The following is a 278,327-nucleotide window of genomic DNA, read 5'->3' on the forward strand; positions in this document are numbered from 1 at the left end:
AGTCAAGCCAGGGGGCCAAGCCCAGCCTGCCAGCTGGGGACCAGGGGTCACCTAATTCCTGCCAACGTGGGCAGTCCTGTCCCCATTCTGCATCTGAGGAAACTGAGGCTGCAGTGGTCCCCCACTTGGAATCCGTTCTGCCTCCAGTGGGCATCTCGTACTCCATCAGCATCTGAGGGGTCGCTGGAGCCTGGAGCGGGGCATGGGGGGTGGTCCTCTGGGCCCTGGGGAATTGGGCCACATGCTCTTTCCAGCAGGAGTCGGAGCGAGGGTGAGGCCAGTTTGCTGATTTCTGCAGAGGCCGTTACTCCCATTGACCTGGTGCTGGCGCCTTTTACCGATGGCTAAGTCGTGATGGGAGCAGATCTCGGGCTGCCCCTTTTGGTCCTTAAAATGTGTCAGGTGTGTCCTTGAAAGCATCGTGCTCCAGGAGAGAAGGCAGTCGCCGACCATCGTGAGGCTGTCTGTCACAAGAGATTTCCAGCTCGGGCTGTAGGGGCGAGAAGCGGGTTAGCGATCGCTCAGGGCTCCGCTGGGGGGAGTGGGGCGGGGTAGGGGTGACAGCTACAGGGTGCGGGGCTTTTTGGGGTGATGGAAACGTCCTGAGTGTGACGGTTGCCCACATCTGTGGATGTGCTAAGATCCTTTGAATTGTGCACTTGGGGCGAATTGTGCGAATTAGATCTCAAAGATATGTCGAGTGTGATCACATAATAAAAACAGAAAAAGATGCCCACTGTCAGGAGCTGCAGAAACTCCGTAAATGTCCCCAGGTGGGCCCCACACGGGGCCAGAACACACTGAGGCGGGTTCATTGTCGAGACTGTGGACTTTTTGGATGTTCCTCTCATTTTAAAGAACAATGTCCTTGTTAAAAATTAGTAAAACCCAGAAACATGTGTTTGAAACCACTGTACAGAAATGTGATATTAGACGTTTCTTTCCTGCTAGATTTGTTTTTATTTGCATAGAATAGCTTTACTGAAATATATTTCATGTTGCCGTAAAGCTCACCTGTTCAAAGTGTGCAGTTAAGGGCCTTCTGGTGTATTCACTGAGTTGTGCAACCATCACCTCTATCTAGTTCCAGAACATTCCATCACCCTAAAAAGAAGCCCCATCCCCATCAGCAGTCCCTTCCCAGCCCCTGACACCCACGAGCCTGCTCTCTGTCTATGGATTTGCGTCCTGTGTCTGCTTCTCTCCCTGAGCATCGTGTTGCAGGTCCGTCCACGTGCAGCCATGTCAGGGCCTCGCTCCTCTTCACGGCTGCGTAATATTCCAGCGTGTGGATGGACCACATTTTTAAATCCTCCTGGTTGATTTTTTATTGTGAAACTTTCCTTCTCTCCCTCCACCCTGGCTTATAAAATTAACACACAGTCCTAGAACATTTGCAAACAGAGTATATGACATCAAAGTCAAAATACATAATCCTGCCCCCCCGAGGGTGAACATTTTCTGGCTTCATTTGTCCACCTCTGTGTGCTCGTCCTGCAGTATCCTGCCTCAAAACCGTCCTCGGATCGGTTCTGACTCAGAGCCACTTTGCAGTTGAGGCACAGAGAGGTTAAGTGGCTTACTCAAGGACGTGGCAAAGCCAGGGTACGTATATATTTATATATGATTCTCCGAATATTTGTTTTATATAGAGCGTTAAAGAACAAAATTAGGGCCATGCTGTGTACACTGTGTCTACCGCCTCGTGGCCGGTTTTCGATTAGTTTCAGTTCGTTTATCGGGCAGCAGCCACCTTGTCTAGCACCTTTGTAAACAAGCAGACGTGACCTGTGGTCTGGCGTATGCAGATTTGTGTGTCTGTGCTCACGAATGGGGAATGGAGTACTCGTGTGTCCAGCCACATATGCTTGGAGTGAAACAGAATGTTAGAATTCCTCCCTCAAATGTATTTCTAAAACTTTAATTTGGGGCCGGCCTGGTGGTGCAGTGGTTAAGTGTGCACGTTCTGCTTTGGCGGCCCGGGGTTCTCTGGTTGGGATCCCGGGTGTGGACATGGCACGGCATGCTGTGGCAGGCATCCCACATATAAAGTAGAGGAAGATGGGCACGGATGTGAGCTCAGAGCCTGTCTTCCTCAGCAAAAAAAAAAAAAAAAAAAAAGGTGGATTGGCAGCAGATGTTAGCTCAGGGCTAATCTTCCTCAATAAAAAAAATTTAAAAAATAAAACTTTATTTTTTAAACACCTCGGAGGATCTACCTTCCCATCCGTCTTTATCTTTAATGCATCCAACTCACCCATAATTGGGAGAGGTCTTTGTAAATTGGGACATTTATGGAGACGTCCCCAGTGTGATTTGCATGAAATTTGCACCTGTCCATAAAGACTTATAGAAAACCATGACGAGGTGGGGAGTGTTCCCCAACTTATTTTGTCCCTCTGAAAATTCAGAGACTGTCTCCTTCCCACTTTGCATATGATGCCCTTTAATTAGATGACCGTCATAGATTTTTTTCCCCTAACATTTTTAAATGAAGACTTTGAAACAGAAAAAGTTGAAAGAATTGTATGGGGCACCCTCAGGATGTACCCACAATCTAGATTCTACAGTTGTTAATGTTAGGCCTTTTACATAAGAGTTGGCATTAAAAAAAGTTTCCCCAAGCAAAATAAGGAAACTGATAGTCTGTTTAGGTGACCTAATTAAAAAAAAAATTCAGTCTCAAACACAAACACCTGGAATTCACTGTCTTATAGGACAGACTTGGAAGTAGAAAAAAAAAAGCTTGTGTGTGTGTGTGGGTCCCTTCTTATTGCCTTTTTTTTGTTTTTTTGCTGAGGAAGATTGGCCCTGAGCAAACATCTGTTGCCAATCTTCCTCTTTTTGCTTGAGGAAGATTAGCCCTGAGCTAACACCTGTGTGGATTTCCTCTCGTTTATGTGTGGGACGCCACCACAACATGGCTTGATGAGTAGGTTCCTGCCTGGGACCCCAACTTGCGGATCCCTGGCAGCCTAAGCAGACTCCACGAACTTAACCACTAGGCCAGCCCCCTGTTATTGCCCCTTTGATGCTGTATTACCATCATCAAATTCCATTTCCGTCTTTCCCACCAGTTAGGCAGTTCCTGAAAGGCAGTTACCATTTCCTATTTATACAATTAAATGTTAACTACATGAGGAATATATGAATAGGGTCCCATGAGGATTTTACACACCCCAGAACGGATTCAAGTCCCCACAGACTACCCTTGTAACCAACATGGGTCCCTCCTTCTCTCCCCAAAGACTGTTAGTTTTCTCAGTTCGGGGGTGGCCTTTTTCCGCGCAGTGACACAGCTATGTGCTCTTAGAAACCACACGACATTGGTGTCTGCGTGTGTTTCCACGCCACGTCTTCTTGGATGCAGAATCCCGGATCCTTTTGCTGCTCCCCAACAGCATCCTCAGGGGAGGGGTCCATGACAGAACAGGTAGATTATCGCCTTTTTAATTGCTACATAGTTAAGTATTTCGGAGTACCCTGTGCTACAAGTTGCTTATCTAAGGGCCCACCGGATGGAAACAGTTGCTTTCAGCTCTGCCCCAAGCATCCTTGAACCGTGCAAGCTCCAGAGTGCGTCTCAGGGTACACAACCTCCTGGAATAGAGTGTAGACGCACTTAAAAAGGTATTAGAAAACGTCCAATCGCCCGATTTACACTCTTGCCGGAGAAATGAAGGCGTGCCCACCCCCCTCCCTGGTTTGCAATTAATAGTATGATGATGATAATAATGGAATCCTCAATTAAATGCTCAGTATGTGAAGCCACATGGTCAACCCTTACACATTAACATTCCCGGGAGAGGGGTGTGTGTATGGGGGTCCTACCATCATGTCCATTTCACAGGGTAAACTGAGGCCCAGTGAGTTCCCTTTGCTGCAGGCCATTCATAGTGAGCTTTGAACCTAGGTCAGAGAGCACAAACTCCTCCCCTCCTTTACGTTTTAGAGAACTCAAGGGAGAGCATCTATCTTCATTCCGAAGGCCTCGCCCCTTTGCAAAGTTTTGTTGATTGTGATGGAAATGAACTTGGTTTTTTGTGGGGGAGGGGAGGGGCGCTTGCTGCTTGACTTTTATTTCTCTAGTTTCTCAGTTCTCCTTTTGCAAAATTGGTTGCATTGGAGCAATGTTTCCCAACGCCGGACTCGGTGAATTGGGGAACTCTGCACCCAAGTTCCGGCTACGGGTCTCGAACCCCATCCCCGCGCCTCCGCGGCCGGGTGCTGATGTTGTGCGGGGCCTCACGTACTCAGCAGCCGCCTGATAACCGGGGCGGGGCCCGCAGCGTGATTGGCACGCGCCTCAGCCATTCGGCGCCTCGGGCTCACTCCGCAAGCCAATACTCGCTTGCCCCCGTGCGGACGCTGGGAGGTCCCCGAGGCTCCCTTGTCAATCCGAGGCCCAACCGCCGTCGGATTGGTCGCGGCCTCCTTGGCTGGCGTGCGCCGTCTCCAATGAGAACGGAGCCGGTCAGCGGGCACGTGGGTGGGCGCCGGCGTGTCCCGGCCGGCGGGCCAATGGCGAGGCGAGGCCGGCGCCTGCGCCCGCCCAATCGAGGCGCGCGGAGGGCGGGCCGTGCGGTGTTGATGGGCCTGGCGGAGGGGAGGGGCGGAGCTGTCAGCCGCAGCCAATGGGCGCGCGGGCGTGGGCTCGGCAACCAATGGCAGCCGGGGCGGAGCTGGCGCGCGGCCTTATAAGCCCCGCCCGGGGCGCTCGCGGAGGGCTCGGCCGCCAGCGACCGAGCGGGGCCCGGCCCGAGCGGGGCCCGGGGGTGCGACGCCGAGGGCGGGGGAGCGCGCGCCGCTGCTCCGGACCGGGCCGCGCGCGCCGCCGCAGGTGAGCCCGCGGGGAGGCGGCCGAGCGCGGGCCCCGCCGCCGCCGCCGCCTCGCCCCCGCGCCGCGCCCGGGGCTGCGCGCGTGCGGCCGGGCGGGCGCCGGGACGCGAGGCCCAGGCCTCGGGCGCGGCCTGCTCGGGCCGCGGCCCCGCGCTTTGTCCCGGCCCGCGGGACGGTTGGGGGCGTTCACCGGCCGGCCCGGGGCGCCCTCGGGGGGCGGCGGGCGGGGACGGCGCGGCCGGACAATGGCGGGGCCGGGGCGGGAGGCGGGGGCGCCCCGGGCCGGCCGGGGGCGCGCGGGGCCGGCCCCGCACAAAAGATGACAGCGTGGGTGGCCCGGCCCCGGGCTCCCAGGATCCGCCGCAATCCTGCGAACGGAAAAAAAGAGAGAGAATCATCATAAAGAGAGAGCGAGCGCCCAGGCCCGGGCCAACCCCGCCTGCGTCTCCGGCCCTTCGGGGTTCCCAGGGGCGCCCCCCCCACCCCGGGATGTCCATCATTGCATCCCCACCCCTCTCCCCGGGTCCCCCCCGCCGTGCCACCGAGGCTTGCAAACTTGCACCCCGGCTCCCCGCACCCCACTCCGAGGAGCATGCAATCTGGCTTTTTGAAAGAATAAAAATGTACCCACTTGCCATGCACACCGCAGCTTCCAGGCGCGTCGCCCCCGTCCCTCCCCCGCTCAGCCGGCTCTCCATCTCGGAGAAGCCGTGGGGTCGCTCCCGCGGGGACCCCCTCGGGCTGTCCCAGCCACCCCCTTACTCCTCCCCTGATTCCTTCTGGAAAGGCCCTGCCCCCCGGATCCACAAGGCCTGGGTCTGCACCCAGGGGGCGTGATGACACCAGGGGGAATGGGGCACCCGGCCACCTGGGCATGCAGAAGGTTTTACAGGGGGTTTGGGTTTTGTTTTGTTTTTTCCTGGGGGCCGGGGAGGTGTGGACGGTGCTGGGTGTCCCCCATCTGTTTGGTGGGAGAGAAGATGCATTTATTGTAATAATTTAGGTGCCTCTGGGTGCAACTGTTTCGCGAGTTATGAAACTAGTGAAAGGTAGTTCTGGTCGGTGGCGCCCCAGGATCCTGTAATGTGTAGACACTGTGTCCTTTCCCGTGTGTTTCTGTCTGTTTCTGTCCATGGCCTTGATTGACGACCTCCTCTGGGGGCCAGTACTGTCTTAGGGTCTGAGGACGCCTGCCCCACCCCTCTGTCGTGACAGCAGGGTCCCCGACTGGCCCCAGGCTGGAGGAAGCCCCCCCCACGGGCTCCTTGGCTGACTCCTCTGAGCTTTGATTGCCGCCATGCAGGAGCGGATGACCCCTCATTCTCAAATTATAGCTTCCTTCGGAGGCATCGGGGGAGTTTGTCGACTCCCCCGGCCGCCTCTTCTCGCCCCCTCTGCCAGAGCTGCGGGCAGCCCCTCCCATCTCGGCCGTCCACGTTCGGGTCCCTGAAGGACAGAGTGTGAAAGTCCTAGAGTGGTTCTTGGAGGCGAGCTTCCTGAAACTCGCCGGCCGCTCTCCGTGCTTCTCATTGGCCGCCTGGCATGTCTCGATGCTCCGTCTGTCTGTGTGGGGACCCCGAGCCGGCCAGACCTCCCTGCCCTGGTGGCGGCCACCTCGGGGAGCCCAGGGAGGGGGGTGGGGAACGGAGGTGGGGTTGCACAAATGCTGCCGGGCGTCGCGCCGTGTACAGGTGGCTCCTGTGTCAGGTGCCGCGCAGGAGCATGTCATTGAGACTTGAAATGTACACAGGTCTTGACCACCCTGGATGTTCTCCTGTTTCCTAATCCTCGCGTTCGGGGAGCGGGCTGCTCAGGAGATGTTAAATGCTGGAGCTTCAAAGTAGCGCTGGTGGGTCATCAGGACCCCGCCCGGCCTTTGTGTCCCTCTGTCTCCTGGGAGAGACCCTGCCCCAGTCCCTCTGGGGCGGTGGGGGGCCCTCCCACCCCGCTCTCCCTCCCTGGCCGCTCCGCCTCGTCTTGAGCCGGCATTTCTCTGCCTCCTCTGCTGGTGTCTTGCCCCTGCTGTCCTGTGCCGGCCCCTTTCCTCAGCCCTGGGGACCCCATCTGTTTCCTGGCGTGCCGGGGCAGGTCATGGGGGTCCCTGACTTCAAGGGGCTTCCTGGTGTGTTGGGGAAAGGGAGATCTGGGTGCCCCACGTGCGGCCCCAGCGGTGACGGCGGGGTGGAGCTGCTCCCCGGCTCAGGGAGCAGGCAGCACCAGGGGGTGGGTGGCGACGGACCAAGGTGTGGGCAAAGGAGCGTTTCCGGTTGGCTTCCTTCCCGGGCTCTGGAAACGTGGCGCAGGGGTCAGAGCTGTGTGACCTTGGGCCAGTCACTTGCTCAAGAACTACCTGGCCAGGAAGAGGGGTGGAGAGCGTGTGGAGTGGGGACAGATGCCTGACCCCGAGGGCTCTGCACCCTGTGCTGGGCGCCACCGGGCCTCCCCGCCAGCCTCTGCCACCGCGAGCCCTGGCTTTGCTCCAGAGACCTGCCCGTGGGGCCTCCAGCCACGGCTCGCACCTGCAGCGCCCCTGGGTGCCTCCTTCTGGCTGGGGACGCCCGACAGCAGAGCAGAGGCTGACCCTGGCCTCCCTTGTGTCCTGGTGTTCTTGGCCGTGTCCCTGGGTCCCTGCCCTCCTCTCCATCCGCCACACAGGCCGCAGGTCACCGCACGCCCCTGGGCCTCGCTTTCCTCATCTGTCAGATGGGTTCAGTGAGCTCCCATCCTCAGTCATGGTGGCGATCAGAGGGGACGGAGGGCGTGGCTCGAGCCCGGAGCTGACTTGTCACTGCTGCTGTTGGCCTCTGTCGGGCTGTCCCCCGTGCCCGGTCCACGTCGGGCCGGCGCCTTCCGTGGGGGTCATTCTGGGCGCTGGGGGGGTTGAGCAGCACCCCTGGCCCCCGCCCACTCGATGTCAGCAGCACCTCCCCCAGGTGTGACAACCACAGTGTCCTCTAGGGGTCACGGTTCTCCCCGTGAGACCCTCTCACTTAACTTTTAACCCCATATTTGGCCGTGACCCTCCCATATCTGCCTCGAATTCTGGTTCCCTTCTCCCCCCCTTTAATAGGGAGGGGCTCCCATTTGCAAACTGTGTCCGGCTGACCCTCCTCGGCCTGGGTGTCCCTCTGCCTTTCCTGCCCGGCAGACATGCCCGTGCCACCGTTGCTGGCCTGCTAAGGGGCCGCCAGGCGTGCTGCGGGAGCCTTACAGGGCCGTCCTCGGCCTCCGAGCCGGCAGGTGCCCTGCCCAGGCGTCCATACCACGTGGGCACCATACCCCTTCCCGCCAGGTCGTGTCACAGCCTCCTTTAAGTTGGGTTTAAGGTGACACACTTCTTTTCTCTCATCTTCGCCTCTTCCTGAGCAATAATGTCCTCGCAGTTGCGGGACCGTTAAGGTGCTGGTCACACACCCTTGAGTGCGATGAAGTGAGTTTAACCACAGTATTGGAGAAGAAACTTGTGTCACCTGAGTCCTAAGGCTGAGAGGATCCTTGAACTGGTTTTGTGGCCGTTCTTACTGGTGAATAATTGGCTTTGAATTTCCTCGCTGCTTTGAGTAGGCCTGTTGAGGAGCATCTGGTTGGTTAGAGCACGTGTCCCCAGCTAGTCTGCTGGTTTTCCCTCCTGCTCCCTCGAGAAGCTTTTAAAAACTTTAGAAACGGCCTTCCTCTCCTCCAAACCCTCCAGTGGCTTCGTGTTGTCCTTGGAAAAGAGGCCAGGCCCCTTCCTGTGGCCTCTGCTCTGTCGTCTGTGCTTCCCTCCTCTCTGCCTGCCCCAACACTCTTCCCTGCTCCCCTCAGTCTGAACGCTTTACCTGCCTGCTCTTCCCTGCCCCAGGGCCTTTGCACTTGCTGTTCCCTCTGCCAGAATGCTGTTCCCTCACGCCTGGACCCAGCTGGCTCCTTGTCATTCATGTCTCGGCTCAGCTTGGCCATCACTGACCACGCTGCCTGAACTCACTCTCCCAGCCACTCTCTCTTCCGTCCTGCCCTTCTCCTTTGCACTCGACACTATCAGAAACGCGTATTCATCCGTTTTCGTATTTATTGTCTCTCTCGTCCACTAGGGCGGAAGCTTTTTCTGTAAAGGGTCAGAGAGTAACTATTTTCGGCTTTGCAGGCTGGACGGTCTCCGTCCCGGCCGCTCCGCTCTGCCCTTGCGGCCCAAACGTATGGAAGTGAACGAGGGTGCCTATGTCCCAATGAAACTTTATTGATGGACACCGAAATGAGACTTCTGGACTCTTTTCACGTGCCATGAGCTGTTTGTGTTCTTCTTTTGATTTTTTTTCCCCACCCAACTATTAAAAAACACCAAAACTGCTCTTAGCTTGCGGGTTGCACAGAAGCGGGCGGCGGCTGGAATCGCCCCGTGGTCAGAGTTTGCAGACCCCACCCTGGGGAGCGAGGCCTGTGCCCGAGGAATGACGTCTGTCTTGGTGGTGGTGTGTCTCCCTGGTGCCTAGGACAGTTCCGGGCACAGAGTGGGTGTTCGGGAAACATTCGTTTGTTGAATGAATGAACGACTGTCCCTCTTTTCTACATCAGTGCATTTAGAGTCATTCTTTATATTTAAAAAAAATGGGTTGTGTGTTGTTTTGAGGGAAATTAAAACTGCAGGGAATGTCAGAAAATTATGAGCCCGTCCAGGAGAACAGCTCCCTAATAAAGGAGGACAGAGAGGGGACGTGACCCAGGCAGATGCTTCGCCCCTGTGTGTCACCCGCCGCTGGCATCACAAGGTTGCTCAGGAGCCCGAGCGGCCTCAGGAGTTTGTGTGGACCTGGCGGAAGCTGAGGGCTTCAGAGGAAGATGCCGTTTGCCAACCATCTTGTTTCGTAAGCCTCCGGCCCATCCTCTTGACCAAGCGCAGCGCTGCCGGCCTGGGAGGGGCTTCTGCAGTCCTCGGAACGCTCTGGAAGAGGTGGCTTTTGTGGGTGTGACCGTTGAGCTCTGTGGGGCGGTGGACAGTGAGGTGTCCTTGGCGTCGCTCCTGCACCCCGGCTTCAGGGAGCGTGCACGGGCTGGCGGGCGGTTTCTGAGCTGGGCAGGTGCTGTGTCATAGATCTGGTCCTGTGCCGGGAGTGCTGTGACTCGCTGGGGACGCGTCCCGTTCGCGCACGGTCCTGCCTCCTCTGGATGATTGAAGCCAGCCGTCTGGAGAGGGTTCCTCGGAGCTTCTTGGCTCCCACAGTGGCCTGTTTTTTTTTTTTTTTGCCTATCTCTGCCTCTCCATCGCTCCTTCCTTCCTTCTCTCTTCTCTCTTCTCGGCCCACCTCCGAGGGTCTGGGGGACGTGAGGGGCTTGGCGACAAGTTGGCATTAAGCCGCCTGTGCCCCGTGGGCGGGCTGTGCCCCTGGCTGTGACGCTCTGGGATGGAGGCCTTGTGTGTTGGTTTCGTGCATAAGGAATCAGGAGTCAAGCCGCTGAGGGCTGCCGGGCCCCAGGTGGGTCCCCGGGTTCAGGGCAAACCATGCAGGATGTGACCCCGTTTACTGGTGCTGGTCATCGCATCCTGGTTCTCAGATGAGCCCGTATGGCGACCTGGCAGAGGCCATCTGTAGGCGGCTGTCAGCCTGTGCCCCCAGCACCCACTTCCCGTCTGGGTTTGCAGTTGGACCCAAACGATGGCACGTAGTGGGCAGCGCGGGGCGGGGGTGGGCGCCCTTTCATGATGCAGAGAAATGCGTCGTGTCCGAGGAGCTGGCGGTGGATCCAGAACCGCCACCAGCAGGCACAGGGGCGGCCCAGTGACAGGGGCGTGCAGGGGACCCCCGAGCACAAGTGGGGTGGAAGGGATCTGCGTGCCCGGCAGAGCTGTGGACCCTGCCTGGGGGGCAGCCCGTTTGGGAAGGCCACAGCCCGGGAGCTGGTGCTGGGGTCCCGGCGCAGACCACCCTTGACCTTCTAGCCGGGCGCCCCGAGTGAGTGATGGGGACGGCCGGGTGTCTGCACTGGGAGGGGCCGTCACTTGCCGCTGGCTACTGCTGTCGCGTGCTCTCCTGGAGAGTCCCGTGCACTGGCGAGGGGCGGCCTGTGCTGCAGGCTCTGGTCACTGTAGTCACGAGTCGGGAGAGGGGGTGCCCTTGTGAGGGAAGCTCCTGGAATTTCGCTCTGGGGTCCCTGCTGTCGTGCAGCTCCTTCCGCCCGAGGAGGAGAGGGGAGTCGGGGGAGCCGGGCCCCAGGCAGCCCTGGAGAGGACGGTGCCCTCGCCCATCGCGACACCGGCTGCTCTGCACACCCAGGCCCCACAGGAGGGATGGCTGGGCAGATGGACGGACGGACAGAGCTGACAGCCGCTGCCGGGGCTGCGGCGGGTGGGCGCGGTCTGGCTCAGGCGGCCGTCGCGGGCAGCCGGGGCATGGTGGCCTCAGGACGCCTCACACGGCCCCTGCAGGCGCCCCGCGTGTCATCTGCCAGCCCCGGGGCGGAGCTGCATTGAGTGGAAGGCGCTGTCCCACGGGCTCCGGGTCTTGTCATCCGGCCTGTCCTCGTGATCCGGCCGGGCTGTGGCTTCACGGTGGACACGAGCCATCCGGACGTGTGCTGGAGCCCCAGGTCCATCCGTCCAAGGCGTCTGCTCCTAACTGGTGGAGGATGATGTTGTGGTCAGTGTGTGCGCGTGGCCAGGCGCTCATGGTGGCCGATGAACAGCGTCTCCCGCCCACGGGGTCGTGGCCCATGGTGGAAGGCGTGGAACAGGGTCCCACGAGCAGAGGGCCGGCGGGGCCCGGGGAGCAGAGTGGTCAGGGTGGGTGGACCCCAGGCCTGTGGAGGCGCAGGGCAGGGTGGCCCCGGCCGGCTTGGGTGGGGGTCAAGGAGGCGACAGGAGAGTCACCCTCTGAGCCAAGCCTGGTCGTCACGGTGACGGGGAGCTGGGGGCAGAGGAACAGGGGGACGTGGAGGGGACATTGGGGGCTGTGTCCTGAGAGGCCACGTGGAGGAGGACACGCAGGGGGTGGGGCAGCCCCCCGTCTCTTGAGTGTCTCCGGGTCCCCCTGTGCCAGGCTCCCAGGGACAGAGGGTGGGCGCAGGGCCAGAGTCGTCCCCGTCCCCGGGGAGAGCCACTCACAGCTGCCCGACGGCGGGCTCCGGTATGCTGCCCAGACCCTGGTGTTCTAGGACGCCCTTAAGACGCTCTTGTCCTGTTTTGTTTTAAAATATATTTTTTATTGAGATATTCACAATGCATAAAATTCACCCTTTTAAAGTGGACAATTCAGGGGTTTTTAGAACATTTACACGATTGTGCAACCATCACCACTAACAAATTCCAGAACATTTTTGTCACCCCAAAAGGAAACCCCGTGTGTGTTAAACAGTCACCCCACCCCCTCCCCCGCCCCTGGCCCCCACGAGCCTGCTCTCTGTCTGTGGATTGGCCGGTTCTGGACGTTTCCCGTCAATGGGGTGACACGCCGTGTGTCCTTCTGTGTCTGCTTCTCTCCCTGAGTGTCACGTGTGCAGGTCCGTCCACGTGCTGCTGTGTCAGGGCCTTGCTCCTCTTCACAGCTGCGTAATATTCCACTGTGTGGATGGACACATTGTGTTATCGTCCGCTATCCGTTGGTGGATATTTGGGGAGTTTCTCCCTTTTCCTGTGCCTTCCTTTCCCCACACCATGTCAGAGTTCCAGAATCCCGGGGCTGCAGTGTGCAGACCGCTCACCTGGCCGGCCCCCTGGGCAGACACAGCACGGAAACCCTTGTGGGGCTACGTCCTGAGTGCGGCGTTGAGAGGGATCAGCAGAGGGAGGCCTGGCCCGTGGGTTTGGGGTTGGGCTTTGAGGCCGGGAGGTCTGGCGAGTCAGGCACGATGCCCCAGCTCCCCTGCAGGAGGTGCTGCAGCTGCCCTTGCACCCACTCTCCGCTCTCCTCTTCCTGCAGCCCGGGCTGGGTGGGGTCCCCACGGGGCGGCTGCACCTGGCCCGGCCCTGATGGTCTGCGCGTTGTCTCTTTGAAGGCCGTGACTGGGTCTCAGCATCCCTGTGGCCCCCACGGAGCCCCCATGAAGCTTTCCAGCCACTGAGCTGAGGCTGCCTGGGATCCCTGCCCCCAGACGCCCCCATGACCCCCAGGGGTGGTGCGGTCACCTCGTGGGCCCTCGGGGGAGGGCGGGGGGCTGGGGGTGTGGTCTCCTTGCTGCCCCGCCTGCTCCCATGGCTCTGGTGGAGTCTGCCCTGTGGGGACGGTGACACGGGGCGGGGGGGGGGTGACTGGCTGTCCCTGACAGAGGCACACGCGTGGACACGGACCGAATGTCCAGGGACAGAGTTGGGCCCTACCTCACGCCGTGTGCAGACTGAGAGGGGTGGCCAACCCCGGTGTCAGAGCGGAAATGGCTGACCCGCTGAAGGGGACTGGCCGCGGGTGTGGACGGGGTCGTGTCTGAGGCAGCACCGTCCAGCAGAGCCTCGGAGAAGCCCCGCGTGTCGTCTGGAGTTTTCTAACAACCTCGTTAGGAGGTGAACAGAAACGGATGAAGTGAATTCAAATAATGCGTTTTATTGAAACCGATATCCCCAAAATGTTATCGTTCCAACATCATCACTGTAGAAATTGTTCCCGAGATTCTAACGCTCCTTTTTGGTGTGAGTCTTGGACGTCCTCTGTGTGTTTCACACGTGGCGCTGGCCGTCCCCAGGCCGGTCCTTTGGGCCCCGCCGTCCCTGGGTGACTGACCGCTGTGCTGGGCTGGGGATGCTGTGAACGGGGCGCCTGGCGGGGGCTGGCCCCTCACGCCCTCCCGTCCTTGCCCGCCTTCCCAGCCCGTCCGCGTCTCTGGTCCGTCGCCTCTTGCTGGGGAGACCTGCCACGGGGGGCGCAGTGGGGGGAGAGCGCTTTGGGGCCGGAGGAGGCGCTGGAGCGGGAGGGGATGCGCTGGTGCTTGGAGGGGGAGGCGGAGGCTGCGGGCGGCCCGGAGGCCAGCGCGGCCCACCTCAGGGGGTGCAGGGGCTGACCCCGCAGGGCCCTCTGTCTGGGGTGCCGCGGGGAATCAGCAAAAGCCGACATCTGCTCTTGAGACGCCACAGCCGGTCCCCCAGCTTCCGTGCTGCCTTTGCCTCTGGGATGCCGGGCTCGGCGGTCCGCCCCGGTGGCCGTGGCCCCCGTCCTGCCCGCGGCCCTCGCCTCCGCCTCTCGACTTGGACAGGGGCAGGAACCTCACGCCGGCCGCGAGGCTTCTGGGTCCTGGGCCGAGCCCGGGCAGGGCCTTGGGGCAGGGACGCTGGCCGCGCTGTGGGGCCCCAGTCCTGGGGCCCGAGATGTCCCCGGGAAGCAGCCGCGGGAGCTGGGGTGCTGCGTGGCCACGGGACGGCCCGGGAGAGGGGCTCGTGCGAGCAGAGCTGGAAGCAGCACCCCGCAATCATGGACGGCCTGGTGGCCTTGGCTCAAGGCCTGACTGAGCGGCCTCGGCAGCTAGAGGCTGGTACCTGCACACCCTGCCTGCCCGGGTTCAGATCCCACCTCGGCCGGGTCTTTGTCCTGGTCTCCAACGTGGGGTGATGGGGGGCCCTGCTGCTTCATACCCGAAAATCCTTCAGTGAAGTAGTTCCCACTCCAGGGGACACTGGGCCACGTCTGGGGACGTCTGTGGTTGTCACACAGGGGGAGCTCCTGGCTGGAGTGGGTGGGGCCAGGGATGCTGCTCAACGGCCCCCACAGCGCCCAGGATGCCCCACAGAGAGTGACCTGGCCCAAAATGTCCTGATTTCCAGCAGGCCTGGCCTAGGGTGCCCTTCAGTCTATTACAGTAACGACTTTTCTCTGGGCTTCTGTCTTTCCTTGACGTGAATCTAGGTGGTGTTGCCAGAAGTTTCTGAAACTATTTTCCATTCCAGAATAGCCCCCCCCCTTTTTTTTTTGCTGAGGAAGATTGGCCCTGAGCTAACATCTGTTGCCCATCTTCCTGTTTTTCTATGTGCGCCACCGCCACAGAGTGACCACTGAGACTAGTGGTGTAGGTCCACACCCGGGAACCAAACTCAGGCCACCAAAATGGAGTGCACCCAACTTACCCACTCAGCCACGGGGGCCGGCCCAAGCACAGCCCGTGGTTTTCCCGCTGCTGTTCCGTGTTTGCGCTGAGAAGGACGTTCAGGACAGTCGAGGCTGTGAGAAGGTGCCTTGGAAGTAGGCTTGTTTCTTTTTCTCCTGGAGCTTTTTTGTGCGAGTTGTGCTGGGGGTGGAGTTTGCCGGGCTCAATGGACTGGCAAGCAGGCCCGTGTTCCTGGGGCGGGCGGGACCGGAGGTGGCCCAGCTGGAACGTGCAGTCCCATGGCCTGCTTTGCTCGCCTCGCCGCTGTCCTCCTCCAGCGAACCTGGGGTTTTGTGTGGCACCACTGGCCCAGAGGCCTACGGCACAGAGGGCTCAGGGCAGGCCTGTGCCGTTTGCAGACCGGCTCCTGGTGGTAGAAAGCATTTGGCTGGATTTCGTGCCCTCGGCGGTGCCCGCTCAGGCACAGGTGCCCTTGGGGCGGCCACTGTGACACGGGGTGCCGGGAGCTGCCGCCTCGGGCTCCCAGTGCCCGCTCCCCGAGGCCCCGGGTCTCCCTGGGTTCATCGACCCGGCCTGTAGCCTAACGACGGCCTGGGATCTCGGAGCTCGGTCTCCTGGCGGGATGTTCGTTATAGAGATGACTTGTCTTCACGATGTAGAGGTCGGTGGTGGCAGCCCCAAACGGCCAGGGCCCCTGTGGTACCTGCTGAGCCTTGGACGCACGTGGTCCGTCGCTGTGGAGTTTCTGAGGGTCGCTCCGTGCTTCTGGGCTCCAGGGGTCCGTTTGGGGGTGACAGGGCGTTCTCCTTGCCCCGAGAGGCTGATGTGCTGGTTGGGGAGGCAGGGACCCTGGTGGCGACCAGCGATGTGGCCCTGTGACCGCCAGGCGGGGGTCCTGTCACAGCAGCCGGGGCACCCGGGAGGGCTGGGCCCTCAGTGTCATCAGGATCATCAAGGGCGAGTGAGCGGGCGTCACCGAGGATGTTGGTGCCCAGGCCGGTGGGCGCAGCCCGTGACCCCGATGGGGCCATGGAAGGGGGCCTGCAAGGGCGGGGGTCTCGGGGACCTGCCAGTGCCCTCGCCTCTCTGCCACCCAGGGTCTGCGTTTGAGATTCCTGCCCTGGGTGAGGGACAGCCCCACGGTAGCTTGACTGGGATGGGCAGAGGCACCCAGCGCTGGCTGATCCCAGGCTGCCAACCCCACACCCCATGTGTGCGTCCCCTGCCGGCTCCCGGGGGCAGAGACGGCTGAGGCACTAAGCCTGCCCTGAGTAGGGGCTGTGCTGGGGTCCTCCTGCGCCCGTGTGCGGGAACCCCCATGGTCCAGGCGCTCAGGAAGACTTGGGCTTTGGGGGACCAGCATCCCCGTGGCCTCCAGGGGCCTCCTGTGACGCGTCCCGAGCAGCACGTGGGTGGGGTCTGGGGCCTGAGCTCAGAGTGGGCCCTGTCGCTGCCCCTGGCTGGAGACTAACGCCGCAGCCCCTTGGGCCTCGCTCCTCGGGCCTTGCTCCTCACGTGCTTTCCGTGCCAGATGATGGCGAGCGGGGCACAGGACAATGGCTGTTAGTGAGCACTCGGGTCTCGCCCCCGGCTGCCGCTGCAACCTCAGTGGTGGCCTCACAGCCAGCTGACCCCACCAGCCCCGACTCCACAGGAGGAAACCAGGCCCCCCACACCCCCGACGGCCTGGGGGTTAGACACCCCATGTTTATCGTGCCAGGCTAGGCGCCAGATAGCCAGAGAGGAAGACGTGGCCCGGGGTGATGAAGACGAGAGCGATTTCATTGCACAGCTGGAGGGGCGAGCTTCTTTCCCGGGTGGACAGGGAAGGCCTCTCCCAGGTGACGTTTGGGCAGAGGCCTGAATGCCTCGAAGCTGCTAACCCTGAGAAGATTGGGATGAGAAGCTCCTAGTGAAGCACAAACAGTGTGTGCAAAGGCCCTGAGGTGGAAATGAGCTTGGTGTGTTTGAGGATCAGAAGGTGGCCAGGGTGGCTGGAGGGTGTGGGCTAGTGGGAGAGCAGTGGGGCCCTGAGATTCGCAGAGGCCAGACTGGGTGGACCCTGCCACTTAGGCTGTGGGGAGACGCTGGACCCCGTTAAAGGCAGGAGAAGCCTTGGGAGGTGGCGATGACCTCGGAGATTTCTGGTGGCTGGCAGGAGTGAGAGCAGGAAGGGTGCTCCAGCCATCCCCCAGGCGAGCGCTGACAGTAGTTTGGAGAAGGTGGTTGGGGCCTGGGCGCAGGGGACTGGACTTGGGTGGGTTGTGGCGGCCGCAGACTTGCGTGGCCTCACTAGTGGCTTGGCTGTGAGGGAAAGCGGAATCGGTGCTGACTCCCAGGCTGGAACAGTTGGTTTCAAGCCCCAGCTCCACCACCACCTCCCCAGCTGTGTGACCTGGGGCAGGTCACTTAACCTCTCTGGGCCTCATCTTGTCTGTGGTAGGTGACAGAGAATGACTACCTGGGAGGATTGCTGAGTGGAAGCGAATGAGTACGTGTGGAGTGATTGGCACAGTTCTCGGTGAGTGGTCGGTCACGTTGAATTCAGACGCCTGGCCCAGTATAGAAGGTACCAGGAGAGCACTGGTTCTTGCTTCTCCCAGGATGGCCAGGGAAGGGTGGACCCTATCAGCTCAGCCTGTTGGTTGTGTCACGCAGTCTTCCTTTCCTTTCTTGTTCTCTCCTCTCTTTCTTTCTTTTTTTTTTTTTTTGCTGAGGAAGACTGGCCCTGAGCTAACATCCATGCCCATCTTCCTCTACTTTATACGTGGGATGCTGCCACAGCACAGCTGATGAGAGGTCTGTGCACGGGATCTGAACCCACGAACCTGGGCCGCCAAAGTGGAGTGTGCCAAACTTAACGACTACACGACCAGTCCAGTCCTCTCGTCCTCCCTTTCCAATCTTTTCCTTTAGAAAGAATCGAGACCTTGGTGTGAGGGCAGACCGTTCCCACCTGGAGACAGGGACTCTGAAAGGGGAACGCCTCGTGCAGGACCCAGGGCAGGTGAGGCTCCGTGAAAATGCCCGGACTAGGAGCACTTCAGGTTTCCGAGCTCCACCAGCGGCCTGGGGCGGGTCCGTCCTGGCGGCCGTGTTGCCTGGGCCTGAGGCAGGAGTAGGGGGCCGGGTGGCCGTGGGACCCCGCGCCGGGCGGAGCTTGCTGGATGGACAGTCCCGTGTCCCTTTGGATCTGTGCTGTGGAAACGCCCGGGCGGCGCTGTGGCTCCCTGGCCATGGTTCCGGGGAGGCTGTCAGACGAGAGGGCCCGCGGTGTGATGCCGGGACACTGAAGGGTGTCTGTGACCCGGGCGGAGAAGGCTGTCATCGGTCACGGCGTTGGCTCACCCAGCCCCACACCAGCAACCCACGTGACGGTCTGCCCTCCCGCCCTCCCATCGTGGGGAGATAGTCCCTATATGATTATTTTTTAACTTTTTATTTTTAACGAATTGCAGACTCCTAAGAAGTTACAAAAACAGTACAGACGACCCCCTCATGTGCCCCCTTCAAAGTCACCCCCACGCCCGGCCCAGCCCCGCGGCCGCCACCTGTGCCCCATCTCTGTAACCTCGTCGTTTGGGGACGTTATGGACCCATACGTCACACGTGACCTTTGGGGACCGCCTTTTTCCACTTAGGAGCCATCCGAGTTGTGTCTCGATTGATGGTCTGTTCCTGTCGTTGCTCAGCGCTGTTCCCCGCCGATGCATTTGTAATCTCCTTCTGTTCCTGTGAGGTGGGCAGGGCTAGGAATGTTCCGTCTTTCCTTCCTGCCTTCTGCAGTCGGAGTCTTCTCTTTTTATTTTCTTGGTCACCCTACCTTAAGATTTGTCGATTTTGCTGATCTTTTCAAAGAACCAACTTTTGGTTTAGTTTTCTCTATTTTTGATTTGTTTCATTAATTTCTGTTGTTATCTTTATTATTTCCTTCTTTCTGCTTGCTTTAGATTCGGTTTGCTTTTCTTCTTAGATTATTGATTTGAGATCTTTCTTCTTTTCTCAATCTAGGCAGCTATAAATTTCCCTCTGAGCACTGCTTTAGCTGCATCCCATAAGTTTTGGTATGTTGTATCTTCATTTTCATTCACCTCAAAGTGTTTTCTAATTTCTCTTGTGATTTCTTCTTTGACCCATTGGTTATTTATTTTTTTTTTTGAGGAAGATTAGCTCTGAGCTAACATCCACTGCCAATCCTTTTTTTTTTTTTTCCTGAGGAAGACTGGCCCTGAGCTAACATCTGTGTCCATCTTCCTCTATTTTCTACGTGGGACGCCTGCCACAGCATGGCTTGATGAGTGGTGCCATGTCCACACCCGAGATCCGAACTGGTGAACCCCGGGCCACCAAAGCAGAGCACACAAACTTAACCTCTGCACCACCAGGCCAGCTTCGACCCATTGGTTATTTAGGAATGTGTTCTTTAACTTCTACATATTTGTGAATCTCCAAGTCTCTTTCTGTTGTTGATTTCTAATTTCCCTTGTGGTCAGAGAGCCTACTTTGGGCGACTTGAATCCCTGTTGATTTAATGAGGCCTGTGTTATAGTCTCCCGTATGCTGAATCCTGGAGAACGCTCTGTGTGGACCAAGAGGGCAGGATGTTTTGCTGCTGTTGGGTGGCGTTTTCTACAGACGTCTGTTCGTTTGCCTTGTTGTTCAAATCTTCATTTCTTTGTCGATCTGCCGCCTTATTTTATCTGTTATTGGAGTGGGGTGTCACTGTCTCCAGCTACTGTTGTTGAACCGTCTCTTTCTCTCTTCGTTTCTGTCAGTTTTTGCTCACGTATTTTGGGCTCTGTTGTCAGATGCATATATGTTTACAATTGTTATATCTTCCTGATGGACTTCTCATTATAAAGTGTCCCTCTTTATCTCTACCAGCGTTTTTGTTTTAAAGTCTATTTCGTGTGAGGTTAGTGTAATCGCTCCAGCTTTCTTACAGCTGCTATTTGCATGTTACGCCTTCTCCATCCTTTTATTTTCAGCCTGTTTATGTCTTTGGATCTGGGGAGCGTCTCCTGTAGGCAGCGTGTGGTTGGGTCTCACTTTCTGTCCTGCAGTCTGACGGTCTGTCTTTCGATCGCCTGGTTTAACCCCTTCCCATTTAATGTCGTTATTGACACAGTTGGATTTACGTCTGCCGTCCTCCCTTTTGTTTTCCGTCTCGTCTCTTTCGTTCCTCTCTTCCTCCTTTCTTTTGCATTAAGTGGATATTTTCTAATGCAGCGTTTTAATGACTTTTTCACTCTATTTTTTGCAGTATGTTCTTCCTGTTGTTTTAGGGCCTCCTCACGACATCTTTACTTCTCAGAGTGTACTTTCAATTCCCTGTGTTATTTGAAGCAAATCTGTGCTGGTGCCGTTTGACCCTGTTTAATCAGGATTAAACCCGATCAATTAAATGGCTTGAGTTTTTCAAGGGTGCTGATGTGTGCGTTTGCTGGAACGGTGCCCCTCGTTTGTCCGTTCCACCTCCCTTTTGGTGACGTGAGCCTGTCCCCTCCTGGGACCTGTGACAACCCGGAGTGCTGGCGAGGCTCACCCATCTCAGGCGCAGGCGGGGGAAGGCCCTCAGTGCTGTCACCCCCTCTCTGTGGTTTTGGCCCCTTTTTCTCTCCTTTGCCCCATCTAAGCTGACTGATCCTGCCACAGGATTGCAAATCTGGGTCAGTGTGTCACGCCCACTTGGGGGCAGGGCTTTGCGCTTTAAGGCGTCCTTGGTACCAGAAAGCCCCAGACGCGCCTCGAGAGATGTGTGGGAGGCCGGCAGGGCGGTGGGCTGTGAACCTGGTGTTGACACTGACCCTTTCCACGAGGGCCGGGGAGGGCAGCATGAGGGTGGCAGCGAGGATGGCACGGGGCAGACACAGCGGGCACCCCAGCTCACCAGCCACGTGGGCAGCCACGGGCTTCTGGACTCATGTAGTTGAAGCTTCAAAGCTGCATTGAAGTCTTGATCAAACTTTGGGGGGCTCTCGTGCTGTTATTCTCTGGCTTGGTACTTTTTTTAAAAAAGAGCAGATTTATTAAGTATAATTCACATCTGTACAATTCACCTCTTAAAGTGGACAATTCATTGGTTATCAGTATATTTACAGAGTCCTGCAGCCATTATCACGATCTGAACTTTTTCGTCACCCCGGAAGGAAACCTCATATCTGTTAAACAGCCACTCCCCCAGCCCCTCACAACCACTCCTCTGCTTTGTCTGTGAATTTGCCTGTTCCGGACATTTCATATAAGTACAATCACACAGTGTTTGTCCTTTTCCATCTCGCTCATGTCACTGAGCATCACGTCCTCCAGGTCCCTCCACGTTGGAGCCGGCGACAGAATTTCCTTCCTTTTCATGGCTGCGTAATATTCCAGGGTGTGGATGGACCATGCTGTGTTTATTCATCCATTGATGGACATTTGGGCTGTTTCTCCTCTTTGGCTGTTATGAATAATGCCTATAAGGCGTAATATGAACACCCATGTGCATGTGTTTGTATGGACATGTTTTCATTTCCCTTGGGTGGACGTCTCTGAGTGTCATTGCTGGGTCAGATGGAAACTCCGTGTCAAACGCGTTAAGAAACTGCCAAATTGTTGTCCACAGTGGCTGCGCCATTTTACCCTCCTGCCAGCCGCGTACGAGGCTTCCAGTTTGGCTCAGTGTTTTGAATTTGGATGAGGTGCGGAGTGGGTGCCATAAGCGTGTGGTGATGGTTTGATCCTGGGCTGTGTTACCTCTTTCCCCTGAGATCCGCTCCCATCTACCCCGATGGGGGACAAGGCCTCTTGTCCCAGACACAGCCTTCGAGGCTCTTTTGTTAGAAAAGTGATAACGTGCGTATTGTCGGTCAATGCGAGTCACAGATCTCCCCAGACCCTGCGACCCACAGAGAGCCCTTCTTGGCGTCTTGACGCAGCCTCTCCCCGCCATCGCTGGGTGTCAGGCCGAGGTCTTTCTGTGTCACAGCCCGCCTGCTCCTTCGTCTGTGTGGGGGTGTGTGTCATCTTCTCACCCATCCTTTGTTAACCGGGGCTCAGATTGGTTGTATTGCTCTCTCTAAACAGCGCAGTGGGGAGCATCCTTCTGCCGTCTCCCCGAGGGGGCCTCCCGTGAGTGTGGTCGCTGGGAGCCCGGACAGCTTTGTATTTTAAAGCGTGTCACTCAGTTGTCCCCAGAAAGGTGGTCTGGGTTGATGCTCCCATGACAGTGGACATACTGGTGACGGCCCCGTTTCTGTCCCTCCTTTCATCTGTCACCTCCTGGTCACTGCTTTTTTGAATTGCCAGTTCAGAGCCATCGCCCACTTGTTAAATTGGGGCGTTTATTTATTTTTTTTTTCTTGACTTGTGACAGGGTTTCTCACACTCAGCACTGTTGGTATCTTTGACCGGATCATTCTCAGCTGTGGGCGGCTGTCCTGGGCGTTGGGGGGCGCTAAGTAGCGTCCCTGGCCCCACCCACCCGATGCCAGGAGCCCCCCCAGTGTGACACCCACAGACGTCCCCAGACAGGGCCAGTCAGCATCGTCTCTGGTTGACAACCGTGTTGTGTAAGAACCTTCCTGTATTAGCGCCATCAGCACCCTTTCATGTTACGCAGTTTTTTTTCTCAGTTTCCCATTTATCTTCGGCTTTGTTTTGGATGTGTTGTTACATAGCATATTTTAAAGTTTATTACCAAATTTATCTTTCCCTTATGGCTCCTGGGCTCGTGACCTCCTTAGAGGGGTCTCCCCTCCCGGAGACTGTGAAAACCTTGCCCCTCGCTTTTCTCCACGTGCTTCCGTGGGTTTTTTAGAGACCTGCACTCCGGAGCGCAAGGCAGGGACAGAGCTGTCCGCACCCCCACGTCTGCCCGCCGGCCTGCCTGGGCTGGTGAGCCTAGTGGTTAGGACAGAGTCAGGAGCTTGGCTCCCCTGTTGCCAACTGTGTGCCCTCGGGCATGTCCCCTCACTGCCCTGTGCCTCAGTTTCCTCATCTGTGAAGTGGGCTGTGACAACAGCACCAGCGTCCTGGGTTGGGGGGCTGACCAGATGTGTCGGCGTGTAGTTGGAGCCGTGCCTGCGTGTGGCTGAACTGTGCTCCTGTCGTGGGGTTTTCGGTCCTTTCTGTCCCCTCTGCCCCCAGGGCAGCCCCTGGGCATCGTCTAGAGGGAGGAGGATGCACAGGGAGGCCAGTGGCCCTGTCCAGGGTCACCTGGGCCGTGAGTGGGGAGGGGGGTCCTGTCCGGGCACAGAACGTGTGTGCAGGTACGTCATCCGCCCCCACAGCTCCGGCCCCACCCCCAGGGCCTGCGCAAAACCACAAGGCGCATTTGCAGAGACATGGGAAGATGCTTTGGTTAATGGCTGTGCCTGTAAATGGTTAATTATGGAATATCTAAGGCCCGAGTGTAGGTATGAAGCACGCACTGGAGTTGGGAGCGTCTGCTCGGGTGGCCTTACGGCTGGGTGGGCGTTTGCTTGGGGGCCCCGAGGCTGCCGCCGTCCGCCCCTCTCTCTACGCGGCTCCGGCCCTTGCCCGGGGCTGTGGGCCAGGGGGACAGGTGGCCTGCGCCCCTGCTGCTTCCCTGACCCCGCAGAGCCGAGAGGATGTGGGGGGCTGGCAGGCCCTGCTCTCCTCGTCCCTGACGCTCCTGCATCCTTCCCGGGCCCCTGGCCCCTCGCCCAGGCGCTGCCCTTTTGTTTCTATTTTTCTAATCCAAGTACTTCCTTTTAATTTTTTTTTTAATAAAAGCTTTTGGAGACCTGACTTCAGATTTACAGAGAAGTTGCCAGAATAACACGAGGGATCCCTAGATCGCTCTGCCCGGTCCCTGGATGCTGACCCGTCCTCATCGGCTTTTGCCCCTCCTCTCTCTCTGCCTTCCTTCCTGGGCTGTTCGAGGGCTGCGGACGGGAGGCCCCTTCACCTCCGAGTCTTTCCGTGTTCACTTCTTCCAGACAAGGCGCTCTCCCACCTGCCTGGCGGAATCAGGGCGTGAATTCTCCGAACCCTCAGAAGAGAACCCGGATCGCGAGTCACGCCCGGTTGTCACGTTGCTTTCGTTTCTTCGACTCCGGACGGTCTGCATCTGTCTCTGCAGCTCGCACTGACATCTTGCAGCGTGTGGCCAGCCCTCCCCCCGGCTGTCGCCCATGTGGCTCCGTCTGTGGTCCCTCGCTGTCCGGCTCCGGGTGCACCGCCGGTGGGAACATCCCAGCAGCCATCTCGTGTCCTGCTCGGTGCCTCGTGTCCGGAGGCCCATGGGCCCGTTTGTCCCGTTTCTGGTGATGCCGACCTCCACCCCTTGGTTGGGCGGCATCCGCCAGGTCTCCCTGCCTTAGAGTCACGAGTTTACCGCTCATGTTTATGGGTTTCTCATGGGGAGGGACTTGCGGCCCGGGAACCCCGTCACTCCCCGGCCGTCCCCCTTGTGCCAGCGGCAGCGTGCCGATTGTCTGAGTCCGTCGTCCTGCTTTCGTTTGTTCGCCTCCTGCTGCGAGGAGCCGCTGTCTTCTTCCCCGTTTGTTACCTTTGTCGCTGTGGCCGCCGCGTCCTTGCCCCACCAGGAGGTTGTCATCCGTTGCTACCATCAGACTTTCGGTTTCCCCGTGGTCCCCAATTTATCCAGAGGGAAGGCCCATCAGTCAGTCAGGCTCCTCGTGTCCTCTTGGTGTGTCCCTGCCGCTGTGGCACCTCCTGACTTTCAGACACAGTGTGGTCTTCCCGTCGCGACCTCTCCCTGCCCCGCTCTGGGGTGACCACTGGGCCAACGGGCCTGGTGCTTCCTGTGGACGGTGCCGCGTAGAAACCCGGGGCTGGGGCCATGTGCTCATGGCGGTGGGGTGTCTTTGTCCCCAGGCCAGGGCTGGGACACAGACGTGTGAAGACATCCACACGTGCACACGTTAGTGTGTGTGTGCGCGTGCGTGTATCATACGTGCACCCAGACATCCGCGTCCGTTCCCGCTTCCAGCTTTCTGCGAGTTCACACCGACGCTCACTCCAGCCCCGCCCGCAGGCTCCCCGTCCTCTTTCGTAGCCCCTTCTGGGTCAGCGAGAACCCGCCTGTCACCCACGGTAGAGGAAGCAGAAGTCACATTTACCTTTGTTTCCGAGGCCGCGGTTCCGGAACGTGTTTCACACTGACTGGGCCGGGTCTTCCTTTTCCCCGTCTGGTGTGGTGGTTTGTTTACCTGAAGTACCGCGCGCTTGTTTGTTTCTGTTTGGAGGTTGCAGTAGGATTTCCCCGACTCTGGTTGATTTCATTCGTTCATTCATTCACTCGCTCGCTGGTTCCTTCTTCAGTAAGTGGGACGTGAGCCGGTCCCAGGGCAGGACTGTGCAGAGGGGTCCCCGGTGGCGGCTCCAGGGGCGCAGCCCCGTTAATCGAGCCTCCCCCATGTGAGGCTGTCGGCTTGTGTGCCGTGTCTGCAGGTGCGGATGGTGCTGTGGCAAATGTGCTCGTGGTGTTGGCGGTGTCCTCAGGGTGGATTCTGGAAGGGGAGGCCGGGTCGAGAGGTGCGCACGTGTGTCTCCTTAGCCTCTGCCAAGCGCCCTTCCAGAGGGCAGGCTGGGTCCCCTCCCACGTGCAGCGTGGTCCCCACGGCCTCACGCAGGGCCCACCGTTCTGTTGTAAACGTGTTTGCCACTCTGAGAGGTGAGAAATGGGACCTCGGTGTGGCTGCCATTAGCATTTCCGAAATGATGAGTGAGGTTGAACACCGTTTAGTAGGTTAAAGGCCATTTTAAGTCTTTTCTTTTTTCTTTATCGCGGTAACATTGGTTTACAACGTTATATAACTTTCGGATGTACATCGTGATACATTTCTATTTCTGTGTGGATTACGTCATATTCACCACCCAAAAACTAATTATAGTCCATCCACTTGCATGTGAGTCTAATCACCCCTTTTGCCCTCCCCCCTTCCCGCTTCCCCTCTGGTAACCACCAATCCAATCTTTGTTGCTATGTGTGTGTTTGTCGTAGTTTTTATCTTCTACTTATGAGTGAAATCATACAGTATTCGACTTTCTCCCTCTGGCCTATTTCACTCAGCATAATACCCTCAAGGTCCATCCATGTTGTCACAAACGGCCAGATTTCATCCTTTTTTATGGCTGAGTAGTATTCCATGGTGTATAAATAACCACATCTTCTTTATCCATTCGTCCCTTGATGGGCACCTAGGTTGCTTCCATGTCTTGGCTATTGTGAATAATGCTGTGATGAACACAGGGGTGCACGTATCTTTATGCCTTTGTGTTTTCAAGTTCTTTGGATAAATACCCAGCAGTGGGATAGCTGGATCATATGGTAGATCTATCCTTACTTTTCTGAGGATACCCTATTCTCCTTTCCATAGTAGATTAAAGGTCATTTTTATATATGTTCTGTGAATTATCTGTTTATGCTTTTCACTCATTTTTCAATTGGATTTTTGACCCTCTTCCCTTAACTTTTAAAATTTTAATATACATTAGGGAGATGAACCCTTTGTGGTATGTACTCCAGATATTTTCTCTCAGTTTTCTAGTTGTATTTTGCCTTTTTTATAGTTTTGGTTTTCTTGCCCTGTAGAAAGTATTTTAAAAAAAATTCGATATCCTCAAATTTCTGACTCTTTTCTTTCATTGCCTTTGGATCTTGGGTCATAGTTAGAAAGCTTTTCCTACCCTGAGCTTGAAGAGGAATTCACTGTGTTTTTTCTAGTCCTCGTACGACTCCATCCTTCACGTGTGGACCCCTTGTCTGCGTGGAGTTCATTGTTGCGAACACTTTGGGTGTGGACCTGACTTTGCCTTTTCTTGAATGGCTGCCTGGTTGGCCAAGCACCGCGATGCCCGTGGTCCCCTCTGCCCTGCCCTGTGGTCCTGCAGCCCCCAGTAGAGGTCACCCTCAGAGAGACACGGGCCCGTGTCCTGGTCCTCGGCGAGGCGATTGGTGCCGTGTGGCCCTCAGAGCCTGGCAGGCTGCTCCCCCAGGTCTCACAGTCCACGAGATCCGGCTGGAAGCTTCCTGGTCCCTGTGCTCCCTCGGGAGTCTGGTTGTCAGCCCACCTCCCACGGCCGGGTGCCCGGTCGTTGGCCACGTTTGGGGCTCCGGGGCCCGAGGATGAGTCAGTGGCTGAGCATCCACACCTGTGAGTTGCCGGCTTCGGGGGAGGTAGGGAGGGTATTTTTTAAAAAAGAGACGGTGCCAGATGGCCCTTCAGCAAGGTCCACGTGCCCCTGGGAGCCGGGATGGGCGAGGGCGTCTTGCCACCCGGTGTGTTGTCGCATCTGCCTTCTTTGCTCCCGTGAGCCACTCCAGGGTCGGCCTGCGATGGCTGCCCTGGATTGCGGGTTTACCATGTGCGGTGTGGGGGTCTCCTTTAAGCGCTGTCTGTCTGTCCCCTTATCTACCCCCCGACCTCACAAGCAGGGCATTCACGTGATGACCCCCACTTTACAGATGGGGAAACTGAGGCCCAGAGGTTGGGAACGTGCCCCCGGTCCCACAGCCGGGGCTGTGCTCGTTGCCGCGGCCCCACGCGGTGTCCAGGGAGAAAGCTTTCCGACAGAAAGGGCTGGAACGCGCCTGCGCCCGGCTGGGTCTTTAATCCATCCGGAAACGGGCTGTGGAGTGGGGTCAACCCGCTTTTCCTTTCCCTCCCGGTTTGGCTCTGCTCACGGCCTGAGCCTTCTTCCGGCGGCAGCCGCGAGCTGAGCTCCGGAGGATGGCGGTGGGGGATGCGTCTTTTTTTTTTTTTTTTGACTTTTTATTTTGAAATAATTTTAGACTCATTGAAGTGTCGCAGAGACGGCACAGAGCGTCCCCGTGTACCTTCCAGCATCCTTCCTCTGGTGCCAGCACAGAACAGAACCGCAGAGGGGGGACCCACAGCGAGCCAGGGACAGCAGGAGTGACATTTCCCAAACTGCGGGTTTTATTGGGATTCCACTCATGTCCCACTCACGTCCCTCTTCTGCCCCAGGACCCACCAGGGACCCCACATGGTGATCGGCCGTCCTGGCTCCTCAGCCGCCTCCGGGCTGGGACCGTTTCTCGGTCTTTCCTTGCGGGTCACGACCTTGACGCTTCCGGAGAGCAGCAGTTGGGGGTTTTGCAGAAAGTCCCTCTGCTTGGCTTTGCCCAATGTCCTGGCAAGACGAGACGGAGGCCGTGTCTCTGGGTGGCCACCCTAGGCGATGCTGTGACCTCCCCGGGCAGCGTGTCACTGGGTCTCATCGCCTGTGTCCCCTCAATCCCTTGGTGACGGGGGCCCTGCTGGGAGCCTCCCCTGGAAGGGACCTGTTTCCCTTTGGGACGTTGACACTGTGCAGATGGCCCGTTTGTCCCCAGACTGTGGCCTGTGGGTCGTTCCCACAACTCTCGTTCCTGTGTTGTCTTCTGGGGGCCTTGAATTTGCTCACTGCTTCTTAGTGTCTGAACGCCTCGTGGGAACAGCCGTTCTCCCCCGGTCACGTCCCCTCTTTAACGTCGTCTCCGCGAAGACCTCGTGCGCTTGTTTTCTCCCGGGGGTTACAGCCTGAGACTGTCGCTGTTACCATGTCGCCCGTGTTGTCCTTGCTCCAGTCACTGCTGGCTCCTTGTCCTTCCTGCACGTCCACGTCCTCTCACCCCCTCAAGATGCTCGGGTGCGTCTGTGACTTCCCTGCACCCTGTTCCCGGAGCCCGGGTGCAAGCCGTGACCCGGGGCCGGTACGCTCGGCCCCGGGGGTGTCGCCGCTCTCGGTGGACAGAGCTTGGAAATGTGGATGCCGGCCTGGGCACACGTGTGCGTCTGCGTTTACTTCTGTGTCCAGCTGTCTGTAGATGTACTTTTTCAAAAACCCACGAGTTCAGACTGATGGGGCTGTATAGTGTTGAAGTCAGTGGGTCCTTCTGAGGCCTGGGGTGGCCCCCCGTCCTGTGAGGGGCACAGGGAAGCCCTGCGGGGGGCTGGGCTGCAGGAGACGCACGTGGCTGGGGAGGGGTGGGCAGAGGGGGCGCTGAGCCCTCCTGGGGCAGGTGACCGAGGTGCAGCGGGGGCTTCTCCCTCTGCAGCCCGGAGGACGCACAGTCAGCCCTCCGTCTCTGGGAGCCTGGGCCCAGCTCCAGGGCGAGAGAGGGCGGTGTGGTCTGCCGTGGGCCCAGCCTCCATGCCCCACCTACCCCGGGGGTCAGCCCTGCCTTGGCGGCCGCGAGCGGCTAGGACCAGGGGGCCGGGGGAGGCCACACTCGTGGGGTCCCCAGAGGTGTCCCAGCTGGTGCAGGTCCTGCTTCCTCAGGTTCAGGGGCGGCCGGCTCTATGCCTGGTCTGTTCCCTTCCCTCCCAGCCCCACTGGCAGCCCTTTGCTGGGTGGAGGAGGGGCTGCTCGGCCCGCGCTGCCGGCAGCACCCTTGGCCGGCGTCTGCGGGTCTGTCTGTGCCTCTTTAGGGAGAAGTGGCCGGAGCGTGCCCTCCGGGGGCGTCCGTGTCAGGTGCTCTGGCCACCACTGCGCTCTCCCCCAGCCCCGTTCTCAGCGCCCAGACTTCCTGGGGCCGCGGCGAGGTGGGCGCCAAACCCAGCCTGCCTGGACCTTCTGTCCCCTCCGTGTCCCCGACGCCCCTTTCTGCCCCAGGATCCCATGTGACGTGTGAGTGTCGCATCTCCGAGCTCCGTGGGATGGGCCGGTTTCTCAGACCTTCCTGGTTCTGGTGACCTCGACGGTCTGGAGGAGCCGGGACAGGACTCTGGAGAAAGCCCCTCAGTCGGGGTTTGCCTGGGTTTCCTCGTGGTGGCTGGGGCGGTGGGTTCCAGGAGGGCCCCGGAGTGAAGGGCCCCCCTCGCCCGTTCGTCCCAGGGTTCTGCCGCCACCGAGACCGACCCCGGTGACGTCTTCTTGGTCCCCTGGCTGAGATGTGTGGTCTGGTGTCTACACCGTAATGTTCCTCCTCCCCTCTTCCGTGCTGCCCTATGGAAGGAAGTCCCTCGTCGCAGCCACATGGGGCTCTCTCAACCCTCAGCCCTGGCTGCCGTGCGCCATGTGGGCCCGTGGCCGGGTGTGAGGCCAGGCCTGGCATCCCAGAGCCCCAGGTGGTGCTTGGCTGGCTGTGGGGGGCCTGCAGCCCCTGGAGGAGCCGTGCAGGCCGCGAGCCTGGCCCCCCATCCACTGTGGATGTGGCTCAGGGCGGACGGAGAACTGGCCTTGACCTCAGCCCGGAGCCTCCAGCTTCCCGGCCTGGGGGTCAGTGCCGTCATCCCCAGAGGTGAGGGCAGGAGGCCCCGTGGTCTCGGTGGCCCAGCAGCCATGGCGGTGGCAGACTGGGGTCCGTCCAGCAGAGAACCACAGGCTCTGGTGGTCTCTCTGCCCTGCAGACCCCGTGCTGGTGGGGGTGGCCCATGTCCTGCGGGGTAGACAAACGGACGGTGACAAGTGACAAGGGACTCATGTGATCCCGTTGGGACGTGAATGAAGGACAGGCAGCAGCTCACGGCGGAGGCCTCGCAGCCAGTGGGAGTGGAAAGACCCCCGGCGCCCCAAGATCAGGGCAATGCTCCTTGCGGCTGCCATATCCGCTCCCTTTGCTGCCGTCACAGACGACCATGGGTTAGTGACTTAGAACGACACGTCTGCTATCTCGCAGTTCCAGAGGCCGGAAGTCCACACAGTTCTCATGGGGCTAAACCCGGGGCGGGCAGGGCGGGTCCCGGAGGCCCAGGGGAGGAGCGTGTCCCGCCTCCTCCAGCTTCCAGAGGCGCCGCGTCCTGGGCTTGGGGCCCCTTCCTCCGTCCGCACGGCCAGCAGCGCAGCGTCTCCATCTCGGCCTCTGATCCTCCCACCTCCCTCTGCTCAGGACCCTCGGATGACCTTGGGCCCCGGGAATCCAGGGTCATCCCGTCTCTGGGTCCTTGGCTTAATCCCATCTGCACGGTCCCGTTTGCCGTGGAGGAGCATGTGGTCACAGACAATGGGGATTAGGATGGGGACGTCCTTGGGGGCTGTTACTCTGCCGGCCACAGTGACATGGAGCGATTCCGGAGGCATCAGATGCTCAGACGTCAGCTCTGACCGACATCAGGTGCTGGCAGGGCTGTGGAGCGGGCTGGGTGCAGCCGGGTCGGGAGCCGTCGGCGGGGCACCTGGTCCAGGAGATGTGCGCCGCCTGAGGGCCGGTGACCCCACAGCTCAGGGTCATCTTTCGGCCCAGGGCTTGCGATCTGTTAAAAGACAATGAAATCGGAAAAAAAAAAAAGAAAAAAGACAGTGAAATTGGGGCCGGCCCGGTGGTGCAGCGGTTAAGTGCGCACATTCTGCTTTGGCGGCCCGGGGTTGGCCGGTTCGGGTCCCGGGTGTGGACGTGGCACTACTTGGCACGCCATGCTGTGGTGGGCGTCCCACATAGAAAGTAGAGGAAGATGGTCAGGGATCTTAGCTCAGGGCCAGTCTTCCTTAGCAAAAAGAGGAGGATTGGCAGCAGTTAGCTCAGGGCTAGTCTTCCCCCCCCCCAAAAAAGAGTGAAATTGATTTAATGGTCGTGCCCAGGAATTTTAAAAACTAGATTAAAGTAAGATAAAAAATGTCAGTGTGCGTTTTCTGTTGTGAGGGCGTTTGTGAAACTTGTGCTGTTTAAAGCTCCTGGTGAACTGGAGACAGCGTGCGGGACCGAGTTCAATGAGGCCGGGGTCCTGAGGGGCAAGCTGCCTGCCTAGAGGGTCAGGCCCAGGGGGCCGCTCAGGTCCAGCATGGCACCTGCAAAGACGCCGAGGCAGAGCAGGGTCGGGTAGACCCCTCCTGCCAGGAGTCCAGGTGTCTGCAGAGCTGTGGGGAGATGTGGCCGGGGAGGGTGGGCGAGTTGGGGTGACAGCAGCCTGCATTGTCAAAGGTCCTGGGGCCACACCCAAAGTTTGGAGTCTTGTCCTGCGTCCATTCAGCAAGTGTTGGAATGTCCTTGTGCGCAACTGTAAATGCACCGGTCAGGACCCTGCCTCGGTGGGGTCTGCGCAGCCCCTGCCACACCCTCCACCTGTGCCCTCTGCCTCCTGGGGGTAAATGTGGCCATGGTGTGGCTTTATCCACACACCATTCCTGCTTGGAGGGGCGTGTGGTTCGGGATTAAGACTGAAGCGGGCGGTCCGTTTAGTTAATGGGGTTTATCTTGTGCATTTTAGAGCCATCCCCATTGCTGGAACCCGACAGAAGCCTCCGCCGGTTCCTGGAGCATCTCTCATCGCAGCCTCGGCTACCCGGCCACACCAGGAACTTTGAAGTAAGTACGTGGGCCCCGGGCCCGGGTGGCCGCAGCCTCGTCCCTGGCTGGCCGTCAGGCCTGCACGCGGTGGGAGGAGCTGGACCCGTTTGGTTATGAGTTCCTGGGGTGTCCAGGGTCCACATGCCCTTAGACAGAGAGCCTGGACCCATGTGGGGGCCGTTCTGCTGGATGGGTCTTCCCCAGTCCGCACACTCGCCCTTCAGCGTCTGTCCCTCCTTTCTAGAAGCCCTGAGAACTGCTGTGTGTTTCAGGTGACACGGGGATCACCCAGGACAGGCTGTGCTGTCTGTGTCGTGTGCATCAGGCCCTGGGTGGGACGCCACTTCTGGGCTCACTGAGGGGCATACGCACCCTCCCCATGCTGCCTAGGAAGTGGTGACCAGTGACGTGGGGGGATGCCTGTAAAAACAGAGGATTCTTGCTAGAGTGCTGTTAAAAAAAGCCCCATTCCCCAGTTTCTGGTGTCTTCCTTCTCCTGCCCTCTTCTTTTTTGTTTTTTGGTTTTTTGCTGAGGAAGACTAGCCCTGAGCTAAGATCTGCCGCCAATCCTCCTCTTTTTGCTGAGGAAGACTGGCCCTGAGCTAACGTCTGTGCCCATCTTCCTCTACTTTATATGTGGGACGCCTACCACAGCATGGCGTGCCAAGTGGTGCCATGTCCGCACCCGGGATCCGAACCAGCGAACCCCGGGCCACTGAAGTGGAACGTGCACCCTTAACCGCTGCACCACCGGGCCGGCCCCTCTCCTGCTCTCTTATAACAAATTGGGGACAGAGGGTTTCACCTCTGATGGTGGCCCAGGGTGATTCCTCATAAGAAGAGAGGGAATAACAGTCACCTCCTGGCTCGCACCCACGGGGTGGGGCGACTTGGTCAGTGTGGGTGAGCCGTCCCGCATGCCCCTGGCTATCCACGTTGGCTGCTCCTGGTAGCCAAGAAAGGCTGCCTCGAGCGCAACGTTGATCTCAGACGAAGGCTCCTGTCTGAGGCCATGTGGCTTATGAGGGCCAAATGCGGACCTGAATGCGGCCTCGTCTCTTCTGTCCCGATTAGGAACTCAGGGAGCGGGGCAGTGGAGCCCGGGCCCCTTTGGAAGGGGTGGAGCGAGCTTTTATTCCTTAAGGAGTAGACTCGAGGTATCTGGGTCCAGGGCCGGCAGACCAAGGCTCATGGAGCCATCCGGCCCGCGGTCTGATTTGTCGATAAAGTTTTATTGTCACACGGCCCCATGCCCTCCTTTACGCGTCCTCTCTGGCAGCTTCCCCTTCGCCGTGGTGCAGCCGTGTGGTTGCGACAGAGACTGTGCGGCCTGCAAAGCTGAAAATATTTACTGTGTAGTCTGGTCCAGAAAAGGTGTGCCATCCCTGGTCGAGGCCAAGGGCTTGTTCCTGGCACGGGCTGGATGGACCGGTTTGGAACTGGCCCGTTCTGACCGTGCCTTCTCGGGAACGGCCTTTGTCCTCAGAGCTCGCGCTTTGTTATGAGGCGGTCAGTGCTCTGAAGTCGGTCGTTCTCTTTGCACCCGGTCAGCGCGGTGCATCTGAGTACAAACCTCGCCCTGTGCACTTGACTTTCCAGCAGCCCACCAAGAGCGCGGAGGTCCTCCTGGCTTTCCACCTCCCTCCGTCAGCCCATTTGGGAGCTGAAGAAACTGCGCGCGGGGACGGGAAGGTGCGAGAACATTCTTGGGGGGCGTGTGGTAGACGGAAGTGAATGAGACTGTGGGCTCCTTCTCCAGAAGGCCCCGGGCAGTCAAGAGATCAGAGTCCTCGAGACAAACCACACGGGTTTACTGTGGTCTGGCGGGTCCCAACGAGGCTGCCTTGGACTTCATAAAAATTAATTTTTATAGAGACGTAGTTCACATATAATAGTCACCCTTTAAAGTACACAATGCAGTGATTTTTAGTGTGTATGCCGAGCTGTGCCACCATCCCCACTATCTAATTCTAGAACATTCTCAGCAACCCAAAAAGAAACCCCATACATTGTGGTCACTCCCCACCCCCTCCCCAGCCCCTGGCTCCCACGAGCCCGCTCCCTGTCTGTGGATCTGCCTGTTCTGGATGTTTTGCATCAATGGGGTCACACGCCGTGTGTCCTTCTGTGTCTGCTTCTCTCCCTGAGCGTCGTGTGTGCAGGTCTGTCCATGTGCACCTGTGTCGGGGCCTCGCTCCTCTTCACGGCTGTGTAATATTCCAGCGTGTGGGGGGACACGTTGTGTGTGTCCGCTCATCTGTCGATAGACGTTTAGATTCTTCCCACTTTTTGAGTCTTATGAATGATGCTGCTGTGAACATTCACAAGTTTTTGCGTGGACCTGTTTTCCTGTTTCTTGGGTGCACCCCTAGGAGTGGAATTGCTGGGTCTTGTGGACACTCCACGTGGACCCTGTTGAGGACCCGTCTCTCATTCCCACCAGCGAGGGCTCCCATGATTCTGAAGAAACATCTCCGAATAGTTCCTGCGACCTCTCCCTGCTGTGGAGCCGCATCTGAGCCCGAGAGCCCACTGGACGGTTTAGAGCGGGACGGCCCGGGCGGGAGGGAGAGCCAGGCTGCCAGAGAGCGGCAGGGGCCCCGGGGCGGCTGCGAGCTGGGCTCCTCTCCCAGCCTCTTCCCCCCAAACCCCCGTCTAGCTGCTTGCTTGCTCCTTGATTTTCTTAATTGTGGCATTTCTTCCTCCTCAGCATGTTGCTGGGTCTGCTTTTGCAGGTCTGGTAGCATTTTCGTGCACAGTAAAAAAACACACCAGGAGCCCCATTTTTACATCTGTGAGCACAGACGGGTGACGCGTCTGTTAGTGAAACGCTCCTGCTGTCGCGGGCTCTGGGGGTGGCCCCTGTGACATCAAGGCCTTGGGGCTCTTCCTCCTGGCATGTCGTGAACTTAGCTGGAAGGAGGGCCTTTGAGCTGGGGCAGCAGCCTCACCTGAGAGCCGCTCAGAGGCGCTCCCTCAGCCCACGATATCCTCCAGGGCTTGGCCCTTGGGGCCTGTTCACGCAGCGAGGAGAGGCTTCTGAGCGCTGGCGCTGTTCACTCCGCTGTTTGTCCTTGTGGTCCCTGGGCGCACACACCAGCTCTGGATTAGCGAGCCTGGCCTTCCCCGCGCTTAGCTCTCCTGGGGACGGGGGACGGGGACACCGGGCGGCAGGACCTCCAGGGCGGTCACGCAGCTGCAGGTGTGGTCTGCATCTCCTGGTTCCTCCTGCAGCCTCCCCCTCATGTCTGGGGGAAGAATGAGATGTCATCCTCGCCACCTGGAGGTCCCGCCTATTGGGGTCCCAGCTGCAGGACGCCTGCGCCAACGTGAAGCTGCAGGCCAAAGTCATTTTGGGGGGCAGATGACCTGATGCGGCTTCTGTCTGCATCGCTCAGGCCTGTCCTGTCTCTGCTCTTGTCTGTGGAGCGTAGGCTGCGTGTGCATCTTCCCAGGACTGCCACGTGGCGGGTGCCTCCAGCCAAGGGATGCAGCAACTGTTCCTCATTTCTTTGCATGGCAGGTTTTTCACTCGGTGTTTGTGGTGGGCTGGGTGGTGCCCCGAGAGCTGTCCACGTCCTCATGCCGGATGCTGTGGATATGCTCCTTCCAGGGTCAAAGGGCTTCGCAGATGGGGTGAAAGGTCTGGAGACAGGAGGCGATCCTGGATCGTCTGGGTGGGTCCAGTGTCATCACAGGGTCCTTAGGAGAGGGAGGCTAGAGGTTCGGAGGGCTGCAGTCGAGGGGACACGATGAGGAATTAGAGAAGAGAGAGGTGGAGATGCTGCGCTGCTGGCCGTGCACGTGGAGGCAGGAAGGGCCCGAGCCCAGGACGTGGGGCCTCCAGCAGCGGAAAGCACGACGCAGGCAGAGGGACCTCCAGCAGGAGCGCGGCTGGGTGGCAGCTGTGGGGCTTCTGGACTCCAGACTGTCAGATGGGTCGACGACGTCTGAAGCTGCGGGTCTGTGGTACTTGGTCACGGCGGCCGTGGGAAGCGCGTGCACAGGGTTCCGGCCGGTGCTCCCTGTGCCCTTGGACATGACGTGTCCATCGGGGGCATGTGGACAGTCACCGGCCTGGTGCTCAGGCCCCAGCAAGCCCCGTCCAGCCTGGCCACCATCCTTGTGGCCCCACCTCGCGTTTCTAGTCGGCCATCCGGCTGTGGCCTCCCGCCCTCCCGCCTCTGGGCTCTGCATCTTTGTCTCTCTCTGGTCCCGTGGCTGTTTCAGTCCAGCCAGCTCAGGGGCCTAGCTGGAGCAGGTCTGGCACCCTCGCTGGGGCCTCGTGTCCTCCGAGGGCTGCTCCTGGCCCTTCTGCCTGCAGCCTACACTCGTCTGCCGCCTCCTGGCCCCGCGCTCCCGCCACCTCGTCCTCCTGCTGCCGGCACCACAAGCACCAGCTCTGGTGCCCGGGCCAGCCGCGGGCGGGAGCAGGGTTCCTCTGCCCCCAGGTCGGCGGGGACCATGAGCAGCAGGTGGGCATCCCCCGCGGGTGCCCCGGCCTACGGGCTCCGGTAGGTCAGGGGTCACACCCGCGCCTCGTGGTGATGCTGGGCTGGAGCTGGTGCCCCAGGGAGGGTCTTCTGCCTCCAGTCTCCCCCTTCCTCGCACGAGGCCCCCAGCAGGTGGATGTGATGCAAAGGGACCCCGCGTCCCCGTGCTGGGGCCTTCAGAGCTGCTCCTGGGCCGCGTGGTAGGCCCGCGGCTGGGGGACGGCGCGGGGCTCGAGGGGCTTTCCCAGCACCCCCGTGGTGGGTTGTCAGAGGCTTCGTGAGGACAGCCAGCTGCTCCCGGGCCTGACCCGCTCAGGGCCCCTCCGCCTTCAGACTGCTGGGAACTGTGCTCTGGTGGCCGGGGCCGCGCGATGTGGAGCTGGGCCCCGCTGTCTGGGAGTCACGGTGGGGTCTGGGCTCTCCCTGATGGCCGTGCCTGTGGGGGCGGGGACACCGGGAGCAGGTGGAGGGAGCTGTGGGGGAGATGCCCGCCCAGAAGGACCAGCGTCTCCCGGGACACCCGGACTGGTGCTCACAGAGCCGTCATGCTCCTCCCACATGGGGTGCCCCTCACGGTTAAGCTTTGTCACGAGGTTCTGTGTCAGAGGACGTCCTTTCCAGCAGAGGGAGTGCTGGTTCTTGTCAAAACCTCCAGGTTGCAGATTCTGCCCGTTCGCCTTCTGGAAACGTCCACCTTCGGGCCCCATAAACCCTCGTCAGGCCCCGGGCCCGACGGGTGAGAAGGACCAGGCTGACTGTCAGGGAAAGGGCGTCCGGTTGGTTACCTCATTTCTGAACCCTGTTCTCAGACAGTTGGGAGGATGGCAGGGCGCGTGCGGGCCCCAGGGCCGTCACCTGGTGTGGGGAGGCCCACCCCTTGGGGTGTTTCTCACCCTCCCTCTGTCGGGCTCCTGGGGAGAGCCCTGCTCCTGGGGGCGGCTGTTGTTGGGGGTGGAGCCCCCGTGTGGGCGGAGGCCTGTTCGGGGTCGGCTAGTGTCCCTACCTCTGGCCCAGCCCCGAGTCCCCGAGTGGAAGACGATGGGTGGTGCCAGCACAGTGCAGCAGCCCAGGAGGGTGGCCCTGGGCCAGGGCGACCGTGACCCGGAGAGCACTCAGACCCGAGGGCCGGCCTGGTCAGCCCTGCCCACTGTCACCATTGTCGCCGTCTCTGGGCCGAGGATGCTCGTCCCCTCCCGGGTGTGAGGAGGGGCCGCCAGCACAGCCCTGCCCCCACACGCTGGATGGTCAGGCTGCAGGGTCCCGACAAACGGCTTTTTTTCAGGAACTTTATTGAGATGTAATTCACACGCCGTATGATCCGTCCATTAGAGCGCGGCAGCCGGCGGGTCTCAGCGCGTACTCAGGGCTGCTCTCGGCCTCGGAAGGAGGAGCGGGCAGAAAGGGGCCATTTCTTGGCTGCGAGAGGTGTTGAGGGCTGGCTAGGGTGAGCTGCCTCCCGCCACAGTCCCGCCAAGGGTCCCGCTGAGGGTCCCTGGAGGCTGCCTGTCCTGCTGCAGAAGAAACCCAGCAGCCGCCCCCGCTGGTGGGGCTCAGGGTGTCGCCCCCTCTGTGCAGCTGGCAGGGCTGGCACGGGGCCGGGGGCAGCCGGGGTGGACGGGGCGGCGCCTGGATTGAACGGCCGGCAGATGAGGCCCGGATGCCGTCGTGCGGGCCCAGTTCCGCAGCCGGGGGAGTCTCCGCGGGGCTCGGGGGCCACGTGCGTCCAACGCCCAGAGCTCAGATTCTCTCTGGGTCTCCGTGGTTCCCACAGCTGCCGTCACAGGCGACCAGAAATGCAGGGACTGAGACAGCCCGCGTCTGCGCTCTGATCTGGGTGTCAGAGGTCAGGCGAGTCTGTGGGACGGAAGTCCAGGTGCGGGCAGGGCCGGCTCCTTCCAGAGGCTTCTGGGAAGAACGAATCTTCATTTTTTCCAGCTTCGAGGAGCCACCTACTGTCCTTGGCTCGGGGCCCCTTCCTCGATTCGCTCCAGCCTCTGCTTCCCCCGTGTCCCCCTCTCTCTCTGACCCTCCTGCCTCCCTCCTGCATGGACCCTGTGATGACACTGGGCTCCCCAAGAATCCAGGGCCGCCTCTGTCTTGGGTCCTTGACTTAATCTACCTGCAAACCCTCCCTTTGCCATGGACAGGAGCACAGAGCTGGCTCCTGGGGATGGGGACAGGGATGTCTTGGGAGACATTACACTGCCGCCCACAGTCTCGTCCACACTGGCCTGTCCCGCCTGCCCGTCCCCCATGGGCAGCAGGGCTGTGACCTTCCCTAAAGAAGCTGCTCAGACAGAGCCCGAGGGGCCTCGGCTCCTGCTTCCTCACCCTCTTCTGCCCTGGGAACACATCCAGAGCCCCTGACTTCTCACCACCACCACTGTCCCCTTTGCTCCCCCCTTGTACCCCAGCTGCCACTCGGCCCTCCGCAGCCAGGCCCGCCTGCAGAACCTGCGAGGCCCAGGCCACAGCGAGACCCGGGCCCCCGGTCTAAAACCGTGTAGACTGTCAGGGCGCCATCAGCTGGGGCGAGGTGACCGGCCGGGCCAGCCCTGCGTATTTATACGGTCACCTCCCACAGCCGGAGGGTTTCTCCCAGTGTAGCTGGGACCTGTCTCCTGGCTTTCAACGACCCAGCGCTCCCAGCAAATCCGGCACGGCACATGCCGCGAGCCGGCCCTCTCTACTCGCCGACCCCCTTCCGCCTCGCTGTGCTCGCTGCTTGTCCCCGGCTTTGCCAGGATGGTCCTTCCCTCTGCAGAATTTTCTCCCACCCCCAGCTTCTGTGTGGATCGCACCCCCTTCCTGTTGGATGTTAGAGTTCAACTAACAGCCCACGGCCACCGGCGCTCCCTGTGCACGTGGACTCCGTCTCTCTCGCAGCTCTCGCTCTGCGCTCTGTGACGTTGTGTGGTCCCCGACGGGGCCCCTTCTGGCTCCAGCACCAGAACCCTGCCTGGCCCCCAGCCGGCCCGGCGTTTGCTCAGCAGAGGGGATCCTGGCACCCACGCCCCCGAGGCGGGCCAGTGGGCTGCGGGCGGGCAGAGCGGGGCCTGGGGACCCTCCACGCCACGGGGACCTGCTGGTGGCCTGAGCCTGTGCCTCCTTCGCCCCAGCCTGGCCCTGTGCTGCTGCCCTGTGAGCAGAAGCCGGGGAGGAGGGTCCCAACAAAGGGCGTGCCTGGCGGGTGCAGAGGGTGATGGAAGGCCTGGTGGAGGGGGCCATCGGGTAGACAGGGACGTTTGCACCGTTGCTCTCGCTGTGTCCCCGCATGCAGGTGTTTTTTTGCCGAAGCGTCTTAGAGTACACTGCGAGCGTGATGCCACCCCTCCCTACGTAACTCAGCAATGTCCTAAGAAGGGCGCTTTTAAGACTTGCCCACATTTCCTAGTGTCGTCTGACATCCAGCCCTTTTCCCACTTGTCCCCAGAATGTCTCTCTTCTTCGTCGCACAGGGTCGTGACGTCTCCCTCGTCTATCAGTGGAGAAGAGCCCCACTTTCTCTTGGGCGACGGCAGGACCTTGCCCTTTCCTTCTCCCCTCCCCCAGCTCTCTCTTATTTTGGGGGGTAACGGCTTTATTGAGATGTGCTTCACGCGCCTAGTTCACCCACTTGATGCGTGCAGTTCCACGGCTTTTAGTGTGTTCACAGAGTTGTGCAGCCGTCACCAGGATCGATTTGAGAACATTTCCATCACCACATAGAGACCTCTCAGCCTGGGGTGCACCGTGTGTCCTTCTGTGTCTGCTTCTCTCCCGGAGCGTCGTGTGTGCAGGTCTGTCCACATGCAGCTGTGTCGGGGCCTCGCTCCTCTTCACGGCTGCGTAATATTCCAGCGTGTGGATGGACACACGTGTGGATCCATCATCCATCAACGGACATTTAAGTTGTTCTCACTTTCGACTTTTGTGAATCCTGTGCTGTGAACGTTTGTGCGAGTTTTCGTGGGGAGGTGTGTTTTCCTTTCTCTTGGGTGGACCCCCAGGAGTGGAACTGTGGGTCAGATAATTGTCTGTTTCCCTTTCTGAGGACCCGCCAGCCTGTTTCCACAGTGGCCGCACCGCTTTCTAGTCCCACCAGCAGTCCAGGAGGGTGCCGACTTCTCCACGTCCTCGCCAACACTTGTCCTTGTCCGTCTCTTCCATCGTGGCCGTCCCAGTGGCGTGAGGGCTGTCTCGCTGGCTTTGATTTGCGTTTCTTGATGACAAACGCGGCCATCTTTTCGTGTCCTCCTGGGCCGTTTGTCTGTCTTATTTGGAGCAGTATCTTTTCCAGCCCTTTGTGTGCTTTTTGGTCGCTGTTGGTCTTGTCACCGTGGAGCTGTAAGAGCCCGCGTCTGTGGGGTGGCGCCGTCTTGTAAAGAGTGCATCGCTCTTTCTGGACTCTTCTGCGAGTTCCCTCAGGGTGGCTCTCGCTGGTCCTCCCCCCGTCTCCAGAAACAGAAGGTTGGCTCAGGGATGGCGTTCAGTCAGATTTCTCTTATTTCTTGAACACGTACATGAAATTTTCTTTCCCTGCCTTCAAAAAGCGTGAGTGTTGGGATTATAAAACATTTTAATTTTCTCCTTTGTATTTACTTACTCAAAACCTTCATTTCAAAAGGCACAAATAAGACAGGAAAAATAATGACACAGCCCGCGAGCTGAGTCTGGATGACGGTGGCGGTGGGGGTGGAGCCCTCGGCCGGCGCGCACAGAATCTCCCCCTGCTGTCTGTCGTCTGCTGTCCCCTCCCCGATGGAGAGCTCATCCTGTATCGAGCTTTCGACGTGTGGGAGCCTGTGGGGGGCCCTGGGGCCGCCCAGAACAAGCTGGTCTTGGGGAGCAGGTGGGCGTGCCCCACAGTGCGGTCTCCCACCGACGGAGGCAGCCACTGCGGAGGACAGGCTCCCCTCCGGGGACCCAGGTCGCTGGTCCCCGCGGGACCCTTGGGAGCCACTGCTCTTGGCCTCAGGGGCCACAAGCCCCCAGGGGTGCGGGAACACAGGGGCGAGGTGGAGAGACAGGAGTGGGGGCTGGGTGGTGAGAGTGTGAGGAAGGCTCCTGAGCGGCCACCGTGGCTTGTTCTCCCGTCTGCTCCGAGGTCCCGGCCCCTCCACAGCCGCAGCCCAGTGCGGCTCCACAACGATGCTGGTGGTGTTCCCAGAGCGGTGGGGTCTAGTCTGCACCCAGGCTGTGAGCACCCTGGACAGACATGCTGTCCTGTGGGCCGCTGTGCCGCGGGGTCCTGTGGGAGCCCCCTTGGCCGGGTCTGGGCTGGAGGGGAACGGGCCGCTGGGCTGGGGGCTCAGGTCGGGTGGCGGGTGGGGGTTTAGTTCCTGCGCCCTGGCCGTGGGCAAGGGGCCCGGGCTGAGCTGGCGTGGGGGTCAGTCCTGGGCTGGTCAGGGCCCTGGTGCCCGCTGCTCCAGAGGGCTTGTGACAGCCGCGTTCCACGGTGCGTCCCTGCCGTCCGGCCAGAGCTCCCGTCTCGGCCCTCACAGCCTGCTGCGCACACCCCAGCTTTGTGCCTCCCGCGAGGAGAAGCCTCGAGATGCACTGTGCACACGGGACGGAAGGCCGGGCACCCTCACCCACAGTCCAGTGGGAGCGTGATGTCAGCGCGCCGTGCTGACCCAGGCGGGGGACGGGTCGGTTGTCTCGGGCAGGGCCTCCAACAGCCTGGGAGCTGCGGCCTCAGCACGATTCCTGGGCGCGTGCTGCCCTCTAGTGCCCACCCGGGGCAGTGCCTCGGTGACGCGGAAGGGCCTGGAGGCCTGGGGGCTTCTGCCTTCTCGCTGTGCCCGGCTGCGTCCTCCTCGTCCTCGGTTCTCTGTTCGCTGAGGTTCTGAGCTCGCCCAGGTCCTGGGGGGGTCTTGTCCTTCTGCCCCGATTTGGAGAATTTAACCTGCCAGCAGTGACCATGCCCCAGAGACTGTCACCCGCTGCCCATGCTTGAGGTGGGCCACCTACTGCCCCACTGGGTCCCCTGAACGCCTGGGACGGAGTGGGCAGCTCCAGGAGCGCCTCTGCCCTATGGGGAGCCCCGATCCTGTGTCCTCTCTTGGCCGTACTGTCCCCTCTGCGCCTAACATCCGGCCTGGGGGCGTTTCTGGTCTGCAAACCAGCCATGCTGGCTGGGCCTTGATCTGGTCCAGTCGCCGCCCCGGGCTGCCCGTGGCCCATGGGCCTGGGCTCTGCCTGCAGCATCCAGGCGGGGGCTGGCGGGACACCCACTGCTCAGGGGGACCCCTCTGGGGTGGGGTCCCTGCTCTCGAGTTCACACCGTGGAAGGTGGCCTCCCACCCCGTCTCACTCGCCTTCAGACCCGCTGGTGCTGCTGTCCCGCAGGGTCCGGCTCGAGCTGGACGCACGATCGGAGCTGATGCTGGTGGACCTTGCCAGCCGGGGGGAGGCACTTGCTTCCGAGGCCCTGTGTGACGCTGGCTGCCGTGTCGCGCTGGCTTCAGGACTGGGCGCCTCTGCTTTTGATTAGCTGAAGTCGTGCGTCTCTTGTGCCAGGCCCAGTGACGAGGGGCCTCGGCCCTCCCCTTGCCCCAGCGCAGCCGCGGCCCGCAGCCTTGGTGTCCGGAAGCCGTGGGCTGCCCAGCACGTTCTGGGGACGAGGGCCGCGCGGTGACGGGCTGACGCACTCACGCTCTCTTGTCTCCCCTCGCAGGTGTGGCGTCTCTGAGCTGCAGCCATGGGGTCTGAGGACCACGGGGCCCAGAACCCCAGCTGCAAGATCATGACGTTCCGCCCGACCATGGAGGAGTTCAAGGACTTCAACAAATACGTGGCCTACATCGAGTCCCAGGGAGCCCACCGGGCGGGCCTGGCCAAGGTGGGTGCGTCCTGGCCCCGGGCCGGGCCCAGCGTGGCCGTGTCTGAAGGCTGCGCGTCCCCTGCTAGTCAGTTCATTGAGCCGCCATTATCCACAGACGTGACGGAGTCTCCGCTGTGCCGGGCGCTGGGCCCCGAGTTCAGCAGTGACTCGCCCGCCCGTTCCCTGCAGGAGCTGGCCCGCCGGGCCCACAGACGACAGTGAGCACAGCGTGGGGACGCGTCACCCGCCTGGGGGAGAGAGCGTCAGCGTCTCCCCATAAACAGTGGTCGTTTTGAGACCATGATGTGCGTGTGACGCAGATTCAGGTGCCCACAGGGCAGAGTGACGCGGGAGTGCCCCCTCTGCTGCCCCCTCTCCCTGCTCCTCTCTGTGGGAGCATCCTGGCCAGTTTCCTGTCTGTTTCCCTGGCGTGGTCTGCACATACGTGTCCACACGTGTGTGGGGACAGACAAGCGGGCCCTGTGTCGTTTTTAACATAAACGGCCGCCTACGCTCTGAAGGCGGGGCTGTGGGTCCCTGACCCCGTGTGTGGGGCGTTGCTCAGCTGTCTTCCGGAAGATTCACAGTCTGGCTGTTCTGGGCTCTTCTGGTTGCTTCCTGTGTGACTGTCACTTCATCTTGATCGCAAGTCCTCTGTTCCTTGCCCGGGCCCTGCAGACCTTTGACCCAAGGAGCCGGACAGGAAACGTCTTTGGCTTCCCAGGCCCGACTGTCTCTGTCACCTCCCTCAGCTCCGCCGCCATGACAGCCGTGACCAGGGCGCGCTCGCGCCACGGAATTGTGTTCATGAATCTCACAGAATTTTTAGTCATCCTGAAATGTCCTTCTTTGTGATTTTCCCCCAACCGCTTACTTCGCTGGCGGGCTGCACGACAGCAGGTGGCGGGCCGGTCTGGCAGCGGTGTCTGCCCCGTGGGCTGGGCGGTGAGAGGGGCCCCGCCTGCCCCCGCGGGTGTGGCTCGTCCTGCTTCTCTGTCCTTCCCCTCCTGGCTGCATTGCCGCCCTGGCCTCAGGGGACGCGGAGGGGGGGCTGCAGCGTCCTCCTTGCCCCCCTCGAGTTTTGTCCCCTGTGCATCGTGAGGACACGGACACAGCAGGACGAGTCATCTGGGCCGGGAGCCGCGGCCGCCGCTGTCATTTTGGCTCCAGTCCTCCCTGTGAACAGCCCGACGCGCGCGGCTGAGGTTGGGCGTCTCCGGGAAGGCCCTGGCAGCCCGGGGGCCCTGCGGCTTCTGAGGGTCCGTGGGGGCCTCTCTGCCTGCTGGCCATCGGCTGGTGTCCGGTCAGGCCACACTTTGGCGGCTCGCTGGTTGTGGGGAGACTGAGTGAGGCCTGCGAGTCCTGGCTGTGAGCGCAGCTCGGGCCTGCCTTCTCCTTGGGCTCCGTCCCCTTGTCCTGGACGTGGTGCCCACCTGCTCTCCATCCAGGTCGTCCTTTCTGCCTGGAAGGTGGTACAAGTCAGTGTCTCAGATGGCCCTGCCGGGGGCACCTTCGCGTCTGTCCCGTTGGCTCTGTGTTCCGGGCCAGCCTTCTGGGGCCTGGTCCTCTCTGCCATGTCTCCACCTTCACCAGCTCCTTCTCCCGGCTCCTCTGAGCTTCAAGCCTTTGAGTCCAGGGGGGCGGTTCCCCGGCTGATGTGGCTCGACGGGAAGCCGTGTGGACGGGCGTTTTCCGGTTGGGCTTCCCTCTGCCCTTGGCTCCTTGCTCTTCTCGACTGTGTTCGTTCTCTCGGCTGGCGCTCGCCCTTGGGCCGGGTGTCCTCTCTGAAGCCGGCTGAGGGGCAGGGCAGCGGGACAGACGCAGGGCCCCTGTGGGACCGAGGGGTGGGGAGGCACTCCCCACAGCTGCCAAGAGAGCCTGGGGGCGGCAGTCACGCGCACACGCCCATGCTCACACTTGTGCTCCCGCCTCACAGCACGTGTACCGCTGCCTCTGGTCCCTGCGCGGCCTCCCTCCGCTCTGTGGGGACAGATGGACCCAGGGACACATGAGCCCCGGCTCTGGGCACCCCCACTCCACTTGGACGGGGCCCTCGGCTCTTGGGGCTGCCAGCCTCCAGGAGAGGGAACCCCGGTCCTGTGGCCTGAGCGAGCTCTGTGGACCCTGGTCTCATCAGCCTTGGCCACCCTCGTGTGTGCGTGTGCCGGGGGCTCCCTTCCTTCGTCAGAGCTGTGCTTGGTGCCCTTAAGGCCCTGGTGGGGGTGGGTGGGGGTGGGCGCTCAGGCACAGCCAGAGCAGGGCCTGGAGCTGGAGCGGCCCGGGTGCAGGGCCCACACGGCGGCTGTCGGGGGCTGTCAGGTTCCTCACCACTCTGTGTGTGCTCAGGGGTCCCTGCCCCCTGGGGAGCAGGGCTGGGCATCCTCTGGCTGCTCAGGAAGCGCCGGGGCAGGAGGGAACAGGCAGGGGCGGGTGTGGCGTTGGGGGACAGGGTGCCTTGGGCCCTTTCCGGCGCTCCCCTCAGTCGGTCCCTGCAGCCAGGCCGTGCTGGCTCCTCCCAGCCGCCAGGCCTGCCCCGCTCAGGATGGCGCTGGGACCAGGCAGTTGGGGGCAGACGCTGGCCCCTCGCTCCTGCCCACTGCAGGTCCCCCATGCCTTCGGCCCCCAGTGCACAGACTCCCCCAGCTTTGCTGCGAGACTCGAGCCTGAGCCGCCCACCCGGCGTCCCCCCTTCACGTGGTGTGTGGCCTTGCTCTCCCTCCCAGCCGGCCGAGGCTCGCCCCCAGGAGCTTTGGGGGAGGGGCCGCCAGGCGGGGTGCTCTGGGTCCTTCGGTGGCATCCTTTAGATGTTCTCGCCTGCAGAGCCTCCTTGCAGGTCCTGGTCGTGGGACATGTCAGGGTGCGGGCCGTGGTCCCTCGCTGCCACCCACGGGCTTCTCCAGAGGCTTCCGGTTCCAGAGCAGCCGGAAGTGGCCCTGGGCTCACGCGGCCTTTTCAGAGCCTGAGCGTGGTTGCGCGTGTGCATACTAGGCCGTCCTGGCCTCCCGTGGCCTCTGGCGGCCATCCAGTGAGCGTGGCGTCTGTGATTGGGGACTTGGGTGGGCTGGCTTTTCTTCTCCCCGCCGTCTGGGGCCGTGGATGGGCCTCCGCTGGCGCCGCCGTGGCCGAGCCCCGGGCAGACGGGCTCTGTCCCCGTCCTGGCTGTCCTGCGGAGGGTACAGGCCGTCCCAGAAGAGGTGGCGGCACCTGCCGTCCTTGAGCCGATCGGGGTTGTGGTCCCTACTCACAGAATTTCCCCTAGAGAATGTTGCGCATCCCAGCACACAGCCATTTGTTTGTTCATTTTTGCGTGTTTTCATTTATCACCTGGCTCTTCGGGCTTCTTACTTGAAGCCTAAGCAAATGGTCGGCCGGCAGGCTGCTCCCAGCGCCCTCTGTGGTCATGTGGCCTCACACCAGACACAGCATCCTGGGCGCCTTGTCACGTTGCAGCTGCAGTTGACACAGACGGGGGAGGAGAGACGCCCCCAGAAAGAGGCTTGACGGGACAGGCGCGTCATCAGAAGGTGGCTTGTCCCGTTTAGCTCTAGATTGGAGACCCCCTCGGCATGGCTGACATGGGGGCCGGCTCACCTCTGGGGGGCCGTCCTGGGTGCTGTGGGGGGCTGAGCAGCATCCCCGGCCCCACCCACTCGATGCAGCAGCTCCCCCAGTGTGACACCCGCAGACGTCCCCAGATGTGGCCCCGTGGCCCCTGGGGCAGGTCCGCCATTGTGAGAACCGCAGCTTCCGCCGTTGCGGTGGGCACGCGTGTGCACTCGGTGGGGAGCCGTGCAGTGCTGACAGGCGCAGCTCTGTTCTCTCTTTAACAGGCGGCCAGAGAACAAGTGGTTTGTTGTGAAGCGCGCTCTCTCCCACCGACGTGGTGGCGGGTCCCTGGGGGTGGTAAGTGGGCGTCAGCTGCTCTGGAAGCCGTCGGAACTCTGGCATCTGCACGGTGGTCCTCTCGGCCTGAGCAGGGCGGGGTTCAGCCTCCCCGAGTCCGTGGCCAATGCCCTGAGAACGGGTGGCTGTCTGTCCCACAGCCGCTGGGCGCCCTGGAAGGACATTTGGGGCTCGAGACCCCCACCCAGGACAGGGAGGGACCAGCCCATGCTGGCCTTGGGGGGTCCTGCACAGAAGTGTGCTCGGTGCCCAGGGGGCCCGCGGCCAGGCCCGAGGTCAGCCCTGCCCAAAGGACAGGAGACGAGGAGGGTGGAGGGGCCGGGAGGGGACTCCTGAGCCTGAGCCAGCTCAGCATGTCTCTGCAAGGGACGCGCTCCCTCCTGGCCTGGGGCACAGGTGTCCCGGCCCAGCGCCCCTCCTGCCCGGGCGGGGGACGTCAAGCCCTTCCTGCCAGCCCTCAGTGTCCCCTCCTGGAGAGGGTGGGCAGGGGCAGAGCTGCTGCCTGCTAGGGGGATGTCGTGACATAGACTTTTCTCAGAGGTGACCTGCTCAGGGCGCCTCCCCTGAGAGCCGTCACCCTCCCCGAGGCCTCCTGCTCTGGGCGTCTCCCTCAGCCCTTCTCCATCTTTTATTCTCAGTCCCTACACCTGTGACCTCCGTCACCTGTAACCAGAACCTGTCACCTGCCGTCTCCGGCAGAGCGTGAGTCCCGCCGGGGCCATGACCATTGTTTTCCGCCGTCTCCCGGCACCTAGAGCTGTGACCCGCCCCCAGTAGGCGTCAGTGAGATGAGGGTCCTGGAATGAGCGTCACCTGTCCCTTCCCGGCTCTGCTCCTGGCCCTGTCTGCGTGGTCCTGAGCTGGGCCATAGGACTGTCATCCACACCAGAGGGCACCGCAATAGAGCCCCGCGACAAGGCCAGCGTTCCAGGGCCGGTGTCCCAGCCCCGGGCAGCGTTGCGTACGCCCACCCCACGCGGTCGCTCGCTCTGTGATGGTGCAGGGGTGGATGGAGCCAGAGCAGGGGTGGAGGGCCAGAGGCACCACTCTGCCCTGCGGGTGGCGCCCGGGCCTGGCCCTGGGCTCCCAGGAGAGGACAGCGCATTCTGCCCCACCCCCGCCTGGCCCTGAGCGCCGTGCTGCCTGGAGGCGCCTGACCCCCTCTTGGTCTCGCAGATTATCCCTCCGAAGGAGTGGAAGCCGCGGCAGACATACGACGACATTGACGACGTGGTCATCCCGGCCCCCATCCAGCAGGTGGTGACCGGCCAGTCGGGCCTCTTCACGCAGTACAACATCCAGAAGAAGGCCATGACCGTCGGGGAGTACCGCCGCCTGGCCAACAGCGAGAAGTACGCGCCGCCCGGGCGGGTGTGGGGCCCCCAAGCCTCAACCCCCCAACCCCTCGAAGGCCTGTGGGGCCCTTGGTGGCCCCCAGCTCTGCAAGACACTGTCCCCTGGGGCCCCGTGGGGCAGGAGAGTGGGGGACAGTGGGGTGCACGCAGTCCTCACAAAGCGCATCTTGCCTGGTCTGTGGGCGCTGGGGGCGCCTGGAGGCCCCAGTTCTCAGAGGGTGAAACCCAGACCCTTATGTGCCCGGGCCGTGCCGTCCCCCTCTCACTGCCCTCAGCACGGATGGCCCTCGGGGCTCCCCCTGTCCCTGGTCCTGGGGTGCTTTCCTACGCGGGCATGCTCATGCACGCACCTGTGAGCTCTCGGGCACACGGCCCCCCTCACTCCCTGCTCTGCTGCCCCGCCTCCCGCAGTCTCTGCTGGAGGACGGCCCCTCGCGTCCCTCATCTGCCTCTCACAGCTGTCCCGGCCCGGCGGTGCTCCCGGTGTTTGCAGAGAACCGTCAGGGTCCGCATCCCTCCCCCTGTGCCCGCTGTCCCTGGCGTGGGGCCCGGGCAGCTGACGAGAGGGGACACGTGGCTTGTCTCCAGGCCCTGCCCCTGTCCTTACACGCTCACCCCAGAGTCGATGCCCCTCTCTAACTGGACACCGCCGTGCTCTCCGGCTGCGGGCCGGCGGTGGCCTGAGCGCTGTCCCTTCCGCGTGCCGCCCACCCAGGTACTGCACCCCGCGGCATCAGGACTTCGACGACCTGGAGCGCAAGTACTGGAAGAACCTCACCTTCGTCTCGCCCATCTACGGCGCCGACATCAGCGGCTCTCTGTACGACGACGTGAGTACCGGGTCTCGGCGGCCGGGCTGGGAGGTGCTGGGGAAGAGGGGGGTGCGGTTCCCTGGGGAGGGGCAGAGGGGGAGGGGTGCTTGGGACCTCCTCCTGAAAATGGAAGGTACGTGACGCCCACAGCCCGGCCAGGCGTGCTGTCTGGGCTCTGGTGACAGCCGTGCGCCAGGTCTTAGGGCGAACAGAGGGGGTCCTGTGGTCTCTGAGCCGCAGCATCCTTCCTGCCCGAGGCTGGCGCCTGCCCTCCCTGAGCCGGCAGCCCCGTCGCCCGCGGCCTTGGAAGGGCGGCTCCGGGCCTCTTGCTCCTGCTCCCGGGGCCTCGCTCGGTTCTCGGTTGTCCGAGGACTTTTCTTCTCAAGTTACTGTCACCCCATCTTCCTGCACACCTGGGGGCCCTGAGTTCTCGGCCGGCCAGGCTGCTGGGGGTTTACCCATCTAGTCCCCGTGCAAAGACACCCGGGCGACGGCAGGGCCTCTGCTCCTCCGTCTTCAGGGCCACCTGGGGCGTCACCCAGACGCTGGCCGAGCCCGGACACGGACCCCAGAGAGGTGCTGGGGTCAGGCAGGGGGTTTGAGTGGGACCTGGGTTTTTTTGGGGGGAGTTAATTAATATTTATGGGTGTCTGAGGACCCTGGGGTGCATCCGCTGGGGTGAACTTCGGAGCTGCCAGCCTCCCTCCCTCCTGTGTGTGCTCTGCCCTGGCCTGAAATCCGGCCCCTCCCCTCCCCCGTAGCCCCTCCGAAGGTCACATCGGGCCGGAACACCCCCTCGGTCCACTCAGCCGTGCTCCTGGCAGAGCCGCTGGGCCCTGGGAACGAAGCGCCTCGTGTGAAGGGTCGGGCCCTCTGGGCGCCTGGGAGGGGAGCCGTGAGAACCAGCGGTGGCTTGTGCTCCCCAAGTGTGTTGGGAAAACGTGGCTGCCGCGGGGGCCCTGCAGGCCTCGCCGTCCAGCATCCCGGTCGCCCAGCTTTGTGGGGGCGTTTGTCACCTGGAAGAGCAGGCCGGATCGAAGCAAGCTTGCCCCCAGCAACCGAGGGGGACACCCTCGCCCCAGGAGCTCAGGAGCCCAGCCTGCTCCTGGCCCTGCTTCCTCCTTCCTGGGCCTCAGTCTACCCATCGAGAAAGCAGGGCACAGCAGGCATGCGGCAGTCCTCAGCAACGCGGGAGGCTTGGCTTCTCCCTGTGACCCTGAGCTCGTCTACTTGACCTCGACCCCAGAGCGACAGCACACTTGCTGAGGCCCTGTCCCCTGGGGCAAAGGTCCAGAGGCCTCTGTGGGCACCAGCTGTGTCCCCGCGCGCCCAGCCCCGGCTCCCCATCCGGGTCTCGCCTGTCCCTGCAGACCGGGAGCTGTCGCCCTGGTTGTCGGCAGCCTTGGTTGTGGACGTGTGTGTTGGCACCACGAGCCAGCTCGCCCGAGGTCCCGAGGCTGGGTGACTGGGGCCGTGGGCTGTGTCCCCTGGGCCTCCTCGGTGGCGGCTGATGGTCCTGATGCTGCCACTGCTCCCCGCTTCTCTGCTCTCTGCGAGGGGCCAGTCTCCCAACTCCCGTGTCAGGTCGCGACCAGGGCAGCGGTCCCCTGGCGGCCGAGGGTCAGGGTCAGGTCCGGACCTTCGACCCCTCTGGTGTCGTTCTGGGAGCCGTGGGGCAGGACAGTGGCGGGCATCCCACGTGTGGCATCGGGCCTCGAGGACACGGCGAGAGGCGTCTTCCTGGGGCCCCTGCAGCTGCAGCCTTGCACTCCCAGGCAGGAGCCACACTTTGAACCCCACCCTTTGTGTTTGTGGCGCTCCGTCCTTCCAGTGTCCAGGCTCTTCCCCTTCAGGTGGGGACTGAGGCTCAGTGGCTGGGAACCTTGTCCTCGCCGTGCTCTCCGGGTCCCATCTGGAGCTGGCGTTGGCCCCAGCTTGTGCGCCCTGAGCCCCTGCTCGCTCCCCTCCTGCCTTGGGCACACTTTGGACGCAGCTCTCGGTCTCGGGGCCTCCCGCCAGCCGGGTCCCGGCCCACAGCCCTGCCACCCGGTCGATGAGTCATGGCTCCTGGGAAGGGCTTGGAGCCCAGCAGTGACGGGCGGCAGAGCCGAAGGTCACGTGCTCGCGTGGAAGATGCGCGTGAAGTCAGACGCCCGTTGGTTGCGTGATCCGCCATCGTGCTCATGGAGCTGTAGGAAGCTAATGCTGGGTGGGTTGTTTGTTGAGCACCGACTTACTGTCTCTCTTTTGTTTTTTAAAGCCTTATTGAGATATAATTCACACACCACACAGTTCCCCCCATTTCAGGCGTATAATTCACCAGTTTTTAGTGTATTCATGGAGTTGTGGGATGTCACCACTGTCAATTTTACATTTCCATCACCCCAAAAAACCACTGGGGACCCGTTAGCTGTCACCCCCACCCCCTCCCCAGCCCCTGACCCCCACGAGCCCGCTCTCTGTCTGTGGATCGGCCTGCTCTGGACGTTTCATGTCCATGGGGTCACACGCCGTGTGTCCTTCTGTGTCTGCTTCTCTCCCTGAGTGTCGTGTATGCTGGTCCGTCCACGTGCGGCTGTGTCGGGGGCTCGCTCCTCTTCACGGCCGCGTTGTGTCCCAGCGTATGGGGGACACGTGTGTGGACTCTCCCCTAGCTGGTGGCCACTGGGCGGTTTCCACTTCTGGCCATTGTGAATCACGCTGCTGTGGACACACGTTTTCATTTCTCTCGTGCAGACGCCTAGACCAACGAGCTGAGTTTGTGGGTCACGTGGCAATTCCACGTGTAACGCTTTGCGGACCTGCTGGCTTGCTTCTTTCCAAGGCCCCTGCACCCCGTACGTTCTCACTAGCGTGTGTGACATTCTGGTGGTGCCACTCCTCCCCAGTGCTTGTCATTTTCTGCCTTTTGCTTCTGGTGGTCCTGGCGAGTGTGAAGTGGTCCCTCGTGGTGCCTTTGATACACATTTTCCTGGTGACACGATGTGGAGCATCTTTTCATGTGCTCAGCTGCCGTCTGCTGACATCCTTGGTGACACGTCTGTTCAGATCTTTGGCCCATTTTTTAAAAGTGTTGTTTGCTTTCTTATTGTTGATTTTCAAGCATTCTTTCGATATTTTGGGCACCTGTCCTTTATCAGATGTGTCTCTTGTAAAGGTTTTCTCCTAGTCTGTGGCTTGTCTTCTCATTCTCATGAGGGCCCCACGTTATTGTTTTTAAATAAAAATTCAAAAATTGCCACCTAGTCCAGGCAGGGCCTCTGGGTTTGCCCCCATGTGCCACCTGCAGCCGGCCGTGGTGAGGGCCCATGAAGGGCCCCGCGGCCAAGTGCAGGCTCGGTGGGCCGAGGCCGAGATCGACGAGCGATGCCCGCGGGAGGTTCTGGAAGGGATTTGGGGCTTCAGGGCCCTGTGTTCGTGGTGTCTGACCTGGTGCGGGAGGCTCCTTCAGGCAGGGAAACTGAGGCCCAGAGCGGAGAAATGCCTTGCCCGGTCACAGGATGAGTTACTGCCCGGCTCAGCGAGGCCCTGGGTCCCCCCGTAGCCACACGGTGGACGTGTGGGCTGGATGGTGTGGCGAGTCGGACCCCGCTTTAGGGAGGTGGCCTGTTTCCGGTGCCCCTGACCTGGGCTTTTTCAGCCCTGTGATGAGAGTCTGGTCGTGGCCCCCACTTTGGGGTCTCAGCCCGCGCCAGGGCTCATCTCCTGCAGGCCACGCCCCAGGTCCAGGGCCTGTGACGTGGACGGAACAGGCGGGCAGGTGGCTCTGGGCCTCGAGGGGTGCTGCTGGTGGCCCGTGTCTCAGGAGGCCCCGACGGTCTCCAGGGCCAGGCAGTCGATTCAGGCGTATTTTACAAGCCTGATGACCCGACGGGTTTGTCTGCTGGTGGCAGTAGGAACAGGGGAGTCTGGTGGGTGGGGACTCCGGGCTCGTGCCTGGTTCTGCGGGCCATGCCCGTGTCCTCCGTGGGAAGGTGCTGGGCTGGGCCCCCTCGGCGTGTCATTGACTTTCAGGCACGTTAACGATTCACGACCAGACTGTGGCCTTCGCTGTGTATGAGTCACATGCAGCTCAGCCTGGGATCCAGGGACGCCCCGCCTGGCTGCCTGGTGTGGCAGGGATGGCGTCTGCGGGGCATGGCGCCCGTGGTGGGCTTCAGACACTGCGTGGGCTCAGGGTGGGCGGGCTCGGGGCCCTCTGCAGAGGCCTCGTGGTGGCCCAGGGCCCGGGGGTATGAGCCTTGGCCTTCCTGTTCTCCTGCCAGCGTCTGGGGGTGGCCAGGGCGGTGTGTCCTGGGGACGGCCCGCCCCTGACCGCGTGCTGGCCGCCCTGCAGGACGTGGCTCAGTGGAACATCGGGAACCTGCGGACCATCCTGGACATGGTGGAGCGGGAGTGCGGCACCATCATCGAGGGCGTCAACACGCCCTACCTGTACTTTGGCATGTGGAAGACCACGTTCGCCTGGCACACGGAGGACATGGACCTCTATAGCATCAACTACCTGCACTTCGGAGAGCCCAAGTCCTGGTGAGTGGCTGGGAGCAACTGCTTGGGGATGGGCAGTGGGGGTGCTTTTGGTGGCTCCCTGGGATGTGGCTGGGCCTGCGGCCTGGCTGGTGGGCGGGGAGGGCAAAGGTCAGGGCCTCTGGCAGCTTGAGACCTGCGGGCCCGGGCCCTGCTGGCTTCCAAGGCGGCCTCAGTGTCCCCACCAGGTTTGGGGTTGAGGGCCCGCACGCCCCCAGAAGCGAGCTTCCTGGTCCCTGGAGCCGTGCTTCCCCCCAGAGCCTCCGCTGGGGGCTGAGCTCCCTGCAGCACCACTCGGCCGAGTCAGGGGCAAGGCGGTTGTGCTGGGGGCTCTCGGGGGCCGCGGGCTGTGGGGTGGGTGGCCTGGAGCGCTGGGCCCCCCGCACCTCCCGTGGGCATCTGGGTTCGGTGTCCGGCCCCACTCTGAGTCTGCAGGTGAGCCCCCTGCGTCCTGGAATCTGAGCTGAGACCCTGCGCTTGCCCAGCCTCTGCTGGGGACCCTGGAGCTGCCTCTGTGCAGGCCCCCCCCCCGTTCTCGGGGTTTCCAGCAGAGACTTCCCAGCGGGGCTTTGCGGTGTCCACCTGTTGCAGAAGGTCCCGTCGTGGCTCAGAGGGGTGGAGGGGAAGCGGGCTCAGCCGCTGCGCCGTCTCCTGTGTACGTGGGGGTGGGGCAGGGGACACAGCACAGGGGGCACCCAGGCAGCCCCTGGCCAAGGCGCCCTGGGCCTTGCTGTCCAGCTGAGAGCTGCCCCTGAGCCGTAAGACCGGCCCCCAGGCTCAGAGGGAGGGCCACCCCTCCCCTTGTAGGACACTGGGACATCCTGGGGCCCTCGGCTCAGGGGGCCCAGGAGCCAGAGAAGGCCCTGCTGGGGAGCCAGGCCCCCTCCCTGCCCTCAGCTGTGTGCCCCCCCGACCCCCGGCTGATGTGGATGGAGAGGAGCCCCTCCCGGCTCTCCGGCAGCGGCCGCTCGGACAGGCTGGGCGGGATAAGGAAGCCCTGGGAATGAACTGGGGGCTTCAGGACCGCGAGCCGAGCGCCTCTGCACGACATGTGTTTATTCTCTGAGAGTCCTGGAGGTCAGAGTGGGACATGGCCTCCCTGAGCTAAAACCCAGGGAAGGGCAGGGCGGGTCCCGGAGGCCCCAGGGGAGGATCGTGTCCCGCCTCCTCCAGCTTCCAGAGGCGCCGCGTCCTGGGCTCGGGGCCCCTTCCTCCGTCTGCATGGCCAGCAGCGCAGTGTCTCCATCTCGGCCTCTGACCCTGGGATGACCCTGGGCCCCGGGAATCCAGGGTCACCCCCGTCTCAGGGGCCTTAACCCATCTTCCAAATCCCCTCTGCCCCAGGAGGTGACACGTCCACACTTCCCGGGACCAGGGCGGGCGTCCTGGGACTGTTCCCTGCCGTGGCCCTGGCCTGAGTGGCGCTATTGTGCGTTTGCTGGGAGCTCTCACGATGCCACGACCTGCGTGTTGTGGTCCGTGTCTCTGTGTCTCTGTGGCTCTGTGTGACCCTCGCTCGTGGAAACCTCTGGGCTGGGAGGCCTTGACCTTCAGGACGGAGCTGGAGAGATGGGGGGCTGGGGTGACCGTTCCACAGAGGCCTGAGTCTCACGCCCACACGGGTGCTCCTGAGCACAGGTGGTCCCAGTGCTGCCCAGGGGTCCCCTCCCGTCCTCTCTGCATGGCAGGGCCAGGCTGTGACTCCACGGAGGCCCCAGTCCTGGCCCAGCGGAGAGGGGCCGCACACTGCCCCAGGCCCCAGCCGTGGCAGGAGCGGGGCCTGGCCACACGGCTTGTGGGGAGGGGCTCCTGGGCTGGGCGGGCTGAGCGCGGGTGACCAGCCTGCGGCCACTGCAGACCACGGGCTGGGCCCATGTGCGAGTGCGGGTGTGTGTGTGTGGAAGTGTGAGCATGTGTGAGTGACTAGATGTATCTGTATGTTTGTCTGTGTGAGTATATGTGAGCGTGTGTGTGAATGTGTATGTGTTTGTGTGTGGGCACACCTGTGTGTATGTGTGTGTATATGTGTGAGTATGCCTGTGTGTATATGTACGTGTGAGTACGTGAACATGTCTGTGTACATGTGTGTGTGAATGTATATGTGTATGCCTGTACGTACATGTGAGTGTGAGCATGTCTGTGTATACGTGAGTGTGTCTATGTGTATATGAGTGTACGTGAACATGTATGTATGTATACGTGTGAGCGTGTCTGTGTGAGCATCTGTGTATATGAGTGTGAGCATGTCTGTGTGTATGTGTGTGACTATGAGCATGTCCATGTGTGTACATGTGAGTGTGAGCGTGTCTGTGAGTGTGAGCATGTCTGTGCGTATGTGTGAGTGTGTGTGCACTGTGGGCTCGCTGGCTAGGACACTGCCCTGCGGGGTGTGGCGGTGGCCTGGCGAGCAGCTGCCGGGTCTCCAGGTGGATATCCCCCGGGAGCCGCTAGATGGCGCTGCCGCCCTTCCCCGCGGTGGAGGCTCCCGGCTCCTCGTCCTGTGCAGACTCGGGCCCGGGGCAGCGTGTCCCCAAGCCTGGGACAGGCAGCAGGAGGGTGGGGCCGCCCCCTCTCCTCTGCTCTGGTCTGGTTCTGCTCAGGGGCACCAGCCAGAACCATCTTTAGGGGAGAAAACCCATGTTTTCCTTAAAAAAGAAAAAAAGGCAAAGGAAGAAAGGGGCCTCTGCCAAGTCCGGGCAGGTGCTGGCCGCGGTGGGCCGGGCCTTCGTACACACCTGTGTGAGGGTGGGTGGCCTGGGGCAGGGCACGGCCCGTGGGCAGGTAGCGAGGCTGGGGAGGCACCGGTCACGGTCCCGGGTCGTGGCCTCAGGAAGCCACGTTGGGGGCCCAGCGAGGCGTCCCGCAGAGAAGCGTTGGCAGGTGCAGGACTGGCTTCCAGGATGGTGACACGCACGGAAGATCCCCAAGGCTGTCCAGAGGGGACCCTGGGAACATGAGGGGCAGAAGCCCTGGGTGACACGGCACGACCGATGCTCCCCGAGGACCAGTGCTCTGCCCCTGCCGTCCGTGCTGCCCATGGCCCCTGGGACCACCTGCCATCCCTGCCCCCGCCCCCGCCCGATCCCCAGAGCGCTAGGGAAGCAGTTAGCAGAGCCTGCACTGGAAGAATGTTCTGGAAGGCCCCTTGGCCTTGGTCCTGGTTTCTGGTCCTGAGGGGTGGGATTGCGTGTGGGGGGCCTTTGTGTGCCCGCGTGCGGCTGTGGGAAGCAGCTTCTCAGTGGTCATGCCGGGTGCCCCGCCCGCTCTCCCAGGACCAGGTGGGGCCCAGGTGTGGGCGCGGTGCCCCATGTGTGTCCTCCAGAGCCATGCTCAACCAGGTGCCCACACTCCCGCGTCTGCTGCTGGTGTGCGTGTCGCCCGTGAGGGCGGGGCCCCGGCAGAGGCTTGGGTTCCAGCCTGTGCGCTGGGGCTGATGGCGTGTGCAGCTGGCGCCGCCTCTGCGGGAGCTGGTCCTCCAGGCTGTGCTCCCTCCTGGGGCCACAGGGACGCCAGTGGGGAGTGGGGGGGGTGGGGGTGTGGGCGAGGTGCCCCAGGGCAGGAGGTGCCCCCCCCACCCCCGGCAGATCGCGCTCCCTTGGCCGTGCCTCTGATCACGCTGCTCTTCTTGCATCAGCAGTGGCTTGATTGCAGCCACCTCTCAGTGTTTCAGTGGCTCTATTTTAGGTGTCAACAGGCTGAGATTTCTAGCGTCTCGTGAAGCCGTCTGGTCTGCTGCCACCTTGGTAGTGTGACTCGTGTGTCAAAGTGACGTGAGCAACCTGGTGCTGACGAAAGCGTGGAATTGGCTTGGAGAGGCTGGCCTTGCGTGGGGCTTTCGGGCGGCGAGGCTGAGCACATCGGAAGCGTTTTTGGGCTTCAAAATCTCTCTTGAGATGGGGCTTGAGAGACCTGGCCCTCGCGGCTCGCGCCCTGGCCGGCCTGCTCGTGGCCCAGTCAGTCAGCGAGGGCACGAGGGTGGGCGGGAGGGGACATGGGTGTGGGGAGGGGCTGGCTCCCCGTGTGGGGCAGCCTGGGGGCTTGGCGTGCAGAGGGCTGTGTCCCCTCGACCCTGCTGTCCCAGGCCAGACGCCTCCCCCGGGCAAGGCCCTCCTGGAGCCTGCGGGTGGTCGTGGTTCATCCAGAGAAGACGTCCCCACAGCCTGTCCTGGGCCGCTCTTTGCCCATCAGCCCCTGGCTCCAGCCCCTGTGGGTCCTAGGCCTCGTTAGCTCGTGGGCCAGTGGGCAGCTCGTTATCAAGATGTGTAACCGACGTGTGATGCGCTCGCCTGGCGTTGTTTCGCGGGTTCTCAGATGTAGCGCTAAATGCTCCGTTTCCACCGGTGCCACCACATGGACGCCTTCCGCACGCCCTCGCAGCTGCTCCCCTGGGTCCACAGGACAGGCGAGTTTGGATGGGAGGGCCCCTTATCCTGGTCCATGCCATCCCCCTGGGCCACGTCTGGGGCCCCGGGTTGTGCTGCGCGTCCCCTGCGGGGGCACCTGGCACACATGGTGGCCTCGAGAGGGGCCCGTCCCTGCCTGCTGCCGTGCGGTGCTGCCCGCATGTGGAGGCACCTGGTGGCTTGTCCTGTGTGCCTGTGTGCCAGGCTGCCTCGGGCTGCCGGGGCCTCTCGTGGGCAGGGAACGCGTGGCCCGGGTGCAGGCGTGGCCTTCAGTCACCTGTTCTTTCCTTCTGTATCCTAAACACCTGGGGAGAGGAGGCCCGTCCAGGGCGAGGGCGCAGCTGAGGCCACAGCGTGTGTCTAGCTGGAGGAGCCGGGACGTGTGAGGGTCACCCCCCACCCCGTCCTCCCAGATCCCTTGGGTTCCCGGCTCAGGGAGGTGGCTCGGGTGGCAGGGCAGCCCCCCGAGTTCTGTCTCTGGTGGTTTTTCGCGGCTTCCCAGCCCTCCAGCTCTGGTTTCCTGGGATCCGGTCTCCCACATCGTGGGTGTCCCATCCCTGAGCGGGGCGCAGGGTGAGGGTCTTCTGGCTGTGCTCCCACAGGGAGCACAAGCCCCACTCGCTCCTGGAGGGTCCTGGGTGGGACAAGCAGGTCCTTTTGTGCAGGGGCGGCAGGGGGGCCGCGTGTGGGAGGGCCAGGGAGCCCGCCCACCCTCAGGAAGCCAGAGCGCGGTGGGGGGCACAGAGAGGTTTCCCTTTGGGTTCAGCAGCACTTGGCGTTTTCCTCACGGAGAGGTTGCAGCCTGGCCTGTGCTGCTGGGACACGTGACGCCCGGTGGCACAGCCTGCCTCACTCGGTGCCCCGGAGAGCTGTGCGTGCACGAGTGTTATGTGTGTATGAGTGGGTGTGTGTGCACACGTGTGTGTGTGTGCTGGTGCGTGCAGACGTGAGTGTGTGCCCATGGCGCGTTCAAGGGCGTGCTCCCTGCCGTGGGGCACAGGAGGGAGCCCACTGCGTGTGCACATGCTGCCCAGCTCCCGTGTTACCTGCGTAGCTTGGGCGACAGGCTGGGCGCCCTGGGCCCTTGATGGATGGGTCTGGTGCCCAGGGAGGCTGAGCCAGGCTCTTGTAGGGAGGGAGGCCGCTGGGCTGCTCCATTGCCCCTCGGCTGCCCAGCCACCTGGTCCTTGGGGACGTGCAGCAGGCCCTGAGGCAGCGACTCACTTCCCAGCTACACCCCTGCGGGCAGCGATTCATCTGCCCAGGGAGCCTCGGGGACAGGCGCCTCCCGCCCCCTCCCTCTTCCCCCCTCCCCGGCCGTCCTAAGCCCGCTCCCCCCAGGCCTGCCTGCAGGTGGCGCTGCTGGACCGCACTGCCCGCCCTGTGAGGGCCTCACCGTTGTCCCCAGCGGGTGGATGGAAGTCCGGGTGGGGGATGAAGCCCCAGGCAGCCGCCCAGGGCCGTGGTGGACAGTGCCGGGCCTGGAGGAGGCCTGGTTGGGTCTGCGCTGGCCGCGGGCAGCCTCACGGCTCCGAGAGCTGGGGCGGTGCACGCCAGGTCCCTCCTGACTCAGGCATGGCACCTCTGGGAAAGGATCACTCTCCCTGTGCCTGGCTCTGGCCGATCCGGAGGCCCCGTGATGGCAGGGAGGGCCCGGCCCATGGACCTGGAGTGGAAGTAGGGGAGCCTGACAGCTTCGCAGATCGGGTGTCATAACTCAGCTCCCCAGCTTGGGGCCCTGTCACCCATACAAGTGCGCGTGGGATGGACGCGCCCCGCCTCCACGCGCTCACCAGCTGAGACCCCCTGGGCGCCTGGGGACGTCGGGTGGACGGCTCACTGGATGACGGAAGGCGGCTCGATGGTCCCTTGTTCACACGCTGGCGACCAGCCGGCTGCTCTGTCAGCCCAGGTCCTGAGCTGCGATGACAGAAGAGCGGCCACAGGAAGAGCGTCTCAGGGCAGCGAGTCCTCCTGAGAGGGCGGGCGGTGCCGGACCGTTTATTGAGAGACGATGAGTAAGGCAGCGGGTGGGTCGCCTGGAGGCCTCTCCCTGGTGCGCGTCCATCCCCTGCAGAGCGCCACCCTGCAGCCCCGCCGAGTGTGCCCTTGCCCCGGAGCAGATCGTGGGGGCTGCTTGTTGGCGAGTTGGACGGGCCTGGTCGCCTCTGCAGAAGGAGATGCCTTCCAGGAGCTGGGCCTGCCGGGCTGCACCGCAGCCGCCCGAGTTTGGAAGTTGGCGTCTTGGAGAGCAGGGGGCCAGTGCCCACAGCGTGGGTGCCAGGCGCCAACCGTCCCCCGTGAGCCCGTGTCCTTGTTCCTTTGAGGTTTGTCACAGGCTGGTCTGTGCACTGTTTTGGTGGCATATTCTCTCTCTTTTTTAAAAAAGCCATTTTGTAGAACTCTTTTTGATTTATAGAAAACTGAGCAGATCGTCAGAGAGTTCCTGCAGAGCCCCACAGCCGGTCCCACTCAGCACCTTGCTCTGGGCTGGGGCGTCTGTCCGGGGAGGAGCCGATGTCGCGGTGTCTCACCCACATGGCCGTCCTTTATGCAGATCCCCTCTGTGTCTGCGACGCCCCTTTCTGCCCCAGGATCCCACGTGATGTGTGCATGTCGCGTCTCCGAGCTCCGTCGGGATGGGCCGGTTTCTCAGACCTTCCTCGTCCTGGTGACCTCGACGGTCTGGAGGAGCCCGGGCAGGACTCTGGAGAAAGCCCCTCAGTCGGGGTTTGTCTGGGTTTCCTCGTGGTGGCTGGGGCGGTGCGTTCCGGGAGGGCCCCGGAGTGAAGGGCACTCCTCATGCCATCATCCCAGGGTCCTGCCACCACCGAGACTGACCCCTGTGATGTCATCTTGGTCCCCTGGCTGAGATGTGTGGTCGGTGTCTGCACCGTAACGTCCCTCCTCCCCCTCCGTGCTGTTCTCTTTGTATTTTTTTTTTTAACTACTTCAAACATCAGAAAATGAAGAAAATAATGACGGAACAGCCTCGTGGCTGGTACAGGATCTGGACAGATGGCAGGTGCCGGTGTGCCCCCGTCGACGTTACTGATCGCTTTCTTTCCTCCCCCCGCGGGGCGGGGTTTGTTCTCTGAGCCGCGTCACACAGAGCAGCCCGTTCTGCGCTGCTTCATGTCGCGTTTGTCGAATGACTGCAGCTGCCCTCTGTGTGTCCCCCCCACGCAGCGCTGACGACCATGCTCCTGGCTTCAGTGGCACGCGTGGCTCAGTGCCGCTTTCTTCGTGCGTCCGTGTCCCTGGGTGATGTGGTTGGTGTGGCCAGACTCAAGCTCCATAGGAGGGAGTCCTGTGCGCCTCACGCTCAGCCCTTGTGTGTGGCCATAGCGCGTTCATCTTCGTGACTGCAGAATTCTCTGTCATCTGTCTGTCCCTCCATCTGCGTGTCATTCCACTGTGGATGGGTGTTTAGGTGGCTTCCACTCTGGGGCTGCTGCTACCATGTGTCATCGCGTTATCTGCACCTGGGTGAGAAGCTGTTACCGTCCGTGACGACATGACGAGAAGTGGGGACAGCCGAGGCCGCATCCGTGGTGCTTCCTGTGGGCCAGGCCGTGCTTGGGCTGACTCCTCGGGTCTTGCCCTCGGCCCTGATGAGGCACTGCCCGGCTGGCACTGGGTCGGGGCCATGGAGCTCAGGCGTGCTGGGCCGGGGGGCGGCAGGTCCTGGGAGCGTGTGGCCGGTAGTCTTCAGCCTTGGGGACAGGGCACGACACAGTGGGCGGAGGTGTCCTGAACTTGGAGGGCTGGAGAGCAAGGACCCTCTTCTCCCGGAGCCCCTTGAACGGCTGCTGGGTGTCGCCGGGCTGAGCCATAGTTGCAGCCAGTGGGGTCTCGTGGGAGATGGAGGAGGTGCTGGAGGAACGGGGCCTGGCCACAGGGGCCCTCCCGCCCCGACGCGTGCCTTCCAGGTCACCTGGGCGAGTGGGAGGGCGTGTCCCAAAGCTCTGCTGGGCCACACCAGAGGTAGTGCCCGTGGCTTCTGCCCATGTCTCATTGGCCAGTGCCCGGCCATGTGGTCACACCTGCAGCAAGGGATGCTGGGAAGTGTAGTCCACGCGTCCAGCTAGAGAAGGGCTGGGGTCAGCGAGCTTTGCCCCGTGTGGGCACTAACGAGATCATTCGAGGCTGAGGGACACGGGTCAGCCCAGGCCCTGACGGGGTGCCTGCTCCGTGCCCGCATGAGCCACGCTGGGACAGACGCCAGCCACTGGGACGGGGCTTCCATTGCGGGCCCCCCCATCCAGAGAGCGCCAGGCCCCCAGGGGGAGTAGGGAAGCCGCACGGAGGCAGGCAGGTTCCAGAGTGCGGGAGTTCCTCCCCGGCAGGCTGGCTCCAGGAGACGCCTCTGGCTGTGAGGATGCGCCCTGGGGAGGGGTCAGGCCGCCCATGTGAGTGCCGTGCCCTCCTGTCCGTCTGCCCCGCGTGGCCCGGTGCGCGGCCCGCTGGCCTGGTCTGGAGGGAGCAGATGGCCCTCGTTTGGGTCTTTGTGGGAAGCGGCACTTTAGTTGGAGCCGTGAGGCGCACCCTGGCTCCCGCGGCCGTGAGACAGCAGCATTGTCGCTGGCGGCCCAGCCGCCAAGGAAGCTTCTGGGCTGGAGTGCCAGGCGAGGAGCTGGCATCGCCTCCTTCTCGCATGGAGGGACCGAGGTTCTTCTGCTGAAGGCGTCGTCGCGGGGCGTTCCTTCCGTCTCAGACCCCCGCCCGCCTGGCAGTGGCTGGATTAGTGGTGGATTCGCGCTGTGGAGTCTGCGGCCGCATGGGGACCCCTCTCCCACCGCCCGTGCCTGGGCTGAGCTGTCAGAGACGGGGGGCTGCTCCCGGGCTGGTTTCCATGGCGCTTGCTCATGTTGCGAGGCTGCTGTCGCAGACGCAGCCCCCAGGGAGGGAGACCTGTGGACCTGGCGGGGAGGGGCGCCTTCCCCACCGTGGCTTGGCCACCTGCAGTACCTGTGCCCCTCGTGCTGGCCCAGCTGCAGGAGGTGGACGCGCAGCCTTGGGTGGAGGGGATAGGGCCAGGCACAGGACAGGCCAGCCGTGCCGTGGTGCCAGGACAGACACGCTCGCGGCTCCGCAGGGCTTCCCGGAGCCTCAGTCTGTCCCCTCTCCAACCTGGTGACGAGTTGAGGGGCCTCCCTGGGCCTGAGCTCAGCCGCCCACAGCGCCGGTGCCTGGGGAAGCTGGTGACCCCGAGGGCCGTGGCTCTGCCTGCTGGGTGGTTGGCTGAGACCCAGACGGCCTCACGTGGGAGCTGGAGCCCCTGGTGGACACGGGGCCTGTGTAGACTCCTCACGGCTCATCCCATAGTTCAGAGGGCAAGTCAGGGCCACCCAGCGCAGCTCCAGGGGCACAGGAGAGCCATCGGCCCATCCTCCCGGTTGCCGGGGGCCTCGGCTGCCCACGCGTGTCCACACGAGGTCGGTAGGCGCTGCGTGCGTGTGGCCGTGGGTGAGGATGGATGAGTCGTGTCCCAGGCTCGGCCGTCCCTGAACAGACCCAGCAGAGCCTCCTGCGTTGAGATGTCCCGGCGGCTCGACCCCGCAGGGGAGCCCGCGCTCCAGCCCCTCCCAGCCCAACCAGCTCCACCCCGCGTGCCCGCTCTGGCTGGTATGTGGGGGGCACATGTCAGTCTGTCTGATGCCTCCCCGCTCAGGAGGGGCCACGCCTTTCTCTCGAGCCAGCAGCCCCTGTCCTGTCGTCTCAGGCGCCCGGGTGCCCTCTGCGGACCCGTGCTGCTTGTCCTGTCCCAGCCGTCCTGTGTCCTGTGCGCCCGACTGGCGCGCTGCTGCTGGCACTGGGCGCCATGGGGGCCGCCTCCTGGTGGCTTTATGAGCAGGAGTTCAGGCCAGTTCCGGGGGGGGGTGGGGGCTGCTTTGTGGCTGGCACCGAGCGATCATCAGCACCGTGTGCCCACAAGTCGCTTGCCCCCATGCTGGCCGAGAAGGCCCTGTCCAGCTTTGATGAGCTGCTCCATCGCTCGGCACCTGCCCTTTGAAACCTCACCTGTGCGGGCCCTGGCTTTAAGATGCGCATCAGAAACAGGCACGCACGGGATGGAAATTTTGGTCCTGTCGTACCATCAGAATAACTCACGGCCTGGAATAAGGCGGGGCCGGGTCGGAGGGCTCCACTTGGGTGTCGAGTTGCAGGCTCCGCCCCGCTCGCCTTGTGCAGTCTGTTCCTTCATGACAGTGGCTCGTGCATCTGCGGTCGCCCTTGGCCCCCTGAAGCTGGATGGGACCTTCCGGTGCCAGCCCATCCCCGGTTCCTATGGGGAGACGCCAGCACACCTCGGGGACAGGCTGCCAACTGGCCGCGGTGCCCAGGGCAGCATCCGCCCCTCCCGCCCCTCTCCGAGGCCCCAGCTGCCCCTCCCCTGTGACCCCTCTGTCTCCCCAGAAGGCCGGCTCCGTCGGCGTCTCCGCCGGTGGCCGTCCCCTTCTGAGCCTCCCATTTTCTCTGAGCAGATGCTCCCAGAACTCTGCTAATCTTGTGCGCACGTTTCAATAAAAATGCTATTATTTGAAGTCATTGGCGCTGCTGGTGTGAGATACCAAACTCCGTCGCCTGTGGTCCCATCAAACGATCCATTAGAGATAAAACCATGGAGACTCCATGAGGTTCTTTCCTGGGAGCAGCCCCCACCGCCCGGCTGATCCTATCTCCCCAGCAAGTGTTCACGTCTGTCAAGTAAAGGGCCCGGCGCGGGGACACATGAGCGAGGCTGCGTCTCCGTGGGACCAGGTCCCTCAGAGGCTAAGGTGGGATTTCCCCACAGGAGTCGGGCGGGCAGCCTCTGTGCAGCGGGGGCTGTGAGGTGTGTGGAGCCCTCGGGCTGGACCCCTGTGGTGCTGGACCTGCTCAGGGACTCAGATATGCCGTCCCTTCCTCCCTGAGAGTCTGGGCAGGGCCTGCCTCCTTTTCCTCCCTCGCCGCGTCCTTCCGGGCAGACCAGCTCGGGGACACTCTGCTTTCCCCTCCCGGTGGGTGTGGGGACCCCGGGGTTTCGGTGGTTCCAGGCTGTCCGTCTGCCCCGGCCGTCGTATGTCAAGGGCAGGCCTGTCTGCCGGGCGCCTTTTCTGGCATCTTGTATTTCTCCAGACTGGCGTGTACACAGGGGGACCGTGCTCTTGCGCCACCTGCCCGCTGGCATGTCTGTTTTTAGCGATTCTTTCCCATTTCCGCCATGATGGTGAGGCCATCGCTCCTGTGTGACACGGTCACCCCGCACGCTTGCCTTCTGTCTCAGCCGACATCTCGTCACCGTCACGGCTCAGCCACGCTGCCTCGTCTTGGTTGCAGGGGAGGGGTCTCCTGATGCGCGTGTGCGTCCCCCGCTCCTGGTGGAGGCGTCAGTCTCGGGGGTCAGAGGCTGTGACTCCGTCCATGGCAGACACGCCCAGGTGTACGTATGCCCTCGTTCGTGGGGGGTTTCCTGCCTCTAAACCCGACACAGGACGGGGCTCCCAAGCGGCTTGTCCGGTCTCTCTGGTGCAGAGGAGCCTGGCTCTCCACACGGGTCTTCTGTTCTGTCCCCTTGCTGGGCCATTCAGTGTCTGGTTCTCTTCGTTTTCCCAAGGAGAAGGTTACGTCGCTTGAAAAGAAAAAAATCGGCCTCTTCCGTTCTGATTACTCCCCGTGAATCTTTTTCTTGACTTAGTCCCCTGGCTGCTGTCTTCAATGCGTCTGGTGAGTGGCTGTGACAATGGGCAGCTTGCCTTGTGCCCGACTTTCTGGAAAGCCTCTTCTGCGTCCCCATGAAGTGCAGCCATGGGAAGGTCTCTCCTGGTCCTACAGGCTAGGAAGTTTTTTTTTTTTTTTTTTTGCTTGAGGAAGATTGGCCCTGAGCTGACATCTGTGGCCATCTTCCTCTATTTTATGTGGGATGCCTGCCACAGCATGGCTTGACAAGTTGTGTGTAAGTCTGCACCTGGGATCTGAACCCACGAACCCTGGGCCACTGAAGTGGAGAGCGTGAACTTGACCACTGTGCCACCGGGCCAGCCCCTGAGGCTAGGAATTTTTATACTGAGTGGTTTGGCATTTTCTGTAGATTTTTATTTGTCGGACTGTCTTTGCAACCCTGGGGATAAGCCCTTCTTTGTCTCTGAATACCCTTCTGCACCTGAATTGCTATTTGATCTGAAACTTTTGCAGCTGTTTGAGAGCAACCTGTCATCTTCCTGTGTGTCCTTGTCCTGTGTCGGTAACAGGGTTTCCTATTCATTCATTCATTCACAAATACTCCACATTCATTATATGCACGTTCAGCGACCTCTGGTCCCCCCACATGCTCGGCCACCGTGGGTGTAGCTGGGCCCTGGCACTGCAGCGTGAAGGACCCTCAGTAAAACCGCCAGGGCCTGGTGCCTTTTCCGGAGGGGCGTCTGCAGCTTGCTGTCTTGGGTTTCTGGTGCCTCTGACGGGGCTCATGTTAACCCAGTGGACGCCTTGGTTGAAGCCCAGAGACGCTGCAGGGCCGAGGGCGTCTGTCCGCTGAGCTCAGCAGCCGCGTCCTCAGGGCCAGGCCCTCTGACGGCTTTGTCGAGGTGTGACCTCCGTGCCGCACGCAGAACCCTGACGTGGAGTCTCCACAGTGCTGGGGGTCTTGGTAGGTGAAGTGGACATGCTTGTCGCAGCGTCCTCGGCTCAGGTGACTGCAGTGACTGGGCCCCGGCCCTCTGCCCTGCCACCCTGGCCCCGCTCGCCTCTCACCGGCTCAGACGGCACCTCGCCAGCACGGCAGCTGCGGGAAGCCAGCTCTGTGACGGGCTATCCTGCTCGGCCGTCCCGACCACGGGGCAGCGGCTGGCACCGTCGCCGTGACACGCGGCTGGAGAGGGCGAGGGCCGCGTGCCGCGTGGGGCTTGTGTTTGGGGATCGCGGTGGTCCTGGCTCGTCTGCACGCCCTGCCCGCGGGGCCTGGCGCGGCCGCTGCTGTTGGGGCTGCCTGGCCTCCTGGGCTGTGCGGCCGCTGCTCCTGCTGGGCGCCTCCGACTCGGCACCTGGTCCTGGCGCTCGGCGGACCCTGCCTCCCTGTTCCCGTCTCCATAATTATAGCGCGTTAAACGGCGAGGGGCCGTCTGCCCGGCCTTGTGCAGACACTGTGAAATTAACTTCCTCGCCCGCACCATGCGGCTGGACTGACATTTCCAGAGGGCTCCGCTGGACCCTGCGCTTGGCACGCGATCCCCGGCAGAGAGCGGGGGCGGGGCGGGCCTGCTCGCCATTGCTGGGCCCCCTTTGGGCGGAAGCCATCAGGCTGGGCGGTGGGGGAAGTTCCAAGTACCTTTGTCCCCCAGCAGAGTTTTCAGGGGGAAAGATGAAGTCAGTGTTATTGCATCGCAGCCCCAATTCTGAGCAAGACGGCTCCGGGCAGAGGGCGCCTCTCAGGGATGGGCAGTTGGGGAGTGGAGGGCCCCCGTTTGAGGGCTCGGCCCCAGTGTCCTGACAGCAGGTGGGAGGGGGTGCTGGGGGGCCTCGTTACCATGGAAATGCCGCCCTCCTCGCAGGGGGCTCAGACCACCAGTAGTGGGGCCAGCAGCCAGGGTGGCCACAGGTGCAAGCAAACGAGGGGCCCGGGGCTGGGTGGGGTTACCTCCACCAGAGTCACTCGTTCCTCGGCCTGAGAATTGGCCCCATGACTGTGGGTTTTCTTGCTGGTCTGAGACACCACAGCCCCCCTGGCATTGCCGTCCACGGCCCGGGAGAGGAGGGCAGAGGCCAGGAGGGGGCGGGCACTGGCTCCAGCCGACCCCCCCCCCGCCTCCTTTCTGAGGCCTCGTGGCCGTCCCACAGCAGTGACACAGGACCCTGGGGCTGCGGAGGGTCAGGCTGGGCACTTAGGGACGAAGGCGCATCACGTCATCCGCCGAGAGGTGGCCCCAGGCGCCCAATCCTCGGGCCAAGGGGACGGGGACGGCTGAAGTCTACACCGAGACGCTGGCCGGGTGCCCGCAAGGCCCCAAGGCCTGTTGCCTGTCATCGTCGTGACTAACGGCCCCTGGGCAGGTCTCTGCTCTCCAAGATGGTCTGTGTTCCTCTTCCTGACACACTCATTTAATTTTTAACTCACGAGGCGTTTGCTTATTTATTTTCATTGTTCTTGATAATAATTCTAAACCATTAGAGGGGAAAATTATATTCAAAAATGCTGTTTCACACTTTATTTGTTTGATGATTTAGAGCGATAGAAAATAGCACATTTGCTGGCTTTTATAGTCTGATAATTGTTCGCATCCATCAAACCATTCCAGGGGGATAAACAAAACACCAAGAAAATGACACTATTAATAGCATCCCCCTCGCGGACAGGGGGCCTTCCGGTGAAATAGGAGCGGCCTGTCCCCCGGCCGAGGCCAGCAGCCCTGCCGCAGAGGGCGAGTTCCGTGTGGCCTCCACCTGGCGTCACAGCCCCGGAGGGGCTTCAGCAGTCCCACGTTCTCTGTCGTGACCTGCGTGGGCGGCAGCCTCCTGATGTCCGGGGCCTCGCGGTGTCCCCAAGGGGGCTCTGCCGCCAGCCTGGACTCAGGCCTGCCTCAGGGACCTGGCAGGATGGCCGCCCTCCGGCTCTCCCGGTGGGTTCCCGGCAGGCAGCTTGCACGCGTGTCCCTCGCCGGAGGTCTCAGACGGACTGCTGGGGCTCAGGACCCGGCCCCGGGGCAGGTGGCCCAGAGGCAGGTGTGCAGGTTCAGCTCTGCCTCTATGGGAAGGGGGTGCACTCACTACAGCTGAGCCCTCAAAGTGTGAAAGAAGCGGCCCAGGGGCATTGTGGGCTGGGGACCCACCCCTCCCCCCTGCCCCGGGCTGCCCGCCCCATCTGCCAGACCCGAAGGCCACGTCCTCTGGAGTGTGGTGGGGGCTTTGTTCCGGCTGCCCCGTCACACGGCCTGAAGCATGTTCCCTCCGGTCGTGTGGACAGTGAGACCGCTGGACTGTAGTTGTTTCCTATCCAGCGTGGCCTTGTCCGTGTCCCCACCCGTGAGGCCCGTTCCCCGTCCTGTCCCCCCCGTCGCCTCCCCCCTGGATTAGACTCATCTGGCGACGTGTGACGTTCTCCCCGAGGCCCCGAGGTCTGCAGCCTTTCCAGAAAGGGCTTCTGGAGACGGTGCCCGAACTTGTCCCTGTCGGCCTCCTCGGCGATTCCGCGACATTAAACCCGGTTATGGAGCCTGTCGCGTCTGCCGCAGCCTCTGTGGGGTCACCTGGGCTGGCTGCCCGCCTCTGTGCCATGACTTTCTGGTTTAGCGTTGTCCAGAAGTACTTTGTGTAAAATGCTCAAAAGCAGAAAGTGGGGAGGGGCTTTTAAAGTATGCAGATAAAGATGCAGGGGGGGTGCTGTGGGGAGAGTTCAGGAGGGGCCACTCCGGTCTGGAGAGGCACAGAGTCAGGGCTCTCTGCGGTCCCCTCAGAGGTGCCCTCCGTGCCTGCCCTCGGCCGCTGGTTTGCAGCCGGCTCCCCTGGCGGCCCGTCCCCCTGCAGCATCCCCTGGGGCTGCCCCGCGCTGCCCCCCATTCCTGGCTCTGCCGTCTGAAGCCCCTGGTCTGTTCTGCCCCCCACGGCTCCCCAGGTTCTGGAAGTCGCTCCACCCGTTCCCTGTTCCCTGGTGTCTCCAGATTCTTGAGCTGTGTCTTGTGCGCTGGGCTGCAGGCCCTCCGCGCCCCTGCCACTGGCCTGGAGGGAGTGGACCACCCGGACGCAGCCCGGCCCTGGGGAGGAGCGTGTTGACGAGGCCAGCCATGCAGGGGGCAGTGGGGCTACTGTACCAAGAGGACGGCGTGGGAGCTGATGTGTGTGGCCATCGGGACCAGCCTCGCTGGAGAGGGTCGCTCACTGGGAAAGCAGATGGTGAGCTGGGGGATGGAGAGGGGCCAGGGCAGGGCCACCGCCGTCCTGTTCTGGGGACGTCACCCTGGTCCAGTCGCGAGGCAGACGAGCACCCGGAACAGGCCGGGCCACGTGCCCGGGAGGCCGTCTGTCCAGGGAAGCCAGGCTGGAGCCTCTGCCGCCTGGGGCCGGGCCGCCACGTCCAGAGAGAGGCCGCCCGGGTCGCTGGGGGCAGAGCGGGTGGATTTTCGCTGAGGTTTGACCTTGGGATGGGGGCGGAGCTCCGGGGACCCCTATGTCGTGACCGTGGAACTGAGTCTGTCTTGCGGCCGGGACCTCACTCGCTGGTTATCAGAGATGTGCCCGCCTGAGGGGGCGGGCAGACGGGCGCCCCCACACAGCTGCTCTTCCTTCTCTCTCTTGTCTGCGTTTTCTCCACAGCTGACCCCAACAGCCAGGGATGCGCGGGCTCCTAGGGGCCTGGTGGAGACCCTGAGACGCTCTGCTCTGGGGTCCACGGGGCTGGGGGGCTTTACTCCTGTGGCGTTGGGAAGCCAGCTCCCATCAGCTCCCCTGGCCTCCAGCCCCGCCTTGCCTGGGCACCCGAGGCCGTGGAGCCGGGAGGGGGCTCCGTGGGGCCTGCGGCCCGCTGGCCTGAGTTTCCCCACCCACGGGGGGCCAGCAGAACTGGGGGCCCTTTAATAACTGTGCACACGTGGCCTTTAGCGCCCTCCTTTCCTCCTTCGGTGGCCGGACCTCGCCAGCACCTGTCGTTAAGTCTGTGCGTCCTGGTTCTGCCCGCCTTCCCTGGAAAGCCGAGGGTCTGTTTGCCGAGTCCCAGGGGTACGCTGGGGTCCATGTGGTCGGCGTTGGGGCTTCTCGGCACCCCGAGGCTGTCGCGTTGTTCCGGGCAGGGCGGGCGCAGCTCGCGCTAGGACGTGGAGTCCAGAAATCCCGGTGGCTGTCGGCTTCCGGCCAGGAGTCCTTCCTAATCTCTCCAGGGACCGCGCTCCGAGCGCTCAGCCCCGCGTCCCGCCGTCTGTGCTCTCCGATAACAGAGGAGCCGCGTTCCAACGTATTAAACTTTTAACATCCACCAGATTCAATTAATCTTATCTTTACAACTCCCAATTACAGGCGGTAATTAAGTGAAAGCAGCGTTGTCGGCTGGGGTGTTGCATTAATCATCACAGCCTGGGAGCCGTAAATCAGGGCCTTCCAGGCCCCGCGTCTGCCCGGGAGGAACGGTGCTCCCTTCCCCGGTTGGGGGGCGCTAATCCCACAGACAAGCTCTGGATGGGGCTTAGCTTCTGTCCCCTTTACGTGAGTGATAAAGGCTGTGTCAGAGTGACCTCGTCTTTGTCCAGACGATGGCAAGTTCTCCGAGGACAGCAGAGTCAAAGGTGCTCTGGCCCCCGCCTCCAGGCCCCGGAGCGTGCCCAGGAGTTAATTGTTTTTATCCTGTTCGATTAGAGGCGACACGGTGTTCGCCTTATCTCCTGCCAGCCCCCCCCCCTTAATTGTATTAAAAGCTGCTGATAAACCTCTGCCTGGACGGACACCCGGCGCCAGGGGCTGGCCGGGCTTCTGTTCCAGGTTGTTCCACGTCCTGCTTCCCGCGCCGTGTGGGAGGAGGGGCGGCCTACGCTGCGTCCTCACATCTGACTCCTTCTAGAATGTGAGAAATGCCCATCATTATCTGGAGCAGAGTCCCTCCCCCTCGGCACTGGGACATTGGCCGGGTCATCTCTGGGGGCGTCCTGGGCGCTGTGGGGTTTGAGCAGCATCCCTGGCCCCACCCACCTGATGCCAGGAGCCCCCCCCAGTGTGACAGCCACAGATGTCCCCAGACGTCGCCCGCTGTCCCCGGGGGTAGGACCTCCCTGGCTGAGGCCCCCTGTCCTGGGGATCCTCCGAGACGGCGCTCGGGCGTCTCTAAGAGTTCCGCCACTGTCCCCTCCTCCTTGAGATGGACGCCCCCCGTGCTGTGTGTCATCAGGCCCCGCCTCTGCTTGGAGATCGAGGTTCTCATTTTGCCGAGTCCCCTTGGGTGGGCTGGGGCGTCCTGGCCTGCCTCCAGGCCATCCCCGCCGGGCAGGAGTCCCAGGCGCCCGCCGCGCCAGCTTCCACACTCAGCATTGGCGGCTGGCACTTCATCTGTTTGCAAACTTTCACCTTAGATCTTTTTTATTTATGACGGAGCCTCCATAATCTTTCAAATGTAAAACCTGTAAAACTGAAACTTACCAAGTGGGTGATAGATGAAATTTTTCTGCTTCCTGAAGCTTCTCTCCTTGTCGGCTCCTGGGGCTGGGAGGCAGGAAGCTGGGGTCCTTCCTGTTCTCAAATCTGGGGGCACCCCCCCACCACACGTCCAATCCAGCGCTTTTTATTGTATTTTTTGGTTTTAAAGGCTCATCAAGGTTTACTGCTGTGTAACCTGGAGTGTCTGCTCCTGGCGTTCTGCAGGGGTCACGACCTGCCGAGTCCGGACCTCTCCTCCTCCCTTCCGGGTGGGACTCCTCCCACCGGCCCCCTCGCTGTGCTGACCACTGCAGCAGTTCTGTGCTGCTCTGTGCACGGCCCGACCCCGGGGACCCGCGGAGGTGCGGGGCCCGCTCCATCTCGCCTCTCATGTGCCTCCTTCTCTTGTAGGTACGCCATCCCGCCGGAGCACGGCAAGCGCCTGGAGCGGCTGGCCATTGGTAGGTGTCTGCGCCCGCAGGCGGGACCGGAGCCCGGGGCCTGGGTAGGGTGGGCGGGGGCGGCCTCATCCTCCGGGTTCCGCTCTGTCTGGGTTTTGATCTCTGGGAGCAGCGATGTGCAGGAAGATGTCACCGCCTTCACTCCGCGGCCAGATCGCGGTCCCCCGCTCCATCCGGGGCTTGTCCCTTCAACGATGCCGCTGCTAAACGCTCTGGGTTTGCAGTTTCCCGGCGCAGGTTCTTGGACGTGACCCAGGAGGGCAGCCGTGTTCGCTCCGCCTCCCAGGGCCTGGCTCTGTGTCGCATGCTTTTCTGAGTCCTAAAGCCTCCTTTAGTCTGGACGCTCAGAAGTCCAGTTAGCAGGTCCCTGCCGGGGTCCGGCTTGCATGGGCCCCTCAGTGGACGACCCCCTCCAGCAGCCACTGTCTCACCACCTGCCTTCAGACCCTTGCTGGGGCCTCTTGGGCTGAGGAATTTGTCAGAGAGGGTCCCAAGATGTGTCCGGAGAGGGGGCCGTGACCCCTTGGGTGGGCGACTCTTAGAGACAAGCCGGATGCCTGGGTGCCGAGGCCCCTGACCCTGACCATGGGGCTGGCAGGGGCCCCCCATCGCTCCCTGTCACAGCCCTGGCTCTCTGTCCCAGCAGAAGCTTGCGTCTCCTGACGTCACATGGCCGTAAGTGCCTGGAAAACATTACAAGACTCGCTGGTCGGAATGGCCTGGCCTCACTCTGCCGGCCCCTCCCTTGCAGGCAGCCCCCAGGTGCTCTGGGGGGACCCCGTTGTTCTGGGGTCACTCGGGCAGTGCAGGGCCTTCTGATCATCCGACCCTCCAAGCGGCAGCGGCAGGCAGCCCCGGCCCCAGGCAGTCATGGAATCTTCCAGAAGTATCGCTCCACATTGGGCACGCTCCCTGCCTGCTGGCCGCCATCCTCTGTGCCCTCCTTGCACCTCAACAGACATCGCCCATGCCGTGCGTTGTTCCCCTTCCTGCTGGCGTTTGATTTTGGAGATGGGAACGGTGGATCTTTCTGGAAAAGCGGGCCTCCTGTCCCGGCTGCACTTGGAGCTGTGCGTGTCTTCAGCAGGTGCCTGCGGTGATCCCAAGAACCGAGGGGCTCGAGAGGGTGGGCGGTGGGCGCCCAGGCTGGGCGGAGGGCGTTGCGGTCACGCTGACGTTTCTGTCAGAGCAGGAGCCTGTCCTTGGGAGCAGCCGCGTCCTGCACTCAGAGCGCTCTGCTCACGGCCGGGGTCCCGTGGCCCCACACGGTCCTCGCAGAGACCGAGGCCACTTACCACGACGCTCCAAGTTAAAACCAAATGAAAATGTTTTCCCATTGTGTTTTTTAAATCCGAATTTGAAATGCGGATTTTCATTTTAAAATACAAGTTAAGAAACCTCTTTCCCTATTGTGTTAGTTTCCTGTTGCTGTTGGAACAAATTACCCCAAATTCAATGGCTTAAACCAACATAGATGCTCTTAGTTTGGCTGTCAACCTTGAACAGCTCTTTAAAAAAAAGTCCTGGGGCCGGCCCGGCAGCGCAGCAGTTAAGTTCGCACATTCTAGTTGGGCAGCCCGGGATTCACTGGTTCGGATCCCAGGTGCGGACACGGCCCCGCTTGGCAAGCCATGCTGTGGTAGGCGTCCCACATATAAAGTAGAGGAAGATGGGCACAGATGTGAGCTCAGGGCCAGTCTTCCTCAGCAAAAAAGAGGAGGATTGGCAGCAGATGTTAGCTCAGGGCTGGTCTTCCTAAAAATAAATACATAAATAAATAAAGTCTTAGTTAAAAAGCCCCACAGATTAATTTTCTTACAGATCTGGAGGTCAGAAGTCCAAAATGAGCCTTTGGGGCTAAAATCCGGCCTGGGCAGGGCTGGCCTCCTGCCTTGTCTGGCTTCTAGAGGCTTCCGCGCCCCGTGGCTCATGGCCGTATCACTCTCCTCTCCTCTCCATGGTCACATGGCCTTCCCTCCGCTGGAGCCCGTCTCCCTCTGCCCGCCTCTCACAGGGACCCCTGGGATGATGCTGTGCCCACACGGGGAACCAGGACCACCCCGTCTCGGGCCTTAGCTTAGTCCTATCCCCAAAGTCCCTTTCGCCACAGAAGGGGCGTGATGACAGGTTCTGGAGATCAGGATGTGGACCCCGCATGGGGGCAGCTGTTCAGCCTCCCACACCTGGAACGGCACGGAACAGGACGCCGCTGTGCGGCCGGCGTGGACACTCTCTGGTGACTGCGTCTGTGGCCTCGCCGGCCCTCGCCAGCGCCGTCTCCACTCTGCACGTCCCAGAGGAACTTTGCTGTCAGCCACGCCCGGTCTGCTCCCGCTCGGGAGACCTTTTCTACGGGAAAAGCTCAGTTTTGGATGAGCTGAGCGCCAACTAGAGAAGCTGGACACAGGATCCCACGGGGCCCCCCGCCGACCACAGATGGTGCCACTGCCCTCTCCCTGGACCTCGGCCTGTGCTCCCCGAGCCAGGGCCCTGTGGCCCTTGTCACCTCTGACCGGGGACCTGGACGGCTGGCTCGCTCTCGGGCATGTGTCGGGGCTTGGTGGCCGGGGCTGGGAGAAGAAGAGCCAGGGAGCTGGGAGGCCACCTGTCCTGACTTCTTGAAACACATGGACTCAGGAAGTCCCTCCTCGGTGGGGTGGAGCCGTCCCCTGAATTCAGGGACGTGCTGGGCTGTCAGCCCTGGAGGAGGTTGGGTGGTGGCGGCGTTGGTGGGGAGGCCGGGCCTGTTGCTCGGGCTGCTCTCCTTCCAGAGGGAGGACGGGAGGTTCGGGCAGGTGAGTCGCTGTCCCCTCGGTGTCCCTTGCGAGCCTTTTTGGAGCGTGCGCCGAGGGCTGCATTATTGAGATGGGTGGCGTGAGTGTCGAGTAAGATGGAAAATGAATAGCGACTCCACGTGGCCTCGCTGGGAGGTGGCGGCGCCCACGGAGAAGCATTAATGTGCTGGCGTCGCTGGTGCTGGTCACTGGGAGGCGTCTTTATTAGGGTTGTAACGAGAGCCACTCCAACCGCGCGGTAGAGGAACGGCCCGGCCGCGCCATGACTGACGGAAGCGCTTCCAGTGGAGGGAGGTGCCGGGTTGTCCGCCCTCGCGCTTTCCAGAACTTGCCACGTTTTCTCGCGCTTGAGCTCCCACCCCAAGTTGGCATGTGGATGGGGCTGTGTGCTTGCACACGCGGACACACGTGTGCACACATGTGATTGTGCCCTCTTTAACCACCAAGGGTGTGAACTGGCCTGAAGGCCGGTGCCTGAGGTCTGAGTCGACTTCCAGAGGGTTCTTAGCCGCCGGGCCTGGGGGCAGCCCTGGAGGGAGGGGACACCCGGGGGCACCCGCTGCTGCGCTGGCGCCTCCCGCCCTCACGGGGTCCACACGGCAGCCCTTCTTTGCTGCCCCCATGAGGTTTGGGGTGAGGCCGGGCAGAACCCAGGGCCTGTGTCCCTTTGCCCACGAGCCGCGAGTGTCATTGACCTGAGTGTCGGCCGTTGAGAGATTTGAGAATGTCCTTCAACTGTGTCCAGCAGCCTCTGGGCAGGTGGAGCCGACGGTCAGCATTCCGTCCATCTACGAACGTGACTTTAGAGTAGTAATCTAGTGACCTTGCAGGCAGAAAGCGTCCTCAGACGGGAACTCAGACCCTTGGCTCGGGACAGAGCGTGCGGGGTGGGGGCTGTGGACGCGGGCTGGGCTCGGGCTGCTCTGCTGTGTCCCTGAGGGTCTGGGGGCCACGGGTGGGTCAGTTGGCGGCCAAGCCCCTGTCCCCACTGGGGCCCGTGGGGACCGTGTGCAAACGGCCGAGAGCAGGGCCCCAGGAGAGCCCACAGCCTCCGTCTCCCCTGCAGACACACTTGGGGCCACAAAGGACCTGCCTGTGTGTTGGGGGGCACCTTGTCTGCTCCTGGAGTGCCAGCTCTGGCCCGTCCGGCTGTGCTCGTGCCGCCCGGGCTGTGTGGACGCAGCGCGGTGGGTTTGTTGGGGAGCTCAGCGGGCATCTCCGTGCTGCCTGCCCCGTCTGTGAGGGCAAGTGTGCCGTGCGCGTGCACGCCGTCGCACAGACGGCCCTGCCCGTCCTCCCTCCCGCCTCGCTAAGAGAGGGGCTGGAGGGCATTACCATGGCCCCCCGGCAGCAGAGCCCACGGGGCCGAGGCCTGGTGGAGGACAGCGCTGCCCCCTGACGCCACCTCCTCTCTGCTCTAGGGTTCTTCCCCGGGAGCTCCCAGGGCTGCGATGCCTTCCTGCGGCACAAGATGACTCTCATCTCGCCCATCATCCTCAAGAAGTACGGCATCCCCTTCAGCCGGGTACGTGGGGGCTGCTCGAGGGGGGCTCCTGGGCCCGGGAGCCACAGTGCTCCAGGACACCGGCTTCCTCACCATGGAGAAGGTTCTGGAACAGTGGCAAGCTGGGGGAGCGCCACATGTGCTGGGCAGTCGGCCTCCAGCTCTTCTGTGGTGGGGGTGAGGTGGAGAGGGGACAGCCCAGGGGCCTCATTCCCCCTGGGCCCCGTCCCAAACCCACATGCAGCCTCTGCCCCATGTGGGGTGGGGCTGGGGCCGGAGCTCCTGCCGACTTCCCGGGAAGCCGCTGAAGACCCCGCAGGCCCCTCCTCCCCGTGGGAGCCTGGTCCCCCCAGCACTTCGCCCCTGACCCCAGCCCTGCCCTCGGCCCTGGCTGTGTCCCCTGAAAGAGCGAGTCCCTGTTAGAGATGAGCCGTGTGGCCCTCGCATCCCGCGCCTATGAGCTCGCTTGGTTTGCTGCTCCAGCGCTGCTCTGCCGTCCTCCCGCAGCGGAAGCCGTGCCGGTCGGGGGCCAGACGACGCCAGGACCCTGGGGGCAGGGCTCGCGGGGCACCTGGTGGGGGTCGGGCCAGCCCTTGTCCACTGCGGACCGTTGCTTCCCTGAGGACAAGCCTCCTAGACTCCTGAGGAAAGCCCAGGCCTGTGTCCCCCAGTCAGTCTGGGCGAGAGGCACGTGCCCGGCACCTTCCAGACAGGCCCCAGCAGACCCCGGGTGCCGATGACGGGGAGGGGGCCTCCTGGACAGGCTCGGGAAGACCCTGGGGACCAAAGATGGGGAGGGGGCCTCCCAGACAGGCCCGAGCAGACCCCCAGCACTGATGGGGGAGGTAGAGGAGGTCCTTGGGACCCCTTTCTGGAGTTTTCCCCAGAGGAGCGACCTGTGAGGTGTAGGAGCAGCTTCTCCTATCAGAGCCTGGCAACTGGCTCTCCAGCGAGCTCAGCAGGCCAGAAATGGCTTCTGACACTTCAATCAAGGCGCCCGCGGCCTCGGCATCAGTGAGCGGCGTGGCCCCGGGCTTCCTGGCGGCTGCAGCGTGCTCTTCACAGCAGCAGGAGGGTCTGCTCTGAGAGCGCCGGTGTCCGCGGTGTCCTCTTGTCCCTGACTTCCGGCCTGAACACCGCGTGTCCCCAGGCACCCCGCAGACGGATCCCGGCCATGCTCACGGAGCAGAAGCACTTGCTCCCCAGGGCGTCTTGAACGTTCCCCGAGCGGCACCTCCCGCAGAGGGTGCGGCGGGAGGAGGCTGCTGCGGGCGCCGCCTCGCCTGCATCCGCGTCCACGTGGCACTGCGGTTTGTGCACGACGTCCACTGCGGCACGACACCTGAAGGTGGCGGCCTCCTGGCTCAGAGGGGCTGCCGAGGTGGATGCCCTGGATGGGGGGCCGCCCCTCCCACTGGGCCAGGCAGCGGTTCCCCCGAGGCGTCGGGGTGAGGCCTTGTCAGCCGGCAGAGAGCAGCTCCCTGCGTCCCCGGCCCCACCAGCCCCGGCTCCAGAGGCGGCCCGTCGGGCGTCGGCGTGGACCCCCAGCTGCGTCCCTGCGGCCTTCAAGGAGTGACGCCCCGCCCCCCACTTATCCGTCTCTAACGGAACTTCCTTCTGGAAGGAGAGGCAGGTCGATAGCAGAGCTGTTTGATCATTAACAGCGTGTACTTCTCTAATCCGCCATCGACTTCCTCGTTTGTTCCGCGAGAGCTCGCCGAGGAACCGAGTCCGGCTCTCCCGTGACTGGCGTCGGCTGGCGGCCCCTCCCCTGCTTGTTCCTCGGCTGCGTGGCCTGTCCGACCTCCCAGGAGCCTTCTCACCGATGAGCGATGACCGACGTGGAGGACAGACTCGAAGTGAAGCCGAGAGTGAAGATTTTCCGACAGGAACCTAATCTTCTTGTCGTCCGAACTCAGTGCATCTTCTGTTCGTGGCCTTGACCTATGGACGGGGTCGGGCCGGGCACCCAGGCCGTGAAGTCGGCCCCAACCTGGGCTGGAGGTGCACCACCTCCCCCCGCCCTGGGTCTCAGGATCGGTGTCCCGGGGCCCCTGCCGCGTCCCCAGGCTCTGAGCTCGTGGCACCCTCGTGCCTGCAGGCCGGTTGGCATTGGAGGAAGGTGGAGGTCGCCCTTTCCGGGTCAGTTCAGACATGATGAGAAAGTCAGTAATAGGTGTTTTTTAAAAACTCCCCAAATCTTAATTTTATTTGCCCCATTTCACAAAGCTCCAAGTCCTGCAGTGGAGGCGGCCCAGGGAATCCTTGTTGTGGACGGCGGCTGCCGTGGCCTTGGGGACACTCGGTGTCCTCCCCCGCCCAGCCCCTGCTGCCCGCTTCACTGCCCGCACGCGGCTGTCACTTGGCCGGGAATTTGAAGATACAACTTAATGCACACTGACTTCCCTTGATTGGTGCAATTCATTACGTGCGGAGGAAAAGAGCTCGGTGTTCCTAAGGGCTGGCTGTTCTCCAGTCCGTGTCAGTTTTGATTGATTTTTGACTCTGCGCTTGGCTTCGGGAGGTCTCCCTCCCCCCGGGGTCTGAGTCCTCGTTGGTTATGTAGATGATCCAGCGATCTCTGCTCCTCTCTCTGGGGGACCGAAGATGAGCCGGCCCGAGAGCTCCCATGGTCAAAAAACGAATGACCGCTAAATAGGAGCAGCGGCTTCCAGCAGACGCTTCACAAAAGGCAGGAGCTGCCAGGACACGGGGGCCGTGGTGTGCCCCCGACAGCGAGGAGGAGGCAGTGGGAGCGCTCTCCCCCCCACCAGTGGGTGCAGGAAACCGCTCGGCCCTTCTGGAAACGCCGACGGCCCCCGCCTGCGCCCCGCGGAGCCTGGCCGTGTCTGTGTCTCTGGAGAGATGCAGACGCGTGGTCCACCATGCTGCCAGGAGCAGGGATTCGTGAGTGGTGACACGTCTGCGCAGCCGAGTTCCCTTCGGGGAGGAAAAGGCATGGAGCACTGATGTGCACAGCCGGTGGACGGTCTCGAAGACGTGCGAGCAAGAGAGCAGACAGGAGCCCGGACGTGTGAATCCGTGTGTGTGAAACCCCGGGAGGAAGCGTGTCCTCAGGGGCAGAGGTGCGTGGGGGGTGCTGGTGGCAGGGGCTGCGCAGGCGCCGTGAGGTCCGCCCTGTTTGGCACGGTGGTCACGTGGCCTGTGTGCCACTCAGAGCTGCAGACGACCTGTGACCTGTGTGTTCAGCTAAGGAAAAGACGGGCCCGTTGCACTTCAGAGTCACTCCGTGCTACCAGCCTCAGTTTCCACGTCTGCAAATTGGACCAGCAGCCCCACCTGCCGCGTCCCTGGACAGAGCGAGCGGGAGCAGCGGCCGCTGTTGCTTGCGGCCCGTCTTTGGAGAGCGGTCTCTCGGAGCGCTTGCTGGCTCGGCAGTAGAGCCAGGGGTGGGTGGTCAGTGTGGCCATGGGACTCGTCCCCTCCCTGGAGTGAGGGGGAGCCCCGGGGATGAGGCTGGAGCCCCCACCTTCTCCTCCAGACCATGGCGGTTCTGGAAGCCTCGGGCTGTGGTCATTGTGGGCCCCACACCTGTCACTCACTCCTGGCTCCTGGGTGGGGTCTCTGTTTGGAGGCCAGACCAGGTCGTCCAGACCACCTTGAACAGGTCTGGAAGCGTCAGCTCGTTGTGTAGAGTCCTGACCTGGACGTCGTGTCCTCCTGACACGCTGACGTGTTCCTTCGGTCTCTGGCCTCACCCGGGAGGAGCCCCTCTTGGGAAATAATGAACAGTCTATGTGTGTCTGATGGCGAGGTGATGGGCCACCTTCTGGGACGTTTGTGTGTGCGACTGCACGTCCCTTTCTCCCGCGAGGACGGGATGCTGAGCTGTGCGCCCCGTCCTGTGCTCGGGGTCTCTGCAGCCGCCCCCAGCACCGGCCGCCCCTCTGCCAGTGGAAGCATCTCACAGCGGGCGGGAGGTGCCACACGGCTGTCTCCCTTCAAAGTGGGGGCCCTCCCTCACTGCACAGGGGAGCGCCTGGACGAGGGGTCCCACAGGCCCCTTCTCGTCTGCATGTCCCTGTGACGCTGTGGCCATCGCCTCAGGGGCCAACTGGGCGTCACTGGGCAGCGGCTGCTGGCGGAACCGATGTCCTGGCCACGGCCGTACCTGCTTTGTAACCACGTGGGGACAGCCCGGGGCCTGCGGGGTCAGGGGAACCCCCTTTTGCGGTGGGGTCCCTGCATTTGCTGAGGAGTCCCAGAGCCCACGTCCCCCTGCTGTGCCCATCGGTGGCTCCTGGTGGCCGTGGCTGTCGGCCTGTCCTGCCCTGGGCCAGGTGCTGCAGGGGCGGGTGGCCCCGCTCTTCCGCCCGGCCTGGCTCTCACCGCCCTCTCCCCCCAGATCACGCAGGAGGCCGGCGAGTTCATGATCACCTTTCCCTACGGCTACCACGCCGGCTTCAACCACGGGTTCAACTGCGCCGAGTCCACCAACTTCGCCACCCTGCGCTGGATCGACTATGGCAAGGTGGCCACGCAGGTGAGTGCCGCCGCGGGGGGCTGGCGGGGCGTCCCCAGCCTGCGTGCTCAGACGGGCCCGACGCCATCAGGGTCCGTGTCTGGGATCCTCCGCGACCTTGTCCCAGGACGTCCTCGCCTGCAGGACCGGGAGGAGGCGTGGGCAGTTGGGTGGCCGTGTGGCAGCCCATCCCCTCTCCTGGAGGACCCTGGCAGGAGCCGACCGCGGGCTTGTCTGAGGGCCTTGCCGCCTTGGCCATCTCGGAGGCCCCTGAAGACGCCTCGAGTGGTCCTTCCGGCGTGTGCTCGTCCTGTCCTCAGAGGGCCGGTCGTTGGCCCACAGAGTCGACATCTGGACCGAGAGCTTGTTCTCAGCCTCCCTCAACCTGCTCCCCCGTTCGCATGGTTTTGATTGACAGCTGGAGGGTGGCGAGGCCTTGATGGCGCGTCTGCGGGAGCCTCTGGGGCAGGAAGGGTCGCGTCTGCCCAGCTGTCTCCACTCCGGGGCCCCAGGGGGCTTTGGAGGTCCCCGTGACGGGGTGGACACAGGGGTCGTGACTCCAGGCCCCCAGGACGGGGGACGGTGGAGCCAGGAATCGCGGCATGGGGGTGCTGTTGGGGCTGCAGGTCCCCCCTTCCCTGTGCCGGGCCCAGGCCCTCCCTGCAGGCCAACTGTGGCTGTTGGCACCGGACCCCCTGCCACAGGCGAACTGTGAGCTCTTGCCAGCTGGCTGATGCAGGGGCCTCTGCGACTTTTCCTCTGCGAGGACGGCCTGGCCGCTCATGGCATCTCGCTTTGGCTCCGGAGCGCGTGGAACAGTGCAGTGTGATAACGAGGCGCCTCCACCAGCCGCCGAGTCAGGGCCTCGGGGTTCCTCCCAGGATCGGGGTGCATGCGGGGGTGCTCAGCAGATCGGAGGTGGGGTGACGGGGCGGAAGCACAGACCCCAAACCCTGCTCCGCTCAGCGTTCTCTGGACCTCAGACCCGGGCAGCGGAGGGTCCAGGCGTGAGGGTCGGACAGGGCCGTGGCCTCATGCGGGATGCAGCGGAGATGTGCCGAGGGTCTGAAACGTGGAGAACTCGTGCCGTCTCACAGGGAGGTCGTTTCTGTTGGCTGCATAGACGGATGCTTTGGGTTAACCAGCACGTTACTAAAGTGACTGCTAGCTGTTTCTTTTCTCTTTTTGAACGTGGCGCCTGGAGAAGGGAAGGTCACGCGGGCGGCCTGCGGTGTGTCTACCTGGTGGCGCTGGTCTGGACCACCTGGTTAAGATTTGTCTAATTACCTGTCCCTGTAGCTTCGCTGTTTCAGTGCAGCTTAGAGACGGGAACGAGCTGTGTAGCCAGGAGACCCGACAGGCAGGATGTGGACGCGCTGGGCTTTTCCGCTCGGCTCAGAACGCCGGGCTGGGTGGCTTTTGGAGGCGACTCTGGCTTCACTGAAAGAGGAGTGACGTGGATTTTCTTTCTGATCTCAGAGGAGCTCCGTGCCCTGGGTGTGCGGTTTTATTTGCGTTACCCTACAAAGCCCAGAGGGTTCCAGGGGACTGCGTGCGCCAGGGCTGCGAGTGGCAGGAGCGCGATGGAGTCGTAAGCGCAGCCTGGGCTTGTCCTGGATGCGCCAGAGCTGACACTGCGGGGGGGGCCGTGGGACAGCCTGGATCTGAAGAGCCGTTTGGGGTGCAGCCATGTGTCCCCGACAAGTGGCGCCTGGGAGGCACGGCCTGAAATTGGGTCCACGCTCACAGTGCTGTGCGGCGTATCGTGAAATTGCTGAGCCGGTGGTGCACGGCCTCTGAGCAAGCCGGGGCCAGGGCGCGCGGCCAGGTGCCATGCGGGGCCCCCTCAGAGCCACCCCGGCTGCCCGGACCTGCAGCGGGAGGGCGAGGGGTTTGGCAGGGGGCAGCCGCTGGCCACGGGGCGTCCATTTGTGGCGATCCTGGGGTCTCAGCTCCTGGCTGTTTAGTGGTAAATGGGGCTGCAGCTTTGGCTCTGCCAGCTCCTGCCAGATCGTGGGGAACAAAGGGCAGATGGGGGGGTCCCAGGGCCCCTTCCCTGCAGAGCAGGGCTTCTCCCTGTAGCCTGAGCTGTCACGTTGGCTGTGTTTGGATCTGTTCCTTCTAGCACCTTCATCAGAACATGACCCGGGGGAGAGCTCCCACTTCCCGGACTGTAGACTTTTTACTTGCTGGTTCCTTACGTTGTTCAGGCTCCCGGGAAGCCCCCCTGTTGCCCCTTTTCTGTCGATCTGTCTCTGTGCCGACACGTTCAATGCCAGCCTCTTGCGCCTGGCTGGTCCGCGTGAACTCAGTGTCCTTGTTCTTTCTCCTTCTGGAACGTGGTCAACACACTGGGGCCCACAGGCTGAATCTGGCAGGCGGGCGATGGTTGTCTGCTCTGTGGACGGAGAGTGATTTCACGTTTCTAAAGAGTTGGGGGAAAAAATCAGGAGAGGATGAAACGTGACAACTAGATGAAGCTCAGATTTCACGTTTGTAAATAAAGTTTTATTGGTGCACAGCCCCCCGTTTGTTGACGGCTGTCTGGCGCTTTGCCTGCAGTGGCAGTTGAGTAGCTGCTGCAGAGGGCGCCGGCCTGCAGAACTGGAAGTCAGCTCCTCGGCCCCTGGTCTGGGGACTCCGTGGTGTGGTGAGCACCAGCCTCTCCTGCCAGCCTGGCTCCGGCAGGTTAGGGCTGAGTGGTCACCTCCCTCGCCCTTTCGCAGCCCCGGGGTCTCTGGCATCAGAGGGGCTGCTCATCCATCAGGCTGGCCCAGCGCTGCCTCCACACCCAGAGCCACGGCTGCAGCCTCCGAGCTCCGGGTGGGCCTATGAGAGTGCTGGTAGCTGCAGCTGCCTGGTGGGCCAAATGCCACTGATCAGAGCATCGCTGGCCCCCCACTGTGGGCAGGAGGCCCAGCCCTCGGGCCCAGGTCCCTGCCGGCCGGAGGGGCTCCCCGGCTCCTCCTGACCCCAAATCCCAGAGAAATCCCATCTTCCACGGCAGGAGCCCCTCGAGGAGCTCCCCGGGGCCCGTCCACCCGAAGGAGGCGGCTGGAGGTCAGCCTTCTCCTGCCCTCTCCACGCTGCTCAGACGCAGCAGCCTCCCCCCGCGATTAGCAGGTCGCCGGCCTGCCCTCCGCGTCTCTGCGTTCACCGGCAGGTTGAGGTGCCGTGCGCTCCTGGGGGTTTTCTTCTCTGACCCACTTCGTCAGCTGCCCTCGTTACCCGTCTGTGCGGGAGGAGGGCCTGTGGCTGCCTGGCCTGCGGTGACGGTCTCGTGTCCCCGTCCTCGGTGCCTGGGGACACCGGGCCTGCCCTCCACGTGGCCGGCTGCCTGTGGATGACCCCGAATGTTCCCATGTGTGAAAGGGGTGCGCTTTCTCAGAGCCGTCTCAGGTGTGAAGTGGGAGTGGTGTGGGGGAGCCCTGTGCATGGCCACTCTGCGCTGGGCCAGCATCCCCGTCCCTTAGGCTCTGTGGTCCAGTCCAGGGTCCCACCCCTTGGCACTGCTGGCGGGGCCGGGTCATCTCTGGGGGCCGTCCTGGGTGCTGTAGGAGGTTGAGCAGCATCCCTGGTCCCACCCACTCGATGCCAGGAGACCCCCCAGTGTGACAGCCACAGATGTGCCCTGGGGACCAGATCGGCCCAGGGGAGACCCGCTGGTCTAGCTGACCCCCCATGTTGAGCCCTCCTCTCTCTGGGCAGTGGAGGGGCAGCTGCACACTGTGACCTCCGATCGGGAGGGTCCGTCAGCTCCGTTCAGGTTCTTTCCAGACTCCAGCTCCAGGGCGGCTCCAGGGCAGCAGGTTTGGGACTGCTTGTCTGCGTGCCACCGTTTCCTAAATGAAAGGTGGTTTGCTTGGCTGTGGCCCACAGCCTCGGGGTTAGAAATTGCTTCAGCACGACAGATGGCAGATGTCGTCAGAGCCATGAAACCCAGCGTGACGGGCCACCCCCTCAGGGGGCTGTGGGTTTCATCAGCATCACCCCGGGAGGGGAAGCGGGGCCGACAGGAAGGGCTGTGGGGTGAGGCCCCGCAGAGCGTGGGTCGTCTCCTCTGTGAGGACCGTCAGGAACTAGACATTAGAGAGGCGACTTCCCCCGAGGAATCCGGATTCGTTACCAACGGGCTCGTCACCCCTGTCACGGATTGGTGGTGCCCATTCAGGACTGGGAGGGGGCTGGCACCCACATCCTCATGGCTGGAGTGCGCGATGCCCTAGGTGGGCTGGCATCCTTGGGCCGGTGGCGTCGCGCTCGAGCCCTGCGCCCAGCGGCTCCTGCGAACGCCCACTCATCAGAGCACGGCCGCTTCTTCGTGCAGACGCCGCGCGGTCGCTGGACCTCGGCCCCGGCACCAGGGCCCCGTGGTGAAGGCCGTCGCGTCCCAGGCTCCCGGACTGTGGGGAGCGCGGGGCTGGGCCTCCACCCGGAGCTGAGGTCGCCGGGGAAACCGCCCACCGCTGCCTCATGGCCGTGAATAGCGGGGCTCCCACATGGCGAATCAGAACCCAAGCCTGGGGGCTGGGGCGGGTGGAGACCCCCGGAGTCCCCGAGGGGCCGGAGACCCCCGGAGTCCCCGAGGGGCCCGAGGCCCCCAGAGGAGGAGGCGTGGTTCTGGGGACAGGGTGGCCAAGGGTTTACAGCCTCGAGGAGGGGCCAGGCCCTCTCCAGGTCCGTCCACCAGCGAGGAACACGCGTTGTTGAAAGTAGAGAACTGAGCCAAGGAAGAGGAAACTGACCTTTCCGTGCCTCCCACCCATTCGGCCGTGACGAGGAGCGAGGCCCTGACACAGCCGCACGTGGACGGACCTGAACACACGATGCTCAGGGAGAGAAGCAGACACAGAAGGACACACGGCGTGTGATCCCATGGACGCGAAACGTCCCAAACAGGCAGATCCACAGACAAAGAGTGGGCTTGTGGGTGCCAGGGGCTGGGGGGGGGGGTGTATGCTAATGGAGACCGGGCTTCTTTTGGGAGTGATGGAATGTTCTGGAATAGATTGTGGTGCTGGTTGCACAACTCGGAATATATAAAAACCTTTGGATTGCGGGCTTTACACACGTACATTACAGGGTATGTGAATTATAACTCAGTGTATCTCAAGATGGGCAAAAAACGCTCAGGCAGCTCACAGAAGATCGGTACCCGGGTCGGGGGTCTGCACGGGGGTGCTGTGGCACCGAGCCCACCTTCCCGTCGTCCGCAGACGTTTCAGCTTCTGTCACGTAGGAGGCGAACTCGACGTCAGTGGAATCGTTTGTCTTTACCTGGGAGATGGGGAAGGCGTCGTGGGCCTGGGGTCCCCTGGGGGCTGAGGGTGCGGAGCCAGACCTCGTGGGCTGCCAGTGGGACCCAGGGGGCCGCTGTCCTGAGCGCATCCTCCATCAGGGAGTGTGAGCAGGATTGGACCCGTGGGACGTGCTGCAGCCCTGGAAACGGGTTCACCGCTCCTTGGCCTGGAAATATGGGCGCAGCGCTCGCGTGAAGAGCTAAGTCTGGGCCTGTGAATGTGTGATCTGACTGTGTGCGAGGGGTCTGCCCGGGTGTTGGGAGGCGTCGGCTCTGCCTGGTGGAACTGGAGATGTCTTAAAGACACTTAAAGACTTCTCAGCCCATTTCTGTCTTTTTTAGGTTTTCTAAAGCCGCTTGCCGCTTTTGCGGGCGGGAGGGGCAGTCCTGGCCCTTCCCTCGTTGGGTCGACGGCCCTTCCGTCGCTGCTCGCACCTGGCGTCCTTCTCTCCTGCCTGGCGGCCAGCCGGGCTGGAACGAGGGCTCTGTGGGCCTGAGGTCAGGGGGGCAGCGGGTGTGACCCCAACCAGCCGCCCATATTGTCACACGGCCCGTGGTCATGCAGTGCAACCTCTGTGTGAGCACCCCCTCCTCCTGCCACCTGTTGATGGTGGCATCCCCTCCCCAGCGCACCCTGTCTCTGTCTCTCTCTGTCTCTGCATGTCTCTCTGTCTGCACCTCTCTGTCCAGCTTTGCTGGTGACCCCAGCCTGCATCAAAGTCTGACTCTGGGCCTCGTGACCTTGCGAGGAGAGAGAGGTAAAGTGACTTTGCCAAGGTCACTGCAGCAAGAGGACAGGACCCAGAAGGTCCACGACTTCCTGTCTCCCTGCCCCACCTGGAGGCCTTGCCTGTCGGGGGGCCGGGAGATCCCTCCCCCCCGGTCCACGAGCGTCTCCCCAGGCCGGTGGCCTCCTCCTGGCCGTGTCCAGCGCTCGGCTGGGGCGGCTGGAGCTGTCCCCGGAGGCCTGTGCCTGTTTCCAAGGACAGAATCCCCAGCACAGACGCCCAGCCAGCTGGGGGCGGGGCTGTCTCGGGATTACCGGCGAGGGAGATGAGAGGGATGCTCTGGTTTCTCCAGGAGGAAATGAGACGAGTGCGCCAGCCTTTGGAGGCCTGAACTCGAATTAGTCCCACAAGGCTGCTCGCCGCGTCAGTGTCGGATGAGCTTGGTGGTTCAGCTGATCCCGCCCGACTGGGCACTGGGCGGAGCCTGACGCGGCCTCCTCCCTCGTCGTGGATGCTGGTCCCCAGATGACTGGGACTAAACAGAGCGAGAGATTTCAGGCCTTGGAGCTGGCGGAGCCCCCGCGCTGGGCCGCTTCGCACCAGCTGTCCCTGCCGCCTGCCTCCGGGACGTGGGCTTCCGCGGGGACTTCTGCTGAGCGGGGAGGGGGAGGGCCCGTCCCAGATGCACGGCGCCTGGAGGTGGCCCCCCACGTCCCCCGACTCCCGCATCCAGGGTGGGGGCTCCTCCCCAGACCCCAGCCTGGGGTTCATCCAGCTTAATTACTGTAAAACGTGAACCGAGTGGTTTCTGCTGCTCCGGAACCGGGGCCTTCTGTTTGCCGACGAGCTGCTGCTCCGGGCGATTAACCGAGCCCCAGGGGAGGCGGCAGGGGAGGGCCGGCCAGGCGCAGCCCCCGCGCGTCTGTGACCGCCTGCCACCGCATGCGAGGGCCCCGCTCTGCGCCTCGCTGCCCCCGTGATTTATGGTGCTGGGCGGCCGTGCTCATGGTTCACGGTGAATCGCCCGTGAGGTGCTTCCCCTTGCTCCTGCCCCCGAGCCTCCTGTCACTCTGTTCCCTGCGGTGGCTTTAAGCTGGTTCCCGCGCGGAAGCCCAGGGTGTCCTTACGCGCACAGGGTGCAGGGAGGCCAGAGCGGGACCCGGGTGACCCCGAGCCAGCCGCAGAGCCAGCACCCCGCCTCCCTGCACGGTTCTCTTTTGGGTTCGCCCTCTGGAGCAGCGTCTAGAACAGGAGCCGCCCGGTCCAGAAGGACGGCCCTCAGGCAGGGTCCCTCGACCCCGGGGCCGGGTCGCCTCTGGGGCCGTCCTGGGTGTTGTGGGGGTCGAGCAGCATTGCTGGCCCCACCCACTCGATGCCAGGAGACCCCCATGTGACAGCCACAGATGTCCCCGACCCGGCCCAGCGTCCCCTGGGGCAGGACCACCTGGGTGAGCCCCCTGCTCTAGAAGGCGGATCCAGGGCCGTTTTCCTTGCTTTTTTGTCATTATCGCCGTCCCATCCTCCAAGCCCTTTAGAATCTTTTTCCTAATTGTCCCCGTGAAACTTTAACTCCGTGCATCACTGTGTGTCTGTTCACGGGCCCTCTGTGCATCTGTGCTTCGTACGCAGGAGGGGTTTTCTGCCCCTAAGAGGGAGTTGTCCCCCCTGGGGCGGTGTCGCCTGTGAGAACTTGGAGGGTCCCCTCGCTCACGGCCCGCCTGCTTGGGGGCGTGGGCAGGACTGAGTGCTGGGGGCTCCCGGGAAGCGACTGCCCGCCAGCCCTGGGTTCAGGGCCCGAGGCCGCCTGCCCCACCTGGGGGCTCGAGGGGGCCTGTGGGTTCCCACCTTCACCTTCAGCTGCTTCCTCTGGAGCTGGGGGGGCACAGCCAGGCCCAGGACCGCCATCTGAAGGGGGTCCTGCTCCTCCCATGCGCTTCGTGGGTGTCTGCCTTGGCGGCTTTCTAGCGGGAAGGCGCTTCAGAGTCATGAGTGTGCTGCAACCCCTCCCCTTGAGGACATGGCCTCTGTCGGGTCTCCATGCCCCTCCATCATCGTCATCGTCTCCCCGTGTGCTGCGCGTCCTGGAGAGAGCGCCGCCTGCCCGGGGTCCCTGGGAGCTGCTGGCCGCCGCCCGCTCCACGGCCCCCCAGGGCTGTGAGCCCTCTTGCCAGCCTCCTGTGGGCCCGGGTCCCGTCTCTCTTATCCCGGCTCCGGCCCGTGTTTGGGCTCAGCCCCTGCATCACAGGCAGCCGTGTGCAGGCTGCTGGGACCCGGCTTCCAAGAGGCGCACGTCTGCTGGCCCCACGGTCCCTCGGGAGCTCCAGGCCCGCGTGGGGTGCCGCCTGCCCCCCCTCCCCGTACCGCCTGCGCCCCTGCCAGCAGATGAGGCTGTGGCCTGGGTCCAGCAGAGTCTGGGCTTCTCTGCCGTCCCCTGTGGCTGGAGTTGGCTTCTTGGCTGTTGCAGGATGGTGAGGGTTTACAGCGTCCCATGGACTGGCCCCCCTCACGGTGACAGTGATGGGGCCTGGGGGAGGAGGGGCCGATGGTGGAGGGGGCGCTCGCTCGGGCCTCTCCCCAACCTGGACCCGGGGCAGCAGGGCTGTCACGCGTGTTGGGGGGCACCCTTGGGAAGCGGCTGGCACCGAGCCCCCAGTTTATCGTTGTCATGCTGCTCGTTGTTGTCGTCTACCAGGGTGGAGGGGCCTGGACGCAGGCGGAAGGACCAAGGGACCAGGTGCCCCAGGACCCGGTGCGGGAGAAGGAGGGGAGCAGGTTCTGACGGCCCCGGAAAGGCGACGAGACACAGCGATGGGGCTTCCTTTGCGTTGACGGGGACGAGGGTGACATGCAGCCCTGGCCCCGGGGGCAGCGCGGCCGAAGCCTTGACCTTGCGGGCCGGCCATGCGGAGCGGAGGGGCCCGGCCGTCACAGCTCTGTTTGTGCTCGGAGCTTCCAGCCGGTTCCCCACTGAGCTGGCCTGCTGTCGCGGGTGGGCGGCGGGCGGCAATGTCATCAGAGGCGGGGCCGCGTCTGTGACCATGAGCATCTGATGCGGGCTCCTTGGCTGATTCCGCCCCCGTCATGGGGTGTCTAACACTTTGTGGGCTGAAGTGCCTGGTCCTCAGGCACCCCGTCCCGGATGGTTCCAGAAGGAGTGTGTTTGTTCCTCACCTTGTCCAGCCACTGCCCAGCGGCATCGCTCACGTCACTGCTCAGCTGCCGGGGACGGGAAGAGACAGGCGGGCGGGACGCTGGAGGGATCGCTGGTCCCCGAGAAACCGCACAGAGCACAGCCGGGGGCCCCTCGGAGGAGGGGGCTCAGACTGATGCTCCACGAAACCGCGCGTGTTTGTGTCCTGGGGCCGGGATGACAAAACGCTGTGAGCTGAGGCCTGAGCACAGCCACGTCGCCCTTTGCCGTCTAGTCCGAGGTCAAGGGGGCGGTCCTCCGAAGGCCCAGAGGTTCCTCCTGCCTCTCGTGTGGCCAGCCGGCCTTGGCGTCAGTGGCTTGCGGACGCATTGCTCCAGCCTCTCTCTCCTCTGAAGACACTGGTCCCTGGATGTGGGACCCACCCTAATGCAGTACGACCTCACCTGAACCCATGACACCTGCAGAGAGACTGTTTCCAGAGACTCTGTTTCCAGATCAGGTCCCGTTCTGAGGCCCCTGGTGGAAGTGAGTTGGGGGCACCATTCAGCCTGGGGAACCCTCACACAACGGGCTGCTCCACGCATCCGTCTCCTGCTCCCAGCTCGGTGCTCAGATGAGGCCCAGGGTCCCTGAACCGGGTGTCGTAACACGCGCCATTTGTCATTTGGAAGTGACAAGTGTGCATCTCGTCGAGCCTCTCTCCAGACCCCCGGCTCTTGTGTGGGTCTGTGACAAGATCGAGCCGTGACGGTGTCCCAGAGGCCGGGCGGCTGGACAGCAGGCACTTCTCCCTCATAGAGCCGGGGCCGGGAGCCCGAGATCAGGGCCGCGTGGTTGGGTTCCAGCTTCCCGCCGAGTCCCCGCGTGTTGCGGGTGGGGGCTGAGAGAGGACACCAGCGCATGGGATCAGGGCCCCACCGTGGACCGCGTTTAAGCTGATTGCCTCCTTCAAGGCCCCGTCTCCCAGTGCAGCCATGTCGGGGGTCAGGGCTTCAGCTCAGGAATCTGGGGACAGTTCAGTCCGAGGTGCACGTCCGTGGTCACTGATGCGCCTCCCTGAAGCTGGCCTCGGGGGGTTCACCCACCGCGTCCTGGATCTCAAGTTACCCGGCACAAATTATCTCATGACGTAAGTCAGGTCCGGCCGGCTTTCCAGAAAGGACCGGAGGGTGAATATTCGGGGGTCTGTGGGCCACACGATCTCCGAGTGACCGCTCAGCTCGGCCGCAGCAGCCCCAGCGTCGGCGGCCCGTGTACCAATAAAACTTTATTTACAGGCAGGTGGCAGCCAGATCTGGTCCACGTTCTGTGAGCTGCCCACTCCCAACGTAAACCATAGACCTGCTCCATGGAGAGAGTTAGAAAAATCAATAGTACAAAGATGGTTTGACCCGCCGGCGACAGACCCCGGGCTGGTTTGATGGATGTGCTTGGCTTTGTCTAAAGACGTCTGCTCATCCTCGGGGCTTTGTGGTATCCTGGACCACACGTCCTGTATCTCTGCAGATAACAGGTCCGTCCTAGGGGTGTTTCTGTCATTTGAATGGTGTTCTGGACCCAGGCTGACCGTCCACCATTCTTGGCAGTGGGTTAGCGTCTTTCCCGCGAGGTCCCCGAGGCAAGTGAAGGGGCGCGCTCGCCCGAGTGTGGACGGACTTCGTCCGCATGTCCCCCAGGGCTTGTCAGAGCCATGCCTTCATCTGCCCGGCAGCTGGCGCCTGCTGTGTCTGCAGCCTGGCCCTGCTGGGGGCCGTGTCCTGTCCCTCCTGCCCTGGGGGTGGGGGTGCAGCTGCGGCCTCTCCTCTGTGCCGTCCCCTCAGCACCGTTCCTCCTGCTCAGTCAGCACCAGGACCGCGTCCCTGATTAACTGAGCAGGCGCAGGGCCTCCTCCACGAGCTCTCGGGGCACAGCCTGTGGGCTGCCACCCTCTCTCCATGTCAGTGCCATCCCAGAGCCGGTGTCTGCTCTTGAGTGTCGGGTGCTGAGAGGGGACCCTGCCTGCCTGGCCTGAGCCGTGCCTCTTCCCTCTGCTCGCAGGCCGCACCCCCGGGGAACCAGGCAGAAGCCACCGGTGCCGGCCAGGAACCTTGGGGTGGGGGCTGAGAGCCCACCGTGGACGGGAGCCGACCCCCCGGTGGGCAGGTCCAGGCAGAGACCCCCAGATATGGCAGCCCGCCTGGGACACACCATCGGCAGAGGCCACGTGCTCTGTGCCCCCTTGAGCCCCTGCCTCCTGCCGTTCCTCCTCGTCTGTCCCCAGATGGCCCCGCTCTGCGCTCGTGGCACCAGCTGCTGCCGCCTGGGCTGCATGAGCAGGACCGAGACCGCTCGCATCCTCATTACCAGTCTCTCTCCGACTGTCAGAGCTGAGCCCCCGCCCCCACTCTCGGTTCTGGGAGCTGAGGCTTTACATCATGAGGACGGTACCAGGGCCCTGGGGCGTGCTCAGGCCGGCAGGGGCCCCGTCGACCCCCCACTGGGGCCGATTTCTCCATCAGAAGCTGGTGACACGGCCGGCTCCCTCTGAGGGCACACGCCATCTCTGTGGCTCACCCGAGAGCTGGAATGAGAGCAGCAGAAACTGCCGGCTTTGGGGACTCCTGCGGATCCGCACAGAACGCCCGTCCCACGCGGTCTGGGAGCTGGATGAGGCTGGAAGGGGGGACGCGATGCGCGGGGGGGCGTTAATGAAAACAGCGCGATGTGCTCAGGCCCGTCTGCCCCGGGCGCTGCCCAGGCTGCCCCTGCTCTGCCAGGAGCTCCGCGCGTCCAAGATGCCTGCAGCGGAGGGGGCGCTGCGGGCTGGCTCGGGGCCGCGGAGAGGCAGCTGCGCCCGTGTCCCCGAGTCATGAGACGGCAGTACAGGGGGCGTGGGGCGTCGGCACGGTCGGCCCCAGGAAGGTGCTTGTAAGGAGAAGCTGGCTCTTTCCACCAGCCTCAGCACTGGCTCTCCCAGACTGTGGGGCTGACATGAGCCCCCAGCTCAGAGCTCAGCCATGGGAGTGACCGTCTCTGTGTCCGAAATCCGGGGGCTGTCGCTCTGCTCCCCTGGCGCCCCGGGGCCCTGGCCTCTTTCCCACTGTCTCCTCCCGGTGCCCATGCCCCCACCAATGCCAAACCCCGCCGATGACAACCCCACCGCAGCCAGAACCCGCGTGGAATGTGTGGCTGTTCCCAGCGTTCCGTCCTGGCCGACGGCGTCAGTGCCTGGGTGAGGGGCCACAGGCTCCTGGTTGCCGGGTGACGCGCTCCTCGGCATGCATCCGCATGTTCTCTCTGGGGCGCACGCAGGTGCTTTTTTAGTTACTGAAAGAAAACCGATCGCAAAGCACTCGCTACAAATCCCATAAGCTGCTGTTGATGGTGGCACCGAGGAGGCCGTGGCTGGCCAGGACCCTGTAGCGCGGGTGCCATCTGTGCCCCCGGCTCTCCCCGGCCTGGGTGCCCCGACTGCCTTTCTCTCCTGCGCGGTTTTCATTAAACGAATTGAGTTTGCAGGAACCGCTGGGCCATAAACATTGCCTGCCGCTCGGCGGCCCCCAGGTGTGTCCTGAGGCCGAGCTCCGGGTCCAGCGGGGCGCTGGGCTGCGGGAAATTTCCCTGACGCCTTTCGCGGCCTCTCCTGCACGCCCCCCCCACCCACACACACACAAGCAGCCTCAGATGGGGGGGTCACAAATATGTGCCTGTTTCCAGAGCAAATTGAGGGAAGTTTGGCTTGTCACGCAAGGTACATAATTGCCACATTCAATTAAGGTTTTCCACCCCGTTTCCCTCATTTCCACGGAGAAAGTGGCAGCCACAGCGAGACAGCTGTAAGGGGAGGCGAGACGTGCATTTCAAACAGAAACATCCCCGACACGTGTCCCACGATGAGGCGAGGACTGCACCCGCCTTGGAGGGAACCGAGCCAGGCGCCCCAGGGCCAAGACCACTTCGAGGTCCCCTCGTCCTCAGCATCCCCTCCCCAAGCTTCCCTTGGCTTTGGCCATCCTGCAGGCTCCTCTTCTGGGATGGCTCCTGCTTCCAGGGGCCGCTTTATTCTCCAGAGTCCACACCAGGAGTCCGCCGACCCTGGCCCTCCGCTTGTTTTTGTAAATAAAGTTTTATTGGTCCACAGCCACGCCCACTGGCTTAGGTGTCGTCTCTGACGCTTCTGACTCCAGGGGCCGAGTGGATAGGTCGTGACAGGGACCATGTGGCCACAAAACTGAAGATAGTAATTGCCCGGCCCTTTCTGGACAGTTTGCTGGCTGTGCCCCATACCAGCGGTCCCCTCCGTTTTTCCCCCGCCTCACAGTAGGTGCTTTTCCGGCCCGATCGTGGCCTTGTCCCACAGGTAAGGAGGAGACCAGCCTGCCTGGCCCCTCCCGCTGACCGAGGGCACACTGTCCACAGCACAGCCTCCCGAGTCCCTGGCTGGCGTCTCGGCCCCACGTCTCCCAGGTGCCAAGCGTCCCTGGGACTCCCGTGGTGCCCCCTGCACGGTGCCCAGCCCTGGGACCACCACGACACCGTGACACCGAGGGAGGGGCTCTAGGAACATGTGCTTTGGGTGTTCCAGGGCACAAGGGGGACCCCCTTTCAGCCTGTCCTTGTCACGTGTCTGCCCCTTGCTGGAGGCTCCCAGACACGGGCCCTCCCGTCCAGGGCAGCGTGTGGGCCAGCCCCCCAGCACCCCGCGGGCCGGCTCCCATCCCCAGCGCACTTGCAGCCTGCAAGGCAGAGGCTGTCGGGGCAGCTGTCGCGCTCTGCCCTGCACCTTCTCAGAGTCGCCGTTTCCCTGTCTGCTGACTTAGCTCTGGGGACGACGGCCTCCCGTCTTCCCAGCCTTCGGGATTCCCGCTGTCGTGAACACCCCAGGGGCATTTCTACCTGCGTGGGGGCGCGCGGCTGACGGGAGGGAGATTCTGCCTCGAACGACAGCTCAGACCTGCGGGGCCTGTGGGCTGCTGGGCCGGGGGGGCGCCCGCCACTCTCAAGCCCCCGCCGCGAGGGGCCTGCTCCCATCACTCTGGACTGTGGCGGTGGCTCCACCGCAGTAGACGGGGCTTACGTTTGGGGGGCACGGCACCTCCCCTTTCGCCTGGGACAGGAAGCCACGTGTCCGGTCTCTGATGGGAGTTCTAGAAAGGATGCCGCCCGCCCGCGGCTCAGCGCATCTGTCTCCCGCCCCACAGTGCACGTGCCGGAAGGACATGGTCAAGATCTCCATGGATGTGTTCGTGCGCGTCCTGCAGCCCGAGCGCTACGAGCTGTGGAAGCAGGGCAAGGACGTCACGGTGCTGGACCACACGCGGCCCACTGCCCTCAGCAGCCCTGAGCTGAGCAGCTGGAGTGCCTCCCGCGCCTCGCTCAAGGCCAAGCTCCTCCGCAGGTGAGTCTGGGGGCGCCCGTGACCCCTGCCCGGGCTCCAGCCTGTGTCCCCCTTGTGTCCTCCCGCCTCCGTTTCTCCTGCTGCTGAGACACGGCGTCTTTCTCAGGCCCCGCGCAGGCGGTGTCTGTGTTGTCAAACTTAGGTCCCCTCCCCATCCTTGTCCACCGGCTCCCGCGAGGCTGGCCCTGGGCGCACGGTGTCCCCTCTGGGGCGCCACGCGCTGTCCCCTGTCCCCTCAGTGTGATACTGGGCGCTGGAGCCCATTTCTGCGGGTTGGGATGCTTGGGCCCCTTCTGGGATCACGGCGACGGCAGCTCCCAGCGGCGCCCGTGCCTCTTGTGTCCATGATGCTTGTTTTGGCGCCTCTGGTAACCTGCCTTTTGGATCTGTGGTTGTGGAGGTGACAGCAGAGACCTGCCCTCTGCATTGTCCTTTGTCACCGCCAGTCTGTCTCGGGGGCCCCCTCTCGACTGCGCGGACCCCTCCTGGGCCCCCCGTGACCGCGTGGTCCCTGCCTGGCCGTGTGCCGCCGTCCGGCGAGGGAGGAGGGGGCGCTGAGGCCGTGGGGATGCAGTGTCAGGCGGGGCAGAGGAGGCGGGGGAGTCCTGCCGAGTGAGAGGGTAGTGAGCAGCTGTGGCCTCAGTGCCTCGGGCCGTGGGAGCGTCCATCCTGCTGTCTGTCTGGAGACATCCAGCTCAGTCCGAGCGCTCACGGGCAGAGTTCAGACGGATTCCTTGTTGATGCCCAAGGAACGTTCCACAAGCCCTCGCCAGCCTGTGGGAGCAGGAGGACCGGCCCGGGCAGGCCTGGCCAGCGTCCCTGTGAAGGGCCAGGCGGTCTCTCGGGACCACTGCACTCCGTGAGAGCCACCATCGACAGCAGACGCTCAGTAAACCAGGGAGCAGAGTGTGTCCTAAGGAAACTTTATTTAGGGACACTGAAGTGGGAATTTCACACCACTTTCACGTGCCGCAAAGTCTTACTGCTCTTTTAACTGTTTGAACCATTTGAAGACGTAAACATCATTCTTAGCTGTGGGCCGTACCAAAGCAGGTGCCAGCGGATCCAGGCCTCGGGGAAGGTTTTCCACCACAGCTGCCCGGCCGCTCCTTGATCTCGTCCCCACTGGCCGTGGACCCCGAGGGCTGGGAGCTCAGCCAGTTCTTTCTTCTGCGGTGCCTCGCTGGTGGCACCCCACACTCTGCAGACGCACCCTGGGAACTGTTTCTGGGCAAAATCACCCCGCCCAGCGGTCATGCCCGTTCCAGAACCTCCTCTCCAGACTGGGCTGTTCTTGTTCTCAGCACGTCCCTCGCTGCTCGCGACCCTTCCAGATCCTTCCAGAGCAAGGAGCCGAGGAGCTGCTGGCTTGGCACCGGGCGCGGCATTTGCATACCGGTTAATTGATTGTGGCTCGGGCTAATTGGTCGGCAGAGCGGCTGCCGATGAACAGGCGCAGCGTTCCAGAAATAGACGGGGATTAGGGGCCGTCTGAAGAGCCTGCCCCAGGACAAGGGACCCGGCCCACGGCCCTCCGGAACTCTTTGTGCACAGAGGAAGCGGCTCCCAGGCGCTCACAGCCGCCCCCTCGTCACGCACTGTTCCTTTCTGGGGCGTCCGCCTCCCGCGACCTGGGGAGCAGTGACGTTCCGGCAGTGGGGCTGAAGAACAAATTGAGTTGTGTTCCCCAGGATGTAATTTTCTTTAAAGCCGTTAGCGTGTGAAATGAGGCTGAGGCTGTGCTGAGCCGCGGCAGGGCCTTCTCTGAAAAGGCCGACTGGGGACCACAGCCGCGCCCCACGCACGGTCCCCTCCACCGAGCGGAGGCCCCGTCTTCTCTGCCGGGGGTCCCGCCCCGCGGGGCTCCCTGAACCTCAGGGCTGTGCTGGGGGCGGTGGCTTGAGCTGGATGGGGTGGGGGTGCGTCAGCCTTCGTGGCCAGACCAGGTCCCCCTCGGCACTGTGGACGTCAGGCCAGGTCATGTCTGGGGGGCATCCTGGGCGCTGTGGGGGCTGAGCAGCACCCCTGGCCCCACCCACTTGATGCAGGAGCTCCCCCAGTGTGACAACCACCAGTGTCCCCAGACATGGCCAGTGTCCCTGCCCAAGGGCGTGGCATTGGGGTGGGCTCTCTGCCCACTGCTGCACCCCCCCACCCGCTGCCCCCACGTCCCTGTGCAGCCTCGTCCTCTGGGAGCCGCAGCTTCTCCCTGGTCCTTGCTCAGCCGGCCCAACACTGCACCCCAGTGTCCTCCCGGAGCCCAGGCCAGGCGTCGGCCCCTCTGGATGGAAGTGACCTGCTCCCTTTTTGGTGCCGTCCTGTGGGTTTATCTTCTGCACCCAAATCCTGTTGGGTGACTGGGCCCCACCCCTTGAGAAAGGGCACGAAGCTGTGACCTCCTTGCTCCTCGCCCCGCGCCTCTGCGGCCTCACCCTGGCGGCCCCCTGCCGGCAGCACAGCCCCGCCCATCCACCCTCCTCGTGTGCAGACCGGCCTGTCTTCTCGCCTCCTTGTTATTTTTGACAAGCTTTGAGACGCTCCGCGTGGACCGCGTGTCCCAGCAGGCGTGCATCCCGCCAGGCGCTCGCACACCCTGCACGACGTCTGGGCCCCCAGCAGCCTGCTCCCGGGGTCTGGGGGGCAGGAGAGAGAGGGGACACGCACGTCCGCCCTGGGACCCGTGATTCCGTACCACCCCAGCCTCTGTGGCCCCCACCCCCCGCCTGTCCACCCTCCGCCTCAGATCTCCACCAAAACGTGAGACGCAGAAATGGGAGACGTGGGCCGCCCGCCTCCCTGCCCCTCCGCACGCCTCTAACCTGCTCCTGCCAGGGCTGCCCCCACCCCGCCGCACCCCTGAGCCCACAAACCCAGGTCCATGTGACTCCTGAGGAGCCCATCACCCTGGGACTCGCTGCACGTTCCCTGGATGGGGCCCCACCCTGTGCACTGGGACCCAGCAGCTCCAGGCAGGCGGGAGGGGCCGTCCTGAGGAGCCGGGAAGCCTGGCCGCCAGCCTCACGCACCCTAGGCCCCGAGGCTGGAGACTGGACGGTCCTCTCCCGGGTTATGGAGCGGCCCAGCGGAGCAAAGTGACAGATCCCGCTGTCAGGGCCCGTGGAGCGGTGGGGCTCCCGTGCTCTCCGTTCCTCTCAGCCGCAGGCGCAGCTACTGCGAGCGTCTTCGCCCCGCCAGGCCCAGCCAGGGGTCCCTAAGCTCCCAGGATGGAGAGGACGGGTGGCGAGCAGGACACTGATGGCACTCCTCGGAGAGGGAGACGGCACGCGGGTGACAGAGGGACCCGTTCCCGTGAAAAAGGCACCAGAGGGGAGGGGCTCTTGGCCGCCTAAAGCAAGAGTGGAGGTGGCTCAGGGAGTCGAGAGATTCCACCACTCTTGGGTTGAACAGAAGACTCCACAGCTTCTGGAATGAACAGATGGGCCACCGTCAAGGATGAGGGACCCGAACGGCATCAGGCTTGTCAGTCACGATGCTACAAGGTGACAGACAAAGGAACGAGGGCTCCAAAGTCGGAAGGGAAGTAACCTCCAGCCCAGAAGTACAGACCTTGCCCGGTTACCAGCTAAACCTGTGAGGAGTGTAAAGACCTTTGGAGACACGCAGAGTCCCAGATGTCTCTTCCTTTCTGAGAAAGCTACCAGAGGATGTGCTCCAGCTAAACAAGGGCCTCAGCCAGTGAAGACATGGGATCAAGGAAAAGAATCCAACCAAGGAGAGGCCAAGGCCCCAGGGTGTCATCAGCAGGAGTGATGTCCTCAGGAGACCACCCCAGGAGCATGGAGGTAACCCAGAGAGCTGAGCGTCTGAGAGGGGGTCCAGCTACTGACTCCAGGAAGAGCGAGCAAGGAATGCCGTCCAGGCAGCTCCATTGCTCGTGGATGAACGATATTTAGAGTCAGAAAAACGTAAACGTGGAGTTTCACCACAGCCGCCGGGGGTGGCGGGTGCACGGAGAGGAGCTGGCCCGTGTGGAAGCGGGGACACCCTAAGACACCCTAAGTGTCTGCCGGCAGGTCAGCCGGGAGCCAGGACCAAGAACAGGAGGCGGCGGCACTGGGGCGCCCCGTGCAAGTGACGTGAGAAGGAACGGCTGACAGAGAGGACGGCGCCTGGTCTGGGCCATGGGCCCCGGGTCGCTGGTGGCCAGACTGTGGTTAGGATGCACGGCGGACGCCTCCCCCTGCTTTGTGGCAGATCGGCTGCAGATCCTTCCAGCGTGTTCTCCCAGCTCATATCTTCACAAAGCGGACGTCTGTGTGCATGCTGCTGTGCGGCTTGCTGCCCTCTGCGGTGGGGCCTGGCCCACCCCGTGTCTGTCCGCCTGGTCCCCCCTATTCTGGGGGTCTCCGCGGTGGCGACACCTGGCGGCTGCTGGGGTTTACCACTGGGGCTAGGGGCTGAGGAAGGTAGATGGGGCCCTGTGGGGACACCCTGGTCAGCCTGGGAGTGGGCGGGGCAGCGGCAGGAGTGGCCCCAGGGCCCGTTCCAGGGTCGGTGGGGGAGGGCGAGAGTGGGGCCGAGGAGCGGGCAGCTGCGGGAAACCGAGGCCAGGTGAGTTGGCAGCAGGAGGATGCCCTTCAACTGGGACCCCTGGGGCCAGGGTGGGGGTTCACTCTAGGGCCAGGCCCGGGGCTCCCCGCCCGTCTCCACGTGGGGCTGCCCCCGGCCTTGCGCAGACTCACCAGCAGGAAGCCGCTGGTGGAGAGCGTTCCGAGGGGTCTCCCCAGTTCCCGTGACCCCCCATCTGTTGCCACCTCCCTGCCCTCCTTGCCCGTCTGTACTCGCCCCCCGCTGTCCCCCACTTGACCGTGCCCGCCATGCTGTGTGTGATCCATGTCTGCCCATGACGCTCCCCCGGAATGCTCCCCGCTTCCACCTCGGGTCATTGGGCTGGTTCATGCCGCGGATGTCAGCGGGGCTGGTCACACGCCGGGCATCGCCCGGGCTTGGGGACGCGGAGTTAGGCAGCTGACAGCAGGAGTGGCAGCGTTAGTGTGAGGGGCTTTAGGGGGGTGCCCCGGGTGGAGCCCCACCCGCCCCCGTCAGAGAGCCCGGCTTCTCCCTGGGGACCGCTCGGTCCTTGGAAGCGGGCTGCACAGGGACCCCGAGTGTGTCTGAATCTCCCCCATCGGGAGGGAGGTCACAGCCAGCACCTGTCAGAAGCGCTGACACTCTGGCCCTGCTTGCTCGGCCGCTGGCTCAGCTGTCCCTGGGAGATGGGAGTGGCCAGGGAGGCCTGGAGCCCACGGCCATGGGGCACCCCCTCCCTGCAGGGCACTGGTGACCGGCCCCCACCCCAGCTCCTGGGCCGTCACCCGCCTGTCCTCTGAAAGCCACTCTGTCCCTTCTGGAAGGCTCCGGACTTCCATTTCCCAGACCCCAGCAGGGCCGGGCGGCCACTGACCTGCAGCCCCCCGACCTTTGTCACTTTCCTTCCTCCTCTTAACCCCGATTCACTCTCCTTCTTACCAAGAATCCCTAGGGAAGCCTCAGGTGGGGTTCCCATGTGGGGCTGGGGCTGTCGCACCCCTGGGCAGCGCTGGGCGTGGGTGTCCCTGCCCTCCGGCCCCCCTGGAGGCCAACATCAGGATCGGGGTGAGGAGGGGCCGGGGGTGCAGGTCAGCAAGGGAGCCCCGTGGGGGCCGGGCCGCCGAGGCCTTAGAGGAGGCGGCCGGGCGCCAGCAGGTCCCGGAGGAGACCTCGTGACGTTTCCGTTGTAGACAACTTAGTCTGAAGGAAAGCAGACACTGGAGAAAGGCTGAGGAGGACAGGAGGCCCAGTCTAGAGAGGAAGAGGGAGCAGACCAGGAGGCCGGGGCCGCCGTAAGTGACCGTCCCTTCTCGTGCCCCCAGCTCCGACCCGCTGCCGTCCATCAGTCATGCCGTCCGTCCCGCCATCCATCTCCTGCCGCCATTGCACCGCTTGCTGCTGCCCTCCCCTCCCATCCTCCCAGCCTCCCACCCTCCCCGCCTCCCCTCCACCCGCCCCCAGCTGCCCCGGGCCGTCCCCGCGCCGTCGGGGCTCTGCTCTGCGGGCGGAGCGCAGGCGGGGGCTTCTCCTCTCCGCTGCGTCCCCCTGTCTGACGGCTCTCCCTCCCCAGGTCCCACCGGAAGCGGAGCCAGCCCAAGAAGCCCAAGTCGGAAGACCCTAAGTCTCCCGGGGAGGGGGCGGCCGGGGCAGCCCTCCTGGAGGAGGCCGGCGGCGCAGCGAAGGAGGAGGCGGAGCCCGAGGAGGAGGACGAGGAGCCCCAGCCGCCTCCGCCGGGCCGGGACGCCGAGGGCTCCGAAGGTCAGTGCCAGCGGCCCCGGCCCCGGGCGGCTCTTGAAGGACCCGGGTCCCCTGCGGGCTTGGCAGGGCGGGCGCTTTGTAACCACGTCCTTTCTGGGAGCTGCGGAAAGTCCCTCCTCTCCCAGAAACGGAGGAGAGGCTGCCCCAGTCCGTCCCGGCTGCCGTCACCCAACACCACGGCCCGGGCAGCCTGGACACTGATGCCGGTTCTCCCGGGGCTGGGGCTGGGGTCCGGGATGGGGCCGCGGGCGAGCGGCAGACGCCCTGCTCCCTGTGTCCGCCCGGAGGCCCCGCCCCCAGGGCCCCGTCCACCTTCAGGCCACGCCCACGGCTACGCCCACCTTCAGATCACGCCCCCATGGGCCCGCCCACCTGCAGGCCCCGCCCCCTCAGGCCACGCCCTCGGGGCCACCCCATGCAGGCCCTGCTGCTGGCACCACCACCATGACCTGGGGCTGAGGGTCTGGTAGACATCTGGGGACAACACACACAGCTGTCACCTCCGCCGTGGAAGGGGCAGCTGCTGTTAGCGGCCAGACGCTGAATGCACCTGCCGTGGGGACAGTCCCGAAGTCGTCCCACCCAAACCCTGCTCCACGCACCGCCTGCCCAGCCTTGGCCAGGAGGGTGATCTGGGGCCGTTGAGCACATCTGGGAAACAGGCCCTTTCCTGCCTGGGGCCCGTTGGGCCGTGGGATATTGATCTGTGAGCAGTTTGAAGGTCCCCACGATGACATTTTGCCATGTTTCTTTTCCTGTTTGGGGGCTGTTTCATTTTCCTAACGCGCAGCTTCAGCCGCTCACGGTGGTGAGAGGACTGCCCGTGGCAGGTGCTCCCGGTGTGAGGAGGGGCCGGTGCTCGCTGGGGGCTGGGCGGGCCTCGACCTAGTCACAGGCCCTAGGCCGCCAGAGGGCTCTGCTCGGGGCCTCAGTTTCCCTGTTTGTGGCTGTCTTGGATTGTGAGAGCCCAGCACGGCTCTGCTTGTCTCAGAGTTGTTCAGTCACCAGATGCCCGTGGCTGCTGGCACAGTGGTGTAGCCACAAGGTGACCGCCACGGGGCATAGGCCATTGTGCCCACCCAGGCAGGCACCCTGACGTACCCACGGGTGGGCACTGAGGGTCCCAACAGGGAGCAGCTGCATCCCTCGGCTGCAGGGTGAGTGTCCCTGAGGGGACCCCAGGAGCTCACGGGGGGCGCCAAGAGCTTCTCGGGTGAATTGTGTGCTGGTGCGTCCCCACTCGGCCCAACATAGCCACACATGGCGGGGCATTATAGAACTGTGCTCTGTGAACACGGAAGGGCCGGACAGACGGGAGGCCGGCCAGACAGGAGGGCCCCCTGGTCAGCAAGCACAGAGGCCTCGTCACCATCCAGTGCAGGCCTGTTCCCAACAGAGAGAGGGACCCGGGGCCCGGGCCGTGGTGGTGCGGGGGCTCCAGCAGAGACAAGCGTGACACACAGGGGCCAGATCCCACTTATCATGCACGAGCCCTTCATGGAAAACACGATTTTCAAGAAGACACACTTAAACAAAGCCACTGGAAAGCAACGCAGCGTTGTAAACCTAACAAACGAGAAGAGAGCATCCTGGGGAAACTTGAGAGCGAGGGGGAGTTGCTGAGGGCGAGCGGGTGCGCTGGGACACCCAGGGCGAGCGCTCCCTGCCCCCTGTCATCCGTGCCTCTCGCGGCTCCTCTTGGACCCGGGCTGGTTGGGGGTCGACGTCAGTGCGGACGGAGGGAGAAGGGCCGAGGGGCACGGGCGGGAGAGGCGGGCCACTCTTCAGCTGCGGGATGGAGCGAGGCCCCCCACCCACCACGTGGAGGGCGATGAAGCGCCGGCTTCACCCCGGGCGGCTCAGGGGGGTCCTTGGGGGTCATGGGGGCACGCGCTGAGCCCCATTTATTTAAAGTCCAGGAAACACGCCAAGCCGGACAGCAGGTTTAGGGAGCGTCTGAGGCTGCTCGGGCTGCCGACAAAGTGCGCAGATGGGGCTTCAACAGCAGAGGCTCCCCGTCTCCCGGTTCTGGGGGCCGCAGTCTGAGACGCAGCTGCCGGCCGGGCTGGGTGCTCCTGCGGCCGTGAGGGGCCCTGCCGGCTCCTCTCCTCAGCGTGTGGGTGGCCATCTTCTGCTCACGTGGCTTCCCCGTGTGCACAGCTCAGCCCACACTTCCCTCTTCAGTGAGGACACCGGTCACATTGCGTGAGGGCCCGTAATGACGTCATCTGAGCTCACGACACTGGCACTGACTCTGCTTCCAAACGAGGCCGCTCTGTGTCACCCGGGGTAGGACTTCAGCACAGGAGGTCGAGGGGCTGCGGTCCAGCCCTGAGTGGAGCAGGCCGGCTGCAGTCGAGAGGGGATGCAGCACCGGCCGCTCCAGGGCTCCCCGGGGGGGCACGTGGGCGTTCGTGCACTGTGGTCCTTAGGCCCCCGTCTGCATCGTCCCTGCCCCGGGGTGTAAGACCCACGACCGAGTGCGCGTTGCGTAGGACGAGGCGGGTGGTCGCAGCTTGGGGTGTGGCGGGTGAGCGAGGAGCTCTGTGAAGTGGCCCTCGCATCAGGGGCCTCGAAGCTCGTCAGCAGTGTTTGCGTCTTGACTCTGGAGAACGTGGAGCCACAGGGACAGTAGCAGGAGAGTGCGTGACGTGGTCGTTTGGGTTTCTGGCCCGAGGAGTTGGGAGACGGTGGGGTGTCCCTGGCGAGCTGACAAGGGCTGGTGCAGTGACAGTCCTGTCCCCAGCATGGGCTGGCCAGGGTGGGCGGGAGCAGGCTGGCATCTGTGTGGGCTGCCTGAGGTCGCACCATACAGGGTTGCCGGGGGCGTCAGTGACCTCTTGGGGGCGGGGTGACAAACAGGTGGAAATAGGTCGCTGAGATTCGGTGCCCCGGGCCCCTGTCCTCACCTGCCAGCGGGGCTGTCGGAGCACTGAGGGGGAGAGTGCACATCTGCAGGCGTCAGCGCATGGGGACAAGGCGGCCGAGGGGCCTGCAGCAGGACACTGCTGCCTGTGGATTTTGGGGGCGAGGAACTTGTTTTCGGCTTAAGGTAGCTTTTCTGTCGGAATAGGGTTGGCTCGTTGGGGCCCATCCGGGGTGGGGGGCTCCTTGGCTGGCCCTTTCAGATGTGGTGAGAGGCGAGGGTTTCAACCGGCCCTCGTGGGGAGAGTGGAAAGGATTCCTCGCAACCACCAGCGTCTCTGCTCCCTCGTGAGCAGACGCAAGGCGCGGCCAGCGAGAGCAGACACACTCGTGTGCACCAGCACATGTGACTCGGTTTACCCACCTGCTTCACAAAGGAGTAACGGCTCTCTTCCCATTAACTAACAGCAGGTCCCATGTTCCCTGAGATAGAACCTGTGACAGAAACAGAGGCCACCGGGAGCGGGAGGTGCCGGGCCCCTGCCCTCCTGGCTGTCCCCTTCTGTGGTCTCATCGAGGCCCTGGGGCAGTCCCCAGAGGGCTTCGGGGCCCGTGCTCCCTGCTGGCCGCACGTTGTGTGTCCCTCTAGGGCCGTGGGTTCCTCAGCTCCCCAGGGTGCATGGGCCCCGGGAGGGTGGCCTGGTTCCGGGGGCGGCGTCTCTGCTCGGGGCTGGCAGTGCTCCCCGGCTCCAGACACCCGTCCCTGTGCCCCGACAGAGCGTCGTTCCCGAGGAGCAGGAGTCGAGGGGGCGTCTCGCAGGACTCCGGCCCCTCTAGAGGGGAAGTGGTCCCTTCGGGGGCTCGGAAGTGGCCGCACAGCCCAGCAAGTGCGCGCGCGGTCAGGAGCATCTGTGAGCCGCCCCTCGGGCCAGGCGGGGAGGTGACTGAGTGCGTGGAGCGAGTGTGTGCTCAGTCGGGGTGGCAGCGTGCCGTCCGGGAGCAGTGGGGGTTTAAAGGACTGCTGAGCTTCCCTGAATGCCAGCTGCTGTCCCCACGAGCTCTGCTGCTGCCGAGCGTCAGGCGTCAGCGATGGGGCGGGGGCGGCCGTGCGCACCCTGGCGCGCTGGGACAGCGGGTGCTCCCTCCTCCTGTGCAGTGTGGCCATCTAACGGGTGCTCACCCCACCTGCGGCTGGGCATGGCTGCTCTCCCGTCTAGCAGCTTGGGAGATGAGGGGTGACCGGGGAGGCGCCAGGACCCCAGGACGGCTGCTCCCAACGCAGTGCCGTCCTGCCCCTAGGCGGAGCGGGCAGCCAAGGGCCTCAGACCCCGGCCTCAGCCTCAGGGGCTCGGGGAGGAGGAGGCCCCGTGGGCGTCCCCCTGGCCATAGAGCCCCCGTGTCAGGTGGCTTTAGGGTGGGACAGCAGGGGCTGGTGCACCCAATAGTGAGTGGAGGGGCTGGGCCAGCGTTTACAAGGGGGCCGCGAGTGACACTCGGGCACGCGTCCCCTGTACAGTCCAGCCCGGCCTTGAGTACATCGGGGTACACCCTGGCTCTGGATCCACATGGAAGAACGTGGTGTGCCCAGGGCGGCCCAGACCGTGGGGACCAGACCGCTGGCCCAGGCTGGGGTGGGGTGGGGTGGGGCCCCTGAATCAGGCAGCCGCCACACTGCTGCCCGCCCCTTCTCTGGGCAGCATCCCGCAGACCTGAGCCCGGGTCCCAGGCTGCCGGTGCTGTCTGTGCGCTCTCCTGGGGGAACTCAGGGGCCACGGAGGAGGTGGGGGTCCCTGAGGAACCAGGCAGGCTGACAGAATCCACTGGGGGGCATTCTTGGCTGTGATTTCCTGTCACCCCTGAAAAAGTGGTGGAACGGCCTCAGCTCCTCCTCTGGGGGACCCTGCCGTCTGCCTGCCTGCCCCTCGGGAGGTGAACGTTTGCATCCCTTCGTGTGCCCGCCCCCCGCTCCCTCGGCCCGGGCAGATGAGGGGTCTGCCAAGCTCCCACAGGTACAGCCCCCCGGGCCTGCACCGGGCCCCACGGCAGAGGATGGGGCCGAGACCCCGCTGTCCTTCTGGCCTTGGGCTGGTCCCCTGGCCGGTCCCCTCGGCTTCCCAGAGCCCAGGAGACGTGACGGGGGCTGGGACCTGTTCCTGGGGCGAGAGAGTCTCCAGCGGGGGCGGCGATAGGACCCCGTCCTCGGGCCTGGGAGGAGCAGTGCCGTGCGCCCCGTCAGGGAGGGAGGAGCAGAGGGAGGAGCATCGAGCCCCCGTGGGAAACGGGCTGTGCGTCCGAAGGCGCCTTTCATGCGGTAGGACGGCGGCTCCTGCGTGCCTCGGCGGGTCTGTGCTTAGGAGGTGCCACCCCAGGCTGTCCCCAGCCACTCGTGCGTGGCCCCTGTCACCTCCCAGCCCCCGTGCTGTGCTCAGTGACCCCCACATCCCTCCCAACGTCTCCGGGCTGAGGGGCGCCCTTGCTGGGGCCCCAACTCCAGCGTCTGTGGGGCAGGAGCAGTTTTACCTGCAGAGTGTCTGCCATTTGCTCTCCTCGCGGGTCCCTGTTCGTGGGGAGCCAGGGGCGCGCAGGGCCCCTCCGGGTGGGGGCGCGGGCGGAGTCCCACCGGGGCCCCAGGCGCCCAGGACCGCAGGGGCGTGGGCCGGGGGGGCGAGTGCTCCTTCCCTTAGGCTGATGGGCCTCTCAGGCCAAGGACGTGGCCGGGCCAGGGGCCACTGCAGGGCCACAGCGTGCAGACGGCTGGGGGGGGAGGGCGCCCCGTTCAGGGCCTGGCTCAGGAGGTTGCGCCCGTGGGCTGAGTCACCGTGTGGGCTGTCGGGCGATTGGGCTCCGTCCCAGCGCTCAGGGCTGAGGGGTCTGCCGGGAGGGGGTCCTGTCTCCACCCCTCCCCATGGTCAGCGCAGGTCAGGAGCTGATAGAAACCTGGCCCTGTCGGGGGCACCTGCTCCTCATCTGCGGCTGGGAGCGGGGTCACACGTGGACGGGTTTTTAGAGCAAGAGGGAAGACGCGGGTGCCGCATGGCGAGCCAGCTCATCACGCTTCTCATCGGCCCGGGTTTAGCACCGAGAGCGCCCGCGCCCCTGCCGTCGGTTCCACTGTATCTTCCCAGTGGCTTGGAGAGCCCCAGCCTGTGGAGCACGGGCCCCGAAGCCTCATGAGGACAGTCAGTAGGACCCCCAGCTGGTCCCAGGTTGACCAGGACCCCCCGGTTGTCCCTCCTATGGGATGTCCTGGACCCCTGGGAGCCTGGGCCTGGGCTGGGGCGCCCGTTCCCCAGATGGGCTGGCAGGGCCCATCCCTGCCTGTCGCTCCGCCTGTGGCTGCCGTGACAGTGACCGCAGACGAGTGGCTGGACAACAAGCACCTTTGTTCTCCAGTGGTTCTGGGGTCAGGAGCCCCCTCAGGTCCCGCTGGGCTGAGATCCAGAGGCTCAGGGGGGAGCATGTCCCACCTTGTCCAGCTTCTAGAAGCTCCCGCATCCTGGGTTTGGGCCCCTTCTCCATCATCACAGCCAGCACACAGCATCGCTTTGGCCCCTGGTCCCTGGTCAGCTCTCCAGCCACAGCTGGGGACGGTCCTCTGCTTCTCAGCACCCCTGTGAGCACCCCGGGTTCCCCCGGAGCATCGCCCACCCCGAGATCCTCCACGGTCGCGGGTCCCCGAGCTGGGATGTGGCTGCTGCCAACTGGTCACCGTCTGTTTTGTCCATTGGCTGCACACCCATCCCGGCCCCAATTAAGATGCTGCTGAAGCCACGCCTCCTGCCATCCCCACCGTCCCCCGTCAGGAAGTCCCCACGCCGGCCTCAGGGGACCGGCTTCCGGGCCTTGCCGGCCCATCTGGCTCTCGTGTTCTGCTCGAGTGACTGCTCCTTGCTGATTTGCTGGTGGAGCTCTCGCTTTTCAAGAAGCCTGCGGGTTGCGTGTGTTTGCTGTAGAAATGGACAGAGCTCAGAAACCGGGGAGAAAGCCAACGAGGCCGGCTCTGCCTCCGCTCCCCGCCCCAGGGAAGGGCGCTCAGGGCGGCCCCCAGGCTCTGACCTCCTCTGGGCAGATCTCCGAGCGCCTGTGGGGACTGGCCCAGGCCCCGGGGCTGGTCTCTGCCCTCCAGGCGGGGGGGGTCAGGCAGCGGACTGAACTTACCTGGGGCCCCTCGACCACCCGGCCAGGGGGCTCACGGGAGGGCAAGTGGCCGCCGGCCTCTCGGGTGACCGGCCTCTCCTCTCTGCCCGCAGAGGACGGCAGGGGCAAGCCGCGGCCGGCCAAGGCCAAGGGCGACCGGAAGAAGAAGAGCCCCAGCGCCCTGCAGGCCCCCCACCCGCTCCTGCCCCCGCGGCTGCCCCCCGCCGCCCACTTCCCCTCCGAGGAGGCGCCGCGGCTGGAGCCCCCGCTGCTGGCCCCTGGCCCTGCGGCCGCCGAGGGGAGCCCCCCGCCACCACCCCTCAACGTCGTGCCCCCCGAGGCGCCCAGCGGCGAGGAGCCGGAGGTGAAGCCGCGCCCCATTATCCCCATGCTCTATGTGGTGCCGCGGCCCGGCGCGGCTGCGTGTGACGGGGGCCGCGTGTCCTGCCAGCAGGCCTCCGAGCTCGCCACCCCGAAGGTCCCCTCCTGGAAGGAGCAGGCGGCCCCCATGGAGCTGACGGGGCCCGAGGACGAGAGCGGAGCCCGCGAGGGGCAGGTGGGCCCAGCGAGGGTCCCCAGGGCCAGGGTGGGGGGACCCCACCTGCTGCTGTGCGCTGGCCACGGCTCTGCTCGTCCAGAGGCCAGCGGCTGCGTGTGGTTGACAAACCACAGAGGCTCCCGACGGGAAACTGAGGCACGCTTGGCCAGGCATTGCCCCCTGGCGGGTCTGGCTGTGCCCGCTCCTGGAGCCGGCCCCCACGGAGGCTCCCGTCCCGTGTTGTAGGTGCCGTCGACGTTCTCCAAGTTGAAGATGGAGGTGAAGAAGAGCCGGCGCCACCCCCTGGGCAAGCCACCCACCCGGTCCCCGCTGTCGGTGGTGAAGCAGGAGGCCTCGAGCGACGAGGGTGAGCGAGGGGCCTGTCCCCGCCCTGCTTGGCCGGGCTGTGTGTACTCATCCCCCGTCCCCGGCGCCTCTCCTCCCCGGCCTCCCGCAGCCGCCAGCCCCGCCTGGTTGCTCCCGCCACCACGGGCCGAGGCCAGGCCCTCGGTGTCTGTCCCCGACTGCCTGGCCCTCAGGCCCAGCCCCCCGCACACAGCCGTCAGACCCTCTCCCCACGTGCCGTGGGACCAAGCTGCCCTGTGCCGCTCCCCAGAGTCAGGCCCCGGCCGCCCACAGACCGCCCGAGGTCCTCCCCCCTCCCCCCGCCCCGGTTCGCTGTTTTCCACTTTGGGGCTCTTGGTCGCGCTGGGCCCAGGAACCTAAAGGTCCAACGTGGCCTGTGAGGGGACGGCTGCAGCCCCTCCGGGCTCAAACCCCAGCCCACCACCCAGAGCCCAGGACCATGGGCACCATTTACCTTTGTGTGACTCAGTTTCCCCATCTGTTTTGTGGGGCTGCCAGCCCTCCGAGGCGTCCTGCCAGGACAGCACACAGAACCGATGCCTGAGGCATGAGGCGTGTGGCCTGGTGCTGGGCGCACGGCGGGCTCTGGGATGCTGAGGCCGGGTTGTCACATTTGTGGCTGTTGTTGCCTTTGACCCCACGCCCTCGGCATAATCTCTGCCCCTCATCGTCTTGTGAAAACTGACCAGATGTTGTTCCTGCCAGACGCTCCTTCCCCTGGGCCCAGGCTGGCTCCCCCACCCCAGCGCAGCCACGTGGCCTGTGCGCTCGGTCTCTGCTCACCCCCCGCCATGGGCGAGGGTCATGCCTTGTCCTCTCATGGCCTCGGGGTCTGGGCGCCTGGCACAGAGCAGCGGGCCGAGGAGCAGAGGACACTCCTGTGTCCGGGGCTGGCCTGTCCGGTGTGAGCAGCCCGGCAGGGCAGCTGCGCCCCAGGTGGAGGTGTGAGAAACGGCCTCGGAGCCGGAGGACCGCAGAGCCGCACTGCCCGGTTGCGGTGATGGCCGGGACCTCGGCCACAAGCACCCGTTTCTCAGGGCCGGAGCTCCCCCTGTGTCCTCGGGAAACAGCACTGGGGCGTCAGGGTGTTGGGCACAGCTGGCTGGGGGCAGAGGCCGCCCTGTGACAGGCGACGAGCGGGAGTGGGGAGACGTCTGTTAGCAGTCTCCATCTTGCTGGGCCCTCGGGTGATACTGCCCCTTTCTGACCCCCAGCCTCGTTCCTCTCTCAGCTCCTGTGGGCTCGGGGCCTCTGCGCCTGCCCCGCCAGGGCCTGGCCCACCCCCCAACCCTGTCTCCTCCCAGACGGGACCAGGGCCCCCGAGCAGCGTGGGGGGGGCCTCTGTGCAGGAGGCTCGGGGGCCGCCAAGTGGGGACCCTGGCACCGCGGCTGCTCGTGGCAGCAAACACGTGGGGTGCGGACGTGGGTCCCTGGCGCTGACTCCCCGCCCCCGCCCTTCCTCCAGAAGTGCTCCCTTTCTCCGGAGAGGACGACGTGAGTGACCCCGAGGCCCTGCGCGCGCTGCTGGCCCTTCAGTGGAAGAGCAAGGCGGCCAGCTTCCAGGCAGAGCGCAAGTTCAACGCGGCCGCCGCCCTGGCCGAGCCCTACTGCGCCATCTGCACCCTTTTCTACCCCTACAGCCAGGTGCGCGGGCCGGGCCAGCGCCATCGAGGGGCGCTGGGGACCAGGGGGCAGGGGTGCTGGTTCTGAGTTTTACCGGAGTGTAACTTATCGACACAAAAGTGGGGCAGTCTGCAGGGAGGGGCCCGCGTGGAGGCCTCATGGGCCACTGTCCTCGGAGGGCTCAGCCGGGCCGTGGGCAGGTGGCTGGGGGCCTGGGGAGGGGGCAGGTGGCATGAATGACCCGAGGCCCAACCAGCGTGGCCCGGCTGGGACACCGACACTGTGAGCCGGCTTTGCTCCCTCCTCTTCATCGGATTGGGTCTGGGGGCCCAGGGAGGACTGGGGTGCAGCCGTCATGGGGTGCACATGGGAGGTGGGGAGGACGCTCCACATGAGTGCACAGATGACAGGGCGTCAGGTGACGGTCAGGACCCTGAGGACCCGCAGCAGGTGGAGGGCTGGGGCTGCCTCGCAGGGCAGCCAGGTCCTGAGGTCTGAGCTCTGGGCTGCAGGGATGGTGCCCCAGGCAGGACGGTGTTGGGTCTGGGCGTGGAAGGCAGAGCGAGGTAGCTGTGTGGCTGGAGGGGAGTGAGGGACAGTGGGGACCAGAGGGCTGGGGCGGCAGGCGGTGGCAGGGTGCGTCCGGCTGTGACCCCATGGGGTTTCAGTGGGGGCGGGCCAGGGTCTGCGTGTTGGAGGATCTCTCGGGGGCCCAGAGCGCGTGGGGGCTGGGGGGAGACCCCAGGGTGGTGCAGGGTCCCGGCCGAGGCGCGGGGTAGAGGCTGCGTGGGGCGGCAGGTCCGGCAACGACGGTGGCCTTCTCCTGCAGTCCCTGCAGACGGACAAGGAGGCCATTGCCGCCTCCCTCGGGGAGGGCCCCTCGGCCGCGCCGCCTTCCAAAAGTGGCCAGAAGACGCGGCCGCTCATCCCGGAGATGTGCTTCACGTCCGGCGGCGAGAACACGGAGCCGCTCCCCGCCAACTCCTACATCGGCGACGACGGCACGAGCCCGCTCATCACCTGTGCCAAGTGCTGCCTGCAGGTCCACGCCAGTGAGTCCAGGCCGGCGCGGGGCCTTCTGGAGAGTTCCCCCGGGGCCGGCCCTCCCCTCCAGGGCTTGGGAGGTGGCGGGAGAGACGAGGTGCCCGTCAGGCACCGCGATGCTTTTAAAGTCTGCGCCGTGGGGCCCGAGTTGGAATTGATGGCAAAGCCGAGCTTCTGGAACGGTCCAGAGTCTGATTTGTCTCTGCCATTGCCACCCCCTCTCCCACATCCTGAGGCCGAGGCAGGAGGATGGATGTCGGCCCCTCTCTCGGGCGGGAGGGGGCGGCGAATGGGAGATGGAGGCAGGACAGGGCGGGCGCTCTCTGGAGCTGGTTAAGGTTGTGCACGCAGGGAGGCGCCGTGGCTCTCTGGCCGGTTCCCCCTGCCCCGCCGAGGCCGGCCCCAGCTCCTTCTCTCTGGCCGGGAGTGTCCACTCCGAGTGCTGGGCCTGGACGTGAGCCATGCTCCTGCGCAGGCAAGGCCCCGGGGACGGCTGCCGCCGAGCCCACCGCCCGCCACTCTGGGGACCACCCCGGGGGAGATGCCTGGCTTCCAGACCCGGGGAAGCAGAGGGCTCAGCACAGGCTCCTCCTGGAGACCTGGAGCTTTAGGGGGGGGACCCTCACATCCCCCAGGAGCTAGGACGCGCCCTCAGGGACAGAGCAGGGTGCGGGCCCTTGACCATCTACTGCCCTGCTCTCCCCATGCTTCCTCAGGGACCCTCAGCACCCAGCCACTGTCCACTCCAGCCAGGGTGGCTCCAGCTGGCCGAGGGTCCTGCAGTCCTGCCAAGCAATGACCCCAGACCCAGAGCCCCCGCCATGGGCTCAGGAGTAGTCACTCCGCCAGAGCACTGGATGGCCGCTCTGCCCTCTGGGCCCCGTGTCCGGCAGCCCCGTGGCGTTTCCAGGGTCTTGGCTCTGCAGAGCCTGGCGGGCCGTCTGGACTGGGGGTGGCGAGGGGCCTGGGCTGAGCAGACCCATGGGGGCTCCCACGAGGGGCCACTCTCCTCGCCACATCTGTTTCCAGGCCCTTCTCCTGCTCCGCATGTGGTGGCCTGGAGGGAGGTAGGGGGTGGTGGGCGCCGATGCCCTCAGTGCTACCGCCCATCTCCAGAAGGCCCCGTCTGCTCAGTGTGCTAGCAGCCTTGGGGACAGGCGCCAGCCCCTGGTCCCAGCCACCCCCGCTGTCTTCCAGGTTGTTACGGCATCCGCCCCGAGCTGGTCAACGAGGGCTGGACGTGCTCCCGATGCACAGCGCACGCCTGGACTGCGGTAACTCGCCCTGGGCTGGCAGCCTCGCGCCCGGTCTCCGCCTTGGCAGGGAGGGTGGCGGCCTCAAGTGTGAGGGCCGGGCAGGCGAGTGAGCGGCCCTCATGCACTGTCTGTCCCGCAGGAGTGCTGCCTGTGCAACCTCCGGGGCGGCGCCCTGCAGATGACGACCGACAGGAGGTGGGTGCAGGGGCGTCCGCGGGCCCCCAGTCCCGGGGAGGCGGGACCAGGAGGAGCAAACGAGCACCCGGACCGTCCCTTAACGTCCCCAAGTCCTGACCAGCTGGCAGCAGCATCATGGAGGGGGGCAGTGAGATGACCGGGGGCGTTGCACCGTGACCCCTGACCCTACCCGCTCCCCCCAGGTGGATCCACGTGATCTGCGCCATCGCCGTCCCCGAAGCGCGGTTCCTGAACGTGATGGAGCGCCACCCCGTGGACATCAGCGCCATCCCCGAGCAGCGGTGGAAGCTGGTAGGCCCTGTGCCTGGGCCTGCGGGTGGAGGGCGCGCCGCCATGGCGTTTGGTTTGGGCAAACCCGTTAGGTTCTGCCTGGAGGCGCAGGTGCAGGGTCACAAGCACGGACGTGCCAGGAGGGCGGGTCCCCGGGCGCTATGGCCCAGCCCCCGTCTGGTGCAGACGCGGCCTCCCACGGTCTAGCAACACGTGCGGTTTCCAGCTTCTTCAGGAGCCGGAGCCGCACGTGCTCCGCCCTGTTCTCTCCTCGCCTGACTCGCTCCTCCTTTGGTTTTAAAATCATGGTAAAAACGCTTAACAGGAGAGCTTCCCTCTGCACAGAGCTCAGTGCAGGTGCCGTGGGCGCGAGGTTGCCCGCCCGGCTCTAGAATGCGTTGGTCTCGCGGGACTGACGCGGGATGCTGTGGACCAGCATCTCCCATGTCCTGCCCGGTCCCCGCAGACGCCCCTCGACCTGCTTCCACGGGCTCGACAGCGTGGGCGGGGCCTCGAAGCGGGCGTCCTGTGTCTGGTCCCCCTGAGCCTTGTGCCCTGGGGCCCGGCTGCGGCGTCGTGAGTGCCAGGCCTCCCTTCTCGAGCCCCTCGCTGCCCCCTGGTGTTGACACCACATCTCCTGTGTCTTCTCGTCCATCGTGGACACTGGGGTGGTTTCCGCGTCCGGGCTGCTATGCGCATGTGCCAACATCCCTTCCATGTCCTGTTTCTGTTTCTCGGGGACGCGCCCAGCGTGGGATGGCTGCATCGTGTGGAGCCCCCACCCCGTTCTCCACGGGGCCGCACCGGTCGCACTCCCACCGGCTGGGCGCCAGGCTTCCCGTTCTCCCCGTCCTCGCCCACGCTTGTCCTCTCTCATCTTCTCAGCGACAGCCGTTCTGGCGGGCGTGGGTGGCCCCTCACGTGCATTTCCTGACAATAGCGGTATCGAGCGCCTATTTCGTGTGCCCGTGGCCACGCGTGTGTCTTCTGTAGAGAAGTTTCCCTTTGAGCCCTTCGCACATTTGTGCACCCGGTTGTATTTTCACTGCTGAGTCATCGGAGTTCCCAACTGGCCCCTCTTCATGCGCATTCAGCTTCCTGCTCTGATGAGCCAGCGCTGGCCTGGGACGGGATGCTCTCTGACGACGGTCACCCCTGGGGGACCTTCAGGGGCAGCAGGCGGAGTGTGGCCGTGAGCGAGTGCTGGCTTCCATTCCCAGCTCGGCCATCAGCCAGCTGTGTGACTCCAAAGACCTTCCTTGATCTCTCTGTGCCTCAGCTTTCCCATCTGTAGAATGGGCTGCTAATAGCCCCTGCTCGGCGACCGTTGACGGGCCTCACGTCCGGCGCTGATCCTGCCGTCTGTGCACCGGGTCCGCCCTCGAGTCGGCAGTGTTGTGACTTTGTGGGCGGTCTTGCTGGGCATGTGTCCCCACTAGGGGACGCAGGAGTGGTGGCCCTGAGGGGACACGTCACATGGCACTGGGGGCTGGTCTTGGGCTGGGGCCCCCAACAGCATCCCAGTGCTTTGTCTGATGGGTCATTTCCCAGGCAGCCCTGGGTGTTGACGCCCCTCCAGGCCCCCGTGGGCGGGAGGCATAGAAATCGGGCTGCGGGCGGTGGATCCGGGCCAGGTGATTAGGGGACCGCGGCCGCCTCATCATTCGGGCGGAGTGACGTCCGCGCGGCCGACCAATGTGCCCCCAGACGCTTTATGGATCGCCTGACATTTGCAGCGCGGCCTCTTCGTTACCAGCGCGTGTAATGAGGAATTAAAGTCCTCCGCAGGAGGCGGCCTTGACTGCCTGACGGAGCGCGCACGGCGCTTAACCCCTGCGTGCCCAGCCGCCTGCCCGCATTCCTGGGCCGCAGGATCAGGGACCGTCACTCCTGGTCATCCGTCCATCCGTCTGGCCCCCGGCTCTGGGTGCCTGGGGGGCCCTGGGGAGTGGGGGCTGGCCCAGCCCATCCCACGGCCTGAGCCCAGGGTAGCCAGGTTCTGGGCCATGCCCTCGTGCCCTCACCGGGCTGAGATAGTCCCTGGAGGAGCCGTGAGGTCTGGGGGGCCTGGGTGGAGGGGCAGCTCCTGGGGCCCTGGAGGCTCGGCCGGTGGGCGGGTGGCATGAGCTCTGTGCTCTCTGTGCGCCCTCCTGAGGTTTGGGGACCATCAGGGCCTGGGGGGGGCAGGGGGCAGGCTCAGGCCTCCCTGGACCACCACTCTCCCCAGACCCCTGCAGCCCACCCTGTGTCCCTTCTCAGCCCTGAGGCCGCAGATGAGGGTGGCCCAGCCAGGCCCTTACAGCGGCCCCCCGCGCAGTCCTGACACGCGGCGGCAGTGGGGGCCTGGCCCATATCTTTGTGATTCGGAGACTCAAAATAAGGAGATGTCACCTGGGCAGCAACGAACGTGCTGCCATCAGACCCGGGCGTGGGTTTCTCCTGGTCCTTGGCCGTGGGGTCGTGGCTGGGCTCTCCTGGGCCCTGGATGCCCTCGGGTGACGTAGTGACATGTGCATGATTGCTCAGCACCCACTGGCCGAGGCTGGACCTCTCCCCAGGCTGGTGCCGCCTCCCGCTCCCCGAGAAGCATGCGGCCCGGACTGGAGGCTTACTGCGAAGGGAGCGTGCATGTCAGCCTGTCCCCGGCGGCCCTAGGATGAGTCAGTATTGACAGGTTAATCATGAGATCTCATCGCCATCGATCGCCTGGCTCGTGAACACGGTTACCAGTGATGGAGGCCCTAGTTAATCACAGCCGGCCGGGGCCTGGGTGCTCCGAGGGCCGAGGGCAGGTCTGGGGGCGTTCCCACAGTGCCCGCCCACACATGCCGCTTCTCCTGGGGGGCTGCCATGCAGGGCGTGTCATTCAAGGTTAAGATAAAATTCCCCATTGTAACCATTTTATCTTTATTTTTATTTATTTTTTCTGAGAAAGACTGGCCCTGAGCTAACATCTGTGCCCATCTTCCCCTACTTTGTATGTGGGATGCTGCCACACCATGGCTCGCTCAGCGGTGTCTAGGTCCACACCCGGGATCCGAGCCCTCGAATCCTGGGCTGCTGAAGTGGAGCATGCGAACTTAACTGCTGTGCCACTGGGCCGGCCCCCATTGTAACCAACTTAAAGTGGACAATTCACTGGTTTTTAGGATGTTCACAGACTTAGTCAGCCATTATCTCTAATTCCAGAGCATTCCATCACCACAAAACAGTCCCGTCCCCATCAGCAGTCCCCCCACCTCCTCCCCAGTCCCTGGCCCCCACAAGCCTGCTATCTGTGGATCAGCCTGTTCTGGATGTTTCCCGTCCATGGGATCACACGCCGTGTGTCCTTCTGTGTCTGCTTCTCTCCCTGAGCGTAGTGTGTGTAGGTCCGTCCACGTGCAGCTGTGTCAGGGCCCCGCTCCTTTTCACGGCTGCATCGTGTTCCAGTGTGTGGCTCTCTGGTGCCTGTTCCAGGCAACCATGCAGAGGGGCGGGTGGAGAAGCCCCCAGAAGTGCTCCAGGGATCCCACTGCAGGCGGGTTGGTGGGCCTGGAGGGCCCTGCCGGGGCTGGTTTGGGGGGCTGTCTGCCGCGGTCAAGACTCTGGCCAGGCACAGCTCCGGGCTTTTCCCAGGCTCCCTCCGTCCACGGCTGGGCTGCCAGGCCGGTTCCAGCCCTGGGTCTCAGCCCGACCCAGGAGACAGTCCTGGGGGCCCGGTAGACGGGCTTCCAGCCCCAGGGGTCACAGGCGCGCTGAGCCCCTGTCCCCTGCACCCCCAGAAGTGCGTGTACTGCCGGAAGCGGATGAGGAAGCTGTCGGGCGCCTGCATCCAGTGCTCCTGTGAGCACTGCTCCACCTCCTTCCACGTGACCTGCGCGCACGCCGCTGGGGTGCTCATGGAGCCGGACGACTGGCCCTACGTCGTGTCCATCACCTGCTTCAAGCACAAGTCGGGGCCGCACACGGTGAGCGCCCGCGCCAGTGCCCGCCCCAGCCCCCGTCCCACCCCCAGCCCCCCCCCCCCCCCCCCCCCCCGCGTGCTCAGGCCCCGCCCCGCGCTCACAGCCCCGCCCCCGCCCCCTGCGTGCTCAGGCCCCGCCCCGCGCTCACAGCCCCGCCCCCGCAGCCCCGCCCCGCCCCCTGCGTGCTCAGGCCCCGCCCCTCGCTCACAGCCCGCCCCTGCGTGCTCAGGCCCGCCCCCCCGCCCCCTGCGTGCTCAGGCCCCGCCCCTCGCTCACAGCCCCGCCCCCCTGCGTGCTCAGGCCCCGCCCCCCTGCGTGCTCAGGCCCCGCCCCGCGCTCACGGCCCCGCCCCCGCAGGTGCAGCTGCTGCGCGCGGTGTCGCTGGGCCAGGTGGTCATCACCAAGAACCGCAACGGGCTGTACTACCGCGGCCGCGTCATCGGCGCCACCGCGCAGACCTTCTACGAGGTCAACTTCGACGACGGCTCCTACAGCGACAACCTGTACCCCGAGAGCATCACCGTGAGCGTGGGCGGCGGGCGCCGGGGGCGGGTGCGGGGGGCGGGCCTGCGGGGTCCCCGAGTCCCGGGCGGGTCTGCAGACCCGGAGCAGACGGTCTCCGCCACAGGGACTGTCCGCGGGCGCGGGCGGCAGCGGGGCGGGAGGGGGCGCTCGGCCCTGGGAGGCCTCCGCAGCCGCCGCTCCTCCCCCAGAGCAGGGACTGTGCCCGGCTGGGGCCGCCGCCCGAGGGCGACTTCGTGGAGCTCCGGTGGACCGACGGCAACATCTACAAGGCCCGCTTCATCTCCGCCGTGACCAGCCACATCTACCAGGTGGGCAGCCTCCCTCCCTCGAGCGGCGGGGCGGGACGGGATGGGGTGGAAGGGGCCGGAGATAGAGACAAGGACGGAGGGGATGGGGCAGGACGGAGAAGGGGGCTGGGGTCGGGGTCAGGGTCGGGCCCGGCAAGATCCCGGTGGGGGCGGTGGATGCTCCCCGACTTAGGAGGTCAGGGCTTGTTTATTTTCAAGGTGGAAGGGGCCCCCGACTGTCTGATATTTTCCCATTTATATTTCTTCTCAATTTTTTTTCCTATTGTGGTAAAAATACATAACATAAATGTACTGTTTTTAACATTTTTAAGTGTATACTTCAGAGCTCCTGGTTTTTTTTAAATCAAGATAGTTGTTTGTTTCCTTCATTGTAGAGAAAAAATTATTTGAAAGTGTGGAATCTGGGGGTTGGTCTGGTTGCATAGTGGTTAGAGCCCCATGCTCTGCTTCAGTAGCCTGGGGTTGGCGGGCCTGGATCCCAGGTGAGGACCTGTGCACCCCTCATCAGCCATGCTCTGCCAGCATCCCACATAAAATAGAGGAAGATGGGCACAGATAGCAGCTCAGACTCAGTCTTCCTCAGCAAAAAAAAAAAAAAGCATGGACTCTTCAAAGAAAACCCACCCCTGTTCCAGCGACCACAGCCGACCACCACTAATCCCCTGCCGTCTTCCTCTCATGTTCATCAGCACCTCGTCCCTCTTTTCATCTGTCTTTCCCTCTTGCTGCCCTCCCTTGATGAGTGGGGACGTGAGCGGGCAGGGAGGACCCCAGGGCCCGGTGCTCTCTCGCGGGCACGCAGTGGTGGCCGCGGGCCGGGCTCCGTGCGGCCCTGAGAACTGCGCCCACCCCCCCGCAGGTGGAGTTTGAGGACGGGTCGCAGCTGACGGTGAAGCGAGGCGACCTCTTCACCCTGGACGAGGAGCTCCCCAAGAGGGTCCGGTCGCGGCTGGTGAGTGGCCGGGCTGCGGGGGGCCCAGAAGCCCTCAGTGTTCCTTGAGGATGTGGCCTGTCTCAAATGGCCTTGATCTCCGCACCTGTGGGGGGCCGGCAGCCAGGGAGCCCGGTGTGTGGCGGGAGTGGCCTGGGGGGCTGGCCGTTCCCCTCGGGAGATGAACCGGTGTCCAGGCTCAGCTCGGCCACGGCCCCCCGGACAGAAACCTAGAGCTCCGAGTTGGTGGCTGTTGAGGGCGCAGCGCGTCCCAGGGCGGGGCAGCGGGCTGGCGTTGTCCCCACAGCCTGTCGGGTTTTCTTCCTTTTGTGTTTAGTCCAAGTTTGGGGAGCAGGCGGCTGTGGCCTTCGACTAATGAGCTGAAGATACTGGAGCTGGGCCGTTGCACAGCTGGCCTCTGGTGCCAGGTCCCCTCGGGGGACAGACAGACGGGCACCCTGCCTCCCTTGCCCTGTGGGAGGCTCAGCCAGGCCGGGCCGGGAGCCATGTCGGGCAGGACAGACCAGGCCCGCACCCCCTGCCCTTCTCTGCTCGTGACTGGGGGTGTGGGCCTGTTCTCGCCCTGGCTGCCAGGGGGCTCGCTCCAGGATCAGAGGTCAGCACCAAGGCAGGAGTGCTGAGCGGCGTCCCCAGCCCTTGGGTGTCCCTCTTCGGGTTGGTGGCTGAGAGACAGTGGCCTAGGGCCCTTGGCCCCCAGCAGGGTGGCATCACCTCCCGAGAGGCGCCTGAGCGGAGCCTGAGCTCAGGCTGTTTGGGCTCCTAGAAAAATGCCACAGACGGGGGTGTGGACAGTGGATGTTGTCTCTCGCAATCCTGGAGTCTGGTCTCACCGCGTCCTCACGTTGGGGAGGCAGAGCGAGCCCTGGGGTCCCTTTACTGGGGCACTGACCCCATTCTTGGGGCTCCACCTCATGACCTCGTCACCCCTCCCGGAGGCCCCATCTGCAGACGCCGTCCCCCGGGGCTTAGGGCCTGACGCGTGGACGTGGGGGCCCCGCTAACCGTGTGCCGTCGCTCTCCTGCAGTCGGTGAGCACCGGGGCGCCCCAGGAGAACGTCTTCTCAGGAGAGGAGGTGAAGGCCGCCAAGCGCCCCCGGGTGGGCCCCCCGCGCGCCCCCGATGACTCGGGCCGGACCCCGGACTACCTGGCCTTCATGGAGAGCCTCCTGCAGGCGCAGGGCCGGCCTGGGGCCCCCTTCTAGGACGGCCACCGGGGAGCCCCAGCCCGGCCCCCGCTCGCTGTGACTTGTGTCCTGGCCTCCGGCCCCGAGGCGACAGGGGCAGCAGGACGCGCACGCGCCCCGGACTCAGGGAGCAGGGCCGCGGGCTCGGGCGGCCGGGGCGCCCTCCTCAGCCCGCCAACCACGTCAGCTCTTCTCGAAAAGGTGCTACTGTGTCTCCGCCCCCGGCAGCCTCTGGGGTTGTGACTTTGTACATAGATCACCTTTGTGACGTTCTTTCTATAAATACCTATTGTTTAAAAAAAAATGCAAGAAAAAATGGAAAACAAAGAAAAGGAAAAAAAAACCCCGACGTTGTTTTCTAGATTTGTGGCTTTAAAAATCAAACAACACACAACGTTCTTTGCCCAGAACCGAGGTCGCTGAGGGAGCGAAGCTTCTGGCTTTCCGGTGTCTGTGGCTGGAGCCCTTCCTGTCGGAGTGGCAGGGCGCCCGGGGGACCCAGGGGCCGGTCCCCGCGCCCGGCAGGAGGAGGCCCGGGCGCCCTGAGTGGCCTCGTGGCTTTGGGTCGGGGCTCCCTCCTGTCCCGCGGCCTTTTCTGGTTGGTTCCATCCTCGCTCCTCCCCCAGCAGAGCTACCCCTGCGAGACCCTGGTCGGGGGTCCCCAGGAGTCAGGGAGGAAGCGCTCAGGGTGAGGGAACCCCCGACGTGCGTGTGGCCCGGCCATCCATCCAGAGACAAGTGTGGGTGACCCCCCGTGGCCGCAGCAAGGGACGACTGGTTCTGTGGGGATGCAGGACGCAGAGGGGTCAGGCGCTCCAGGGCCCACGTCTGGCTGTCCCCGGCTCGGGCGAGGCCACTGACCCTGCTCTGGCTGCGGCCCCGCGCGTGCAGGGGCCCTTCCTCGGCCCCGGGGGCCGGTGGCGGCCTGTGTCCTGTTTGCGACGTGTGGGTTTGTGTGTCTGGGGGGCAGCAAGACGGGGTCGCGGCGGCCTCCTAGGGCTGGTGGAGTGAATCTGTGAGCGAGGGGAGCTGTGCCTCTCAGCTTGGGCCGGGCCCCCAGCGCCCTGTGGAGCCCTCCCGCCACGGCTGTCCCCTGCCGTCCCCCCGAGGGCCCGAGAGCGTGATGTCCTCGTGTAGAGAGGAGTGTCCTGCAGCTGCCAGGCGGGAGGCACGTGTTTCAGGAAAAGGAAAGAAGGTCGCTGAGCCGAGGACCTTCGTTTCCTGGTGGGGGGAGGGGGGCAGGTGCCCCGGGGCGGGCGGGGGTCCCCGGAGCCGGCGGCGGGGTCCCTCTGCATGCAGCAGCCCGCGGGCCCTCACTGTGTTCATATTAGTTTGAAACGGTATTTATATTGTAAAGAGAAGGGAGCGCGAGGGGCCACCCCGCTGCTGGTCCGAGGGGAGGCCAGCCCGGCGGCGGCGGCAGCTCGGGGAGTCGCGGCCATCGCAGGTTCCGGGACAACTGGTGCAGACAGGCCGCGGCCCGGCCGAGGGGAGACGCCGTTCCCTGCAGGGACGTGTCTGTGTCCCGGTGCAGAAACGGGAACAAATGAAAAACACCCCCCCCGCCCGGTTTTCCCCCGAGGTTAAGGATGCGCTGTATTTTCCCTCGTCTGCCGCCTCTAGGCTCATGATGAATTAAAGGCTCCGAGCATTGCGACTCACTGCCCCTGTCGTCGGCGTGTCTTCATTTCCGAGCGGGCCGGGCGGGCGGGGTCCCCACGGGGGGCCGGGGACGGAGGAGGCGTCCTTCCCCCGTGGGACGTCCACCGCCTGAGGCTGCTGGGGGCAGGCGGTGGCAGAGGGGCCGAGGCGAGGCTCTGTCGCTGCGTGACCCTCGCCTGTCAGAGGCTGGCAGCTGCCCTCCCCCACTGCCCTCCCGGCCCCGACCTGGGTCCTGTGACGTCCGAGCCCGGGAACGTGTTTGGTGGCGGGCGGCCAGGCGGCGTGGGAGACAGTAGGGTCTCGTGGTCCTAGGCTGCGGCTGGGCCCCCCGCATCCCTGGATGTGTCGGTCACTCAGCAAGTCCTAGGGATTCAGCACGAGTGCAGCAGGTCCCGACCTGGCCCTGGAGGAGCGGGCACCAGTGGGAGGGGCTGACAGTAAGTAAACCCTCCGAGATGTCAGCTGCCAAAGAAAGCACGAAGCAGGGACACATGGAGGACATGCTGGCGCTGGGAGTCTTTAAGGAGAAGAGAGAGGGAGCCACAGGGCTTGGGGGCGGTGGGGACAGCCTGTGCAAAGGCCCTGGGGCAGGACCAGGCGTGTTGGAGGATCAGCGAGGAGGCCCGTGTGGCTGGGGCAGAAGTGGGGGGGGGGGCAGGGCGGGAGTGGGCAGGTCTTGCGGGGCCTGGGGGGCCGCGGGGAGGACTCGGCTTCTCCCCCCAGGGAGGGGAGCCTGGAGGGCTGCAGGCGGAGGAGGGCGGGACCAACTCAGGGGCCCCCGGGCGCCCTCTGGGGGGTGCTGCGGGGAGGACAGACCAAGAGGGCCAGAGCTGGGACCAGGACAGAGGGGGCTTTGCCATGGACTGGGAGGGGCGGCTGGGGGCGGGGGGAGGTCAGCAGCTCGCATTGGGCGTTGTCCACCCACGTGAAGGTGCTCGGCTGACACGCGGGTCTGGGGGCGGGGGCGGGCCTTCCGGAGAGGTCAGCACGCGGGTGAAGTATTCACTGGAAGGTGAGAAGGGGCCCCGGGGCTGGGCCCGGGCTGTCCCTGCAGGACGGTGGGGACGCTGGGCAGGGGCTGCCCTCCGGGGGCCTCGGTGTTTCCTCTGCAGAACGGCGTCCTCGCAGGGCGGCTGTGTCCTGGGCGGAGGTGGCCTTGGGTGAAGTCTCCAGCCACCGCCCCTCACCCCTCCCCGTACCCTCCTGTCCAGAGAGAGGCTGCCTCCAGCGTCCTCATGACAGCGCCGGGACTCAGTTTCCCCTTCTGCTCCCAAGGGGCCAGGTGGACATGGTCCAGCCTCTGCCCCAAGGAAGGGGCCACAGACAGAGCCCCCGCCGCTGTCCAGGTGGTCCCGCGGGGCTGCAGGGGGCTCGCCCTGCCCGTCGCTCTGAAACGTCTTACGACGGGAAGGCGACTTGAGACAGGCCATCGCGGCCCGCGTCCAGGGCCGAGGCGCCAGCTGGACCCCAAAACGTGCAGCCGTGCGGAGCCCACGGCGTCTCTGGCGCCCCGGGCGCCGGGCCTGGGCCGTGTCCGCGTGGGCTTCTTTGATTCAGGCGGCAGGTGTTTTCTGCGCAGCCGCCTGTGCTGGGACCCCGGGGATCAGTCACCACTTCTCTGGAGGGCAAAGTTCAGGACAGCAGGCGGCTGTGGCAGCCTGAGGGACCTCCAGGACAGCTGTGACACGCCCTAAGGACAAGAGCCGGGGCAGAGGCCTGTGGGATACCATGTCAGGGACCCCCGTGTGGGAGGTGACGTTTAAATGGATCCGACCACTCAGGGGACGGCCTGTGACAAAGACCTGGGCTGGGGGTATGTCGTGTTGAGTCCCCCGTGCTCCTCGGGCAAGGCCCCAAACCCACAGCCCTCGGGCCAAATCCGGCCCTCCACTTGTCTTTGTCAATAAAGCTTTATCGGCACACGGCCCCACTCGTTCATTTAGTGTCATCCACAGTGACTCGTGCCCCAAAATGGCAGAGCTGAGCCATAACCACAGAGAGCACCCGGCCCCCAAGGCTGGACATGTCTGGCGTCTGGCCTTTGACAGAAAAATTAGTGCGCATCCCAGACCTGGAGTCAGCAGGGGTGGCAGCGTCCACGCCCGCTCTGTGTCAGTGACAAAATCGCTCTCCCGTGGGTGCAGCCCCCAGTGCCCCCGCCATTGTCTCTCGAAGACCCCCAGTTAGGCCGACTGCCCCCTACATGGCCCTTCCCACCCAGGAGCGTGGCGGAAAGAGAGAGAGACTGACCAGGATCCTCCATCCATCCATCCATCCATCATCCATCCATCAATCTGTGTGTCCGTCCATCCATCCATCATCCATCCATCATCTGTCATCCGTCCATTGGAGGCCTCTGCCCTCCACGCCTCGGCGTCCACTCGTCCTGCTGACAGCTGGCTGGAGGACCAAACAGGCCCCGTCTCAACCCCTACAGGCTGTCCCTGACCCCTCAAGTCACCCCCTTTGGCCAGGACAGAAAAGGACTGGACTTGAGGCTCTGTGGCCTCTGCAGCGTGAGTCCTGGCTGTAGCCCCAGGGTCACAATTCAGGGCTTTTATGATGGTGCTGAAATCTGATTGCCAGCTGTCCCCACCCCCAGGTCACTCGGGGACACAGAATCCCAGCCCCAAAATCACCTCCAGGGAGAGAAGCGTCCCACAGTCCCCCAGGGCCCCAGAAGCTGGGCTTGGAAGGCCCTGCGGCCCTAGCTGGGGACCCGCCTCAGAGCTGGCGCCCGTGCCCGGGGACATTATTGATGGATCAGATTCACCTAGTGCTTTGGCTCTGCTAATGGAGAAAATAAGAATTATTTGCTGCCACCGGCAGCCCGAGGGGTGACACACGACTGGTCGAGGCGAGGCCGGGAAGAGTGAAGAGCTGGTGCCTGGTGCCCCCATGCACCATCCATCCAGGCCACTCACCAAGTGACAGGGACAAATGAGTCCCCTCCCAGCAGGTTCTGCAGGGAGGAGGCGGGAGGGGCGGCCAGGGTCGAGACAGCGTCCCCACCCCCACCAGCCCCAACAAGACCCCAGATGTGGGCGTTTGGAAAGAGTTTCTGTGTCACCAGCCCTTCCGAGGGACCCCTGCTGGCCCCCGGGCCCTTTAATGCTCCGGGCCCCCCCGTTCGTCTCCTGGGGCGGCTGTAACTGAGGACCGTAAACGGGGGCTGAAAACAGTGGACTTTTCTCCTCTCACAGTCCTGGAGGCCAGACGCCGAAATCCAGGGGTCCCAGGGCCGTGCTCCCCGCTGGGGCTCTGAGGGAGGGTCCCTCCTGCCTCCTCCAGCTTCTGGGGGCCCCGGGCATCCGTGGTCCAGCATCTTCTCTTCCCATTGTGTCCAGCATCCCTCAGCCTTGCTCTTCCAAGGACGTCGGTCACTGGATTTAGGGCCTGCCCGGATAATCCGGGATCCCTTCATCTCAAGACCCTTAACTACACCTGCAAAGACACTTTCTCCAAATAAGGTCACAGTCACAGGCTCCCCTATTAGGACGTGGGCATATTTTTTTGGGGGGTGCCCCAGTCAAGTCACTCCAGCATCCTTTCCCCCAGCACGCACCCAGTGACCACCTGCTCTATCTGCCTGGGCCCTTGACTGTCCCGCCACTTGACCGTGAGCCCCGTGAGCAGAAGGACATGTCTTGGTCCCCTGGGCACCCGCCGTGCCCATCCCGGAGCCTGGCAGATGGTTCTCCAAGTCCTGGTGTTGGCGGATACACCCAGAGAGCCTGAGGTGGTTGGTTACCTAGGGGGGCTGGTGGGAAGCATTTAAAAGAAACGGGGGGACCCTCTCTGAGTGCAGCTTTGGGGGGAGCTCTCACTCTCTATCAGGGTCCTGCTTCACACACCCCAAACCATCGCTAATGAAAGTCGAGATCCCAGGATGTGGCAAGACCCCCCCCGCAAACGGAGCACAGACAGTAACCCATGAACCCGCCTGAGCCACCGAGGAGGAGGGAGGGGGCGGAAAGGAGCTAATCTAAGTCCCCTCGGGGAACAGCGTTGCAGCTGGATGCTGTCAGACGAAAACCGAGGATACCTAGACACCAACGCGTGTTTGCGTTAGAAAACCTGGTTCTCACTCGCCAGCCGTTCTGCGGCCACTTAGTAGGAACCCTGGGGCTGAACCGAGGAGTAAATGAATTGTGGATGTCGAGAGCCAGGTTCCCGTCAGAGGAAGAAATGAGCAATAAGTCAAGGGGCCGGAAGCCAGGATGGGCCGGGGCAGGGAAAACGCAAGGTCGAGCTGGAGCATCTTGTGTTGAAAAAAGTAAGAAAATACTCAAAAAAAAAAAAAATAGAGAGAGACATGAGAGATGTAGACGAAGCTGCTCCCACAGCTGAAGCGAGAAGAATCGAAACAACGAAACAAATGATGATGCTGGATTATAACCCGTAGAATAAAAGAAATATCTAAACTGTTATAAATAATTGGGTTCCTAAATAAATGGGCTGAGGGAGAAGGGGCAGCTCCTCCGTATGGTGAGAGCCGACTCATCCACGTAGGAGGGAGGAGGGGAAAGGAGTTTACATTCCAGCCGCTTACATTCAGTCACTCAGCAAACACTGCCAGAGTGCCTTTGTCATCCTGGCTCTGTTCCAGGAGCTTGGGCTACACCGGGGAAGAAGACAGGTAAAAAATGCCCGCCCAGGGGAGCTCACGGCCTCTCCGGGGAGGCAGGCAGGACAAATAACCAAATTGGGGAGCAGGTTAGAAAACTGGAAATGCTCCCGGAAAGAAGAAAGTAAGAGGGCTGGGGGCTGGGGGCTGGGGTACGATTTTGTACAGGATGTTTGGGGTCTCACCGAGAAGGGGACATGTGAGCAAAGACCTGAAGGAAGTGAGGGAGTGAGTCAGGGGCACATCTAGGGGAAGAGAGCTCCAGATGGAGGGCACAGACCATGCAAAGGCCCTGGGGCAGGAATGGGAGTGGTGATCTGAGGATCAGCGAGGAGGCCCATGTGGCTGGAGCAGAGGGAGGAGGGGGAGAGAGGGAGGAGGGAGGGCAGGGAGGGGACGGGGCAGGACGTGTGGGGCCTGGGGGGCCACGGGGAGGACTCAGCTTCTTCCCGAGGGAGGGGATCCTGGAGGGCTGTGGGTGGAGGAGGCAGGACCAACTCAGGCTCCGGGCACCCTCTGGTGGGGAGGACAGATGGGCCCAGGGCAGAGGGGACAGCACTGGTCCAGGCAGCCAGTGATGGGCTGGCCCGTGTGCAAACAGAGACGTGACCACTGTTTGGGTTTAGCCATGTGGGTCCCCGCTGGCCCTGGAAAGGGACAGTCAGAGTGAGCAGGAGAGTGAACGCCTGGTTGGAAGGTCCACGTTTTTACACACAGAATTGCTGAATTGCTGTTCCTTGCGCAAAAGGAACATCCCACTGTACAGATGGACCGTAATTTGTTGACTCGATCCCCTCCCGATGGACACCGAGGTTACTTCCAGCTTCTCCCGATCGGGAACGTCGCTCCAGCGATGCGGGTTTCTCTGACTCCTGTGTGGATGTTTTTCTAGAATCAATTCCCTTAAAAAAATAGGGTGGGAGGTTTGCGGGCTGGAAGCCTCTGTCCTTCTTCTTTTAATTCCTGCAGCCAGGTGACCCCAAACACCTGTGCGCCCCGCCGGGCGGTGGAGCAGGACACCGCGTCCCCGTGCCCCGCAGGACGGACGCTGTAACTCAGCCTGGAACCCCTGCCTGCTGTTCAGATGCAACGTGACCCCCGATCCCGGCTGAAATGATTGTTCCTTTTAAAACGAGTCACGTCCAGCTTCCCCTCATCTGATTAAAAGCCTTTGGTCGGAACTGTCTTGAAACCTGTGATTTTAAAAATCCCCCGATGACCGTTTCCCACCAGCGAGCATACATATAAAGTAGAGGAAGATGGGCACGGATGTGAGCTCAGGGCCAGTCTTCCTCAGCAAAAAGAGGAGGGTTGGCAGCAGATGTTAGCTCAGGGCCAATCTTCCTCAACAAAAAAAAAAAAAAGAAAAGAAAATGTGGACACGTCTTGCCAAAGACTCCCTTCCTTGGCTGGAAAGTTGGGCCTTCCCACTTGGGGGGGCCGGCCACACCCTCTGCACCCTGACTTCGGCTGTGTCAATTCTGCAAAGAAACCAGATGTGCGCCCGCCAGAGTGTTTTAAAATCGTTTTAAAATCGACCCCACGAGGAATCGTCCCCCTGGCTCTCCCAAAAGGAAAAGAAAACCGTCGTGTGTCACCGAAGCGTCAGCCATCTGAGGTTGGAGCCTTTTGTGCCAAAGCTCAGTTTTCTTAAGAAATCACAACGTGTCGTCAGAGTCAGGAACGTCAGCCCCCGAGGGACGGCCCCGGGCTGAACGCCTCCCGGCAACACTCGTCTGAAATGGCAGCCGAGGACGTGGGTGGCAGGATCGGTGTCACGGAGAAAGGTTGTTGCAAAACTCAGGTGGACCTCGTATTTATGTAGCAACGGCTTCTCTTCGTTGTCCCCCAGGTTGGTGGCCCTTTGGGGCTGACCCCACCCCGCCGTCCCCCAGGCTGCCCTGCGGCTCACAAAGGAACCCTTGACTGAAGGGACAGGGCAGATGCTGTTGGCAGGAAAACCCCACAGCACTGGGTTTGCATTAAAGTCCGGGAGATCGAGATACGTGCCTTTTCAGCCTCCCTTGCAGCTACACGTGGCCCTGTGATGTGGTTCTGGGCAATGGGACGTAGGCAATTGGGGAATTCTGGGGAGGTTATTTATTTCCTCATGAAACGGCCAGTACGAGCTGGCGCTGCCCCTTTTCCCATTCCTCTTACCTCTTCCTCCCATATGGAACGCGGGCACGATGGCTGGAGCCACAGCAGCCATCTTATAATCACAAGAGAGAGGCTGAGAGATGTCCCTGACATCATTCATTAATTCATTCATTAGCTTCGTCATGTTTGCCAGTTTCCATGTGTAAATACTCCCACCAGGGCCCATTTCAAGCCACCAACACGATGTCACCAAACGCAGAATTGGAGAGAGAAACAGGATAGCCTACCGTCCTATGATGTTTTCACCAAATAGAGACAATGAATACAAAAAATCTCAGGAGCATAGATGCTAGTAAAATAGATAGCAAGTGATGAGTTGTGGATGTCAATTGCTCTGGTTTTAATACAATTTATTCAATAAGTTTATATACTTTTGTTTTTCATAACGGCTGTGTTGAACGAACAGTTCACAAAATTCCTGAAAATTTAACGATCGACTCTTGCGAGCTGGGATGAGCCGGCTCCCGCACAGACCTGGGGACTCGTGCTGACCTTTGTGTGAGCACACAATGTGCCTCTATAGCTTATTTTTATTTTTACTTTGGTCTCTAGTAATCAAATCTATCAATTCGATTCCAGAATTGCCTTATTTTGCTCAAGCTCAGGAGTGAAATAAACACATTCGGTTGAGCCCAGAGGCCCCTGGGTTTTGTCTGAAAAGCATTTCGCGGGGTTCTGCTATATTCTTCGGCAGCTCAGACGGCTGGTGGCCCCACATCGTCTTTCGAGAGCGTCTCGTAACCGTCAGCTCCCCGGGAACCGGGCTGGAGCGGCCGCGGATCCGAGGAAAGCCGCCGTGGTTCCCACTCGGGACCTGCGAGAGTCGCTCACGCTCACGGCCGGACGATCCCGGTGCAGACAGATTCCCGCTTCCCGTGTGGGCCGAGCTGCAGCCTCTGCCCCTCCTTACGGCGTGTTTCTGGGTTGTGGTCGTCACCTTACGAATTTCAGCTCGGCCTCGATGAACCACTCCCGAGCCGCTGATCCATTAAAAAAAAAAACCTGTTTATGGAAATATAACAACACCTATTGGAAAGCACATATAAGTGAATAACTCGGATTTTCACAACTTGAACACCCGCATAATCAACCCCCAGATCGAGAAGCGGAATAAGTCCAGCCCTGCTCCTAGATGCCACCCCCAAGGGGGCACCCGGACCCCATCCCTACCCAGCCCCATAGATTCATTTCACCTGTTTTGTATTTTCTATAAATGGAATCTTTGTGTCTGGCTTCTTCCACTCAAAATTGTATCTGTGAGATTCATCCATCTTGTCTATATCTGTAGTTTTTTTGTTTTTTTTTTTGAGGAAGATTGGCCCTGAGCTAACTACTGCCAATCCTCCTCTTTTTTTTTGCTGAGGAAGACTGGCCCTGAGCTAACATCCGTGCCCATCTTCCTCTACTTTATACGTGGGACGCCTACCACAGCATGGCGTGCCAAGCGGTGCCATGTCCACACCCGGGATCTGAGCTGGTGAACCCCAGGCCGCCAAAGCAGAATGTGCGCACTTAACTGCTGCACCACCGGGCCGGCCCCTAATTTGTTCTTTTTAATTTTGCAGAAAAAGATGCAATTTTTGCATGTTCTAGGATATGAGTAAACCGCTGTGTATTGATCCATTCTACAGTCTCTGGGCATTTGGCTGTTTCCCTTTGGCGCATTATGAACAGCGCTGCTGTGCGTCTCCTGGAGCAGGTCTTCAGTGAACAGGTGCAAGCATTTCAGTTGGACGGAGACCCAGGAAGAGAACGGGCAGGGCACACCCTTGGCCCATTTTCACAGATGGGGCAGCAGCACGATGCCAAAATAACCATGAGAAACGCTAATCCAGCGAGTGGAAACGACACAAAGCGAAAAAGCAGCAAAAGATATTCATGGACACGTACTGGCCAACGCCATCGAGGAGGCACATTCGTAGTCTTTAAGGAAACTTAAATGGAATCTTATTGTGTGATCCTACATTTTAACTTTATGAACCATCTATAAACAAAGTCATTTTATTGTCTTTTCGTTCTGAAGCAGCCCACCCCCCCCGGAGCCACGTTGAATAATCTGCCTCTAATTCCAAACCCCGAAGCCCCCTGTATCTGCTCAGGCACGACCTGGTCCTCTCCCTGTTTGCCGTGCAGCACGGATCGCCCTGGACTAAACGCCCCGCTGCCGTCTTGCCTTCGGACCTTTGTCCACGCTGTGCCCACTGTGTGCAGTGCCCTCATCCCGACTCCAAGCCCAGCTCTTGTGTTTCCAGTACAGACCCAAACGTCCCTCCCCAGGAAGGGAAACAGAGAGGTGAAGTAACTTGCCCAAGGTCACACAGCAAGCAAGTGGCAGAGCTGGGATTTGAACCCAGGGCACCCGGGCCCAGAGCCCACCTTCTTAGCCCCTTTTGCTTGGGTGGCAAGGTGTGATCTGATGAAGATTGTAAGCAGTGGAGATTGGGGCTGTCTTAGTCCATTCGAGACGCTATGACAGAATACCACTGGCTGGGGGGCTTATAAACAACAGATGTTTATTTCCCACCGTTCTGGAGGCTGCAAGTCCGAGATCGAGGTGCTGGTAGATTCTGTGTCTGTCGAGAGGCCCCCATTCCTGGTTCGCAGACGCCATCTTCTCTCTGTCTCCTCACGTGGCAGAAGGGGCAAGGGAGCTCCCTGGGGTCTCAGTCACGGGGACACTGGTCCCATCCTGAGGGCTCCATCCTGATGACCTTTCACCTCCCGAGGGCCCCACCTCCTCCTACCATCACCTTGTGGGGTAGGATTTAAACATCAAGAATTTTGGGGGCAACACCAACACTCGGTCCGCAGCAGACAGTGATCGGGACACGTCTGACTCGCAAGTCGTTTGCATGTAGCTGTTTTTGTTAACTGTGTTTTTCACTTAACCGTCCACTGTGGACATTTTTCATGTCATTAAATATTCATGCTCTGCATCCTAACATCTATCTAATATTACAAAAATTTGGAGCCATAATTTACATTCCATAAACCCGTTGTAAGTCGTATAGCTCCATAAATTTGGCAAGTGCGTCTGCTCGAACAACCATCACCCCCCAGAGCAAAATATAGAACATTTCCCTCCTTCCAGAATATTCCTTTGTCCACCCTCCACGCTCAGAGCCAACCACTGATCTGTTTTCTATCACTATAGATTCGTGTTGCCTGTTCTAGAACTTTCTATAAATGGAACCTGGACAGAACACAGTCATTTGTGCCTGGCTTCCTTCCCTCCGCACACCGCATTTGAGATTCACCCATGTTGTTGTGCATTTCCGCAGCTTGCACCTTTTTCTTTGCTGTATAGTATTCCATTGCATGGCTGGACCACAGCTCACTTTGTGCCCTCACGATCGGTGGGCGTATGGTGATTGCAAACGGAGCTGCTGTGGACTCATTCACGCCCCCCAGCTATTGTGGCTATTTTGCACAATGTCACCCCCATCCCTGAACCTTCTCCCATTGGGGGGGACGCTCAAGGTGGTTTCCAGCACGGAGCGCTTCTAAGAACGTTGCACCGATGCTCCTTGCACCTTATCGCAGAGCAGAGGGGGGACGAGTCATGGGGGGGGTCAGGGGCGTTCACAGCAGCCCACGTGGCTGGAACAGGGTCAGTGATGGGGGCGCAGGAGGCGACGGGGGCCGATGACCCAGCAGTTTTTCTGGAAGAGCATTGGAGGCGCTGGGACGATGCTGAGTGGGGAAGCATTTGGGGTCTTTGTTGCAGTGGACGTCTGGAGACCCCGTGCGTCCCCTGATGGGTCACCGGGCTGGACCCAGGCGGGGCTGACGGACAGCCCTGCACCCCCCCGAGACGCGGCCGGGCCAGCTCTGGAACCCCCACCCCGAGCCAGAATGAGCCTGTTGCCTCGAGGGCTGCGGCCATCTGATAATAGAATCTGTTGCGAACAGCTGCCTGGTGACAAGTATAATAAAGCGTATTAATGAGGCCATTATTACTCCCTAATTAAAAGCTAATAACTAAGAGTTAATTACCTTTAAAAGATGAAGCCGGGCCCTGCTAGGATTTATCTGTTTGCCTTGCCTGCCCGGCTAGGCTGATACGTGGGAACTAATTAATTGAATCAGATCTTACGGAAAACTAATAATCTCGTGTCTCGTGGACCGTTGAATTCAAAGGTGTCGGCTGCGGGTCTGGGTGCCTCCGTCAGCAGGTGTCCCCGGTCCTCCGACCCTGCGGCGGGAGGCGGGCGAGGCGAGGGGTGTCCCGGGGCCGCCGTCCTCCCCCTGCTTGCCCGTCCTTGACCGTGGGGACCAGACCGACCCAGCCGAACCTCGGACCCATTTCCATCGTTCTGAGGATGATCGTGTTTTATTTTGAAAGAGCTCAGGACTCACGAGAAGTTGCCAGAAGAAGTGTGTCCTTCACGCATTCTCCCACACCGTCGTGTTTTCCACGACCGTGACGCCGTGTCGAAACTCACCACCAGGCCGTGCGGATTTCCTCATTTTTTAGAAAGATTTTTAAATCTGCATTCTTTAAAAAAAAAGAAAAATGGGGATAAGGGCCAGCCTGGTGGCACAGTGGTTAAGTGTACACATTCCGCTTCGGCAGCCCGGGGTTCACCGGTTCGGATCCTGGGTGTGGACACGGCACCGCTTGGCACGCCATGCTGTGGTAGGCGTCCCACATATAAAGTAGAGGAAGATGGGCATGGATGTGAGCTCAGGGCCAGTCTTCCTCAGCAAAAAAAAAAAAAAAAAAAAAGAAGAAGAAGAAGAAGAAAAGAAAGCTACAGTCTATGTCCCCTCCTGTCCTCTGTCCTTAGCCTGGACCCTCCTCCGGGGGTTAAGACCCCAGCATTTGGGGGACACTGGTCTGCAGGTTCCAGATGCCAACACACAGCCCATCTTGAGACTGTTTTCGCGAAGACGAAATCTCAGCTCTTAGGAAACTCGGCTGTGTTCCTTGTTTGTTTTTCTAGAAACTCCCCGTAGATCTACGTCTTTTTTTCTTCCCTTTTGCTCTTACAAATTGAGTTGTAACTTAAGCAGGAAACAGTGCTCTCGTCTTCAGAGCACAGCTCGATGTGCGTCTGTGTACACGCCTAGGGGACCAGCCCCCAAACAACGCAGAACATAGATCGGCAAACTGGCTCCCAGCCACTTCCGGCCCCCGCCTGCTTTTGCACGGCCTGCAGCCCAGGAATAGTTTTACATTTTTTAATGAATCTTTAAAAATCAAAAGAACACTAATATCTCACCACGCATGCAAATTGTATGAAATTCACATTTCTGTGCCATAAAGGAAGGTTTATGGAACACAGCTGCGCCCATTCGTTTTCGTGTTGTCTGTGGCTGTGCTCGTACGACAGTGACAGAGACCCTGTGGCCACAAAAGCTAAAGCATTTGGGGTTTTTTTCAAGTTTTTTTTTTTTTGCTGAGGAAGATTGGCCCTGAGCTAACATCTGTTGCCAATCTTCCTCTTTTTTTTTCCCCCTCCCCATTACATAATTGTGTATCCTAGCTGTAGGTCCTTCTAGCTCTTCTATGTGGGACGCCGCCTCAGCATGGCTTGACAAGCGGCGTGTAGGTCCGCGTCCAGGATCCAAACCGGCGAACCCTGGGCCGCCAAAGCAGAGTGTGTGAACTTAACCACTTGGCCACGGGGCTGACCCCCTAAAGTTTTTATTCTCTGCCCCTCTATGGAAAGTGTTTCCCAGCCCTGCTATCTAAAGGTCTGATTGGCAGGCCTCCTTCACGCTCTGAAGCTCAGAGAGGTTAAGAGCTCTGCCCAGGGTCACACAGCTAAGGCCCTTCTCCTCTGCTCACTCTTGATAATATGCAAACTTTTGGTCAGTCACTTGTCTATACAATAAGTTTGCCATGTTGTCTCCTATGCCCTTCGTGTGCTGGTTGAAACTGGGATGTCAAGCCTGGCTCTTATGGAGCCCCCAGTTGGGGAAGATGGAGCCAGAACCCGAAGCCCCCAGTCCTGTGGGGTCAGAGCGGGCTGGAGTGGGGACCCCAGAAGGCTGCTGAGGAAACTCCTGATGGAGCCAGGCTTTGGAGGAAGAGGACTTCTCGGGGGGAAGGGCACAGACGCCATGATGCAAGGCGGGGTGAGGCGATCGGAGCTTGAAGGCAGCCAGAGAGGCGGTGGGATCTTGAACTGCATGTGAAGAGGACTCCCTGCAACCCGAGAGCGACAGGGATCCATCTAAGCCACTAAGCTGGTACCACCCCTCCTTTGCTCCATAACCTTCCATGGCTCCCCATTGTCCCCAGGATAAAGTCCAAACTATTACGAACGCGGCTTTCGAGCGTCTTCGGCGTCCGGTCCCATCTGACCTTCCCCCCTGATTCTCCGCTTTTAATCCATTTACGTTTAACGTAATTACTGATGGGGAAGGACTTATCGTTGCCATTTTCTTCATCATTTTCTGGCTGTTTTGTGGATCCATTCCTCTTTGCTTCATCTCCTGCTGTCGTTTTTTGTGTGTTTTGATGCCTTTGGGCGTCAGTCACCCTGACGTCTCCATCCTGCTCGTCTGCGTCGTGACTACAGGTTTCTCCCTCGTGGTCACCATGAGGCTGACAGAAAATACCTTAAAATTCGAGCGCCCTCTTTTAAACTGTGAAACTGGTAACAACGTAACTCCAATAACATTCAAAACCTGACACATTCCCTTCGCATTTCAACTTCCCGCTGTTACAGTTTCCACATTTTTGTACCTTGTGTACAAACAACAGATGATTGTAGTTATTGTTACTTTTGCTCCGTTTATTTTTTAGCTTTTAGCTTTTCAGTCTCGCGCTGGGTGTGAATGACCCACCGTCATCTCATTACAGAATCGAGCGTGGACCGCTGTGTCTCGTGTCCCCTTCTTCTCTTTTATGATATGAATCAGCCTCTTTTTCCGTCCGCTCGCTCCGTCACTTCTCGTGAGACGGGTCGAGCGGTGATGAAGTTTATCTGGGAAAGTCATTCTCTCTCCTTCCTTCCTGGAGGACGGTTTTGCCGCATACAGAATTCTTGGTTGACGATTTTTTTCTTTCCATGTTTTGAGCGTATCGTCCCTTTCTCTCCTGGCCCGGAAAGCTTGTGTTGAGATATCCGCCCGAGGTCTTTTGGGGGTTCCCCTATGTGGATGCACGGGGATGCCGGCTTGGCTCTGCAGACTGTCGGCGCTGCCCGCGGGCCGGCCCCTCGAGCGATGCTGGGCCGCACGGCCTCCCGCGTGCTCCCCGCCAGGCTTCCTTGTCGGGAGGGCCTGGGAGCCACCCTCAGCGGTGGGTGGGCCTCCGCGTGAGCTCCGAGGCCTCGGTGGGGCCAGACCAGACTCCAGGGCTCATCCGAGGCCCCGAATCCAGCCGGCCTGCACCCCGCCCCGTCCCCCGGCCGGGCTGTGCCGTCATCTCGGCTCTGCGGGTGAGCTGCTTGGCACAACGTCTGGGATGCTGCAGACAGAAACTCTGTCTGCCGAGGTCTGAGCACCGCTTGTCACGAGTCGCCCCCCCACGTCTCCATCACAATCATATTCCCGGCGGTCGAGCCCCGAGGATTCCCCTCCAGTCCTTGAGGGACAAGACGAGACTTGGGGCTCCCCAGGGGCGACCCACAGCACGGGGGGCGCTGGATGTCCATTCTGGGATGAGCCCTTGGTGCGCCGCTGTGCCGGCCCCGGGGAGAGGCAATGTGGTCGGCGCGTGGTACCCTCCCGATGCCGTCCGTCCTGGTCTCTGTGGTGCAGGGGGCGCTTCAGCCCCACCCTCACGTTCTAGAATTTTCTCGGTGGTGTCTTGTCCATCCATAGTTGTTCGTTGTTCTTGGGAGGGGGAGCCAAGTCGGGAATGACCTCTGTCTCCATCTTGGTGACGTCACCTCCCCGGTTCCCTGCTTTTATATTATACTCCAGGTGCGACTACTTGAAGATCCCCAAAGTCGCCTCCTCTGAGCCTTTGCACCTGCCGTTCCCTCTGCCTGGAATTCTGGCCCCTCTTTTTTTTTTTTTTTTTTTTTACCTCTCTCCTGTTTCTCCTTCAGCTCTCAATTTGGGGTCACCTCTTCCAGGAAGTCCTCCCTCCCTCCTGATTTTGCTGTGGTACATACCCAGCTCTCTGGGCTCTGGCTGCCAAGGACAGCTGTGTTCGCTGCTTAGAGCTCATGCTGTGGGTGTGTTTCTGAGTGTGCAAGAGTCATCTTAGAGGATTCACGGGGAGAGGAAGATGTCTTTGTAGACTAGGATGAAAACCACAAAGGGCGTGGCAGGACAAGAGGAGGGCTCTCGGGCGGAAGGGCCGGCCCAAGCAGAGGCCTGGAGGCAGAACTTGCCAGAACGTCAGGAACAATTAGCGAGCGACGGGACTGTGCTTCTGGTCACCTTGTTGTTTGCAAGGCTGAGTGTTTAAATAAAGCTTCCACCGGGGTCGCGGGTGATGCACGAGGTAGCTTTACCCATCTTGGCCCCATGCAGTCCACGTGCACCCACGATGTGCAGGGGAGCAGGGAGCTGGTTCATTCTCAGCGCCGGGGTCTCCCGGGAAATCATTTGATCCCTACTCGGATCTTTGCTTCTGGGGAGGTGTGTCAGCTCTAAGACCACAGACCTCCGTCCATATATATATTTTTTTAACTTTTTTTTTTTTTTTGAGGAAGATTGGCCCTGAGCTACCATCTAGCACCAATCCTCCCCTTTTTGCTGAGGAAGACTGGTCCTGAGCTCACATCCTCCTCTACTTTCTATGTGGGACACTGTAACTTTTTATTTTGAAATGATTGTAGATTCATAGCAAGTTGCAAAGAGAGGGAGAGAGACTGTCTACACTCTCCCCAGCTTCCCTCACTGGTTACAACTCACATAACCGGCTCGGTAGAATATCAAAACCGGGAAATTGATGTCGACACAATGTGTCAAGTTCTACACGACTTTTTTTTATCCCCTGTGTAGATTCTTGTAACCATCGCTGCAGCCCAGACACACAGCTGTTCCATCTCCACCAACATCTGCCTGCAGCTCCCCCTTTCTGGTCACCCCGTTTCTGACCCCGGACAGACACTGAGCTCTTCTCCATCTCTGTAACGTTGGTCATTTCGAGAACGTTACGCAAATGGACTCGGACGGTACGTTGTGATCGGCACTCAAAGGAACGCCCTTGAGATTCATCCAGGTGTCGCCTGTACCGGTCGCTTGTCCTTTTTCACCCCTGAGTAGTATTCCACGGTCTGTGTAGACCGCGGTCCCCTTGGCCATCCACCCGCTGCGGACTCTCTGGCTGTTTCCCGTGGCTGCCGATGTGCATAGAGCTGCTACGAACGTTCACGACCACGTTTCTGCATGAACATAAGCTTTCATTTCTCCGGGATGGATGCCCAGGACTGCGACTGCCGGATTGGACGGGAAGCATTCGCTGTTTTAAGAAACTGCCAAGCTGTTTCCCAGAGGGGCTGGACCGGTTTGCATTCCCAGCAGCACAGCCTGACATCCGCTTTCTCTGGACTCAGGGCGTCTCATCTCCATTCAGGCTCGTCCTGGAAGCCCCCGCGGTCCAGGCTTTTGGGGCTGGTGAGGGGGTTCCTCGCAGGTCCCGGGGGAAGGTCTTGGAAGGGGAGAAAATGTGGGTTTGTGATTCTACTTGTGGAATTCTGTTCTGTTTATTTCCCAGAATTCCTATGTGGAACCCTAATGCCCAGTGGGATTTGGGGATGGGCCTTTGAGCGCGGAGCACCCTGGATGGGATCGGTGCCCTCCGAAGGGCCTGAAGACGCCCGGCTCGCTCTCTCTGCGCCACGTGAGGACACAGCCAGAGAGCAGCCGTCTGCAAACGAAGGAGAGAATTCTCCCCCGGACCCGACCGTGCCGGCACCCTGATCCCGGACTCTCAGCCTCCAGAACTGGGAGAAATAAATGTCTACTGTTTAAGCCTCCTCGTTGACGGCGCTGGGTCGTGGCAGCCCCGGCAGACGATGACACGTTGGCAAGCTCCTGGCCCCAGGGCTCTGAGCCCTCCTCAGCTTACGGGGCCCCCCAGGCTCCAACCGCCAGACAGAAAATCCGCACGAATCAGGCGCCAGAATTTGAGGCAAAATCGTTGGAAGCGCTCAGTGAAGACTTCATCTGAAAATCCAAAATATGCATTTTTTGCTCTGTTTTATCCTGTGGTCCATGCCGTTTAACTCATCATGGTAAATCTGTGCAAATCCTTAAAATAAACAAAGAAACCGTCAAGGATATGGGGCCAGTTGGGCCTATTTTTCTCCCAACAAACTGCACATTGCTAGAGTGACACACACTGCTCTCTGCCCTGCTGATTTTTGCAAATAGTCATGGAGCATTTTTGCAGGGGTAAAAAAATATATATATATATATAAGTATATAATTCCATTAGTTTCCCCAAGAGCTTCTCTCTTAATCTATCATGAGTTGAATTGTTCTCTTTTGGTTTTTTTAACTTTTAAAATTTTGAAATAATTATAGACTTCCAGGAAGTTATAAAAAATAGTACAGAGGGGCCCACCTGAGATCAACCGTTCTCGCTCTGCCCTTGAGATCTGTCCAGTTTGCTGCGTGTGTCGGTCGTGTGTTCCTTTTCATGGCCGAGTAATATTCCAGCCACCCTTTGCCAAAGCTTGTTCAACCATTCATCACCGAAGGCTGCTTGGTTCCCAGTATTTGCTCTTACGAATCGAGCTGTTATCAATATCTGTGTTTGCTTTTTTGCAGGAACATATGCTTTCATTTCTCTGGGATAAATGCCCGGGAACGCATTTGTTGAGTGATATGGCAGCTACATGCTTTGTTTTGAAAGAAACCACCCATCTGTGTTCCAGAGTGGCTTTTCCACTTTCCACCCGACCAGCAGGCTGTGACAGAATTTCTCCACATCCTCTCTGGCATTTGCTGTTGCCACTATTTTTCCGTTTCAGCTGTCCTCAGAGGTATGAAGTGGCATTCTCCTCCTTTTAGATTGCATTTCCCTGATGGCTGACGACGTCGAACATCTTTTCAAGAGTTTATTTGGCCTCAGGTTATTTTCTTAAAAAAAAAATTATTGGGACCGGCCCAGTGGTGCAGTGGTTAAGGGTGCACGTTCCGCTTCGGCGGACCGGGGTTTGCCAGTTCAGATCCCGGGTGCAGACATGGCACCGCTTGGCAAGCCATGCTGTGGCAGGCGTCCCACATATAAAGCAGAGGAAGATGAGCACGGATGTTAGCTCAGGGCCAGTCTTCCTCAGCAAAAAGAGGAGGATTGGCAGCAGATGTTAGCTCAGGGCTAATCTTCCTCAACAACAACAAAAAAAACAGAGAGAGAGAGAGAAAGAAAAAGAAAAAAGTTATTGAGACTTTCCACATAGTCAAGAGCGCATATCTTCAGTGCACATCTGGGCGAATTCTTACATTTGCATAGAGCATCGTGACCACCAGCCAGATCGAGACATACCACGGGGGCAGCCCCCAGAAGCTTCCCTCATGACCCCTCCATTATTCGACCTCTTAGCACCAACCTGTGATCTGATTTGGGTGACGGTGGCACGCAGAGCAAGGGTCCCCCGAAGATGCCTCATCCTAATCCAAGAACCCCGGAATATGTTAGGTGATGTGGCAAAGCGGAATTAAACTTGCAGACGGAATGAAGGTTGCTCGTCAGCTGCCCTTAAAATAGATTATCGTGGACGATCCAGGTTGACCCCAATGTCATCGCCAAGATGGTTCAAAGTGGGAAAGGGTGGGGCACAGAGAGAAAGATGCGATTTGAGAAGCCACTGCCAGCGTTGAAGACGGAGGGAGGGGGCCAGGAGCCAAGGAATGTGGGCGCCTCAAGAAGCCAGGAAAGGCAGGAAGAACTTCTCCCCTGGAGCCTCCGGAAGGAATGCGGCTCCACCAGACTGTAAGAGAATATGTTTGTGTTGTTTTAAGCCACCACATTTTTTTTTCTTGAGGAAGATTAGCCCTGAGCTAACTGCTGCCAATCCTTTTTTCTTTTCTTTTTTTTTGCTGAGGAAGATTGGCCCTGAGCTCACATCTGTGCCCATCTTCCTCTACTTTCTATGTGGGACGCCTACCACAGCATGGCGTGCCAAGCGGTGCCATGTCCGCACCCAGGATCCGAACCGGCAAACCCCAGGCTGCCAAAGCGGAACGTGCGAATTTAACCGTTGCACCACCGGGCCAGCCCCCAAACCGCTACATTTTTGATAACACGTCCCAGCAGCAAAAAGAGCTACAGATGAGTTTGCCCTGTACTTGGACGTCGTATGAATGTGGTCACAAAGAATGTGGTCTTTTGCCTCTGGCTCCCTTATGATGTCTTTGAAATCCATCCACGCCGTGCGAAGGATTCGTTCCTTTTTATCGGCAGGTGCTATTCGTTTCGTGGATGCACCAATTTGCTTCTCCATCTATTCATCCACTTGTTGACGGGCAGTTGGGTTGTGTCCAGTTCGGGGTGTTATAAATAAGGCCGCTGTAAATATTTGTGTATATTTGTGTATATATCTCATGTAAACGTGTTTTCATTTCTCATGGGTAAATACCGAGGCGTCGGACGCCCGGGTCCTGAATAAGCAAATCACCAGCTTTATAAAAATCTGCCAGACCGTTTTCCAAAGTGCTTTTGTTGCATTTTGCATCCCCAGCAGCAACGTCTGAGCGTTCCAGTGGCTCCACGTCCTCACCAACGCTTGGCGTCGTCAGTCTTTTCAAGTTTCAGTATCCGGTATTCTGGAACCGCGCTGTCCGATGCTAGACGCACGCGGCTGTTTCAATTCAAATTAATTCAGATGAAACAAAGTTAAAAATCCGGCCCTTCAGTTGCGCCAGCCACAGTGCACGTGTCCAGCAGCTGCAGGTCGCCAGCGGCGGCCGCGTCGAACGGCACAGACGGAGACCGTTTCCAGCGTCGCAGAAAGTTCCACCAGACTGTGCTTTGCTGGTGGATATGAAGAGATATCGTGTGACGGCTTCAGTTTGCATTTCTCAATATCTTTCTGCAAATCCCCTCTTTTTCATAAAACCACCCCGAATTGGATTCTGGCGCCATCCGCCAAGAACCCTGGTTGACAGCGTTTTCCACAGAGGAGGGACCAGAGTTGCCGACGTCCCCATCGAGTCTTCCTGGAGCCCCGGCTGTGGACCCGCCATGCTGGGCTGCACTGTGGGATGGGGTGGGGTCTCTGGCTTGGCCTCACTTCCCTGCCTCCCTTTGGGCCGTGACCATGACCCCTGTCTCCCCTGCCACCCCCATAACCGGTTCCTCACAGCCTCCTTCACCCCATGACTCTCATCCCCACTCCTTCCTGGTAACGGCCCCCACTCCCAGCCCCTCCAGTACTTTCTCCACAAGAAAACCAGAATGATCTTTTTAAAACCTAAGTCTGATCATATTTCTCTGTTACTAGAGTGTCAGCTCCGGGAGGGTGACAGTTTGCTCTGATTTGACCATTGCAGGATGTCAAGTGCTTGGTATACAGTAGGTGCCCAATAAATGCTTGTTGCGTGAATGAATGAACGAACGGCTTACCACTGTTACAGCAGGGATTGTGGTTGGCCCACCCGATAGCCATTCTCCCTCTCTTCTTTAATTGCAGAGTCCCAGTTTTATTGGGGGCACCAACGCATCAGTGAAAAGACTACATTTCCCAGCCTCCTTTGCAACTAGATGTGATCTTGTGACCAACTTCTGGCTGATGAGATCCTGGGAGAGGTTTTGTGTGGGATTTCTAGGGAGGCTCCTTTAAAGGATGCTGATTCCGGTGGAAGCTGCCTCATTTTGTCCTTCCCCCGATCCCCTGTCTCCTTCCTGCTGCCTGGAATGCAGGCAAGATGGCTGGAGCTCTGGCAGCCACTTTGGATCCTGAGGAGACTCTGAGAAGGGTGGAGAGAGAAGAGGGGAGAAGCCTTGGGCCCTGATGGCCCAGAATTGCTCACCCTCAGATCCCTTGTTTATCTTGTTGGAACCACTATTACTTTGGCGTTTACTGTTTGTCTTGATTTCGCTTCCCCAGACGGTGACCCTCAAACAGGATTTGGGGGCAAGTGGTTTATGTGGGACGTGACCCCAGGAAGCCCTGGAAGGGGGGTGGAGGAATGAGATGGGAAAGGAAAGGAGTCAATATAGGGTGCGTTCATGAGTAGGTGACAACCGTGGGTGACGGGGCCTCAGTCCCATTGGGGGCCCTGGACACGGGGTAGAGGACATCCTGAGTTGTCCTCCTGATGGACGAGGGAGCTGGGGTATTTATCTACTGAATCCTGCTGCCCTTTGGGCAAGAGGTGTGGGGCACCAAGTCCCTAGCACCCCAGCTCACCCCACACAGGGCTGAGCTTGCTCCTGCAGCCAGAGACAACCCCGCACCCACAGCTGGGCTTGTGTGAGTGAGCATCAGGGGGTGGCCGGGCTGTGGACTGCACCCACTCCCTTCACGGTACCCGAGGCATCTTCCAGGGCTCCCCAAAGCTCTCGCACCAACTCCTCAGGGTGGGTCTCGAAGTTCTGCATCCCACATCCACCCCTCGGGTGTGGTTTCACCCAACACTCCCCACCCCCAAATTCCTCACAGGCACAGTCCCTTCTGCCTTGCAGGCTGCTCCCTGGAGCACCTTCCACCCGTCCTTCTCTTGGCCAACTCCTATTCATCCTTTGGGTCCCAGCTTAAAAGCCACCTCCTCCAGGATGCCTCCCCTGATGCCACCATCCAGTGTGAGCCCCACCTTTCAGATCCCCAGGCCTCCCCGTGCTTGCCTTTGGGCAAGTTCTCACCACCACGTTTCTACAATTACTTGTAGATGATTTTGGGGTTTGTCTCACCTGCGTGCTCCCCTCAAGGGCAGAAAATCCAGGCTGGCTGTCTCTAGGGCACCCAGCCTAGGACCTGGTATACAGCAGGCGCTCAGTATCTACAGGGAAACTCATGAGGGCAGACTTTCCTCTGCCAGGGGAGTCCGGGGTGGCCCAGATCACACAGCACGGCCCCATGGCATCCTTCCTGCTGCCTTCAGGGTCCCCCGGGGCCCCCTCGGCCCTTTGCTCCAGAACTCCCATCATTGCAGGCAAACGTTCCCTTCCAGAACTTTACCGTATCTGTGTTCATCGTCTGCGTGGGCTAATTTTATTAAAGTTCCCCAAAGAGAGAATTGTAAATTCATTAGCGTGCATCTTGGACCAGACCCTCCTGCACGCCGGCAAAAAAAAAAAAAAAAAAAAAGATTAGAAGTCAGCTGGGCCCGATGATAACGAAACAGAAGATGCTCCAACATAATTCTTAATTAAACCGTAATGAGATAAGAGTTGTCGCCGGCTCACGGGCCTGGTCTGAGTTGCCTGTTTTCTCTTAGTACGTCTGTGATTTATGACTCCTCCCTAGAAAATGTAATTAGTTTTTTTGCCTCTCTTTAAAAAGAAAAAAAAAATCCTAAACATTGTTTAGATTATTAAAAAAAAAACAAACCTGGACCACAAGGAGGGTTGTTTTGATTCTGGTGGCGCATGAACTCCAATTTAGAAAAAAATGAATGTGGGATGCTGAAGGACGGGGACTCAAGATGAGAAGATGAAGCGTGGGGGTGGGAGACTGTCTGCCTCTCGGGGTCCGTTTGGCTTCTGGCTCCCGGTCCCTGAGCCTGATCTCGGGACAGGCTCATATCTCACGAGACTATTCTGTGACAAGTGACAGAAACCACTTCCGGTGTCTTGGAGGAGGAGATTCAGTGGTGGGATGCGAAGGGGGACTTACAGAATAGATGGGGGGACAGTTAGGGTTGGCCCATGGCTTCCTGCCGCCTCCCTCCCCTCGTGTCACCTGTTCCAGCCGCAAAGCCCCAGGGGAGAGCGACTCAGCCTGAATGTGTGACGTCCCCCGTGCATCTTGGCACAGGGCGGGGCGGAGGGCCGGTCCCTTCCTGGAAAGAGGACACGTGACATCCCAAAGCCACGTGCACAACAGAACCCGGGTGCGATTCAGCACGGGGTCTTGGGCCCCACAGGATGGCTGCCCACGGTGGGACTTTCTGCTGTTTGAAGAGAAGCCCGTGTGCGGGGCGTCTGCCTCCCCAGCCAGGACGTCTCGTCCCCCGGAGCTGAGATCATCACGTCCAGCGGGACATCCTGACGCCAGGACCGGAGTAATAAAAGCCGGGAACGGTGAGACCCTTCCGTGCACCTGACACCGTGGTCGGCCAGCCCATCAGTCAGCTCTGGCTGCGTAACAAGCAATCCCATAATTTCACAGCTTAAAACCCGTTTATTATCTCACGGTTCCTGGGGGCCAGGACTCCGGGCGCAGAGTACGGGGGTCCCCTGCTTGAGGGTCTTGAAAGATGTGACAAAGTGTCGGGCAAGGGCTGCAGCCTCATCTGAAGGCTCGACCGGAGAAGGGTCAGCTTCTGAGCTCGCAATGCGTCCGTTGGCAGGATCCAGTCCTCGTGGGCTCGGGGACCGAGGGCCTCCATTCCCCGCTGGCTGCTGGCCAGGGGCCGCCCTCCGTTCCTGTCACACGAGCCCCCCACATGACGGTTTCTCCACCACAGCGAGCGAGCATGAGGGCCAGAGAGTCTGGACAAGGCGGACGTCGAGGATGCTGACAACCCACTCTCGGAAGTGTCATTTCATCGCTGGACGTGACCGCCAGGCAGCAAAGACCCTCAGAGGCCGTGTCAGAAGCTGTCCAGCCGTCCTCTGTCTGTCCCCGTGCCCTCGGACCTGCAGAGCGCCAGCCACACGCTCGGGGCTCCGTTCACAGATGTTTGTCAAGTCAGCGAGTGGTCACCAGACGTCCAGATTCATTGATTCATTGATGCGTTCATTCATTACCTGCTCGGCAATATTTATGGAACAGCTGCTGTGCGCCAGGCCTGTGCTGGGTGCTGGGGACCCGGCAGTGACCTGGGAGAGACCAGATCCCTATCTCTGGGGATCTGACGATCTTCCGGAGGGCCACTGACGTCCAATAAATGACCAGGCACCGAAATATGAAGATATAACTGGGACCAAAGCTGAGAAGGACGTGGAGCAGGAGGATGTTGATCCAGTCTGGGGGTCCGAGAAGATTTCCGGAAGAAGTTTGAGCTGGGACCTGAAGGGTGATTGGGAGATACGGGGTCTGGACAGGGTAGGGAGGACAGCTCCAGACAGAGGGAACAGCCTGGCAACAGCAAGACGGGGCGTGGGGAGGCTGGGAGTGGGGATATTGCCCAATGAAGCCCTGAAGGTTTAAAAAAAATTTTTTTAATTGAGATAATTACAGAGCATAAAACTCACTACCTTAAAGTATCCAATTCACTGGGTTTTAGTATGTTCACAGAATTGTGCAACCATCACCTCTATCTAGTTCCGGAACATTCCATCACCCTAAAAAGCAAACCTGTCCCCATCAGCAGTCATTCCCCACCCCCACCCCCAGCCCCTGGCCCCCATGAGCCCGCTCTCTGTCTGTGGATCTGCCTGTTCTGGACGTTTCCTGTCAATGGGATCACACACCGTGTGTCCTCTGTGTCTGCTTCTCTCCCTGAGCGTCGTGGGTTCAGGGCCGTCCACATGTGGCTGTGTCAGGGCCTCGCTCCTTTTCATGGCTGCGTAATATTCCACTGTCTGGATGCAACACACCAGGTGTATCCATCACCCATTGATGGGCGTTCGGGTTGTTTGCACATTTTGGCCCTTACGAATCACGCTGCTGTGAACATTTGCATACAAGCTCTTGTGTAGACACACGTTTTCCATTGTCGTAGGTAGACCCCTAGGAGTGGAAGTGCCGTGTTGTGCGATAATTCTGTTTACCCTTTCGAGGAATTTCCCAACTATTTTCCCGGAGCGGCCGTACGATTTTACGTCCCCGTGAGTCGTGTACGAGGGCTCCATTTTCTCCACATCCTCGTCACCACGTGTCCTTGCGTTTCTTTGTTTCCGTTAGCCATCCTAGTGTACGAGGTGGGGGGGGGGGTCGCTCACTGTGGGTCTCATGGCTGAGAAGCTGTAAGAAGTCACTGCAGAGAGAGCTCAGACGGGGCTGATAAAGCGAGGGGGCCCCGGGATGGAAGTGTCCCCAGCCGTCTGTGGCTTTCCGGTCCAGGGTCGCATGTGAGGGAGGGAGGGGGTTAAGCCAACCCCATCATCCCAGGACCGGGAGCCATCAGCAGGGCCCCAGGACCGCGAGGCTGACTATTCAGGCTGCTCATTCAGCCGGAGCCCCTTCCAGAAAGGACGGGGGGGAGGGCGGAGGCCAGGCCGCTGCTGGGGGAACAAAGCTCGGGGACAGAGGCGGCCTCATGCATTCCTTTGTAGGGTCAGCCGTGGTCTGGGGCCTGCGGGGGTGGGGCCAGCCTCGCCTGGAGCCTCCTGGCTGCAGCGGCCCATTGTTCACCCTGATTGAAATGCAAAGAGAAAATTAGAATTCACCGGCTTCCTTTCCCCTCTTTCTTCTGGATTTTAATGAATTCAGCGGTTAAAGGCCCAGCAGGTGAAGAAAAAGGCTTTTGAGATGTTTTGAGAAAGACCGATTTTCGTTTCCAGGCTGGTCCTCGCGTTCAAGTTCATTTCCCCACAAAGTTTCGGGGTCTGGGCAGCTCTCTCTGGATTTCTAGCTGGTCCTGCAGGGTTCTCCTCCAACTCGCTTCTTCTGATTCACAAGGAGACTTTAGAGAACCCTCAGTGGGGTCCTGTGTGTGTGAGACACATCGTCACGGAAATAAAGATATAAAATTTTTGTATATGAAACATACATGATGGGGCCGGCCCGGTGGCGCAGCGGTTAAGTGCGCACGTTCCGCTTTGGCGGCCTGGGATTTGCCGGTTTGGATCCTGGGTGTGGACATGGCACCGCTTGGCAAGCCATGCTGTGGGCAGGCATCCCACACATAAAGTAGAGGAAGATGGGCACGGATGTGAGCTCAGGGCCAATCTTCCTCAAGAAAAAAATATGTATATATATATATATATATTAAGAAAACAATCATGTTAATAAAAATTTTCCTGCCCAAGGGCTTGAACCCCGAGTCTTATGTCCTTAAAAAAAAACCCGGGAGATGAAAGGATCCAGCAGTCCTGTTCCTGGGTGTTTACTCAATGGCTGGCTCTTTTTCATTGCCGCATAATATTCCATCGTCTTAGGGAACAAATATGCTGTAAAATTCCAAGTCTTTGTATGAGAATGTTCACAGCAGCTTCGGTCCTAAACTAGAAGCAACCCAATGCTCATCAACGGCAGGATGGATGTTCCCACCACGGAATATTACGCAGCGACAAGAAAGAGGGAATCTTGAATCAAAAAGCAACACGCAACTGTGTGCATGAATCTCCTTTTCATAACATGGAGGGAAAGAAGCCAGACCCACAACAGAACATCCTACGTGATGTCATTGCCGTGAAGCTCAGGAACAGGCACGATTAATTCGTGGTCCTATAAACCAGAGCAGTGGTTCTCCCTGGGGTGTCTGGGAGACGCCCCGAGGGAACTTTCTGGAAGCCGAGCTGTCTTAGTCCTTTCAGGCTGCCACAGACGGGGGTGCTTATAAACAACAGGCATTTGTTTGTCATGGTTCTGGAGGCTGGAAGTCCAAGATCGAGGTGCCAGCAGATTCAGTATCTGGTGAGGACCCAGCTCTTGGTTCCTAGAAGCCGTTTTCTCGCCGTATCCTCATGTGGCCAAAGATCGAGGGAGCTCCCTGGCGTCTCTGTGACAAGGGCACTAACCCCGTTCACGAGGGCCCCACCTCCTAAAGGCCCCACCATCACCCTGGGAAGCAGGATTTCAACACACGAATTTTGGGGAGCCGCATTCAGACCACAGCAGGCGGCGAGCATCCTGTCGTCTTCATCTGGGCGGACAGAAAGATGTCAAAATCCATCGGGCTGTGCCCTTAAGATTTGGACTTTGACGACACGCGGATTCCAGCTCAATTTTAAAATCGGGTTGGGGGGAGGTCAGCAAGGGGCAGGCTGGTTATTAAGTGACAGCCGACGGAGTCTTTTTGCCTGGACCGGAGCAGACGAACTCAGAGGGAGTTGAAACAGCACGTCCTCATCGGTGACTCAAAGTTATTGAGCGCAACTCCTCATGCCCTCGAAATCACCCCACTCTCAGTTGATGCTGTTTGCGTTTTGGGCTTTTTGGTGCCCAAACAGGGGAAACTCTCTATTTATTTGTGCAGGCTGCTGTAACAGACAGGGCCGCTTAAACAGACATTTATTCTCTCCCAGGGGCCGGAGGCTGGAAGCCGCGACCCAGGTGTCGGCAGGGCTGTTCCCTCCCAGGCCTCTGTCCTTGGCGTGTGGATGCCGGCTCCTCCCTGTGTCCCCACGCGGTCCCTCCATGCGTGTCTGCGTCCTCATCTCCTCTGCTTACAAGGACCCAGTCCTGTTGGCTCAGGACCCACCCCCGTGACCTCAGTTTCCCCTAATCACCTCTGCAAAGACCCCTCTCCAAATGCAGCCACACTCTGCGCGCCTGGGGTGAGGGCTCCAACACACGGATTCGGGGAGGGGACACGAGTCAGCCCGTCACACCCGGTTTAACTCCGCGTAGAACCAGAAGGAAGGTCCAGCTGGGCAGGGACGGCCTCCGAGTGGACGGAAAAAATTGCACCGGCCGAACTTCCCTCCCACCAGCAGCGCTGTTTGCCAGTAGAGGGAATCCTGCGAGAAAATGGACACCCACGGGGCTGGCTCCGGGCGGCTCCGTCGTCTTCCGGAGATCCGCCCGGTGGAGCAGCCTGCAAGTGGGGCCCAAGCGGAATCTGCTGGGACGACCGGTGTCACTCGGGGCACAGCCCCCAGACGTCTTCCTTCTCCAGGAGCCAGTGTCCAGCTCTCCGACCCCCGTCCGAGCTGCATGGACATTAAAGCTGTCCTTTGGAGGGCGGCCCGCATCAGTGCAAGCGAGTTGACTGATGTGTCCGGCTAGTTTGCGTCTGTCACGCTGTCCTTGAATGCCACCCACTCTCCTTGGTCTTTGCAGGGTCTGTGCCTTCTTCCTGGCACACCCTGTCCTCTCCCCCCTGCCCCCCACTATCAAGAAATTAAAATCCGGCTCATCTTCCACCTCCTGACAGCCGCCCATCTAGGTACCCACGGCCCCTGGGGTTCCACCCGGCAGAATAGAATAGAAATTGCCTGTTTACGGGTCTATCTCCCCCCACCTGGGGGTACGTCTTGTTCACTCGTGAATGTCCCATGCCTGGCACAAGGTTTGTTCAATATTGTGAAGACTCTGGGGCCAGAAGTCCCAGATTACAATCCTGGCTCTGCCGTTTTCTGGCTGTGTGACCTTGGACAAGTTTCTTAACCTCTCTGTGCCAATTTTTCTCATTTGAAAAATGGGGATGATAAGAGTACCTTATCACAGCAGCATGAAACACCACAGTCAACACTCAATAAACGGGAGCCTCTTTTTTTTTTTTTTTTTTTTTGAGGAAGATTAGCCCTGAGCTAACTACTCCCAATCCTCCTCTTTTTGCTGAGGAAGACTGGCCCTGAGCTCACATCCATGCCCATCTTCCTCTACTTTATATGTGGGACGCCTACCACAGCATGGCTTGCTAAGCGGTGCCATGTCTGCACCCGGGATCCAAACCGGCGAATCCCAAGGCCGCTGAAGTGGAACCTGCGCACTTAACCGCTGCGTCACCGGGCCGGCCCCCAGGAGCCATTTTTTATGAGAGTGACAGAGCCGCCGGGGGAAGATGGCAGAGTTAGCGAGATTCTTCTTACGGGCTGTTGCTGAGTCTCTAATAGCCGATAAAGGATGGAAGGGCTTTCATATATTTTTTATTTTAAATCACACAATAACGACATAAAAATTTTCCATCACAAAAATAGAAACAGGACTAAAAAACTAAAGCCCTCTGTCACCCTTCTTTCATCCCGGTCTCAGCTTTGCCCTCCCTTCTGGTTTCTGTACCCCAAACTTTGTGTTGAAAGCCCCCGTCATTTCATCATGCACGTGGATGCTGGTCCCGAGGGCAGTCATTGGGACCACGTGTGGCGGGGGCGACTTCTTTCCGTCGTGTGATGTCCGGGGCCTCAGCTGGGACGCTGGGGCCACTCTCTTTCTCCTGTGTATTTACCGTCACCTATGTATCCCCGAGAAAAGATACAGCATCTGTTTTGTTTTCGAAGTGGATACATTTCTAATCTTTTTTCTTTTTTTAATTATGTTAAAATACACATAAGGTAAAATTTGCCATCTTAACCACTTCTAAGCGTACAGCTCAGCGGCATTAAATGTATTCATGTCGTGCAACCAGCCCCGCCACCCATCCCCGTAACTCTTTTCATCTTGTAAATCTGAAACTCTGTCCCCGTAAAACACGAACTCCCCCTTCTCTCGGCCCCCCAGCCCCTGCCAACCGCCCTTTTGATCCACTATCATTTTTTATTTACAATTTCTCATTGGTTACTGACATTGCTGCAACTAGCTGATGGCTTTAAAAACATGGTTGTAACTTTTTATTTTGAAATAATTTGAGACCCACAGAGAAGTTGCAAAAAGAGGACAGAGCGTCCTTCCAGGAGCATCCCTTGGGGTTGGCGTCTTACGTAACCTGGTGCATTTCCTGAAACCGGGACATCAACATTGTTAGAGTCCTAGTCACTAAGGATCTGCGGATCTTACTCAGATTTAAGCAGTTTTGCCCCTCAGGTTTTTTTTTTTCTGGTCCAGAATCCAATCCAAGGCCCCAGAAGGCCTGTGGTCACCGCCCCCAACCCCCGGTCTGTGATGGATCCTCATTCTTTGTCTTCCATGGTCTCGACAAACTAAAATGCACTGGTCAGTTATTTGGTAGAAAAATCCCTCGATTTGAGTTTGATGTTTCCTCCTGGTCACATCGAGGCCGTGCATTTTGGAACAAGAATATCACAGAAGTGACGTCGTGTCCTTCTCAGAGCCGTGTATCGGGGTGGCATGTGAGGTTGACGTCACGGGGGATGCTGACCTCAGTCGCTGGGTTAAGGTCCCATTGGCCACATTTTTCCACTGCAAAGTTACCATTTTCCCCTTTGTAATTAGCGTCTCCACATGAGATTTTTTTAATTACAAAGCATCTCCACATGAGACACTTTGAGACTATGCAATATCCTGTATTCCATCCATTTTTTCTCACCCACGAATTCCATTATCATTGTTGCTTCCTTCTCTCCTCCCTTGCTGGCTTCCTTCTTTCTGACACATACATTTCACAGCAGTCCTGTGCCACGTAATACTGGTGCATGTCCCAGTAATACAAAAAAGCGACTTAAAAAAAAAAATCTCTACGGGGCCAGCCCCGTGGCCGAGTGGTTAAGTTCGTGTGCTCCGCTGCAGGCGGCCCAGTGTTTCGTTGGTTCGAATCCTGGGCGCGGACACTGGCACCGCTCATCAAACCACGCTGAGGCAGCGTCCCACGTGCCACAACTAGAAGGACCCACAACGAAGAATATACAACTATGTACCGGGGGGCTTTGGGGAGAAAAAGGAAAAAATAAAATCTTTAAAAAATCATCTGGAATTTTAAAAAAAATCTCTTTTCTCAAACGGGTACAGTCATTGTGTTTAATGATGGGGATACGTTCTGAAAAATGCGTTGTCAGGCAGTTTCGTTGTGCGAACATCGTAGAGTGAATTTACACAGACCTAGATGGTGTAGCCAACTGCACCCCTGGGCTACATGGTGCTAATCTTATGGGACCACCGTTGTGTATGCAGTTGGTCATTGACCGAATCGTTGTTACGCGGTGCACAGCCATAACTGCAACCCAGACAGACGTCTAACTGGCTACGCGTGAAGGGTTGCGATGAGCCAATGAACGCGGCCTGACTTTTCCAAGAGAGAGTGGATTCAAGTGCAAACTGAAGGAGGGTAGTGGACCTCAATTTTGTGGAAAATTGCATTTCTTCTGGCTCGTGGGTACCTGGTCCTAAAGGTTTAAATGTGCGTGTGCTGAGCGATTGATTAGAAATTGGACCCGAGCTGTCTGTGGCTGAAAATCTTAGTTGAGCTGAACCAACTTGAGAAACAGGCCACTGACATTTCACGGTGGCTTTGTGATTGGTATTTTGTTGGATTTTCTTATGACTTCCGGGACAATTTCAGACGATTCTTACAAGTTACCTAGGTAGATAATCCTGTCTTTTGCAATAATGAAAGCTCCGTCTTTTTTCTTTTCCACCTCTGTGCCTCGTTTCTTGTCCTTGTCTTATTGCATTGGCTGAGGTTGCGAATATCGGATGGAATGAGTGTTACGATAATGGGCATTCCTTCTCTTGCTTCTGCATTCAGCGGACACGTTCCTAAATCGAGGATTGGCCATCTATGGCCTGTGGGTGAAATCCAGTCCACCACCTGTTTTTGCAAATGAAGATTTATTGAAACACAGCCGCACCCATTCGTTTTCTCTGTGGCTGCTCTTGTGCTGCAGCGGCCCAGCAGACGAGCTGCAACAGAGACCTTCCGGAAAGAGCAAAATATTTCTATCGGGTTCTTTACAGAAAAAAAGCTTTGCCAACTTCTGTTCTAAAGTTTCCGCATTATCAAATGAATATATCAAGTTGTGACACAGTTGTGTGTGTTTTTTTTAATCAAATGTTTTGGGCCTGATATTTCTTCCCTTTCCCATTGATAGATTTATTATTTGATTATTCCAGATTTACGAAAGTGATATAATGGTATCATGGACACCATACCCTTCTACCCAACTTAAAAAGTAAAACACCAGACGTGCTGTTGAATTGACCTGTGTACCCTTTGCTGAGCTCATCCCCTTTCCACTCACGAGAGGGAACAATTACCCTGAATTTGATGATTTTTCTAAGCATTTTACAATTTTTGCTCTTGCATTTAGTTAATTGCATTTGAGTTAATTTGGTGTGTGGTGTGAAGTGGGGCTCCCACTTCACCGTTTTGCACGTGGATATCCAGCCGTTCCAGCCCCATTGGGGGAAGCGACTATTTCCCCTTCATCGAATGGTCTTGGCATCCTTGTCAAAAACCACTTGTTCACAGTTGTATGGGTTTATTTCTGGAATCTCAATCCTGTGGCATTGATCTATACGTCTCTCCTTATGCAAGTATTACAGTGTGTTGATTACCGTAGCTTTGTGGGAATTTTTCAAATTGGGAAGCATGGGTCCTCCAAATTTATTGTCCCTTTTCAAGGTTTTGACTATTCAGGTCCCCCTGCAATTCCACGTGAATTTGTGGATCGATCTCACCATTTCTGCAAAAACATCTTTGGGATTTTGATAGGGTTTGCATTGAATCTGTAGATTGCTTTAGGTAGCGTTGCCGTATAGATAAGTTTTAATATACTTGCTGGTATGTGTTTGTCCCTAACATATATTTGCTTTATATGTTTCACTATGTTTTCTAACAAGATTACACTAACTTTTCTTCCTGTCGCCTGCTTGTTTTGTCTGGGGTATTTCAGATTCGTTCATGATATTGTGCATAGTCCGCCTTGCTTTATATTCACTGCTGTATAGTATTCCATTGTATGACTAAACCATAGTTCTTTATACATTCTCTTGCTGGTGGATGTTTAAGTTGGTTCCCATTTGTTTTTTATTTGTAGTGTATTATACATTGTATTTTTTTAATATAAATAATCCTACCACGGACACATGTATACGTATCTCCTTGGGCACATCAACAATCTCTGAGAGCTGTATCTCTAGGAGTGGAATTATTGACTCAAAGGGTTACGAACATCTTCGACTTACTAGATACCGTCAACTTGCTCTCCAAGGTAGCAACTTATTTGCACTTTAATTTGAGCAGATTTTCTAACGTTAAACCATCCTTGCATTCCATAACTCCTTCCCTGTTGAGCCACCACATCCTATTCTTTTAACGAGATGCCAGATTTGCATTGCTAGTATTTTCTTAGCCTTTTTGCATCCAGGCGCCTAAGTGGGATGTGTTTATTTGTTTTTTTCTTGGATGGTCCTTCCACAGTTGGAGTACTTATCTGTTCCCCTCACCCACAAGCTGACATAGTTTATAAAAGATGCCAATCATTTTTTCATTGAAGATTTGGTAAACTCGCCTGAAAAACCATTTGAGAAGGTGCCTTGTATGGGGCATAGATCTTTGGCCATCATTTCCATATTTTCTAAGGTTATTCACTTTTTTTTGTATGACTCAGTTTGATTTTGATTTATTTTCTTAGATGTTTTTCTTTATCATTTTATACACTTAGTGGTAGAAAGTTGTCAATACATAGAATAAGCTTGTCCTTTAAAATACCCCCTCTGTAAGAGCGGTTGGTCCCCCCGTCATCCCTAATGTTATTTATTTGTGCCGCTTTCTGCCAAAGGTCTGCCTCTTTTGTGGATGTTTCCAAAGATCCAACTTTTTATATTATGATTTTGCTGTTTTTCCCCTTTCATTAATTTCTGATTTTCTTAACAATGTTTTTCCCTTGACTTTCCTTGGGTTTGTTCTTTTTGTAGATAGTTGAGCTGAAAGCTTAACTAGTTTACTTTCTGTTATTTTTCTCATAAGTTCCAATAAGGCTACGTATTTGCCTCTGAGGACATCCTTGGCTGCATCCCCCAGGCTTTCATTTGTGACATTCTCCTCATTTGCTGCTACATACTTTCTAATTTACCTGTGATTTCTCTTTAACTCATTATTTGTTTGAACACTCCCAGCTGCGTGGATTCAAGGAGCTACGTGGCATCATCGATTCATAATTTTATTGCATTGTGAGTGAAGTCGGGATGTCGAGCTTCCCTCTGTGGTCTAATTCATGGTCTGTTTTCACAATGGCTCTCATTTTTTGTTTGTTGGGCACCAAGTCCTGCGCGTATCTATTTGATCAAGTTTGTCATTGCATTATTCATGTCCTCAAGATCCTTATTATTTTGTTGGCTTGGTCTTTCTGTTCCTGAGTTGGGCTCAGTCTCCCAGCACCCCTGGGGTTCTGTCCATTTCTCCTCGTGGGTGTTTTTGCTTTAAACATTTTAAAGTGATGTTCTTGGGGACAAAGTGTGTATTTAGGGTGTTCCCACGCCCCAGGGGACTAGAACTCTCTGGCACCTGGCAGGTCCTTGGGGAGGGGAGGCAGGGCTCTAGGCTAGGTTCCCCAGCCTGGAACTGCCGTGTGCAGCTGACGCTGTGAGCAGGTGGAGCTCACAGATGCCTTGGACTCCATCACTATGTCCGTGGGAAACAGGCCGACCTGGGCCCATGTCCAGGTTCCACCACTTGCCATCTGTGTGATCTTAAGTAAGAGACCCGGCCTCTCTGAGCCTCAGTTTTCCCCTCTGTCCATTGGTACCTTGTCAGAAGGATTAAATGAGATTGTGTGAGGCAAGCATACAGTAAGTGCTCAATAAATGGGGATGGATGTTACAGTATCCTGGACCCAAGGCAACTAGAGATGCTTGGAGTCTTGGTGGTCACGTCTGTGGGTTGAGACAAGCCTTTAGGGCCTTTCTCTTCCAGGAAGTCTTCTGGTAAATCCCCACCTACTCCCAAGCATAGCCACAGAGCTGAACTACAGAGCTAAGGGTCACACATATTAACTTTCCCTGAAGATCCTCTTTGTCCAGCTTCCAACAAGGAGGGCAAAGTAGACCCTATTCTGATGCTTCAGCCTCAATGGGCTTGGGAGACCAGAGAAGGGAAGTACAGGATGCTGCCTTAGAGGGGCTTTTAGCACTGGGCTTTGAGGATTAAGTAGGAGTTCTCTGGGCAGCATAGCCTGTTGGTAAAGTCATGGATGATTCATGTAGGACGAGGCTTGGGTTAGAGTCTGACTTTTTGTCCCTTTTGTCCCAAAATCTGTTACTAAGATGAGGATCCCTTCCCTCTACTTCTTGAATTCAGAACTCAGAAGCTATTTAAATATGGTGCTGCTTCATCTTTCTCTTTCTTCACTGTCTGCCCTTTTCACCATCCCACAGGGGAGCGTGAGGGATTTTTCCCGTGCCAGCCCTGCTATCGCCCCCCCACTGTCCCTCTCACTCGAGTCCAGTTCCTCCTTGGCTTCCCTGATACTCAAAATTTTCAAAAAACACCTTGATCTGTAGTTAATGTGTTTCCCCCACTTTCCTGGTTATTCATAGTCTCTCTCTTTTCTTGATTGATTGTCCTTGCCTAATATTTATCTACTATTGGTGTTCTCAAAAAGGAGTTTTTAATTTTGTCAGTGCAAAACAACCACCTCAAAAACACCCAATTAAGAGTTAATTCCCACTTTAATCTTTCTTTTTTTCTTTGGATTTATTCTATTCTTTTTTAGTTATTTGAATTGAAAGCTTGCTTCATTTGTTTTTTTAAGTTCACTTAGTTTCAGAATTTCTTGTTTCTTATCAACATGTTCAAGGCTATGCATTTTCCTCTGGGCACTCCTTTGGCTGCATCCCACAGGTTCCGTTACATAATGTACTCTTTGGTGTGTTATTTGAAAACTTTATTTCTATACTGATTCCTTCTTTAAGCCATGACTTATTTAGAAATGTATTTTAAAATTTCCCCCGTAGGCCTTTTCAGAGGAGGCTAACATAATTACAGAATCTACTCCCTGGGGTCAAGATCAGGTTATCTTATCTGATATTTGTTTCTCGGTCTTTGTGAAGATCTCCCTTGCTGATTTTTATAACTGTTCCACGTGTGTTTGGAATTTGGGGGTGGCAGATATGGGGTTTGAGAAATCTATTTGACTAAGCTTATTAATGGCATTATATCTTCTATATACATATTTATTATTATTTTTTGCTGAGGAAGACTGGCCCTGAGCCCACATCCGTGCCCATCTTCCTCTACTTTCTATGTGGGATGCCTACCACAGCATGGCTTGATAAGTGGTGCCACGTCCACACCCAGGATCTGAACCGGTGAACCCCGGGCCGCCGAAGCGGAACATGCACACTTAACCACTGCGCCACTGGGCCGGCCCCTATATTTATTTTTGATTACTGGGTCTCATGGTTTCTGAAAGGAGTGGCCCACTTTTTCCTAGGCTGGGCCCCCACCTTCACTAAGACCCACCCCTTCTCATCCCTGGAGCTTCTCTGTGACCATGGGGCCATCTTTCATCCCATTTCTTGCTCTTATGGGGGCCTGCCATGCCAAACAGGGAAGGGACTGGGGCAAGGGTGTAGACACAGAACTGCTCACCCTCCATCCCGTGGGGTCTGACTCCGGCTCAGAGTAGGGGCCACTCCTTGGGTGGCCCAGAGCATTGGGAAGAAATGGTGCTCCCAACCCAGTGGACTCAGTTCGATCACCGGCCCTTCTGCAGAAGCCAGCCCAGCATCTGGGGGCTGTGGATGAGACTGACCCGGACACAAATCCCAGCTCCGTCAAACTCATCAGGGACTGAGTTGGTGCCTGCCCCTCTCTGAGCCTCAGTTTCCTCATCTGTAAGTTGGGCCGATGACTCTCATCTCAGAGACCCATCCCATGTGACACTCAGTGATCACTATTCTCAATGAGAATGCGAAGTGGCCACTGCAGGTCCAGGGCTGGGCTTCTGGGTTCACATCTCGGCATGGCCCTGTAGACGCTGTGTGCTCTCGGACAAGCAGCACCACCTCTCTGAGCCCCACTCCTCCTCGGACCGTTTACACAACAGAAACGGGAACACACTGGCTCTCGGGGCCCCCGCCCGCCCCCGGATGACACAGGACGGACGGCGGGGGGCACGACAAAGACACCACCACCGGCCGGATTCGGACGATGTTCCTTTAATACAAATTCGATATATCTACATACACAGGTGGGACCCAGCTGCTTCCGTCTGGATAAGCAGCGTTGAAAGCAACGGCAGACCCGTTCTCGTACAAACAGAAAAACTCACTTGGGGGTGGTGGGGGGGAACCCATCCTTCTGTTTCTGCCCCCAAACTGCCCCACAGTCCCAGGGGGGATGGGGGTCCCTGATCCGGGGCAGCTGGTTGGTTCGGTCCTCTTCCTCGCGGGCGGGGGGTCGCGGCCATCTCCACCGTGGCAGCGCCCGTCCCGCGGGGTTCAAACCCAACGCTGGTGGGCCCCAGTCCCCCCGCTGCCCCACCCTCCCCACTGTCCTTGATATGTCTCAGAATGTAATTAAAAAAAAAAAAGATAAAGAAGGAAGAAAAGAAACCGGGAGCAAAAGGACGTCTTCTTCTCGAGCGAGGCCCACGGAAAAAGAAGATGGGGCGGCCGCCGCCCTGCGCACCTGCGGCTACGGCCACCACGTCCGCCTACGGTGAAAAAATAACCTGTCTGTGAACAGGACAGGAATAAGCCAAGGTTTTCTGTTTAAATTCATGGACTGGCAAGTCTCTGGTTTGTTTTTTTTTTTTCCTGTTTGTTTCTTCTTTTAAAAAAAAAATCGAAAAAAATACACTATTTAAAAAAAGAAAAGAAAAGTCACTGGATACGGTTACACCGAGTTTGAAAAGAAAGTTGACTTCTGCGCGCTGACCCCCCGCCCCCCAGCCCGGTGCCCCCCCCGGGGGCTGCAGGGCCGGAGGGCTCCCCGGAGGAGGCGGAGGGGCCCGGGTCACGGACCCCCACCCGCCTCTGGTTCTGGGGAGGACCCCTGTTTGTCACCATCCCGCCACCCCCCCACCCCGGAATCTCTCGTTTTGGAATCGGAAGGAAAAGAGGAATGTGGCAAGTATCTGAAGGCGGCCGCTGGCGTCCTGGGAGGTCACTGGGGGCCGCACGCGGTGGGGCCGGAGGGGCCGCGTCGTTCCCAGAGACCCTGCAGAAATGAGGCCGCCGCCGCCGCCGCCTCCCGCCCTGGCCGCCGGGGGTCCGGGCCTCTGGGGGCCCACCCGGCGCGGGCAGACGCATCCGGGGCCGGTGGAGTCGGGCCGGGGGCGACCATGGCTTTAGGTTGCATAGTGATCGAAGCTTCCGAGATACTCCAGGGCCGCCTGGTAGCAGAACTGGTACTCGTCCTGCGGGAGGGGACGGGAACCCGGGCTCGGTCAGCGCCTCCGCTGCCCTGAAGCCCCCCATGGCTCCCCATGGCCCTCAGGGGCACACTGACACCCCCTTGCCCTTCCGGAATGTTCTCTCCTCATCTTTTAAGACATGGCTGCTCAGCCGTCCCCTCCACCTGCCATCTCTCCCTGGGGGCCCCCGTGTCTCCCCAGAGACAGGAGAGTTTGGAGGACGTTGTTAAAATGCCCAACAGGAACGCGGGCGCAGGGAGGTCCCTCCCCGCTCTGGGCCTCGCCTTCCCCATCTGGGGACTGCTGGGACTTCAGGATGTGCGGCCCGTGCCAGGGTCCCAGCTGAGCCGTGAGCTTGCTGAGACTTTGGGACCCCGACGGACCCCTCTCTGTCTACTCCGAGGGATGCTTCTCGGCTCTGGACTTGCACCTACTGTTTTTTTTCTTTTGAGGAAGATTAGCCCTGAGCTAAAATCTGCTGCCAATCCTTTTTTTTTTTTTTTTTTGGCGGAGGAAGACTGGCCCTGAGCTAACATTCATGCCCATCTTCCTCTACTTTACATGTGGGACGACGCCTACCACAGCATGGCGTGCCAAGCAGTGCCATGTCCGCACCCGGGCTCCAAACCGGCGAGCCCCGGGCCGCCAAAGTGGAACGTGTGCACTAACCACTGCGCCATCAGGCCGGCCCCAACGTCTACTCCTGCGTCCAAAGGGTTGACTGGTTCCGGGACCTTGCACCCACAACAACCCAGAGACTTGAGGGTGGCTGTGCCCCCCTCACAGAGGGGGAGACCGAGGCTCGGGCTGCGCGTCCCCTGCCGCGTCCTCACCTCCGTCTGCACCATGGCTGGCCTCTGGGTCCGCAGCATCTTCACGGTCTGGAAGATGTCCACCACGCCTTCGTAGCGCATCCGCTCCAGCACGATGCTGAGCGTGATGAAGACGCCGGTCCTGCCCACGCCGGCACTGTGCGGGGAGCGGGGCAGGTCAGGGGCGGGCACTCCGCAGCCCCGATTTGACGGCCTGGTCCCCTCGGGATGAAAAGAGCCCGAACTGGGACTCGGGGCGGGGCAGCTCACCTGCAGTGGACGGAGATGGGGCCGTCCTGGCCGAACTGCTCCTTGGTTTTGTGCACTTGGCCGATGAAGTCGATGAAGCCCTCCCCCGACTTTGGCACGCCCTGTTCCGGCCAGTCCGTGAACTGGAACTGCCGGACCGTCCGGGACTGGCCGTCCTGGAGCGGAGAGGGACCCTCAGCGAGGTCACGGAGGCCCTCTGCTCCCGCCAGCCTCCGACCCCATCCTCCAACCTCCCGTCCCATCCGCCGTCCAGCCCGACGACTCATTGTCCTTCCCCAGCGAATGGCGCCATCTTGCACTGAGACGCTCCTGTGTCACCTTCACCACCCAAGGATGCCAACGTCCTCCGCCGCCGCCGCCTTCTGCCTTCACCATCCAACTGCACCATCTTACACGGCCACTGTCCACCTCCCACCCGCCATGGCTCCTCTTTCCACATCTCCAATCCCATCCACCAGACCCACTGTGACATCCAACACCACCATTCTCTGCCATCCTCCATGCTTTGTCAACCCACAGAGCACCCAACTGCCCTCCTCGGTCCCATTCTCCGTGTCCATGATCCTCTGTCATCCCCCACTCTGCATCAACCCAGCAGAATACCATCACCCTCCATCCTTTACCATCCAACAGCGCCATCTTCCATCCGTCACCACTGACTACTCATCATCCTCTTTCCCCTAAAAGTGCCACCTAACGCCATTACCTCCTCACTTTACCATCCTGCACTGATAATTCATTATCCTTGATCACCCAGTGATGGCCCCTTCCACTGACTTTCTCCATCCCCCTCCACTCAACCATCCTTCTCTCCAATCCTATCTTCCCACTCCCCAGCGGTGCCATCCAACATCTTCGCTCTCTGCCACCTTCCATCCATCACCACCCAATGGCGCCACTTTCCACAACTCATCACTAGTCACTCAACGCTCTTCACCATCGGAGGGCGGCATCTTCCACGACATCCTCTATCCTCCTTTACCCCTCGTCCCAACTTCCCAATCACATTCTCTGCATCAAAACGGGGCCATTTAGTGACACCAGCCTACCTTGACTGTCTCCATCCTCCACCGCCTAACGCTTCGCTTCTCGAATCCCGTCTTCCTTTACCTTGACCGTCAATAGCACTACTACCGTTGATCACTGAACGTTCATGGTTCTTGCCAGTCAAAGCCATTCTCCGTTGACTGTCTCCATCCCTCGCTGGCCAACCATCTTCCTATTTTCCACTGACTCCCCAATCCCACATTCCACCAATCCGACCGCACCATCTCGCACCACCCAATGATGCTGTTTGTTCGACCGGCTTCGCCACCCACGGGCGACACCTTGACCGACATTCCCCACCCCCCATCATCCTACCCCCAAATTCTCCAACACCTCTTCCACCACTAACTGTGATATTCTGTCGCCCAATAGGGCCACCGGCCACTGTCAGTCTTCACCAGTTGCCATCTGACACGTGCTCTCCTCCCACCACCCACCACCGCCATCCTCCCTTGGGTCTTCACCCGCCAACACCGTCCACTCTCCATTCTCATCTCTCCCCACCCAATGGTGCCAATTCCCCGCCACTTGACTCCCACCCTGCGCCACCCTCTTCCCTTCTACAGGTCCGGTCTCCACCACGTGGCACCAGCAATCTGTCCAAACTCCCCCACCCTGTTTTCAGCCCTCCAACTTTATCCTCCACGAGTCGTTGCTTCCAGGAGGACGCCCCTCTCACTCCCTTTTACATGACAGCCTTGGGTCATGTCTCCAGTGAGCGATGCTTCACATGCTCCAATGGGGACACGATGGGGTCAGCACAGGGACACGGTCCTCTCTTCCACCCATTTGGTGGCAGGAGTGGTCACCCAACTGGTCAACGCATTCTTCTTCCTCCCAACCCACGATGCTTATTCCTGCCCCTGGGCCTTTGCATCTCCCCCCAACTAGGGAAGCTCTCTCCAGCAGCCTGTAGAGTCCAGCCTGGGTTCCAGTCCCTCCCAGGAACGTGTCCCCACACTCACCCGGGCGTCTGTGACCTTGAACTCCCGCAGGATGTACTGCGGCATGTTATACTCCGCCATCGGATCCACCACAAAGTACTGATAGCGGGCGGAGCGCTCAGCTGGCCAGTACTGGTGACACTTTTCCTGTCGAGGACACGGAGGCGGCGGTGGTCAGCCCCGCCTGGGCCCCGCGGGGCCCCCGCCCACCCTCCGCGGCCCCCGGCTCACCCGGCCCATCTCGCGCAGCTTGGTGAGCATCACGACGATGGTGGAGTTGTTTTCCCACAGCATGCGCCAGAAGTCCTCCGTGGTCTCCGCCAGCGGCCCCTGCGTCGCAATGTAGGCCTTCTGCTGCCTGCGGGGGGTGGGGGGGGCGCCACGTGAGTCCAGGGCCGGCGGGGACACTGAGGCCTGGGAACAGACGCTGCCCGGTGGCTCAGAACCAAACCAGGACTCCCCGTTAGCCGCCTGCTGACCCCTCCTGCCTTCCTCCTCCACCTTCCTCGAGGGCCCTTAGAATACCGTCAGCTGCTTGCACAGCCCAAGTTCTGAATGTTGAGCAGCATCCCTGACCTCTAACCAATAGATACCCGTAGTGGCCACCCCCCCACTCACATCACGACCATGAAAAATGTCCCAACGTTGCCAAATTTCATAAGTGGCAGAACTGCCCAAATGGAGCACCACTAATGCACAACAACACATGGAACCACGTTACGGACAGAAGCCATCAGTTAAATACACGTCTAAAGATTCCCTCCGCCTCACTGTGATGCCCGGGGCTGGCGGTGTCTGTCCAGCTGTCTCCCGCACTAGACCGGAGGCCCCTCACGGGGAGGGCCGGGGCCCCAGCATCGCCGGGCAGAGGGGAAGCACCTGTAGCCATCGATGAAGCTGGCGTTGATGTAGTCGGAGCCCTCCACGCCCCGAATGGGCTGCAGGCAGACCCGCGTGCTCTCGTAGGGCATGATGTTAACCAGGCGGTTCTTGAACTTGTTACAAGGCAGATTGGCACTGATGAAGCGGGACGTGTGGGCTTTCGAGTTGGCCAGCCGCTGTGTGGACGAGGAGGTGGGGGCCATGGTCAGCGCAGCCCCCATAGCAGGCCTGCTCTCTCTGGGGATGGGCAGGGCTGGGTGTTTTCAGCCCAAGCACCAACGGTGGAATGGAGGGTGGAGAAATGCCAACCCCACCACCACCCTCTGGCCCCCATCGCCAGGGGGCCACTCTGGCCTCCAGCTCGTCGTCGCCCTCTCGCACCTTGAACTCGAGCTCCATGCCGGTGACGTGCTCGCCCGGCTCCACCTGGGCCAGCTTCTGGATGTAGGCGTAGAGGCTGCGGGCGGGCACCTCCGTGTTGCCGCAGCCCACCGCCTCCAGCAGGGCCTCGTGGATGAAGCTGTACTGGTCCTCGGTCTGCACCATGTAGTTGCGCTGGGACCGCATGAGCGTCACGTGGCCGTACACGTCCACCGTCTTCTCTGGTTTGATGCGCTCCAGCATGGCGTCGATGACGATGAAGCAGCCGGTGCGGCCCACGCCGGCGCTGCGAGGACAGAGGTGGCAATCAGGGGCCCCCGGGGGAGGGACGGGCTGTGGGGTAGGGGCGAGGCGCAGGGCAATGCATGGCATGGGGGAGGGGGTGAGGTGTGTGGGTGGGGTGAGGGGTGGGGTGTGGGGGCCGGACACAGGGTAGGCAGGGTGTAGTTGGGGTATGGGGCGTGGCCAGGGGCGGGGCATGGGTGGGGCATGGGCATGGCACAGGAAGGGGCAGGGCATAGTGTGGGGCTGGGCATGGGGGGTGGGGCCAGGCCGGGGTACGGGCGGAGCCTGACGGGGAGCAGGGCAGGCGCACCTGCAGTGGACCACAACAGGGGGCCCAGGTAGGGCAGGCTGTGGGGAGGGGTGGGGTAGGGGCAGGGCTCGGGGCACAGCATGGCAAGGGTGAGGGTGGGCGCGGGACGGCCAGGCCTGGGGCCCGGGGCAGTGGGCGGGGCTCGGGCAGGGGCAGAGCCAGACCAGGGCAGGACAGGGTGCAGTGGGCTGGGCTTGCTGGGCATCGGGGGCGGGGCCATGGCCGGGCCTGGGCGGGGAAGGAGGGCCAGGGAGCAGGGCCAGGGGCAGGGCTGGGTGCTGGGGGCGGGGCCATGGCCAGGCGTGGGCTGGGGAGCAGGGCCAGGGCTGGGGCCAGGGACGGGGCTGGGCACGGGGCCAGGCTGGGGTATGGGTGGGGCCTGGCAGGGGAGCAGGGCAGGCTGCGGGGAGGGCTGGGGCAGGGGCAGGGCTTCAGGCATGGCATGGCAAGGGCGGGGCTGGGGACGGACCAGGCCTGAGGCCCGGTGCAGGGGTGGGGGCTGGAGCCGGGGGTGGGGCCAGACCAGGGCAGGGCTGGGTGCAGTGGGCGGGGCTGGAGCCAGGGGTGGGGCCACCTGCAGTGGGCGAGGCTGGAGCTGGGGGTGGGGCCGGGTGCAGTGGACGGGGCTGGAGCCAGGGGTGGGGCGAGGTGCAGTGGGCGGGGCTGGAGCTGGGGGCGGGGCCGGGTGCAGTGGACGGGGCTGGAGCCAGGGGTGGGGCCACCTGCAGTGGGCGAGGCTGGAGCTGGGGGCGGGGCCGGTGCAGTGGACGGGGCTGGAGCCAGGGGTGGGGCGAGGTGCAGTGGGCGGGGCTGGAGCTGGGGGCGGGGCCGGGTGCAGTGGGCGGGGCTGGAGCCAGGGGTGGGGCGAGGTGCAGTGGGCGGGGCTGGAGCTGGGGGCGGGGCCGGGTGCAGTGGGCGGGGCTGGAGCCAGGGGTGGGGCGAGGTGCAGTGGGCGGGGCGGGGCCGGCTGCAGTGGGCAGGGCTGGCTGAGCATGGGGGCAGAGCCATGGCCAGGCCTGGGCTGGGAGCAGGGCCAGGGGCAGGGCTGGGGGCGGGGCCAGGCTGCGCATAGGGGGCGGGGCTGGGTGCTGGGGGTGGGGCCAGGCCGGGGCGGGCCTGACGGGCGCACCTGCAGTGGACCACGACCGGGCCGGCATCAGGCGGGTTGCAGGTCTTGACTCTCCGCAGGAAAGCCAGGAACGGGGTCGGATACTCGGGCACCCCGTGGTCCGGCCACGCCGTGAACTGGAACTGGCGGACCTCGCGTTTCTCGCTGGAGCCATTCTAGAGGCCACGGGGACACCGCCTGTCACTGTGGCTGCCACCCGCGGTCAGAGGATGCCCGAATTCACGCCTCTGGACCGCCACGCCCCTGAGCGCCTGCCTCGGGGGCCCAGCTGCCTCCTGGACACAGGGCGGTCCACCTGGGGGTCTGTCCTAAACCCACCCACTGCTCCACCTGGTCCAGCCCCATCATCCCCCATCCGGGCCAGAGCCCGACCTTGTGCAGGGAGAACGTCCGGACGCAGAACGTGGCCAGCTCGATGGTGTCCAGCAGCGTGACCTGGATGAAGCCGTAGGTCTCCGTGCCCCTGTGGGGCCAGTACTGGTCACATTTGATCTGCAGCGAGCGGGAGAACGGAGGTGAGCATGGGCCGGGGCAGGCCGGGGTCTCGGGGTGGGGTGCAGGATCCAGGCCTCACCCGTGACTTCTCCTCCAGCCGGGTCATCATGACAATGGTGGCCGAGCGCTGCTCCCACACCATCCGCCAGAAGTCGCCAAAGGTCTCCGGGAGCGGGCCCTGCGTGGCGATATACGCGTTCTGCCGCCGGTAGCCGTCCACGTAGTTGGCGTTGATGTAGTCGCTGCCCACGATGCCTGCGGCCGGGGCAGGAAGCCAGACATCAGTGGGGGTGCTCTGCCTGCCTGGCCCACCACCTCCAGGAAGCCCTCCTGGATTGGCCCAATCTGTCCCCAAGGAAATCTTCGTAGTTCTCCTCCTACTGCTATTTGGGGCCAGATCGTTCTCTGTGGTGGTGGCTGTCACACCAGTATTGTAGGGTACTGAGTAGCAGCCCTGGCTTCCATCTTATAGATACCACTAGCAGCCCCTCCCCCAAATCGGGACCACAAAAATGTCCCCAGGTGTTACCAAACATGCTCTGGGCAAGAGAACCAGATGTAGAGGAACAGGGAGAAGGATGTTACGGACAGCAGCCATCAGTTAAATACATATCTGAAAATTCCCAGTGGCCTCTGGCTGCAGCGGAGCCAGAATCAGGCCTCAGTTTCCCCATCTGTCCCCTCGCTTGTCCATGCTGGCCCCGACTCGCGCCCGAGAGGGGGCGTGGAGTCTGTGCACCCTGTGGGGGAGGAGGAGGTGGCCCCGTGCACTACCTTCGATGGGCTGGAGGATGACGCGGGAGTGGTCGTAGGCGATGACGTTGGCGTAGCGGTTCTTGGGCTTGTTCACTTCCAGGTTGGAATGCTCCCACGTGAACTGCTGGCCGGGGTCGATGGACTGCGGGGACAAGGGCGGCGGGAGGCGTCAGGGCGCACGGCGCCCACCAGGCCGGGGAGGGCGGGAGGCGGGGCCGGCTCACCTCGTACTCCTGGGAGAGCTTGAGGCTGTCGTTGGCCTTCAGCCGCTCCGTGTGCTCGGCCATGTCCGCGATGGGGATGGGCGGGTGGCTGAGCATGCCTGCGGGGAGAGCAGACCCCGCCGGCGCGGGACGGTCACTCGGGGGGCGGCCCCAGGGCCGGGGGCGGGGAGCTGTTCTACAGTGTGAGTCTGCGATGGACGAGCTGCGTTAGACGGGGTGGCGGGGGCGGGGACCCCAGGCCCGCGTGGCGGAAGGTGGGGTGCTGGAGGCTGCAGCTCCCGGCCGGGCGAGCCCGACACCCTCGGCTCCCAGTGTCCACCCGTCCCGGTTCCCCCAACCCGGCTGGGGATGCAGGGGCCGCCCCGGAGGACATCCAGCTCCTGGTGCCTGGTGGCAAGAAGCCGGCAGGTGACACAGAAAGGAAGGAGGAGATGCACCCCGCTGGGTCTTCAGAAACATCGTCCCCGGGGTGGGGAGCGAGGTGGACACCCTCGCTGTCTCTTTCCGAACAGAGGGACCGAAAAGTCCCCTGCCAGGGAGAGTTGAGGGATGGGGGACGGGGGACACAGCGTGTGTGTGCACTGTGGGGAGGGGGGTCCCCATCTCTCTGTGCACCTGCTTGGGGCCGTGAGCCCGAGGGCTCCTTTTCTCATCTGGGATGGGGACGGGTGACCTCCCTATCCTGGAGCCCCGGGGGGCGGTGCTGGAGGGAGGAGGGGGGGCCTGGCTCTGTCTCCCCGAAACCTGGGTCTGCCAGGCCCCTCTCCTGTCCGGGGGGCCTGGCGGCTGCGCCCGGACTCGCAACCTCTCTGCAGCTCCATCGACCCCGAGCTAACTTAAACCGCCAGCTCCCGGCTTGAGCCGTTAACCATTAGGTAAGGGAAAGTTAAACCGTTAAAAGATGCCAGGCCGGCTGGTAAACAGCTGCCGCTCTGAGCCCCTCTGCGTGGCCCCTGCTGGGCCGGCTGTTCCCGAGCCCCCATCTGAGGGGTCTGACGCCGTGTCCGTCTGCCTGGAGGGTCCCCCCGCCCGGCACGCGGCAGCTCCTGTCCTACGGACGGAAGTGCCTGGCCTACATCCCTGCCCCAACCTCCCGCGGACACACCCGCGGCCGCCACCAGCGCCCCACACAGGGCCCGCCGGCCGGGACCCCCGCCCCCCACCCTCCCCCCGGGGGGAAGCCAGCGCGGGACGGGCGGGCGAGATAGGAGGCGGGATGGAGAGACCGAGGATGAGAACGAACGAGGGCGAAAGGAAGCCGAGAACAGAGACACAGAAACTAACTTTCAAAGTGAAACCCCGGCTCCCTGAGGGGGCTTCTGAGGCCCGAATCTGCAGAGACAGCAAACAATAAATAGATGAAAACACGCGGGACCCGCCCCCCGACCCCGTGCTGCGGGCGGCCAGCCGACGGACGCAAGGCGGGGCAGAGCGGCTTCGATGACGAGGGACGCTGGGCTGAGAACCTATGGTCACTGCCATGTGTCCCAGTCCTGGTTTTTAGCCGTGACCTTGGGGAGACCCCAAAGCTTTGGGCTCTTCTCTCCACATGTCCCCCCCAGACCAACCCGGCCTTGGGTCCCCTGTTGGGGTCAGCAGAAGGGATTCTGGAGGAGATGCAGGATGGCGAGGGGGAAATTTGGGGATGGGGGAAGGGCGTATGGGCCCATGCCGTGAGCTTTAAGAAGGACAGCAGCCATCAGTTAAATGCTCATTTTAAATGCACAGTTTAAAATCCTCACTGGGATGGAAACAGAACGGACAGAAGCCCGTCTACAAAGAGAAAAGAGAAGGGAGCACATTCCGGGTGCCGCAGGAGGACTTTCACGACCCCCTGTGGAGGACGGCAGCCATCAGTTAAATGCAAACATCTCCTATCTCCATTTGGCTGGAGTTAACATGACCAGTTCAGAAACAGGAAGCAGAGACCAGGGTGCGGGCAGAGGAACAGATGTAACTGCTCTGTGACCTCGTAAGGGGAGAACAGCAGCCATCAGTTAAATTAAAAAATCCCTTATTTGGTTAGAAGCAGCCGGCATGGGCCCATAAAGAAGGAGGAGACGGGCGAGTGTGTGGATGATGACCAAGGACGGGAGCCCGAGGTGCAGCAGGCGACTAAAGCTGAACCCCATTCATCTACAGGGAATGATGAAGCCAGGGCGGAGCGTGATCATTTGCAGCCACGGAGGGGAGAGACGCGGGGCGTGGGGAGGGCCGTTTGTGTGCCTTGCTTGGGGGCGCGCCCCAGAAAGTGTGCGAAAACCCCAACAGCCACCCCTGAGTGATCCTCAGACTAGAAGTGTGAACAGAAGCACGGCCCTTCCTGCCAGAAATGAGGGGTTTTTTGTGTGTGTGTGTTTTTTTAGCTCCCAGAAGAGCCAGGAGCCATCAGTTAAATGCAATTTCTCCAGAGCTGCAATTTTTCAGCAGAACCGCCACCCGAGATGGTTCCAAGCCCAGACGTGCGTGGGAACCTGGGAACCGCGGATGTCACCACCCCAGGCTCAGGCCGGCGTTGACAGAGTCGTCCCTGGCACCTGGGATGGACACCTACCCGGCGTCTGGAAGTTGATACGCCTCATTTCCACGGGGTCCTTGGGGTGGTGCGGGGCGAGGTCAGCGTTGTTCAGGAGGCATTTGGTGCGCGGCTCGGAGTCCTTGCGTTTACTGAGCGGGGGCGAGCAGAAGTGGCGCTGAGGACCCGTGGGTGCCCAGAGACACGTGTCCACCCGCGTGGATGCAGTTCAGGCGCCACAAACGTGCATGCAGCCGGTGGGAAACGGGCTATGCACACGCCTGATGGGGGCTCCCAGGACCAAGCACGGCCCATTGGGGGCAGCAGGAGCCCCCCTCCCGCCGTGGGCATGGGGCCACCCGGTCCCCCCTCCACAGCCTCCTGCCTCGTGGCTCCTGGGGGTGGGGCCGGCTCTTACCTGTCGGGCTTGCTGCTCCGGAAAGCAGAACCAGGCGAAAGAGGAGGAAAAAGGACACAAATGAGGGCATGCTCTGCGTCGGCGGGCGGCCTGCCTAACCTCTCTGAGCCTTGGAAACTCTCCTCCGAAAAAACGGAGGCTAATGCTTCCTTGCTTGGGTCCCCCCGCCACCGCCACCAGGAGCCGTGTCTCGGCCGTCCCATTCTAGCCTGGGATGGGTCCCGCGTGGCCACCACAATTATTATCCTCATCTCACGGGACAGAGGCAGCCTCCACCCCAATCTTGCCGAGTGGAGGGTGGCGCTTGATCAGAAGGCAAATCACTGGCCTGGCTGGAACCCCAGCCCTGCCACGAACCACACCCCCACAGGCTGTGTGACTTGGATCGAGTGGCTTAACCTCTCTGAGCCTCAGTTTTCCAATCTGGACCACCGAGGACTTCCGAGATGACCCCCCGAGATGGATCTTTCTAGACTCCCCCCCACCTCCTTGCCAGGAAGCCCTCCCTCCTGTCAACGGGGGGCCGGTGGGGGGCTCACTTCTTGTAGAGCAAGATGGCAATGACGATGCAGATGATGAAGACCACGGCCAGCACAGGCCCGATCACCCAGATGAGCCCCTCCTCGCCGTCCACGATGGGCTGGGGGTCCGGGTTATCCAGCTGGAAGGGGTCTGAGAAGGGGCTGGCCGCAAACGTCTGCAGGGACGGGATAGGGTGGGGGGACCCTCATCAGTGTCCGGCCTCGTCATGGCGGCCGGGTGTGTCTTCCTCAAACACAACCTGTGACCCGCCCCTGCTCCAAATTCTCTGATGGCTCCCAAAACCCTGATCCATCTTCGTTCTCCCCACACACCCTCTTCTTCGGCCACTCTGAAGTCCTTTCTGTTCCTCTTGCACCTCTGGACCTTTGCAGGTGCAAGTCTTGGAGATGCCTTTTCTTTGTCAAACTCCTACGCATCCGTCAAAGCCCCAGTTCCAAAGTCCCTTCCTCCAGAAAGCCTTTCCAAAATCTCAAGTCCCTCCCGCTGTCTAGTCATGACCATGGGCAGCTGAGGGGGCCCTGAGGTCAGAGCCGTGGAAGCTGAGGCTCACTCGGTGGGCATGGCTGGACACCGGCTGACACCACTGGGGACTTACGGGCTCACTCTTCTGCAGCACGGCGAGCACGAAGAGAACATATCGGTGGCCAGGCTCCAGGCCCCTGTTGTCAAAGCCACCGTACTGCTTCTGGTCGCCAGGGTGGAAGGTGGACGGCAGCACCGAGAAGCGGGCAGCAATGTAGGGCCGGGGCGCCTCGAGCTGGCGCGAATGCCTCAGGCTGCGCCTCTGCAGCCGCGAGATGTCCTGGATGAGCTGTGGGAACAGAGGTGCGGGGTGCTCAGAGCCTGCCTGGGAGCAACAGAGCTCATGAGAGCCAGGATGCATCTGGGCCTCGCAGGTCGGGCCCTGCGCCCTCACCTCCTCCAGGTCCATGTCCTCAGGGCTGCCCAGCGGGGTCAGGAACTGGCCACCGCGAGACTTGCGCAGTGGCACCATCACGATGAAGTAGTTCCTGTCGGGAGATGAAGGGTCGGGGGGCTAGGGGTGAGCGGGGAGCCCCCTTTCTGAATCTTCCCCTCTGCTCATACGAGGGTCTGGTCCCCTCCACCCCCAGCCACATAGGACCAGAGTTCCCGATTTGAGCCCCCAGGCTTTCAATCAAGCTGTGCCTTCTGCCTAGAGAGCCTGCATTCTCGAACTCCTATACATCCTTCAAAGCCCTAGTTTCCATGCCCACACATTCTCATAGCCCTTAATTCTTCTCTGCCTCCCAGGTGGAGTCCTCCTGTCCTCCCTGGGGACCCCCCAGCCCTGGTGCCTGTCACTGCCACTCCCACGCGGCTGAGTGTTTCCAGTTTGTCACCCCATCAGGCACACAGGGGTATCAGGGAATGCCAGGGGAGCAGACACGGGGCCATGGTTAGTGACGAGGCCCTGCACCTTCAGGGCAACCACTTGAGATGGGGCTGGGAGGATCGCTCAGGAAACAAGAGGCCCAGAGAGGTCAAGCGGCCGGCCCTGGTCACACAGCTGGCTAAGGGGGTGGGGGGAGTCCCGGGCGGGATGGTGGGGGGTCAAGCGTACTGGACGGGCACGGGGCTCTGGCCGTCGGGCAGATACACCATGATGAAGCCGTCGGAGTCGGGCTTGGGGGCCACGCTGGGCTTGGTGTTGAGCAGGCTGAAGGCGGTCCAGGCGGTGACGGTCTGCTGGAGGCCGCCCAGGCTGCTGCCGCGGTTCGTGAGCACGAAGTTGTAGAAGGTGTTGGGCTTGAGCTGCGTGATGAGCTTCTTGGTCGTGCGGCCGTCCACGTCCAGGGTGAGCCCGTTGTACTGGATCTGCGGGCCGGGGCCGGCTCAGCGGGTGCCGGGCTGACCCCCCACCCTGACCGAGCCGCGACCCCAGACTCGGCCCCGACCCTGCTCGACTGTGACCCCAGACTGAGCCCTAATCCCAGCTGAGCCTCGACCCCAGGCTGAGCCCCAGTTCTGACTGAGTCCCAATTCTGACTGAGCCTCGATGGCAAACTGAGCCATGATCCCAGGCTAAGTCTTGGCCCCAGACTGAGCCCTGATCTCAGACAGAGCCTCAGTCCCAGCTGAGTCCCAATCCTGACTGAGCCCTAATCCCAGACCGAACCCTGACCCCTAAATGAGTCTTCATTCTAGCCAAGCTCTGACCCCAGGCTCAGCCCTAACTCTGAGCCCCAACCCCAGACTGTGCCTCAATCCCAGGTTAATCTCTACCTCAGACAGATCCTTAATCCCAGCCGAGCCCTGATCCCTAAATGAGTCTCAATCCTAGCTGAGCCCTGATCCCAGCTTGAGCCCCAATTATGTCTGAGTTCCAATTCTGAACGAGCCCCAACCCTAGACTGAGCCTCGATCCCAGGCTAAGTCTTGACCCCAGACTGAGCCCTGATACCATATAGATCCTCAGTCCCAGCTGAGTTCCAACTGTGACTGAGCCCTAATCCCAGCTGAGCCTTGACCCCAGGCTGAGCCCCAGTTCTGAGTCCCAATTCTGACTGAGCCTCAATGACAAACTGAGCCATGATCCCAGGCTAAGTCTTGGCCCCAGACTGAGCCCTGATCTCAGACAGAGCCTCAGTCCCAGCTGAGTCCCAATCCTGACTGAGCCCTAATCCCAAACTGAGCCCTGACCCCTAAATGAGTCTTCATTCTAGCCAAGCTCTGACCCCAGGCTCAGCCCTAACTCTGACTGAGCCCCAACCCTAGGTTAAGTCTCAACCTCAGACAGATCCTTAATCCTAGCTGAGCCCTGAACCCAGGTTGAGCCCTAATTATGACTGAGTCTCAATTCTGAATGAGCCCCAACCCTAGACTGAGCCTCGATCCCAGGCTAAGTCTTGACCCCAGACTGAGCCCTGATCCCATACAGAGCCTCAGTCCCAGCTGAGTTCCAACTGTGACTGAGCTCTAGTCCCAGACTGAGCCATGAACTCAGACTGAGCCTCAATCTTAGTTGGGTCCCAGGCTGAGCCCAAACTCTGAATGAATCCCAATCCTGACTGAGTCTTGAGCCCAGGCTAAATCTTGACCCCAGACAGATCCTTAATCCCAGCTGAGCCCTTACTCCAGACTGAGCCTGGATCCTGACTGAGCCTTGGTCCCAAACAGATCCTCAATCCTAGCTGAGCACCAATCTTTACTGAGCCCCAATCTTGACTGAGCCCTGATCCCAGGTTAAGTCTTGACCCCCAGACTGAGCCTCAATTTCAGCAATCAATTCTGACTGAGCCACAATCCTGACTGAGCCCTAATCCCAGACTGAGCCTTGGTCCAAGACAGATTCTCAATCTTAGCTGAGTACCAATCCTTACTGAGCCCCAATTCTGACTGAGCCCCGATCCCAGGTTAAGTCTCAACCCCAGACTGAGCCTCAATCTCAGCTGAGCCCTAACCCCAAGCTGAGCTCCAACTCTGAATCCCAATCCTAATTGAGCCTTGATCCCACACAGATCCTCAATCCCAGTTGAGTCCCAGTCTTGACTGAGCCCTGATCCTGACTGAGCCCTCATCCCAGGTTAAGTCTTGACTTCAGGCTGAGCCTCGATCCCAGACATATCCTCAGTCCCAGTTGAGCCCTAATCCTGACTGAGCTCTGATCCCAGGCTGTCTTGACCCCAGACTGAGCCTCAATCCCAGCTAAAGCCCTGACCCCAAGCTGATCCCAGTTCTAAGTCTCAGTCCTGACTGAGCCCCAACCCCAGACTGAGCCTTGATCCCAGCTGAAGCCTGACCCCACTCAGGCCCGAGTCCCGCTGAACCCCAACCCTACCCCGAGCCCCGACTCCTGACCTGGCCCGCCCGCCCCCGAGGGGCCGCACCTTGTAGGGCGTGGGCGAGTTGTAGTTGTCGGGGAACTCCCAGCTGAGCAGCACCGACGTCTTCATGATCATCTTCACCTTGAAGTTCTTGGGCGAGACTGTGCGGGCAGCGGCCGAGCGGGAGAGAGCAGAGAGAGGGGCCCGTGAGCACCAGGGGCAGGCGAGTCAGGGCGGGTGGGGGGCGGGGGGCGGCCCAGGCGCTCCCTGTCGTCCGCTGTGCCCGTGCCCACGGCCTTCCTGCCTGGCCCTGGCCCGGCCCTGCCCCAAGTCCCTGACGGGGAGACGGCGCAGCTGCAGAGAGAAGTCGCTGGAGGAGGAGGAGGAGGGTGGGGCCGGCGGTGCCACCCGGGCACGTCCCACCTTTGCCAACGCCGGCGCCTCGGGGTCCGGACTCGCCTCGAGCGTCCATGAGGAAGCCGACCACTTACCTGGGTGGGGGACGGGGAGGGGGCTGGGGTGGGGGTGGGCGCGAGGCCCGGTCCGGCTCTGTTGCGGGGGTCCCCGCGCGCCTACCTTGGTCCCGCAGGAACGTCCGGTAGCGGACGGGGGGGCTGTAGGGGCCGGGGCCCCGGCGCGTGTGGGCCCGCACTTGCAGGTCATAGGTTGTGTCCGGCTTGAGGCCCCGCAGGGTGAGCGCGTTCTCGGCGCCCGGCTCGGCCGCCGCGGGCAGCTCGGTCTCTCGGGCGGGGCCCGGGGCGCCGGCCTCGCGCACGGCCACCGTGTACTTGACGATGGCCCCGTTGCGCTCGGCGGGCACGGGCGGCAGCCAGCGGAGCAGGACGGTGCCGGCTGAGGCGTTGCCGGCCGCCTCAAGGATCTGCGGGTGGCCACGGGGCGCGTCCTCTGGGATGCTCAGGACCTCAGCCGCCTCCTCGCCCAGGCCGCCGCGGCCACGGGCTGCCAGCCGGAACACGTACGTGGCCCCCTTGTGCACTCCCGGGGCGGCATAGTGGTCCTCGGTGGGCGGGAACTCCAGGGTGGCCAGGGGTGACGAGTCCTCGCGGCCAAACTGTAGGCGGTAGCCCAGGACCTGGTCGTCGGCGGTGCTGGCCGGGGGCTCCCAGCGTGCCAGCAGGCTGCCCTCGGGGGTCTGCTGCACCGACAGGGTGGGGCGGCCCAGCACTGCGGGGACACGGGGCTGGTGTCAGTCCCAGAGTGTGGGGTGGGTGGTAGCTCTTCACGGGGTCGGTGGGGGGAGGTCTCGGGGAGCCTCATTCAAAGGGGAGATCTGGGAAACACAGTTCCGGGCAGAGGGAACAGCCAGTGCAAAGGCCCTGAGGCGGGGCTGTCCTGGAGGCAGAGAACTCGGAGAAGCCAACAAAGAAAAACTCCCACAGATGCCCCTCATCTATTCAGCTCCTCATTTATCTGCCCCTGGCCTCCCACTGGCACAGGACAAACACCCCTGGGACGTGGGAGTGTGCAAAACCCTGCCCCATGGTTCTCCTGGTCTGAGTAGGAATCAGTGTGCCAAGGTCCTGATAAGTCCTGCGGTGGAGGAGCTCTACGAATGAGACCAGGCTTCTCCGCTGCAGGACTCATCAGGACCTTGAATGGACCACGTTGTGAGCGGTCATGGCCTACACAGTGGGTTCCGCTTGGCAAGCACAGCTCTAAGGAGAGGAGGGACGTGTCAGGGGACGCTTCCTGGAGGAGGTGTCACGGGCTCTGGACACTGGAGGAGAGAAACTGGGCAGATGAAGGGAACAGCATGGGGAGGGCTGGCAGCAGCGTGTAGAGGGGCTGTGTCCAGTGGCCTGGAACGTCAGGCTTTGCAGACTGAGGTACAGTGGTGATGGTCCCCAAGGGAAACTGAGGCAGGGCTGCCAGGAGAGGAGGCCTCCTGGGGCAGTGGGGGAGATGGGCACAATGCCCCAAAAAGACAGCCCCCTTGGGGTGGTCAGAGCTGTGATGGAGGCAGCACAGGGTGCTGGGGACTGTGGGGTCGGGGTGGGGAAGGCTTCCCAGAGGAGGTGCAGGCCAAGCAAAGACGGGTATCCAGGTGGAGGGACAGCCCGGGGAGAGCCGGGAGGGGACAAAGGACAAGGGGGTCCAGTTGGCTGTGCACGGTTTCCCTCTGGCTGGAGCTAAGTGGGTGAGGAGGTGGCGACAAAAATGAGGTGGCTGGATCACACTGAGCCTGAATCCCCTCCTGAGAAGCCCCCACCCCTTTGCTCTCACTGCTGCCCCCGCACAGCCTGCCATCTCCCCACATGGGCTTAAGAACTCTGGGGGGACGCTCTGGGGGCAAAGGGGCCGTGGGGGGGGGTCTCGCACCTGCTCCTTTGGTCACCACCACCTTGGGTTTGCTGCGAGCGCCGTCGCCCTTCATGGTGTACGCGGCTACCGTGATGGAGTAGGCGGTCTCAGGCTGCAGGTTTGTGATGACCATCTCCTGTGGGCGGGGCTGGGGTCAGTGCGGCACCGGGGGCGGGGACCGGCCCTGCCCACCCTCCTCCCCGCGCTGGGGACAAGCCGGGCGCGTGAGGGGCCCCGTCCGCGGCGGAGACGTGCACCCGAGCGCATGCACAGACCCGACACGCGGCACGTCCATGCGGAGATGGGCACACGCAGCCCGGCACCCCGCCATCCCGCCTGGACCAGCGCAGCCCCCTCCACCCTAGACCCTGTCTCTGTGCTCCCCACAGACCCTGCCAGAGGGCGCCCAGGAGTCCCTGAGTCGGGCTGCCTCCTCCACCCGCAGCCCTCCAGGCTCCCCCTCCCTTGGGGAGAAGCCGAGTCCTCCCCGCGGTCCCCCAGGCCCTGCACGACCTGCCCCGTCCCCTCCCTGCCCTCTCTCCTCCCTCTCTCCCCCTCCTCCCTCTGCTCCTGCCACACGCCCTCCTTGCTGTTCCTCTAACACGCCAGGCATAGTCCTGCCCCAGGGCCTTTGCACATGCGGTTCCCTCTGCCTCCACTACCCCCACGGTGTGATGGTGATCCCCCCTACACCGGCTCTCCTAAGCCAATCGTTAAATTTCAAGGAGTTTTATGAGCCAGTGACTCAACTCAAGCCGTTACCAAAAATTAAATGACATAAACTTATGACCCAATAAATAATATGAACCACGAAGGTGGTAAATACTCAAAGTCCACCTCTTCCTAATTATTTCCCACGTTCAGCCCGATCTACGCTCCCGAGGTCATTCTGTCTCCCGCATCCGCGGGGTAGAAAGACCCCAGGGCACAATGACCAGTGACCACCCGTTCCCTGGGTGGCTTGAAATGGACATGGTGGGAGGATGGGCACCACGGAAATGGGCAAATGCCAGGAATCGGGACTCTGCCACCCGCCCGCCGGGAGAGCTGACACCGCTGGCTACACCGGGTCCCCGCCAGGGCTGGAACCGGACGCGTGTTTGTGTCTGGTTCCCGTGACTGTCCCTCACGCACGATCTGGTCTACAGCAGGCGCTCAATAAGCCGCCGCTTGTTCAGTGAGCGACAGAGCAGCCTGACGTGCACGCACGCCCGTGCACACCCCCACGGTCACACGTGTGCCCATGTCCCCACGCATGCACACCCACGAGCACGGGCCGGCATGCCTGGGCACCACGGGGTGGCCCCCCGTCAGGAGCACGAGGAGGGGGCAGCAAGGATGCATGAGGAGGGTCTCCTGCCCTGGGCCCTCCGGGGTCTTGGTGGGTGGGGGACTGCGGTGGGAACTTCCCCCTAAATTGAACATCAGACTCGCAGCTCTGGAAGAGCCTGCAGCTCCCACGACAGAGGCAGAAAGAGCCCAGAGACAGGCAGCAACTTGCCCCAAGTCACACAGCCGTCCTGACTCTGGCTTGGGGCCTCCTGAAAAAGCCCGGGGGGTGGGGGGCAGGCTGGAAATGGTGGCCCTGCAAGTGCCTCTCCCACCCTGGGCCCTGTGACCCCACTCGTCACTCCAGGGCCGGAACAAAGGGGACACTGGAATGTGACCCGGTGCCGATCTGCCCGGTGTGCATCCCACGGGGGAGGCTGCGTGGACACCCGGCCCAGAGGTGCGGAGAGGAGGACGGCCGGGGACACCAACAATGAGCCCCGTGTCACCGAGGTGTCACCGGGTAAGAGAGCTCAGGGATGACCTCGGGGTCCAGGTCCTTTCTCTGGGGACCACAGCAGGTGCCCCTGGGGCTCCCATGCCCATTTGCCTGGCGTGTAAATGAGGCTGCCGGCTCCAAGAGGCAACCAAGGGCAGGAGACCCTCCGAATGGGGGGGGGTGGGGTCACAGCACAGCACGGCCCGGCCGCGGGAGGAGCAGGGGCCACAGGGCGCTACTCACGTATTCGGCCGTGTCGTCCGTCTCCCACTGAGCGCGGGAGGAGGCGGCGGGGGAGAGAGGAGGAGGTGAGCGGAGACGGAAGCAGCGAGGAGGCGGGAGTGCAGGGCGCGCGCCCGGAGCGCAGGGCGCCGCCCACCCGGAGCCCCGTGTGCGCACGCGCACGTGCACCTGCCCGCCCGGCCGCCCGCGCCCCGCCCACCTGGGCATCGGCCAGCATGATGTCCTTGATGCGCGGCGGCCCGCGGGCCTCGGCGCCCTCCATGCGCACGTAGTGGACCTGGTAGCCGCGGATCTGGCCGTGCTGGCGGCCGGGCGCGGGCGAGCGCCACAGCACGCGGATGGCCGTGGCGTTGAGCGCCTCCGCCTCCACCTTCCGCGGCGGCGCGCTGGGCACTGGCGGGGGAGGGAGGGAGGGGAGGCCGGCGGCGCCGTTACTGGGGCGCCCGGTCCCGGTCCCGCCCCGGGCAGCGCGCCCGGTGCTGGGGGTGCCGAGGGGCCGCTCTGAGCGCGCACGCCGGCCGCGAGGGCGCGCCTCCTTCCTGCCCCACCCCGGGGCCCTGCCGGTGCGCCCCGCTCACAGCCCAGGCTCCCCAGGGACTAAGCCACCCGCCCGGGGCGCGCGCAGGACGCGAACGGGCCGTGCACGCCCCGCTGTAAGCGCCCACATCCCACAGCGTCTCCATCCTGCCAGCATCCCTGCCAAGCAGGGACTCAGTCTCATCTACAGATGGGGAAACTGAGGCCCAGAGTTGCTTCTGCACCGGGTTAGCGAGAGAAAAAAGCTGCATGCTCTATGCCCCAGGGTGCAGCCAGGCCACTAGGCCCTGGGGATCTTCCTCTGGCAGCCCCCAGAACAGAGCCCTCTCCGTCCACCCCCAACCCCTTGTCTGGCACGAAGAGCTGCGTCTGTCCGTCCCTCTGCTTAGGACATAACTCGGGGCTGCTGACCGAACCTTCCAGGCCGATGGCTTGGAAGGCAAACCGGGTTCCACAAACCAAGGGGCTGCGATTTGAGGGGGCAAGCGGCTCGCTTCATCCCCAACCCCACGCCCTCAGCTTCTACCGCGTGACTCCAGACCAGGGCCACCAACTCAACTTAGCCGGTGAAAACTCTCCAGATCCAAAATCGGCCACTGCGACAACATTTACACCACGGGAAGTGGCCGACCCTACAGACGGGTCCCCACCCATCATCCCCCAGGAGAGCGGGCTGTCCCACCACTGCACGCCACGGTCTGCCCGCTCCCTAGCGTGCCGGACTCCAAGTGAAGGAGCCACAGCTCCTGGCTTGTGCCATCGTCCCAAAGCTAAGGCGTCTGGGGTCAGGGCCTAATTTTGCTGCCAATGCTGCCGGCCGTTTCGGACACCCCGTTTCCACGGTTTCCACACGGGGCTGCCAGCTTAGCTCTCCAGGCACAAGGCCCCAGGAGAAAATGCCACCCAGCAGCTGGAGGACGGAGAATTCCAAGATCGAGGACGGGTGGACGCTGCTCGCCTCATGTCCCCCGCTCGTGACAGGGGCCTCTCCCTGGTGACCACCAGCCAGCCCGGTTCTCCAGACACGGGGGGCTCCGAGGCGGGGGTCCAGGCTGGGGCCCGCGGGGTCCCCGGTGCTTACCGTCCTCGTCGGTGCGGATGACCACGGGCGAGCTCTCGGGCCCTGGTCCCACCTCTGTGTGCGCGACAGTAGTGATGCGGTACGTGGTCCACTTGTCCAGCGCCTCCAGCAGGATCTGAGTGGTGGTCGGGGGGATGCCGTTCACCTCCTTGGGCTGTGGGTCCTCCGAGCCGAGCGGTCGGTAGCGGACGCTATAGCTCACCAGGGCCCCGTTGTGCGTGTCCGGCGGTGGCGGGCGCCAACTTACCAAAATGGCCGTGGAGCGCGTGCTGACACATTTAACGTCTTGAGGGGGGGCTGACGGTTCTATGGGAGGGGGGAGAACGTGGGGGCGGGGGAGGGAGGCGGGATGGGCGAGGGGGGGGACGGGGAAACAAAAGATGGGAAAGAGAAAATAAAAAAGAAGATGATAACAAACAAAACAGAACCAAACCAAAGAGAAGTCGAACCCAAAAGAAGCGGGTGGCAACCGAAGGTGGGATGGGCGGGCGGGTGGGCGGGCGGGGGCCGGGAGGGCTGGCCAAGAACGCTGCGCTCGCTGCGTGGGGCTGCACCCGCCTGGCACACAGTAGGTCTTAGGTGGAGGGCAGCCGCAGTCCTCATGAAGCTCACACGGGTGTGCCACGCACCGTGCCAAGTGGGAGAGCAAGAAAAGCCCCATTTACTGGGTACCTACTATGTGCCAGGCACGGGGCCAAGTGGAAGAGCAATAAAAGCCCCGTTTACTGGGCACCTACTATGCGCCAGGCACAGGGCCAAGTGGAAGAGCAATAAAAGCCCCGTTTACTGGGCACCTACTATGCGCCGGGCACAGGGCCAAGTGGGAGAGCAAGAAAAGCCCTGTTGACTGGGCACCTACTATGCACCAGGCACGGGGCTAAATGGGGGAGCAATAAAAGCCCCATTTACTGGGCACCTACTATGTGCCAGGCACAGTGCCAAGTGGAAGAGCAATAAAAGTCTCACTTATTGGGCACCTACTATGCGCCAGGCACAGGGCCAAGTGGGAGAGCAAGAAAAGCCCTGTTGACTGGGCACCTACTATGCGCCAGGCACGGGGCTAAATGGGGGAGCAATAAAAGCCCCATTTACTGGGCACCTACTATGTGCCAGGCACAGTGCCAAGTGGAAGAGCAATAAAAGTCCCATTTACTGAGGACCTACTATTTGCCAGACACAGTGCCAAGAGGAATAGCAATAAAAGTCTCATTTATTGGGCACCTACTATGTGCCAAGCGCTTCGTAGAATAACAATAAACATACTTATTGAACACCTACTGTGTGTCATGCACGGTGCCAAGGGCTCCATAAAATAATAGTAAACATCCTTATTTATTGAACACCCACTGTGTGTCAGACATAGCACCAAGAATAAAATGACAGTAAATATACTTATTTATTGAACACTTCCTATGTGCTGGGCAAGGTGCCAAGAGGAAGAGCAATAAAAGCTCCATTTACTTGGCACCTACTATGTGCCAGGCACTTTGCCAAGTGGGAGAGCAATAAAAGTCTCATTTATTGGGCAACTACTATGCACCAGGCATAGTGCCAAGTGGGAGAGTAATTAAAGCCCCGTTTACTGGGCACCTACTATGTGCCAGGCATGATGCTAAGTGGAAGAGCAATAAAAGTCCCATTTACTGGGGACCTATTATGTGCCAGACATGGTGCCAAGAGGAATAAAGTAAAAGTCCTATTTATTGGGCACCTACTATGTGCCAAGCATGGTGCCAAGGGCTTCACAGAATAATAGTAAACATCCTTATTTATCGAACACCTACTGTGTGCCAGACATAGCACCAGGAATAGAATGACAGTAAACATACTTATTCATTGAACACCTACTGTGTGCCAGGCACTGTGCCAAGTGGAATAGCAATCAAAGCCCCATTTGCTGGGCACCTACTATGTGCCAGGCACGGTGCCAAGGGCTTCATAGAATAACAGTTTAAAAAATTCTACTTAGTGAATCCCTACTATGTGCCACGTACCAGGCCAAGGACTTCACAGAATAACAGTAAAATATTTATTATACACCTACTGTGTGCTAGGCATTGTGCCAGAGGAATAGCAAAAGTTCCATTTATTGCACACCTACTGTGTGCCAGGCACACCAGTCAGAGCTTCAGAGGATAATAGTAAACACGTTTATTTACCGAGCATCTACTGTGTGCCAGGGGAACAGCAGTAAAAGCCCCATTTATCAGGCACCTACTGTGTGCTAGGCACAGCTTTAAGAGCTTCAGAGGTCAACAGTAAGATCATCTATTTACTGCACACCTGTCCTACCAGGGACCTCAGAGGCCGCCCGATGGCTTACTCCAACTAGGACCACCCTCTTGGCCTCATTTGCAAAGAAAATAATGCTCATGCCCTGAACACCTACTGTGTGCCAGTAAGCATGCCAAAGGTTGCACAGAGTAATAAAATAAATAGAATAAATAAAGTGCCTGTAGATTGGACACCTACTGTGTTGGTACTAGGCTCAGGGCTTAACAGATAACACAGCCCACATTTAGCACCTACTGTGTGCCTAGATCCTTATAGATCACAGTTCTGTTCTTAGCCACTACTATGCAGCTGGTACCACACAGCCCATTACAGATCAACAGCAAGTCTGCCTTATGGAACACCTACTGTGGGCTGGGCACTGTAATAGCAGTTGTCATTTATGCTGCACCTACTGCATGCCAGGCATCTGTTAAGGACTTTATAAGGTAACAGTACTAGTCCCCACATAATAAGTACCTACTGTGTGCCAGGCACTGTCCTAAGGACATTATCACTTAACATTAATAGTCCCCATATAGTAAGCACCTACTGTGTGCCAGGCACTGTGCCAAGGAAATTACCAGGTTAACAGTACTCGTCCCCACATAGTAAGCGCCTACTGTGTGCCAAGCACTGTGCCAAGGAAATTATCAGGGAACAGTACTAGTCTCCGCATAGTAAGTACCTACTGTGTACCAGGCACTGTGCTAAGAACATTATCACATAACATTAATAGTCCCTGCATAGTAAGCACCTACTATGTGCCAGGTACCCTGCTAAGATTATTATCAGATAAGAGTACTAGTACCCACATAGTAAGCACCTACTGTGTGCCAGGCATGGTGCCAAGGGCTTCATAGAATAACAGTTTAAAAAAATCTACTTAGGGGCCGGCCCGGTGGTGCAGCGGTTAAGTGCACACTTTCTGCTTCATGGGCCTGGGGTTCTCCGGTTCAGATCCCGGGTGCGGACATGGCCCCACTTGGCACGCCATGCTGAGGCAGTCGTCCCACGTACAAAGTAGAGGAAGATGGGCACGCATGTTAGCTCAGGGCTAATCTTTCTCAAAAAAAAAAAATTCTACTTAGTGAATCCCTACTATGTGCCAAGTACCAGGCCAAGGACTTCACAGAATAACAATAAAATATTTATTACACCTACTGTGTGCCAGGCATTGTGCCAGCAGAAAAGCAAAAGCTCTATTAATTGGGCACCTACTGTGTGCCAGGTACAGCAGTCAGAGCTTCATAGGATAACAAATAGTAAACACGTTTATTTACTGAGCATCTACTGTGTGCCAGGGGAACAGCAGTAAAAGCCCCATTTATCAGGCACCTACTGTGTGCTAGGCACAGCTCTAAGAGCTTCAGAGGTCAACAGTAAGAGCATCTATTTACTGCACATCTGTCCTACCAGGGACCTCGGAGGCCGCCCGATGGCTTACTCCAACCAGGACCACACTCTTAGCCTCACTTGCAAAGAAAATAATGCTCATGCCCTGAACACCTACTGCGTGCCAGTAAGCATGCCAAAGGCTGTATAGAGTAATAAAATAAATAGAGTAAATAAAAGTGCCTGTAGATTGGACACCTACTGTGTTGGTACTAGGCTCAGGGCTTAACAGATAACACAGCCCATATTCAGTACCTACTGTGTGCCTAGATCCTTATAGATCACAGTTCTGTTCTGAGCCCCTACTGTGCAGCTGGCACCACACAGCCCATTACAAATCAACGGCAAGTCTCCTTTATGGAACACCTACTATGGGCTAGGCAGATAAAAATAGTAGCTGTCATTTATGCGGCACCTACTGTGTGCCAGGCACCGTGCTAAGGACATTATCAGGTAACAGTAATAGTCCCCGCATAGTAAGCATCTACTGTGTGCCGGGCACTGTCCTAAGGACATTATCACATAACAGTAATAGTTGCTGCATAGTAAGCACCCACTGTGTGCCAAGCACTGTGCCAAGGACCTTATTGGGTAACAGTAGTAGTCCCCAAATAGTAAACACCTACTGTGTGCTAGGCACCATGCTAAGGACTTTATCAGGTAACAGTACTAGTCCCCACATAGTAAGCACCTACTGTGTATCAGGCACCGTGCTAAGGATGTTATCACATAACATTAATAGTCCCTGCATAATAAGCACCTACTGTGTGCCAGGCACTGTGCGAAGGACATTGTTGTGTAACAGTACTAGTCCCCACATAGTAAACACCTACTGTGTGCTAGGCACTATGCTAAGGACTTTATCAGGTAACAGTACCAGTCCCCACATAGTAAGCACCTACTGTATGCCAGCTGCTGATATGACTGGATAACAGGAGTAGTCCCCACATATTAAGCACTTACTGTATGCTAGGCACCATGCCAAGGGCCTTATGTGAAAATGGTAATAGTTCTTATTGCGCACCTGCTGTCTGCACACATGGTGCCAAGGGCTTTGCAGATAATAATGCCATGTTTCGAGCAAAAACTGTGTCCCCCAAACCGTGCCAGGCCCTTTCAGACTGACAGTATGTGCCTAGCGCCAGGCCAACCTCCTTAAAGACAGTGCCATTATTAAGCACTTACTGTATGCCAGGCATTGTGCCCAGAGCTTTGCAGAACAAGAATTGTAGCCCTCATGTTTGGGTACCTACTGTGCGCCTGGCTGCAGGTTAAGCTTGTTACAGACTACTAGAAGCTTCTGTTCTTAGAGTGCTAACTATGTGCCCAACACTGTGCCAATCCATGTTTAGATTTAAAACCGCAGCTGCATTTATGGAGCGCCTACTGTGTGCCAGGCAGTGTTGAACGACAGTGACAGTTCCCGTATATTAAGCTAGGAGCTTCCTGGACTAAGCATCATGGTCTCCAGGTGCCGAGCACGAGGGGCCAGGCCCCACGCTAAGGGCCTCACTGTCGATAACCCTCACGTTCTACGCATCTTCTGCGTGCCCTAAGCCCTAAGCTCTTTTCAGCCTCAAAAATGCGTCCCACTGATGGCGCCTTGTTTAATTCTCATGGGCCCCCTAGGTGGCGGAAGTCTGCCCCCTCCACCCCATGCTACGGGGGGGGGACCAGTTTCAAAGTCCGCTGGCCTGGTTTCCTATTCACCCTGGTTGTGTACCTACTGGGTGCCAGGCCCCATCATCCTGGGTGCTTTCCAGACATCACCTCTCATTTTACAGACGAGGCAACGGAGGCCCAGAGACGCCAAGCTGCCTGCCTGGGGGGCACGTGGTGGCAAAGCCAGGATGGGACCCCCAGCTCAGCTGTGGTCCACAGGCTGCCTCGCCTTGAGGCTGGGAGCTCAGGCTTTCTCAGCTCGGGCCAGCTGAGGACGGCTGGAGCCACGCTCCCTCAACTGGCCCTGACTCTAGCATCTGCCTCGCCTGGAGGGAGGCCCAGAGAGGTCGCCGGCACACACAGCCCATACCATCACGCCAGCCTCATTGGTTCATGGAGTGTGTATTTATTGAGTACTCAGCACATGAACACCCCGTACCGGGGTCTGGGACCCGGATGCATCAGAGGCCCTGTCCTCAAAGACACTGGGCAATGAGACCCCAGGGGCCACTGTGATGGCTCACTTCAACTCGAATGACCCTCTGGCCCCCTTACAGTGAAATACCCAAACTAGACCCTTGGGGCGCCCTCCCTCATTTCTTGACCAGCCACCCCAACCAAAAGTGCCCAGGGTTGAGGGGGGCGGGGTCAGGCAGGAAAAACCAACCGAGGAATGAGCCGGGAGGAATGGATTCGCTGAGAAAGGGGGAGGAAAACAAAACCAAAATCGTAATAAAACAAGAAACGACAGTGATGGCGATGATGATGAGAAAAACCATAATAAAAGAAAGAAAGACACCTTCCAGAAAACTCCCAGTCTGGTTACCTACCTTCCACGCTTCAACTGCTAACTTATAAGACTTTCTTACGAGGGAGGGAGAGGCGGGAGGAAGGCTGAGCTACGAGGCCAGACCGAGCTCTGGGTGGGTCTCGGGACGCCCAGGGTGGGCACGCTGCAGTTCTGGAGTGGCGCCGGCGAGGCGGGAAGGTGGGACGGCGTCCGGGGAGACCCACGGCTGAGTGGTCTGGCCTCCACCTACCCTTGTGTTCAGCCTAGGACGCCCACAGCCCCCGGGAGAAACGCCTGGCCCTGAGTCTCGGCTCCCAGTCCTCTTGGGCCCCACCCGTCTCGGGGCGAGAAGTGGGGAGTCCCTTCTCCCCAACGCCCTGTCCTGGGCCGCCCCGGAGGTCCGTGTGGCTGGGCCAAAGCCACCTTCTCGACGACCCTGGAGGCCGCCTCCTTCACAATCCGGCCCAACCTGCGTGGCATCTCGGCGGTGGGGGGGGCGGTGTGGACAGAGATACGGATGCGTGGCATGTGGCTCCCCATTAGCGGGCAGGAGCACCTCTTGACAGAGGGATGGAGCGTTCAGGGGGCTGAATTTGGCCTCTGGACTGTCCGTGCAGCCCAGAGCGGTGGGCCCACGGGGTGGGAGCGGGGGGGGGGGGCACGCAGGGTGGGCCGTCTTTGTGAACCTGCTTGAGACCAGCGCGTACTCACCTTGGCGACACCCGTGCCGGTCTCTCTCACGTGGCCGCCCAAGCCACAGGACACCCTCACTGATCGCCTCGCACACAAGCACGCCCGGACGCCTCGGCTCGACTCAGGGGAGCGGGGAGGGGGGAAAGGGGCCGGGGTGGCGGGGGGGTGGGGGTGCCGTGTCTCCGAGGCCCTTGATCTCAGCGGCTCAGACGCCCCGACCCGAGTCGCTGTCACTCTCGACTGACCCGTGACCCCCTGTGCACGCACACCTGGCGGGGGGCTTGAGGTTGGAACAGCAAAGTGGTTTCCGGAACGAGGCCTGGGATGGCCACGCTGTGACTGACTGAGAGGGGGGCAGGGAGGAGGGCCTGGTGGCAGGGGCCACGACGGCCGAGGCCACGCCGGGCTGAGCGGAGAAGAAGGATGCAGCAGGGGGAGGGGATGCCTAGGCCCTCAGCCTGCAGGGAGGGGGGCGCAGAGCCAGCTGCCGGCTGCGGTGTCCGGGCCACGAGGTGACTCGTCTGTGACAGGGAGGCCGGGCGGGCACAGCGAAGAACTCAGGAATTCGAGCGCCCTGTCGTGGGGCCTGCGCTGCCCCCCAAACCTGGCGTCAGCTCTGACTCCTCCACCCCCCGCCCCCGGCAATGGGGGACCCTGTCTCAGGGGAGGAAGGGCCATCTGGGGACGGGGCTTCATCTCCGTGCCCCCTGCTCTCTCTGGGAACGACGGGGCGCGAGCGGTGACGGCCTCACGCAGCCCTTCGGACGCCTGTGCCATGGGCGCGACGTGGCCCAGCCACGAGCCCTGAATCCGGGGCGGGAGGAGGAGGGACCCGGCGCCCTCAGCAACCGAACGAGGCACAAACCGGCCGCGGCTCGTCCCCCAGGGCTCCAGGCCCGGGAGACGGAGAAACCGGAGCTGCGGGAGCCCCACAGGCGAGCCCTCGCTGCACTGGGGGGAAACTGAGGCACGGCCTGGGCGGATGTGTCCGAGGTCAAGGGGCCGGGTGGGGTGGGCCAGAGGCGCCCCCCTGCTGCTTGTGCCATCTCTGTGGGGTCAGTGCGCTCAGGGGACAGCCGTGCGGCGGAGGGGCCCCCGCGGGGAAGGGCGCGTCCGCGAGACACCTACTGGACTGCAGTGTGCGCTGGCGCACCGCCGAGGTGAAGGCGCCCAGGCCCTGCGGCGAGCGCGCCGCCAGGCGGAACGAGTACTCCGTGTTGGGCTTGAGGTCGTCCACCACGAAGGCCGTGGCCGGGTCGAAGGTCCTCCCGACCTGGGGGGGCGCGGGGAGAGGCAGAGACAGAGAGAGACACAGAGAAAGAGAGGGAGATAGAGATAGAGAGATAGAAAGGGAGACAGAGAGACAGAGACAGAGACACAGAGATAGAGACACAAAGAGAGATAGAGAGACATTGAGACAGAGACAAAGAGTGAGACACAGAGAGACAGAGATAGAAAGAGATAGAGATACAAGGAGACAGAGAGATAGAGACATAGAGAAATAGGGACAGAGAGAGATAGAGACAGAGAGACAGAGATAGAGACACAGAAAGATACAGAGAGATGAGAGACAGAGACAGAGAGATAGACACAGAGAGACAGAGAGATGAGAGAGACAGAGACACAGAGAGAGGTAGAGACAGAGATACAGAGTGACAGACGGACATAGAGACACAGAAAGATACACAGAGATAAGAGAGAGACAGAGAGATGAGAGATGGAGAGATACAAAGAGAAATACAGATAGAGAGAGAAAGAGATAGACAGAGACACAAAAAGAGATTGAGACAGAGACACAGTGACAGAGATAGAGACACAAAGACACAGAGAGATGAGAGAGACAAAGAGAGACAGAGAAATAGAGACAGAGACAGAGAAAGAGAGACACAGAGAGAGCAACAGAGACAGAGACACAGAAAGAGAGATGAGAGACAGAGACAGAGAGATAGAGAGACACAGAGACAGAGCAAGAGAAACAGAGAGACACAGAGACAGCGACACCAACGAATGACAGAGACAGAGAGACAGTGAGACACCGGAGAGCAGAGAAAGTGGGGCCGAGAGAAGGGGGTAGACAGACGCGGAGGCGGAGAGGGGACAGCAGAGGAGGTCGAGGTGCACAGGGCCGGGGGTGGGGGGGGAAGAGACATCAGGCGTGGGGTCAGTGGACACGTGGACCCACCCAGCCCCCCGTGTCCCCCCGCCGCCCGGTACCTCTCGGCCGTGGTCGCCCTCGCGGAAGAGCAGCTCATACTTGATGATGCTCTCCTGGCGCGGGGGGCTCCACGACAGCCCGATGCTCGTCTCCGACTTGGCCTCCGCCCGGAAGTTCATGGGCTGGCCGGGCACTGGGGGGGGCGAGGCAGAGGGACGGCCATGGGGGGAGGCCGGGGAGGGGTCCCCACCCTCCAGAGGACCCCGTTCTCCCGAAAAGAGGCTCATGAAAAGCTGAGCGCCACCCTGGAGGAAAGGCTGTTCCTCTCCAGATGCTTCTGGAATGTTCTCCACTCTTCTGATTTCTCTTACTTTCCCGGGGACCCACCCATCACCCCTGATGTTAGCTGTCCCCCTCCATACCCCACCCTCTCTGCTTCCGGTGCAAAAATGATTAAAAATTCCCCTTTCGAGTCACCCCAGCAGCCTCCTCACCCCCCAAATTAACCGACAGAGAAATTGTGCGGACAATATTTTGAAACGTGGATTTCTATGCTGTCCCCGCTCTGCAGCCGCCGGGTCCCAACCCTCTCGTTGCTTTGCTTGGACAGCGGCCTGAGTCTCCCAGGATTTGAGGTTCTGGAAGCCTGACCCCATAAGGGAGGGACCAGAAACCCGCACAGAGCTGGGGCCCCACCCCACCCCCAGCGCTTCAACTGGAGCGGGCGGGAGACCGGCCCACCGCCTTGGGGCGATGCGCTTCCCACTTCTTATTATAAAACAGGCAGCGTGGGTCTCTCCAAGGACAGCAGCGGACACGGGTCCTCAAACTCAGATGCTGACGGGGGCAGAGTAAGGAAGAGAGAACAGGGAGGCAAGAGGAAACCGCCCCCTCACCTCGGACGCAGCTGCGGGGATCTCTCTGACGTCAGGAGGCAGCCCCGTGGGGCTTGCCAAACCCGATTTTCCAAGAGAAGCAGAAATTTGGGTTTTTCTGAGACAACTTCCTGCTTCAAAACGCTGGCAGGAAAATCTCCAAAAGCCCCTTGCGGGACACGGGAGCCACTTTGCAGCTTCCAGGCAAGACCGCCAGCTGCGGGCGAGGAGAGGCATCCAGGTGCACGGAGACGCACCCTTGCGCTCGGAGACGCATCTTTGCCCCACCACCCCCTGCCCTCCGGAAGGACGGCCCCAAATCCCGCTGTCCCCTGCGGAAGTCACGCCCCCCCGCCGACCGCTCACCTCCCTGCTGTGTCTTGACCTGGATGGGGTCCGAGAGGGGCCCGTCGCCCACCGAGGTGAAGGCCAGCACGCGCACCGTGTAGGTCTCGTCCTCCAGCAGGCTGCCCACGGTGGTCAGCAGGCTGTCGTCCACGTTGTGCTTCTGCCAGTTGCCCACGGGGTGCTCGGGCTCCATGGTGTAGTAGATACGGTAGCCGCGGATCAGGCCGTTGGGCTCCACGGGCTCCTCCCACTGGATGATCATGGTGGTGGCGCTCAGCATGCGGGCCTGCACGTTGCGGGGGGCGCTGGCTGGGGCCTGCTCGCCCGTGCGGGTGACCACCGACTCGCTGGGGGGCCCCTGGCCGATGGAGTTGACGGCTGACACCCAGATCTCATACTCCGAGTTGGGGCTCAGCCCGCCGATGCTGTAGCGGGTCGTGGTGATGTCCTCCTTGATCTGGTACGGCCCGTCCTGGCTTTTCGATTTATACTCGATGACGTAGTAGGACACTGGGTCCGGGTTGCCCGAGTCCCACGTGATGGTGATGCTAGTGGCTGTGTTCTCGGTCACCACCGGAGTCCCGGGGGCTTTGGGGAGAGCTGTGGGCGGGACGCAGAGCGACATCAGGCACGTTGGCTGCAGACCGTGAAGGCTGTGTGACTTTCAGCCATGCAACTGCCCTCTCTGAGCCTTCACTTCCTCAGCGGTGACCAGGGGCCTAATGACCCCCATCGCATCCTCTATAGCAGGGGTCGGCAAACTACAGCGTGAGGGCCGCCATCTGTTTTTATAAACAAAGTTTTATCGGAACACGGCCACGCTTACGTATTGCCGATGGCTGCTTTTGCATTACAGTGGCAGGGTTGAGTAGCTGCAGCAGAGACAAGGTGGCCCGTCAAGCCGAACATATTTATTTTTTAACAAAATATTAGCTTTTTAAGAAAGATACTTACGTTTGAAAGAAACACTGGTGGTCCCTGGTCTACAGCGCTTTCTGTGGCTCACGTCTGTCTGTTCCCCATCCACGCTTGCTGTTCCCTGCACCTGGCAGGCTCTGCCCCCACATAACCAAGTGGCCGGCTCCAGCCTCCCTCACCTCTCTGGCTAGAGGCACCTTTGCCCAGTTCTTACCACCACCTGAGGTTATCTCGTTTTTTGCCTGTTCTCCCCCGACAACAGGAACCGAGTTTTATTTACAGCTGCATTCCCAGGCCCTAGAAGCATCCGCCAGGAGGAGTTCAATCCCTCAGCAAAATGCCCAACAACCCAGCCGACGGTGACACCTTCGAGACCACTCAGCTCTGCCACTGTAGCCCAAAAGTAGCTACAGACAAGGTGTGAACAAAGTGGCGTGTGTCAATAAAACTTTATTTATAAAAACAAGTGGGGGGCCGGGTTCAGTCCGCGGGCTGTAGTTTGCTGGCCTCTGTTTTAAAGCGTAAAAAATACTTGGGGACACCTTCCTCTGAATCTCACCACACACTCGAGACATCAGGAGAATCTGGAGTCTGGTCCCCCACATCCTGGCCCCCCACCACCCTCCCTATCTCTTTGTTTTTGAACAGACTGCTCCCCATTTATTTTCTCGTTCTTGTTCAACTTTTTAGTCTTTCCCTAACTTCCCTGGCAGGTGGGACCTTTACTCTGGGGTCCGAATGACATTATGTGGTCCCCATCACCGCTTGAATCAGCCTGTACCATGGCTGTGTGGCCGTCTCCCACTTTGGACAGTGACCTCCCCAGAGTGAGACCAGGTCTCATTCCTCAGGGTCCCGAATAATTTATACCCAATAAATATTTTTTTCCAAAATTGTCCCCTTCACAGCCACGAATGACCGAGCCAAATCGGTAACTCAGAGGTTTTCCACCCGTAACCCCCCCACCCGGGCCTGAGGTTTGGGCACCACCCGCCTCCCCCGTGTCCGGTGGGCGCTGCTCACATTTCACTGTGATCTGGGCCACCGCCTCGATGACGCCCAGGCTGGACATGGCCACGCAGGTGTAGTTGGCGGAGTCCTTGACGTCGGTGAGTTCCAGCACATTGCGGCCCACGGGCATGTCATCTTCGGGCGTCAGGTCCTCGGCCCCCTGCATCCACTTGACGTAGGGCATGGGCGAGCCCACGGCCACGCAGGTGATGTTCACGTTGCCACCTGGCATGATCTCGTGGCTCACGGGCAAGATGGAGAATCGGGGAGCCACACGGCGGACTGGGGGGCGGGGGTGGCGGGTGCGGGGGGGGGGGAGATGCGCGGGGTCGCGGTGGGGGGTGGGGTGGCAGGGGAGACGGGAGGCAGAGGAGAAAAGAAAGAGAGCAGGAAGAAAGAAAGAAGGAAAGAAAGAAAAAAAGGAAAAAAAAAAGTGGAAAACAATTTAAATATAAACAGGGCTCTTTCTTTCCCCCCGGTTGAAATTTTTTTTTTTCTTCCAAATGAAAAGAAAACAAACAAACCAAATTAAAAAACCAAATTCCAACACAAAGAAACCAAAACTTCAAAGGAAGGTACTTCACAAACAATATAGAGAGAGATATATCGATATATAAGAGACATAAAGCATTATTCCATAGCAACAGGGTTTCAGAGACCAGAGGAGCTGGTCACAGCACAGTTACGAACACAAAAATTTATCAGTCGTTTCTCATCTTTGCTGCAAAGACGTGGTTTCGGGGAGCAGCAACCCCCCCCCCCCGGCCTGCGCTCCCAAACAGGGAGTTCTAGAAAGTTCCAGCCGCCAAGTGGCGGGGGGTGGGGGGGGGTCTCTGAGAAGGTCGGATGGGGAGCGAGGAAGGTCGTGGGCCCAGCTGGGACCGGGAGGGGGCCGAGATGCCCTCTGGTGACTCGGGGGCCCCACCCCCACTTCCCGAGGGCCCTCAAGGAAAAGATGAGAAACTCTAATGAAATTTTTGTGGTTTTGGGGTCTAGAAACCCTTCTAAAAGCTTCTGTCGGATCTGACAAGGTTCCATTGATAGATGCAGCTCTCAGACTCACAAACAGCATGCAAAATAGGTTGGTCGAGAGAAGAGAGAGAGAGAGAGAGAGAGAGAGAGAGAGAGAGAGAGAGAGACAAGCAGAAGGAGGACAGAGAGGGGGACGATGTCAAGAGACCTGGATCTCGGGGGCCTTGAATGCACACTCGTGTGGGGACCAGAGAAGAGCCGAGAGACAGAGAGAGAACAGGAATGGAGAGACAGAGAGAGAGAGAGAGGGACAGAGACAGAGAAAGCCGGAGGGGGGAGGGGGCCCACTTCAACGCTGCATGTTAATTCTAGCGGATGTGACCCAATGCGACATGTCACATTGTCACATCGCAGCCCTGGCAGAATAATAAACAGGATATTATTAAGAAGAAGAGGAGTCAATGGGGGGATGAACTTGAATGGTGAGGGAACAGGGGGACATGTCCTATGCGATTCCCAGCGGGAAGCGGGTGCAGCCTTCCGGCCCGGATCTCACGGACCGTGAAGGCAGCAGGATGCATTCCGGGGGCTCCGTTTTCAGAAGCTGGACGGGTTTCGGGGTGGGAAAGGAGAGGGGTGGATGCTTAGGGACTTCTAAAAGGCGTTGCTGCCCACTGAGAGATGTGTCATGGCCGTCAGGGGGGGGGGGGCAGGGGGACTCGGGTGAACCTAAAATCCTGCCAGCCAGAAAGAGCTGGTCCCTGGCTTCGAGGAGCCACGTGGGGTGGCTGGTCCTCAGCTTGGGGTGGGTCAAGGAGCCCTGCCTCCAACTGCAGAGATGACAGCCGGAGCCCCGGGGAGGCTCAACCAGGCCACCAAGGGACGTCCAGCATCTCGACTTGTCTCACACGGTCTTGGGGTGCAGCCGGACCCCTGAGGGGGTGCGTATAGGGGGGCTCTGGCCTGCCCTACAGAGGAGGGGGCTCCAGGGGTGTAATAAAGGGAGGCAGCTAGTTCCCTCTCTTCCAGCCTGGGTTCCCAGCTGGAAGGCCCTGCTCCCTGAACCCCGGCTGGAGGCCAAGAGAAGGGGGAGCTCCTTGGGGGCAGGAGGAGGGCCAAGGAGCCAGCAGCCCTTCGGAAAAGGAAGCCCCACGAAAAGTCCAGAGTCACACTGGAGACGGGATGAGGAAGTGGAAGGGATGGCAGAGAGGGAGGAGCGGGAGCGGGGGTGGGGAGACAGAGGGCCATGCAGACAGACTGGGGGCGAGGGGCGGGGCCGGCCGCTGAGATGGGGGGCGGCTTTCTGGCAGGGCCGGGCGGAGGGTTGGGGGGCGTCGGGGGGAGAATGGGGTCCGGCCAGCCAGCGGACAGACGCGGTCCAGGCCAGCCGCCGGCATCCACAGCGAGGCATGAGTGGGATGCCTGGATGCGGCGTTGTCATGGAAACGGAACACGATGGGGGATGAGCGTGGGGGAGCTAATTAATCGAGGACAGAAAGCGGGCGGGCGTCGAGGTCCAAAACAAAACCAGGAGAAACAAATGAAAGAAGAGAGCGGAGGGAAAAAAAAAAAAAAATTATCCCCAAACCAACCGAACGGAAAAAAAAAATCCCTCGGAAAGAAAAAGGCCCAAAAGCAAGAAGAAAAAAACAAAACCGAACAAAACATGGAATGGCTGTGGGGCTGAAAATCGGGGTCTGAAAGGAGGCGGGCTGTGGCTTCCCCAGGGAGGTGCCCCCCCCACCCCCGGCAGAACACAGGGTCTGGCCTCCTCACCCTGCACCCAAGACCCTCCGTGGAGGGTTCGAGGCGGCCACAGAGGTGAGACACTCGCGGAGAAAGAAGCTTTGGAACAAACCGACCCGGCCCCACTGGAGCCCCTCGCGGCCACATCTCAGTGACACCCTGCCCCTCGCTCAGGGCTGAACAGAAAGAGGTCCAGACACTCTCATCGCAGAGCAAAGGCAAAACTCCTCGGGGCCTCAGCATCCCATAGAAAAGCTCTCCGGGCGGGGGTGGGTGGGTGGGGGGAGCCGATCTGGCTGAATGAGCGATGCTCAGCCTGGGCATGAGGCCAGTGAAGTTCCCTTCTGGCCTCCCAGGGCGGGGGAAAGGTCAAGGAAATGCTACACCTTGAGGGAGTCTGGGAATGAATGAGAAATAAAAAAGATAATAATAAAGGAAAGACTAAGAATTTGTATGGAATCCTCAACTCGCTCTATCACTCCCGACTTGGAGAGGCGACTGTTCTTCTGCCTACTTTGTGGATGGGGGAGCGGAGGCTCAGGGCGGGGACAGGAAGACACAGAGAACGGAAGTGGTGGGGCCAGAGCTCAAAGGCGGGCATGCCTGGTTCCCGCATCTCAGATAAACTGAGCCTTCTTTCACTACCATAAGTAGCAAGAATTATAGGCTGGTGTCCCTTCTTGGCATGTGGTTCTTTCAAACTTGTGTGTCCTTACCCTCTTGGGACACCAATGAGGACAGTGCCCATTGGCTATACCCACCTATCAACTGAGTAATGCCCAGTAACCACCAATTAAATAACACCCAGCAGCCATCATGATAAATGTCCAGAAGCCATCAGTAAAAGGCTCATACTGAAAGGGGTTGTTGGAACATCAAGAGCCAGCTTTAGGATTCAAAGGTTAGATGCGAACCCAATTTGTTCCTCTGTGAGGCTCAAACGTCTCGCCCAAAAGACCCCGTTTGCATCTGATCTTAAAATCTTATCTTTGAATATCTCCCCTTAGGAAGGAACATCCCTTGGAAGGTCTCTCTAACTTTTTTCAGAAGGAAAGACAAGGCATGCGTCTTGAATATGTAGCAGCCTTCTGCACAGGAATTATAAGTCAGTTCGATGTGGGAGGGCATTTATCAACCACAGTAATTTTAGTGCTTACGATCCACAACATGGCCGGCAGCCATCAGTTAAAGGGATCTGCCAATAGCCATAAAGGCTGTTTCCTAAGACGCTTTGCCCACTTGCTTTCTCACCCACCCCGTTCGTCTCGAAGGGGGTGCTGTAGGAAGAGGGCTGGTTTGCCACGAGTTTGGGGAGAATCGTGCCCATTGGCGCTGGGTGGCTCAGAACCCCCTCCCTCCCCGGGAGGTCTCATAGGGCCTCTGGGCACCCTCCCAGCTGGCAGGGCGGGCGGCTGACGCTGTGTTCTGCCCAGTATGGTACTGACACCCACCCGCGTCATCTTTCCACCCCCGGCTGCAAGCTTGAGGTGCGGGTTAGAAAGTAAGGTGGGCGCGGAGCCCACGGGACGGCGTGGCCCCGCGGGACCCCCGCCCCCAATTACCGACCTGAATGGAGGGTCCAGGCGGGTTATAAGGGGACCACACCAGCCTTGGTCCTCAGCATGCTCCAGCTGGCTTCCGTTTCCAGCTCTTCTCCTCACCGAGTAGCCGGGGGGTCCCAGCGGGAGGGGGACCCGCGTGGGTGACGGGGTCAGGAGGGTGCGCGGTGCGGGGCGGGGGGAGGGGAGTGGCGGGTTTGTGGGGGGCGGGGGGGTGGGTCGCTTCAAACCCCGATTCACATGGAAAAAAACAACTCAAAAACCGTCAAAGCAACCGGGAGACGACCCTTTCCCCAGGCAGAAAGAGGCAGAAACTCAAAAACCGAAAGGTGGGGGGGGGGTGTGGGGGGAAGGTGGTGGTTGGGGGGAGGAGGGTGGGGGAGGGGGGAGGGAGAAACTCAAAAGTGAGGTGATCTGGCTGAAGCTTTAGGTAAGGAACTTAACAGTGTGACGCATCTCAATGATTCAGCAAGCCGCGGCTCCGAGGGGGTGGGGGTGAGGGGGTTCAGCTGGGCGTTTTGGGGTGCGAGAGGCCGCTGAGGGGCTCCCTCGCACTCCAAAACGATGCGGATGGGGAGGGCGGGGGAGAGACGCCCCATTCTGCAGCCTCCACGGGTCTACTTAAGCTTAGATTACACCTGTCAGGGGAAGGGAGGGGGGGGGGTCCGAGGCCGAATTCCACAGCCCGTACCCTCAGCCCCTCTGCTGAGCCCCAGCCTGCGGCCCGGGGACGGTGGGTACCACCCCCAGCCTGCTTTGTGCATGCTCCTTCCCCTCTCCCCGTCTCCGCCATCCTGCCTCCCCTCTCTCCCCCCACCAGCTCCCTCCGCCATCAGAATAGCGTGCAAGGCCGGGAGGGACCTGGCTGGACCCCCGGCCCACGGGCTGACCAGCGGCCTCGGCATGTTGTTGGCATTTTTTGAACTGGACATTTTGCTACACGATAGCTATTCGTGATTCTAAAATTTTTTTGGTAACCTCTCTCTCTCCCCACTTTTTTTTTTTTTTTTTGGTTCTAGCAGAAAATAGACGTCTTGCCAATCGACTGACTCCCCTCTCTGCCCCCGGCTCGCTGCGGGCCGCCGGAGACGCGGGGCTTTCCAAATGACGAGGTGTAATCTAATATTCCCTCACCGCCTCCCTCCTCCCCCCCAAAAAAACAGAGGAAACAGCGATGCAAAGACTGTCAGGCAGGCAGCAGGCGAGAGGTGTCGAGAGCTCAGTGTTCCTGCAGAACGCCCCCTCCCGGCCGCCCGCCACGCCCGAACCCAGGAAAGCCTGCCTCCCCCCCAACCCCGGGAGCCCCCTCTCCCCTCAGGATGAGGCTGGGATGAGGAGAAAGGCTGGGTCTTCATCTGCCATCACCGACCCCCAGAATCAAGTCAGAGGCCTTGGAGACCGGGTAGGGGGGAGATGTGGCCCGGTGCGATCAACAAACACTGGGTAGCTTGCCAACACACCCCAGGGAAGTATTTCTGGACACACGGGAGGTGAGGGGGGTTCCAAGCCCCAATATTTGTATCTATTTTGGGAGGAGGGCCAGGAGGTCAGGGGAACACTTCAAGGCCACAACCACCCATTCTATGGCTTAGATGCCACCAATTTCATTTTAAACACAATTTGTCCCATAAAATGCCATGCTACGGATCTGATCTGAAAAGGCCTGGAGGTGGGTCGCAGATCAAGGATTCTGAAGAACACCTGGAAACTGGGGCAGTCTAGACTTCCCGCTGGTATGGGACACAGGGTCCCAGTTTCTGAGCTCGGCACTCGAGACCAGGCACTCAAGAATCCCAGCCCCCTCGTGCCTCCTCCCAAACTCCAACCACATCTCAAGTCCCCTTGAAGGTGGAAAGGTCTTCCCCATGTCTCCAGCTTGCTCCGAGCTCTCCTGGCACGTTCTCGTGACATGGGGTGGGCAGCACACTATCTCTCTTTTTTTTTTCTTGAGGAAGATTAGCCCTGAGCTAATATCTGCCGCCAATCCTCCTCTTTTTGCTGAAGAAGACTGGCCCTGTGCTCATATTCGTGCCTTTCTTCCTCTACTTTATATGTGGGACACCTACCACAGCACGGCTTGCCAAGCGGTGCCCTGTCTGCACCCAGGATCCGAACCGGCGAACTCCGGGCCACTGAGAAGTGGAGCGTGTGAACTTAACCACTGCACCACCGGGCCGGCCCCATGCAGCACACTATCTAACTGGGTCCTGTGCATCGTGGTTCAATAATGCTATGTGGCTGGACCACGTGGTAAAGGCAGCATCTTTAGCCGCTCACTCACACCTTAAAGGCTTACAATTTTAAAGAGAGAAAAACGAAAATGAACAGCCAGGGAGCATGTAAGCTGATCCTCTTTCCCGGTGGAGTTCTGGAAGTAAAGCTGCCGGCAGCGTTAAAAAACACAGGCTGGGTTTTGACTCTGGCCCTTTGGATCCCAGAGATAAATTTGGGGGGAAGGGCAAGTCTGAAAGCCCCACCCCCTTGGACAATCCAGGGTCAGCAGAAGCTGGAGACTTTGAATGGAAGGAAGAGGTAGGTGGGGGTGGGGATTTCTCGCAATCATTAAGTCTCGGGACCGGCTGCTCCGGCAACAATGTAAATATTTGTAACTTTCCCGGCAGAGCACGCCAGGTGGCCCCCGGCTTCCAGTGGGCTGGTGATTATCTGCAAGGGCAGCTTAGCACCCAAGCTGGGCCCTTTTTTGGCCTCCTTCTGATACGGTGGCTGCAGAATTTCCTAGGGGAGCAACGGGGATAAGATGAGAGATGCAGCTCTGGGGAAACCATCCATCTCACGGGAATGGGGTTGGAGCCGGGAGACAATGCGATTATGAGATGGGCTCCGAAAAGCACCAGAGAAAAAGGACATCTGAGCAAACGAATTTTAGCTTCTGCCCCATGACTCTTTTGAAAGCAGTTTCCCATAAGCCATCTTATTGCAACAGCGGATCTGTGAGGTACATAACGGGGAAACTGAGGTCCCCGAAGAAGGGAAGTGACTTGCCCAGATCATTTCCTTCAACTCTTTACTTCCCTGTTCTACGACAAAACCACTGGCGATTTCTTACGTGCCATGCACTACACAGGGCACTTCATGAGCACTAATTAGCTTGACGGAATCCTCCTGCCTCCTCTGTGAGCCAGGCACACTGACATCCTTACTGTTCAGATGAGGAAATGGGAATTAAAGCAATCAAGTGACTAGCCTGAGGTCACACACTCAGGGAGGGGCTGAGGCAGGGTTGGAATCTGAGTTTGCCAGAGCCTAGGGTCTGTGCTCTCACCACTAGGCTATCCTGCCCCAAAGTCCAAGTGCTCTTCAGAGACCCTCAGCTACCCCTCAGTTCCAATTTGCTGGGACCCAGCTTTGCTGGAGGGCCTGGGAGACCCCTCTCCTCCATCTTTTGGGGTCTTCCCTGAGGGTAGAGCTGGCAGCTCTCACACTGGATTCAAAAGGAGACAGGAGAAGTAAATCCCCTCGGGTTGCATCTGAAGTCCTCTTGCCGACTAGGCCCTGGACTTCATCGGGAGTTCAGAGAAGGCAAGTGAGGGACAAGAACGGGTAAAAGGTGACCCCAAACAGGCTGGCCTCTGCCCTCAATGATCATCTATGTTGGGGAGTGAGCTGGGGGCTGGTGGTTAGAAGTCTAAATGGATTTTATTGGGGGCTTGGTTTTTCTTTGGGGTTAAAGTGGGACTCTCAAGGGTTTGCCTTTCCTCAGGGAGGGAGCAGAAGGTGGGAGCGTGCATCTCCGAAGGTTTGCAAGAGTGAGAGAGACACACAGAGAGAAAGAGAGCGGAAAGAGAGAGAGAGAGGAAGGGAGAGGGAGAGGCGGGGAGGCAGAGAGAGGGGGAGAGGCTGCGTCCAAAATCCCCAGGGTTTTCTCCAGAATTCCACAGTTCTGATGCTCAGATACTCAGAAAGTGACCGTGTTGTATTTCTGGACAAAAGATGCCTATGACTGGGCCCAGGGCCTGCGAAGGGGTGGGGGGGGAGCAGCCAACATCACCTGGGAGGCGGATGCATAGCCCTTAAAGGGCAGGCTAACTGGCCAACTGTTTCTTCCAAAGCCGGTCATGCTACATCTCCTGATGGGCGGTTCCGTATCTGTGCCCAGCCAGGACGCACCAGGTCATCGCACCAGCTGCCGTTTTGGATGCTGCCTACATGCCACGCGTGCATCATTTTGGGAGGGCGGCCCGTCTTAAGGCGACCACTTCCCACGTTGGCATGTGTCGCCACGTTGAACAAGAACTCAGTACGTTGGCTGTCCGCTCGCCTGTGGTTCGAATGCTTGTTTTGGGGGTGCTTTCAGAGGCTGGGAGGTGGTCTCACGCTGAGGCAGAAGGATGGAACGAGCCTGCTGAAGCTGCCTTCCAACACGGCCGCCCTGTGGGGCCGGACCACCCGCTCTGCGTCAAAGGGGGCCGGCCAGCGAGGTCAGGCAGATCGGGCTGCTCCCCCGACACACCCCACCCAGGTTCCGACCTCCCGCCGTTTGTCTATGCCACCTCCCTGGCGCCCTCGAGCCCGGGCGGTCACTTTCTGCCCCCAGCATCCCAGCTGTGGGACCCCTTCCGCCCTCCCGGATGGTAGTTGGGACAGGAACACTGGCTTGTATATACCACAATGCGTTTGGAGAACAATCACAGAACGGCTCAGCCCAAGACACCGAAACTAAAGAGCACGCAGCACGAGACACAACCGAAGACGAAAGGCGTTGGGGGAGAAGGGGACCGGGCGGAGGGGACGGGAGGGAACCAAAGAAAAGGAACCAACTGACTTTTCCCCCCCGCTTCAAAAGGAAACAGAACCAAAAAATAATAATAATAATAATAAACAAAAAGAAGAAAGAAAGAAAAGCGAAGGAAACCAAGGAGGAAAAAACGGAAGACGAGAAACACTCCAACAGAAGGTGTTGGGAACCAGCAAACCGAACCGACAAGAGTGGCATGCAGAGAAATTGGTACATTCTCCCAGCATGCATCAGGCCCAAGTTACCATGACGACGAGGAATGCAAAAAAACTTAGCAACAACATTACCAACAGATGCAAAGAGGCCACCACAATGCAAGCATCGCCAGTGTGCGGCCGGCCCTAGGCCGGGCTGGGCGCGGCTGAGGTTTTCGTGTCTTTCTGGGTTTTTGCTCTCGCTTGGCGGTTTTTTTTGTTTGTTTGTTTGTTTGTTTGGTGCGCTTTGCGCTCATCGTTTGTATTCCGTTATTTATTTATTTTTCTTTGCGTTCGTTTTTCTCTTATTTTCTGGGTGCGTGTCTGCGGGTGTCTGTGGGCGTGTGCGTGTCCGTGTGTGTGTGTGTGTGTGTGTGTGTGCACGTGCGTGCGTGTCACTTTCGGAATGTAAAAATGTGGGTAAAGAAAGTCAAAAAGAAAAAAAATACACCAACCTTCTCGAAGTTCTGAGGAATGTAAAGGGGGTTTGATGCAGAACACAATGACATGGGGAGAAGAGAAAAAATAGGGGAGATACAGAGAGTAAAAAGAGGACTTGCCAAGGCTATAAGCTGTCATAGTCTGTTGTTTTTTTTTTTTTCTCTTTAAACCAAAAAAAAAAAATTGAAATTAAAAAATAAAAAAGAACAACAATGAACTTTTTTTTTTTCCTCGACACACACGAGCTACATCTGCCTTCCACGATTCTTTTCTTAAATTCAATTTTGGAGTGTCTGAGACCCAGGCAAAGATGGCAGGGCTGGACCCCCGAAAGGAAGGAGGCTCGAGCCGGGGGACCCCCCACCGCCCTCGTCGCGCCCTCGCTGGAGCCCCGGCCCCCGCCCCGTGCCCACTGTCCACACTCTCCTCGAGCTCTGCCAGACTCACAAACCCCCGTCCCGGGTGTTTGCAGAGAAATAAGCGGGTTAGACGAAGTACTGGTCAGTTGGAGTCGGGGACCCGCGCGGTCACTCACCAGAGGCGCCCGCGTGGCAGCGGATGGGAGGCGGGCCCCCTGCCCGCCCGCCCGCGCGCGCCCGCATTCCCGTCCCCTCCCTCATGCAGCCTCCTTCTCAGAGACTAAGATGTCAAACCCCCCCCGGAGATGCAGAACCAAGCTGCTGCTTCAGGGCCCCCGGGGGGCTGTGCGTGGCGGGCGTGGGGGGGACCACGGGGCTGTGGGCGCCAGAGGACTGCCCGGCCTCCCGCGTGGAGAAGGGTAGGGGCTGCGTGCGGTGGATGCGAGAAGTGGGGCTGGAGGAGGGCGGTGCGGTCGAGGACACAGAGTCAGTCGGGGCACCCTGGGGTGGGAACGGGGTGGGGGGGGGGGCGGAGGCTGTTTCTAACACGAGTCTGATCGGAAACAGCCATCAGGAGGCAGGAGATGGCGGAGTCCAAATGCTGGTGGACGAGGCAGCTTAAAATTTCCGAAAGGGCCCAAGAGATCCACACGGGGATGAGTGGGGGCTGGCAGAGCATCTGGGGGACGAGGAGCCCCCTGCCAGCTTTGAAGGGGACACCGAGGGACCCAGAGGGAAGTCTGTATGGATGCTTCCCAGGGTTCCCCTGGGCGGGCTGAGGATGCTGCCCCTGGGTGTGACAAAGGGGGGATCGGAAACCGGGGCGCCCAGCCTCCCGGGCATGCGTGCCTGCTTCAGCCCGCTGCAGGGCCGAGGCCCTGGGGCATATGTGCCTGCTGTCGCCCGGGTCCCTGTGGCCTAAACACATCCTTTCCTGAGAGCGACTAGGACAAGACGGAGAGCACCAGGCTCTGGGACGGCCGAGGGTGCGGGTTGGGGGGCCGGCCTGGAAGACCCCTCCCCAACTCTTAGACCGAGGGTGCCGGAGGGGGTGGTGAAGCGGGGAGCTACGAGGCCACGGAGTCGGGAGAAGCAAAGCCAGCACGTCACAAGGGGGGCACGGCACACACACCACAGAAGCCAACTTGGGGTGGGGGGGTGGCAGGCGGGATGGGGCAGAGGCCTGCAGGCTCCCCCAGCCCTGTGGGCCCCAGACTGACCCCCCGGCCCTGCCCCACTCCCTCCTGCCGCCCCCAAGTCCTGCAGCCCACGGGGCATCCATCACGAGGCCCGGGGGTTGGGGGGGTTGAGCCACCCCCATTTACAGGCAAAGGAAGACCGAGGTCCTGTCGCGACCGGGGTGGGGGGGCCTCCTGCTTGGGTCTGCAGGGTACAGGGGAGCCCGGAGGCTGTGAGCCCGAGGAGGGAGGGGGGACAGGAAAGGGGGATGGGGAGGTCCCTGCCTTCGACGTGGACGCGGCGTTCCCTACCTCGCACGTAGAGGTTGGCGGGCGACGAGTAGCGCACGCCGGCACTGTTGGTGGCCACGCACTCATATTTGCCCTGATCCGTCTCCTCGCTGCTCTCGATCTGCAGGGCGCCTGCGGGGAGAGGGGAGAAAGCCTGGCCAGTCAGGGGAGGCCTGGGGGGTGCTGGGAGGGCGGCCCCACAGTCCTGGCCAGCCCGATTCTTGTTCTTGGCTGGGCCGGAGAGGCCGACGAAAAGAGCCAAGCGAACCCGTGAGCCCCAGCCGGGCCAGGGTCTGCCTGGCTCGTCTCCCCACCACCCCAGACGGGCCTGGACAGACCACATGCCGCCCCAAAAATCCTCCGCTCTCACTGTCAAAGCAGCTGGTGCTTCCTAAGTGACTGCTACGCTGAGCCACGAAGCCGGGGGCTGGGGGGGGGGGGCGCATGTGTTCAGAGAATCAGCAAGTCATGCTCTCCAGGCAAAGGGGAAAGAGGACGTGGCTATCACAAGCCACAGTCATTCGAAAGACCTGGCACGAGCAATGTGCCAATTCCAGGAGCTGGGGATGGGTTTGCTGGTCTCAGCCAGCGTCTATGTGTCAACAGACGTGGGCCTGGGGTCCTTGAGTGTGTTTGGAATCTCAGGCCTCGAAACCCACAGTGCCCGTGAGCAAACGGAGATGGGGCCGTATTTCTCCAAGAGGGTTTGGAATTTCAAGACAGGTTACCCCCCATGATAGCTGAGGCAAACGATGTTGAGACCGAGATACATGGAGCATGTTTGAAATCCGAGGCCTGGACCCACGGCTTCTGTATCTGGAGCTCCCTGCAGGGGGAGGTGCGTTTCCCCAGGATTTCAACTCAGCTGAGCCAGGAGGCCTCAACTCCCTCGAGTGCTGTGAAACCACAGGCCTGGATTCGGAATCCTGGGGTTCACGAGGGACTGAAGGAACTTTCTCGAGTGTGTTTGCAATTATGGGCCAAGGCCCACATCTGTGGTGCTCACAGGTTAAGGGGGAGAGTTTTCAGAAGTGTTTGAAATCGGAAGTCTGAAGGCAAACCTGATACCCACAAATAGAGTGGAGGTTGAAATGCCTCCAGTGGGTTTGAAATCACAAGCATGGATCAAAGGATTTGCTGCTCGTGAAGGAATTAAAATGTAAAGAAGAGACCAATGTTCTCCAGCATATTTAAAACCAAAGGTCTTGGTGCCCACGAGTAAATGAAAATAGGGCTGACTTGCCCTCAGCGTGTTTGAAGTCACAGGCCTGGATCCAAGTCCTGGTGCCCATGAGTAAGTGAAAATAGGGCTGACTTGCCCTCAGTGTGTTTGAAGTCACGGGCCCAGATTGAAAGTCTTGGTACCCATGAGTAAATGAAAATAGGGCCGATTTTCCCTCAGCGTGTTTGAAGTCACGGGCCCAGATCAAAGACTTCCCAGGAACACAGAAAAATGAATGAACCTTCTCAAGACTATTTGAAAGCACAGGGCTTGATGAAACAGTACAGCGCCCACGAGTAAATGAGAACGTGGCCAAGATTTCCCCAAAGGTACCTGAGCCCACAGCCTGGAACAAATCCTCATTCTCACAAGTAAATGCAGCTGAGCGAACATCTCTTGGTATGTTTGAAATCACGGGTCTCGATAAAATACTTGTGTGTCCGCGAACAAATGAAAACAAGGCCAAGGTTTCCACAAGTATGTTTGAAATCTGAGCCTGGATCCAAGTCCTCATTTTCATCAGTAAATGAAACTGAGTGAACATCTGCAAGAAGGTTTGCAGATCCGAGGCTCCAATCAGAGTCTGCACCAGGAGTCCAAACAGCCAGTGCAAACTCCCCAGCGGACCACTCCTCCTGGCTTTGCTCACGGCTCTCCCTTGGAAGTGATGTGGACCCACAGATTGGGATGTTCTCTTGGGGGGCCATGGATGAAGGTTCTGCCCCTGTATAACACTCCCTACTTTTCCCTGACTTCGAGGCTCTGGGGAAGCAGGCTGGCAGGTATTCCTATAGAGGCCCAGAGAGGGCAGCAAACCTGCCCTAGGTCACACAGCATTTCATGGTAAAGCCAGAAGCAGACACTGACTCTTCTCTGGGGCTCCCACCCAGACCTATTCTAGTCACTTCTCTGGGGCACCACAGGGGGCTGCCTTTGAGGCTCCCTGTCGCTCTGCACCCTCAGGCTGGACCCCCTCCCCGATCAAAGCTTTCAAGCTGGAAGGCCCCCTCAGCATGTTCCTTTTACAGATGGGAAAACTGAGGCTGGAGACGGACCACGGCTGCACACAGAGCGATGGGCAGAAACCCGGCTCCCAGCACTCTGGGGCGGGGGCCACGGGAGCTCAGCAAGTGACGCCCCCGCCCCGCAGCCAGGTGACTCGAGATGCTGCCGCGGCCACACTCGGGGCCCCAGCCACAGACAGCAACACAGACACAGAGACTGGACGGACAGCGGGCAGGGTGGCGAGGAGGGGACCCGTGGAGGGGGCCTGGGGGGCTGGGCGGGCGGCGAGAGAGTGTGAGTGGGTGGTTGGGCGGGCGGGAGGGGCCTCTTACCTCGGATCGGTGTGCTTTCTGTAAGGGAAGCAGAGAGAGTCAGGTGAACGTCAGAAGGCAGTCCTGGGGGGGCCGGGGGGCCCCAGGGAGGCCGGGCCAGGCCCCAAGCCAGGCCTGTCCACTCTGCCCGCACTCAGGCTGAGCCAGCCCTGGGCCTGGAGACCCTGCAGGGCTCGCGGAGGAAGCCAAGCCAGGCTCCTAGCCGGAGGGCTCCTAGCCAATCAGGAGGGCTTCCCGGAGGAGGTGAGAATCTCCCGGGGAAGGAGGAGCTGAGTCTAGAAACCCCTCCAGGTTGGCCGGATTGGCGTCACCAGGCCCCAGGGAGGTCTACGGCCTGGCCCTGCTGGCTGCCTTCCTTCTGGGCCGAGGGAGGGAGGTCTGAGGCCTCCCTGCCTTCTTTCCTCCTTGGGAGGGTCGGGGAGCAATGGGGGTCCGGGGATTTTGTTAGAGACAGGGGGAGGGGTTAGTGCCCGGGTGGGCATTAATAAAGCAGAGGGAAGTGCCACAGACAGGCCAGAGAGGCGGGACAGGGGAGGGTGGTGAACAGGGATCGAGGGCAGAGCGAGGGCCCTGCAGCCTCCTTCGCTTCCAAAAGGAAAAGAGGAAAGAGCTGTCGGTCTGTCTGTCTGCCTGGGGACACGGACAACGCAGGCGGCGGGAAACGGCGGCCCCTGCCGGAGGCTCACACCCTCGGCTCATCTTCCTGGGGGACGTCTCTCTCTGCTGATGACAAACCCCCTCCGAGGACCAGGGGACCCCAGGGGCAGAGAAGCTGCCGAGGGTCAGACGACACAGCTCCTCCTGTGTAATCGAGGCCTGTTTCACAGACGGGCAAACTGAGGCCCAGAAGGGGCTGGGGAATCGTCACATCAGGAGCCCGAGGAAGAGGTGGGCCATGAACCCAGCTGGGGACCCCCTCGCCTGAACTTTGGGGGGGGCTCCCGTATCATCTCTTGCAAGATCCCCAGCCCAACAAGGCTGCTCTCTCCTCTTTACATGGAGAACGTGGGAACCTGCCAAAGGCTGTGATGTGGAGAACGAGGATCCGGGTCAGTGGGAATCCAGGTCGGCCCGGCTCTAGGATAAGGATGGTCGTACCAGAGGCCAAAGAACGAGACTTCCCCAGATGGCCAAATAGCCCATGGCCACTACACTGAGAGGAAAGGATGCGCCACTTGGGGATTAAAGGTGGTTCTACTTGTCACCCCAAGGAAGATGACCAGGAACTCTCATGGGCCAACATCAGTCATTTTCACTTTAGTAAGAATTAGCCCAGACATTGATTTCAGGGAATTCAGGCTGGATGCTGGGAAAAGAAGATGAGAAATGGCCAGTCCCAGGCCAGCTGCAAAACTCTCTTCTCACCCCAGCCCCCAAAACTTCTGTAATTTCATCATTGTCCAGCAGCGTCAAGGCCCAGAATGGCGACTGTCACGTGAGAAATTCCAGCAGCCCCAGGATTGCTCTCATGTCTCCTCAGCCCTCATTCTGGGGTCTGGCCGGCCGCTGTTGGCCTTTTTTTTTTTCCTCTTTTCCTTTTGGGCTCTGCTCTTGGCAGCATCCCCCGGCCCCAGGGCCTGGCTGGGGAGGGCAGGGTGGCCGGTGGCGACAGGGGGGGAGGCGTTAGTAAACATGCCACGTGGAGTGGGTCACAGTTACTTTCACGGTGGCTGTTAGTCTGGGGGTAGGGGACGAGGGCAGAGGGGACGTTAGTGGTCGACGTGGTGAAGAAACGAGACTTACCAAAGGTTTCTGAACGTTTACAACGGAGGGATAAAGAAAAGAGAACAGGAGCGTTACCGGGGGGTCACGCAGAAGCCGCGTCCTCGCTGGGGCGGGGAGGGGAGGCCGCCAGCATCGTCGGATTTATGACGATGAAGAAATAAGGCAGCTGGGGTTCCCGGAGCGCCCGGGACAGGCCAGCCTTCCTTCTGGGGACAAGGCCGGGGAGCCGGGACACTTTATGGGGACACAGGCACAGAGGGATGACAGGCTCTGGGACACGGCTGGACCCCAAGGCCAGGCCCTTCACCATCTCGCTGTATTGAGGCTACCACGGCGGCGGCTGGCGGGGAGGCCACTGGACCCCCCAGCAGAAACCCCCCAAGCCGCAAAAATCCTCCAACAGGCCGGGAGGGGAGGCTCTCTCTCCCCCGCGTGACATCGGGGTCTTTCCAGGGAGGAAACTCTGGGTGTAACGGCTGCCCTTTGCAGGGCTTGGGTCTTCACTGGGGGGACAAGAGGCGGAGGATGGGCAGGTGGAGCCCTCGGAGGACGAGGCTAGGCCGTGAGTGGAGGGGGCATTGAGAAAGACCGAGAGGCCTTCAGGCAGGGGTGGCTCCAGGTGTGGGTCGTCAGGGGAAGCGCAGAGAGAAAGCAAAACGTGTGTCCCAGCGTGTGTCCTCACAACGGGCTGACACACGCAGAGTGCACACAGGCACATCCCTGTCTCACGTGTCTGCACATACGAGGATGGCGGGGGGGGGGGCGGGGTGTGGCCAGGGACGTGTGCACACTGCCCACGTGCACGCACGCGGGAGGGACTGTAATGTGGGTACACGTGTGGCCGAGATGCGCGCGGACGAGCTTTGCTCTGGGAGGAGGAGGAGGAGGGGAGCCGTGGGCAGACGGCATGGTCAGCGTGCGCCCACACGCGGGAGGCAGGTCAGGCCAGCACGGGGAGCCGGGACACACACACACACGGACACATCGTGAAGCAGTGGGACGACTGACACAACGCACACACAGCCCCGCAGACGGATGGACTCACGGATGGGACACGTGGGTGCGATGCCCAGACACAATTGTGGAACTGCCCATCCCCGAGGTGGCCAAGGCCCTGTGCTCTGTCCCAAGGGCCCCCTGGCCCGGCCGGAGCCTGGACAAACAGACTGGACGGCCTGTCTGTGCCCTGTTATGTCCTTACTGCTTCAGTCTTGGACACACTCTCTCCCTGCAGCTCTCTATGGCTCCCCATTACCTGCTGCCTCCTCTGGAGATGCCCACCGCATCAGCTCTGGAAACACTCTCCCGCCTTTGCGTTATGCAGCTCCCCTCTACCCCTACCTGCCACGACCTCATTATGTCCTTACTGGACATGCCTACTGCTTCCACACAGAGAACGCTCTCTCTCTATCACCTTCCATGGCTCCCCAGTACCCCTGCTTGTCTATGCCCATTATATTCCCCCTGGGTCAGCCCTGAAGATGGTCTCCCTCAACACGCAAGCCCTCCACACCCTCCCCCTGCGGCCCCCCGTGGCTCCCGCGTCCTCCGGGCCGCCCGCACTCACCTGATCGCAGCTGCTTGATGCGCCCGTTGCTGGCGCTGGGGTCCACGGGCAAGAAGTCTTTGAACCAGGTGATCTCAGGGTCGGGGTTGCCGCTGGCAGCACAGAGCATTGTCGCCGTGCGTGTGCGCTCCACCACCTTCAGCTGGGGGCCCATGTCGATGTTAGGGAAGCCGGGGGGCAGCTGGTCCTCTGAGGGCGGAGACAGGGGGAAACCAGGCCGGCGCCCGGAGAGTACACGGTCAGCCCTGTGCGGTAGGGTGCGGGGACTGGCCGGCCCTGGGCCAGCCCTGCCTGGCTGGGGGACCTTCTGTCCGGGGGCAGGATGGCCCCCCAGAAAAGGACCCAGACTCCTCGCCCACCGCTGGCCCCCATCTTGGCCCCCCTCGCTCCTCTGTCTCAGTCCAGCCGTATGGGCCACCTCGTTCCTCAAAGGCGCCTGGTTCCCTCTGTGCCACCCCAGCCCCACCCCGGTCTCCATCTACTCAACCATGTGGCCTTGGCCTCGCTCACACCCCCAAGTTTTAAACCCTCCTGGACTCCAGGATGTCTGTGCATCCACAGAGTGATCACGACGCGTCCGGGGCCCCGCCGTGTTCCTACCACCCAGCGTGAAGCCTGGTATACAGCAGGCGCTCAATAAATGAGCAAAGGACGACCCAGGGGTCCCAGCTGCTGTCAACCCGTGTGAGGCATCACGCCTCCAGCCTCTGTCTCCCCGTCCGCTGGCCAGGGGCCAGTTTCCCCCCACGGCAAAGGGGGTGGGGGGACACCATGCCCCACCCTGGGGACCCTCGGTCCCCAAGTTCTGGTGACCTGCAAGAATGTGGTTGCCAACCGAGGCGACTGGCAAATGGAGGGGGACCCTTCCCTCGTGGGCTGTGCACATCGCACGTGGGCTCCGGGGCCTAATTTACTCGAGTCGATGCCGGGGACCGGGGGGCAGCTGGGGGGCCCCTGACAGGCCTACGCGTTCCAGCACCTGGATTCCAGGGGCCTTTTGCTCTGACCCCTAAGACCCCCGGCTCCAGTCTGGCCTGTCATCCGCAGCACACAAAGGTCCCCCGGGGTGGGGGGCAGCGGGCAGGCCCCCAGTGATGGGCTTTGTGGTCCCCCAAATTCATACATTGAAGGCATAACCCCAGGACCTCAGGATGTGGCTGCATTTGGAGAGGGGGCTTTAAGGGAAAATGAGGTCCCTGGGGCGGGTCCTGATCCAATAGGACTCGGTCTCTAGAAGAGATGAGGACACAGACGGACGGCACAGAGGGGAGACCACGTGAGGACTTGGGGCCCTCACCCAGAGACCCCCCCCAAGCCCCCAGCTCGGTGTCTGCAGTCTCCACGTGCCAGGCACCGAAGGAGGATGGCAGAGCCGGTCCCCAAGTGCTACAGGGAACAGAAAGATCCTGGGGACGATCAAAACGTCTGTCAACAGGGACTCGTTATACGCAGGCCCGGCCACCCTGGGGATGGGACAACAACACCAGCAAAAGTCACCCTACAGATTCGGAACAAAGGCCAAGATATGTCGCTAAGCGGACAGAGTTCAAGTGAAAGGTGGTGTAGACTAAGGGTGGCCAACTCGGGCCCCTGGGCCAAACTTGGCCCTCCGCTCGGTTTTGCGAATAAAGTTTTATTGGTACACGGCCACGCCCACCCGTTGCCATGGCAGCTGCACAGCTTCCTGCTCCAGCGGCAGAGCTGAGAAGCTGCGACAGAGACGGTCTGGAGCGTGAGGTCAAGAATATTGACTCTCTGGCGTTTTAGAGAAAAAGCTTGTCACCTCCCGGTGTAGACGAGGCTGCTCTTTGCGTAAAAGGGACATGACACACGTGGATTTGCTTACAAATCTCCAGAAGGGGCACAGGGCATGGGGGGGGCGTTGGGGGACGGGGAAGAGGTGGGTGAGAGGCCACCATGGAGGGTATCTTCCCGGGCCCTCCTCAGAGACGGGGCCTAGGTCGCAGAGGGGGAAACTGAGGCTCGAACAGACGCCCAGCTGCCCCAGGTCACACAGCCAGGACATGGCCAGGCTGGGATTTGTGCCCAGGCCTGGTGGAGCCCGGAGGGCGCTGGGGTGGCGCCTGCAGGACCCCCAAACCGGGCCTGAACCCACCGGGGTCTAGGGGGGCAGCTGGACCCTGTCTGAGGTGGTTCAGGCCCCCCGCCTGGACAACCTCCTGAGAGCTCCTGAGGGGCCGCCGGTGACGTCACCAGAGGTGAGGCCCACACCCGGGGCCGCTGGCTCCTGGCGCTCGGGGCTGGCATGTGCACGTGGCGGCCGCTCGCCCACGGAGGCGTCCCACGCGTGTCCTCATGCCAGCACTCCCCACGGGGTCCCCGTGAGCATGGTGGGCGGCCGCTGGCCGGGTGTGGGGCAGCGGGGCCGCCTGACATTCCCGAGGGCTCCTAATTAAACACAAACGTTCATTGCCTTCCACGGCGGCCCGATTCCTCGGAGTTTAATTAAAACAACGGCCTGGGAGCCGTGAGCGGGGTCCGCGATCAGATGGCGGGGGAGGGGGGAGGAGGGAGGGGGAGCACGGACCCTGCTGGGCTGGCTGAGAACAGAGGGAGCCAAGGAGGCCCGGATGGCGGGGGGGCCGGACTCAGCCACCCGGCGGCTAATAGATGCTCGCTCGTCCTTTGAACTCTCAGTGACGGCGAGGGGGCCTGCGGTGCCATCTGTGTCCCAGAAAGGTCAGGGCAAACGGGCTGGGAACAGGCGGGGCGGCTGGCGACTCCTCCCTGCTCCCCTCCTCCCTCCATCCCGTGACTCCTCCCTGCTCCCCCTCCTCCCTCCATCCCGCGACTCCTCCCTGCCCCCCTCCTCCCTCCATCCCGTGACTCCTCCCTGCTCCCCCTCCTCCCTCCATCCCGCGACTCCTCCCTGCCCCCCTCCTCCCTCCATCCCGCGACTCCTCCCTGCCCCCCTCCTCCCTCCATCCCATGACTCCTCCCTGCTCCCCCTCCTCCCTCCATCCCGTGACTCCTCCCTGCTCCCCCTCCTCCCTCCATCCCGCGACTCCTCCCTGCGCCCCCTCCTCCCTCCATCCCGCGACTCCTCCCTGCTCCCCTCCTCCCTCCATCCCGCGACTCCTCCCTGCCCCCCTCCTCCCTCCATCCCGCGACTCCTCCCTGCTCCCCCTCCTCCCTCCATCCCGCGACTCCTCCCTGTCCTCCTCCTCCATCCCGCTCCGCCCTGCCCCCTCCTTCCTCCATCCCGCGACTCCTCCCTGCCCCCCTCCTCCCTCCATCCCGCGACTCCTCCCTGCCCCCCCTCCTCCCTCCATCCCGCGACTCCTCCCTGCTCCCCTCCTCCCTCCATCCCGCGACTCCTCCCTGCTCCCCCTCCTCCCTCCATCCCGCGACTCCTCCCTGCTCCCCTCCTCCCTCCATTCCTGCGACTCCTCCCTGCCCCCTCCTTCCTCCATCCCGCGACTCCTCCCTGCTCCCCTCCTCCCTCCATCCCGCGACTCCTCCCTGCTCCCCTCCTTCCTCCATCCCGCAACTCCTCCCTGCTCCCCTCCTCCCTCCATCCCGCGACTCCTCCCTGCTCCCCTCCTCCCTCCATCCCCGGGGCTCCTCCCTGCCCCCCTCCTTCCTCCATCCCGCGACTCCTCCCTGCCCCCCTCCTCCCTCCATCCCGCGACTCCTCCCTGCCCCCTCCTCCCTCCATCCCGCGACTCCTCCCTGCTCCCCTCCTCCCTCCATCCCTGCGACTCCTCCCTGCTCCCCTCCTCCCTCCATCCCCGGGGCTCCTCCCTGCTCCCCTCCTCCCTCCATCCCGTGACTCCTCCCTGCTCCCCTCCTTCCTCCATCCCGCGACTCCTCCCTGCTCCCCTCCTCCCTCCATCCCTGCGACTCCTCCCTGCCCCCCTCCTCCCTCCATCCCTGCGACTCCTCCCTGCTCCCCTCCTCCCTCCATCCCCGGGGCTCCTCCCTGCTCCCCTCCTCCCTCCATCCCGTGACTCCTCCCTGCTCCCCTCCTCCCTCCATCCCGCGACTCCTCCCTTCCCCCCTCCTCCCTCCATCCCTGCGACTCCTCCCTGCTCCCCTCCTCCCTCCATCCCCGGGCTCCTCCCTGCTCCCCTCCTCCCTCCATCCCGTGACTCCTCCCTGCTCCCCTCCTCCCTCCATCCCGCGACTCCTCCCTTCCCCCCTCCTCCCTCCATCCCTGCGACTCCTCCCTGCCCCCCTCCTCCCTCCATCCCCGGGGCTCCTCCCTGCTCCCCCTCCTCCCTCCATCCCCTGGCAGGACGGGCTCCAGAACCCACATGAAATGACACTATGGCGGCTCTTGTTAAGAAATTATTAAGAATTTCCAGATGGGAACGGCAGAGCTGTCTGAGTGGGGGACCCCGTGCAGGTCGCATAGCAGGGTCTGGGACAAAGGGCCGCGGGGCCAATGAAGCGCCTCCCCCCAGGGCTCCAGGCTGAGCACAGCTCCGCTGACCTGGAGGACGCTGGAGGAACCCCACCCCGGGAGCCACATGTGGGGCCACCTCCCACCTAATCAGGCTGGTGTGACTCATATCCATAAGCGGGGGAGGGTCAGGGTGTCCCTGTAGGTGACAAGTGACGATAATGATATCAGACTGGCAGACTCCACCACGTGCTTATTCCCTGCATGGCACAGTGCTGGTCTCTTACTTTTATCATCCATTCACCTGGTTCGTGTAACCACCCCCTGTGGTGAGCATCATTACGATCCCGCTTTGGAGGTGAGGAAACTGCAGCTCAGAGAGGTTCATTAACTTGCCCAAGGTCACACAGCACCAGGATCTGAACTCAAGTGGCAGCCCTAGTGCTAAAATCACTTTGCAATGGAGAAGGCAGTAGGGAGCCGCTAGGGGGCAGTGGCTTGTGGCGAGGCTGTCCTGGTGACGCTGTTTTATAAGGAGGAGGCAACTTCCTGGTGTCCCCAGCCTGCCTGAACGAGGCCAGCAAGCAGCCCAGCGAAGCAGCGCTCCCAAAGGATCCGCGGGGGTGTACGGAGTCGGGGGACAGCTGCTTCTGCCCATCCAGCATCTCTCTGCAGGGACCACCCCTCACTGACCCCGTGGATGTGGGCTGACCCACCCTTGATCCCATGCAGGACTCCGCCAATCAGAGTATTTGTTCCTCCGGCCATAGTGACTGGCTCAGGGACGATCATCTGACCCAAGCTGGGCCAACAAGCAGCAGTCCTGGGTCACTGGGTCCTCTCTTTGGGGTGGGGGGCTGGGAGCATGGAGCTAATGGGGGAATCTCCTGAGGACACAGTTGATGTGGAAGAAAACAAACCGAGGGGTAGAGAGAGAGTGAGCCCTGAGAATGCTGTACAAGCTCCTGGATCCAGCTGAACCTGAAGCCACACTACTCCACGGACATTTTAGTTACGTAGACCAACGACTTCTCTTTCTCACTAGAACCAGTTTGAGCTGGATCAGCTTCTTGTAATCACAAACAAGGACGATTCTAGTCCCTCCGTGCTCCTCTTTCCTGTAAAGGCTCAATAAATCCCTACCAGCAGGCTCTGGGCCCCCGCGGTGCTACGGGCTGGAGAAACGAGATCAAGGTCCCCACAAAGAGAAAAGCCAAAGCAAGACTTTCACAGATTCCGCTGGTGTTGGTCCCCAAAGTCGAGGGCCCAGTTCCTCCCCCGTCCACCCTGGGGAGCCCAATACCTCGGAGGACAGTGAGCTTGGCATGGACCGTGATCTCCCCGACCGAGTTCTGGGCCACGCACTCATACACGTTCTCGTCCCGGGGTGTCCGTAGCGGCTGGATCCTCAGCACGGCCCCTGCGCTCCCGTCAAACTCGATCGTCTACCATGGGCAAGGGAGAAAGGTCGGGGTGAGGCCGGGGTCCGGGGGGTGCCCAGGAGGAGCCGGGGGCTGCAGGCACGTGTGTGTGGATGTCCCGTGTAAATGCACTGGAGGCAGAAATGGGTGTGAACAAGGACAGGGCAGTGTGTATGTGGGTGTGTGACATGCACGCCAAGTCCGTGTGACAGGCGTGTGACGGCACGTTGGACGTGGAAATGTGTGTGTCTGACCACATGCGCGTGCACGGAGTCATCAGCTCCCTTCTGTGTGCGGTGGTGGGAGGGCGAGCTATGATTCAGAGAGGGCAAGGCCTTGCTTGAGGCCACACAGCACAGAGGCGGCAGAGCAAGCCACTCTGACAGAGCAGGGTCCTCACTGGGAGGCCACACGGCAGGGAGCGGGTGGGACGAGGGCCCTGGCTGCCCATGTGACATCGGGGGGACGTTTCGGTGACATCTTCTGTGGCTAAGCTGCCGTGGCCCCGTCCTGCGGGGGCGCTGGCCCCGGGCCGCCTCCCCTCGCCCCCAACTCACCTCAAAGCGCTGCGAGTTGACCTTCTTGCCCTTCTTGTTCCAGGTCACCCGTGGCTTGGGGTCGCCCGTGGCCTGACACACGAAGGAGGCCACGCCCCCCGACACGCCGATCTGGTCCTTGGGCTCTCTGATGAACCTGGGGGGTTCTGGGGACACAGCAGGAAGACGAGGGGCTCGGAGGGGCCGGGGCGCGTGGCCGGGACCCCACGGGGCCACGTGGACAGGCCCTCCGTCCCGTCTGACCACGGAGGTACCACGTGGGCCTGACGGGGGGGCTGGAGAGAGAAGGAGCGAGGGGGACAGATGCTACCGCTGGACAACGCCCTCCCTCGGGGCACCTGGGGGACCCCAGGGCCCGCACAGCCCCCCACGGCTGCCACCTGGATGCAAGAGCCACACATGCTCACACGTGGACACGCCCACTCGGACCCAGTGCTGCAAGGGATGCTGGGAGTGGAGGACCGCCCTCCCCCGAGGCTCTGGGGTCCCCCAATCCAGCAGGTAGGTGGAGGCCCCCAGGGATGGCCCCCCAAAGCCTGGCCTTGAAAAGACTCGGGAGGAGAAGCCGAGGCACAAAACAGGGGATGACCAAGGGCTATCTGTGGGAGGGGTCCGGACTCAAGGGGTTGGGGCTGAGGCAGGAGCTCAGAAAGGCTGATGGGGTCTCCGACGCCGAAGAGGCTGACATCTGTGACAGAAAGCACTTATGGAGCGCCTAGTGTATGCAGGTGGCGTGCGTGAGAGGCGGAGGCATCATAATCCCCATTTTACACATGGGGAAACTGAGGCACGGACCAGACAAGGCAGTTGCTTCGGACACATGCAGCCAGCCAGGGGCTGAGCCGGGATGCGAACCGGGCGGGTGGGCTCCTGCGCCCACGTTCTTGGCCCCTCACGATGATCTGACGTACGAAGTGTCTCCAAGAAGGTCCCAAGGGGGAGCCACTGTGTCTTCAACACCCCAGGCAGCCCCAGCTCTGCACCGGGGACAGGACACAGGATCCGAGCTCAGGGACATTGTTTCCTTTTTATTGACTTTTCACGGTAATCTTTCAACCCCCCAGAGGGGTCCTGGATGTCCCTAACGCTACAATGTATCCCCTCATGGATGGATCCAGTTACTTCTGAGATTCTTACCAACAGCCTCAGGGCTGCAACATACTTACAAGGTCCTGGGGAAACAACCCAGGTTTCAAGTCTGGGTGCCCTCGGGCCCCAATTTCTCTCCTTCCTGGCTCAGGATGGGCTTTGAACACAACCGAGTTCCTGTCCCAGTGGGCCTGAGCCTCACCTCCCTCATTCAAGGCGCTGCTCCTATTGATATGACCATATGTGTCTACACTGGCTCTCTCTCTCTTGAAAATTGGTAGACCCACTGTGCGCAGGCATGGGTTCAGCTCCTGTGGATCCCGCTGAGGCAGTAACTATTAATCCCATTGTACGGATGAGATTGTACAGATTCAGGAGGGTTAACCAGCCTGCGTGACGTCACACAGCTCAGAAATGACGGCACTGGGATTTGCACCCGGGTCCCTCGGTCCACAAGCCCCTGTCTTCCCACCTCCAGGCTTTGAGCCGACTCAGATGTTTTGCTCCCGGGCTGGGCCCGCCTCCCTGGCTCTGATTGCCTCAGGAATCGTGACCGGGGCCATCTGTGTCCCCAGCCAAGGTCACGGGGGCTGGGTCAGGAATCTTACTTCTGGGAAAAGCCTCTCTGGGGAGCCGCTGGAAGGGAGGGCAGGAGCAGCCGCGGGAAGCCTCGGCCGCCTGGTTACGACTCGGAGCTGGGGACACACCCCTGGCGCCCTCCAATCCGGGGAACGGGACCGAACGGGAGCCTGCGCCGGCCCCCCCTCCTCCCTTCATCTGGCAGCTTCGACCTCAGCGCTGCCAGCGCCGCCCCCGGGGAGCCTTCCCGGATTGCCACAGGGCTGGCTCCGGAGCTCGTGTCCCCACCGCTGGCTGGGGGACCCCCATCCTGGCCCTGATCACGCGGGGCTGAAACACCCAGTTACGTGCCGCTCGGCAGCCCCCGCTCTGCATCCGGGCGACCCTTGAACACGGGGCCCGAGGAAGCTGCCCGCCGGCCCCCCGGCCCCCTCTCTGCGTGGCAGCCGCCTTCCCGGCCCATCTGCAGGCAGCTCTGGGGGCCCAGCCAGCCTGGAAGAACTTTCTGGGCCGCTGCAGCCCCCCCGAGAAAATCAGCATCTCGCGGGAGCTCGGATCCCCTCGTGTGGACAAAGCCGCCCCTCGTCTTCTTGACACGAGAAAGACACACGGGGGGGCGGCCACTGCGAGCGCTCATTGGGTGCCAGGCCTGGTGGCGGCTCAGCGCTGTTCCTACAGCCGTGTCCCAGAGTGGCAACCTGAGGCTCAGAAAGGGTGGGTGACCTGCGCAGGGTCGCCCAGCTCATAATGGGCGGAGCTAGGATCCCAAAGCAGTCCCACCCGGCTCCCGAGTCCTGCCGATAGCAGGCCCCACAAATGGGTCTTCATTGCCGAGAGCCCCCGGGTGTCCCCGTTTCTTAGACGAAGAGACTGAGGGTCAGAGTGGTGATGCCAACAGCATGCAGGCTGGAGAGGCTTGGCCCGATTTCTGTTTTTCCATTTTCAGATTCTGCAGAGAGGAATCCGGGGCCAGAGCTGGCGACCCACCCATCGTCCCCGCCAGCCCCGCCCGGGCCGGCCCCACGGCATCCTGGGAAGGCCCCACGGGACCAGGAGTCGATTCGAGAGTCAAAATCGCTCCTCTTGCCTGATGGACACTTCGGTCACCCGCCCAGGGCTCTCTGTGGCCTGAAGGTCCCCACCCCACATGGCTCCCTGACAACTCGGGCCACTTCCTGAAGCCGGCAATGCCGGTCATGGTGCCCACTGTCCCCCTGCTAAACAGAGCCCTGGACCAGCTCGTCCCCTCCGCCCTGGACCCTGGCTCCTGCCCCCGACAGTCTGTCCTCCCCGAAGCCCCCACCAGAGGGCGCCCGGGAGCCCCTGAACCAGGCCCGCCTCCTCCGCCGGGAGCCCTCCAGGCTCCCCCTCCCTGGGGGAGAAGTCGAGTCCTCCCCGTGGCCCCCCAGGCCCCGCACGACCTGCCCCGTCCCCTCCCCGCCCTCCCTCCTCCCTCTCTCTCCCTCATCCCTCTGCTCCAGCCACATGGCCTCCTCACTGCTCCTCCCACATGCCTGCCCCAGGGCCTTTGCATGGGCTGTGCCCTCCATGTGGGACACTTTTCCCCCAGATACCAATGAGGTGCCCACTCCTCGGCTCCTTTAGGTCTCTGCTGAGATGCCACCTCCTCACTACGACCTTCCCTGATGCCCTTCCCCTCATTAACAGCAGCCCCCAACCCTCCCCTTGCACCCGCATCTCCCTCCCTGGCACCCTGGCACACCCACCGTCTGACACACTGAGTGTCTCTCCCTCGCTAGATCGTCAGCTCTGTGGGGGGTGGGATCTTTATTCCGTCCCCCAACCTAAACGGGCGCCTGGCACACAGTCGGTGCTTATGAGAAACCCGCTGAGTGAACGGGAGCCAGACCTGCCTGGCCAGGGTCGCAGGACGGAGCCAGGATTCGAACCTGGGCCAGGGAGGCTCCAGACTCTGTGATCTCCATCCATCCATCACAATGGCCCCTCTGCAGCCTCAGTTTCCCCACCCGTAAAGGGGGACAGGCTCAGCTCCCTCGTGCCCACGGCTGGTCATTTGCACCGTGAAGGTGGCAAAGTCAATAAATCCTCAACTGGCACAAGGCGCACCGGTGGCTCTCACCGGAGACATTTTTGTCTGGGGACGTCTGTGGCTGTCACACTGGGGGGGCTCCTGGCATCGAGTGGGTGGGGACAGAGATGCTGCTCAGCCCCCCACAGCGCCCAGGACGGCCCCCAGAGAGAGGACCCGGCCGATGTCACAGCGCCGAGGGGGAGAGACTCTGCGTTAAATGAATGAAAGCAAAGCTGAAAATGATCCTCAGGCCCTGTGGCCACGGGGAATGGAACCCAGAGATACTTGGGCCCTGGGGGCGGCCGGACAGACCCCGGCCCCGCCATCCCGGACACCGGCCTGGACGCAGTTCGGCGTGACAGTCGGGCACCCGGGCTCCGGGGTCAGGCAGCCTGGGTTCCATCTCAGCGTGGCCACCTCCTGGCTGCCATGTAACCACACTGTGCCTCGGTTTACCCATCTGTACAAGGGGGATGAGGATGATGGCCTCCGTCTCAACAGGCTGTGGCGGTCGATCCGAATGTGTCAGGCATTTGCTCAAAAACAACATGAAAACAAGAAAAAGCAGGAATGGACGAAGCAGGCGTGTGTGCCCCGGGGTTCCTGCCCAGCGGCAATAATAATTCTGCCAGAGTAACGTGGGATTGTGGGCCTACTATGTGCAGGGGCTTCCAAGCATCCTTGTCACAAGAATGCTGGGATGTGGGTGGTGTGATGAATCACATTCAGTCGAGGTGGAAATAGCACAGAGAGGCTGAATCACTAGCTTGAGGTCACACAGCAGGCTGGCAGCAAAGCCGGGATTCAAATCCAGCCTACACTGCAGATTCAGTTTCTTTTCCTGCTGGTCTGACCCTCTCTGTCCCCGTGGGCCGGACCAAAGCGTCTTTGGGGCCCCTCATGGTGGGGTAGGTCTTGGCACCAGGCCCAGCATGGACCGTCATCCTCTTCACGTTACTGCCAGACACGCAGCCTCACCACCTCCAAACCACACCAATCTCTTTCTTCTCCAGGCCTTTCCACAGGCGGACTCCTACACACCCACAAAACCCCAGCTCCAATGCCCTCTCTTCCAAGAAGTCTCTCCTGGCTCTGGATGCGAAAATTTCATTGCCTGTGTCTGCCCTGTGGGTGCTGGTGTTTCCACCTGCCGCAAGGGAAGGTCTTATTTCAACTAAGTCCCTGCCCATTCTGAGCCTCGGTTTCTCTCTTTGGAAAAGGTGGAAAATACTGGGAGCAGCATGCTGGGTTTTGCGAGGCTGGAGGAAGACGAGACATCGTCATCATGGTCATTACTGTTACTGCGTTTTCATACCGTCATTATTATTTATGCCGGAATCTCTGAGGACCGAGGACACAGCAGGGGCCGCGTTCACGGAGCACAGAGGCTCTGCTGGGGCCCCCAGGAGGAGGTGGGGACCCGTGTCCACGCACACACACGTCCCCGCCAACTCAGACCCCCTCACGCCCCGCACCAGGCTCTTACCTTCTGCCGCGCAGCTTCCGACCAGCAGGACCACGAGGAGGCCCACGGGGCCAACCACGGCCGCCACGCTGCGGCCCCGGGCAGGCGCCATGCTTGGCAGCGGCCTGTGACCTGCGACCTCCGCCCTGGAGGGGGACGGCCCCCCGGTCCCTCACAGAGAGGCCTCGAGCCGAGCGTCAGACGGGGCAGCGTCTGCAGAGATAACGGGGGAGGGGAGGGGAGGGCCGTGAGCAGGGAGGGGGGAACCCGGGAGGCCTTCCTGGGGGAGGCGGTGGGGGGGCTCACAGAGGGGCAGAGGGGACCCCCCGGGAGGAGGCAGAGAGGGTGACGGGGCGACGACGGGGAAGAAAGCAAGCGCCGAGCCAGCCCCCGTGACAGACCGACCGTGGGCGTCCCCCCAGATTCATAGGTTGGAATCTGCGCCCTAAAGCGAGGGTGTCAGGAGGTGGGGCCGTTGGGGGACGACCGCGTCATGCAGTCGGAGCCCCCACGAGCCAGGAAGGAGCACCAGCTCCAGAAACCGCCCTCAGGGTCCAATTTCTCCCACCACAGGCGTGGCCTCTGCAGGGACGAGGTTCCGGCAGCCCCGCCCGTGGTCCCCAACCGGCCACCAGACAGACCTCCCCCCACACGCCCCGCCCCCTCTAACACCCCCGGGGGCTCCCGCGGACCTCGCCCCCTTCCCGACCCGTCAGCCTCCCCGCCTTTGCTCTGCCAGCAGCGCTGTCCCCTCTCCCTCGCGCCAGGTGTCAGCTCCGCCGTCGCTCCCCCCGGACCCTGAAGGTCAAGACGCCCCCCCATTCCACAGCCCACGGCCTCGGAGATGACAAAGACCGGCCTCCCGGCGCGCACCCCAGTCTGCAAATCACTCAGGGTCTGTCCCTCCCAGAGAATCTGACTCCTCCAGGGCACGGGGTCCGTCATCGTGGGGACCCCACCCTGGCACGGCCCCCTCCCCACTCTCCACTGTGGCCAGACCTGGGGCAGAGGGCCGGGGGGGCAGGCAGAGGCCCCAGGACGAGGCCTCGTGGCCGGGTCAGCCCCGCACCCATCCCAGGCCGTGCCCCGGGCGGGTGCAGGCTGCGGCCACGGGGACGGGTGGCACGTAATGACGGGGCAGGCCCTGTGATTGCGGCTCCTGAAATACCCAGCTGTGGTGGCCTCGCCCGGCCCCGGGGCGGCCCCAGGGGGAGGCTGGGCTGGAGGTGGCCGGGTCACGGCTCAGGGTGGAGGCCGGGGGTAGGGAGACTCAAGCCGCGCACAATCAGACCACCGGCAGACAGACCAGACACAGAGAAGGATGCTTGCACACAGTCAGGCCACAGACATGCACACAGTCAAACCACAGACAGACGGGGGACCAGACATGGTCACCGACAGTCAGGCAGCAGAGATGAGTCCACACGCAGTCCGGCAAATAAAACTCATACATAGTCAGACCACAAACACAGAAGGGCACAAAATCAGACCTCAGACACAGAGTCGGACACAATACACACACAGGGTTGAGGTCAGGCAGGAAATACACGTCCCCGGTGGGGCCGCAGGAAAATAGAAATACGGGGTCAGGGCAGAGAAGGATGACGCATGGGCTGGACACCCTAACACGGGGACCGAGGACCCCGATGTGGGCGCACAGTCAGGCTTTGGAGACAGGCCCACAGGCGGCAGACCACACGGGCACCAGCCAGACGAAACAGACGTGCGGAGTCAGATTCCCCCTCGTCCACACGTGTGTGCAGAGACGGGCACGCGCACAGTCAGCCGACAGATGTGTACTCCACCTGACCAGCCGGGGACCAGATGGGGAAACTGAGGCTCAGAGCCAGCCTCTCCCCCGGGCACCAGAGCAAAAGTGGCCGAGGGGGGGAAATAGCCCAGGGCCAGCTGGGGCGACGGTGACCCCAATCGGCCACATCTGGGGAGGGGGCGCACCCCGACCACTCTGGTCAGCCAGGTAGGCCCTCGGAGGCCCTCTGGGGAAACTGAGGCAGAATAGCAAGGCTCCAACCCATGGCTGCCAGGCTCACCGTGGCCCCTCGAGGGGTGGGCTCCCTTCTCCAGCCTCAGTCTCCCCACCTGGGACACTGGCTGGCAGGGCAGGGGCCACCTGCACAGAGGGCCTGGAGGAGGCCGTGGATGGGGGGGCCCCGGCCACAGCTGCCTCCCCTGCGCCCCGTGGGCACCAAGGGCAGCTGCCTTCTAAACAGGGCGGCCCCTAATTACCCTCTGGCTCCCGCAGCGGCCTGGCCGGGCCCACGCCTTCTTGAAGCCTGGGCAGGATGGGGCTGATCCAGCCGCAGGCAGGGCCTGGCCGTGAACTTCCGACATCCCCCAGAACCGGCCACGGGCCACCGCAGCCTGCGAGGGGGAGGGGACAGCGCTGGCGGCCTCCGAGGCCTGGACGACGGGGTGGGAAGGGGAGGGGGGCGGCGGGCAGCCTCGGGGAGGGGAGGGCAGCCACCGCCGGGAAGATAGAAAGTTCTGGGGTCTCTGATGCCCACAGTTCTCCCTGGAGGAACTTGCTGTGATGGAGGGGGGACCCCGCAGAGCCATCCCCGTCCCACCGGCTCCCGCTTCCAGGGAGCCCCCGGGGTGTGGGGTCGGGTGTAGGGTCATCTGCAAGGAGCCGGGCGACAAGATAAACAAGCCGGCTCAGCTCTGCCTCAAACCCCATCCTGCAGCCACGTCTCACTTATCCCTTCTCCCCCGACCTGGTCCAGCCCCAGCATCACCCCCTGGACCAGCGCCGTCGCCTCTCGCCCTCGCCCCCGACGGTCTGTCCTCCCCTGGAAGCCGGAGGGCGCCTGGAGCCCCGAGTCACGGCTGCCCTCCTCCGCCTGCAGCCCTCCAGGCTTCCCCTCCCTCGGGGGGAGAAGCCAAGTCCTCCCCTCGGCCCCCCAGGCCCCGCACGACCTGCGCCATCTCCTCCCTGCCCTCCCTCCTCCCTCTTTTCCAGCCACACGGCCTCCTGGCTGTTCATCTCACATGCCTACCCCAGGGCCTTTGCACATGCTGTGCCCTCCGCCTATACCTCTCTGCCTCCAGATTTACTGTTAATACGATTCCGTGGCTGAGAAGGAAAGGGTAAACGGGACTGGGAGGGAATGAGATGTCTGTGCACAAGGAACAGCATGAGGAAGAGCAAAGAGCAGTACCGAGAGGTCCTAGGAGGGAGCTGGGGAGAGATTATCTCAGAGAGGCGGGTACGGACCGGACCCCCAGGGCAGCACGGAGCCCCAGGCAGCTCTGGGCAGGGAGGGAGGCCGGCCCAACCTCCCTGCAACCACCTGCCATCAAGAGCCTGGCCCGCCAGCCCCACCCAGGTCCAGAGAGGGAAACTGAGGCAGGTGCGTTGCCGAGGTCCTGGAGGATGGTGTGGCCGTCAGGAAGGGAACAGCCACCCACGGGAGTGGTGAATGAGGCTGGCTGAGGTGGGGTGGGGAGCGGCCTTGGGACCTGAAACTCAGCGCCCAGTGAGGGTCTCAGCCCAGGCGCTGAGCTGGCCCCCATGGGAGGCAGGGGACACCTTCCACAGATGAGGAAACTGAGGCTCCCAGAGGGACCGGGACTCGCCCAGGTCGGTGGGACTCAGGGTCTGGATGGAGCCCACGCTTCATCGCGTGACCGCGTCCTTCCCTGGCCCCTGTGTGACCTCACAAAGGTGGATGACCCTCTCTGGGCGCCGGACGGCCTGCTGGGCGGCCACCGGGGGCTCCCAGGCGTCGCTCGCAGCGGGGCGAGTGGGCGCCCATTCCAGCCGGGCGCCAGGCCGTGGGTCACGGGATCCGGGAGCCGGCTTTGTGTCCCCACGCGAAGCAGGGAGCATAAAGGGCTGATTATGACCCAGGACCGCGTGGCAGACAGGCTGTGTCACCACCAGGCGGGGTCTCCGGGGGCCTGAGGACGCCCCGCCGCCTCCCTTCTCGGCCCAGAGACCTCCCTGCTCCCTGGGGACCCTTTTCCAGGGCCTCGGGGCCCCTCGAGGACCCTGCATCGCTGTGGCCCCAAGTGTCTGGCAGGTCCAAGCCGTACCCTGGAGTCACTCACAGACGGGCTCAACTGGCTCTGGCCGGGCCTTTCTCCCTCTTGGGGCCTCAACGTCCCCCGACCAGGAAACGGGCTCAGGGCAGGGCAGGTTTCCGGAATGGGCCGGGACCGGGGCCGAGGGACCCGCCTTGAAATGACTATCGATTGGTACTGGGTGCCGTCCCCAAGGGTCCCCACAGCCAGGAGCGGACGGGCGAGGCAGACGGGCAGCCAGGCCCAGTCCCAGAGGGACGAGCCGGTCACGCCACCTAAAAGCTACCCGGGCCTCCTTCTGCTCCACAGGAGAGGAAACTGAGGCTCAGGGAGGGGCAGGTACACGCCGAGGGTCACACAGCGTGGAGGGGCTGGAATGGGCTAAGATGCGGGGCCAGGGACCAGCTCTCCGTCGAGCCCGGAGTCCACGCTCCCCGGGGGCCCAGGCTCGCCCCTGCCAGCGTGTCTGTCACGGTGGCCTCATGGCGGAGGCTGACACCCCAAGATCTGAGTGTGCCCTGCCCTGCTCACACCCGTGTTCTGGGTCCTCTGGGATGTCACCCTGGGCTCGCCTCTTCCCGCTGTCACCACGGTCCCCAGGAGCTGGTCCGCCTCCTGTCTGGGCCTTTCTGAAGGCGCGACCCCCACCGGGTACCACTGCCCACTCATCCTTCAAGCCTCAGCCACAGGTCTCTGCACCCCAGGCTGAGCCTCCAGCCCCTCTGGACCCCCCACCCAGGGACCCCCTCCTCAGCCCAGCCCTGACCCCCCACTCCGGGGCTGGGAGTGGCTGCTGTCCCCTCCCTCCTCTGCTCTGGAACCTTCCATGGCTCCCAGCAACGTCCAGTGAAATCCAGACTCCTAGCCTCAGCCTCCAGAATGGCCGACCCCATCATGCTGGGCCCCCAGGGCCCTGTGGCCCCACCGCCGGCTGTACGCACTGCCCTGCGGCCCACAAGGGGGTGTTTGTACCTGCTCTTCCTTCCACCCAGCACACCCTTCCTCATCCTCCACCAAACCTCAGCCTGCCCACTCGCCTCCTCTGGGAAGCCCTCCTGGACGCCCCAGGCTGGCTCGAGGCCCCCTCTGGGCCCCCACAGCCCCCGATGTGTTTCCCGTCACAGCTCTGCTCCCATCGCAGGCCTGTCGTCCTCCAGAAGGGGAGCCTTCTCCCCACCCCAAGAACGGGGCAAGGCCCCTGCATATATCAGACACCGACTGCATGCCTGGTCCCACTCGGTGCTCTACCCACATCACTCCTGTGGTCACATCCATTTCAGAGGGGGAAACTGAGGCCAGAGGGAGACACCGCAGGCGGGGGAGGCCAACACGGGCACGGCCTCCAGCTGCGACGGAGCCACGCCTGCTCTGGGGGGTCTGCTCCAGCCTGAAGGGGTGGAGGTGAGGCTCTGGAAGGGCAGGCTGGACTTGGGCGGACTGAGGCCCCTCACCCAGGACTCCCAGAAGGAATCCGGGGAAGCAAGACTGGATTCTGGAGGTGACAAGACGGGGAGCTGAGAGTGGTGGGCAATAATGGGGACACCGAGGCACGGGGCCTCGGGATGGGGGTGCAAGGTGGGGAGGCAGCGGCCGACACGCATGCCCGACCCCCCAAGTAAAGGCCAGACGAGGAGCAGTGTGGATCTAGGGTCCCCAGGCCCGAGGGGCGCAGGAGACAGGGAGACTTTCTGTGACTTTTGGGGGCGGCTAAGAGCAGGGGTCCCAGCCGCGCCCCCTCACCCGCGCCCCACCCCCACGGTCCAGCCACCTCCCCCCGGAGGCTGGTCCCCAGCGGAAGGATGCGAAGCCCCCATCAGCGCGCCCGGGGCTGGCAGCGAGGGCTGCCCGGCCTGGCTCCGCCCCCGGGGGATGGGGGAGGAGGGCAGGCTGGGGGCCAGCGGGGGAGGGGACCCCGCGGCGCATAACGGTCTGGAGTTTTCCAAAGTGCGAGCCACCAGCCTGAAGAGGGGGGGGGGGGCGCCAGGCAGCGGCGGGCTCGGGCTGTCTGTCCCCGGAGGGCGGCTGGGCCAGGCCCAGGTACGCGCGCGCGCGGGGGTGGAGGGGATCCGCGGGGGTCCCCCCTCCCGGGAGCCTGCAGGGGACGAGGAGGGGGGCAAAGCGCGGCGCAGACGGGGCCTCGGGGTGCAAGGGGGTCCCGGCCGCACTCACCCCGCGGCTCGGAGGTCGGGGCCCGGCCCCGCGCGGCCCGCTGCAGCCCGTCCCTGGTGCGCCCGGAGCGCGCGCAGCAGACTCGGGAGAGGCCGCGGCCCAGCGCGCTCGGCCCGGGGGCGGGGCCAGGGGCGGGGCGGCCGGGGGGCGGGCCGGGGAGGGGGCTCCGGAGCCGGCCGGAAGTGGGGCGGGGGACCCGTGGGGAGCCCCATCTGGGGGTCCTGGAAGCCTCCTTGGGGGTCTTGTTGCTGGGGGGGTGGGGGAGAGGCCTCCAAGGGGCGCACGGGGCCCCCCCAACGTAAGGGGGCGCGCCGAGGGGGCACAGCTCAAGGCCTCCCTGCCCTCCGGAGCCTGATCCCAGAGGGGGGGCCCCCCACGCTGCTCCCCCCTCCCTGGCCGCCGCTGACCATGGCCATGGCAACGGATGAAGGGGCTGGACGCCGGACACAGCGCAGGGGGCTCCCCAACACACCCAAATCCGGGAGGTCGTGGAAGGGGCAGCAGGAGCCCCTCCCAGCCCGGGTTGGCTGGCAGAGGCCGCGCCCCCCGCACACACGGCGGGAGGAGGGGCGCGGGCACAGAGCCTGCCCGCCCCCGGGGAGTCCGGTTGGGGTCTTGGGGGGGGATGCACGGGGGGGTGGGGTGGGGGCGGACCGGTGGCAAAGGCCCCCCCCAACCCGGGCCACAACCCTGAGGAGGGGACAGAGGGCGGAGGACCAGATTGGAAACAGATGGGGCCACCGTGCCAGGCCCCAGACACCCGATCCGGAGTGGGGGGAGGAGGAGGAGCGAGGGGGGCGCCCCGCCCGGCAGCCAATCGCCGCCTGCGCTGCCGCCAGAGCGGGTTTGAAAACTCCACGGGAGACGCTGGGGGCCCAGCGCGTCCCCGGAGTCCGGCGAGGCCCCGAGGGCCCCCCATGCACCCGCCTCCCGGGCGAAAAGGCGTGACCCCCACAGCCGGCACGCGCGGAGCTCTCCCTGTACAGCGAACCCTCCATTCCAAAGCGGGTCGGCGCGGGGAGAGAGAGGGATTTCGTGCCCAACGGCGGGAAGAGCTGGGATTCGAACCCAGGGCTGGATCAGAGGCTGAGCCTTCCCCCCGACAAGGCTGCGCGAGGCCTGGAGCCCCGAAAAGGACACATCGCTCCAAATTTAACCCCCCACCCCGGGCAGTGCTGGAGACACACGGACAGACTGACCCCACCCTGGGGACCTAAAGGACATGGGTTTTGATGGGTGGCGCACCGGCAGCTTCGAGAACACAGAGGAGCCCCTGATAGGGTTCAGGGACGATTCACTCCCCATGGCGGCCCATCCGTGGCTGCCATGGTGGGTCTGCTGCCCACTTCTAACTCTGCACCAAACGCACCCCTGCTGGGTGATCTGTGCCTCTCTGGTCCTGTGCCTCAGTTTCCCCCTCTGCAAAACGAAGGGTATAATGCCACCTCCCCGGCAGAGGGAGGCCTGGGCTGGGGTCCTCTACACACGGGGCGCACGATGCTCTGAAGGTCTGGACGCAGAGCCGGCCCCCTCTCCACCTCCCCTCCCCCACACAGCCCTGAGCCTGGCAGGTGCACAGTAGGTGCTTCATGCAGGTGGGACCCCTGGCACCCCAGCACCACATGGGGTGCACAGAAGGCGCTCGGTGCCAGTGCAGGTGTGGAACCGGGAGGGGTCGCCTCCCCTGCACGCAGGGCGCACAGCGGGCCCTCAGAGAACGCCCCCAGGAGCGTAGTAGGTGCTGCGCTGGCATCTGCAGGCTGATGCCCAGGCACAGGGCTCAGGCAGCCCCAGGTTGAAATCCAGGCACAGCCCATGGGGCCTCAAGCAAGAACCCGCACCTCACGGGCCTCAGTTTCCCCATATGTCACAGAAATCGGGCACACAGCAGGCACGCAATGAATCTGCATTGTGGGGACACCCAGGGCTGTGTGACCGGGCGCAGAAACACCTGTCTCTGGGTTGCCTAAGACCCTGGGGACGGTGGCCGAGGGCCTGCCACCCCATCCTCAGCCGGCCCTGCCCTGTCTGTGCCTCGCACCCAGGTCTCCCTGGAGATGATCTCTGGTCACCGCGGGTGTTAACTGCCCGGTCGCCGGCTGCGCCTCCCGCCACTCAGTCAGCGACCTCAGCGGGCAGGGCTGGGATCCGAGCTCATGCCCCCTGCTGGGTCCCCGGCACCCGGCACGGGGCGTGCATGGCGCACAGTAGGCTCTTGGCAAACGCTTACCTAACAGCCAGGACCGCCCCACCCGGGACAGCCCCCGCCGACCTCACTCTCCCCTGGAAGCCACACTGGGTGGCGCCCTCGTCACAAAGCAGGCCCTTGGTGTAAACGAACGTTTCTTTGCACCTACTATGCGCCAGACCCTATTTGAGGCGCTGAAGACAGCAGTGACTAAGACTGGCAACGATCCCTGCCCTTACAGAGCTGTCGCTCCAGTGCAGGTGACAAAGAGGAAAAAGAAATGAGATATACCCGGGGCCAAGGGTGGTACCGGCCATGAAGACAAACAAAGCCAGGGGGTGGGGGGGCGGCAGATGATGGGTCATGGGGTGGACGCAGTATTACACAGGGGGGTCGGGAGGGAGGAGGTGACGTTTGAGCTAAGACCCCAAAGAGGGGAGGCAATGGGAAAGGGCTGTGGATGTTCGGGAAGAGACATCCAGGCAGAGGCACAGCGCGTGCAAAGGCCCTGGGGCAGGCCCGGGCCTGGCATGTTGGAGGAACAGCGAGGAGGCCCGTGTGGCTGGAGCAGAGGGTGGAGGGAGGGCAGGGAGGGGACGGAGCGGGTCGGGTGGATCCTGGGGGGCCGCAGGGAGGACTCAGCTTCTCCCCCGAGGGAGGGGAGCCTGGAGGGCTGCGGGTGGAGGAGGCAGGACCGACTCAGGGTTCCCGGGTGCCCTCTGGCCACAGCACGGGGGACAGATCCTGGGGACCAAGTGCAAGAACCGGGAAGCCGGGGGGGGGGAGGGGACTGCGCTGCCTCAGGCCACCCGAGGGGACTCTCTCCAGGACGGGCATGGGGTGCGACTTAAAGAGGGGACCCAAGGACAACTCCAGGCCGGAGCTGCCACCTCCAGGAAGCCCTCCGTGACTGGCCCGCCCACCCAGCGCCCTGGGGGGCTGACCCCAGGGACCCCCGAACATCCCCTCCACACGTCCTCTGTCTCCACCCAGGAGGCAGCTGCCCCGGGGCAGGGGGGGCGGGGTGCGCGTGGGGCCGGCTCGCGTCAGCTCCCGCAGCTGGGACATTTGGGGTAATTTTTTTCAAAATAACTTTTTTCTAATTATAAAATAGGCGCGTGCGGCTGCAAATGAGGGAAAATGAGCACAAAAAAGGAAATGAAAACGGCCCATTCCTGCCCCTCACGGAGAGACACCTGCTGCGGCCGGGGGTCACTGTCATACATTCCCTCCACCAACAACTATTGAGCACCAGCTGTGTGCGGGCCGCTGGAGACTCAGCTTTGGGCACGACACAGCCGGCGCCCTTGCCCCCATGGGGCTCAGGGACAAGGCGACACCCAGAGAAACAAATACCGTCAGGAACAGGACGCCTGGCAGAGCCGAGGGAGGCTGAAAATAAAATTCCAAAAAATAAAATAAAATAAGTAAAATAAATAAAATAAAATGAGATGTTCTGTGAGGCTCTAGAAGCCTGGAAGGGGCTGGGGGGACCCCTCAGAGGACCGGGACGAATTAAGCAAGTCACACGTCAAACACTTATGGGAACAGAGTCTCAGGCAGGAGGAACAGCACGTGCAAAGGTCCTGAGGTCGACTGGGTCCTTCGAGTCTCTCTTCTCCCGGCACAAATGGGTGCTTTTTCTTTTTAAGTGGGGTGGCCCTTACGAGGCCGTTTGCCAGTGTCCGGCCCACGGGGCTGACTTGGCGCCCACCGGATGTCCGTGTAAATGACACCGAGGGGGACAACCCGCTGAAGCTGTGGCCTGTCTGTCACTTCTTGCAGGTGACTTTCAAGACAAGGGCGACTCCGTTGGAATATTCTGGAGCTTTTGAAACATCCTATGTGGATGCAGGAGAAATGGGATCCCAGGCGCACCAGGCAGGACCCCTACTCCCACCCCTGCCCCAATTTGTCCCGCTTTCCTCACATTTGTGGCTGAAAATCTCTGAAAGTTTCCTTTAGGGGCCCCCACCGAACTTCACACCCTCAGCTTCCAGAACGAGATGGAAACTGGTTGGGCAGCTTCCTCCCCCTCCAGGCTCTGGGGCCCCCCGTGCCCAAGTTGCCCGACGGGCCCCTCCCCACCGAGTGCGGCATTCGTGGCCCAGGGCAGCGAGGAGCGTGTGCTGACCGGCCAGGAGCCCGCCTCGCCCACACTCACGTCACGGTCCTGGCGCCACATCTGCCCGCCAGCCATACCGCAGCGGGCATGCCGCCCACGACGGGCACGCCCTGGCTCCTTGGCGGCCTTTCTCACCTGCCCGCTCCCCCGGGCCCAGCCGCCGTCCCCTCCTTCTGGACAAATCCGGGACACCTTCAGGTGCGGCTGGATCCAGCAACCCTGCTCTTGCCACGTCCTCCCTTCCTCAGCTGATGGAGGCCCCGCCTCTTCTCCCCCACTCACCCCTCAGGCTGCTGGTCTGAAAATACCCTCCAATTTCCCTCCCGAATTTCTCATGAATCTGCCCATCTTTCTCCATGCGCCTTTCCCACCCTGTCTAGCTCCCGTCATCGCCCACCTGGACCAGCACAGTCACCCCTGCTCTGGTCACCTGCCTCCCGCCTTCACTCCCCATAGTCTGTCCTCCCCTCAAAGCCAGAGGGCTCCTGGGAGCCCCTGAGTCGGTCCCTCCCTCCTCTGCCCACAGCCCTCCAGGCTCCCCTCCCTCAAGGGAGAAGCCGAGTCCTCCCCACAGCCCCGCAGGCCCCGCACGACCTGCCCCGTCCCCTCCCTGCCCTCTTTCCTCCCACTCTCCCCCTCCTCCCTCTGCTCCAGCCACACGGCCTCCTCGCTGCTCCTCCCACACACCAGGCACCATCCTGCCCCAGGGCCTTTGCACAGGCTGTGTCCTTTGCCTGAAACACCTTCTCCCTAATTTCCATGGCCGTTTCCTTCTTACCAGTCAGGTCCCTCTCAAACTCACCTCCTCAGAGCCACCCTGGCTGAGCGCTCCGGCTCGGGTCCCCCCTGCCGTCACCCTCTGTCACACATCCCTCTGTTACGCTGGCACCTGCTGTCACCGGATAGTCTCTTATCCGTCTCTTTACGTGGAGACCGTCCAGCTCCGCGCTGTGCAAGAACGGACCCCCAGCCACCGGCGACTCAACGAAAATGAAATACAGTCAAACCTAATTCAAACTCCAGCTCCTCCGTCATCCCACCGGTCGTGTTTCTGGCTCGCGCCACGTGACAGGGAGACCCTGCCGGGGCCTGGGGCCCGGCGCACAGTAGGTGTTCCATAAATGCTTTCTAAAGGAATGGACGAGCGGCTAAGGGGCCTCACGAAGGGGCGGGTGTGCAGCCCAGGGCGGAGGTCGGCGGCGCCCCCTGCAGCCCCCAGTCCACACAGCCGGCTGCCGACCCCGGGTCCACCCGGCTTACAACCCAGGCCCCTGTGGGGGCCGCTGCTCGGGACGCACCCTCTCTCCAGGTCCCCAAAACCCCTCCCCTCCTCGCTCACGCCTCCTGCCCGACCCCCAACACCCCCCCCCCCGTTAGCCCAGCGGCTCGCGCTTTTCCCTTAAACTCGTCTCCTTTACAAAGTAACTGTCTCCTCGCGGCTCTAACTGGCGAGGCTTGAAAGTCACCAGAAAAGTGGTTACAATGAAACTCTGCATCGAGCCTCCCGGGTCCCCAGATACCGTGGCGGCTGCGCGGGATTCGGTTATAAAGAGGCAGGCAGGGGTTGGCGTTAAAGAGAACTCGGCACGCGCTCTCTCTCTCGCTCTCTCTCTCTTTTTTTTTTTTTTTTGGTGAGGAAGATTGGCCCTGAGCGAACATCTGTTGCTAATCTCCCTCTCTTTCTTTTTTTCTCCCCAAAGCCCAGCACACAGTTGTATATTCTAGTTGTGGGACCTCCTGGTTCTTCTGTGTGGACACAGCGTGGCTTCATGAGCGGGGGTAGGTCCGCGCCCAGGATCTGAACCCATGAACCCTGGGCCGCCAAAGCAGAGCGCACGAACTTAACCGCTATGCCACCAGGCTGGCCACTTTAGAATGGCCCACAGGGGGTTCTCTTCCCAGCTCTGTCCCCACAGAGCTATGCAGCCCTGAGAATGTCCCTGCCACCATCTGGGCCTCAGTTTCCCCACCTGCATACAGTGGAGGATTGGTTATTTGGTGCCCAGGGCTGACTTTTGTGGGTTCAAGGCCTTTGAAGAGCAGGGAAACTGAGGCACAGGCCAGAGAGGTCCTCGAGGCAGGGTTTGGGGGAGCCCCTGACTGACTTCCCTCATGAGGGAGGGAGCCGGTCTTGGTCAGTGCTGAGACCACAGCATCGGCCTTGCGTCAGGCACTCTCCTGGGTTCTGGGGACACAGCAGGGACCAAGGCAGACATGTCCCAGGGCTTCCCTTCTAGGGAGGGTGACAGACAAAGGCAGCCTGCAAAGATGGGAGTGAGGAATGCGTTCTGGGCAGAGCGCACAGCACGTGCAAAGGCCCTGAGGTCTCACGAACACATTACGTTCTAGGGAAAGAGAGGGGGCTGGTGTGGCTGGGAGATGGGATTATAGGGGTAAGTGGGGGGTGGGTGTCATTTGAGGAACAAGCATATTTGAGGCATGAACGACCATCACATCCTTGAACAATTCTCCTTTCACACACACCCTGCATTTATAGAGCGCCTACTGTATACCAGGCTCCAAGCTGAGCCCTGGGGACACGGGATGACCCAGGCAGACCCAGCCCAGCCTCAGAGAGTTCAGTGGCCTGTGGGGGAGGCAGACAGGGGCTCCGCATCACAGATCAGAGCCGAGATGGGGGAAGCCTCCGGCACACAGTAGGTACTCCACGAGCACCCCGGCTATTACCCTTGGCTCCTCCCACAGGCCAGGCATCCACAAAGCAGCTCACTGAATCCCCTCAAAGACGGGCGTTATTATCACTCCCGACACACACTTTTCAGTTGGGGAAACTGAGGCACAGAGGTTGGGCCCAAATTCTCACCACTCGTGAGTGGCAGAGCTGGGACTTGAACCCAAGCTGGTCCTCGACTCCCCCCCGCACCACGAATCCGGGCCTCAGTTTCCCCTCCCCAGCCCTCACCCGCCTGCCTCACCCGGAGGTCCCCGGGTCCCGGAATTCAGAGCATTTCAAACCCAGCCGGTGTGAGTCGGCCGTCTGCGCACAGCCAAGGGCCACCGGCTCCCAAAAGTATTAACTATTCGAATTATTAATTAATCCCCAGCAGCCGCCCTCCGCTCGCTCCCTGGGAGCCGTGATGCAGGGGACGCAGGCGGGGACGATGACGGTGACGGCGGCCTGGGCTCAGCCCCGTCCTGGGAGGCCTTCGCCCTCTCTGTTCCTCCACCAGGAATGCTGTTCCAGCTGAACCCCCCCAGCTCCCTCCTTTCCCCCTTTTTGTCCCATCATCGCCTTTTCCGTGATGTTTTCCGATTCCCGGGTGAAACTCCGCCTCCCGCTCTGGGCACTCGGTCCTCTTCTCCGAATTCCCCCCCCAGAGCGATGTCACCCGGCTCTGACCTCTGACGCCCGCAGCGGGCCGAGCGCTCGTGGACGGGAGGACGGGAGCGTCCCCCGGATCCGCCGTTAGAAGCGAGCTCGGTGGCGCCAACCTCTGCACCGTCTTTCCCGGGTGGTGACGGGCCACACGCGACACCAGAACCCAGAGAGATCTTTTGAAGGGAAACCGTGTCACCCCGTTTGTATCCTTTCCCCAAGTTGCATCTTTTTCTTGCGACATTGTATCCAGAGCACCCGCGGCCCAGACTCTGTCCGCCACCCGCAGAAGCGTCCACGCCGAGGCCGCTCGGGTTTATCACAATCCCCCGGCGATGGGCACCCAGGTTGGCTCCGTTTTTTGCCTCAATCTTTTCCTCTCTCGCTCGATGCTGGGAAGTCGGGGGGGGGGGGGGCAGGTGGCATCTGCATGGCCCCTTCCAGCCTCCAACACCGACTTTAGGAGTTTATCCTGCGAAATGCCACGTGTAGAAAGTCCTCAGAGCAGAACAACCTAAGTGCCCATCACTGGGGGATCGGTTACCTATTTAACGGCGCAAAGAACCAAACAACGCACAAAAGATCAGCGTCTCTGAGTGTCGTGGAATTAGCATTGCAGCTCTGAAAAGGAACGTGCACAAGCCGGATGTACAATCATGAAATTACTTTTCAGATACTTTTTTTTTCTTGAGGAAGACTGGCCCTCAGCTAACATCCATGCCCATCTTCCTCTACTTTACATGTGGGATGCCCACCACAGCATGGCTTGATAAGCGGTGCCATGTCCGCACCCGGGATCCGAACCGGCAGACCCCGGGCCGCCAAAGCAGAACGTGGGAACTTAACCCCTGCGCCACCAGGCCGGCCCCCAGATACTATATTTTTAAGCCGGAAAAAAAACACACCAACGTACAGAACAGCATTTAAAAGATGCGATCTCCAGATTAACCACACGGTGCGAAGCAGCAGCCACAAGCCCCGCAGGGCTGTTTACACTTGAATGGCAAAAAATTAAAAATTCGAGTCCTCGGACGCACCGGCCACCGTCCAAACGCCCCACGGCTCGCGTGGCTCGTGGCCACTTTACTAGAAAGCCGGGTAGAGAATATTTCTGTCATCGCCCAAAAGGCGCCAATACCGGGCAGGGGCCAATGCCAACCCGGGGGCCAAATCCGGCCCCCCGGCTGTTTGTGTGAATAAAGCTTTATCGGCACACGGCCACAGCCGCTCAATCGCGTGTCGTGTCCGGCTGCTTTCACGCTCCGACGGCAGAGTCGAGTCGTGTGGACAGAGACGGTGCAGCCACAGGGCTGACAAGATCAACTCTCCAGCCTTCTGCTAAATCTGAACAAACGCCTGTCCGTGCGTCCGCTGCATCCCCAGCACCCACGTGGGGCCAAGCAAACAGCCGGAGCCCCATCAGTGCGTGTTGTGTGGATGAATGAAGGACTCGGGTAACTGGGCGCGGGGCTGGGGCCGCGTGACAAGCTCTGGGATGGCTGGGGACGGCGGTGGGCATCGAATGCCAAGCCAAGTTTCTCCCAGATGGCCACCCCTTGGGCAGCAGCTTGTGGACACCCCTCCTGGGGACCGGGCAGGGTGGGTGGGGGTCCCCGGGTGGGTGGGGGTCCCCCGGCCGCGCGGGTTGGGGAAAACCTGGGGCTCCAGACGGGCGGAGCGATGACATATTCATCAGAATCTTAAACAAAAGCCTCGCAGCCGCCCGTCAGGCAGCCCCCGGCTTTATGGTGATCGGGACGAATTACCCACAATGCCCGGCCAAGCGCAAGCGGTTCTTGGCCGGGATCCTAAACTAATTTTTACTCGTTCGCATGTGTATATAATTTCCCTCCCTCTCGCCTGTGTGGGAACCTGGGGGCGGGGCGGGGGCAGAGGGCGCCCTGGGCATAAGGCGGGGGGTCCCCACCAAGCCCCCCGGCCCGCACGCCCGCCCGGCCCGGGCTCTGAGCCCAGAGCGCCTGGAGGCGGAGGTGGGTGCTGAGTGGGAGCCAAGGGGCGGCCTGGAAACCGTGGGAGCCCAGGGGGGCCTGGAAACCACCAAGAGCTGGGGCTGCAGCCCCGCAGAGAAGGGGGAGGCGCAGGGTGGGCCACGTGCTGTGTGGCCTTAACCTCTCTGGTTTCTGGTGTGTAAACCAGGCCCCCTCCGTACCCCAAACTGGAGGCTTCTGGGAGAATCGTGGAATTTCTGCCCCAAGAGCCCCAGGGGGGGCCGCCGAAGCCTTCGTCCCTAGGAACCCATCCCGCTGCCTTCAGTCGGCTTCTCCACTGTGCAGATGGGGAAACTGAGGCTGAGAAGCGGACATGCCCAGGGCCACCGGCTCGTTCGGAGCAGGAACACCAGCCCCAGGTCACATCCTCAGGCTCGCTTAGGAGCCACCGCCTCCAGGAGGCCCGCCGGGGCACCTCCAGGGACAACTGGCCCTTGGGCCTCCTGGGAATCAGGGGGCGTTCCCGCACCCACCCCTCCCATCCTTCTAGGAGCCGCCCTGGATTCCTCTCAACCACATCCTGCGCCCCCCGCGGGGCCAGGCCACTCACCTGTCTCCTGGTCACCCCCACCCTGGTCCCCTCCCTGCCCTCCCCCTTCCCTCTCTCCCCCTCCTCCCTCTGCTCCAGCCACACGCCAGGCACCATCCTGCCCCAGGGCCTTTGCACAGGCTGTTCCCCCAGCCAGGAACTTCCCCCCGAGATCTCCACACAGCATTCCCTCACCTCCTGCTGGTCTTTACTGAAATGTCACCTCCTCAGAGAAGCCTGCCCTGATTTCATGGCTAAAACAGCCCCTCCTTCTCACCTACCCCTCTCTGAGCCTTCGTTTTCCTTAAAGGCATGGCATTCAGTAGGCACTTAATAAATACTCAATCTACTTATTTGTGTATTGGGCTCCCTGTTCCCCTCCACAAGGGCGGGGCTCTTTCCTCTGTCTTCTTCACCACTCTGTTCCCAGCACCCGGATCAGGGCCCGGTACACAGCAGGTGCTCAATAAAAGTCAGTGATGACTCTCCAGACCCCCAGCAGGGTCTTGGGCCCAGAAAAGGCTCTATGGTTGTTTTCACAACACTAGGCAGCTTTTCCCGGAGTCGGAAAGAATATTTTAGATCTGAAACCACCCCCTGGGGTGGGGTGTTGGGATGGGGGGGCTCCTGTAACTGGCCGGGTGGGAGCAGCCGAGGAAAAGAAAAAATTCCGGCCCCACAAACCTGTTCAGGGGAAGCCTGAGTTCGCTCGCTCGCTCGCAGGCAATGGGAGCAGAGACTGGAAACACACTCTGTTGGGTGATCGGGCGAGACCCAGCGAATGCTAAAACGTGCATTCTGCATGGAACCTCACACTCACGCTCGGAGCTTGTGTGTGATCGAGCATTGTGCCATCTCGTGGGGGAGCAAAGGGCAGAGATGACGGGCACGACCAACAGGACGGGGCTGGGCACGCCAACGGCATAGTATGCAGCCCAGAAAAAGGAGGCGACAGCTCCGTACATACTAGTCTGTTAGCAAAACAGTGTGACGCAGAACAGCAGGTGTAAAATGTGGGGAGAAGAGAACAGCAGACCTATATGTGCTGATGCTAAAAGGATTGTAGCGCTAACTATGGTAATCGCTCCTATTTTAGGGCCACCTACTGTGCGCTAGGCACGGTTCAAAGCACTTTACACTTCGGATCGCACCTAGTTCTCTCCATTTTACAGATGAGAAAATGGGGTCTCAGAGAGGTCAGGCCACTCGCTCAGGGTCACACAGCACAGAGGGGGCAGAGGGGGAGATGTGGGGACAAAGCCCAGCAGTACTCAACCTCGATGCCTGGTACACAGCAGGTGCCCAATAAACGCCACAGGGAGGCCCCAAGGGCGGAGGGAGCAGAGGCAGGGTGGTGCCCGGGTGGAGACGGCAGGAGCTATCGAGCAGTCGGACAACACTCGTGGGGGAGAGGCGGCGAGGGTTCGAGCAGTCCATGCGACGGAGACGGGCAGGCCTGGCCGTGGGGACCTCCCCACCCGTCGCCCATGACGTGTTCATCAAGAACGAGGGGAACGTCCTGACCGTCCGGGGTCGGGGGCCGGAGGAGGCCCCCAAGGTCTACAGGGCTCCTGGCAAACCTGCTCTCCTTGTCTGCCTCAGTTGGACCAACCCACCATTCCACCTGTGTTTAGAGACTGTACAGTGGGGGGTCCAAGACCCCGGGTCTGACGTGAGTTTGGTCCCAGGCTCTGCTCTTTGCTTACTGTGTGACCTTAAGCAAGTCATGTCCCGTCTACAAACCTCAGTTTCCCCATCTGCAAGATGGAGTCGTCGCCCCCTGGCCTGGGACAACTTTCTGAAAACACAGATTTTAGATTCAGAGCAACTCGCGTCTGAATCGTGGCTTAACCTCCTCCTGGCTGTGCCACCTCAGGGTCTGCTTTTTTCCATCTGTTAAATGCTCCTTGTTTGAGCCCCTGGATCAAGCCGTGCCTGAAGCTGGTATATTCTAACACCTGCCTTCCTAGTTACACGAGCCAAGCAAGGCATCCGCTTTTTTTTTTTTTTTTTTACTAAAGTCAGTTGGCTTTGGGTTTCTCCGCCTTTCGAGCTGCAGGCCCACTGTGCGCCAGAGGACGGAGCCTCATTAGGAGCCGGGCAGGGAGCTGAGGGTACGAAACGACAACTTGTCGAAGGAATTGGGACAGACCCAAACCTCTGGGTGTCAGGGGTTTCCAAACACGGTCGCGGGAAAGCAACACCCACGTGGCATCACCCAGATCTGGGACTGAGGGCAGCGCCCAGCGCAAGACACCTGATTAGACAACACTTCACCTCGAGGCCTCACGGCGACCTTGTGCGGGAGGTCTGGCCACGCTGTTCCCTACGCCCAGAACACCCTTCCCTCCCCTCTCTGGCCAGTTAACTCCAACTCGGCCTCCAGAGCTTAGACCAGCGGCCACCTCCTCCAGGAGGCCCTCCCTGACTTCCCCTCCCATTGCGCCCTCCCCGAGCCTCTCGTCCTCCCTCCTTCTTCCTCGTCCCGGGTTCAAAGTCGGGCAATTTCCACATTTCGCTGAGTTTAAGAGGCGAGGTTATTTGACACATTGAGAAGAGAGAAAAAACGCTTCCCATTAAGCCAGACGGGACTTTTTTATCCCCAAGAAGGAAGGGTTAGTTGACAGACTTCTCGGGACACAGATTGCGATCACTTTTCTCTCCCGAACGGGGGCCGCGGACGGAACACGGAAGTGAAGGATACAGTTCAAAGTTCCCCAAAACTCCTCTGTGTTCTGATGCCAGTTCCTCCGAATTGCTTTGCACCCCAGACTTGTCGACCTGGGGGCTTTGAACACGCTTTGGGGGTTTTGCACACGGCACTGGCCCCGGGGCTGGCAGGCCTCGAGTCTCCCACGGGTGGCTGCCCCGGGATTTCCCTCCGAGCCGCCGACACCCACTCACAGGGGATCCACAGAAGGTGCTGACGGCTGAGGCTCCCACCCACCCTCGTGTGGCCCGAACACTGTGGTTTGTCGACCGACACTTTGGGAGCCCAGCAATCAAGGCAGGAGTAACCGCTCTGTCTAAAGCTGCCTGGCGCACGGCAGGCGCTCAAAAAACTATTACTGGGATGAACGAACAAATAGCCGAGTTCAATTTTACAGGAAATGAGAGTTCAGAGAGGTTGGGCGACGGCCACAAAGTCACACAGCTTAGCAAGAGGCGAGGGCAGAATTGGAATCCAGCTCAACGGAACCCCCAGCCTCCCACTGGTCCAGGAGGCTGACGGCACAAATGGGGCCGGGCAGGGACCCCGGCCAACACCCCGACTAAGAGAATCCAAACTCACACGAGCCTTTAAACACACGTGGTCATTCTACAAACTGAGAAGAAGCGATGGCCATTAAGAGCTTGGGGCGCAGGCCGTACCCCGGTCAGGCCCAGCCGGCTATCCCACCACCATGTGACATCCTGCTGTGTGACGCTGGGCAGATGACTTGACTTCTCTGAGCCTCAGTTTCCCTTCATCCGTAAACTGGGTCTAGGAGCCCCTTCTCCCTCAGAGCTGCTGCAAAAATTAAACCCACGAAAGTGCACAGAAAGTCCGTCCTCAAACTCTGGCCCAGCATCACCCCCTGGACCAGCGCTGTCCCCTCCGCCCTGGCTCCTGGCTCCTCCTCTCACCCCCAGTCTGTCCTCCCCGCAGCCCCCACCAGAGGGTGCCTGGGAGCCCCTGAGTCAGTCCTGCCTCCTCCACCCGCAGCCCTCCAGGCTCCCCTCCCTGGGGGGAGAAGCTGAGTCCTCCCTGCGGCCCCCCAGGCCCCGCACGACCTGCCCCATCCCCTCCCCGCCCTGCCTCCTCCCTCTCTCCCCCTCCTCCCTCTGCTCCAGCCACACGGCCTCCTCCTGTTCCTCCCACACGCCTGCCCCAGGGCCTTTGCACGGGCTGTGCCCTCCGCCTGGAACATTCTACCCCCCCATACGCCTCCATCAGAGCTTTAGTCACTGTCCCCTCCTCACTGGAGCCGTCCCTACGACCCCGCGTAAAATGACCACCTCGTCCCTCCCCCCCAGCTCCCTTTGCTCCCGTGTCGCTGTCTCTCCTCACTCCACGTGACACGTGTCTCCCCATCAGAATGTGACCCCAGGAGGCAGGCGCTTCCCCCCCCGACCCCCGCCCGGCACACAGTAGGTGTCCAGAAACCCACCGGCTGACCGGAGGCACAGACTCGGGGGAAGTGTGTGCGCCCCCCACCCGGCCCTTCCTGTCCCCGTTCCTGACGCCCCCGACTCTGCCCTCTGCCCCTTCCTGAGCCTCCAGCCCCGGCCGAGCCGACACCTGCTGAGCCACCGCAGGAAGTGGGGGCGGCCACCGCGGGGCCTGCGGCCTGGGCCGGGCGTGTCCGTCCGGCGGCTTAATCCCAGCCGCGGGGGAGGCTGAGCCGCGACCTCGACCTCAAGCCAAACAAACAGATCGACTCCAGCAGCGTCCAGCTCGCCGGCCCGGGAAGAGGGAGATAAATAACAAGTGAATCACATCGTATTATTTACGGGCACCTGTCGCCCTCACTCCAAGCCCAGCACCGGTCTAAGGGCGTCCCCAGGGAGGGTGGGGTCCTCGTTAGCCTGTTTTACAGATGGGGAAACTGAGGCTGGGACAGGTGAGTCACAGCAAATGAGGATTAGAGTCAGCCCAGGGTTCAGATCAGGTCACGGGTGTGGACCCACACACAGCTCGTGCAGCCATGCCGTGGTGGCATCCCACATAGAAAATAGAGGAAGATGGGCATGGATGTGAGCTCAGGGCCAGTCTTCCTCAGCAAAAAAAAAAAAAAAAAAAAAAAAGAGGATTAGAGCTGAACTTGAACCCAGGCCATCCAGTCCTGGAGTCCAGATCTTCACCCTTAATCTACAGTCTCCATACACGACGAGAATAAAACGTGGCAGGAAAAAGCCTGTCACTTCGACGGGGCGTTTGCAGTGTCCTCGGCCCACGGAGGGACGTGCCTCAGCTCCCGGCCGCCTCCTGATGGACAGGCCAGCAACACGGGCCCATTTTAAGAGTCAGGAAAACCGAGTCACTGAGGGCTGTCTCGAGGTCGGCTCACCCCTCGAGAGCCCCCACTGTATGCCCCGCCCTGAGTGGAAAACCCTCAGGTGTCCCGTTTCCAGATGGGTAAACTGAGGCTCAGAGAAGTTCCACCCCCAGACCAAGCCCCCATGTGTCCCATTTCCAGACGGGTAAACTGAGGCTCAGAGAAGTTCCACCCCCAGACCAAGCCCCCATGTGTCCCATTTCCAGACGGGTAAACTGAGGCGCAGAGAAGTTCCGCCACCCACCCAAGGTCACACAGCCAGCAAGAGGTGGCTCTGGGACTCAAACCCAGGGCTTCCCCACCAGCAGAGGGTCCGCGGGGACACAGCGCGACGTCTCAACGAGGGGCGTCGCCCGCGGGTGGCTGGGCGGCTTCAGGCACGAAAGGAGGGGGGACACCGAACACCAGCGGTATTTTTAACGCCCCACGGCGCTCGGGAGGCCGCCCGTCAGCGCAGCGTCGCGGCCGTGGGCAGGCAGAGGCCCCGGAACGAACGTGGGGACACGGCTGGTCTAAAGCGGCTATTTCTGGAGGCCGAGGTGAGAACACGGGGGCGAGAGGGAGGATCAGGAGCAGCCGCGGGGACCGACTCGGGCAGCCCGGCCGGGCCGACGGGGGGGCGGGGGGACGACAGGGGACGACAGGACAGCCTGAGCCACCCGCCCCGGGCCGCCACCAGCCAGACCCCCTCCTTTCTTTTATTCCCTGTTTGTGCAAAACCCGTGCCTGGAGCCCTACTGTGCGCGGGCGCTGCGGCGGCCACAAGGCGGGCAGAAACGCCTCACCCCAGGGAAGGGGAGAGTCCCCGCCAGGGCGGGAGGCAGATGACGAGCTGGCTGCACACGACATGGACGTGGTGACAGGCGCTTCGAGTAAAAGCAGAGCAGGGAAGGGAAGGACGGGCGGCCGGGTGGAGAGGCGCATTTTGCGAATCTTCGTTACGCAGAATAATAATCCGGATGTCGTGATTATTGGCAAATGGGCGTTTTGCAAATCTTGACAGGGAGGTCTGGGGAAGCCCTGCTTAAAAACGGGCAGAGAACTGAAGGAGAGAGGGAAAGCGTCGGGTCCTGAGGCTCGCGTCCTGCCACTCTTAGGGTCACGTTGGGCTGCGGGTGCCCGAAAAGCTCACAAGAGGCATAATTTCTCTCTTCACATAAAGGAAGCTCCCAGGTTGGCCTTTTGGGGCGATTACAACCACCCCACAAGCAGGGCCCGGGCTCCTTCCATCTCTCAGATCTCTCATTCTTAGCCACAATATCTGCCTCGTGGTCCAAACCGGCCGCCTGAGTGCCTGCCATCACCTCCCTATTCCAGCTGGGAGTCGAAGGGAACACGCACTACCTCTTTTGGAAGGCGTTTCCAGGAAATCCTGTCCATTTATCCCATTGTTCAGAATCGAGTCATAAAGCACAGACGGCTGCACGGGACACGGGGAAATGTGGTTTTCACCAGGTGGCCATGTGCACAGACAAGTCACAGGGTTCAACCACCCTGGAGGAGAGGGGCCCCGGAAGGCAGGCCCCCATGGCGGTCGGCGCTCCCTAAGTGCCCGCCCGAGGCCCCAGCACCCCACATCCCGCCTCGGGCCTGGGGAGGAGGGTGAGACCGCCCAGCCGATCCGTCGCCGTCTCCTCGGTAAACAACTGTCAGAGAAAATAAATAGTTTTTAACAGGCTCATTAATTGAATCCAGGAACGAACAGCCTTCTCCCCGGGCCGCCGAGGAGCAACGCTCAGCAGCCGACGGGAAAATCCGGGCGTCCTGTGCTCGACGTTCGAGGCTTCCTGGAGGCTGGGCAGCTCGGGTGGGTGCTCACGCGGCTTTGACGCCTCGGCGGCCCCGCCTCTGCCGGGAGCCCGCGGCGACAGCGACAGCGGCCTGATCCACCCGCGTCTCTCTTTCTCCCGTCGTGTTTCTCTCTCAAGGGTCCGCCTCCTGGCGTCACGGGCGCCCCCGGGTCCCATTCGCGGGAGGGGGACGCGGTTTTCTCTTTCGAGTTTTACACGAGAGGAAGCGCAAAGAATTAAAAACTACGGGGTCAGGAGAGGAGGACGGGGTAGCCGTCGGGGGGAGCACTGGACGGCGAGTCCAGAGACCTTGATGCGCCTGCCATCGAGGACCCCCCATGCCTGCCGAGGGCTCTGGCCATGCTGGCGTGACTCAGTTTCCCCCCACCGCAGCTCAGGGGGTCCCAGGGCAGCTGTCAATCACAGCATCAGCTGGGCCTGCCATCAGTTCCTGGCACCGCAGTGGGGGAGCTCCAGGCAGATGTTTGACAGGTGGGGAAACTGAGGCCCGGGCAGCCAAATCCACTGGCCAAGACTCAAAATGCCACATTCAACCCCCCAAAGAAAGCCCGGGGCCGGCCGTCTCTGGGGGGCTCCTCGGAGACGTCTCTGCTCTCGAAGGAGCATCAGGACTGGCGGAGTCCAGAAACCACCTGGCCCGGGTCCCAGGCACCAAGTCCCGCCTCTTCGGCGCTCCTCGCTGTCTCCCGGGAGACTGGAGCCCTCAGGGGCTGTTTTGGGGTTCCCTGAGCCCCTCCTCAGGGCAGCTGGCTCTCCGCAGCCACTCCTCACCCTCTCTGGGCAGAGATCTCAGATGTGCAGAGGCGCAGAGAGGGCGGGCGAGTGGCTGAAGTCACACAGCGCTTGGGACCCATCTCCTCACCCGAAATGGGGCTCCTGGAAGAAGGAACAGCGTGAACCAAGGCTGGAGGTGGGAGCAGAAGCGGGTCAGTGTGGCTGGTGCAGAACGAGTGGGTGGACAGGCGGCGGGGGGGTGGGGGGGGGCTGCCAGAGGGGAGAGTGGGCGTGCCACCAGAGAAGCCAAGCAACTTCCCTGAAGTCACACAGCTCGTAAGAGGCAGAAACAGATCTTCAGCACGGACGGGCCAACAACAACAAAGTCCCTCCCGCTGCTCCCGGCCCCGATGGGACCAGCTGCCCCGCTACACAGTTGCTACATGAACCCGCTACATAATTGCAGGGCCGGTGGACGACACCTCGGTGGCCCCTCGCGCAAAAATCAGCAAGAATTTCCAGAAAGCCAGAGCAGAGCACGAAAGCGGTGCAGACACTCCATGAGCACAGAAAGGGCCCCTCGGTTCGCCTGCAGGTGGACAGGCCGCCCCCAAGAAAGGCTCCGATCGGTCCAGTTTCTCGTCCCCACTCTGTGCCTCAGTTTCCCCATCTGCAAGATGTAAAAATGCAAGGGAAGCCGGAGGCTGGGCCAGGCCTGCGGGGCAGCCTCCAGGACACGGGGACTCAGTGTCTGCTGAGGGGGCCGGCCCGGTGGCGCGGCAGTTAAGTTCGCACGTTCCACTTCTCAGCGGCCCGGGGTTCGCCAGTTCAGATCCCGGGTGTGGACATGGCACCGCTTGGCAAGCCATGCTGTGGTAGGCGTCCCACATATAAAGTAGAGGAAGATGGGCACGGATGTTAGCTCAGGGCCAGGCTTCCTCAGCAAAAAGAGGAGGATTGGCAGCAGATGTTAGCTCAGGGCCAATCTTCCTCAAAAAAAAAAAAAAAAAATGACTGTTTAGGTTATTTCCTGTTTGCGGTGGTTTTCCAGGCAAGTGCAGGTTTGGGGCCCCCTCCCCGTGTCCCCTTATTGTTCGGGAAGATGGGAGGCGGGAGGACAGTCACTCGGCCCCCACGATGGGACGCCGTTTAACCCCCAAGGACGCAGCTGGCAAGATGTGTCCCCATCTCACGGATGAGAAGACGGAGGCTGGGGGCGTGGAATTAGGGGTCGCCTCACACGGCCGGGGTGGGGGTGGGCCCATCTCAGGAACCAGGGTGTCACCTCCGTGTCCTAGTCCAGCTCGACGAGGGGAGCGAGTGCGGGAGGTGGGCGTTCACGGCCGAGCCAACCGCCCGCAGCCTGATTTCTCTCGCCGCCACAGGTCTGAGCACAAATCCGGGGTTTCTGAATCTCAGCACTGCTGACATTTAGGGCCCAATCGTCCTCCGTGGGGGGCTGAGCAGCATCACCGGCCCCCCCGTTTGCTCCATGCCAGAAGCACCCCCAGTGTGACACCCACAGACGCCCCCAGACACGGCCCGGCGTCCCCCGGGGGAGCAAAATCGCCCCCACATGCGGCTGGGGACCTGACGCCCCAGCCCTGGGAGCAGCTGGGGACGTTTCCGGAAAAGACGGGCGGGCGAGGGACGGTCCTGCAGCCGGCACGTGGTTCCCAGCCCGGCCCCTCGGGACGCGCCGGCCGCCTTCGCGCAGCATTTAATTTGAGTCAAGTTTATCATGATGACCGATATTAATGGAATCAGGGCCGACGTGGAGGGAGCGCGTGCCGCCTGGGCCCCGTGCTCGGCCCTCCCGGCTGGTTCTCGTGTCGGTGCCGCTGAGGAACCCCCCCTCACACCCCCGGGTGGCTGCAATTCTTCAACCCATTTTACAGCCTGGGAAACTGAGGCTCGGGGCCGGCGAGTGAGGTGTTCCAGGTCCCACGACCGGCAAATGGACACGTTTTAAGGAAAAGAAAGACCTGAGGTTGTAAAATAGGGCAATTTCACGGAAAATCGAGATTGCTGGTTTTTCTATGAAAACCCGGCCCGTCTGGCTGTGGAGCCATCCGGGGCGCACGCCACCCATCGGCACCCCCCGTGTGGCCCCTGTGGGCACCGGGGTTTGAGAAGGATGTTCCTCCCACCTCTTCCTGCCTCAGTTTCCCCCTCTGGACTGGTGTGAGGGGACCAGCCCGGGGGGCAGGCAGGTGTGGCTGGCTGTGTGGCCTTGGGCAAGCTCCTCTCCCTCTCTGGGCCTCAGCCTGGCTGCTGTTCCAAGAGCTGGTTCCCAAGCTCCCAGGTACCCATGGGCAACGACATTTGCATCCAAGCCCTGGGGGGCTTTGGGGACCCCATAGGGTCTGCCCCAGCCCACTCACTCCTCCACCCGATCCTGCTCCCCCTCACCTCCTGCCACACAGCGGCTGCACCCCTCCACCCCTTGCACTTGCTGTCCCCATACCCATCCACCTGTCTCTCCTCGGAAAGGCCCTCCTGTCCCCAAGTCAAAACAGTGGCTGAGTGACCGCTGGCCGCCACCAAATTTTTGGTCTCAGCCGAACCCACTGAGTTTTTCTTGCTTATTCACGTGCCGACTCCCCCCAGAGACGGCAGGTCCGCGTCCGCCTGGTTCTCTGCTGGATCCCCAAATTTCATTCCGATTTTCTCTTATTTAAAAAAAAAAAAGGAAGGAAAAGAACGTACATGGTGCCGCCCGCCTGCCAGGCGTGTATTAACCCACACACCCCTCAACTGTGAGTGAGGCGATGCCATGGCACCCATTTCACAGATGGAGAAACTGAGGCACAGGGCGGCTACGGAGCTGGCCCGAGTCCCCACGGCTGGCAAGCCACAGAGCTGGACCCCGAACCCATAGGCCGGTTCTCGGGGTCGCCGGCAGCCAGGACTCGACACCCACGGATGACCGAATGAATGAATCAGAGGACGGACGAACGGACAGATGCCCGCTCGCCAAGCTCATTGACTGACCCGTCTTCTGAGCGCCCCGCAGGGGCCGCCAAGCTGAGACCTCCCCCCTCGTGCTCACTCGAACCCACCGCGAATTCAGGGGCCACCGCCCGGGGTCTCAGGGGTGCCTGGAACCTTCCACGGCAGCCGCCTGCCCTCCCCCACTGGCCTCCCGCCGCTCGGATCCCGCCAGGCGCCTGGCCCGGTCCTGCCGCAGAAGTGGGGCGGCCTTGATTGAGCAGCCAGCGACGGGGAACGCCCCAGTTTGCGGCGGCTGAGTCATCCTGCCATCTCTGCCGGCCGTGCTGGACCCCGCGGAGGGGGCCGGGGGTGGGGGCTGCCGGGGAGGCCCCGCCGGGCAGGTCCGCGAGGCACCAACACGTCGCTTCACCCGCATGAACACATTTCATCCTCCCGACAACTGGGAGCGGGGGGCACTATTACTCTCCGTTCTGCAGATGAGAAAATGGGAGCACAGAGAAGTTGGGGAACCTGCCCCAGGTCACACAGCCAGCGAGTGGCCGAGCCGGGATTTGAACGCCAGGAAGCCTCGGTCCAGCTTCTTCTGAGGACGGCAGCTGGGAGCCCCAGAGTTGCCACAGTGACTCTCAGGGGTCCCCAGCATCAAAATGATGTCTTTAGCAACTGGGCAGACCCCCCCCGGCCTCCTCCCTAGGAGTCAAGACTTCAGAGTCTGGCATCATTGGCCCTGAGTGAGATTTCCCGTTCTGTCACTTAGGGGCTGTGTGACTCCAGGCCAGGAAGACGCCCTCTCTGTGCCTCAGTTTCCCTGTCTTCGAATGGCACCCGCAGGGGGTGTGCCGTCCAACGGAGACGAGGATGCTCCTAATTTACTCAGCAGAGGGCCAGGCCTGGGCGCCAACGCCAAAATAAGCTGGAGCAGCTATTCTCATCGCTGACATCCCCTCGTTTGCTGACAGTGGGGTTAATTATAAGCGGCATTAAATTATACACACACAGACGCGGCGACCTCGCCTCCCCAGCACCCCCGAATTTCCACCAGCGCCCAAATCCCCACGCGACAGGGACATCAGCGAGCAGGTTCCAGGGGCCCCTCACCGCCCGGCACGCCGCCCTCGGGGGGTCCCAGGCCTCTGGGGCTGCAGCCGGGGAGAGAGGAAGGAGAGAATGCGGAGGAAAATTAGGATTTTCCGTTCCCCCAGTAAGAGGACAGGAGACGCCTGACGGTGCTCACATCAATGATTTCAAAAAACAAACAGTCGTGGGCTGCCCCAGGGGGCTGTGGACAAAATTTGCCCCTTCAGAAAAACGATGTTCACCATGCACCCCCAGCGAAGGCGTGTGGGGGGGACAGGGTCCCCGAGACCCAGAAATGCGAGCTCCGAGCCCCCCGCCGGGGTGGGATCCACGGGAACCAGAACAAAACCCGGGTGTCTTTTCAGACACGGGGTCCCGCTGGCCTCTGCAGGACCCTGAGGACCGAAGAGGGGACTCCGTCCGCGGCCAGCACAGAACAGCGCCGACCCCCAGGTCCAGCCCGGCCAGGCTCACCGGCTCCAGGGAGGGCTCCCCGGAGGAGGGGGAAAAAGAGAGATGAAAATAAAGCAACTCGACTCGAAAGTCGAGGCCCCGTCCGTGAGTCACTCCCGCCCGCTTGTTAATTTTCGCCATTGCACAAGTGTGAGCCAATTGATTTTTCATATTCCCCACGCACACCCCCCCCCCAACACTTCTGAAATATCAGCCAGAGACGAGACAGAAATGGTACGCCATGGTTCTCTTTTTTCCTTTTTTTTTTTTTGAGTGTCTTTTCTTTCCTTAAAGATAAAAGAGAGAAGGGAGAAAAACACACCCCACGTACTCCACTCCACCGCCTTGAGCTGCCAGAGGGTCGGAGAGGGTGCAAACGGGACCCGAGAATAGAACACCCAGGTGTCCCCACTTGCTGTGCGTCTCAGAGCTCAGATCTGTCTGTCTCTGGGCTGCTCCGGAGGATGGGGCAACGTGCACTTGAACCCCAACTCCCCGTGCAGGATCCCATCTTCCCCGACTTGCAAGCCGGTAGCTTTCTGGTTCCAGACCCAGGGAAGGTGGGAAGAAGACAAAACTGACGACGCGTCTGGGGAGCCCCAGAACCCACATTCTCCCCGACCCGGGCGGTGGCATGACTTTGTCCACAGACCCGCGGCGGTTCCGCCGGCTGGGCACGTGGAGCCTGCACGGGCCCCCCCCGGTTATGCCTTCATGTTGTTGTCCCCTCCCGTCCCCAGCGAGCCGCCCTGCCCGGCAGGCAGCTGGGGTCTCCCCAAACACCCCGGCCCGGACATCTCGGGCTGCGGGGAAGGACAGAGCAAGGACAACTCGCACCGATCGCCCGGGAGGGGCGTCCTCCTTGCAAATTCCGGGAACCGAGACGCCCATCCCCGTGCAGAGGAAAGCCGGGGACCCCGGGGTCTCAGCACCCCTGCCTCCCTGCAGAAGCACGAGGCCCCCCAGACAGGAGCCACGGCCGCAACACGCCCGCCAAGCCCACTGCGCCTCCCAGAACCTTCCGCTGGCTCCACAAATGGAGCCCGATGCAGCGGGGGGAGCCGCTCTCCGCCGAAAACACTAAGCTTTGTCAATTATCCCCCAAACCCGCTGGGTTTATATATATCCGTCTTTATTTTTAGGGTTTTCCTTCCCCATCCTGAACTCTCTTGACGCCCCCCCTCCGCTCCCCCCACGCACGGCGGCTGAACTGAAGTCAAAGGAAGCCGGTGAACCAGGGGCCACGTGGCGGCCACCCCCCCCCCCACCCCGCCCTGGACTCACACGGTCCCCGCCCGTCCCTCGCTGGCCACCTCATTGACCATCGTTCGGGCCACGCGGCCGCTGGGATAGTCAGCGAAGCCACAGGTCTCCCAGAGGCGGCAGGTGGAGGGGACAGCCGGGCTCCCGCACCTGTGAAACACAGCTGAGTGCCAATCCCAAGGCGGAAGGGGAAACTGAGTCACCGCCCGGAAAGCCACAGGCAGAGCGGAGGTGGATCCGTCTCCTGGACCGGCCCCAGGTCTGGGGAAGGCCGGGCAGAGCCGCACGGTCTGCACCACCCCGTGAAGAAGAAAACGGGTGGATGGCGCCAGCTCCAGGAGTGTCCACCCAGACGCCACCACCACGACGTCCCTGACGACCGGCTTCCCCTCCCTCCATCCGCTCCCAACAACTCGGCCCAGAGCCACCGTCCCCGTGTTGGGAGAAAAACACCGCGTGTCTCCGAGTGGGGCCCATGGACGTGGGAAGACGCCCGGAATCCCCCGGGAAGCAGGGAAAAAAGAAAGACGCTCGGATGCTCCGAGGGGATGCAAAGAGAAGCGCGGGCAGTGGGCGACGATGATGTCCGTGCCGGCTCTCAGCGCCCCTCTCTCTGTCCCCCGTCCCCCCACAGCCCAGCTCAGGGATCGTAGAGGAGGGGGGACCCCCTGGGAGTCCAGCTGCCACCCCAGCAGCGCCCTCCGGGGCCACGCCCCGCCACACCAGAATGACCCCTCCTCCCCCGTCTCCTGCAGCGGGTGGGGAGTGGGCCAGGCCATCGCCTCCAGGGGAAAGCCACTGACAATGACAGCACCGGCCCCGTCACCCCCTGGGGGGGCCGATGTCATCGGCCGGGATGGCAGGAATAGGAAAGCTCATGAGCTCACCGGCAGGCCGGGTCTCCCGCGACGTTTTGTTTCCCTGAGCCCAATTATACCAACTCTCCGGGCGATCGTGGGCAGCGGGTGGCAGCCCCCAGGGGGCTGGGGGGGCCGGGGCCCCACACAAAAGTGCACCGTCATGGTGAAGGTGCCCCCCGGGGCCCCCGGGAACGGGGCAGGAAGATCAGGGACGCGGCCAGACGGCGGGCAGCAAGGGATGCCCAGCGAAGGGCACTGCGGGGAGGGAAACAAGGGGGTCCAGCTGGAGACCCGGGCCCGAGTGGGCGGGCTCTGGGATTGGGGGGCCGAAAGCAGCCGCCCCCAGCCCCAGCTGCCTGCCTTCCGCAGCCAAAGTATCAGCTGGCAGAGGAAAAAGGGACTGAGGGACAGAAGGCGCGAGGATTGGTGGGGGGGGGGCACAAAGGAAGGGGACCCTGGGAGGGGGAGGGGAGCTATGCAAATGGCAGGATCCACCGAGTCCCTCAGCCATTAATAAAAGCTCAGCCGGCGGGGCTGGCATCAGAGGAGTCGGGGCGCAGGCAGACGGCAGCTGGAGGGCAAGGCAGAGCGCCCCGAAGCAGAGGGGCCCTGGCCCCCTGCACCCCAAGGACAGCAGTGATGGGCGACCCGGAGGGATGGCCAGAACCCCAGCAGCCAGAGTCCGCGGGGAGGCGGCTGGGGGGCCCAGAGCGGGTGGGTCCCCGTCCTTGGGACCCTGCAGCTTTGTCCCTGCTTCTTAGAGTCCTAACGCCCAGCCTGGACCCCCTCGACACCCGCCTTCCCCGGCCGCGTTGGCCTCGCTGCTTTTTCAGGGGTTCGGCGGGAGGCAGAAGGGCCCCACGCTCAGAACGGGGACTTCCCCCCATGGAGATGGGGAGGAGGGGGGCAGGGGAATCCCAGCTGAGCCCAGGAGGGGGAAGGGAGTGTCCCCCACAGGGAGGCGCTGGGAGATTTCCTAACTGGGGGACGAGGTCTCAAGGGGATGGCCGAATTTGAGGAAGGGTCGCAGAAGGTGGGGGGGGGGTGTATTTTCAAAATCTTCACATTTACGGGGCTCCTCGAGGAGGATCTGAAATGGGGGGTGCGAGCATCACGAAGGAGGCGGCTCCAGATTTGGGGGGGTGTGGCTGAAAAAAAGATTCCAGTTCGCGGTGGGCTCCCCGTATTGAGAATTTTGGAGAGAAAGCAGCCGAAGGGGACCTAGGGGCTTTTCGTGGGGGGGGTGGAGGAGGGGGAGTGTCCAAGGGGTGATCTCAAATTGGGGAGAGATTTCCACAAGGAGGAGTGAACTTGGTCGCAGCCTGGCCGAAACCCTCGTGCCCAGGGCACGGGCACTCCAACTCGGGGGGCTCTCCTCAGGGCACGCCCCCCCCCCCGCGCCCCTTTTAACCCGGTTCCGGCGGCTCCGCCCCCGGGATGACGTCACCACTACCCCCAACCCCCGAGGGGGCTCCCGGGGCGCGCAAAACCCGCGGGGCTGGCGGCTCGAGGGGCGGCTTCCCCTCTCCTGGGATCCCCACGGGGTCCCCAGCGCCGAGGGGAGTCGGGTGCCCGACGCGCGCGCCCGGCCGCCGGAGTCCCAGGGGCTGGGGGCTGAGCCTCGCCCCGCCCGGGGGGCTGGGAGGGGGCGCCAGGGCCGCAGCAGGGTGGGGCAAGGCCAGGGTGCCGGAGGGGCGCCCCCCACCCCAAGGGATAGACGAGGCCGGGAGGGCGCTTGGGGGACACGGCGTTGAGTCGGGGGGTCTCCGGGGGGAGGGGGATTGGAGAGCGAAAGCGGCGGGCAAGGCAACCGCCCCGCGCGCACCGGCCGATCCCCCTCGCTCCACCCGGAGCCACCCGTCCCGGGCTGGTCTCCACTCCGGGGCGCCCCCAGCACAGCGCCCCCTGGGTCTCGGAGACAGAGGGGACCCCGGCCGGCACACGCGCGCGTCCCCCCTCCGCGCCTCCGCCCCGCCCGCAGCCCGGGGTGGTGCAGCCGGCGGCGCTGGGCAGCTTCCAACGCCGCGCTCCGGGCGAGTCCAGCCCAGCCCCCTCCCCGCCGCTGCAGCCCCCCGCCCCGCTCGCCCGCCGAGCCCTCCCCGCGGCCCCCCAGCGCGCCGGGGCCCAGCCCCTGGGTTGGGGGTGGGGGGGGCATTGTTCGGCCGCAGCTGGCCGGGCATGCAGCCGGCTGCAGCGGGGCATCCTCGGCGCACAATGGCCGTGCAGCTTCCCCGGCACAAAGCCGGCGCGCTGCCCACTCGGCTGCTCCGAGACCCCCCGCTGGAGCGCCTGCATCCTTCTCGCATCCATCGAATCCCGGAGGCGCCCTCCCCGGGTACCTGGAGGCGGGCTGCGCTGGGCTCCCCGGCTCGGCCCCGCTTCACATCCTGGCCGGGGCATGGGATCCGAGCGCCGGGGCTCGCGGCGTGCGCGCGCCGGCCGGGCCGCCGGGCTGCCGGGCGAGGACACTCACTGCGGCTCGCGCTCCCCTCGCGCCGGCTCGCGCGCCCCCCTCCCCAGCCGGTGACGTCACCCTTCCGCCAGCGCCGCCGGCCGGGGGCGGGGCACGGGGCGGGGCCGGCCGGCGCGCGTCACTGCGCAGCCGCGCCGCCGCCACGCCCCCTCCGGCCAATCGGGCGGCGCGGCGCGGTCACGTGGCCCCGGGGGGGCGTTTAAAGGGCCGCGGGAGCACGTGGGGCGCGGGGCTGCGCGGGCCACGTGGGCGGCGGGCGCCGCGCGAGGGACCCCGGCGACCGCGGGTGCGCGCGCGAGATCCGGGGCGCGTGGCGGCAAGGCCGTGGTGCTTGCTGTGCTCTCAACTCTGCCGTGGCTCCCTAGTGCCCTTCGAGAACAATCCAGCCTCCACTTTCTGCTTTCACACCCGTCGCTCTGCCCCCGGTCTCCGTGCTCCAGCCAAGCCCGCTCCTTGCGGTTCCTCCAGCCTGCGCATTCTTGACTCAGTGCTGTTCCATCACCCGGAATCATGTTCCCCCCAAGATCTTTCCCTTTTCTTTCTGATTTTTGCTCAAACGACAGCTCCTTGGAGACGCCCTCCTTGATGACGGCCATCAGAGCCGCCCCACGCTCCATTCTCTATCCCGTCATCCTGTTTTTATTCTGGTCACTCTAGGAGGTGACTCCATGGGGCCTGAGGATCCCCGTGGATTGATTGAATGATTGAAGGAATGAATGAAGCACTGTTTTAGGCAGAGTAAGTGCTGTACAAACGTGCCACCTGATGACCATCCCCTGCTGCCCTGGAGTCTGGACCAACCGCGTGGGATCCCAGATCAGACGCTGACTTGCCGTGTGGGGCCCCGAGCCTCGGTTTTTCCTCTGGCAAAATGCGTTTGCCTCTCTGGGTCTCAGTTTCCCATCCGTGAAATGGGGAGAGGGATGCCCCGCTCACAAGGAGAGTGTAAGGATGGATCCTGATAATGTGGCCAACCGGCCTGTAGTTGGTGCTTGGAAATGGGATAATGAGACGGAAAAAAAGAGAGAGGAAAAGAAAAGGGAAAGGTTACCCTGGGAGGTGGGAGGGCGCAAAGACTCCAAACCAGACTGCCCCTCGAGTGGTTGTGTCCTGAACTTGGTGAGAACGTTTTATTTCTTCAAGGTACGCATTTTCAGAGGTCCTCGCGCCCGCCAAGGGGCTCAAGTTGGGAATTTGGGGGTTTGTTCCTCCAAAATCGTTGATTCATTCACTCCGGGCCAACGCTGCAGATATAAACAAAAGGCATTAACCCGGGGAGCAAAATGAGAAGGCGGAAGTCATAAACAGGAATAGAGAGAGGAGCGAATGAATAATTAAACAGCAGCCTAAATTAAGCTCGGAGTTTCCCAGTGGCCAGCGCAGCGGCCAGATATCCAGAATCTATTGTGTCCTCCTTCCTGCCTAAGTGACCCTGACCTTGCCATTGACAACTTGGCCTTGGTTTTCTCATCCAAGCAATGGGGACACAGCCCACCCTGAAGAATCCAACGGGATGGTCTGTGCGCGTAAGCTCAGCGTGGTTTCTCGTACACAGTAAGTGCTCAAGCCTTGCATGCTTGATGGAGGCAGGGTGAAGTTAGCCTGCTGGCTCTGGAGAGGCTGGACGTGGCGTGAGCCCCGGGTCTGTCACCTGTTAGGGGAGGGACCTTGAACAAGTCACTCTGAGCCTCAGTGTTCCTGTCTGAAGAAGGGAGACAATCACTTCTGCCTCTGAGGGTTCTCGGGGGCAGCAAAGAAAAACATGTGTAAAATATGGTACGGCGGTCAGCTCAGGAACCCCATCCGTTCCGGCCAACTGCCTGTGTGCCAGGCTGTTTTAACGGCTGGGACACAGAAGGAAGCCAAACAGGCTAAAAAAATTCCTGGCCTCCTGGAGTTATAGTCCGATGGAGGAGACAGACACCATCTCATTCCGGGTTAAAATGCAGCTCCTCCTTGCAGCCCCTGAGGTCCTGCATGGCCAGCACCATCCCCTGCCTGCTCTCACCTCCTCCAGCCGTCCCCCTCGCTCAGTCCACTCCACCCGCACCAGCCTCTTGGCTGTTCCTTGCAAACATCGGGAACCATCCAGCCTCAGGGCCTTTGCACTGGCTGTTCCCTGGGTCTGGGATGCTGTTCCCCCTGCTCTTCCCAAGGCTGGATCCCCCTCATCCTTCAGATCTCTGAGAGACCCTGCTGTACCATCCTGCTGAGGTTCATCTTCATCTCAGCACCGGATTATTTATTACAATTTGGAAGGATTTTACATTTTGGCCAGTTTGTTTTCTGTCTGTCTCCCCACTTCACCTGTGTGCCTCTGTTTGTCCACCTGTAAATGGAGGATGTTAGTGGTCCTATCCCCGAAGGTTGTGGGGAGGGTAAAATGAGTGACATCGTGTCAAGCACTTGGCCCTGAGTGTAGACTAAAGAAGGGATCACTTGTGGCCACTGTAAATGGGAAAACCAGGATGGCCAGCCAGGGGACCATAAAAATCAATGCCAGGAGGACAGAACATTCTAGGCTGATGTTGTTGCAGCCTCTGGCCAGCCCCAGAAGGTTGGCGAGTGCCAGAAAGGCGTTAAGGATTCAGTGACACCAAACGAAGACTTCTGGTGAGCCGAAACTTGAAGAGAACCCGGGAGAGAATGTCCTCCCCGGGGGCATGGCTTAAACCCCCAAGTTCCACACTGTGGAAGAAACTAGAACTGGGAGGTGGGGCGTGGTGAGCTCCGGGTCACGTCTTTCGTGGATGTGACTCATTGTTTATTGGGTGGAAAGTTCAGTCAATGAACAATTCCGTCTTCTGCAGGGGGGCTGGGGGGTGGGAATCTCCCCACCCTCCCAGCCCAGCCTCGGCCCCAGCATCTCCCAGAACCCGGTAATTAGCCCCACTGTGTTTTTATTGAGGCAACACCAGGGGAACCATCAGCTGCCCATCACGGTATCTAAACAGGACTCCTCATGCCAAGGGCAGGATTGTCTGCACAGAACCCGGCCTTCGATCCCGGTGAGACAGGTCCAAACCATCGCCCCTGCAGCTCTGCTCTCTGGGAGAGATGCCCCCATCTTTGCACGATCCTGCAAATTAAGCAATGCATGTTCTCTCTCTCTCTCTCTGCAAGTTCTCTTCGAATGCCAAAGAGAAAAGGGGAAGTGGGAAAACCCATTTGCAGAACACCTACTGGGTTGCACGTGGGGCCCCTTTGGGGATCCACCATTTAGTGCATCACATAAGTGATGGGGCTCTGGAGCCAGAAAGACCTGGGTTCGAATCCTGGCTGTGGCATTTGACAAAATTCGACATCACTTTGGGATAAAACACTCCAAAAATAGGCGTAAAAGGGCATATCGTCGCCATGACAAATAAATCTACAGCTAACCTCAGACTTAAAGTGAACGACTGGACGTTGTCACCCTCAGATCGAGAACAAGACAAGGGTGGCTCTTGCCGTTCCTACGCAACATTGTATCAGAGGTGATAGCCAGGCAATTAGGAAAGAAAATGAAATAAAAGGCATCTAGATGGGAAAGGAAGAAGTGAACCATCTCTATTTGCACATGACATCATTTTGTAAATTGAAAAACGTAAGGAAACCGCTAAAAAAAAAAAACTAATAAAATTAGTAAACAAGTTCAGCAAGGCTGCGGGGTACAAGATCAATACACAAAAATCTATTGTGTTTCTGAAGCTGTGGCAACAAACAAGCGAAATGGAATTAAGAAACCAATTCCGTTTGCAATTGATTGAAAAAGAGTAAAATGCTTGGGAACACGTTTACTGAAAGAAATGCGAGACTTACACCACGAAAACAACAAACCCTTGTTGAGAGAAATTAAAGAAGACGTGGATAAACGGAAAGACATCCCATGTTCATGGATCGGAAGCCTGAATATGGTCAAGATGGCAACATTCTCCAAACTGGTGTACGGATTTGACCCGATTCCTACAAAAATCCTAATTGGCTTCTTTGCGGAAATTGACAAGCCGATCCTACTAAAATCCGTGTGGGAATTCCAGGGGCCTGGAACAGCCAGAACAATCTTGAAAAAGAGCAAAGTTAGGGGGCTCGCACTTCCCGATTTCAAAACTTATTACGAAGCTACAATCGTCATGACCAGGTGGTACCAGCGTTAAGAACAGACGTCGAGATCTGTGGAATAGAATCGAGAGTCCAAAATAAACCCTCACGTCTATGGTCAGTTGATTTTTCAACAAGGTTGTCAATTCAGTGGGGGAAAGGATGGTCTTTTCAACAAGTGGGGCTGCAAAACTGCATGTCCACATGCAAAAGAGCGAGGTCGGACCCCTACCTCACGCTGTATATAAAGATTAACTCAGAATGGACCTGAGACCTAAACGTAGGAGCTGAAACTGTGAAACTGTTGGGGGAAAACAAAGGCGTAAATCTTCATGACTAGACAGTGGATGGTCTGGGGGTGATGAAAACATCCTGAAATTAGATTGTGGATGGTTGGTGATGATGATGATTTGCGAATATACTAAAAATGGCTGAATTTTGCACTTTGAATGGGTGAATCATATGCTGTGTGATTTATCTCTCAATGAAGCTGTCATTAAAAAAACCTGGAGTGTGTCACCTGTGCGTTGTGTGACTCTGAGAAAACCATGCATGTCTACTGTTTGTCTTAGTTTCTTTGCCTTGAAATCGGGTATAATTGGGTCTGTCTCAGTTGGGCTTTTTGTGACAGTCAACAGAGCCATGTCACAGGGAATTCTTTGGGGAAGTGTCAGGAAATAATTGAATCCAAATATCCAAGAGATGGGAATGAGGTTGGATTAACCAGGTATAGCCCCACTGAGGAATAGTATACAGCCACAAAAAAGGATTGGTGGTGTGGGAAATAGTATACAGCCATGAAAAAGGATTGGTGCCACGGATCCAGGATACTTTGTTAGTGGCAAATGCAAGTGGAGAGCTTTGATTATCATCTTCCATCTTTTCTCTAACTTTTCAGCTCATCCTTCCATTATTTTAATAAGAGCAAATGCGTATATTTGCATGCCTATAAACCCAGGGCACCCCCACCATCCAAATTAAACAAGGAGTGGGATAGATGGGGATCCTCTAGCTGCTTTCCCTGACTCTCCCTCAAACCCTGCCGTTCTCCATTTAAGTTCTTATGGATAGTTAACGAGAGGAGAAACTGAGGCAGCCCTAAATCTTCGGAGCGGGAAGAGCAGGGAGTGTACGGGGGGTGGAGCCCAGGGCTCTGCGCCTGGACCCCTCTGTGCCCTGGGATTGCAACCCTGCCTGCGCTTCCCAGAGATGCTCTGACAAAACCCCGCACACCGGGTGGCTTGAACAACGGAAATCTGTCGTCTCCCGGCTCTGGAGGCTGGAAGTCCCGAATCAAGGTGTCGGCAGGGCTGGTTCCTTCCAGGCCGCAAGCAAAGGATCCTTTCCAGGCCCTTCTCTTTGGCTCGCAGACGGCTTTCTCCCCCCTGAATCTCTTCACCTCATCTTCCCTCTGTGCACGTCTCTCTCTGTGTCCAAAATCCGCCTTCTTACGAGGACATCCACCCTATTGGATTAGGGCTCCCATTAGCGACAGCATTTTAACTTGATTACCTCTGCAAAGACCCTATTTCCCAATAAGGTCACATTCTCAGCTCTCGGGGGTTAGGATTGCGACATATTTCTTTTGGGGGGGAGGACACAACTCAGCCCACAACGGAGCCTTGCCCAGAAGGTGACACAGCGGAAATCCATCCAGGACGTCGGCTGCTCCCGGGGAATTAAGGAGCTTGGCGTCCCCAAGAGATGCTGCCAGGGACGCTGGACCCTGGCCCGTAAATCACCAGCACCCTTTGCTGACGGCCGTCGGAGCCAGACTCTGGGGGAGGCTGGGCGACGCCACGCCGCGGTCCGTCCCTGGGGCCTGCCACGCAAACAGAAAAACCAAGGGGCTTTATTGTCACCGGGGACCCGATGACAATCTTCAGAACCGGCCTGTTATCTCCCACCAGCCCCTGGGGCAGGCGGGGCCTCTTGTCTCTGGTCCCCAGGGACAGAGCCCGGATTTTCCACCAGGATCCAGGGTCTGAGGAACTCACCTGGCTTCGCCGTGCAGACCCCCTGCCACAAACATGACGCCCAGACATCGGGGAGGCCACAGGGTGGCTTTAAGCTCTACACCCACATTGTGCAACCCCACAAAATCACCGACACGACCCGAGCTACCCACTTCCCAATTTTCCTTCCAGGAGAAAGTCTCCAGTGGGCTCTGGCTGGGACCTGAACGCCTGCCCACCAGCATTCGCTCGACGGCTTTTTCGAAGGACAGAGCCGGCCCCGCTGGGCGTCTGCACCGGGAGAATGGTGACCACAGCCCGGATCGGATCATCCCCCTCGGATTTGTTAATTTCGCAGCTGGGTCTTGCATGGTTTCTCTGTAAATTTTAGTCTTCCTTATTCATTTCACCGGCTATTTCTACTTGCTTTTGTGCATTCCTTCAGCGGGACCTCAAGTTTCTTTTTAAAAATATTTGCATAGTTACCGCGAGGCAAATGTGTGGATACAAAGAAAGTATTAAGTAACCAATGGTCAGGCGCTACCAGCATCCCGTGGTTGGAGGACGGGTGGAATTATTTCGATGATGCCCAGGCAGTACAGGCAATGAGACCCATTTGACAGATGAGGAAACTGAGGCTCGAGGAGGTGAAGTCTCTGCCCAGGGACGAGTTTGGAACAAAGACCAGTGTGACCGCAGACGCCGTCTTCTTTCCTTCCCCGACGGTCCTGCCCCACCATGATTTTCCAGGCTGTGCCAACTGCCAGGCTTGCCTGCTCGGCCCCTTCCTGCCAATCGGCGTCATTGCCGAGTCCTGTCTGCCGCCTGCAGGAAGCCCTCCAGGCTCTCCCAGCCCAGAGCCCTTGGTTTTACTGAAGTCGCTGTGAAAGCCGGGCTGGCGGGCCCGGGGTGGGCAGGGGTCTCCTCGACCCATCCCCCAGAGCCAAGGACTCCCCAGGGATTAACTCACTTCATTTGCATACTGTGCCCAGATGCATCTTGGGAAGAGTCTGCAGCACAGCCGCGGTGGGTGGAGGGTGGTCCTGGAGTACCCGGAGCGGCGGATGAACTGGAAAGAGCTTATTCCAGGCGCAGGTGGAAGGTTCTGAGCTGGGGGTGTGGGCGGGAAGGAGGCACAAACCACCCTAACTGTGTGGGGTCAGTCAATGTGATATCCCTTCCCTCGTGACATCATCAAGATGCAGGCGAATTTTTCCCCAGATGACCAGGCTGTCCTCAGTTTCCCTATCTGCCATCCGGGCACGTGGCACATGCTTCCAAATATTGCCTGAGCAGCAGCCACGGGCAGGCCATTCAACCCGGCCTGCGTTAACTGCCGTGCGTGTCGCTAAGTCGGTCAACAAACGTCCACGAGCAGCTTCTAGTTGTGCGTAATCACGTGCAGTCCTTGGAGCGGTACCTGGCACATAGTAGGTGCTTCAGAAGATGTTGTCATTTCACACCTCCCCAGGAAACCAGGCCCCAGAGAGGGGACGCGGCTCGGCCAGGACACACGGCGGGCCCGGAGGTCCCCGCTCAGCCCTCCCCCTGCCACCTTCCCTGGCTCCCGCCCGACCACGTGGCTGTGAGTGGGATAGTCCTGGCAGCGGAGATGTCGCGCAGGATAAAACGGGAACTGCTAAATAAGTCGGCTCGCCTCGCGTCCCAGTTCCACACGGGGCTCCTCCCCGGCGCCTGGCGCTCGGGGGGCCCTGGAGGGGGGCGCTTCTCCTGTGCCCGGGAGTCTTGGGGCTGCCGCAGCGTTTCGGACCCCGGGCACCGGCCCCCCAGCCTCGGGTCCCCTTCCTCAGCCCCCTGGGATTGTCGTGACTTTTCCTGGAAGTCGTCCGTTTCTGGGTTTGAAACCGAAATATTGGGATGTTTCTGGGGTGGGAGCAGGCGGGAGAGGAGAAGGTCGTTGACGGAGGACAGCAGAAACGCGCATCTGATGAGCACCTGCTGGATGCCGGGTTGCGGGCTGCGGCCAGGCTCCCGTGCCGCCAAGCAGCAACAATCGGATGATTTCCACCCATTTCACAGCAGAGCAGACCAAGGCTCAGAGAGGGGAGGGATGCACGGATGTTTGCACAGCTTGGGAGAGGCTGAGCTGGGCTTGCCGCTCCAGGTCTGGCTCAGCTCCCTCCTTCATTCATCCTTACATCCAACAGACACTTATGGGGCACCGACTGTGTACCAGGCACCGGAGACACCCCAGAGAACAAAATAGGCAACAGGGTTGGGCTGGCTTTTTAACAGGACGGATGGACAGGAAAACACATAAATAAGTCAACCTGTGGTGGGAAGTGCTGGGGAGGAAAACAAAGCCGGGAAGGGGAAGGGGTCCGGGCGGGGGCAGGATTTTAAATCAGGTGGACAGGGAAGGCCTCGCTGTGAGGTTTGAACAAAGGCCTGAAGGTGGTGGGTGAAGAGGCACAGCCCAGCCCGTGCAAAGGCCCTGGGGCAGGAATGGGACTGGTGATTGGAGGAGCAGCGAGGAGGCCCGTGTGGCTGGAGCAGAGGGAGGAGGGGGAGAGAGGGAGGAGGGAGGGCGGGGAGGGGACGGGGCAGGTCGTGTGGGGCCTGGGGGGCCGCGGGGAGGACTCGGCTTCTCCCCCGCGGGAGGGGGAGCCTGGAGGGCTGCGGGTGGAGGAGGCAGGACTAACTCAGGGGCCTCCGGGAGCCCTCTGGTGGGGGCTGCGGGGAGGACAGACTGTGGGGCGAGGGCGGAGGGGACGGTGCTGGTCCAGGGGGCGCCCACTCTGCTCTGAGCACTGGAGCAGGAGTCCCCAGGGGGCCAAGCCAGAGACACCAATGACATCACTCCCAGGGGCCCCCGGTTTCCGCCAGCTGCTCCCAGTGTGCACCAGACCCGCCAAGGCGCCAGCGACAACCACAGCCCCCCGATAACCGGGGCTGGGGGTGTCCCCAGAAATAGCGTTTCCCGAGTGCACTTTCTGTTCCAGACACTATTCCGGGCGCTTTCTCGTGACCCCTTGCAGCCCTGGGAGGTCTGTGCTGTTACAGCCCCATTTTACAGGTGAGGCACAGAGAGGCCAAGGACCAGCCCCGGTCTGCACAGCAGAGCCCGGATTGGAAACTGGGTCTCTGTGACACTGAGTCGAGCCGAGCCAAGGCGGCCCTGGGGTCCCGGGTTGGGGTCCCCTCTGCCCTCGAATCGTAGGCCCTCAGGGAGGTGATAAACCCAGAGCGGAACCCCTTCCCTGACACGGGCTGGCCTTGCACGCTTCCAGCGATGGGAGCCTCACTCTCTGTAGGGGCAGCTGTTCTCTGGGGGACTGCCCGCCCTCCTCTCTCTCTGTTCCCCTTTCTCTCCTCCTCCGGGCAGCCCTTCCACTGTCCTTCTAAGGACCAGAATTGGGGAACAGAATGTGCACCCCCTCTCAAGGACCCCCAGAGCCCAGTCAACCCCTCCCTGCCCTGTCTTCTCTCTTCTCCACCACGCTGAGCTCCTTCCTGATGCACGGCCTTTGCACGTGCTGTTCCTTCTGCCCGGAATGCTCTTCCCATGAACTTTGCTTCTCATCCTTTCTGTGGCAGCTGAGAAGTCCGATGAGGTCCCCCTCCCGGGTCCCTCCCTTGTCAAATAGTTTGCATTTAAATAATTAACGTGACGGTTGATTATTCCTACTGGCAGCCCTGGCACCTTGGACAGCACCTGACACACATTAGGTGCTTCATAAATGCTCGTGAATGAAGAAATGAGTGACACCCGTTATACCCCATCCACTTGCTTCTTCTCTATGCTCCGGTTTACCAATTTTATGAATTGAATGCACTCCTCTTAGTGAGGTTTCGAGCAGAGAAAGCAGCACAATCACCTCCCTTTTTCTGCCCTCCATACTCCTGTTAATACAATCAAAATGTTCTCACTTTTTTTTTCTTTTCCAATTTCTGCTTTGCTCACTCAGGAGAGGAAACTGTTAAAACGCGTCAATGGAGTCAGAAGTGTTTTGCGCCTTCAGACAATTCAGACTTGAGAATCAAGTGATGGCGGAAGAGCTAAAAAAAAAAAATGCATTCGCGTTTATTAGGAGGAGAAAGAAAACGCCGTGGCAATAAGACCGAGGCTCGTTAATGCCGGGATGTAAAGATAGACGCTTCCTGTGCTCGGGGCGCAAACTGCACCCACAGCTGTGGGTGCCAGGCCCTCGGGGGGCAGCCGGGGCAGGGCAGCCACAAAGAGAACGTGATTGCTCCAGAGCTGGAGGCCTGTGTGCTTGTGGAGCCGTGCCAAGACTGCATGAAGGTCACAGAGGATGCGAGAGGCTGTGGGGACGGCAGTGTCCTTGGGGCCCGAGAGAGAGAGAGAGGGAGAGGGGGGTGGTAAGGACAAGGACTCAGCCCCCGGAAGACGAGATCCCCACGTCCCCATCGTGTGTGGGGCGTCTCATCAGGTCTTGCACAGCTATTTGCGCTCCTGGGGTGGGAGTCGCTAGTGAGCTCCTGAGTACCCCCTGTGTGACCTTGGGCACATTGCACTCCCTCTCTGTGCCTCCGAGTTCCCATCTGCCAAATCTGCATAATATTTTAATATTAAAATTTTAGCATTGCTCGTAATTATTGGCTATTATTATTAGCCCTTCTGGTCGTCTCTGTTGTTGCTTTCGTCCACAATTCATACCCCGACTGGGCTCCCCCCTTGAGAATTGGCCCTGACTCTCCATCCCACTCACACGGCGCCCTCAGTGGGTGACCCCATCCTCCTGTGTTCACAGACTGGACCCTGGGGTGGGGTGGGGGGGGGGTGGGTGCAGGCTGAGCCAACCAGGTTCTTCCCTCTGAGATTTCGGTGTTCAGACCCCAAAGCTCCCTTTCCAGGTTGCAGACCCCGCCTCACGGGAGGAAAAGGAAACCGAGGGATAAAAATGACAATCGCAGCTCGTGACAATCGCTACCAAGAAATAAAAACATGTTGATGGGATGGCAGGTGTTGGGGGGACCTGAGCCGGGGTGGCTGGGGATGTTGGGGGGGCGCGGCTGAGACGTAGAGGGTGGGGGGGGGGAAACAGAGAAGGAAAATTCGGGTTTCCTGGTGGGGGCAGTGGAAAGAAAAGGAAGGGACTTTTAACAGGGAAAGGAGGTGATTTGTGGGTTCAAAATGCTGATCTGGAAGATGAAGGAGCAACATTTCCCGAAAAGAGAGAAGTCAGCCCGCGTCGACCCCGCGGCTCCTGGACGGGACGGTGTTGAGAAGGATGCTGAGTCTGCGTCCTGGTTCTGCAGGGAAGGCCGTGCAGCGATCTGCTAGTGATGCCTGGGTCCCATCTCCCTGGGAAAGGGTTCTGCTATCGATGAGTGATGCCTGCCACAGGCAGCTCCACGGCCTGTAGGGGTTTGTATGCCAAGTGTTTGCAGTCCCAGGGTCAAGGGGCTGCTTCGGTGGAAACAAACCCTCCACACCCTCCTGGAAAGGACAGTAGGACGGATCCCGGACTCAGACACATCGGGGTTCCAATTTCTGGCTGGATGGCGTCCTCCTTGTGTGACTTTGCAAGTTGCTTCCTGTCACATGGAGCTTCCCTCCGTCCTCTGCAATGAAGGAACGGGAAATCTCGCCCTCGTGGAGTCAGTCTGTGGCTCATGGGACGTGGAACGTGTGACATGCCAGCTGGCAGGAGGGGTGGCCGTGGCCCCAGGCCCCAAAGCCCAATTGGTTTTATCTCCAGCCCCAGCTCTGCCCGCCAGACCTGCCCGCTGCCTCTCGCACCTGGGGTCTGTCCCCAGAGCTGCCAGAGCCTGGGCTCCCCGCCCCGCCAGCCACAGCCATGCCCCCACCTGGTGGCGGTGTGCCTGAAACGGAGCAGGCACAGGGACAAAAGGGCCTGGGACTCTCCATCGGGGGGGTCCCACATCTGGCCTCCACTCGCTGCCCCCACCGGGGCCTGCCAGGCTGGGTGCCCCCTTGCCAGCCGGCGTGGGGACCATCCCTGGGCCTGGCCGCCTGCCCGCCCTGGGCCTGCTGTCCCCCGTCCTCGGTCACGTCTGCAGGTGCCGGGGCCGCTGTGTCTCCTCTGTTCCTCGGCTCCGGCTGGAGGGACCTGGGGGGACGGTGAGGGGCACGGACGCTGCCACAGCCTCTAGCTGGGGTCTGACCCCGGGGCGACTGTGGGAAGCAGTCAGGGTGCAGGACGAGGCGGGTGTGAGCCACTCTGGGGATGGGAGGCAGAGGCGTCCTCTCCCACCCAGACTCTGCAGCCTCCGCTCAGCTGTCCCCACTCCGTTTAGATGCCTGCTGTGGCTTTCTTGTCCCCAGGCCACGTCTCAACCTCTTCCCACCGCCCAGGAGGCCCCCACAGCCCCCGGGCCGCCCTCTTCCTCCTCATCCTCCCCCCCATCTGGCTCCCTTTCCCTGCACGTCCTCGAACAGGCTGCCCTTGGTCTCACCTCTGGGCCTTTGCACGTGCTGTTAATTCAACCCCAAACACTCTTCCCTCCTCCTGTCACCTGGCAGCTGTTCAATCTCCAGGTCTCACCTCCCATGTCACCTCTCCCGGGAAGCCCCCCTGGAGGCCCCTGCCCTTCCGAAGCTGCCTGTGTGTCCGTCACCGAGCTCTGATGACCAGCTGGGTTCTGTCTATGCAGCAAGCGCAGGGCCACGTGCTAACACACATCACCTCGCTGAAATTCTCACCATTCGGAGGAGTCATATCCATGAAGGTCCCCATTCCTCAGCGGTAGAAACGGGGGCTCAGGGAGGCCCCGTGATGTGTCAGCACTGGAACCCGCATCCACCTGCCAGGGCTGAATTTGAGTCCTGGCTGTGCCACTCGTGTGCCGCATGATTTTGGATCTGTGATTCCAGTTCTTTCAGATTCTATTTTGTCATTGGTAGAAAGTGGCTGCAGGTAAGGCTTGTTCAAGGAATGGGTGAAGAACGAACGAATGGGTGAATGAATCAATGAATGAATTGCACTCGTCCACCTGTTTCATACGTGGTGGCCAGAGGAGTCTGTTTAAAAGTTGACTCAGGAGATCAGGTCACTCCCAAACCAAATCCTTCCATCAACCTCCAGTGCTCTCGCAGTGACATCCATGTTCCTCCCCATGGCCCCTTAGGCCCCACACAACCTGCCCTGTCCCCTCCCCGCCCTCCTTCCTCTGTCTCTCCCCCTCCTCCCTCTGCTCTGGCCACACGGGCCTCCTTGCTGCTCCTCCAACGCACCAGGCCCGGTCCTGCCCCAGGGCCTTTGCACAGGCTGTGTCAGCTGCCTGACACACTGTTTCCCAAACTCCTGGCTGAACGTCCAGCCTCTCCTGATCCCTGAGCCCTCGGCCTAAATGTCACCTCCCCTGAGAGGCCTTCCCTGATTGCCCTATCTGAGCACACACCCGATTATCCTCTGCCTCTCCTCATTCCCCTCTCAGCTCCCATCCCCATTTGGCAAAAATCCCCACATTTGTCTGGAAGGATTTACCTGCTCAGCGTCTGTCTCTCCTGCTGGAGCTGTGCCACCTTGGGTGAGCGCCTGTCTTCCTCTGGGCCTCGGTTTGTTCATCTGCCAAACAGGGATATGAACCCCAGACGGCGAGTCCACCATCGGCCGTCTTGTTCCTTGCTGAGTCCCAGCACCTGGCATCCAGCAGGTGCTCAATAAATGCATGGATGGAAGAAACAAAGCAATGAGCACACTCGTTCGCTCTCGCGGGCCTGTCTGTGGCTGCCCCTCTGTCCTCCCGGGGCTGCTGAACGGGGTCACAGCGAAGACTCGCGGGGGGGGCGCGGTGTCACTGTGGCGTTTGTGTCCCCACCCCACCCCCCGAGAGGGAGGCAGATGGGCCCCTAACGTCCAGCGCGTTTCAGCCGCCTGCCTGGACGCGCGCCCAGCCCGCTCCTCCGAGGACACACGTGGGAGGCGCAAACTGTTCCCTCACGGGTGCCAGGCCTCACGCGCCCGGGCCAGCATCACCCCCGTGAAGTACCGACCCGGGGCCACTCCCCCTCCCCCGCCGCCCGTCCTCCTGGCCCTTCAGTTTCACAAGCTGACGCCCTGGAGGCGGGCGGAAGGGCGAGGCGCTTCTGAACTTCCCGGGAGGACGAACATTAATTGAGTGCTTACTGGATACCGGGCCCCCTCTCAGCCCTTTCTTCTGGTTTCCAGGATTAATCCTCCCACAGTCTGATGAGCTGGGCGGTGTCGCCAGCCCCACCAGCAGCAGAAAGTGGAAACAATCTCGACGTCCACCCCCAGAGACCAGTTGCACCCGGCTGGTTTAATACCCCGGAGAGCTGCCCATGGGTGTTCTGACAATGCCATTCACGCTTGTTCACAGCAGCCAAAAGGTGGAAGCAACCCCGGTGTCCGTGGGCAGAGGACGGGATCAACACAATGGGGTCCGTCCATGTGGTGGAATACTACGCAGCTGTGAAAAGGAAGGAGGTCCTGACACAGCTGCACGTGGACGGACCTGCACACGCGATGCTCAGGGAGAGAAGCAGACACAGAAGGACACACGGCGTGTGACCCCATGGACATGAAACGTCCAGAACAGGCAGATCCACAGACAGAGAGCGGGCTCGTGGGGACCAGGGGCTGGGGAGGGGGTGGGGGGCTGCCTGTTAAAGGGGACAAGGCTTCTTTTGGGGGGATGGAATGTTCTGGAACTAGATAGTGGTGATGGTTGCACAACTCTGCGAGTGGACTTCATGTGGCCGAATCGTACATTTAGAAACAGTTAAAATGGTGAATTTTATCCTGTGTGTATTTTCCCACAATCGAAGAAAAACAGCCTGGTCTCTTCCCTCAGAGCAGTCGTGGGCAGCTGCCGAAAAAGTGAGAATCTGTGTACCGAGAAGCAAAGATCCCAAAAGCAAGGAACGTGCAGGACAGCTTGTGAGTACACACGCGTGTGTGTGGAAAAAAAGCAGGAAGAGAAGAGAGTGCACACACGGGGGGGCTTACAACAGTGGCTGCCTCCGGGCATGGACACTGGGTGACAGCGGCCGGGGTGGGGAGGGGGCTGTTCTTCTCCCTGTGAATTCTTTTGTACCTCAAAAGGCAGAAAAGCAGGATGGTTAAAAGCCCAGCTCTGCCTTTGACCAGCTGTGTGACCTTGGGCCAGTCACTTAACCTCTCTGTGCCTCAGTAGCCTCATCTACAAAACAGGAATGGTGACGCCCACCTCGGAGGGCTGTTGGGATGAGGATACAATGAATTAATGCCAATCAGGTCCTGGAAATAGGGCTTGGCATAAGGCACGTGCCCTCTGAGTGTTGCTCTTGACTTGGATACCCTGTTCTGCCTTTACCTATCCAAACAAAAAAATGTCTAAGACTAAATTTCCTGAAGGTTGAATGAATGGTGCACAGAGAGGGCTTAGCACCTGGCGCCCAGCCCGTGGTTCGTGTCTGTGATCTCCCAGCCGGTGAGCTCACCCTTCTCCTTCTGGTTCCCATCCCCAGCCCCCCAGGGGCCCAGCCTCAGAGCAAGTGACGCAATCTGGGGAAACCGAGTCCCTCTGGCCACAGGGGCTCCTGCAACACAGGGTGGAGGCAGGGAGGACCCTCCTGGCCGTTTCATTCTCCGGGGAGGGTCGAGGGTGGGAACTGGGCTCCTATCTGCCTTAATTAGCATCTCGAAGGAGCCGGTTGCCATGACGTCGGGAGGAAGTCGCTGGCTGGGGCGGCGCCTGGCCCACGGCACCCCAGGGGGGACCCCATTCTCCCTCCCCGTCAGGCGCTGGCCTGGCCCACCCACTCCGCCTCTGGACTCGGCCGATCTGGGTTCGAATCCAGACGTTCTTGTCACAGAAGAACCCTTTTCCTCTCCTGGGAATGAGGACTAATAAAAAAGGTCTGCTTCCTGGGGTCGTGGGGAGAATTTCACGGGCTAGAAAATGCCCAGCTCCGGGCTGGGAGACCCAACTGTGGTCGCCGCTGTTATTTCATTTGGAGAAAGCGATTTTAAATAGGATCTATGCATAGAAAAGGGTCCGGACAGCGCACATCAGCTCGTCAATCGTGGTTATGTCCGGGGCTGCAAGAAAAATAATAGTAACAACAACAGCTGGTGCTTAGCTGCTACGAGCTTTAGACATGTCACCCGGTTAGTCTTCCTGATGACTCCGGGGTGGGGGGTGACTATAACCCCATTGTACAGATAGGGAAACTGAGGCCCAGAGAGGGGACGCGTCGTAAGGCCGTGCAGCGAGGCGGGGCCGAGCTGGGACAGGACTCCTCTGGGGCCGTCTGCGCCTCCCCATCTGTCCGTTGTGTCCACTTCTCGGGGGGCTGTGAGAGAAGCGGAAACAAGACAAAGTGATTTTAAAGAAGAGACGTTTGAGGCTGGTGCTAGGAGGTCTCTGATCGGGGAGGGCCAGAGTTTGGGGTGCAGGGGAGGCTGGCGTCTCCAACTTTGCTCCGGGGCCAGAAAAGTGCCCCCAGAGGGATTTTTTTCCAGTTGATATGAATGTTGTGCATCTCGAAACTTGGGCCCCAAGTGGAGGGAGCTCTGCCCACAGCCGGGGAGTCAGGGGGACAGCCTGGCTGGCTCTGGTCCCTTCAACAAGCTCAGGTTGACGATGGTGAGAAGGCCCAGGGAGGAAACCCAGGAGGCAGAGCTGGATGCTCCTCTGAGGATCTCTGGAAGATGGTGGGGGGTGGGGCAGGGGAGGCAGCAGGACAGACCCGGAGACTGAGCGGACCAGAGGGCCCAACATGTGTAGACTTTGAAGGGGTGGATGGAAGAATGGATGGGTAAAAATCGATGAGGGGATGGATGGGTGGATGGATAAGTGGATGGATGGATAAGTGGGTGGACAGATGGATGGATGGATGGATGGATGGGTAGATGGATGGATAAGTGGATGGATGGATGGATAAGTGGATGGATGATGGATGGATGGATGGATGGGTGGATGGATAAGTGGATGGATGGATAAGTGGATGGATGATGGATGGACGGACGGACGGATGGATGGATGGATGGATGGGTGGATGGATGGGTGGATGGATGGATGGATGGATTGATGGATGGATAAATGGATGGATGGATGGATAAGTGGATGGATGATGGATGGACGGATGGATGGATGGATGGATGGATGGATAAGTGGGTGGATGGATGATGGATGGATGGATGGATAAGTGGATGGATGATGGATGGATGGATGGATGGATGGATAAGTGGGTGGATGGATGATGGATGGATGGATGGATAAGTGGATGGATGGACGGATGGATGGATGGATGGGTGGATGGATAAGTGGATGGATGGATAAGTGGATGGATGATGGATGGACGGACGGATGGATGGATGGATGGATGGATGGGTGGATGGATGGGTGGATGGATGGATGGATGGATGGATAAATGGATGGATGGATGGATAAGTGGATGGATGATGGATAAATGGATGGATGATGGATGGACGGACGGTGGATGGATGGATGGATAAGTGGATGGATGATGGATGGATGGATAGATGGATGGGTGGATGGATGGATGGATGGATAAATGGATGGATGGATGGGTAAGTGGATGGATCGATGGATAAATGGATGGATGATGGATGGATGATGGATGGATGGATGGTGGGTGGATTGGTGGATGGACAGCGCGCTCCTAACTGTAAGGACGATAGTCCAGTGATCCCGGCTCTACCTTACTGAGCAGAGTGTGCACTCACCAAACCCTTAGACTGACTTTGGTGGGAACGTGGTCCCGCTGAGACTTTCATCCAGAGTTGGGGCATCTGAGGCTCAGAGAGTTAAAGTCCTGTCTTAGAAATCTGAGTGGGGAGCGCCTCCCACCACGCCCCTGAGATTTCCCTTGCTCAGGAGACCTCCCTGAGTCCAAATCCAGTGGTCACTTCTCCGTCCCAACCTCCTCTCACTCCCAGCAGCGCCTCACTGGCCGGTCCCTGCTCCTCCTGGGAGCTCCGTGCTCGCTCGGCAGGGAAGCCCGCCTCCTCCGGGCTTCCCTCCGTCCTCTCTGTCGGCTCCTCTCAATCTCTCCGCCAGCTTCTCTCCGTCTCTGCTCAGTTTCTAAACACAGGACGGCCCTCGGGTGTCCTCACTCCCCACTGCCCCCTCCTCCATCCCCGTGGCTGCACACACCTTCTTCCATCATTGACCACCAGCTTTATGTCTTCAGATCTCCGGACCCTTCTATCCAGCTGGCCCCTCAACACCTCCGTGTGGGCACCCAATAATGTGCCCAAGCCGCGTATTGAGTCTCACGCCGTCTTTGACCTACCCGCTCTCCCGCCATCCTCCCCATCTCTGAGGGCAGGTCCAAACTTCCAAGGGCTCAGGTCAGACACAACAGTGTCACCCTCGGCTCCCCTCTTTTCCCCACATCCCACAACCAGTCCTTTAGAAAACCCCATTGGCTCTGCCCCCATCAACTATGCAGAAAGTGCCCACTTCTCTCCTATCTTCTACACCCTCTGGTCCAGCCCAGTCACCACCAGCCTGGACCAGCCCAGTTGCCTCCACCCTGGTCCCCGGCTCCCACCCTGGCCCCCCAAGGTCTGTCCTCCCCACAGCCCCCACCAGAGAGCGCCCAGGAGCCCTGAGTCTGTCTCGCCTTCTCCACCAACAGCCCTCCAGGCCCCCCCTCCCTTGGAGAGAAGCCGAGTCCTCCCCATGGCCCCCCAGGCCCCGAACGATCTGCCCCGTCCCCTCCCTGCCCTCCCTCCTCCCTCTCTCCCCCTCCTCCCTCTGTTCCAGCCACACGGCCTCCTCGCTGCTCCTCCAACACGCCAGGCCCCGTCCTGCCCCAGGGCCTTTGCACGGGCTCTGCCTCTCTCCCACCTCCTTTGGTCTATTTTTAAACATACAACATCAGCTCTTGAAAACAGAGATTTTCATCCTGTTCTGCTCACCGTTTCCTCCCAGCAGCCTCTGACACACATTTGATATTTGCTGAATAATTAACTACGTAAGGAAAGTCCCAGACCATTGAACGAGGACCCACTATTGCCAGACCCTGGAAGATTCATCCAGGACAAGGGAAAATACAGTCAGAGATGGGTGGGCACCCGCGAGGAGGCCGCGCCCATCACCAGTGCAGACCCGGCTTTCCTGACCTTGGCCCCCAAACGTGGTAACAACAACGAGGATTCCTGCCTTCCGGGTTCCCCCTGGGGGGGCTCACTTGGCCTCCGCTCTCCGTCTTGGCCCTCAAGTCTCTGACTTTGAGGAAGTTTCTCTTCCGAGAATGATTCCGGAAGCTTTTCGCGCCCTGGGCCCGCAGCACGTGAGCCCGGGGGAAAAAAAAAAAAAAAAAGGAAAGGTCAATGTCTATAATTGAATTTTCCCTGAGATAAAAATAGCATCTTTGTAATCGTTTAAATGGCTCTGAGGGAGGGAGCGGCCCGCAGTGGAGGAATTACAGGCTCCCGTCCGAAGCCGCCCGAGCGCCAGCTGCCCCTGGCTGAGTGACCTTGGGCGCGTCACCCGCCCAAGCTTCTCGGGCCAGTGTCCCTGCCGGGTAAACTGGGGTGTGAGCGTGTGACCGTCGTCCCAGGAGCAGAGTGAAGGCTGACTGTGCGCTGAAGCGGAGAGGGGCTCGGCCGGGGTCGGGGGGCTCGACCTGAGTGAATGGACACCCCAGGGAGGAGCCCGGAGGGGCGGGGTGGGTCACGGGCCCCCCATCTGGAGGCCTCTGCTCTCCTCTCCAGACTTCGGTTTCTCTGCTTGGGCCAAGTCACGTCCCTAGGCCGTGCCTCAGTTTCCTCATCTGTTTGATGATCGTCACGGCCTGAGCTGAGCTTCCCACCTGGGTGAAACAACTTTTTCTTTCTTCCTTTTTCTTTCTTTCTCTTTCTCTCTTTTTCCCCAGACCATGGCTGTCGGGTGGCCCCGTGGCCACACTGCGCTATTTCCTGGTCTGTAACAGCAACGCATCAGACACAGTTGAAACCTTAATGACACAGGATCAATGAAACCCAGCACGTTGCCATTAAATAAACCACAATGTGAATAATCGAGCAGCAGAAAGGACGGAGCGCAAACCCTGCGAGGCCGGCCCAGCTGGGGTGGTGCCAGCCCGGTTTCGGCGTCGCATGTCCTTGTCTGTCTGTGAGATGCTCTCCATTTCCTGCAGCCGGCGGCCTTACCCCTGTGGCCCACTCGGGAGAAAGGGCACCGACGCGTCCCCGATTCCCGTGCATAAGGGACAAAGAGGCAGGAAAAGGAAGCCCGGGGCAGCGGGGGGCCGGGCGGGCGCCCCATCCGAGCTCGGTTGTTGCTAAGTGTGGCGAGAAGAGACGACCGTGTGTTCCCACTTGTGGGGTGGAAATAAGATCTGCAAGACGAGAGGGGTTCAAGGGGAGCATGTGACACACCCAGCCACGCGAGGCACTGCAGACCCTCCCAAGAAGCTGTCCCCTGTGGTCTAGGGCCCACCCCAGCCTCCTCTGGCCTCCGACCTCCATCCCTGTCCCCTGGCAGCCGAGGAAAGGAGAAGGAAAGACGTGGGTGGGTCTCTGGGGTGGAAAGTACTATAGGTGGAGGGCACAGCCTGTGCAAAGGTCCTGGGGCGGGCATGTGGGAGGAGCAGCGAGGAGGCCCATGTGGCTGGAGCAGAGGGAGGAGGGGGAGAGAGGGAGGAAAGAGGGCAGGGAGGGGACCGGGAGGACTCAGCTTCTCCCCCGAGGGAGGCCAGCCTGGAGGGCTGCTGGTGGAGGAAGCAGGCCCGACTCAGGGGCTCACAGTGCCCTCTGGTGGCGGCTGTGGGGAGGACAGACCGTGGGGACCAGGATGGAGGGGCCGGTGCTGGTCCAGGAGGCAATGCCGGGGCCCAGGTGGAGGCACGGGGGGAGAAGAAGTTCTAACCCTTCCAGCCTCCCCCCACCAGCGTCACCCCCATAATCAGCTGGGGGCGCTGAGCCCTCCCAACGAGTGCTGCCCTTTGGAGTCCAGAGATACTCAACGTCCTTCCCAGGTCACACAGTGCACCAGACGCAGCACCAGACCTCGGGTCCCCCGTGTCCCCTCCTAGCTGGCTCGGCCGCTCCCTGCCTCCTCTTCTGGGGCCCAAGATGAGGAGTTTGTTTACCGATGTTATTTTTATTGATTTTTAAACAAGTGCTCAGAGAAAAGCCACTGGGCCCAACTCCTTCTCAGCGATTATCAGGAGTCCTCAGACGGGGTCGATGACAGCTCCCATGTCATGAGGCCACGGGAGGAGTAACCATGATCATAAATGTCCTGCTGTTGTTTGGGGCTCTGTAATAAGGTGTTAACAGTACTTATAGTTGGACCTCACATTTGGGGGTGAGCTTCCTAGTGGCAAAAGGGAAAAGAGAAACATAATTTTTTTCCATTGGATTCAGCAACTCCAATTGTGGGTCTATACCCAAAATATTTGAAAGCAGGGACTCAAACAGATACTTGCACACCTGTTTGCACAGCAGCGTGATTCACAGTTGTCAAAAGTTGGAAGCAACTCCGGTGTCCATGGACGGGTGATGGACCCACACAGTGTGGTCCAGCCACAACTGGAATATTACGCAGCCGTGAAAAGGAAGGAGATCCTGACACCTGCTCCCATGTGGACGGACCCTGAGGACGTGATGCTCAGTGACGTGAGCCAGACACAGAAGAACACACACTGTGTGGTCCGCTCACAGGAGGTCCCCAGAGGAGCCACATGAAACACTGACTCCCCATTCCCCTTCCCCAGGCCGTGGCCCCACCATCAACTTTCTGTCTCTGTGGACGTGCCCTCCCTGAATTGGCAATACGAGGACTCAGCCTGGGTCTGTCTGCTCCATAGCTACTAGGCAGCCACTCCATGGTCCACGGGGGATGTAATCAAGGGCGAATCCACGTGGGGTGGGTTATAAGGCTGGGCTGGGCTGGGGATGTCCCACTGGCCTCTATTGTTTGTGGTGAGTAACTCGCGCCCTGTTGAATTCTCCCAGCGTCTGTGTCCATCATTCGAGTTCCTCTTCTGTGAGTCCTTCCTTTGTCTCTACTGAAAAGACATATCCCGGCTCAGCCCCTCTCTCCTTGCTGACTGCTACTGCACAGGTCCTAGCCTTCCTTATCCCGTCACACTGTCCCACTCTCGCACCGTCCGGGCTGGGTCATCAGTAGCTTGGACCATCCCACACTTAGCAATAAGCACCTCCTAGAGGGCTGCCCAGCTGCTGTTGTCATGACCATGCCCCCACGAGGCAGGCATTGGCCACGTGGCCTCGGTCAACCTGCTGCAGCCGACGCCACAGACAGAAGAGAAGAACGAGGCTCAGTGAGGGGAAGTCCCTCGTTGCGCGTCCCACAGGAAGCTTCGAGTCGGGGCAGCCGGACTCCAGTCTCCGAGGTGGGGCCGCCTGGCTCTGCGCCTGGGCAGCATTTTGCTTTATTACACTCAGGGAGCCCCGCTAATCGTCCGAACCGAGCGATTAGCACATCCTTTATCTCCGGCCCGGTGACTAATTGTCCAGACCACGGAACCGGCGACTTGAAACCTCCCTTCCTAATTGTCTTTCCTGCACAATTAGTACCTTGTTA

At 60.9% G+C, this 278,327-nt stretch overlaps 2 protein-coding genes and 1 long non-coding RNA gene across 10 annotated transcripts; 1 reads left to right on the forward strand and 2 right to left on the reverse strand.

Annotated features, from left to right (window-relative positions):
• Positions 1-4,710: 4,710 nt before the first annotated feature.
• KDM4B (lysine demethylase 4B) lies at positions 4,711-122,034 on the forward strand. 8 transcript variants are annotated; one of them, XM_070622681.1, is made up of 25 exons: positions 4,711-4,840; positions 31,959-32,056; positions 43,190-43,354; positions 48,416-48,591; positions 49,310-49,424; positions 53,743-53,936; positions 72,839-72,888; positions 77,105-77,208; positions 81,554-81,691; positions 96,029-96,225; positions 101,967-102,068; positions 102,347-102,534; positions 109,650-109,900; positions 109,988-110,092; positions 110,321-110,441; positions 111,906-112,084; positions 112,893-113,115; positions 114,305-114,381; positions 114,503-114,558; positions 114,744-114,852; positions 118,596-118,781; positions 119,136-119,300; positions 119,492-119,611; positions 120,471-120,563; positions 121,589-122,034. In XM_070622681.1, exons 3-25 carry the CDS (start codon positions 43,214-43,216, stop codon positions 121,763-121,765), a joined length of 3,267 nt encoding a protein of 1,088 aa, XP_070478782.1. In that variant the 5' UTR covers positions 4,711-4,840; positions 31,959-32,056; positions 43,190-43,213; the 3' UTR covers positions 121,766-122,034. The 8 variants fall into 8 exon arrangements, 6 of the variants coding, with proteins under 6 accessions (XP_070478782.1, XP_070478783.1, XP_070478785.1 ...); XM_070622682.1 differs by having other exon boundaries at positions 109,991-110,092; XM_070622684.1 differs by having other exon boundaries at positions 109,650-110,092; positions 120,880-122,034.
• On the reverse strand, positions 86,759-93,979 carry LOC139083799 (uncharacterized). Its single transcript, XR_011540747.1, has 4 exons — positions 88,482-93,979; positions 88,012-88,232; positions 87,603-87,710; positions 86,759-86,947 (listed from the first exon to the last, which is right to left on the reverse strand). It is a non-coding gene; the product is annotated as an uncharacterized lncRNA (long non-coding RNA).
• A 37,773-nt stretch (positions 122,035-159,807) lies between the features above and the next one.
• PTPRS (protein tyrosine phosphatase receptor type S) lies at positions 159,808-255,863 on the reverse strand. The gene is made up of 35 exons (XM_070624721.1): positions 255,677-255,863; positions 222,786-222,977; positions 217,579-217,724; positions 216,904-217,045; positions 211,235-211,423; positions 205,405-205,515; positions 193,900-194,169; positions 191,977-192,558; positions 190,795-190,928; positions 189,709-189,853; positions 181,770-182,075; positions 180,351-180,544; positions 180,152-180,178; positions 178,159-178,276; positions 176,395-177,003; positions 175,882-175,979; positions 173,616-173,869; positions 172,950-173,043; positions 172,629-172,844; positions 172,030-172,187; positions 171,491-171,502; positions 171,112-171,224; positions 169,842-169,889; positions 168,558-168,655; positions 168,352-168,475; positions 167,657-167,832; positions 167,455-167,574; positions 167,083-167,237; positions 165,359-165,644; positions 164,975-165,153; positions 164,327-164,453; positions 164,117-164,242; positions 162,105-162,259; positions 161,856-161,991; positions 159,808-161,025 (listed from the first exon to the last, which is right to left on the reverse strand). Exons 2-35 carry the CDS (start codon positions 222,874-222,876, stop codon positions 160,957-160,959), a joined length of 5,808 nt encoding a protein of 1,935 aa, XP_070480822.1. The 5' UTR covers positions 222,877-222,977; positions 255,677-255,863; the 3' UTR covers positions 159,808-160,956.
• Between the last annotated feature and the right edge of the window lie 22,464 nt (positions 255,864-278,327).

Source organism: Equus przewalskii, chromosome 6 (assembly GCF_037783145.1).
Source record: "Equus przewalskii isolate Varuska chromosome 6, EquPr2, whole genome shotgun sequence".
NCBI lineage: Eukaryota > Metazoa > Chordata > Mammalia > Perissodactyla > Equidae > Equus > Equus przewalskii.

What these genes read in the sequence shown, in the direction of transcription:
- KDM4B (XM_070622680.1), top strand. Translation starts at nt 43,214, where the DNA reads ATGGGGTCTGAGGACCACGGGGCCCAGAACCCCAGCTGCAAGATCATG. An exon ending in GGAGGCCTCGAGCGACGAGG is followed by an intron (nt 110,442 to 111,905) that starts GTGAGCGAGGGG and finishes CCCTTCCTCCAG; the next exon opens with AAGTGCTCCCTTTCTCCGGA. An exon ending in TTTTCTACCCCTACAGCCAG is followed by an intron (nt 112,085 to 112,892) that starts GTGCGCGGGCCG and finishes CTTCTCCTGCAG; the next exon opens with TCCCTGCAGACGGACAAGGA.
- PTPRS (XM_070624721.1), bottom strand. Translation starts at nt 222,876, where the DNA reads ATGGCGCCTGCCCGGGGCCGCAGCGTGGCGGCCGTGGTTGGCCCCGTG. An exon ending in CCAGCGCACACTGCAGTCCA is followed by an intron (nt 182,076 to 189,708) that starts GTAGGTGTCTCG and finishes CCCCTCCCATAG; the next exon opens with AACCGTCAGCCCCCCCTCAA. An exon ending in TGCTGCAGAAGAGTGAGCCC is followed by an intron (nt 172,188 to 172,628) that starts GTAAGTCCCCAG and finishes CCGTCCCTGCAG; the next exon opens with ACGTTTGCGGCCAGCCCCTT.